Here is a 221,098-nt window from a genome sequence, read left to right as displayed (position 1 = left end):
TAAGAACATCCAATAAAAATATAAAAGCACAGCTAAGTAGATAAATGGATCAGGATTTCCAGACCCCACCCTGCTAAAAGAGGCCATGAAATTAAGGGCCAAAAAAAATATCTCTGCCTGGTAATAGATAAAGGCAGTGCCAAGTGTGCCTTCCAGGAGAGAGCATTCCACAAGTGTGGGGGGGGTCACCACTGATAAGACCCTGTTCTCGTGTTGCCACCCTGTGGCTCTCTCAAGGAGGGGGCACACGGAGATAATGATCATAGGATCCAGGTTGGTTCCTTGAGATCTTGAGCCACATAAGGCTTTATAGGTCAAAACCAGCACTTCCAACTGAGCCCAGAAACAAATTGGTAGCCCATGCAGTTGTTCCAGGGCTGAGGTTATATGTTCAGACTGCCCTGCTCCAGTCAACAATCTGGCAACCGAATGTTGCAGCAGCTGGATTTTCTTCAAAGGCAGCCACAGCCACATATACAAAGCATCACAGTAGTCCAGCTTAAAGGTTGTTGCCCCCCAAGCTACATGCCTGTTCCTCCAGAGAGAGCACAACACCACCAAGAGCAGGCCATACCCTATTCGTCCGGTCTAGCGAATGACCCACTAAAAGTGCCTCTGTCTTGGCTGAATGGTCTGGGCGTAGTAATCCAAAACATCTGGAGGACGCCAAACTGGCTAGCCCTGGAATAGCCAATAAGCACAAGGGGGACCAGTGATGACACACCCATTGGACAAACCAGTAAGTAATGGGGTAAGTCTTCGGGCCCATTGCCTCCACGAGGGCCTAGGGGAACCCCGAGGTTTCCAGAAGTTTTTAACACAACACTAAGGGGACAACATGGACGCGGGTGGCACTGTGGTCTAAACCACAGAGCCTAGGGTTTGCTGATCAGAAGGTCGGTGGTTCGAATCCCCGCGACGGGGTGAGCTCCCGTTGTTTGGTCCCAGCTCCTGCCAACCTAGCAGTTCGAAAGCACATCAAAGTGCAAGTAGATAAATAGGTACCACTCCAGCGGGAAGGTAAACGGCGTTTCCGTGCGCTGCTCTGGTTCGCCAGAAACGGCATAGTCATGCTGGCCACATGACCCGGAAGCTGTACGCCGGCTCCCTCGGCCAGTAAAGCGAGATGAGCGCCGCAACCCCAGAGTTGTTTGTGACTGGACCTAACGGTCAGGGGTCCCTTTACCTTTACCTTTAAGGGGACAACGACAACACCTTACCCCAGAACAATCCAATGAGGATGGCGCACACTCAGTAGCCACAGGCAGGGGGAATGCAAGGGAGAGGGAAGAACGGAGTGCTCTGATTGGCTGGCTGAGACCTAGCACTCCAGCTAGGAGGAGGATATGCTGCAACATTCTGTTGCAGGTTGCAATTGTCTAAAGCAGGGGTTGTCAGCCTGGTCCCTACCACCCACTAGTGGGCATTTCAGGATTCTAGGTGGGCGGTAGGGGGTTCTACGGCACAAGCTGACTCCTCCTTCCATCAAGCACTGGTGGGCAGTAAGGAAATTTTACCATCAAGAAAGATGCATTAGTGGGCGGTAGGTATAAAAAGTTTGACTCCCCTTGGTCTAAAGCTTTGGCTGAAGCCGCCTAACCTCTTAATTAGCTACCTGTTTTGAAATAATAAATAATTTTGATCGAGCTAGAAAAACAAAATACATATATACCTAGCTATTACCGCAACGTATACCTACTGTTTCCCTAAAGGACTTTCAACTTTGTGCGCTCATTTACCAAAGACGCCCTGGGCCACCACAGCAGCGGCGCTTGTCATTCACAAATAAAAAAGTGTCTTACTTTCCCCTCCCTTCTTTTGTAAACAAGAGATAAGGAGTAAGCGTGGTGTCTGACATAAGCATAATAAAAGTTTATTTGGGGGCTAAACTAAATTTGGGGGTGCAGGGCGGATCTTTGCACCCTGGCGGCGCATGTGCTAAAGACTCCCCTGAATGCAGGGCACTCTTTCTCCCCCCCTTAATGAGAGACAGCTTCATTCAGGCACCCCTCGGATGCTTGAATGTTATGAAAACGCTTCTCCAATGTGTTTTTCAAGCATGCCTTGCTTGTCACCATAGGGACTAGGAACTTGGTTTTCTTTACTTCTTCTTCTTTTTTTTAGCTATGGGGGCTTCTCTGGAAGTCAAACCACATGCTGCTGTTTCAGTTGTGGCATATGCACAGCCCGCCCTCCGAGACAAGCACAAAAGCACCATCTCCTCCTGGCTGGAATGCACTGGAGGCGTCTGTGGCAGATTATCTGTCTGGAGCATCACAGCCAGAGGCAATTCTTTCAGCAGAGCTAAATGTCGCAAAGAAAATGGGTGAATCAGTTCCCTGCTAACACCCAACTTGGGTGGCTGGAGGAAGCGTTTGTAGGACTCCAGCCCTTTGCTTATCAAATGCTCCCAAATCCAACCATCTTAGCGTTTTGCTAAGGTTGTAAGGGTTCCAAGGTGGTGTACATTATTCTCCCCCTCCTCATTTAATATCCACAACAACCCTGTGAGGTAGGTTAGGCTGAGAGGCAGTGACTGAGCTCAAGGGCACCCAGTGAGCTTCATGATGGCCGAGTGAGGATTTGAACCCTGGTCTTTCCTAGGTCCTAGTCCAATACTTTAACCACTACACCACATTTGATGGTGTCCTCAGCGCAGTTCTAATCTTTTCCCTGTATGAGAGGCAACAAAAGCTTTGCCTGACACAATTCCTCCTACTCACAGCTACACAAAAGCCGACCCAACGACAAGCCTCCTTGTTCCATTAGATTAGAATATGCTCTTAACCAGGGGTCAGCAAACTTTTTCAGCAGGGGGCCGGTCCACTGTCCCTCAGACCTTGTGGGGGGCTGGACTATATTAAAAAAAATAAAAATGAACGAATTCCTATGCCCCACAAATAACCCATAGATGCATTTTAAATAAAAGGACACATTCTACTCATGTAAAAACATGCTGATTCCTGGACCATCCGCAGGCCGGATTTAGAAGGCGATTGGGCCGCATCCGGCCCCCGGGCTATAGTTTGGGGACTCCTGCTCTTAACCACCAGAAACAACACTGGGCTTTAAATTTTGATTAACGCCCACCCCCAGAAGCGGCGAGTCTAAGTCAGCTTGTGAATATCTCACATGTGTGAGGGAAACTGAGGCAACTGGCTACTCAGTGGTATCCCAGAGGCACCCTGCAGAGACTCAGCTAGGCCCAATTCTTCTCTCAGGCGATTTTGTTGCAAGCCCCACCAAGCATCCAAGCAGGGGCGAGGGATAATGGGCCTTTCTCCTTTCTCCTTGGGAAGCGGTCTCTCTGCAAAGCCCCTTCGATAAGAGCAGCAGAGGTTTCCCAGAATGCACTGCTTCTTGTCCAGGGTCCTGCCAACCTGGTGCCAGCTGCGTCAGGAATGACTCAAAGTGCCCTTTGCGGTCTGCTGCTGGTTTGCATCACAAAGAAAGCTTGGTGCGCCAGAGAAGATAAATAACCGAGCAAAGAGTTCAAACAACCCCACGTGGAGAGAGCGAGGCCAGCACTTTCTACTCCCCGCCCTTCTCCTCCTCCTCCAAGAGAAACCCTGCCCCACCCCATCAAAATGAGGGGCTGTCCTTCCCCATCACACAAGGCGTGGTTAGAACATTCTCAGCTCTGCCAATTAATCGTGTTTTTTCTCATTTCCCCAAGGAAGGAAGGGACAGACAGACACCAGCCTGGACTCGGAAAGAGACAGCCATCGATGCCAAGGAAGTCCCCTGTTTCTCAAAGGGGAAGACTGAAGGACCCGGGACCTCAACCGCTTGCTCTCTTCATCTGCTGAGTCCAGGAGGCTCTGGAAGAATGGACTTTGGGTTCTTCAAGGCTACTTTGCAAGCTTCCCCACTGTGCAAACCAACCTTCGCAGCCTAGGAGGGTCCGACTGCCGGCTCCTTTCTGCTCTGGCTATGCAAACAAGCCATGGCAATGGGTCAGAGTTTTCGGCAGGTTTTGACGGATGGCGTTTTCTCCAGCTGTGAGAGAAGCAGAACGTGCCACGCCTGACGGGCGCAAGGGTCCCAGCCACGGCGGCAGCGCAGGATTTCAGCCAATCTCAAAAGATGCAGGCAAGCGGACACGGGGAGCCTGAGCGGAACAGCAGCCTCTTGGATCCCGGAATTGGGAACTGGTCATTGATGGGAGGTTTCGACCTCCTGGGGGGTGGCAGTGCCTTGACCTCATCGCCAGACATCTCGTTTGGCCTGCAAATGTTCATCGCTTTCGTCTATTCGGTGGTCTGCTCGGTGGGACTCCTGGGGAACGGGCTCGTGATGTACTTGATCTGGGCCCACAAGGGCAGGCCCACCCCGGTCATCAACATTTTCGTCTTCGGCTTAGCAGTGGCTGACTTCCAGCTCTCTTTGACGCTTCCCTTCTGGGCCACGGAGATCGCCTTGGACTACAAGTGGCCCTTTGGGCAGGCCATGTGCAAGGCTGTCCCCTCCCTCACCACCCTCAGCGTCCACGCCAACGTGTTCCTGCTGACCGCCATGAGTGTCACGCGCTATTGGTCCGTGGCTTCAGCCCTCAAGGACGGGTCGAGGATGACCCCCCGCGTGGCCCAACGCATCACTGTGGCTCTCTGGGCCTTGGCTCTGGTGGCCACTGTGCCCGTACCAATCTACACGAAAGTGGTGGAATACGGCGGCATGAAACTGTGCTTCTACAAGTTCCCCACCACTCGTCTCTTGGGCGTCTACCACCTCCAGAAGGTAGTGTTCACCTTCGTGGTCCCACTGGTGGTCATCTTGACCTTTTACCTCCTCCTCCTGAAGCTCCTCAAGGCCCACCAAGTCCACGGCAGCAATCTGAACCGGCAGAACCAGGTGGCCACTACCGTCCAGTTGGTGGTCGGATGTTTCTTTGTCTGCTGGCTCCCCAAACAGGCGATCACTCTTTGGGGGGCTCTGATCCAATTCGAAGTGGTGTCCAGGGGGGACGCCTTTTACTTCCTCCACAATTACATCTTCCCCCTGGCTACCTGCTTGGCTCACAGCAGCAGTTGCCTGAATCCTGTCCTTTACTGCTTGATGCGCCAGGAGTTCCGGGAAGCCACAAAGGAGATCTTCCAGAGACTCTCTTCTGCGGCTTCTTCCTACCAGTACTTTTCCTCCCACAAGGCTTGGGAGGACGGCGTGTTGGTGGCTCTGCCCTGTAGCCCATCTCGGAACCCCAGCAAGATCTCTCAGAGTGAAGAGAAGGAAGACTCTACCCTCTCCACCATCTTGGAACCGAGAGCCAAGGAACCAAACGTAGTCACTGAAGTGGAGTTGATTCCTGGGGTGGAAATGCTCATGTGACCCTCTGAATCGGAGGAAACACGTGAATTACTGAGGGACCCCGGGGCAAAGATTCCTGGGTGCCAAGGAAAACTGGTTCGTGATCACTTTCTGACTTGACAGAAAAGTTTTGTTATCATAGAACTAGAGCTGAGGGTCTCCAGAACTGACCCCCCCCCCCCGATCTGTGGCCAATGCTCAGCCTGGGCACCTGCGAAGCCGTAACAGAGCTCCCTTGACCATATGCAGAGGGCGTTTCTTGCTACTATGCATCTGTGGTTAAAAGAAAGCACTTCTATGATAGTTAGGCAGGATTGAGCCCTTGCACCTGCCTGCTTAGAACTAATCATTAGAAATGGAGCTCAGAAAGATACCTTGAGATTCCCCTCACGGTCATCATCTGTGGCCAGATTAGTTATGTCAAATTCCTCATTCTGTAGCATTTCATGCCAGAAATTGGCCAAAGAGATTGTTATGAGTTTGCAAGGGGAGGAAGTAAGCTGAATGTAAGAGATCCTTCTAACCCCTGTTAAAATATCAGCCAGGCTAGTTTCCTGTGATGAGTCGATAGCCTGGGTGATGGGCCATTTAGAGAAACAAAGGGTGTCTGTGTGAGACAGCAGCTTGGAAATTGTTAGGCCAAAGCCTGAGTTTAGAGTTGAGTTGCAGTGATGTGACCTAAAAGGAAAGCAGCAAGATGGAGTCAAAGAAATGTTTGAGTGCAATGTTTGATTTCTGTATGAAGCCAAGGTTTTGGCTATGGGAGAAACGAGACCCTTTTCGGGTCTTGTAAACCTCTCCATCTAGGCTCAGGCTGAATACTGTATGTGTAAATAAACCATATATCCTAAAGACACCACAGTCTCTACTGTGGCTCATTTCCATAAGGAAACACAAAACCTGGAACCCCTGGAATCTCTCACCGCTCAGAAATTGGGGTGACAGGCAACAATATTATAATGTTTCCCCACCATGGGCAGTAAAACTGGATGTGGGGAATCTGTGATCAGAGGTCCTGACTTCTAAAATTATTGTAATTTCAAGCCAGTTGGGGCCTGAGGAGTGGCAGCTGGGAGGGGGCTGCTTAACCCTTTCCACTGCACCATTTTCCTGATCTAAATGGCACCTGACACTCCTGTGGAGAGAAAAACACAGGCCCAGTTGAGGTACCCAAACATTTCCCTGAATAGCAGCTGGGGCGGGGGGCGGGGGCGGTCATTGACACTGAGGAAACAGCCAGCTATAAAGTTTTCCCTCAGAATGTATATTTCCATTCTTCCCATCAATCAAAAAAACCATTTATTCCCTTTGTCGCTGAGAGGGATTTGTGGTGAACAGTTGACACACCCCTTCCAAGTCTTTGGGGGGGGGGAGGGAAACCTCTTTACTCCAATGTAGGCCCATTGAATGCTGCTAAACTTGTCTGGAGCGAACCAATTTACTCAAATGGCGTCCCTCCCCTCCCTCCTGACTCTTCAGTTATCTCCTGCAGGCAGATCCCAGGTAGATTTACCTGGAAACAAGCCCACAACAGGGCTTACACCCAAGAAAGCAGGTTCAGAGCCTTAAGTGTGTTTCTTCCGCATTCCCCTCAGCGGCTTTAATTCCCAAAGCGGCTTCTTCCTTTCTTTATCGCCGTTAATCATTAATTTGGTCCCACTGAAAGAGCCCTGACTTCACCCGTTTGGCGAAGGGCCACAGCTCAGCAGGAGAGCATCTGCTTTGCATGCAGAAGGTTCCCAGGTTCAGTCCCTGCTGGCATTTCCAGGTACGACTGGGAGAGATCCTGTCTGAAATTCCAGAGAGCTGCTGCCGGTCAGTGTAGAAGACAATGCTAAGCTAGGTGGACTGATTCGGTATAAGGCTGCTTCCCATGTTCACCTCTCACGACGACCCTGAAATACCATTTGGAAGACAGCGGAGCTAAGGTCCGGAGTTGGGTATTTTCCAAATCCTCTCTCTCCCAGTGAGCTGTGGTGAGATTTAGAAACAAGGGGAAGGTCTAAGTTTAAAATACAAATATAAGTTTCTATCTTCTGCTGAGTGAGAAGCCACTGGTCCAGCTATGGGCGTAGCCAGGCTTTATGATGGGGGGGGGGGCAGAACCAAGTTATCTGTGACACAATTGTTCAGGTAGTTTATTTATTTATTTACTTGATGGGGGGCAGCCATGGGTCCAGCTAACCCCATATTGTCTGCTTTGGCAAAAGCTCTCCAGACTCTGTCTAGAGAGTCTTTCTTAGCCCCTCCACAGACTTTTCCCAACCTGGAGCCCTTCAGGGGCTCATAGCAGCTGCATTCCCAAACAGCTGGAGGGCACCAGGTTGGCAAACGTCTGCCCCACCATGTAAGAAGAGCTGTGGGGTTCCTCTGCTTTTTTTTTTAAAAAAAAGATTTTTCTTTTCGTTCCCCCCCCTTTTTTAAACTTTATTAAATTTTACACAAATTATCCAGATAAAATATAAACAAATAATATAGAAATAATATAAAGATTTTAAACAAAACCAAACACACCTATTATTGACAATATACAACCAAACAAAAAACAAAAAAACCCTACCAATAAATATCTAAATCATAACCTCAGATAAATCATATATTCACATATTATCAAATATTATCAATATGTTTGATAATATAAAAAAAAAATTTTCACTTGGTGGGGCATGAATTCGAATTTTGAACTTTTGTGGAGGTAGATAAATCAGTGCTGCAGGAAATGCACTTTAACATTAAATATGATTGGGGCAGAGTTGAGCATACACATTCATTGGCGGAGGGTCCACATGGAATCGTTGGCATAAAAAAAAATGCCCGGTGTGTTTCTCCATTCAGGGGCTTGGCACAGGATTCAAGGAATGCTGGGAGGGTATAATAATCTCCAATGGAGATGAGAACAGGTTTCTCTTCCCCTTGACCTCCAGAATATTCTCTTATTAATTACTTATTAATTACATATGAGCAAAGCAGGGTTAGCACCTTCAGCACCAAGCCTGTGTGTCGGGAACTTTCCACTTTCTTATTCTAGGAAATGAGATCTTAACATGTTGTCAGGTTTTCATCCCATTCCATATTCAAGCTTGCATTTATTTCAATGAAGCCTTGCCATGAAAATCGATACTCATCCCATTGCTTCCAATGGGCTACCAGGTAAGGCCCCCACCGTTTTCAATGGGCGTTCTTCTCACTGTTTCTGTGTGGTGGTGCTCAATACATTTTGAAGGGGGCAGCGTAAAAAAAGGCACTTTTGGAGGGGGAAGGGGCAGGTGGTGAGGAGAGCAGCAAAGGGCCCCCAGAAGGAAGCCTTCCTATCCAGACAGTCTCACCATTTTCAAAAGGCAGCATGACATAGTGGTTGGAGCATTGGGACTCCAACCTGGGAGAGACCAAGATTAAAATCCCCGACTTGGCCATAAAGCTCACTGGGTGACCTTGAAGGCCAGTCACTGCTTTTCGGCCTAACCTACCTCACAGGGTTGTTGTGGGGGTTAAACAAGGAAGAGAGAGAGAATCACACACACCTCCTTGAGCTCTTTGGAGAAAAAGGTGGGCTGGAAATGCAATCAGTAAATAAACATTGGTTTATGAACTGCGCCAGTCAGAAGGGAAGATCCTGCCACCCCATGGACATTTGCCTAGGTGATGGCAGAACGTCAAAACCACGCCTGACCTTCAGATTTATGGGCTGTTTTGAGTTCAAGATTTATTGGCCTGAAATGCTGTTATCAAAAGGTAAAGCGATCCCTGGGAACGGGTCAGAGCCGTTCCTTGGAGGGGTGGGGAGCCATAACTTTTCCTTCCACCAACAGGAAGGACTGTTCCTGCCGTCTCTGCTCTGCACGTAGAGCAGAAGCCTCAAGGCTCCAACAGGAGTCCATTACCTGCGGTCCAGCCATGTCTGATGTGAATATGGAAGACTTGCATGGGCCAGGCCACCTTGAATTAACCCTGTCTCCTCTCTTTTTCTCTCTCTGTCACCTATCCACCCATTCACCCCAACGTAAATGCAAGTACTTCATTCTCTCTGCAATAAGAAACTTTGCAGTGTGATGTAGCGGTTAAAATGCCAGTCCAGGACCTGGGAGACCAGGGTTCAAATCCACCACTCAGCCACGCAGTTCACTGGGTGACAATGAAGGCCTGTCCCTGCCTCTCAACCTAACCTACCTCACATGGTTGTTGTTTTTTTTGTGGGGAAGGTGGGGGATACATATGTAGGCCGCCTTAAGCTCCCTGGAGGAAAGCTGGGATATAAATGTAATAAATAAATGTATAAACAAACAAACAAACGAGCTTTCCTTTATTTATTTGCATCCTGCCTTTCTCCTAGTGCAGGACTCAGGGTGGCACATGGCATAAATTAAAAGTGATACTAATAAAGCATACTGTGTGTGTGTGCTATTTTAAATCAATAACCCTGTTAAAACCAGCGCTGAATATCATTTTAACACATAAAAACACAATGCAAGTGCTCTTTTTGGGCCGTTTTTGCCCCTTTTTCGCAGTTTAAATCAGTTTAATTAATACTTACCCTCAGCAGAGGCTGCCACAACAGCCAGGTTCAATTCCTTTATGTCAGAAAAGCTGACTGGGAGACCTTCGCCAGACTGCTGCCTCTTAGTCTAGCCTGCCTCACAGGGTTGTTGTGTTGACAATGTGGTGTTGGGACAATGTGGTGGCCCCACACTCTCTTTGGATAAAAAAGTACAATCATGATCCGTGATTTCTAATTTTCATGGGAGTTTTTAATATCTGAGTCACTGGCTGAGGTGAGATTTGAATCCAGAACTTCCTGGTTCATGCTTCATGTTCTTTGCAAGGCAGCCAGAGACTGGGCAGCGTTGAGCTGTGGTGGCGTGGACATGCTGCCTAAGGGGACCTCAAGGAGAAAGGGAAGCAGATCCCTCGAATAAGCTGCCCGCAACCTGTCTTGTGTATGGAGCAGTCCAGAGAAGGTCGTGACAAAGATCCATCACAGGAGAGAAATCACAGTAATAAAGTTTGGAGCAAACACAATAAAGGCAAATCCGGGCTTCCTGTTTAGAGAAATTAAATTGTTACAGGAGTCAAAAGGCGGGGCAGCAGAGATTTCTTGAGAAAACACCAGCCACACATTTTCCATTTCCAGTCTGTGCTGTGTTTGTGCTCCGGGTGGGAGAGTGGGGTCAGCTCCTCAGTTTTTTAAAGCACATATTAGCCACAAGGAAAGTCCACCAGAGATCTCACTCTTCAGCTGCCTCAGAGACTAGGCCCCTGGGGTGAATATCCTGATTGTGTCCCAGATACTTTTTTGCCTTTGATTTTTAGGCTGGGCTTTTTCATTATTCCAGACTTGCCCCCCCCCCTCCACTATAGCCAGGCACAGGCAAACTTGGCCCTCCAGATGTTTTGGGACTACAACTCCCATCATCCCTAGCTAACATGACCAGTGGTCAGGGATGATGGGACTTGTAGTCCCAAAACATCTGGAGAGCAGATTTTGCCTATGCCTGACTTTAGCTGTGGTTCCTGCATTGCTGGGGGTTGGACTAGACCAGGGATGTCCAACTCCCAAGAGACTGCGATCTACTCCCACTATATAAAAGCACTGGCAGTGATCTACCCCTTGGACTGACCAAGGTTGTTGAGCTTTTTGGGGGGGAGGAAGACTTTTTGTGGGGAAGAATAAGACCCAAAGTGGTTGAGCTTATTCTGGGGAGTCTTCAGCAAAGTTGTTGAGCTTTTTCCCCTTTTTCTGGTGGGATCATTTAAGAATCACGCAATCGACCAGGAACGCCCTGCGATTGACCGGTTGGACATCCCTGGACTAGACCTTTGGGATCCCTTCCAATTCTATGATTCTATGATTCAGTGGCACATCTTCCCCAACCCAGAGTCAGGGACAGGCAGGCTGGCAATCAACTTTTATGATTATCAAAACTGTAGTAAAACTGTATCAATCCAAAGGCCCTGTCCAGATTAGGCGAATTGCTTCGCAACATCTTTTTTATTATTATAACATTTTATTAAATTTTCCAATTAACACACATTTATAAACATCCAACCAAAACTTGCAAATATTCAAAATAACACAGTAACATACATTCCTCTATTGATCTTTTCCACTATCTTCTATTTTGACTTCCCTCCCTCCCCTCATTAGGTTTTCTAATCAAAGCTTATCTCGCAGTTTCTTTGTTTCTTCCCCTTAAAGTCAATTCGCAGGATTTATTTCAACCCTGCAAGAGTTTTTAAACTTCTACAATTCTTTTCCATATAATCCACATATTTACTCCAGTCTTTTAGGAACTTTGCTTCCCCCTGGTTCCGGATCCCGCTAGTAAGTCTCGCTAGTTCTGCATAGTCCATCATTTTTGTCTGCCACTCTCCAATCGTCGGTAAATCCTGTGTCTTCCATTTTTGGGCTAATAAAGTTCTAGCCGCTGTTGTTGCATAGAAAAATAATACATTATCCTCTCTTTTAATTTCTTGACCTATCATTCCTAACAAAAATAATTCAGGCTTTTTGGGGAAAGTATATTTAAAAATCTTCTTCAATTCATTATATATCATTTCCCAAAATTCTTTAACCTTATCGCACTTCCACCACATATGATAAAAATCTCCTTCCTTCTCCTTACATTTCCAGCACATTCTATTGTTCATTCTATACATTTTAGATAATTTTACTGGAGTTAAATACCATCTATATATCATCTTCAGAATTGCTTCGCAACATCATGACCAGAGGCTGTTCCTCAAGATACAAATAGCCCACTCCCAGCTTCCAACTGGCCTGCCTAATTAGCACCAAATTGCTACCAGCAATCAAGAGTAACTTGGTTATTCTAATTACCTGCCCGCTTCTTGCTTTCCTCCCTTACTTTTGTTTGATGTAGCATTTAATTTCCTCTTTCTCTCTGACAAACATGGAAAATGATGCCCTTTATCTTTGCAATCACCCGGGGACTGATCTTCTATATATTATCTCTCCTATCTTCCCTTCTGTACAAACAAACACACCCCAACCAACCTCTTTCCAACTTCTGCTTATTTTTCTTCTTTAAAGCAACTGATTTAACAGGTCGATTCGAGACAGCAGGATTGGGATGTAGCCTACCTGCCTGTCACTTTGAACGGGAAGTTCACCTTTTAATTTGGGGGCATTTGAATTCGCACCCACCACCGTCCACATTCTTGGGCGACTAGTCAAATATTAAGGACTTGCTTTGTATGCAATTAGATTGGGCTTATTCAGGCAGGCCTTTGGGCCTCATAAGATGATTAATATAGTCGCCGTCAAGCTAACATTTGTTCTACAATTTTAACATACAAAGCCAGATTGAAGGCCAGCAACCTAGCAAAACTACTGAAATATAACCGTCAGGAAGGATCGACTTGGAGACTTTATCCCTGTCCAGGCATTCAGACTGCTTCTGCCACCAAGTGCCCTCCACAGATGTTTCAAACTACAGTGGTACCTCGGTTTATGAACACAATTGGTTCCAGAAGTCTGTTCATAAACTGAAGCGTTCATAAACTGAAGCGAACTTTCCCATTGAAAGTAATGGAAAGTGGATTAATCTGTTCCAGATGGGTCCGCGGAGTACTCAACCTGAAGCGTACTTAACCTGAAGCATGGGTGTAATTGGTTCCGGAAGTCTGTTCATAAACTGAAGCGTTCATAAACTGAAGCGAACTTTCCCATTGAAAGTAATGGAAAGTGAATTAATCCGTTCCAGATGGGTCCGCGGCGTTCATAAACCGAAAATTCATAAACCGAGGTTCCACTGTACAGTTCCCATCAGCCCGTCTGTTGCAGCCCAAAATGGCTGTGCTGACAAGAAAGGATGAAATAGTCCAAAATATAGTCCAATATATCTGCAAAATATAGTCCAAAATATCTGTAGGGCACCAGGATGAAAGCAGAAACATTCCTAGCCTGAAACACCCACGATCCCAAAGCAAGGATCATTTTGAACCCCCGCCCGCTATGTACTGTTGAAAGCACCTTAGGGCTTCCTGTATTCACCTTGGCTGCAACCACACCTTTGGCTGATTGGAAAGCCAATATAGCGCTTTATATATTGGGAGGGTAGAAGCAGACCTATTAAGGCAAGCTGCATCAGGGTCTCTTTCTTGCAGGTGCTTCCAGAAGGGCGTGGATCAGCACCTGGCATCTCCTGGTGGCTACAGCCAAAGTGGCTCTGCTCTGTCTCCACAGTTACTAGAGGTAGCAATGCTTCTGAATCCCAGTTGCTGGAAAAGGCAGATTTGCTCTTCTTGTGCTCAGGTCCTGCTTGCTGGCTTCCCATTGGGACACCTGGTTGGCCACTGTGAGAACAGGATGTTGGACTAGACGGGCCACTGGCCTCATCCAGCAGGGCGCTTCTTAAATCTTATGTCTTGGTCTTGGATGAAATTGCCATCTTTTCAACTTAATTCCCCCCTCCCGCCCCAAACTCAGCCCCCAGCAAAGTCGACACATTCTTGGTTTTGACTTCTTTAATTTGCCTCTTTTTTTCTCTCCTTTCGGTTTACAAGTTAAATCAACAGGAAACAATAAACCATTTTTTTCTCGTCATATAATATATATATATATATATTTATAAAAATCAGTCTTGAGAATTAATTTAAAAACAAAAAGTCCTTTGTAGCGATCACTCCCTCTTCTTTAATGTTTTCTATTAAGAGGTGTTATTGGTCAGCACAGCAGGATTTAATTTTTTTTAAATTACCTTTACAAAAAAAAACAAAAACCCAGTGTGTCTTTTTCTAAGATGTTTTGGACTTTACAAATGGGGTGGGGGGAGAGAACATCCATTGAGTTTTACTGCTAGAGATGGGGAGGATGTGTTTGCCATCAGAAATGCAGCATTTGAGGGGGGAGCAGCATTTTAATGTATCAAAGCTTGTGTTATCCAAAATGGGTTTTCCACACTGGATACGCACATACATACCTCTCCCTGAAATAGTTCGCGGATTTTGAGGTGTGCATGCAATTTTCTTTTTATAAGATGGGGAAGAAAAGGCAGCTCATTCACAAACTCCGTAACCACTCCTTTCAAATCATATTCACCTTGGGCAGAAAATTTTCTGCTGTGTAATCTGCTCTAGGGGCTAACTCTCCATGGGTCATCAAATTGGGTTGGAATCCTCAGAACAGGAATTCCCTGCTCATTTCAGTGGAATGTGTAATGGTGTAAAGTCCAGAGCCGTAGTCTAATCAAGCTAGCTCCAGGAGTCCTTTTTAAAAAAATAATAATCCCTGGATTAAATCTTCCCCCTGACAGATATCTTAAAAAAAAATCCCTAGCTTTGGTACAGAAAGGAAGTCACTAGACTGAGCTAAAAATAAAATTTCCACTGCCCCTCCCCCAATATACAACAGGGCCCAGTCTTCATTATCTGCAAACCATAGGTAACACCATGAATTGGGGAAAATTCTCCCTCCGATAACATGGCCACGCCTGGTTGGGCAGCCAGGAGGAATCGTGTCGTGCTCCCCAAATGTCCTCATCATTTGAGTAGCTTTAGTTTAGGGCAAAATTTAGAATCTGAGAAGCAGTCGTTCCATTCACTGTCCTGTAGGAAGCAGCGTGTCGACGTATTTTCCAAAGCAGCAGAGGCTCTGCTTGGAATGCTAAGGGCCGCAATACTGTAATGCAGAATTTGCGGTTGCAATACCCTCTGGGTGTTTTGGGCTACAAATTCCCAGCCTGTGCACCGTGGGGCTGATGGGAATTGTAGTCCAAAATATCTGGAGGGTATCAAATTGTCAGATGTTTGCAGTATCTCAAGTCTCCTGCAAACTGCAATTGCGTTAACCAGCCTTCCCGAGGCCTGTCTCTGAGCGATGAATTGTTGAGCTTTAGCAGCTTGAATCATTATAAAGATAAATCAGGGGCTCCTGGATGTATTCCCCAAAGGAAGTTCCCCTGCTTTAAGCACTTGGGTCAACATTCTCTGGAATGGAAGGTCCTTGGCAGGGCGCAACCATTTGCTACTGAAGCACTTTGTTTCCTGCCACAACTATGAACCGAGGGGGGAGGGGGGACACACCTGCAACTGGTGTATGTGCAACCGGTTTGCCAATTTGTAATGTTCAGTGTTCCTTTAAAGAGGCATTAGAAAGTTTGTTCTTTGCACTGTGCGTAACAGGGAGCGAGGAATGTCTTGGTAGCAGATTTCTGTGTGTGAGAGAGACAGAGAGAGAATGGGAAGGGGGGTGGGGAGCAGTGTAAAAGTGTCTTATCCAGATAAAAAAGGAATACAGGATTCAAAGTGGTTGGGGGGGATTCCTGATTGGGGGGGGGGGTTAAATCCACAACTCCAAGGACACCAGGCACACAAACCTGGTACTGGGACACATGCAGTGTAAGAATTCTGTGGACTCATATGGACTGTCTTGGGCTGACAGACCCTTCCTCCTTCCCCTTCTCAAGATGCAGAGCTTGGCCAGGAAAGCAGAAAACACTACTTCTTGCCCAGCACACAGAGACCCATGGAGAAGCAATAAAACAAAATAAAAAAATAATTTAAAACTTATTCTTTGTAAGGAGAAGGGGCAGGCTCCACCCATTCCCAAAATAAATAAAGTTCAACTGCACGGAGGTGGGGGTGAGGTTGGGTTCCGAATCAGCCATATCCCAGTTATTCATGGCGCCCGGATTCTCCCGACCATCATCCCCCCCCAATCTGAATTGAAAAAGACACCCTGTGGGGCAATAAGAAGGTGGTCCTCCCCCTGCCCCATCGCCCATCAATGAGGAATGATCAAGGCCACAGATCAAGCGGCGGTCCCCAGAGGGGAGCTGTGACCCAGTTCCCGGCGCCTACCCCCACTCTCAGGGCATGGTTTCCTGCTACCCCCTCCCCTCTTACCCGCCCACAGCCCACTCCAAAGTTAGCTTGGCGTGGTCTTTCCAAGTCCCTGAAGTTCCAGGCATGGCTTTGATTGGAGGAAACCTGGAGTTTGGTTGGGGGCAGAGGTATCCCAACATAACCCCACCCTGCCACACCATCTAGCTCTCCGAGGAGCCGCCGCCTCCAACGTTCAGTTCCTGGGTGTTCTCAGCCTCCTCCGGGATGTCCTGCATCCTCAGGAAATCTGGAGACCAGGCAAAAAAGACCTTGTTATCTCAAAAGGCAGCGGCGGATAACGGCCGTTAATGAAGATCAAAAACGGAAAAGAAAAAGCAGGTCGACTGTAGCATGCAGGTCTTTTCTTGGCTCTTACACCTGGACGTTCGCACCAGATTTTTATATGCGTGCAAATTTGGCCAAATGTTTAGAATCTGAATCTAGAATCTCAAAATGTAATATTTATACATGTCCAAAAGCAATACTGCACAGTCTACATTTCTAGGGCCAAGAGTATCGATACCATGAGAGGGAGGGGAAATCTCTCAGTTTGGTATCAGCTGCAAATCTGATGAGCATTCCTTCATCCATGTCATTTATAGAGATGTGGGACAACATCAGGTCCAAGACAGAACCTTGTATCTTAATGATTGTATTTTATTTGTTGCTCTGCGCAGGGCCACCCAGAGAACATATACTGATGGAAAGCTCTACAGATATGGAAAATAATCAGGTAAGTAAATAAATAAGTGCTCAAAGGGTAAGGGGGGGAAAGCTACAGGAGGACCATGATGAAAAGGTACCTGCAAAAGATTTCACCTGCTTATTCAACAGGATACTTGGCTGGCCATGCCAATGAAGACCTACCCTTGACTGCTGTTCCATTTAAAAGGAAATCCCTCTTTTATTTTATTTTATTTTATTTGAAGCATTTATATGCCACTTAATAATTAGCATTTCTAAGTGGTGTATATAAAAATATATTGGGAGGGAGTTCCACAGGCTTGGACCAACTGTGCTGAATGTGTGGCTTCTAGCAGTTACAACCTGTGCATCTGAGCCGGGGGGTGGGGCACCTGCAAAGAGCCTGGTGATCAGGCAGGGATCTGAGGGATCAGGAGGTCCTTATAATATCCTGGACCCAAGCTGTAAAGTAATGCAAGGCCCTTGAACCTGGTCTGGCGTCATATGGGCAGTTACGTTTGGCTTCAGTTTTAATCTCTCAGGAGAGCCTAAACATAGGGGGAACTTGGCTACCCTCCCTTGCAGGGGCAAGTTTGATGACATCACAGCTGCAGCATCTCCAGAGAAAGACCTTTCATCCCTCACCTCTTGGGCTCGAAGGGGGAGAATGTGGGTGGGCAACCCCTCCTCCTCCTTCCTCGGGGAGCACCTCCAGATCCTGGTCACCCTCCTGGAGTCTTCCAGGCGCACCGTGGTAAGCCATGTCATCCCGCTGACAACCGGCGAAGGTCCAGTGGAGGGAGTGGCTGCCAGGAGACAGCAGGTCGCCTCCTCGGCTCTGCTGTCGGAAAGAGAAGAAGGGGGTTAGCCTGGATCAAAGCCTCAAAAGGATATGTTCCGATGAGCTGTTGCATTATGAAGATACTCTTTAATACCGTGGTTTTATTAATGTGGGTTGTAGCCAATTATATATATATTTGCATTCCATTGTTTTTATTTGTTTATTTATGTCGTAATACATATATGGAATCTTTACATAGTAATACATATGCATTATATTTGTAAATTCACATTTTCACATTTCATTATGTACCCGTGTTTCTCATATTATAAGACACGTCTTATATTTATTTTTTCCTCAAAAAAACACACTATGGCTTATTTTCAAGGGATGTCTTATTTTTTTCCTCCTCCTCCTGCCGAGGCCGGCATTGCTGCTGCGCCTATCACTATGTCTTATTTTCGGGGTATGGCTTATATTCCTTGAATGCTTAAAAATCCTGCTATGGCTTATTTTATGGGTATGTCTTAAAATATGAGAAACAGGGTACCAACATTTAGCCATTTCTTATTTGCTTCTTATTTCTTGCCCTGTGTTTTCCCTCCACCCGTGCGTGACTTCCTTGTTATTATTTTGTAACTTTTGTAACTGTGGTTGTATTTCTGTATCTTAATAATTAAACATACATTCTTATATATCTGTTTAACTTAACTTTGTGAAATCAGTATATACATATCAATACATATCAATAAATTCTTGCCAACAACAAATAATGGGCACGACGGACCTAAGTCCATTCAATTCAGTGGACCTACTCTGAGCAGAAGCAGTAAACAACCCTGGGTCTTTGTTACTGCTAAGCTGCCTTGGAAGGATTTTTGCAGAATTGTAGAGTTGGAAAGGACCCAGAGGGGTCTCAGCTAAAAAGTGGGCTATAAATAATTATACATAAATAGACTTAAGCTTCAGAGAGACTTAAGCTTTCTTAAAATGGATCTACCCACCTCGTGCAGAGCTCAGGGAAGGAACAAGGTTTTTCCACCCCCAACTTATGCATCTCAGTGGGAGAACCTAGTATCTTTTTTTAAGGGCAAATTGGGGGGGGGGGTGGCACAAAAACACTGAGGGCAGGATACAGCCCACAGGGCAGCTCCCCATCCTGCGGTAACTAATTGATCTAATGCTCCTTCCCTGTTTATTGTGCCACCATTTGCTCTGTTTTCCTACATTGATATTTAGACTTGGAAACCCTCCATTGGACCCTATTGAGATTTTATTGGGATACCTGAAGGGAAATGGTTTGGGGATGGAAAAAGAAGTATTTTATTATTTGCGGATGTCATAAAACATAATTCAGTCCCAGTCAGCATGTCCATTTTGCACTCCCACCATCCTCGGCCAGTCCAAACTGATGGGAGGCATCCGGAGAGTACTGGGTTGGTGAATACTGGTCTGACCGGAAAGCTTTTGAGCCCAATGGGAAGAAGCGCTTACCGGAGGTGGGGTGAAGCTTTGGTACAGAGCGTCGCCTGCGGGCAAGCTGCGCCTCCGAGGCTCCGCCCCCTTGCGCCCCCAGGCCGCCTCCAGGGGCTGCCGCAGAGCCACCAGCTGCCTGCGCGCTTCTTCCGCCTCCTGCTCCTGCCGGGCCCTCTCCTGCTCGCTCTCCCGCAGACGGACCTCCAAGGCAGCCGCCTCCTGCACTTTCTCCTGGCAGAGCTGCCGGCAGCGGCTCAGCTCCTCCTGTAGCAGCGTGTGCTGCTTCTGCAGCAGCGAGAGGTCGCTGGCCTGCCTGTCGGCGGAGGAGGAGCCTTCCTTGCGCGAGTTGGTCCGGCTCAGCCTCTCCCGCCGCTCACCAGCCTCCTGCAGCTGAAGCTCCAGGAGGGAGTCCTGATGCGCCACAACGCCCTGGAGGGGAGCAAAGGGGGAGGTGCCATTAGCAGGAGGCAGGATTGCCCAACCGGACTTGTTATTGGCTCTCGATATCCAGAAGGGCATTGCAGGGGCTGTTGTGCTGCCACCGTCTTGCATCCTTGGCCAGCTACAACAGAGGGACAGTGGACGACAAGCCAAGCATAATCCTGCCCAGTAGCCCCGCCATTACTGAAGAAACTGGCCTCTGGGGACTCAAAATCAGGCTTTCCCAAGCTGGCACCCACCAGTTGTTTTAGACTGCAGTGCCCACCAGCCCCCCGGCAGCACTGCCATTGTGGACTACAATTCCCAACAGTCCCTGGCAACATGATCCTGCTAGCTGGGACTGATGGGAATTGTAGTCTGAAACATCTGGAAGGCATGAGGTTGGTTGGGGAAAGCTGCTGAAAATGTCTGGGCCTCCTCAGGAAGAGAACTGCATAAGTGCAGGTGTAGGGCAGTATACAAATTTAATATAACAACAACTGGATTGTGAAAAGCAAGCACGTTCTGCTCCTGTTTTGCCTTCCTGGGGCTGGTCACCTGGCTCAGCAACAGGCCATTTTCTACCTTTCATATACTGCACGACTGCATCTTACATGGCAGTTCACTTTCCAAGCGTCCCATGCATAAACAAAAATTGTGCATACCCTAAACCATGGGTAGGAAAACTAAGGCCCTTCTAAATCGCCTTCTAAATCCGGCCCATGGACGGTCCGGGAATTAGCGTGTTTCCACATGAGTAGAATGTGTGCTTTTATTCAAAATGCATCTCTGGGTTATTTGCGGGGCATAGGAATTTGTTAATTCCCACCCCCCCCCCATAGTCTGGCCCCCCACAAGGTCTGAGGGACAGTGGACAAGCCCCCTGCTGAAAAAGTTTGCTGACCCCTGCCCTAAACTTTGGAACTGCCCTGCAGTCAGACAGTTTTTTTGGGGGGGGAGTGAGAGACTCCCCTGCACTCCCAGAGTCTGCATGCAGAGCAGGCCTTGCCCCCCAAGCAAGACGGAGAGCTTAAAAGCTCTTTTCATGCTTGGGTCACCTGAAGCGGACACAGAGCAAAAAGAGCTTTCAAGCTCTGCGCCTTGCTTGCATTGAACTTGCACAATTTCAACCAGGAAAGTTAAATGCACATAAGATGCAACTGTACTGTACCAAAAAAATGCAAGCTCTCAGCAGACACAGCTCTGAAACAAACGGCATCCTCTTTGAACGGGAGCCCTGGAATGGAGGTTTGAATCACACTGACCTGCAGGTTGTGAAGAAGGGAGTACAGAGTCCTGAGCCGCTGCAGCACTTCCTGTGGGATGGAAGGACAAGGCAATCAGTCCGATAAGGCTGCGCCACCCCATAGCCCCCAGCCCCAGCCCACTGGCCCAGGTCTCCTCTGTTCCACTCACCTCCTGTGGTACTTTCTGTTGTAGCTGATTGCCGTTCCCATCCTACAACAGGGATGCAACACAAACTGTGTCAGGTGCTACCTTGGAAAAACTGGCCAGGAAATCACATATCCACCTTAGCTCTGTACTGTCTACACTGACTGGAAGCTGCTCCCCAAGGATTACAGGCATGGGACATTTCTAGCCTGTTAAATGTCTGGAGGCACCAGCAATTGAACCCAGAACACTCTGCAGGCAAGGCAGGTATTCTATCGGTAAGCTACGGATAGTTGTTTTTTTTCCTTGGGGGAAAAAACCTCCAGTGGAAATCTTAAAGCTCTTGAGATGTTTCAACTAGTGAGGTTGCTTGGGGCTTGCCTGGGGAATTTTTTTGGTTTGTTTTTCAAGCTTTCTTTGAGAATACAGGGGTACCTCTACTTACGAATTTAATGCGTTCCGAACGCACATTTGTAAGTCGAAAAAAGTTGTAAGTCGAATCCCATAGGAATGCATTGGGAGAAAAAATTCGTAAGTAGAAGCAACCCTACCTAAAAATTCGTAAGTAGAAAAAATCCTATCTAAACTGCATCCAAGATGGCGGACGGAGCTCCGTTCGTAAGTAGTGTTATTCGTAAGTAGAGGTACCACTGTACTGGTGGTGGTGAGAAGGTTCCCTAGAGGTAAGAAATGATTTTACAGCTTCTCCTTAATTGAAAGTAAGATCATTTCCTGCTGGGGAGGCAGGAGGGTGTTGCTTTCTCCCAGTTCAGTTTGGTCCATCTTGGCCCAGGAGAACCTTCTGCTCCATTCTAGACTTCAGGCCAGGCCCAGAGCTCAGGCGCAAACTCCCCACCAGCCACACCAAAAGACTCACCCGTTGATTTGAGTCAGACTCAAGCCTGATGAATTCCGGGGAGCCATTGATGGTTCCGGTTTCGCCATCTGCAGGCGGAAAATAGATGAAACCAGGTGAGAGGGGGGGATCCCTTTCCAAACACCTTGATCCTTCCCGCACCCCAAATCTTAGCTCCATAAACTCCATGAAAATTTAACCAGCAAAGAAAATCAAGTTGGGGCAAATTCATTCACTATCCAAATTTACACCAAACAGAGGTCACTTCCGAATGACCCGTTGATTGAGCCTGTTTATTTCTCTGTTTTGATTCATGCTGGTTTTAATGTGTTTGTTTCTTCGTTGTTCTACCTCGCTTTGAGTTATTTTTGTGAAAAAAGCAACCAATAAAATTGATCGATAATAATGAAAATAATTAATTGCACAACCCGATTTTCCTGGCATGTGACTGAATACTACCCATGAAACAGTGATAGTCCAGAAGGGGCGACAGAAGTTGCTCAACACATGGAGTTATGAATTCATTCCCTTGGACTAGCTCAGCAGGGGAGCTGCTCTGCCCCATAAGGTGAACTTTGGGGTGGGGGTGGGGACGGACTTGCTAGGGGAAACTGGCAGGGAAGAGGGGCACACAGTCATAGAAGAGTTTAGGGCTGGCTCCGTACTTGTGGAATTTGGGCTGGAGCACCCGTTGGGAGCCTGGCTATGGTTCTGGTCTCGGTCCCAGCTGGGTCCCACGAAGAGATCTTTGAGAAGTTCCACTGCGCAGGCATTTTGTCAGTAAAGAAGGGGGGGAGTGAAGACAAAGGGAAAGAGACGCAGATTGATTAGTAAGCCATGTAATATTTGCCATATTATATTAATATGTACAATAAAGCCTGGTTACCAACATTGCCCCCCCCATCTCCAACCAAGCTGTCACACTTTATTGCAGCCTTTGTCAACTCAGTGCCCCCTGCACCCGCTGTTTTGGACTACAACTCTCACACTGCAAAGCATCCTAACCTGCTAGCTGAGCAGTCTAGCCTGCCAGCCGTATCTTCCTATGAGACAATGCAAGCTCTTGGGAGCTCAAAGAAGCCCATTTGCTCCTTCCTCCCTCAAGCCACCTGTGGTTTATTGGACACCCTATTTGTGCCTCCTGTGACCCCTCATCGGAGGCAGGAGACTTGGGCCTGGACGGGGAGTGTCCCTTAAGTGCCGCAGCATGCTACCTTCTTTGACGGCCTCCTGGATCAGCTTCTCGCCCTGGGGGGTGTCTGACGACTCGGTGCGGAAGAGGGTGCGAGGGTTCACGCAGCTCAGGGGCCCGTCCTCGCTGCAGCTCTGAAGGGCCAGGATGTCCGCGAAGAGCCTCACTTTATCCTCCAGGAGTTCTGAGATTTCCCGGTCGCACTGGAGTATCTTATCTGCACGAGGGAGGAAGAGACATGGCTGCCGGGGGGAGGTGGTGGGTAGCAGGAAGAGCACCCTTTCTTAGAGTTCTGGTTTCGTTTGCCCTACCTTTCATCTTCCGCAGAGAGGCCTCGTTCTCTGTCTCAACGAGTGGGAAATCGGCCCGGTCGGGGCAACTGTAGTGGGCAAAGCGACAACCAAAAAGATCGGTTTAATATTCCTGGCAGAGCAACGGATGTAACTTGCACCTTTTATGCAGGAAGCTACATTCCAGACACATGAAAGCCAGAGGAGGAGGGGGCAGAGGAAGGCGTGTGAGGGGGTGTGGCCTGGGCAGAGGCCCGAGGGCTGGGGAGAGAGGCCCGGAAGGCTGCATTTGGCCTCTGGGCCCGAGATTGCCTACCCTGGTCTACCATGACTGAGGATCCAACCTGGGACTTTTCTGCGTGTCAGGTCGGTGCTCCACTGCTGAGCTAAATAATTTTTTAAAAACTTGTATCTTCCATCAGCATGCATTAGATCCAAAGCAGACTTTAGGAATTCTCTTGCTCTGAAACCTGACGCAAAACGACCTAATAAGCATCTCTCAAGACTGATGTGCAGACTGTAATTTGAATTTTGCACTGCTCCAAATTTGGTGAGATAGTATTTGGCACACACACACACAAACGGTACCAAAATCCATTTAAAAATGTGGGTATTTTAAAGATTTGTTATTAAAAAATGTGTACATGCTCAGTGATAAAATGTGGAGTAAAATCCATTGGGGGGATGGTTTTGGTTTGTTTTAAATTGATTATTGTGGAAATAGGATGGAGTGGGCTTATGGACGTGAAGCTAAAGCAAATTGGAAATAGGTTGATAGTCAATAAAACCACCTCACCTTTGCCATTCATTGTTCTGTTAGCCCTACTACTGTTAACCTTCGGGCCAAATATCTGCATAATTTATGCACCCACAGATACAGAAGGGCATTTTCTCTTGCACCTTCCAATGTGACCGATACCTTCGGCTTTTGGGGGTGGAAGGTTTAAGGGCACCTGCTGCTCTAACGGGTTATGCCCCTGTGGTCCAGAAGAAATTGAAACAGTGAGCCATGCCCTACCATTTTGTGAGATTTATTGAGATCTCCGGAAAGGATTGGTGATCCAGAAACACCTTTGTATCTTCTGAATATTAAGTTTTTCTTCTTTGGGTAACATTGTTATAGAAACAGTAGCTCAGTTCCTGTTGACAATGATGAAGGGACGAGGGAGGGGGAGTTATTTAGGGGAAGGACCATCAGTCAGAGGTAGAGCTGCTTCTCTGCACACGGAAGTCCCAGGTTCAATTCCTGGCACCTCCGGGGCGGCTGCAAAAAGATCCCAGTCAGTGTGGACAATTCTGCGCTAGTTTTTTTTCTTTTTCGGCAGAAGGGCAGCTTCCTACCTTCCTACGTTTATCCAAAGAAAATGTGGCCGTGTTTCACCATTTGCTAAGAGGTTGCTCGACAATCTTGCCCCTCGTTTCATACGTTAATGGGTGTGGACGTTTTTATTGTGAGGTCTGTTGGCTGGATCAATAAACTGGTCGACAGACCGACTGATCTGTCCATCCCTACAACAGCCTTCGACCAGGAGGGCTGGGCCCCATCAGCCACAACACTCACAGCTGGACCGCCTGCTGGATGTGCCTCATCCAGGTGTTGCGCTCGTCCCGGGAGGCGGTGTGCACCTCGTACATCTCTGGCGGGGTGTTGCTGAGGAGGAACATGCCCTTCTCCTGGTTGGCAATGTCTCGCACAATCAGTCTTTGGAGGGAGATGACAGAAGGCTTGTCCTGGGAGAGGGGGAAGAAAGTCGATAGCATTTGTGGCGCCCTTCTGATTGTTTTTTTTTAAAAAAAATTCATTACTACAGTAATTTTAATTACTATGTTTATCCAAAGGGCTCCAAGGTGTTTACATGGTTTTCCCCCTTCAGGTTGGTGGCGGTCATTGCCTCCTATGGGAGCAAGTTCCACAGTTTAACTATGTGTGAAGGGCTTTCTTTCATCTGTCCAGCTTCCCTTAGCCAGAGTATCCAGTTTGAGAGTCTGGGCCCTTTACACCAGGGAATAGGCACAGCCCACAGAGCATATCTCACCAGGGTGGGGAAGGTGTACTTCTGGTCCTTCTCCTGAAGGAAGATGAGAACATCTGTCATCAGAACTACCAGGACGTCTGCAAGAGAAAAGGGGAAGAAACAAGGTGTTAGGGGCTGAAAGGTCTCCCGGGTTGTTGCTGCACATTCAATCTCTTGCACTCCCCTATCAAAGTGAAGATCCTGTAGAACCACTACCCAGCACTGCTTTTCTGGAAGGAGATAGCAAGGTCCCCTTTATCACCCTGGCTGTCACTTGCATCCTCCATTCTCAGAATCGCCTGCCTTGGAAGGGGTTACATCCCCCTGGAAGGAGAAGGCTCACACGACTTGGGGGTTGCTACTGGATTCTACACTACCACTGGAAGCCAAGTGGCTAAGAATGCCTTTTTACGGCTCCGTCTGGCTCACCAGCTATGGCCCCTTTTAGAGAGAGGTGAATTGGCCACTCCACTCCATGCTCCGGTAATTTCCAGAGCATTGGATCACCGCAATGTGTTTTCCGTGGGGCTGCCCTTGAAGACTACTAGGAAACTTCCAACTAGCCCAAAACGCAGCAGCCACATAGTTGGCTGGGATTCTGTTTGGATCTCATATAACCCCTGGTTTAAAACAGCTGCACTGGTTGCCAGTTTGTTTTGGGGCCCCAAAAGTTGTTTTTAATTTTGCATTGTTTTAATGCCATAACCTTCCCTGGGACCTTAGGGTGAAGGGCAGGTTTATAATAACAACAATAATGGCATTATTTCAAACTGCAAAGTGCCTTGAATGTGCTGGCCAAAAGCCGATGCATAACCATAGCAAATACATATATAAAGCATGGCTGTGCCTGTTCAGAATCGGAGATTCTTTTTGCAGTCTGGGAGACCTCCCTCCTTGAGAGCCACATGCCACTAGAGGGTGGCAGTGAGCTACACACACAACCCCACAGGCCCCACCCACCTTTGAAGCGCCCGGTGGCCGTCTTCCAGAGCATGCAGCCATCGTGTACCAGCTTGCGCCGCAGCATCTCCTCTTTGCAGAAGGGGCCGTGCTCCCAGGGAAGGTGGGCCTTGGCGCGCCCATCTACCCGCCCGTAAATCTCCTGCAGCCGCGCATTCTTCTCATAGTCATGCACTTCCTGGTCGACGGTGGAAATGAGTTCCTTGATCAGAGTCAGGGAGGTGCTCAGGTCCTGCTGGTCCGCTTCGTTCCCTGGGGTGGGGGAAGGCAGGTGGGGAGACCATGATCAAAGGCTCGGTTTGGTTATCGGGCTTTTTGGCCCGAGGGAAAACCTCTCTGCCAACCAGAACCCATTGCAGCCTCTCACAGTTGCTGCCTCCCAATCGCACTGCAGATTCAATGCCCCTCTGTCTCGCTCACTTCCAGTTCCTGGGTTTCAAGGGGGTACCAGACCTCACCCACATTCAGCAGGGCTATAAGCATCACTAGACCATTCTGAACAAAGCAACACAGCAGGCTCCGGGTATGAGTCTTAATTTTATCTCCCCCACCAAATGGCTTTACTGAGCTTGGGAAGTTCATCAAGGTCACATTAGGATGGTTATCAGCAGCTGAATATTAATTTGTTATGTCCTGGGCATAGCTGCCAAGTTATCCCTTTTTTTAAAGGGATTTTCCCTTATGCTGAATAGGCTTCCTTGTGAGAAAAGGGAAAAATTGGCAGCTATGGTCCTGGGAGCTGTGTACAATTCCACTTTTGGTAGAATGGTACCAAAGGACATGGCAGGTGATGACAATCAATAGAGTATCTAGGTCCGATTTTTGTGTGCAGACCCTTTAAATACCATGCAGTGCATCTTGAATGAATCATCCATCTCCCTTAAATACAGTATATATGAAACTGCATATACCCAAACCCTTGGAGCTGCTCCCATGGCTAATGGGTGAGGGGGCAGAGAGTATGGCCAGCACTCCCAGAGCCCATGTGCTGAGCAGGGCTTGCCCAGCAAGTAAGGCAGCGAGTTTAAAAGCTCTTTCCACATCAGGTAACCCAAGCAGAACCCCACATGAAAAGAGACTTGAAGCTCAGTCTACGCCTTGCTTGCGGGGCCAAGGTGTGTTTGGTGTGCTGGCTCTGGAAACCGAGGGGTGCTTGTGTGTGACCTCGCGGGAACTCAGATTGCTCAAGAGATCTCGTGAGATCACCCCGGAGTCATTGTGCAGAGTGGGCCTTGCCATACAAGCAGGCCCAGCACAAAAAGAGCTTTTAAGGCTTAAGCTCTCCGCCTTGCTTGCATTTAACTTGTGCAATTTCAACCAGCCTGCCTTCAACTGTGCAAGTTAAATGCATGTAAGACACAATTGTACTGCATTACAAAGAAAGAAGATTCCTGATGATTGATTGCATACATAATGAAGCTCCAGAAATGCTTCAGAGGGTTGGTATTGTAGGCATTAGTTGACTGTTTGATGGTCATGATTAAGAGAAAAAGAAGCCAGCTTTTTGCCCCTTTGGTGAAAGGTCACCCTGCCCTCCATTCTCTGGTACCTTTGGAGTTCTGCAGGATCCGGTCGATGAGCCCGGGGTACTTGGTGATGCGCTGGGTCACCAGAAGGATGCACTCTTGAACCCCGTGCCGCCTCAGCACCGTCGACCGTGTCAGCCTCTGGAGAAAGGGGCAAAAATTTACACCGGGGAAACAGGTTTCACAGCCTTGGGAGTCGGATTTCCCATTTGGGGTGGAAGGGGGTGAGGTGATAGACCTTCCCAGTGGGAAGGAAAGACGGAGAGGCCCTTTACCCGGATGAACTGCTGGAACCGCTTGTCCCGTGCAAAGAGCTCCTTGTAAAGCTTCACGGCCTTAGTGTGGCGGCTGCAGAACTCAGAGTAGGCCTTCTTCATCTGCTCGGCGCTGCTGCCTGAAAACTGGAAGGCAGAAGTACAAGGAGGTGAGATCACAACAGGGAGACAGGCCACAGCTCAGCTGGAAGAGGACCTGCCTTGCATGCGGCAGGAGGTCCCAGGTTCAATTCCCCACTGGTATCTCTGGGTAGGGCTGGGACTCCCTTGCTTCAAACCCTGGAGAGTCATTGCTGCCAGTCAGTGTAGACAATACTGAGCTAGATAAACCCATGGTCTGGCTCAGTACAAGGCAGTTCCCCATGTTCCTGACATATAGCCGGGCAGGGAGAAGGGAGATAAAGATAGTTGCTTTCTCCCTCTATGCCCCTCCATGCCACACACCCCACTCCAAATGGGTGAGACCAGCAAGAATGGTGGCTGCTGCACCTGTTGGATGAGGATGTCCCCCAGTCGGTTGATGACGAAGTTCTTGTTGCTGTCGGCGGCCAGGGACTCCTTGCGGCGCTCCAGGAGCTGGACGAGGAAGCGGTCGTGGATGTCGCTGAGCTCATCCACGCAGGGGAACATGCTCTGCACCAGGGCCACATCCATCTGGAGGTCCTCCAGCATGCCCTTGCGGAAGAGGTTGGTCATGATCTTCAGCGTTTGCACGTGGTGGAGCTCTGTCTGGATCAACTCTGCAGGAGTGGGAAGAGGGGAGATGTGAACCAGTTTGCATTGGCATAGTAGAGGCAAAAGAAGGTGGGGTGGGGAGGGTGCGCCAGGGCTCACCCACACTTCTGTTTTGCCTGTCCAAGAGGTTTTTCATTCGCCCCACCGCTTTCCCCTGGGAAAAGCCGCTGTTTACTGCTGAACTGGAGCAAACATCAGCTGGGTTTTCTGTGGATTGATGTTTGCTCCAATTCAGCGATAAACGGCGGGTTTCCCCAGGGAAAGCAGCGGGACACAAGGAAAGCCTCTTAGAGCTGTGGCTAGAAGTCATGAACCAAACGGAAGAAATCGTGTGACATAAGTGTGTAAGAACACTGAGTGTAAATAGTACAATTCTCTTCCTGGAAATGAATCGGTTCAGAATTCAGATGGTAGAATTATCTTGTGTCTGAATGTTCCACCCACACCAAAGTGTTTGTGTGCCATTAGGGAGAATTCTGTCTCCTCCCTGGTGTGCTACCTTTTTACATGCCAGGTAGTTTTATTTATTTTCACACAGGGGAGCACTCAAATATGCAATTTCCACTTCCTCCTGCAAGCGGAAGTTGTGCAATCCCAGGAGGGCTGTGCTCATGGTGTCAGAGGTCTGGATGGGACCTCTAATTCCCCCTTTAAGGTTGTTATTCTGGCCAACAATAAACCCGGTCCCAAAATCAATACGGTCAAAACACCACTCAGGGGGTTGTATTTGGTTTGAGACACTTATCAAGGAGGATCCTAACAATTTCTGTATGCCTCCCTGCGAAGAGGCTTATAAAAACCAGGAAAGGCTTAAATTCTACAAACTCTGTATAGCAATTTCCACTGGGGGGTGGAAGGAAGGAAGGAAGGAAGGAAGGAAGGAAGGAAGGAAGGAAGGAAGGAAGGAGGAAGGAGTGTTATTTCCCATTCCCAATGGTGAGCTTCAGGCTAAATGACACATGATGTTAAACGTGTGCTTTAAGGCCTATCCTGCCATCCATTTGCTAGTCCTTAAGGTGCTTCAAGAGACTGTTGGTTTTGTTGGTGCAGACTCACACAGCTACCTTTCTGGAGGTTGTTATGTGTGCACATTGACAGCATTTCGTGTGTCTTTCGAACTGTACATTGCTGGGAAGACATGGACTGGCTGTGACTAAGCTTCTCCTTCCAAGGTGACATGGTGTTTGGGACCCATTGCGTTCAGAAATCCTTGGTAGGTGGGGTGGAGGGATGGCAAAAGTGGCACAAATCCTCACCGTAGATGACATCTTGGCGCTTCATGACCTCCTTTTTGTGCTGCTGCAAGTAGTTATTGTCAACTGCCAGGCTCCAAGAATCAGCCTCAAAATCCTTCTCACCAGTCTCAAATTCGCTCATCAGCTGGTTGTATATGACTTCGGCCCCTGGAGGGAAAAAGAGGGGGAATGTGTTTGTGTCTATACGTATGTGGTAATGACTTTGATGGAGGAGGGGAGGAGGGAAGAGGATGAAAGCCTAACTGAGCCTTGAGGGCATGCAGAAATGCTGGACATTGGGAACTATCAAACCACAACATGCACACAGATAAGTGCATCTGGGGTTGTGGTATTGGAACTCAGCAGGTCCAAGCCACACAGAGACACTGGCTCTGATGTCGTCTCCCCAAGACTTCATCCAGGAACGCTGCATGCTTTGATTGGTCAGAAATCCCATGCAAAAGAACGGGGGGGGGGGCAGCTCAATCAGGTTTCATGTTTACAATCAAGCAGTGCATAAATTTTATGGAGGGAAAATAAAAATAAATAAAAGCATCTGGGGGTTCAAGGTTGATGAACAGTCAGCACCCTTAAAAAACAGCCCCCTCCTCATTTGTCAGGCAGCAAATACATACATACATACATACATACATACATACATACATACATACAGTGGAACCTCGGTTTACAACTACCTCTGTTTATGAACGCCTCCGTTTACGAATGCCGTGGAGGACCTGGAAGTGTTTACATCCAGGTTCCGCAGCGTCGGATGCGCAGATCGCGCAGAAGCGCTCTATCAGCGCTTCGCGCACACGCAAATGTATGCCTTCAGGGAGTGAATGCCTCCGTTTACGAACGCCTCCGTGGAACGGATTGCATTCGTAAACCGAGGTTCCACTGTACATACATACATACATACATACATACATACATACATACATACATACATACATACCCAGCCTGTCTGTTCTTATTTGTGTTAAACTCACCCAGATTCCTAGTTTTCTACACATATGCACAGAATACTGGCACAGGATTTCATCACCCACACTTCCCATCTCACCTTCGTCGATGAGGGACTCGACCGAGAGGGTCCGATTGCGCATATTCAAGGAGTCAGTGGACTGGGACAGGATCCTCCGGAGGCCAAGAGGAGATTCATCGTTGAAATTCCTGGACAGGAAGAGGAGAATTTTCTAAACCAATACAACTGTCGCTTTATCATCTTGTTTAATACACAAAACAACCCTTTGAAGTAGTCGAGGTTGAGATAGAGAGGGCTTGCCCGAAGGTCGCGCACGATTCCGCCAGGGATCGGAACCCAGGTCTTCTTAGTACAGGTCTGATAAGAAATACAAGACTGACACCATCCATTACAAAGAGGGTTCACGTTTCGAAAATATTCCTACAGGGAGGGTGGGGAACCCATAGCCCTCTCCGGGTGTTCTTGGACTAAACTTCCATCCTCCTTGACCATTGGTCTCCGTTGGTTGGGGTGGATGGGAGTTGGAGTGTTGCAACATCTGGAGGGCACTGGGTTGGGGAAGACTGGGCCGATGTAAGTTAAGAGACAGGTGACCTGCTCCACAAATCTTGCAACATAAATCTGGGCACACAAGGGAGAGATTTGTGCTTTCTCTCCCTACTAGTTTAAGAGCATAAGGAAAGAGCCTTCTGCATCAAGGTCAATGAACCATAAAGTCCAGCAACCTGTTCTCAGGGTGGCTAACCAGGGAAACTCGCAAGCAGGACCCGAGCACAAGAGCCCTCTCCCCTCCTGAGGCTTCCAGCAACTGGTATTCAGAAGCATTGCTGCCTCCGACTGTGGTGGCAGAGAACAGCCATTGTGGCTAGCGGCCACCGCCAACCCTCCCCTCCAGGAATTTCTCCAATCCTCTTTTAAAGCCATCCAACTTACCCTGCAATGTTAGTGGTGGAGACGCTTTTGGAAAGAGACAAGGTGGGGCGACCCCGGCGAGACCCCAGCAGGGTCTGGCGGAAGCTCTCAGAGGGGTAGATGGCAGAATTGGGGCGCTCCCTGATGGTGGCTGGAGATTTGAAAGAGAAACGGGGGTTGATAAGAATTGCAAGACAGGCTTCCATCATATCAAAGGACAAGTTGCATCATGCAATTCAGGCAGCCAATAGTGCCCCACCGGGTTTCTACAAACGACTAAGGGTGCTGGCGCTTAAGACAGCCTGGAGGCAACACTCCCATCCCCACTGTATACAGAAGAGATCTCAGAGGTGTGCCTTTGGCAGAAAGGCACTCTGCACATGTTCAGAAGCACCCACTATTTTCAGAACTGGCCAAAGGGGTTTCAGGGCCACACTTTATTGAGGGGTCCATTAGACTAAAGTGAACCTCACTCTTCCCTTGCCCCACCCAAAACTGGGGAAAGCACCTCAGAAACGGTATCTCCCCAGCTGCCCTCTCCTCTTCTCAGCAGCACAGGCCGTGCTTACTAAGGGCCCATCCGCAATAATAATAATAAATATTATTAATAATGTAAAGCAGCGGCATCCTGCTTTTTAACAGATTCTTTAGGGGAAGCCATGACTCTTTAACTGTCAGTCCCACTTCCCAGAGAACTCTGGGGGTTGTAGTTCTGGTAAGGGGTTTCCTAGCAACTCTCAGCACCCTTAACAAACTACACTTCCCAGGATTCCTTGGGGGAGCCGAGACTGTTTAAAGTGGTATGATACTGCTTTAAGTGTATATCACAGGTGGGGCCTTATAAGGCAGTTCCTTTAGCAGAGGAGAACTCCTCCCCCAGCTGACTCCCTGCCCTGTTTCCCCTTCCTGACGTGGGATTCACAGCTCCACTCACTTTTGTTCCTCAGGGACACCGTCTGCAGGGCTGAATTGTTCTTCAGCAAGGCTGCCTTTTGCTGCTGCAAGGGGCAGGGGCAGAGAGAAAGAAAGAGAAAAAAGATGAGCAGCAGCTGGGTCATTGCAATAAAGCTCTGGTGGAGGAGAAAGGGGGTGGCTTTGAAGTATCTCCTGTGTGCTTTTGGATGGTTCCCTCTGGAACATGAAAGCAAGCACTGTAGCTTACATTTGTCTCTATTTCTTGATACCCATATCTGGTAAATTACTGCTTTTGTGTTAGGGGGACCATCTCTCAAAGTGCTCGAAACAAAATTAAAAAATTCCTTCCAGCAGCACCTTAGAGACCAACTAAGTTTGTCATTGGTATGAGCTTTCGTGTGCATGCTGTGCACACTGCTCAAAGTGCTGCTACCGCAAGCAGATTCCCAAAGGCTCTTTTCAGCTGCCTTTTCAGTCTGTGCTCAGTCAAAACTTTTCAGTCCAAACTCAGCATAGGAACATTGGAAGAGCCTGTTGGATCAGACCAAAGGGGGCTCTCATCTAGCCCAGAATCCTGTTCTCACAGTGGCCAAGCAGATGCCTTTGGGAAACCTGCAAGCAGGACCTGAGCCCTCTCTCCCCTCTTGTGGTTTCCAGCAACTGGTGTTCACAAGCATTGTCTCCAACCATAGAGAAAGAGCATAGCCATGCTGGCCAGTAACCATCACCAGCCCTCTCCTCCTCCATGGATTTGTCTAATCCTCTTTTAAAGCACTCTAGCTTGGTGCCCCGTCACTGCCTCCAGTGGCAGCGAATTCCATAGTTTAACGGCTTGCTATGTGAAGAAGTACAAAATGCCACCCTGTAGTAAAACATTCAAAATCAAAACCAACACCACCATGTTATAATATAAAACCCATTTCAAAAGCAACAGCAGGAAAACAGTAAAGCACGCACGTGCACACAAAACACAATTTTGGCTGGCATCCAACTGAAGTAGGCAGGCTTTTAAAGCTTTTTAAATATATATATATATATATAATACTGCAACTGAAAGGGGCCCTGAGAATGACCCAGGGAAGACCTGAGCAGCTCAATTCTGTACCAGTACCAAGCAATACCCACTCCAAAAATTGCAAGAAATCAATCTTTTAGGCACCTAACACTTTGGAACTCCCTGCCTATTGACATCAGGCAGGCACCTCCACCATACCCTTTTCAGCACCTGCTAATGACATTTTTGCTTAGACAAGCCTGTCCAGATGTTTAGAATGCAGGTGTGTTTTTAGTTTATTGTTGGGTTTAATTTTTAAAAATGTTTTTATTTTATTTTTTTACTAATGTTTACTAATAACTCTCATTTTTTTATTTTGGTAAACCGTTTTGGGGTTTTTCCCCTCCAATTAATTGATATATAAATTTCATGAAATAAAATGAATATAAATAAGTAAAATAGTGTAGTATCAGCCACAAGTTGGTTAGAAACATTCGTCTCTCATGTCCCGTCCCCCCCTTGCTCACGGCTTACAAGAGTCCCCCCTCTCTCATACACACATTTACATGAACACACTCACCTTCTGCTTGACTTTAGTGCAGTTGGGCAGAGTATCTTTGCAGCGGTTGTGAATGGTGACATTGCAGGCTGGAAGGGAAAAACAGAGGAGGCGTTGAGTGAGAAAGAGATAGTGTCAATCGGATGCTGAGATTCATCCACTAAATCAAAAAACCGAACCTCATATTTTTTAACAGGCCCTTTCAGACGGGACTTTAACTGAGCCAAGCTCTCCACTAGGCCCCATCTAGCAGTGACATGATTGATTGAAAATGAACAAAGGTTTGAGTATGAAGAGGCAGAGTCAGGACTGGCCCTACCATTAGGGAGAGTGAGGTCATTGCCTCAGGCAGCAGAAGCTGGCAGACAGTAGCTATATAGCCCCTTGGCTGTCTGTCAAGGATGCTCTAGGTGTGATTCCTGCATCTAGATGACCAGTGGGATCCCTTCCAACTCTACAGTTCTATGATTCAATTATTCTAAATGATGCCCAGGCAAAGGGCTGGTTTAGCATGGACATAGGCGCAGGGCACTTAAACTCTTTTCTCTAGTGTGGAGCTCTCTCTCCAACTGTTACACACAGGGGAACAGTGGTGACCTGCAACAAGATCACATGTGATTCTATAAGTACATAAAATAATATTGGCAGCCCCTGCACTAGCCCTCTGCTCTCAGCTGTGTTTGAGGTTCGACGGCCAGCCCACTCAGCTTCTATACATATGAAATGGAGGGGATGGGAGCCACCCTGTTCTCTGCCTTGGGCAGCAAAATGTCTTGGACCAACTTCAACCATCTCAGACTCTACAACTGGCAGATGAGGTCTTGGCGGTGGTAGTACTGCCCGGCTGGCATTGACCCATGACAGGGTCTTCTCAGTGGCATCTCCCTGTTTGTGGAACGCCCTTCTGCACAAGGTGCATCTGTCTCCCTTGTTGTCAACCTTCAGGAAAAACTGGAAAAACATTCCTGTTTGCCCCAGGCATTTTGTGGCAGGAAGATACTGTTCCTGGCATCCCTGAAATCATTGGCTGGCAGAACATTTTTAATTACTTTTAAAATGTATTTTGCTATTAATGAGTTTACTGTGCCAGGGTGTCTTTGGGAGGAAGGGTAAGGTATGATGATGATGAAGATGATGACGATGATGATTTGTGGGGCAGTGTCTGTATTTTACCACAATGCGGTATTGCCAGAAACAAAAAAGAAAGGTTTCCACAGATCCTATGGGGGGCATCATCATTGAAGGCGGCCCATGAGACAGCACTTTGCTGAAAATGGACCCCCCCAATCTTGGAGCCAATCAGGGGTTCAAAAGGAAGTTTGGAAGCAACTTGTAAAGCACCACCAAAGTTTCTGGGTCTGTAGGAAGGAGTAGCAGTTAGGGTGGCCATTTGAAAAACAACAACAAACAAACACCAAACAGCTCTGCCTTCTGGATGATGCCCACCCCCCTCACACTGCAGCCTGCTGTTTCCTCCACCCCCAGAGAAGAGTGAAGGTTCTTCATCCTGCCCATTTGGCTGGCACACAGATGGCAGCTTGCCCCTGCTGGGCATGGCCTGTGTGCCAAGCTTTTGGCTGCAAGGAACTACCGGGGAGAACACGGTGATCACTCCCCCATGCTACAGCCTGTTCCTTCCACGATCTGCTCGGAAGGATGGCGTGAGTGAAATGGGGGGAGGAGAAGGCTGCCTCTCTGACTGCAGGAATAAATGGATCAAGGACACACACGCAAATACGAGAGTGGCCACCTCTTCTTCGTCCACAAGATTCGCAAAAGGAGTTGTGACCACAAGGTGACCATTCCAGTCCCACAGACTACATGGTGTTGTGTCACTGTGTCTCCACTCACCCCGTTTAATCTAGAATGATTATTGCACTCCACAGGCAGACAGCAACGCCACCATGGAAAAGGTGCCACAGAGCAAATCTAACTGATTGAAGCAAGCTGTGAGCGTTCACATGGAAAGTCCCTGGATAAAGATTTTCTCCATGAAAAGAATGTTCAATGCATTCAAGCGTGGAACCTTTTGGTTTCTGAATAAGGAAGAGGAGAAATAAAAAGGCGCAAATCGGACCGTGGGGGGGGGGCACAGGGGGTTCGTGTATGATTTGCCAGATAGCTTCAGATCCAAAGAACACCTCACCTGCTTTCTCACAAATTCTGACTAAATATTAGGAAGGACTTTCTGACAGCAAGAGCTGTTCAACAGTGGAACAAACGATTTTGGAAGGTGGTAGGCTCTCCTTCCTTGGAGGTTTTTAAGGAGAGGTTGGATGGCTGCCTGTCAAGGATGCTTTAGGTGTGATTCCTGCATCCAGATGACCAGTGGGATCCCTTCCAACTCTACAGTTCTATGATTCAATTATTCTAAATGATGCCTAGGCAAAGGGCTGGTTTAGCATGGACATAGGCGCAGGGCACTTAAACTCTTTTCTCTAGTGTGGAGCTCTCTCTCTCCAATGCTCCCCTCCAAACACTCAGTCCACTGTGAGCCAAAAGCTGAGGTGCCTCATGAAGGCCATTGGTGCAGTTTAAGCTGTACTTAAAGAGGGCAGGGAAGCAATTAAGATAAAGCAAGCAAATGGGCAGCTCATATTCTGAGCTAACCCTCCTGGGCCAGCAAATCAAGGCCCTCTTGTGAGCGACTGCCAGATGGGATAGAAAGTCAATCCCTGTTTTTCTTTTCATGCATTTCTCCTTCAGGATATACGACGACCAAGTTCACAAAGCTCAGTGACTCACGGAATATCCAAGAATGCATGAGTAGGAGGAAGTGATGCGCACAGGAAGTGGATTTCTCTGGCAAGGACAGTCATTTCTCAGTTATGTCTGTACTTGGATGAGGAGGTGGGAGGCAGGGAGACTTTTTTTTAATGTGCGGGGGTTTTTTGTTTAAAAAGAAAATGCCTACAGCCATCACTGCCTGTGTTCACACCTGGAAGACAAGCAGATTTGAGATGCAGTCTTTTGGAATGAAAACCTGGGTCTGTTCAATGCCTGGATGGGTGACTGCCTGGGAACCACACAGATAGGTTCCAGGATGGAAGAAAAGCATAATATACCGGTAGATGTAAAAATAAGAATTTACTTGTTTAAGGACCTACTTCATGTCTGCAGGCAGCTGGGAATCTATAAACTCCAATATTGGAAAACAGCTACTAACTTAATTCTAGAGGCATGGTGGGATAGACCACCAATTACCCACGGCTCACTCTGGGACACTCGCCTGATGGAATCAATTCTTTAGCTATTTACAAACTTTGTGTTTGACTGTATTATTTGCATTGTGTATAGGCATGGAATGTTTCTTGGAGGGCGGTATATGAGGATCGTTTTTTGCTGCAAGTATTTTCATCAACAGATAGCTCCCTCGGTGGCCCCTCAGAGTGCAAATGTAGACTGAGAGTGCAAAATGCCTTTGATGTAGGATTAGAAAGAGATTTCCAGACAACAGCAGTAAAAAGACTCAAGACACTCAGATCCTTGTAAGTACAGGACGGGGGAGTGAAAGTTCTCACACCTCCCTCCTCCTTGTGAGTCACTGAGCTGCTCAAAAGTTTTCAGCCAACCCTCACTCCTGAACTTTCTTTAAAAGACAGCAGGAGAAGCAGAAATTCCCCAGGCCAATATAGTGTTACAAGCCACCCCAATCTCTAGGGGTCAGAGATTCTATAGGTTCCAGGCACTTAACCAGGTTCAGCAGCCTTGGAATGAAGGTCAGCGGATAGGGTATATGGTTTCATTTACATGTATATATGGTTTTGTATAAAACCTGAACATAAGATGGAGGGGCTCACAGAATTAACCCCACAATGGGCTCTTGTTTCCCCATTAGTCGCAGCTTGAGATGCAGCACAGAGCAAGCATGTCTCCCTGTCTCCAGCTCGCTTCCAGCTGAATCAAACACACAGCTCTGGCTACTGTTCTCCTACCTAGCGGCTGGGTGAGAGGAGGTGGAGGAAAGGCCTACCCATTCATTCTATGGCGCAGAGCATTTCAGGAGGTTGGAATAAAGGACCTCAGGACCAATGCTACAATTCTAGGATTCTTCACTTATGCTAATCATGGCACTTAATCCGTCAAACACAACCAAACTTTTCATGTTGGTGACACATTTTTTAGACATGCATCAAACTGAAGCTGGCACATGAAGACACACAGTTTGGAAAGCTCTGGCCTAGACAAAGAGACTGATTTGGCAAGCTCAATCTTTTACATTCTACAACCCCCCTACAGGACCCCCCCAAACTCCTAACAATATTCTCTGCATGACAGGCAAAGAGAGGCTCAACAGCATGGGATGGGGACTATGGGAAATGCTCCCCTTGGTGGATTTCTGCTTGCTACAGTGCCTAGAACCACCCCAACATTTATAAAGATCCATCTTCTCCCACAAGAAAATAATATCCAGAATACAAAAGTTTAGATGCCAGAGGAGCTCGTTCAGACACAACAGCCTGGGACTGCCAGCAAGGAAGTGAAGTCATGTTCTTCCTGAGAAGGAAGAAAATATTGTTGTTCGAGATTGGCAAGTCTGCTTGTCTCACGCACTGCTCCAAGTGGCAAAAGGGAAGTGAGAAATTCCTTCCCGCTCCACAGGACCAAATGTCTGCAGCCTAAACTACCTTCCTGCACTCGCTTCATTTCTGGAGAGAGATGCCCAATGCGGCAATCAAAAGAACGGAGCCGTAAGCTGCAAGGGAACTTGGGTTCAGATCTTGCCTTGGCCACAAACTCAGTGGATTAGTCTTTCAAAGCTGGTACCCAGCTGCTGGTTGGGGCTGATGGGAGTCCAAAACATCGGGTGGAGGCACCCAGTTGAGAAAGGTGGATTCTGTCATCCTAGAGAAGGCATTGGGATTGGCACCAGATTTTTTGGGGGTGGAGATTTCCTAAGAAGGGAAGAGAGCTGCCCTATTCATACACACACACACACACACACACACACACACACACACACACACTTTGCACACAGACACAGGGAACACAAAACATAGGACAGTGATTGGCAACCTTTTGAGCTTGGTGTGTCAAAATTTGCCAAAAAACCGAGCATAACTCGGGTGGTGTGTCACTTTGAGAAAAAACCCATAATTTCATGATATTTATAGTTTAAATAACAAAAATATATAACTGTATTTTAAAAACCAAAAACTAATTCTTATTTCCCAAACCAAAAACCCCTTGTTTATCACAAAGTGCCCAGAGTTGTTGAGCTTTTTGGGGGGAGCTGCTGACCAAAGTTTTGGAGTTTTTTTGGGGGGGGGTGCAAAAGTTGTTTTGCTTTTTGGGGGGGATGCCCCAAAGCTGCTGCGATTTGGGGGGGAGAGAGAGAGAGAACAGAAATGAATGGCGAATAATATCTTCGCTGGAACTAACACGCAGCACCAACATAGTCTGCCAAAGTGCCAAAAAACCCAGCACAGAACAGGTTAAAAAACAAATGCTGTTACACCCAATAATCGTCTGCCAAAGTGCCAGAAAAAAAACAGCACAGAAAGTGTTAAAAAACCAATCTCTGGCTACCAGCAGCAACAACAACAACAACAAAAAGGATCCGGGTTTTAACAGCGGAGACAAGCTGTAGCGTGAGGAGGAGCGGGAGAACAAATGGGGGGGGAACACACAACAACAACAGCAGGAATGGGCCGATGGGGTGCGTGCCAGCAGTGAGGGCTCTGCGTGTCACGTCTGACACGCGTGTCATAGGTTCACCATCACTGACATAGGAGATATGAAATGTGCAGGCTCATTTTACTAACCACGCATCCCACACAAGCTGGGTAGCTGTGTATATTCCCATATCTGCTTCATTCACAGGTGTAGGGAAATCTACCTTTTAAAAAACCCGCACGTTGTTGTTTTTTAACCAAAATGATCCATAGGCTGGAGTGGCACCCCCATGAGGAAAGGCTGCAGTGTTTCAGACATTTCTCAGTTTGGAGCCAACGTGAGTAAGTGGCCTTTGGTTAGCCGCACACGTGCTCTCTCTGCCTCGCCTACCCCACAGGGTTGTTGTGAGGACAGAACAAAGGAGGGAAGGACCATGTCTGCTGCCTTGAGCTCCTTGGAAGAAAGGAGGGTATGAATATAAAGCCCTGCCTTGGTGACCCTGCTTGAGACTTGGCAGCCCTATGCGCTCTGTTCATTATCTGCTCCACTCTAGCCCCCATGTGTGAGAAAGAGAGATCACAAGCACAGGCAAATCTTGGCCCAGGAAAAAGGCCAGCCTGAGATAACAGCAGAGCACAATTGGAGCGGACAAGGAGGCCTGCAGTGCCATTTATTCACTTCCACAAATACAAGCACCCCCCCCTCCCAATCCTAGAGATCAAAGCAGGGGAAACCAGTAGAGTCCCAAATGTGGCTGCAGGCCAATTAGGAGACAACAGATTCAGGGAGGGAAAGGCGGGTGGGGGTGGGGTGGTGCTGAGCTGGGGTTCATTTAAAAAGACCATGATTTGCCTCTAGATCCATCATCATTATTAATTACTACTACTACTACAAATACAATTGCATTATTAATGGCCTTCGAAGCCACCACCTCAAGGCAATGTGCTCGTAAGGTGATTAAAAACACAAAAGCAACAAACAAGCCCAAAGCCCAAACAAAGCAGACATTCCTGGTGCATAGACTGTATGGTGTAGTGCTTAGAGCAGAGCTTCCCAAACTTTTCATGTTGATGCATCATTTCATGACGCAGTAATTCAGTTTTACTAGCAAACCGGAGGTTAAACTAAGCCCTTTCCAGCCCCGGGAGGAGTGCAGGGAGCACAAACTGCAGCCGGCACACAGCTTGGAAAGCTCTGGCTTAGTGTGTCAAAGACTAGGATCTGCGAAAGACCAGGGTTCACATCTCTACTTGGCGATGAAGCTCACTGGGCTAGTGACTGGGGCTGATGGGAGTTGTAGTCTGAAGCACCAGGAGAGCGCCGGGTTAGCAACCACTGGTCTATTCAGTCCAGGTGACAGAGGCGTTTCCGTTCACCTGATATCTGATCATATCTTGTGACACCCTTGGAAGAGTTTGACCCTAAAAGGTAGCTAGATACAATCTTTAAATGGAGACACCCAGTTCTGCGCCTCTACCACTGAGCTTTGGCCTCTCCCCTAAGAACCAACCAGACCCAACTATTGGTTTCAATCCCCTGTTCCCTTGTTGGTGGTCCTAGGGGGTCCCCCTGCTGCCCCATTTCTAATGCTGCGAGGCAGAGCTGACTTTTAAAACGCCCCCGTTTGTTAACAGTTTTCAATATATCTTATGAGGAGCTTTGATGTTTCTGATCAATAATGCAAAAGGGCTTCCAGGAGATTCCCCCGCACCCGGAAAATTCCAAGCCCACCCCCAACCATCAGGGAGGAGGGCTGAGGAGAAAAACAGCAAACGGCCGGCTTGTTCAGAGGACCATCTGCTGGGCCGGGAACAGTTGCCAAGTCCCCGTAGCCCACGTGGAAGGGACAGTCTCAGCCGGAAGAAGGAGGGAGAGAGAGAGAGATGAGCCCCTTTTGTGCCTCTCGCATGGATGGGAGCAGGAGCCTTAAAAACTTTTGGCAGACCTGTACCAATAATTTAAAGTGCACATCTAATGCAAAGGACCCTGGGAAACATAGTTTGTAAAGTGTGTGGATAATGATTGGGAGGCCCCCTATTCCCCCCACAGAGCTACAATTCCCAGAGTTCCCTGGGAAGTGGTGTTGCAGCTCTGCGAGGGGGGAAAGGCGTCTCCTAGCAACTCTCAGCACCCTTAACAAATTACAGCTCCCAGAATTCTTTAGGGGAAGCCCTGAGCGGTATCACAGTGCTTTAAATGTATGGTGCAGATTTGGCCTTTGGTGGGGGAGGATGCTCTGTGGCTACTCGGAAGCAAGGGAAAGGAATTGTGCCCCTGCATGCTGCTTCTCACCTCCCCACAATGCCACCTCAGAGATGAACGCAGGTGTTCAAACAGGTTGAGGGGCTGAATCCCAACTAAATGATGCCCTAAATATATACAGTGGTACCTCGGGTAAGGAACTTAATTCGTTCCGGAGGTCTGTTCTTAACCTGAAACTGTTCTTAACCTGAGGTACCACTTTAGCTAATGGGGCCTCCCGCTGCCGCCAGAGCAAAATTTCTGTTCTCATCCTGAAGCAAAGTTCTTAACCCGAGGTACTATTTCTGGGTTAGCGGAGTCTGTAACCTGAAGCGTATGTAACCCGAGGTACCACTTCGTATGCTTTGAAAGATCAAGGATAGTTATATTTTTGAAGTGATTCTCCGCTTGGAAAGGTGCTTGGTCCAAATTGGGTTTAAAGATAAGGACCCTTATAAAAAGGGTGGGTTTGATGTTGCCTCTCAGCATCTAGCATAGAATCACAGAATTTTAGAGTCGGAAGGGTCCCCAAGGGTCATCTAGTCCAATCCCCCACAATGCAGGAATTACAACTAAAGAATCTCTGACAATGACCATCCAACTGCTGTTGAAAAACCTCCAATGAAGGATGGTCCACCACCTTCTGAGGGAGTCTGTTCCATCAGCACTTGGGAGCAGACTGAGCCAGCACACAGCCTTCCCCACCATGACAAGATATACTGTGTTTTCATTTAAATGATAGTAATTGCATCCATTCATGAAAGTTGGCACGTGTACCTGTTATGCAGATCTGTGTCCTCTACTGCTCTCTTTTTTTTTGGCAAGGCCTTACGCGCCCAACCTGTTAAATTATCATGTTCAGCAAGTAAGCTTTGGCCTCAACCTGAACTCAGACTGCAGTAGAGCAACTCCAAAATGTAGAATTGTGTATAAAACCAGGAGAACCAACTTGTGGGAGCGAGGTGCTGCACCAGACCAGGAGCACAGGAGTGGCTCAGAGGTAACCTCCTCCTTTCCCAGAAGGAAGTGTCCGCAGTGGGCATGGGCAAGAGAGTAACTATAATGAGCACCTGGCCAGGCCGAGATCCAGCCACCAAGTAGGTTGGCAAAGGGAAGCCCAACTCTTGAGAACCTAGGCCAGAGGTAGTGAACTTATTTCAACCAGAGGGCCACTTTCTCTCACAGGGTCACATGGCATGTACTGTGAGGGCGCTACATAACTACTAAGTTTGATAATAATCATAATAATGCCAGTGGTAGATGGAGCCAGACACAAGAGTGGCTGAGGCTAGAGAGCCCGTGTAGCATAGTGCTTAAAGGTAAAGGTAAAGGGACCCCTGACCATTAGGTCCAGTCGTGACCAACTCTGGGGTTGCGGTGCTCATCTCGCATTATTGGCCGAGGGAGCCGGCGTACAGCTTCCAGGTCATGTGGCCAGCATGACAAAGCCGCTTCTGGCGAACCAGAGCAGCACACGGAAACGCCGTTTACCTTCCCGCTGTAGCGGTACCTATTTATCTACTTGCACTTTGACGTGCTTTCGAACTGCTAGGTTGGCAGGAGCTGGGACCAAGCAACGGGAGCTCACCCCGTCGCAGGGATTCGAACCGCCAACCTTCTGATCGGCAAGCCCTAGGCTCTGTGGTTTAACCCACAGTGCCACCTGCATCCCATAGCATAGTGCTTAAAGTATAGTATTTAGATAGTTGGACTAGGTCTCAGGAGAGACCAGGGTTCAAATCCTAAACTGGTCAGGAAGCTCACCAGGTGACCTCAAGATTGGTTACTGCCTCTTAGCCTAACCTACATGCCTGTTGTGGGTTAAATGAGGGTATGTGGGGAACCACGTACGCCGCCTTGAGCTCCTTGGAGAAAAAGGTGGGATAGAAATGCAATAAATAAATAAAAATAGGATAGGCATAGTGTAGGATGTGAGTCTTACCATGCAAAAATTAATAATAATTACTTAGTGATTACTCACACTCACAAACATCCACCCCTGCCTCTCCATCCAGGCCTGAAAGAGCCATGATCACCCGTCAAAGAGACATTCCAGCCAGGTGAACACACTTAAGGAAGGCAGAAGAGAAAGCTGGTGAGGGGTGTGGCCAGGGAAGAAAGTGTGTGGCCTAGGGAGAATCCTGAGGGCCACATAGAGATGCCTCAAGGGCCACATTCCACCTCTGGACCTGAGGTTCCACCACCCTGGTCTAGATTCAAGCTGTTAGCCACCACCAATATATAAATAAAGCACACTGCCTGACAATGTTTATTTACTCAAGGAGATGGCTGCTTTTGGCATGGCTGCCGGCAAACTCTCTAACGGTCAAGTGTGTCTGCTCAGATGCAGCTGGGGCCAAGTTTTCAGGCCAGGGGCTGGTGGGGTCAGGAGAAAACAAGCCGCAACATCAAAGGCCCTTCCAGGTCACCAAGGGAGAGTCAGACAACAAAGCCAGCCCCTGCAGCCTAAGAGCAAAAGCCCCTCTGGGAGGCCCACCCCCGACAGCTGTCCTCGCAGGCAGATGTTCCAGACTGAAGAGGTTGTGGCCCAGGACTGCAGCTGTTCTGGAAGGCCTCTCTCCAGGCGAAGGGGGCAGGGACAGGCTCAGAAACAGGTTAGGGGGTGAGGAAGAGTCATCTAATCCCACCAAGCCACAAGAAAAGGAGATGAGAAGAAAGAAAGAAAGAAAGAAAGAAAGAAAGAAAGAAAGAAAGAAAGAAAGAAAGAAAGAAAGAAAGAAAGAAAGAAAGAAAGGAACCAGCCTATTTCAGGGAGTTGGAGGTGGCTCAAAGCAGGCATGATTGCTCACACTCAGACTTTTGTTCTCTCTAGTGAACAGGTCTGGTAGGTTTTTGCAGGGTTTCTGAAACCTCCGGAGCTCATTTCACCAATGCCAATCAAGGGCCAGAAGCAGTGAGGCTGGAGCATAGTTTCTGAGAGGGTTTATTTGACTGAGGCTTCTATGGTGTAGAAAGTTCTGCCTCACTGTTGCCCCTGGTTCCCCCCCCCCCTGAAAAACCTGCACACCCTGTTTAACCAAAGACAAAAGGTGGGATGATTGCCAGTGGGTGCTGTCCCATTCAAACCACCATCAGGTCTCAGAACACACACACACACCACTACTGTCTGAATCCAACCTAAGATATGTACCGTAGACCACAGCCAACAATGCCTCTGATTCCAGTCTGAAGTAATGCTATGCTGCACATTTCTACAAAAAGGTAGCTGTTCCTGAGATTGAGCGGGCAGTCAGAGAAGGCTCTCTGCTGATGATCTGAGCACAGGGATTGCCAACAAGGGTGAGGGGCTTCTCAGTGATACCCCCCATCCCCAGATTTAGAATACTCTCTCTAGAGAAGTCGGAGGACTATGGCATGGGGCGGTAACATAACAAATAAATAAATTCAGCTTAGCAAAAGGGGATTTGTGCCACCAACACCACTTGAGCATCCATGACCGGGGTTGGATCTCATAGCACCTGGAGGCTGTGACCCCAATCCTTAAATGGGAGGGCAACTCCATCCAGAGCAGGCCAAATGCCATCTCCTCCATCAAGGCCAGACTGAGTGCTTAATCCTCATGCAGCCTCATTACTGAGTCTGGGCATTGACTGAGAACATCCACTTGCACATGTGGGGCAGATGAAAAGCAGCAAGAGAACTAAGCCTCATCAGCATACACAGAACAATCCTTCAGGGCTCCAACTACCTGAAAAAGCATTTCATGAAAATTAGTTGCTGGGCTGGGGGGGGGATCACATTTTCCCCCTTCAAGAAAAGGCTTACATCCCAGAGGGCTACTTATATGGCATGGGTGCTCCTCACACATGAAGTTTTTTTTTTTGCAATATCCACAAGATGTTATGGCCTTTAAAATGCCAGCCTGTATTCGTCGCATTCCCCCTGCACCCCCCTTTCAACCTGGATTTTCCTTCTCTGGGGTAAATCCAGTAAGTTGAAAAGAACAACAACACCCTGTTGCCGTGGGCCATTTTGCAAAATCTGAGCAACCTATTTATATTATGGAAGCCTCCGTCCATAAACAGCCAGGCAATGACTGTGCCTGAATCAAGTAATAAAATGGTGATTTTAGAAAGGCAGAAATATCCCCAGAATTCTTAGGAATAAGTTGAGTGAGCAAATGGCCAAATGGTTATAAAGGCAAACATCTTTCCTGGCTGGGTGGGAAAGTGGAGTCTGATTTGGATGTGGTGCCAGGCATGAATTTTCTCACGCGGTCTTCGTGTTTAAACTGGGTCCTCAGCCACTAGGACAGCGAGGCTGGCAAGCATGTCTAGGCAACAGGTGCCCTGGCATGCTGGCAATGCACATGGCACACAAAGGAAGCCAAATGAAAGCCTCCTCCGTCCCTATCTGCCCTTCCCCAAGGGAAATTTAAAGAAGGGCATTCTGAAGCTACCATCCAGCGGCCTATGTGCTTATTTCAGTTCCTAATGACCCATAATTGAGGTACGGGTTGGGTGGGTGGAATACAACACGCCCACACCCACACCCCCAATCCTTATTTACTGGTTCCCCATTTGCTACCGGGCCGAGAGCAAGGTGTTACTATCCTATATAATAATGTCCAAGATGTCCCTGCGTCCAAGCTGTCCCGTGTGTCCCTGGGTCACTGCGCATGTGCCCCAGGGATACAGGGATTGGACAGCAGAGACTGCGCGCGCGCACTCTCCCCCCCCTCTGCCTCCTCCAACCGCCGCTCCTGCCGGACACCGCCTCACTGCAGGGCACGTCAGGGAAGCGAGGGTGGAGGCCGGTGAAGGCCTCCTCACAACCCTCCCTGGCCATGAGGAGCGGCGGTTGGAGGAGGCAGGGGGGGGGAGAGTGTGCGCGTCCTTCCTGTCGGCGGCTGCGGGAGAGGAACGGAGGAGGAGAACGCAGCGCTTTCTCCTCCTCCGTTCCTGTCCCCCTGCCGCCGACAGCAAGGACAGGTCCCAGGGTTCGGAGAAGCGCTGCGCAAGCGCTTCTCCGAACCCTGGGATGTCTTCTTCCTGTCGGCGGCTGTGGGAGAGGAACGGAGGAGGAGAACGCAGCGCTTTCTCCTCCTCCGTTCCTGTCCCCCTGCCGTCGACAGCAAGGACAGGTCCCAGGGTTCGGAGAAGCGCTGCACAAGCGCTTCTCCGAACCCTGGGATGTCTCCTTGCTGTCGGCGGCTGCGGGAGAGGAACGGAGGAGGAGAACGCAGCGCTTTCTCCTCCTCCGTTCCTGTCCCCCTGCCGCCGACAGCAAGGACAGGTCCCAGGGTTCGGAGAAGCGCTGCGCAAGCGCTTCTCCGAACCCTGGGATGTCTTCTTCCTGTCGGCGGCTGTGGGAGAGGAACGGAGGAGGAGAACGCAGCGCTTTCTCCTCCTCCGTTCCTGTCCCCCTGCCGCCGACAGCAAGGACAGGTCCCAGGGTTCGGAGAAGCGCTGCACAAGCGCCTCTCCGAACTCCAGGATGTTCTAGCGCCCGTTATTAAACGGGCTGAAATACACTAGTTAGTTTATAAAGTCCTGAATTACTTGGGGTCAGTTTACCCACAAAATCATCTTACCCCATGTACACCTGCTCAACTGCTTTGATCAGCCTGAACTGGCAACATTGCAGATGTCACATAATACTCATTCTGCATTTGTAAGAAAATCAATATTTTGCTGTGGGGGCAGCAGCACTCACACATTGGAACTCCCTGCCTATTGAAACCAGGCAGCCGCCTTTGCTGTACCCTTTTCGGCACCCACTAAACACATTTGCCAATCAAGACCTATAGAACATTGACATGTCTTTTAATCTGGTTTCCAGATTGTTGCTAATTTTGATTCTTTTTAAAAATGTTTTACATACAGTAGTTGGGTGGTTTTGTTTTGTTTTTTTGTTTTTACTGTTTTACTGATAATTTTATCGTTTTTGTAATGTAAGCCGCTTTGAGGTTTTGGGTTTTTTGTTTGTTTTTACAATCAAGTGATGCATAATTATTATTGTTTTTGAAATAAATAAAAAAGCAATAAGAAAGAAGGCTAGAGGCCTACTCACTGGGACAAATCAGTGCCTCCTTGGCAGTGATGCTCTTGTTGCAGGCATAGCACATGGTCATGCCTGAGACGGTGATGGAGGTGAAGAGGTGCCCATTGGTGTAGCGGGCATCTTTGCTCTCCTTCATCCTTTCTTTCTCTTTGTTCTGTGGGAAAGCAAGAAAGAGATGGGTTAGCGGCAGTGACCAGTGGCCCCTCCAGAAAAGGGCCTCTGAATAACCAGAGGTATGTTTCAGGCTTGCCAATGTGTCTCCGCCCCAGCAGGTGTTTACAGCCTGTGTGCAGTTTCCATCTTGCCAGCATTTACACATCCAAAGAACTGGGGAGGGGGGTGGCCCCACAGATAGGTGTAACACAGACATGAGACAATATCATCCTGTAATCATTAGAACCCCATTTAAATTCTGTGTGAAGAGGGGGGAAAAACACCTGAAAACAAAACTTAGCAAAATACCCAAGTCTTAAGCCCTGTTGCTGATTTAAGGCAATTGTGTTACAGTGCTGACATGCTGGGACCCAGGTGGCGCTGTGGGTTAAACCACAGAGTCTAGGGCTTGCTGATCAGAAGGTCGGCGGTTCAAATCCCTGCAACGGGGTGAGCTCCCGTTGCTCGGTCCCAGCTCCTGCCCACCTAGCAGTTCGAAAGCACATCAAAGTGCAAGTAGATAAATAGGGACCGCTCCAGCGGGAAGGTAAACGGTGTTTCCGTGCGCTGCTCTGGTTCGTCAGAAGCAGCTTTGTCATGCTGGCCACATGACCCGGAAGCTGTCTGCGGACAAATGCCGGCTCCCTTGGCCTATAGAGCGAGGTGAGCGCTGCAACCCCAGAGTCGGACACGACTGGACCTGATGGTCAGGGGCTGACATGCTCTGCTCTTTTTGCACTTGCTGCTCGAAGTCCAGCCGCATCCAGAGTTGGAAATGTCATAAATCAGGTGCGCATAAAGGAGAGCCATCATAAGGGAAAGCCAAGCCAGAGAATTTATTCTCTATTTCCTCCTGAGCCACCCTAATGCCCTTCAAATACATTGTGCACATAGACACCCCAGGAATGCGCCCCACTCTTCCTTTGCTACCCTCTGCCTCACCCTGAGGTTCCTCTAAAATGTTTTGGCACCAGGATCATTTCTGTATATAGTCACAGTGGCCAGGCTAACCGGGGATGTACCTTTCATGCTTTTGTGTGAAAGGAATTAGCTGCTACATTCAGACTGGTGGGGTTTTTTGTTTTTTGTTTCAAAAAAATTGGGCTTCCAAAGTTACAACAATCTTAACGTTTGCCTGTTCCAAACTGCTACCCAAAGGCACAAACCTCTGTCCACACACACACAATCTACGATAAAGTGGCATGGGGCAGTTAGAGAGAACTCAATCTAGGTAGCTCAAGTGAACAAGACAAGCTACATGGAATCATTGAATTTTAGATTTGGAATTGACTCCCAAGGGTCATCTAGTCCAACCCCCTGCAATGTAGAAATCATAATTAAATATCCCTAGCAGATAGCTATCCAAACTCTGCTTGAAAACCTCCGGCGAAGGAGAGCCCACCCCCTTCCGAGGGGTCCATTCCATTATCGATCTGCTCTTACCACCTGAAAGTTCTTCTTAACGTTTAGTCAGAATCTCCTTTTTGTAACTGGAATCTGTGGGTCTGGGTCCTACCCCCCTGGAGCAGCAGAAAACAAGCTTGCTTCCACGTGACAGCCCTTCAGGTATCTGAAGATTGCGATCATATCCCCTCTCAGTCTTCTCTAGGCTAAACATACCCAATTCCCTCAACCGTTCCTCACAAGACTTGGCTTCTGGACCCTTTATTATCTTGGTCGCATTCCTCTGCACAGCTACCATCCTGTCAATATCCTTCTTGAACTCTGTTGCCCAGAACTGGACACAGGACTCCAGGTGAGGTCTGACCAAGGCAGAATAGAGCCGTACTATGACTGTTTCGTGAGCTGGACTAATTTGTGAACCTGGAGCGTGAAAAGAAACCATTCTGCCAAATCATCCTAAGTGAAAAATAAATTAGCCACAAGCCACCCACCCCACCCCCGGCAAAAAAAAAATAGCACGGCACAAAACAACCTTCACAGAAACGAACTTCTGCTAACGAATACACACACAAGCAGAACAGTTGACCCAGCCTTGGTCCTCCTCACACACCTTTGCCGCAGCCCCTCTCCGGCTTGGCTGCCGTCTGTTCCAGCTCATCCCCGGACTAGGGGGATCCCGGCAGGGTCTTGAGACTCCAAGCCTCAGCTGTCTCTCATAAACCGTAGGGTAACTCATCTTCCGTTGAGGTGGGATGCTACTGAGACATCGAACCACCACCACTCTTACCAATTAAGGCCCCAGAAAGAAGCAGGGAGGGAGAAACCACTACGTAGACCCAACTTGAGCCTGGAAAGCCCAGATTGCAGGGATGCAGAACAAGGAGGTGGATATGAGGAGGTGGATGGGAGAGGGAGAGAGAGAGAAAGAGAGAGAGAGAGAGACACCCATGCAGTTCATCTTCTCCTGTACCTCTCTGCTTCCAATAACCATGACAACCATATGTCTGACTGAGAAATTCCACCACCACCCCCAGCGCACGTGCCTACAGTCCTCAGCGCTGAACAGTCTATAGAGAAAGGTCTCGCTTCATCATGTCTTCATTACCAGGGCGGGGGCGGCAGGATTATTTGGAAGGCTGGGTCCAAGAAATATTTAGCTGAAATAAAAAACGGTGCGAATGTTCAAGCCAAGCCCTGCTTCCCACAGTGTTTGGGTAATACATATATATATATTCTCCAACTTTTAAAAGGGATGTGAGGTATAATAAAGTACATCAACCTGCAAAATGCCAGGCTGGCTGGCAAGAACACCTGGGCTGGCTGCCATGCAAACAAAAAACAAAAGTGTTTTCCTTCTGTCTCACAAGGGGCTGAGCTGGCTTGCAAAGTGACCGAAAGGAGGGGGACATGCACAAAAAAGGACAACAAACAGGGATAAAGATTTGCATTAAAGTTCATGTATGGTAATGTATATGCATATATGTATGTTCGACGCAGGTGGCGCTGTGGGTTAAACCACTGAGCCTAGGGCTTGCTGATCAGAAGGTTGGCGGTTCAAATCCCTGCGACGGGGTGAGCTCCCGTTGCTTGGTCCCAGCTCCTGCCAACCTAGCAGTTCGAAAGCACGTCAAAATGCAAGTAGATAAATAGGAACCGCTACAGCGGGAAGGTAAATGGCGTTTCCATGTGCTGCTCTGGTTTGCCAGAAGCGGCTTTGTCATGCTGGCCACATGACCTGGAAGCTGTACGCTGGCTCCCTCGGCCAATAATGCGAGATGAGCGCCGCAACCCCAAAGTCGGTCACGACTGGACCTAATGGTCAGGGGTCCCTTTACCTTTACCTATGTTTGGTGCACATACTTAGTCTCCCCCGTCTGTCCTCACAACAACCCTGTGAGGTAGGTTAGGCTGAGCGTGAAGGACTGGGCCCAAGGTCACCAAGTGAGCTTCACAGCCAAGTGGGGATATGAACTGTGGTCTCTCAGGTCCCAGTTCAACACTACAGTCATTTATGGCATTTATATTCCACAACCTTCTAGGGGTAGAGGCCCTGTTTGTTGCAGCAAAAGCAACCACAAAAGGTTATCACAGCACATTGAGGGCTAAAGACAAACACAATCCAACAATGCCTACTCAGTAAACCAACTCTTTTTTTTTAAAAAAAAACCCTCATAAATCCTTGTCAGTATTTTAATGCAAATTATCTTAACGAACACATATTTGTATGCAGTTTTGACAAAGTGCAAGTTAGACAGGTTTGCCCTAAAATGCAAACTGGATCATATCTGCCCCCGATTCCTTGCTGGGACTAGTGTGTGTCTGCTGAGCCCCAGATTTTGAGAACCGACATTGTGCAACATCATTCCCTGTGATTGACAGGCAGAATGAAGCTTTTTGATTGGCCAGGCCAAGTATAAATACTGGGATCCTGATCTTACACACTTCAGATTCTGGGGGAGGTTTCAACTTGGGGATTTTGGAACAGGTCCTGGCTCGGATAACTTGAGGAAGTGGAAATTGACCCAAACAGAGAGAAAGGCGGGGGGGGGGGTGCGATTTCAAAACCGGGAAAGCTCAACCTGGAAAACTGGAGCTCTGCTGGCAGGCTTTTGCCCGAAAATCAAACTGTGATACTGGGGAGCCCATTGCAGGTCAGCCTAAACATGGCCAAAAATGCAGATGGAAGAGCGAAGAGGGTTGAGGGCCTACAGGCCCTGTGACCTGCTTGGGGCATAGCCAGGCAACTGGGTTGCCATGGCAGCTTCCCTTGAAAAGGGGAAGTGAGACAGGGACTTCCTGTTGCCAAAGCTTTGAGCAAGAGGCGCAATCAGAGGCTTGGCTATTTTTGACTCAAGAGCCACCCTAGCCTCACGTGTCTGAGGGGTGGGGGTGGGAGGCACTGCTGTGTTGCACATTTTCTTGGGAAACAGAGAGGCTGGCACAGAGCGGTTGTCTTTGGCAGGGATGCCACATCCGAGGCTTTGCAACAGGATCAGAACCGATTGCATAGAAGGCACCGGTGCACTCTTAAATTTGCTGAGCCTTTATTCCACCATCTGTGCGTCCAACAGCAGTTTAAGGCTGCTGGGTCACTGCCTCCTTGACTCTATAAATTCTCCCCTGGTGCACCTTACCCTATAAAAATAAGAATACTCAGAATAGCATATTTTGCACAACCCACTAGGAGAGTGATGCTTGGGGAGTGGCCCAGCTGCGCCCCTACCTGGAGAGGGGCAGCCTAACTTCTGTTGTCTGAGTTCTGGTAACCTCTAGGTTAGATTAGATTGCCGCAACACATTGTATGGGGCTTGGAAACCCCTAGTTTAAGGCCTGCTTTTAGCACACCAGCAACACGGAACTAGAGGTCTGAAGGTTGTCCCTTTGAGCGTGCGCTGCTGAGAAGGCATTTCAAGACACACACTCACTTCCCTCGGCCGCAGGGCCTCGCTGTCCTGTGTGACTTGAGAAGGGGAGGATCAGTAAAGGCAGACATTTCATGAGTACGGTACCTCCGATAGGCTTCCTAGGAACCCACTATTTAGAAACCAGCAGGCGAAACTGTCACAAGGAGGGAAGCAGGTTGGGCAATTTCCTGGTTAGTCTGGTGAGGCCGAGCAGATGAGCTGGATTGCAAAGTCTCTGCTTCTGAGAACGAGAGAGAGGCAGGAAACGGGTCCCGGGAGCTGAAGGGTGGTCCTTGTCAGATTGGGGGGTGGAGCATGGTGGGGCAGGGCTGGGGCTTGTGATGTCTGGCAGGGGCACAGGATGGGGCACAACTGTGCTGAGCACTTCTAAGGGTGAAGCTTGAAGGACACCCATCAAATCAGAATTCAGCCTGCACTCTTGACCTTGGGTCCTGAGGTTTCAAGGCTTCCTTTGGTGGAAAGTAGTGCCCCCTGAGGGGGGATACCTGGGAGAGGACACTCAGGGGCGTAGTGGGGGGGCTGGGGGGCCCGGGCACATTTTTAGAGGGGGTGCAACCATACACACCCCCCCAGCATCCCTCATTAGAGCCTGGCTCCAGCACGCAACAAGCTCTCTCACGCCCAGCCAAGGGCGTAGGAAGGGGGAGCGGGCCGCCCCAGATTCCACTCTGGGAGGGATGACAAGATGGCCCCTGCCTCCCCCCAGCTGTAGAGCGGCCGAGGGCGCGCACAGTCTGTACGGGCTGCCTCTCTCGCAGCATTCTGTACAGACTGCGTACGTGCGGGATGCCGCACATGCGCAGTCCGTATGGGCTGCGCTGCCCCGGGTGCCGGAGAGGGTTCCTGTGCCCAGCAGCAGCAGCTCTGCTCTCAAGTCAGGTCTGACCCGGGGACAGAGGAGAGGCGGTGGCAGCAGCAATGCCAGGGCGGCGCCACTCTGCTGCACTGGGCTGTCACATGAGGGAACAGCCAGCTCCCTTGCGTCCAGCCACAGCTCTGCTCCTTTGTCAGGCCTGACCAGGGAGGAGGACAGTCGCAGTACAGCGTTGCCTCCCATCTCCTTGGCTGGCACCATTCTTGAGCCCAACCCAGGTGGCGGAAGCATACGCTCTACCACTGTTGGGCACTAGAGGTGGGGGGAGGGCAGGGGGCGCCGGAGGTGTAAATGACTTTCAGGCTTTGAAAAGCCAGTATCACTGCATCAAGTTAATCCGTTTTGTTGAATTAAATAAAATGAATAGTTTTAATTGGATTTTGAATAATTTTACAATGAATTGTTACTGTTTTGCATTTTTGTGTGTTGCTATCTCCTTTAGTGGGTTGTGCAAACCACTATTTTGAATAATGCTTTTTATAGGGGTGGGAGGCACTGTGGATGAGTTTATGGAACCAAGGTGGCAGTGGCCCGGAAAGGTTTGAGAACCACTGGTGGAGGAAGAGGAGTGTGGGGGCGGGGAAAGCACCGCCCCCGGCAGCGCGACCCCGGTAGGGTGGCATTCCGGCTGCCCCCTGCCCGTGCTGGGTGCCACTCCCCTGCAGGTGACATGCCCCGCCCCTGTGGGTGGCATGCCACGTCCCTGGGGCGCACACCAGCCACGCCCAGGCCTACTCTTCGCCTCTCCCCAGTGTCGGAGCATGAAGCTCCGCCACTGTTGGGAACCACTGCCTTAGATAAAGGGGAACTTTACGCCAAGGTGGTCAACCTTTTCCCAGCCTCATTCACTCTTGGGCAACCCTCTGGGGGCCACACATCAATGCTGGGTGTGGTCAAAAGTGGAAGCATGTGCCCATCTCTCTCATGTACATGGTCCCTCCTCTCATCTGCTAAGTGCAGGTCAGCTGATGAAAGGGGGCTTATCTCACCACCACCACCACTCATCAGATGGACAGTCTGATGTCCATTTGGGTTGTGAGGACAAAGCGGGGAGGGGAGAACCATCTACAACACCTTGAGTGCCTTGGAGGAAGAGGTGGCCTATAAATGTAATAAATAAATAAATAAATTGCCTGGTGTTTTCTACACTGATGGACAGTGTCTCTCCAGGGCTTTTGATGGGGAATATTCCCAGTCCTACCTAAAGATGGTGGGGATTGAACCTGGCACCTGTTGATGCAATCCATGTGCTCTACCACTAAGCCATGGCCCTTGCAAAGTCTTAAGATTACAGTCTCAGGACAAGAAGGGTTTGAAATTTAAATACGCTTCTTTGCTGCTTGTTTGGTTCCAAAGGAGATACGGGGCTCATTTGCAGAGAAGATGCCAAGTTTGGTGTCCTCTATCTGCCCAGGCCAAGCAGACAGACAAAGGGGACCTTGTTCTCTGTTGCATGCCTACAGAACCTCTGCCCTGAGAGGAGTGAGCCTGTCTGCCCCTCTCAGCAGAGACAAGCTTTGGGTCTCCAGAGCAGCAGCAGGAGGGAGTTCAGCAATACAAATATGTTATTCTGTACTGTTTGGGCGGCAGCCAGAAGGCAGGAGCGATTGCAGCATCAAGCGAGAGGAAGTTGGCTAGATAATCTAAAAAAACACAGAGAGAGAGCTCAACCTACCACTCCCTTCCACACTGCAACTGCTTGAAAATCGCAGTTGCCTGGGGGCTCTTTGGGATGGATTTGTGGAAGACAGGAAGGCGGCAAGTATTTATAAAACGTTTCTGCAAATCAAAACTGTGACATACAAGTTTGGTGCAACGGCCCATGCAGCAAACAAGTGGAGCAGCCCTGTTTGTACAGCTGGGGGGGGGGCGGGGAGCCTGAGGTGTAGATGATTATTATTTTTAAATATAGTGTCCTCCATCAAAGTACATAATGCTTCGTAGCAGCCATTGCCAAACTACTGCCCTCTGGGTGTTTTTGGACTCCAGCTGACTGGATGTCACGAGCTCTTTGGAGACTTCTTGGTAGGGCTGGTCAGACAGGGGGGAGGATTGGGATGGGAATGTGGAGCTGGACCCTCAGGGAGGGGGCCCAGGGGCCTGGGAGGCGTTGATTCAGGATGCTGGAGAGGGGCAAGTAGGATGTCTGAAGAAAGGCAAAAAGCCTCCTAACACCAGCTCACCATTCCTGGCCAGTTTTAGCCATGCAGGGGGGCAGCCTATATGTCAATAAAGATGTTGAATTGCATGGGGGCAGGGGAAATACCTGCCTCACTCCAAATATCAGGATCAGTTGGACCTTGAGCAAAACCCACCAACTGGATTCTCCAAAAGCAAGGAGGTAGTCTAGAGCAGGCATCCCCAAACTGCGGCCCTCCAGATGTTTTGGCATACAACTCCCATGATCCCTAGCTAACAGGACCAGTGGTCGGGGAAGATGGGAATTGTAGTCCAAAACATTTGGAGGGCCGAAGTTTGGGGGTGCCTGGTCTAGAGTTTCCTGCCCCCCCCCCTCATCCAGGAGTTCTAATACTAAGGCCCATACTGTCACACAGACCTACAACCGCTCCCCTCAGCGAATCTATGCAGGAGGGGGTTTATCACTGCCTCTCAGCTCATCAAATGATCAATATGAAATGGGGAGGGAGCTTCACCCATCTCAGTGCTAATTTTTCTTCATTGCTGCTACTGCTGCCAAAATGGGTGGGATGGTGAGAGATCAGAAAAAACTGCTTGGGGGTGGAGTGGGGACTGGGTTAGCTCCTCCCAACATACAATTAGCCACCCCTGGCCTTAAGGGGGGAAACTCCTATTATGGTAGCAGAAAAGTATACTTTTAGGCAAACTGAAAAATTTGGGTATCCAAGTGAGAGGCACCCCCCCTTTCTCTCCCCTCCCCACACACCAAGCCCACTCTGATTTTTTTTATAATCTGCTTTAAATGGGGCCAAGCAGCTGGAAGCTTCTTCAGCGTTAACCCCACTGAGCCATGGGGATGGATTCCCTTGCAGCACTTAAGCACCTCTCCATGCCACAGATTTCAAGGTAAAAGGAGATGTGCTTGTCCTTGTCCAGCACCCCACCCTGCTCTGACAACTGCCACAAGGGAAGAGCTGAGATTTCAGGATTGCTGCAAATATTGCTAAAGCAGGGCTGGCAATGCACAGAGTGGCAGCCTTGCTGGTGCCAAAGGGTGGACAATACGAAGGAGCATACGGTACATGTGGTGGGAAAGGACATCTTTGACTGAAGTGTAGTTGTTGGTGTGTAGGACAAGAACCCGGAAGACCAGGATTCAAATCTCCACTGGGCCATGTACCTTGGACTAGTCAATGTCTCTCAACTTAGTCTACCTCACAGGGTTGTCATGCAGGTGTAATGAGGAGGAGGAGAACCATGTGCTTGCCACCTTGAACTTCTTGTGGGGGGAGATGAATGCAATAAGCAAATAAATTAAGAGCATGCATACTTTTGAGTTTCACAGACCTTTTCTGGGGAAACAGCAGTTTCAAATGCCTTTCTACCAGTGATTCCTTTCTGCCACTGGTTCAACATCACCAGTCACACAGGTTTGCAGTCTAGGACCCCCAGCACTGCCCTTGCAGAGGAAAGCTGCATGTGGTTACTTTAAGCAGAAAAAACGGTGCCTTCTTCAGTGCCCTGGCTTGGTGCGGACCAAGTCCTAAATCAACCTTTGTTAATTTAGTGCACCCATCAGCCCCATCCAGCCCAAAACATCTGGAAGGCACCACGCTGGCAAAGGCTACCCAAAATTGTTTCATAATGTCTCCTCAATTGGTACTTTTTGCCTGGGCACTGGCGGCTTTCAGTTTTTGCAGACAATTGAGCAGCTGTGGGTTGAATGAGAACAACCAGATTCTCAGTTCATGTCCATCCCAACTTCCGCTCCTCTTAGCTGGTCTAGCCAGGAGGAAAGGAGCTAGGAAAAGAGGCAGGGACTGCCTAATCTGTTCCCCATATCCCCATCCCCAGAACCCTGCTCAGTTTGATGGGGAAAGGGGGGATAGGCTGGTTGGCTGGCATTGTGCCCGGTCTACAAATCTAGATTTAATGGGTGCAAAGCTGTAGAGCCTCGGATAAAGCCTGCTGAAGATGTGACCCACTTTTTTCTTTCTTTTTAAGAACACTGAGGCTCTCTGAGCTGATGGAGAAGAATCAATTGGGGGGATTGGGAGTGGGAAGTAGGTGCCAGGGCTCAAGTTAAGCCCCCACCCATCTCAACAGCTGGAAAATATCTAGGCTGAAAGCACAAGCGCCATCAGCCTGATCTCAGTGCAGCAACAGCCTACATCTTGGTTTTCAACCTTTCCCCCCGCTCTGGATCATTTTGAAATAGTCAGGAGTCTTGGCAAGCCCATCAGCATTGGCATAATTGCCAAAATGAGTACTGTATTATGAAAATCATGGGTCCTAGGTCAAGGCCTTCGAAGGGAAAAGCTGTAGCTCAGCGGTACAGCTTCTACTGTATGCAGGAGGTCTCAGCTTCAAACCCTACTGACATTTTCAGGTAGGGCTGGGCGGTGCTGCAGAGAATGGGTTTGGGTCCTGGTGAAAAATGGAAGGCCCCCACCCCCCCAGCATGGGCAGACGAGCTAAACATATTTACATGGGATATAAAATAAATGCATGGTCTCATTTTAATAATAGTAATAATCATACCTGTTGAGAATATTAAGATCCTAATGGCGAATATCAATAACATAAGCACCCACACAATCATTACTGAACTATCTGTACACTTAAACGTTAAACAACAACGGTGGTTGTGTTCGCACAGTGTTTGCTTTTGAAAACACACAAATGAGACTGTGCATCATAAAATGAGCCTGCACCATTATAATGTCAAAGAGCAGGAGCGAATGTTCGCAGAGAGTTGGAAATACTCAGAAGCGCTCAGTTCATGACACAAGTTCCCAAGGTATTATTCAGAATTGTGCATGCATTGAACATAGTACATAGGTTTTGTTAAGAATTTCATGAAACATATGCAAGAGAGTCTGGCCCCGGGACCCCTTCTGGACTGCTGGGCCTGGTAATTTGTACCCGCTCTCCTGTCTCTCATATGGAGAGCTACTGTCAGTCAGTGTAGACAATATTGAGCTAGATGGACCAACGTCCTGAGTACCAATGAGTAGGCAGCTCCTATATTGCTGGCTTGTTGAATAGAGAACTATCTGCGCACCAGAGCACTCTCCCCTCCTGCAGTTTCCTACAACTAATATTCAAGAACACTGACTACCCCTCCAGATCTAAATCATGGGTGGGGGCAAAGGGAAGAGTGAGTAGCTGGGAATGGCTGCTACAGGAGCAACCGAGAACGCGGGCACTTGAGATGTCCACAGAGATACATGAATTGTGGGCAGTAATTTCTGAGCTGCCTGAATAACAGTCCTAAAAGCTTAAGAGATTCTAAATGTGGGGCACTCTGACCATAAGCATCCAGTGTTTATGGTGCTATATTAATCTTGGTATCAGGCAGCCCCGCAACCTGGGACAGAAGAGGCAGAGGCCGGTGTTTTGGATATGAGGAGGGGGCCGATCTGGCTGTCATTTGGCCCCTTCCTTCTCTCTGCCTCTTGCTCTTCTTCCCTCCGCCACTCTAACAGAGCCTGGGAGCTCCCTGGGGCAGGGACCATGGCTCCTTGGCTGCTTTCTAAAATGCTTATCAAGTCATAAAAAGTAGTGAGAAGCTTTGCCTTTTTTAAAAAAGGACAAAAAGAAACAGTCAGTAACTCACAAAGGTTCGACATAAATCAAAGTCTTTGGGGGGGGTATGGGGGAGAAGGGAAGCCCCCAGAGGATAAATGCTCTAGCTTTGGTTGGGGGGGAAGGGTTAAAGGTCACATGCCCCACATTCACCCATGCATGGCTGAGCAAGAGAAATTCAATTCCAGGGAAGAGTTTTGGTGGTGGTGGAAGGGACAGTGGAATTGTACCAGGTGCTGACAGCCTGAAAGCCTTTAACAAAGCATCCTATGAGGAAAAATCTGGCATTTCAGCCTAGAGCTGCCAGTCCTGGGCTCCTGCAATGTGAAGGGGCGGTAGAGGCCATCTAGGCCGACCCTCTGGCCCAAAGGCAGGATCACCAACCCCCTCCTGTGTTTACATCCCCAGGCAATCTGACACAGACCTACCCAAGCTAACCCTGGAAATGAGCAGAATTAGAAGCATTTCAGGCCGTTTCAGATCACCGTTGGGATAGCTGTGGCTACCTGAATTTGTTGTGCCCACCTCCACCTTCAAACCAGACAACTGCATGCTGCTGTTGCAGGAATACTTTTTTGCACACCTGGCCACACAGAAATGCAGATTTGCTGTGCTCTGCAAAGCAGCTTGATCTTGTGTGTGTCAACGATGCAAGGGGGGGAGCAAAGGGCACCCAATTTCAAATGCCTCCCAAGAGCCCGGCTGTTGCACTGTTTGCCACACAGCCCCACCTAAATGAAGTCACACACACAGCCCCACCTAAATGAAGTCTCACACACACACACACACACACACAGAGAGAGAGAGAGAGAGAGAGAGAGAGAGAGAGAGAGAGAGAGAGAGAGAGAGAGAGAGAGAGAGAATGTTTTTTGCCTTTGCGGTTTGCCTTGGATACACTGAATGTGGATTCCATGTAGGAATCAATAGCTGTCTGTAGGTGGTCTTTTATTATCCAGGGAACATTATCAGTGTACATTTACAGAGTCAACAAAAGCAAGACTGAAAGCTCCATTTCAATGGTGGAAGATCCAGCAGAGAGGGAAGGGGCAAATGTGTCTCCCCTAATCCTTTCTAAAACAAAACAAAACACTTGAGCATCTAACCATTCGGCAGCAAATATGTATACTGTATAAAGAAAACACACACACACAAGTATGCTTCTGCATGAGCACACACAAACAAATGAGCACAGCTCTACTGTTTACTCCCTGTCCTGTGCTCCTACTATGCTCTGCAGGAAGCCAAAGCAGCAGCATCGTACAGAGGACTAGCCTCTTTCTAAAGCATCAGTGCCAACCTTGCAACAGCGATCCTTGCAAATACTCGTGTTTCTCCTAAAATAAGACACGTCTTATATTTATTTTTCCTCTAAAAAAATACATCACGGCTTATTTTCGGGGGATGTCTTATTTTTTTATTAAGCATGGTACAGCATTGTTAAGTATGGTACGGGGCTTTCTTGCGCCGCCCGCTGAGCCTGCTGCTGGGTCCCAGGGCTTCACGCGGCACGGCTGAGGCTGCTGCCGGCTCCTGCCGGCTCCTGCAGCTTTGCGCGCCGCCCGCTGCTGGGTCCTGGGGCTTCACGCAGTGCAGCGCGGCTGAGGCTGCTGCCGGGTCCTGCGGCTTCGCGCGCAGCCCGCTGCTGGGTCCTGGGGCTTGGCGCGGCTGAGGCTGCTGCTGCTGCCGGCTCCTGCGGCTTCATGCGCCGCCCGCTGCTGGGTCCCTGGGCTTCACGCGGTGCGGTGTGGCTGGGGCTGCTGCCGGCTCCTGCCGAGTCCTGTGGCTTCGCGCACCGCACTGCGTGAAGCCCAGGGACCCAGCAGCGGGCGGCGCGCGAAGCCGCAGGACTCGGCAGGAGCCAGCAGCAGCCCCAGCTGCGCCGCGCCGCGTGAAGCCCATGGACCCGGCAGCGGGTGGCGCGCGAAGCCACAGGACCCGGCAGGAGCCAGCAGCAGCAGCCTCAGCCGCGCGAAGCCGCAGGACCCGGCAGCGGGCTCAGCGGGCGGCGTGCGAAGCCGCAGGACCCGCTGCTGGGTCCCTGGGCTTCACACAGTGCGCCGCGGCGCGGCTGGGGCTGCTGCCGGGTCCTGCGGCTTCGCCTGGGGCCCGTTCAGTCGGAGCTCTGTGCGTCGCTGTGCTGGGGCTCCCGCTGGGCTGGGGCGCGGCGCGGCGCGCACTGCTGCGTTTGCCGGCTCCCGTTGGGTCGGGTAGGTACCGGTACCCCCAAACACGTCTTATTTTGGGGGGATGTCTTACATTTTTTTGCCTTTAAAAGATCGTGCCATGGCTTATTTTAGAGGCACGTCTTATTTTAGGAGAAACACGGTAGCTGGTCTCCAATGGACCTTAGCTGAGCCCAGTGTCCACTCTGCTTCCCTCTCGCCATAACCTCCTCTGTCTACAAGTGGGGGGTGCGGAGGAGCAGGGAGGAGAAAGGGTTGGGCTCCAGAATACAATAGCGGCTCAATGTTTCTGGCTTCAGTCTGAGCTACTAGTTGGGAATTGAGCCAGGTAGATAAAAAAGAGCAGAGCTGGAAGGAATGGTGTGCGGAAAGTTGATAGAGAAAAGTTTTCTCTCTCTCTGTCCTAACATGAGAACTCGTGGACACTCAAGGGAGCTGAATGTTGGAAAATTCAGAACAGGTAAAAGAAAGACCTTCTTCATGCAGTGCACAGTTAAAACTATGGAACAGGAGGCAGTGATGGCCGCCAACTTGGGTGGCTTTAAAAGAAGACTGGACAAATTCATGAAGGGATGGCTACTAGGCACAATGGCCATGCTCTGCCTCCACGGTCAGAGGCAGAAACGCACCTGAATACCAGTTGCTGGAAATTGCAGGAGGGGAGCGTTCTCTTGTGTTCCAGTCCTGCTTTGGGGTTCCCCATTGGGCCATCTGGTTGGCCACTGTGAGAATAGGATGCTGACCGAGATGGGCCACTGGCTTCATCCAGCAGGCTCTTTTTAGGTTGCCCTGCAGAGTTCCCTTGTGCTCGAATCCTGCACATGGGCTTCTCACAGGCATCTGGTTGGCCACTGGGAGAACAGGATTTAGGATTAGCGGAAGTGAAACCCACACCTACACAGGGCTGTTTGCCTGCCAGTCAGTCAGTCACATCTGGCCTCAGCCTGGCCTCAGTTTCTCCCTTCCTTTTTCATCTTCTTCACTTTCAACACTGACAATGTAAGCTCCTGGGGGCAGGGTCTCATCTTTTTTAAAAAATAAATAAGAGTTAGAAAGGCAGCATCCCCAGCAATGCAGGGCATAGGAACATTAAGAAAAGCCCTTCCAAATCAGACCATTAGCCCACCTAGTCTAGAATCCGGTTCTTGCAGTGGCTGATTAGACTGCCTCCAAGCCCAGGAGCCCACTCCCCTCCTGCAGTTTCCAGCAGCAACAGCATCTGCATAAATACCTTAAGTACCGTATATTCCGGTGTATAAGACGACTGGGCATATAAGATGCCCCCCCCCCACTTTTTCAGTTAAATATAGAGTTTGGGATATACTCGCCGTATAAGAAATATGACCCGGCGCATAAGACGACCCCTGACTTTTGAGAAGATTTTCCTGGGTTAAAAAGTAGTCTTATACGCAGGTGCCTTATATCAGGTGCCTTCCTTCTTCCTCATACAAAGGAAAAAAAGCAGCCAGGAGGGTTTTAAGACACCGCAAAGAGATCATTGGCTCAGGTCAAGCAAAGAAATGAAAGTGAAATTGAGGTTACAGGTTCCTCTGGAAACAATTTTTCTCCTCTCGATCAAGCAACCCACAGAGTCCCAGGCCTCCTGGAACCTGACATGTGGAGCACTGATCTGAAGCGTATTTATACATACAGAACTTGAAATCTTCTTTCTCAGAGTTTATTTAATCCCAAGGAAATATCGCTGCTCTGTTCACAGCTCTTTCAGGATTTGCCCTTTGGTCTGAACATATATATTGGGGTAGGGTGGGGTAGGACACCCTGGCCATGAATCTAGGTATAAAATCTCCTAACCTCAAAGGCAAGGATGAAGCGGAAGGTTTGATGTTCCTGTAAAAGCAGCTGAGTGGGAGAGAAATGAGTTTAACTTGCTCTCCACAAGCCACTGTGACAGCCTCATGTAGACTAATAGACACATAGGAAGCTGTCTTTATACTGAGGAGGAGCATTGGTCCATCTGGCTCAGTATTGCCTACACTGGCTGGCAGCAGCTCTCCAGGGTTTCAGGCAGGATTCTCTACCAAACCTACCTAGAGATGCTGCCTCTAGGGATTGAACCTGGGACCTTTTGCATGAAAAGGCAATGCTCCACCACTGAACCTATGGGGAACGGGGGAGCTCTGTGCACTACATGAAGAAGGACTTCTTGTTCAACCTGAAAACATCCCAGTGGACTGGGCCCATGTGGCGGCGGTGCAACGCTGTTTAGATTTTCCACCTCAAGTTATCAAAACATTTCTGACCGCCCACTCTTAAAGGCTCTCTGAACACTGCTGGACTACAACTCCCATCATCCTTCCCAATCACTGGCCACGCTGGCCAGGGATGATGGGAGATGGAGTCCAACAGCACCTGAGGTGTCCCAAGCTCCCCATCCCTGTAGCAAAATGTTGTAGTGCTTGTGTTAACCTTTGGGGGATCTTTGCCCCTTTGAGGCGTGCAGAGTTCTTAGTATAAGAACCTAAGAGGAACCTGCTGGATCAGGCCACTAGCTCATCTAGTCCAGCATCTTGTTCTCACAGTGGCCAACCAAACGCCCCAAAGGGGAGCCCGCAAACAAGACCTGAGCACCATAAGAATGTAAGGAGAGCCTGCTGCATCAGGTCAATGGCCCATCTTGTCCAGGACAATATGCCTGTGGGAAACCCGCAAGCAGGACTCAAGCACAGGAGAACTCAGGTCCCCCTGTCATTTTCATGCCTTAAAGGGAAAAAAAGTAAAGGTAAAGGTACCCCTGACCATTAGGTCCAGTCGTGACCGACTCTGGGGTTGCGCGCTCATCTCGCATTATTGGCCAAGGGAGCCGGCGTATAGCTTCCAGGTCATGTGGCCAGCATGACAAAGCCGCTTCTGGCAAACCAGAGCAGCACATGGAAACGCCGTTTACCTTCCCGCTGTAGCGGTTCCTATTTATCTACTTGCATTTTGACGTGCTTTCGAACTGCTAGGTTGGCAGGAGCTGGGACCAAGCAACGGGAGCTCACCCCGTCACAGGGATTCGAACCACCGACCTTCTGATCAGCAAGCCCTAGGCTCAGTGGTTTAACCACAGTGCCACCTGGGCTTAAAGGGAAAAACTCTTACCCAAATCTCTAAATGCAGATTGGCTGCCTCTGCCAATCACTAGAGACAGAGTTCTAGGCTTGATGGGTCTTTGGCCATTCTCATCTCTAAATTGCTTAGACCCTTTCTCTGTTCCACCCAGGCAACAGATGTCACCAGCATGGGGGGCAGGGAAGATAAATATTTGAAAAAATAACTTGTAGAAAAAGTAAAAGTTGGCAAAGCATTCAAAACATACATACATACATACATGCAAGCAAGCAAGCAAGCAAGCAAGCATTATCTGAAACTATGTTTGCTAAGCTGGTGTCCTCCAGATACCCTGGACTACAACTTCCATCATGTTGGCTGGTCCTGATGGGTGTTGTAGTATAAAATGGCTGTGCTGGCTAAGGATGATGGGAGTTGAAGTTTAGTTTTTCCATTTATATCCTACCTTTCCTCCAAATAGCTCAAGGTGCTATACATAGTTCTCCTCCACCCCATTTTATCCTCAGAACTACTCTGTGAGGCAGGTTAAGCTAGGAGGCAGTGAATGGCCCAAGGTCTCCTGGTGAGTTTCATGGCCATGTGGGGTTTTGAACTCCGGTCTCTCCCAGCTCCTAGTCCAACACATATCAAGAAGGCACCAGTTGGGCTCACAGAAACACAGAAAGATGCCTTATCCTGAGTCAGGCCATAGGTCTGTCGAGCTCAGCATTGTCTTCTCTGACAGGCAGCAGCTCTCCAGGGTATCCGCCAGGGCTCTCTCTTAGCAGTCTGCCCTAAACAAAGAGATCCACTTCTTCCACAACATCCCAAGAGAACAAAGGACAGACAGATCAATTCAGCTGCTGGCAATCTCAACACAGGAATGAGATGGCGCAAGGCGGCTCCCCTTCCCCTGTCCCCCACCCCCACTCCCCGCTTCACCCCACATGAATGCACATGGCCACCCTCTTCCTCTGATCTCCACAAACAATAACAATGGGGGAAAGAGGCCAGAATTTGCAGTGCCTATAATGAATTTGTGGATTATTATTGACTAAAGGACATGGCAGCTGTTTGGGGAGGGGTCCTCAGGAGATGGCCGCATTCCAAAGGCCTGGCTCATTCATTCTTGGAGAAGCTCAAAATAATTGGGGAGGGGGAGAGAGGACTGACAACATGGGACTTGTTTTGAGTTAATGCCAGGATCACTCATCCTGCTAAGTACTCTATAGAGAAAGCCCCCACACCCAGCAATTTCAGGGCTCCCTGCTACAGGATTCACCATTAGGGTTTTTTCTCCCCTGATGAGAAAGGTGTTTCTAATTTTGGCAACCAATCCTTAACAGTAGTGGCAATCTTACACCTTCTCCAATATAACATCCAGATAAAATTCTCTCTGCCACTAATTTTAAAAATTGTGTGAAAGACATGTGTCTGCAGCAAACTGTGTGTGTATTTGTGGAGCGAAAGACATGGCATGAAGGATGGAGAGATATTTGAATGTGGCCATGAACCAAGGCTTTTAATCCTGTATTAGCACATAAAATGAGAGTACTGACCATGTGCAAGGCATAATTTGCAGACTTGCTCAGCCTGGGGCCTGCTTTCAATGGCAGGGATCAGCAAAAGCAGAGAAAGTCACTCTGCATATGCTCAAGGCTATTTTAATTTTTATTATCCCAACAGAGACAGGAGGGGACCCTGAGCATGTGCAGAATGTGGTGTTTCCCATTGTGCAATGACTGAACATGCTCCTGAGCATATGCAGAATGCCTCCCTAGATGTGCAACCACATCCAGGTCAAGAAATGCAACATCCATACAGGACTGAGCACCAGCCTCTTCCTCTAGAATTTAAGCACCAGTGGGGGGAAAAAACACCACTTGGGATTACATGTGGGAGTTCATGAAGCCAGTCACCTCAGTTGCCTTTCCATTACAAAATAGCTTACCTCCAGGGAGAAATCTTAAGGACAAAACAGGGGGGGGGGAGTTTCTTTGTGGGTTGCCTTAGGTAGGCTTTTGGCTCTTTTCAAACTGCAAGGCCGCATTCACACATGCAGGTTTGTTTGCATGTGTGAACGAGCTTGCTGTAGAACAAACACCAGGCAGCAGGCAGAATTCCTTCTGCCTCACAACCCCAAATGCCTTGCTCTTTCCCATGGAAGTGGTTTCACAGACACTCAGCCGGGTGTCATCATGTCATCAAATGCTGAGTAATGGAGAGAGGCACATGAACAGGGTGATTTTAACTCCTCGGTTAACATAAAACCCTAGTCTTTGGGGGCATGGGGAGTGATTTATTCTTCCACCCCGCCTGCAAAACCTCAAGTTTCCGCTGGAACATCTGCCTTATTATCGCCCGCCTCATTTGGCACCCAAGAGGGGACTTGGGGCTTTGTTGGCAGTGCTGCCCAATACAGCTGCCAACTGCAGAGGGCCTGGCTGGCGCCTCGCCAGCCTGACGGAAACCTCTGCCTCTCCCCACCCGCTCCCCGTTCTCGCAGCACCAGCTGGGGCCCCCGGGAGCCTCCCACCAGACGAGGACGGAAACCAGGCTGCTGGGCTTGCTTTCGAGAACTATTGCATCATGCAAGGCTGCCTCGTTTCACAAGATGCTGGAGGAGGAGGAGAGGGAGGGAATAGGCCACTGCTCTTTATATTTGTAAAATGAGAGGGGCTGGGGTGGAAGTCATGGCCTTCCACCATGGAAGGTGATTTTGAATGACTATGTTGAACTGGTAATTTACCACTGCCCTACATGAATAGGGGCAGGCTGTGGCTGGAGCCCAGCACATGCTCAGGGGCACTCTGCTTGTCACTGTAGCTTCATTACAGTCCTTAGCTCTCCCTTGGCTCTGAAAGGAGCATGCCTGCCCCTGCTCCTTCTCATGCCAAACAATAGGGGCACAACAGAGAGGACCAAAAAAAAAAGTTTACCCCACTCTTCTCCTCCCCCACCCAGCAAAAAAGCCCTAGTGGAACAAAAAAAACACGTTAGCAGGTGTACCAATGAGTCATCTATTCCAACCTCCTCTGCCCCAAGAAAGGATATATTTTACCTAAAACAGGCATCCCCAAACTGCGGCCCTCCAGATGTTTTGGCCTACAACTCCCATGATCCCTAGCTAACAGGACCAGTGGTCAGGGATGATGGGAATTGTAGTCCAAAACATCTGGAGGGCCAAAGTTTGGGGATGCCTGACCTAAAACATCCTCAGCTCCAAGGAGGGAGATTCTCACATTTCTTAAGACGCTCGGCGTTAATTTGAAAGCTTTAGATAGGGCTCGATCTATATCTGCCATGGCATTTGTTCCTTCCATCCTCTGTGGAACTCCCTGACACTTGATATATGCTAACATGTAAGCAGATGCGCAGCAAGACCTCGAGCACTATGTTGCTACAAAGGTTTACTCAGAAGGAATGTCCCACTGACTTCAAGAGGACCTACTCCCTATGTGGCTTGGGGTTGTTGTGCAATAGTGCAAGTTTTTGAGGTCTGAGTTCTATTCCTGCTATGGGTTCAAGGGGCCTTGCTCAAGCCAGATTTCCTCTCAACCTTGATTCCCCCATCTGTAAAATGGAAATATGTCGCAGGGTGTTTGTGAGAACAAATGCAGTGCATTTGCAAGTTAAAAGTGCTATTAGCTATACATATACCGGTATATAAATTTAAAATCCCTTGGGGTACCTTTCAACTCTACAACTGTAAGATTCTATCCCCCACCCCTGTTGGCAAATACACTGCTTAGTTTTAACCAACCCGCTAACACCAGCCTCAAGTATTTAGGCGTGCTCCATATTTACTAAACACATTAATCTGTGGCTGTTTATCCTCAAGTCATGTTAACATTCACTTAAAAGGGGGGGGGGAAACTCTGAGAAGGAAAATAGAAGTTTTAAGAAGGAGCAGCTATTTTAAGCTCGGCGGTTCATATTTTGTTTTGAAATAGCTACAAAAATCTGTGCCTGTTATAGACATTCTTCCATCACGCACAACGGCCAATAAATAAATCTCCCCATAAGGGCAGCTGGAGAATAAAAGGTCCCCACCCCCCACCCTCTCTCTGCCTAATGCTGGGGAACTGAAGGGGTTAATGGTGGGAGGAAGCAGATAAACAGAGACTGTTCCCTTTTCTTGGCTGTTTCATTTCACAAGGTTACTCCAAGGCTTTACTTTTGAACATTTTTTTAAAAGAATCCACTGTTAGGTCACTCTTTTCTAGAGAAGCAGAGAGTCGTCCCCCCCCCCCCCGCTCTCCCAAAGTCAGCTTTGAATTAGCTCTTGATTATATTTTGTTTTGACATGGGGGGGGGGAGAGATACATAAGTAGATCAATTTCAGTCAAAGAAAAAGGCAACCTAACAGGGTGCCCACACCACCAGCACCCCAAAGCAAAAGGGATCTCAAGCCACAATGTGTTAAAAGTCTGCCCAGAAACAGGCGTACAGTTAGCCAAAGTTTCTGAATTGTGGTACCAGTTTTGCAACCTGAGCAGAAGCATAAGGTCCAATATAAAAAAACTCGAAAGAGTTCTGCACTAAACAGAGACACCTTGGAGAATGGCACGTGCTGTGGCCCTTTTGTGGAACCCATCTTGGGCTGGAGGACATCCGTCACCACGTGGCTTGGCTTCGGTGTAGAGAGCCCTCCTTTCCCAACTGGCCCTCTTGGATTAAAAGCCCCCCCCCCACTCCAATATCCCATTGTCTTGCCACACACAAAGGAACAGTAGCAAAAGCCAGGCAAAGGCTGAGCAGCCAGGGAGGCACAGAAGCAGAGGTGAGAGTCAGCTAGAAAACATGGTCCAACTTTTGCTCCCTGGATGCAGGAATCAGAACAGGGGAAACCACAGAATGAAGGTTTAAGCAATGTAAGAAAAATAATGGTGGGGAAGGGGGGGGATTCTCAATGAAAATGACCCAAGGGCAAGGGAGAGATAGATGCAAATACCCACTCAGAAGTCTGGGAATGAAATTTCTAAATATCTGGAACACACAGCAGAGCTGTTCTGTGCCCCTTTCATGTGGCATCGACAGAGAAACTTGATTGCTCACCCGCTGAAGAATAATAGGGCATCTGGCAAGGCGAGATCTGGGAGGGGAAAATGGGGTATGGGAGGGAGGGTGCATTTTGTTTTAAAAGAGTAAAATAAAATTGAGGGTTTCCTTTGGGGCCACAAGTCAAAACATGCAGGGTCATGAAAGCAGATCGAGAAATATTTGGCATTTGGCTGAGATCCTTGGCGAGAATATTTATTTGCAAGTCAGTGAAAGGCAAATGTGTTCAAGGGTTGAGCTTGTGGGGGTCGCTAATTTCACTGAGTCTCAACAGCCTGGAAACTTTTACAAATCAAACCAAATCAGATTAAGAGTCGGACATGTGTGTGTTTTGTTTCTCTCAAACAAACAAACAAACAAACAAACAAACGATTTCAAGGGAATGTTTAAAACATAGAATAACTTCTGAATCTCAGACAGGAGCTTCCCCTCCCAAAAAAGAAACCAACAACATCAACATACAAAGACACTTCTAAGGGGAAAAAGAGGTTACAAAGAGCAGGCTGCTAATGTCCCAAGACCGTGCCCCCCACCCCAATATTTCTAAAGCCTTCTCCATTGAAAAGATCATATGCCTGTCCCACAAATGTGTCCCCACCCCATCATGCCACAATAGTCCAGCTGCTCTCAAAGGCACCCCAGAACCTTTGCTCCTCTTTCCAGAAGGTCACCCCAACACATCCACTAGACACACGGACACTAGACAAGGCAATGTGAAATGTCCCTCCATCACCCCCAAACTTCAAGAGCTGAACAGGGACAAACCTTCAAGGCGACCTCCTTTGCACGATCACTTCTCGATCTGGCCAACGACTCTATCCGAGACATAATCCAAGACTGAGGCCAAACGACCCCCAAATCAATCCCCGACTGGGTCTCCCGCTAGGTGAATTGCTGGGGGGCGTTTTGGGCATGAAAAGCAACGGGGTTTGGGGTGGGGAATCAGAACCAAAAAAGGACCAGCACAAGGGATGAATGGATGGATGAGGCTCTCTCCGGAGAACAAAAAGGAGAGAGGCAGGCAGACGGACCAACGCTTCAGGCTTGCTCAGCTCGGAACATCCAACTCGCAGAGCAGGAAGTTAACTGGCTAAGCTCGCTCAAAACTGTACTCTGTCTGGGCTGTTCAAACTGCATCGCTCCTCCTCTCTCTTGAAAGAGGAGATGGAGGGGGAGGAGGGGACACCCGCTGGTGGCTTGGAACAAACGAGAGATGTGAGCACCACAGCCAGCAGCTCTGATCCTGAAGAACAGCAGCCTGCAGCGGCAGGAGGGTCCTTAGAGGTCTGTGGCACAGAGCCAGGGGGTCCCCGTGTCCGGGGACCGTGCAATGCGCTCAGGTTTTCAAACCCTGTTGCCCAGGATGCTCACCACCTCTGGAGCCACACGTGGATCACCCAAGTGGCACAGACCCTGCAAGGGTTCTGACTCCTTGCCCTCCGGAGACGGGGGAGAGAGATGGACCTCCTCCTGAGAATCTCAGGCATGGGGGTGATCGGGACGCAATGCCTCATGTCAGTCAGCCGTGCGAAAGGGTTGAAAGTAGCAACTGGAGAGGCCTCCCCTATTTCCAGTGCGGTGCTACAAGGTTTTTCCACACACCTGTCACAGGCACATAATAGCCACAATAGGGTAGCAATTTGGCAATCAAGCAATCAAGAATGCAAGAAGAGCCTGGTTGTCAGATAAGGCTAAAGGATCATCTAGTCCAGCATCCTGTTGTCGCAGTGGGCAGCCAGATATCCCTGTGGGAAGCCCACAAACAGGATCCAAGCACAACAGCTGATGATTCCTGGCAAGCAGCCTACAGAAATGCATCCTGCCACCGACAGTGGAGGGAACATATAGCCATCATGGCTAGTAGCCTTGTGCATTTTGAATTTATCTCTGCACCTTTTAAGCTGGCCGAGTTGGTGGTCATTGCTTCATCCTATGATATCAGAACACAATCCTATACCCATCTACTCAGCCTTCTGTCCCTGCTCCTGCCAGCGATCAAAACTCACCAGGCACTAGGAGGTGCATTTTGCACCTGGCTATTGGTCACTTGCGACCTGTGCGCCAGGTGGCACCTGACATCTCCACCATCTGGCTGGCTGGCACATAGCAGGGTTTTTTTTTGCTGCCATGCTCGCACCATAGCACTTTAGCAAAAGAGCAGTCTTCTTCTTCTGCGAGCCAGCTGATTCACATAGCAGCGCAGCAGCAGAAATTTTTTTCGCTGAAGTGTGTGGTTTGATTTCATTTTGAAACTGGCATAGCTGAGACCTAACCCTAACATGGAACTGAACCTAAATGTTTAGCAGTATTTCTTCCCTCTTGTCCTGTTCAGTTCTGATCCAGACATTAACTTGAAATGATTTAATAACTGGCTCAGTTACTTTGAACTTATTCAGATATATATTGTGCAGATTGTTATCATCAACTATTATTCTTGCAAAGTAACTCCTCTGGGAGTGAATATAATGTTGAATATTTATGTAGAGACCTTTTTATTATATTTAAAACGTGGTGATGGATCCAAAGGACAATGCTTCTTCCTCCATGTCACTCCCCTGAACAGGATTTGCTGAAGCCTGAGAACTTGCAGTTGGAAGGGGAAATTGTAGAAGACTACACAATTGCTTAGGTGCATGCCTGGGGATCATTGGATCTTGACTGTTTTCACACACTAATGCCACATCCTGTGTAGAAATCTATCAGTTATATTTTATCTGCACAATCAGAATGAATTCCAGGAACCAAAAGGCTTTTTCTGTGCAGCCTGAGCAGGAGCAGTGAACGTTATTGTTAATTGTTGTAGCTTGTCTTCACTTACCCCACCTCACTGCCCTGCTTACAGTTGTTAAGAATATTTTTATATTATGAATGGTCCAAGTCACCATTAAGAAAAATAGGTAGGAATGGGCCAATATATATATGTGGACTGTCCCTGGATCAAGCGACTTTTCTTCTTTAAGTTCTCAAAGTTCTTAATCTAGCTCAAGGCAGAGGCTGACTTTGCCACTTCAGGGGGTGTGTAGGTGTGTGCCCAGCCGAGCACCCCAGGTATGAAAAAGGAAACATTCCTTCATTTAGGTTTGGGGTGGTCTTTTCCCCTTCTGTGGCCCTAGCCATATTCCACCTTGGAGCACAACTGAGAGTGACCTTCAAAGAGGGGGGGGGGGAGAGAAGCTGGGCCACTCCATATTAGGGGAAGGGCTGCAGCTCGGTACTATAGCATCTACCTTGAATGCCAAAGGTCCCAAGATCGGTCCCCTGAATCTCCAGATACAGCTGTGAGAAACCCCTTCTTCAAATGCCAGTTGTCTACCAGCCAGTTGTAGACAATACGGAGCTAGATGGGCCAATGGTCTGGCTCATTATAATGCGGCTCCCCATGAGAAAGAGACCAGTCTCTGACCCAAAGAGCTTGCAGTGTAAAAGTGGACCACAGGGAAGGCACCAAGATGGATGCAAGGCCGTTAACTGACCCATTTGTGCAAAAGATCGATTGCCACAGTTAAAGGTAATAAACCCAGGTGTCCATGTTAATTTGTATTCAGAGCTGCTTGCTGGTTCACAAATTATCTCCCCACCCGTCCTCCCCACCCCTTCTTAACCACCCCCCTCTGAACTGCTCAACACTTTCTTTCAGGAGCAAAATGCCTGGGTGTTTTGGGGGGCTTCATCTGAGCTAGGCCTCAATCCCAGCAGGAAAACAGTCCTAGAACATGTGAAGTGACACAAGAGTGCCTCCAATACGAGCAGAGTGTGCCATTCTCCCCACCCCTCCCGGCCATCTGAGATTAGGGGTCAAACTGCAGGCAGACAACAACATTATAAACTTTTAGAATTTCATCTCTCTCCCTCCCCTTCTTCCCAATCTTTTTTCTGAGTCTCCTCCACTCTCAAGCCCCCACTTGGCCTCACTGTGTTGGGGAGGGGTTAGGACAGCAACTTACTCAATAATGGTTGGGGCACAAAGCCTCTTGGCTAGCTTTGCAGCTGCTGGAGTAAAGGACCGGCTCTTCTCTGCCTGCCACACCAACTGGACACCCCGCGTTGACTGACCCGGTTGGAGGAAAACAAAATGACTCTCTGGCTGAGGCTGCAGAGCCCACCCCTGCCTCAAGGCATTTGACTGGGACTCACGAGGGGGGAATTTCCTTTTCCTTGACCTTCCGGGCTATTCATTAACTGGGGTCAACTGGGTCCCAGCTGCAGCTTCAGCAAAGCTTCCAAACCCTGCCTTTTGTTAGGTCACCCTGTCTCTCTCTCACACCCACACAGGATTGTTTCAAATTACTTTCCTCCAAGGAGCTCAAGGGGCAACCATGGCTCTCCCTCTCCTCATTTTAGCCTCAGAAACCCTGTAGGGCATGGTAGGCTGAGAGAGAGAGAGAGAGAGAGAGAGAGAGAGAGAGAGAGAGAGAGAGAGACTGATCCAAGGTGGGATAGAAAAAGGTGGGATAGAAATGCAATAAATTAACAACAACAAATCCTAGTGATAAAATTGACCCATAGGTGTGGGATAGGGTGTTAAGTTCATTGGAACACAAAAAGGCATATACAGTACTGTACTTTTGGTGGACTCAGTATTAATGGGGTGGGGGGAGAACACAGTTCACCACCTTGAGCTCCTTGAAACAAAGGTGAGATATAAAGGCAATAACAAGCAAACAGCACTCCCTCTTTAGAAGTGAAGGTGTGAGCAAGAGTTTTACCACTTCCTGGATTTTACAAACTGTCAAAAAACTGCCACCGGTCAGCTTTTGCATGTGATTGGCTGGCAAGCCACTATGGAGAGATCAGGGCCTGGCCTACAAACCAGCAGGGTCTGCAGGCGTCACAACCCACCCCCCACCCAAGACTTTGCTGGCCCAGAACACATCTGTCAACCTGGTCATGGGCCATCATAAATGCTTGGCTGGTCACATGATGTTCCACCCTTGCCATATGTCTCAGGGCAGCAGTTCTGATACAGACAGACTCCAGATCCACACCACACGTTCAAAGCACATGCTTCCCCCAAAAGAATCTTGGAAGCTGTATTTTGTGTGTTTGGAATTGTAGCTCTGTGGGTGGGGAAACTACCATTCCCAGGATTCTCTGGGTGAAGGCATGTGATTTAAGTGTGCATTGGGTGTGGTGGTGTGAGGCAGTGCTACATCGGTTCATCCGTGCCCTGTTTTTCTAGCGAGCAAGAGTCCCTGGAGCCCAGCACTTAGGTGGCTCCCCCCCCATCAAAAAAAATGTCCATTGCCCATCTTTTTCTTCTGGTGATATAAAACCGAAATCCCCCAGGCCAAGTTTAAATGTTGCTTCTCAAGTTGCATACTTGGAGAAAACAGGTACCCTGCATTACTGAGCTGTTTAAATAAAAATAAAAATCCTGGCCAGAGATCAACTTGAGGATGGTTTGGTGCTTTCTAAAAAAAGGTCCAAGCTCTGTGTCATTCTTTCCAACTAAAGTTGGCAAGAAGGTCCACTCGAGGAAGAATAAAAACCCGACTCCCACCCCACCCCACCCCACCCCCTTTCCGTTCCCACCCTCAGGGATTTGGTGTTCCCTCTCACCAAATAAGAAAAGCATAGCCTTCAGCATCCAGAATTTTAAGAGGGAGAAGCTAACACCAGCCTTATGGAGATAACTATATTTATCCCGGAGAACATTACGGTGGAGGAGAACACCCACAGTCATTCTGTTAGGTCTCAAGAGACCAGAGATGGAATCTTTGGCTGACATCAAGCCTCTTGAAAGACAATGCAGAGCAATCTGGAGGTGGTCAGTTGAGGGATTGGCTTTGTAGTCAGTCTTGGAACATATAGCGCAACAACACGAGCACTTTGGAGCAGCTGCAAAGTGCTTTTATAGCTCACCACCAATTATGCACAATCAGACTCAAAGTACCTAGGATGAGGAGCATTGCTCTGCTGCAGAGCCTAATTTTGCCCGCAAAACTGATTTCTATGCCTGGGCTCAGCTCTGCATTATTATGAGCATGTGCAGAGTGCCTGTCCCTCCCTGGTTCCTTGATATGGGATTAAGGGAGCAGGGCTTCCAGATCAGAGGATCAATGTTGAGCCCTCAAACTGAACATTTTGGAAATGAATAACCCACCCAGTTTGCAAAGGAGCAAAGCTCAAGAAGCCACAATGTGTGGTGCTTCTAGAAAGGCCACAAGCAGGACATGAAGGTAGCAGCCCAGGATGCTCAGAGCTGTCCTGCTTCAAAAGATGGAGGCTCTGTGTTGCTGTCATGACTGGTTGCAGTTGCTAGAGCCAACTTCCTCCATGGACGGGTCAAGCTTCCCTTTTAAAGGTCTTCTAAAGACAGACAGCAGCTTTTGCCACATCTTGCAGCCGTGTATTCCTAGGATGAGGTATGCACTGTGTGAAGTATTTCCTTTAATCTGTGCTGTATTTACTGCCCCTTAGTTCCTTTGGTGGACCCTGAGTTCTAGTATTATAGGAGAGGGATTCCTGTCCCCCTCAATCTACTTCCCTTACACTACATATAATGAGTTGGAAAACTTTTTCAGCTCAAGGAGAGCCACGTTCCCTCATGGGCAAACTTCCAGAGGCTGCATGCCAGTGGAGGGCAGGGCTAGAGGCAGAAACAGTCCAGCCCATGAATGTGATTCTGTATAGGAGACAACATTCCAGCCACCCAAAAGCCAGAGGTTTCAACACACCTGCACATCTATGTGTCCCCAGTCTCCACCTGGGCAAGGATGGGTTCCTCCAGATGGCCTATTATGTACTGAGCACATTCATCCTGATTTCCTTGCACAAAGCTTATCTGGAGGTTAGACTATTACAGTCTTTATTGAGCATTTATTCTGATTTGTTTGTGCATTTATCTTAATTCACTTGTGGGCGGGGCGGTGGCAGTAAACATTTCCCCATTCATCCCACACTTTCCAGAGCATTTCCCTGTCACTTTCCAAACTGCAAAAGCTTGATTCTTTTTTTTTTTTAAGTGGGCTTGCTGTGCTAGGGGGAAAAGAGAGATCCATCGTGATTGCACAAACCTAAACTTATGGGATGCACTTGACACCTTCTGCCACAGAAGGCATCATCACAGCCAGGCAAAAGCACCTGAGGGCATGGAACAGGGACAGTGAGAGTCCTGAGGGCCAAAGACAGATGCCTGGAGGGCCACATGTCGCCAATAGGCAGGAAAGTTCTTCATGCTTGATGTGTAACTTTAGAAATCTACCCAGTGATCGTCTGCGCACCACCTCTCTTCACAAGAGAAGCTTGAACTCATTTTTACGTTTTGGGCATCTAAAAAATGATGTCCGAACTGACATTGAAATACACATGCACACTAGTATTAAAATTCTCATCCTCTTCCATCCTTTTCTGGTATGGAGGAAAACCTGGACGTTGACGGTCTTGCTGTTAACCAGAAGGTTAGTGGTTCAAGCTCACCCAGGAACAACTGTGAGCCGGATTCCTGCATTGCAAAGGGTTGGACTAGAGGGCCCAAGTTATACAATTCTATGGAAACCATCAGTGCGCCTCTATAGAGCTTCATCCATTTGCAGGGGTGAGCACATTCTTCAGGCCACTCACATTCAAAAGCAACATGTTTAGAAACTGTTATTCTCATTTAAAATGCACTACTTCTGGGTTTCCACGTGTTAACTGCATTTGCACATATCCCAAATGACAAAAAGTATAAAGCCCTAGAAGTGTTTGTTTGAGGGCACAGCACAACTGCTGCTGCTTCCCGCCCCATCTCCTGATTATTTAGCTCTTCTCCTCTTTATTCCCCTCCCAGCCTGCCTGTCAAATTAAAAGTAGAAGCTGCTGCTTTTCAGCCATTCCTTTTTTTTTTAATTATCTTTCGCTTCCTGGCTTAAGTGGAACCAGCAGTGGTGCAAGCAATTAATCCCAAAGAGCATTAACAGTGGGGCCTGGCTGCCTTGATTGAAACTCCTCGCCCAGCGCTTACACATCCTCAGACCTTGCCCCACCACAATGGCTCCATGGGCCACCTCTCCAGGATTCATTAATATGAGTAATTAAAGAAAGAGCCTTCCCTTGGGGAGGGGGTGGGGTGGAGCAGGAAAAGGAAATTGCAGGGGGGGGGAAAGGGTTAAGCAGAACAGGGAATCCCCTAACACTGATCTCTGAACCCTACTTTCAATACCAGGGAATAGTCTATAAAATTAATTATAGAGGAAAAAGCACCTCTATTTGAATCCATTGTTTTGGGTCCTAGCCTCCGGAGCATAAGAAAACAGGCTTCCTCCATCTTCCATGTGACAGCCCTAAATCCCAATTGATTATTCTCCGCTATGAATTATTCTTCTCTATGGCTAACGAAACCAGCATGAAATTATGCAAAAATAAATGCTATGGAAAGGTGCTTGATTTGCACAATGTACCAAAGACACAGGGTTCAAATATCCTTAAGCATGTACTTTGGGCACAACTGAATTCTGATGGACCTTCTCACTGAGAAGCAGACACAGCCATTTCTCTGTATGACAAAGGCCCTCAAAATCAGCTCTGTGTCCATTAAGTGCTTGAAATGTAGGAAATAAAACATGAAGGAGCAGTAAGTGGGTCCTAAGGCAAAAGGGGAGCCATCAGCTGGTGCACAGCCAATCTTCAGAAGGAGCATGGAAATGCCACCAAACTAAAAGAGGGGTGGGTGGCTATGGTATATTTCTGACCAGAAGATAATGAAAAACTACAAAGAGACAAGGAGGGAATCTTTCCCTTAGGCCTAAAAAGCATCTGAGAAACATAAAATGAATTAGAGGCAAAAGAATTCGACACACAATAAATTCACTCAGCTCAACAGGACGTGCAAAAGGCAGGAAACTACAAGGAAGGACAATGGAAAATGGGTTAGACAAAAGGTGCAGTGTCCTCCCTTTGGAATGTGGGTCCTGCTTTTCACAGGGGAGGCGAGAACAAACAAAATGCTTTTCTCCCCCAGCTAGGTGTGCAAGGAAAGGTGGCAGCTGTGGCAGAGATATAATAATTTCCAAAACTTGTTTTATGTTCAGCCATGGTGACAGCAAGAGGGCACAATTGTAAAGGGGCAACTCAACCCAATGGGAAAAGTGCCAAAGGGCAATTCTATAGTGACCAATGTGACATTTGGAAGCTTCTTTACATAATCTCTTGTGCTTTAGGTAATATTATCTGAATTCCAATTAAGATTAAAATATTTGTGTGTTAACTGGACTGGCTTGATCTTCCCTACAAAAATATTCCAGAAGTATGCTGCAGGTAGTTTAAATGTTCTTTTTTTATTGTGTTTTAAAAGATGTGACCAATGTAACAGTTTAACAACAGGGGTATAAATGCAATCAATACATAAATAAGGCAAATGTTTTATCTAAAAGTATGGATAAAAAAATAATTTCATCATACTAATTTTTCAAGGGCAAGTGTCAAATTTATGGTAATGTTTATTTGAAAGTGTGGGGAAAAGGTTTTTCTGCAAATTACCTGTGGCCAACATAACCACTCTGAGTTTTTTATTTAATAATAATAATAATAATAATAATAATAATAATAATAATGTGGTGTATAAATTATATGAAATAAAATAAAATTAGGAAATAACATGGCCAACATTACCTGTGTTAATTAATGGATAAAAAGGTAAAGGACCCCTTACAGTTAAGTCCAGTCGCAAACGACTCTGGAGTTGCAGGGCTCATCTCGCTTTACTGGCCCAAGGGAGCCAACGTTCGTCCGCAGACAGTTTTTCCAGGTCATGTGGCCAGCATGACAAAGCAGCTTCTAGCGAACCAGAGCAGCGCACGGAAACGCTGCTTACCTTCCCGGTGTAGCAGTACCTATTTATCTACTTGCACTTTGACGTGCTTTTGAACTGCTACCGGTAGGTTGGCAGGCGCTGGGACTGAACAACGGGAGCTCACCCCGTCGCGCTGATTTGAACCGCCGACCTTTCAATCGGCAAGCCCAAGGCTCAGTGGTTTACACCACAGCACCAAACATGTCCGAATTAATGGATAGACACCCACAAATAATTGCTTCCAAAGCAAGACTCTGTGCATATGGCATTTTACCAGGTATTTACTAGTTACAGTTGAGCATCAGGTCCATGTGGGAAGTTGTAATGTCCAGGGGAATTTAAAGTTAGCTGTGGCAAAACCCTCATGATTTGTTTCTTTTCAACCCAATGTTTTCAGGGAAGACAAACGTTACAGAAGTCCCCTTATTAAGAAGAGGATATTGCATCACCTGGCCAACCAATTTTCTTTTCAATTTCCACATCTCAAACTCAACAACAAAATTGCCATCCGACACCTCAGCGGCTGTTTCTGCTCCCACTCTTTCTTTCAGGATAGCCACAAGGACATTGCGTATGTGGGGTTTTATTTTAAATTATGTTGAAAATTCATCTACATGTTTCACAGGGTTGTGAAGTTCCCTGAGATAAGGCAAGAAGAGGCCTTCAGCTCCCGAGGTGATTTTTTAATATCTCTAGCTCAGGAGTGGAGAAAACACCCGGTGCCGTACAGGTCACCCAGTGAGCTACATGGCCAAGTGAGGATTCGAACTCTGGTCTCTCCATAGTCCTAGTCCGACAGTCTAACTCCTACTGGCTCTCTTCCTCTGGGGCAGCCATCCCCTTCCTGGTTCCTTCACCTGCTGCCTTCCACTGGCCCCAGAACTGTTCTGCCTCAGGCCCTGCCAATGCCAAAAGCCCCAATTGGCAAACTCCCCGTCTCAGTATCTCAGGCCAGCCAAAGTGCAGCTGTTGACTCTTTGCACATTCTGCAGCTGTTGAAGGCACAGGAGCTGTGCCAGAAGCAAAGTGTGGCAATGCCAAGGCTGAAAAGATTGCCTCATGAGACAAGCCTACCCTCTCAGACTGGAGAACAGAGCCTGTTATGTTGACCAGGACCAGGACCAGAGAAGGCACCTCCAAATGACCAGTTGGTTGAGCCCCTTCATCCTGATTTGCCTTCATGGAGGTTATATCATACAACTGTAATGCTGGAAGGGACCCCAAGGGCCATCTAGTGAGCATTCATCCCAGTATGGTTGCAGGGTGCTGAATCATTCCTTCCTCCCACACTTTTCAATCCATTTCTCAGTCTCTTTCCAAACTGTAATAATCCATATGTATTAATTTTAGAGGAGGGCTTGTTGCACCTTGTGTGCAAGAAGGCACCAACCCACTTTAACTGTGTAAACCTAAATTTAAGCTAGGCAAAATAGTGACTGGTCTGGAGGCACCCAACGTTGGGTCTGGCTGCTGTAAAGCACCTAGGGATTTGTACAAAAGGTGGCATAATAAAAAATATTTCAAATCAATAAGCAAAGTAAAAGCCCACTAAGCTGAATGGTGCTTTTCTCCAGTAAGTTAAGTGTACATGACAAACAGTTTCAAAAGTGGCACCCAAGGGGAAAGTCTGTTGGATGCAGTTTCTCCCATCGCTGTAGAAGTGTGATAGGAAAAGCTGCACATGGCTGCATTCTTACTTCTGTGCTGTTTTCTGTGCACACCAAAGTGCATTGCAAGGGGTTGCTCTAGATGACCCTTAGGGTCTCTTCCAACTCTACAATTCTATGATTCTAAGAAATATCCATAATCAACATTAAGTTTAAATGGGGTAACTGCTCTTATGCGTAACAGCATCGGTACAATGCTCCCCAACCACAGATGCACAGAAACATGCCCACTTTACATTGGGCCTTAAAACTTTTGAGAGCTCTCTGAAGGTTTGCATCTTATAACTCCATGCAGTTTGCAGAAGGGGGAAGAGACTGAGGGAAAGATCATTTGTCTTCCGCCTTCTGTGGGAACTAGCTCCCTGCTTGCTGCGGCCTCCACGCCCACCCAGCTGTTGCTTCAACGGCTGAAATTACAATCTGGCTGGAAAAACCAGGGGAAAGGAGGGAAGGAACTAATCCCCTTGATTCCTCCTAACAGGTGTTCCATAGCAGCAGCATTAGTGATGGAAGGGGATTCCCCCCCCCCTGTTCTTCCGCTGGCCCCCTAGAGGCCAACTTGCTTGAGTAACCAACGGCTAGTTGGCGCTAATAGCTTAGAATGCAGGTCAGTGCCAGGTTAAATCCTCTTCAAATAATGTTGCATCTGCAGTTACCGAGCAAAAAGCACCTGGGATTTGGCTCAGGCCTGTTTGGAGCATGGACAGACCAACACCCGCAACCAGAGCTCAGCCCCAGTTCCTGTTTTGGACATAGTCCTGTAGTTAACTACAGTGGTACCTCTACTTACGAATGACTCGACTTACGAATGTTTCTGCTTACAAATGGAGCTCCGTCCGCCATCTTGGATGCTGTTTAGATAGGATTTTTTCTACTTACGAATTTTTAGATAGGGTTGCTTCGACTTACGATTTTTTTCTCCCAATGCATTCCTATGGGATTCGACTTACACATTTTTTTGACTTGCGAATGTGCATTCGGAACGCATTAAATTCGTAAGTAGAGGTACCACTGTACTTGTGTGGTTGCCATCAGCGATCTGGAATTTCACACAGGCAGGGGCGGAAGAAATCGCTCAGGCACCTGGAGCGGCACCCAGGGGCGTGCACCTGGGGGCATGGCATCACCACGCAGGGCGCATGTGCGCATCACCACGCACGACGCATGTGCACTATGCAAATGCGCAGTACGCAGCGGTGCCGCTGGCAAACTGCTCCAGCGCCGCACGGGGACGGCGCCGGGACCCTCCACCCATGGCTGCAGCCAAAAACGGAGGACCCTCCACTTGCGGCTGCAGCCACGAGCAGAGGACCCCAGCACCATCCTTGTCCAGTGCTGGAGCGGCTTGCCGCCGGCAAACTGCTATGCAGTGCACATGTGTAGCGCTGTCGCACATGCGCACTACGCAGCAGCGCTGCCGACAAACCGCTCCAGCGCAGCGTGGGGACGGCACCGGGACCCTCCAGTCGTGGCTGCAGCCGCAAGCAGAGGATCCCGGCACCATCCGCACAGCACTGAAGCAGCGCCGCTCGGCTTGGGAGTTGTGGGAGGGTACGCCGGGTGGCACCTGGGGCGGACTGCCCCCATCACACCCTTTGCTATGCCAGTGCACACAGGCGAGTCCTTCACTAGCCCATTTGATTTCCATGCTGGCCAGGGAAGGAGGGAGAGGCTTCGTTTCCTATTGGATCAGGCCAAACGTCCAATTGGCCAGCATCCTGTTCCCAACAGTGTCTGGTCAGATGCTTCTAGGCAACCCACAAGCAGGGCAAAACAGAGAGGGCAGCTTTCCAGTTTGTCCTCAGCAGCTGACACTCAGAGGTGGACTGCCTTTGGTCATGGAGGTTCCACTGAGCTAGTTGCTGAGGACAGACTTATGGCCTCCCATCAGTGGCTATTCCCCCATCCCTCCCCCATCCAGACATCTCCCACAGCTGGTCTGTCACATTAGTGCCGTCCCGCCCTGCTGCTATTTATAACAACCTACAGTAAGCCAGCCCACTTTGCAAGAGGAAACTTATCCCAATCGAACCACCCCAAACTTCCCCTTCAGCCCCACTGGGGACTTTTTTTGCCGGCGTGAGACTTCCTCCCTGCTTCTGTGGCTGAGAAAGCAAAGCCGGGGACTCCCCACCCCCTCATCAGTAACCTTATCAGGCCCCAGCCTCACTCGGGGGCTCTTCCTGGGATGGGCAGGCCCACTGGAACAACAAATAGACGGTGGGGTTTTTTCCGGCATGCAGGATGGAAGCTACAAGAGGGTCTGGTGAGGGGGGGCACTGCAGGGTGGAAGCCCCGAGACTCCAAAGAAATGCAAGTTATTGCCAAAGCAGCAGAAACCCCAAAGGCTCAAGGCATAGAGTCCTTTGCCAGTTCTTTCTGCAGAAGTCTCAAGGCAAAGGGCTGATGTAGGCATGACGTCTAATGTGGAAGTACCACTCAGACAAAGCAGCAGCTGCTGAAACATGAAAGTGGTCCTCGTAACCCCCTAATGGCCGCCACTAATTCACAGGAGGGATGTGCATCAGATTTGGGTGAATCCCAAAGCAAAAGCTGGGTGCCTAAAAGGGACTTTTGGCTTGTCAGAGGGGAAGCCAGGTCAGTACAAGGAGGCATGAGTTAAAGTGCTTTAAGTTTATGGCACCTCAGCAATCCAGGCATAAGTTTACAGATTTCTATCACGTCAACTGTTACTTGCCTTTTCTCTAATCAAACAAGTCCCAAATGCTGCAACCTTTCCTTGTAGGGGAGTTGCTCCATCCCCTTGGTTGTTTTGGTTGCCTTTTTCTGAACATTTTCCAGCTCTACAATAACCTTTTTGAAACGAGGCAACCAGAACTATGCACATCCCCGCTTTGCTGGCTGAACCTGAGGTTGGGATCCCAACATGCCCCTGATGTTTTGGCCACGGGTGGGCGTTCCTGGCTCCACACGTCACCACACATTTCATGGGTGTTCCACCCAGTGAGTCCCCACAAACAACATGCCATGCAGCAGCGCTCCATCCAAACAGCAAGGCCTTGGGAACAAAGGTGGTTCCCTCGAGGAAAGCCACCTGCGGCTCAGGTGGCAAACAAGAAACAACCATGTGTGCGTGAGTCACAGGCTGAAGACTGCAAGGCCCCAAAGGTAAAATGGAAACACACAGATGGTGTAGAAAACGCTTTTGCCACTGGCTTGCTGAGCTGAGCCTTAAACCAAGCTGCCTCTCCACCCTCCCAAAAATCAGGCCGTTCTCTGTAGAGTGACCCTGGGAGCCTTGGGTCTTTCCTAATGAAAAATGCTCTCCCTGACCTGGGGAAGATCCCTGCTTCCCCTCAACTGGGACAGACAGGACCGTGTGAATGCAAACCCACAGGGTTGCAGCCCAAACACATGGTCTGCCCCAGCAGGACTGAATTTATTGACTCGTTTTACTTCATGAAATTTATACAACCATTGATTGCAAACAAACATACAAACCTCAAAGTGGTTTACAAAAATATAAAACACAGAAATCAGGGAAAGGTTATGGCAATAGTTTAGAACATACAAAAGGTGAAAATACTGTACTAAAAGGGGATAAAATTTGCATCAACTTCCTAATCCTCTCTTCAGAGAACCACTAACTCTTTTGAGGGGAATGGATGAGGGGGAAAGTGAGACCCCTGCGCTGAGAGCATGCTTACTGCACTGGAAGCAATCCCTCCTTTTTTTGCTTTACCCCACATGACCAGTCCCAGCTCTGCCTGCTTATGAGGACGGGAGGCAGAGCAGCCCCAGGAAGCAGTAGGCGTCAGTAAGGCAAAGGTATTTCTGAAGGACTGAGTCAGAACTACGCCAGAACGTCTGCCTCACAGTGGGGAGGTCTTGTGATGTGAGGGTGGAAAACGCACCAAAGCTCAACCTACCCATGGCACCTAGCACCTTCCCTGACACTTAAAATAGAAGAACGGAGAGAAAAAGTGTCACCAGCATGAATAAAATAATAATGGTGAGGGGGGGGGGGGACGACACACACAGTAAAAGGCTCCGTGGTTTGATGATGGCGGCTGGACGTGGAAGGGCAGAGGAACTGGAAGCCGGAATCCCCTCTTAGCAATGAAGCGTAATGAGAGCCAGAGCGTCAGGCTAGGACCTAGGAGTCCAGCGTTTGAAAACCCGTGATTTAACGCTGAATTGGGTTCCCCGCAGATTACCATTTAGTGCTAAAGAGTGGATTTCCCAGGGGAAAGTTTCAGGGCAAAGGCAAAACCACTCAGCCCCATGCCTAGAAAGCATGGGACAAGCAGAAAACCACTCCGGCCTGTGCTTTCTAGGCAGGGGACAAGCGGAAGTGTGGACAAGCCCTCAATCACGAAGCTCCCTGGGTGACCTTAGACTACTCACAGCTTCTCAACCTAACCTACCTCACGGGGTTGTTGTGGGGATTATATGAGAAATAGGACCTACCTCACAGTGGAAACACTATCATGCATTTGGGGTGGGGTGAAAATGATTGGAACCCTCCCCACCTGCTCCAAGGTCCTCTCCCCATGGCTCTGGCTCCCCTCTTCCATCCCTTGGCAACCCAAGATATAGGTACGGTGATTTTTGTCTTCACCAGAAGGCCTTGAAAACCCCTGTGCACCAGGCATGTTAGCTGAAACTTGGAGCTTGCCCCAAAGTGTTAGGCGAGCTGGATGCTAAGTTTATATTTTATTTTACATTATTACGCTCTGCTTATCTCTCGCTCCTCCTTCCTTAATCATTGCTTTTCTAAAATAAACTCTTTATCATCCAGAATACTGGAGGTTGGCTGGCTTTTTTAGGCCACGACCGCCTTATCTCCCACACACCAGGCACTGACACTACAAGCTACAAGCTTTCTGCAGAGACTCAGGCTGACTCTTGCATCCAGCAGAGACTAGAGGAAGTCGGGTGGCAAGTTTCCCAATTCCCAGGATAAAAGCAAGGAGGATCCCCACTGCCCTATAGCTTGGAGGCTTATAAGCAGTATTGCCCAAAGGTTAGAGAGGTAGGGGGGTGTTATACAGGGTGGATATACAGGGCCGGCCCTACGGCCAGGCTGGGTGGTGCAGGGCACCACGGCGCCGGCCCGCCGCGAGGGCGCCGCAAGCTGCGCCCGCCCGCTGGCCAGCCGGTTCACCGCGCAGCTGCGCCCATGGCAACCGCGCTGTGCCTGCCCGTCCGCCGCACAGCAGCGCCTGTGGCAGCCGCGCTGCGCCCTGCGCCCGCCCACCACGCTGGGAAATGGGGGGCGCCGGAGGGATCCGTCGCTCCACGGCGCCAGGGGCCCTGTGGATATACCCAGAGGACGCCATAGCACAGGCATCCCCAAACTGCGGCCCTCCAGATGTTTTGGCCTACAACTCCTATGATCCCTAGTTAACAGGACCAGTGGTCAGGGATCATGGGAATTGTAGTCCAAAACATATGGAGGGCCGAGGTTTGGGGATGCCTGCCATAGCAGGTGGTCCTTCAGGTACCCTGCTACTCCCATAAGAACTTAAGAGCAGTCTGCTGGATCAGGCCGATGTCTCATCTAGCCCAGCATTCTGTTCTCACAGTGGTCAACCAAATTGCCTATCCCTTCCCATGGTTTCCAGAAACTGGTATTCAGAAGCAATTCTGCCTCTGACTGTGGAGGCAGAGCACAGCCATCATGGCAAGTAGCCATTGATAGTCCTCTCCCCTCCAGGTCACGTAGAGCTTTATAGGTCAAAACCAGCACTTCGGATTGGGCCCGGGGGTGGGGTGGGGGAATCAGAAGCCAGTAAGGTGGCGTGGAAGATTTCTTGGGCTGAATCGCTTCAAGACTGCAGGTGCGGGGAATGATGTGACCATAAAGAGCCAAGTCAGAGCAAAGAAGCCAGCCTAGTCTCCCTTGGCATACTGTTTCTCCATGTGCAGGGAAAGGGAAGCCTTCAAACACACAGCCACTCTGAAGGGCTACAGTCAAGTAACTGCTTGTTTCCCCAGTGACACCATTTAAATCAGCAGGATGTATTACAAACCAGACACAGATCTCTCTCTCTCCCTCCCTACACACAAAACTTGGGATTCCTCATGTGGCCATAAGTTCCAGAAGATGCATGCGGACGTATTTCCTTTTGCCTGGCTCGAACCTACTGCAAATCAGCTTAACTGGGTGACTGTCATCATACGATAGAAACAGCTATAACTGTCTCCACACTGTCCATCACCCTGCAAACCTCTGCAAATGATTTCACAGGCTGGCTGGGGCGGATCTACTGTGAAACTAATGAAGCTTAAGCTTCAGGGCCCCTAATCCTGGAGGGGCCCCAGAAGTGACTTTAGTCTACAATGCTTTAAAATGTTGGGCCTAATAGACCCAATTTGAATTGCACGACTGATTATTATTTTTGTTGTTGTATATATTTCAACAATCCCAAAGTTTGAGATTCAGCAGCACAGATGCTCTAAGGGTGGAGTGATCTGTTGTGGAACAACCCCATTGAAGAAGATAAGTCATTAACCAGACCTTGTTACAAAGGGCCCCCCTTGACAGTTCAAGCTTCAGGGCCCCCAAAATGTAGGTCCACCACTGAGGTCAGTGCAGGGGAAAACTGGAGGAAGAGAGAGGCAGTGTGGTGTAGTGGTTAGAATGCTGGACTAGGACCTAGGATATCCCCACTTGCCCATCAGGAAACTGAGTGAGTCAAGCTTGCTGGTCTGACCTACCTCACAGGGTTATTGTGAGAATAAAATGAGGAGGGGGAGAACCATGTATGCTACCTTGAGCTTCTTGGGGGGAAAGGTGGGATATAAAATAAATAAATAAATAAATAAATAAATAAACACTTAGATTCAGTTGTAAACCTAGCTAAACACCATTTCAGAAGTCTTCTCCTTCCGAAAGCGTCACCTTCTCTATTCTTGTCATCACAGCTCCTGCTTGCAGGAACAGCCTGACGTTCTAAAATGGGAACGCTGTGGAATAATTTGCCTTTAATAAATCGCAAGTATTAACTTTGTTCCAAGCAGGTCAGACAGTTTAACTTGCTAATAATCTACAGTATATATCTTTAAGGGGGGAAAAGAAAAAATGGGCCACATTGTTGAGACCAGTCATATGAGCCCTCAAGAAACATGGCGGAGAGAGGGAGGAAGTTTGAGAACAGCCACAAAAGGGAAATTGCCTCTCAGCTCCTCTGCCTGGGATTATTAATTCTGCAATGGTGCCCCAGGACATAGTGTTAACCTGGGGGAGAAAATCTAAATGGCACCCCTTCTTTCCAGTAACAAACAAGGGGTGTGATCTACTGGGAGGTCCTTCTGCAAAAGACTTATGGAAATGAATGTGGGAGAACATTCCCCTGGACTGTGCACACCTGAGATAATATGCTTGTTTCCTGCTATGCTGCTCTTAAGGCTGCCCAGCAACTTGTGACCTCACTAAACTCCATGCTCAGAACAAGGACTGCCCCTGTATGGCCACATTCGCACCCTACATTTAAAGCACTATGATACTGCATTAAAGGATTCTGGGAGCTGTTGTTTGTTAAGGGTGGTGAGAGTTGTTAGGAGACCCTTCCTATTCCCCTCTCTCAAGAGCTAGAAATTCTCAGAGTTCCCTGTGAAGAGAGATTGATTTATTAAACCACTCTGAAAATTATAGCTCTGGGAGAGCAATAGGCAAGCCTGGGGCTGATGGGAAATGTAGTCCAAAATGACTGGAGGGCATCAGGGTTGGCAAAGGCTGGGCTACATGCTCAGTTGTGCACCAATCCATCCTTTGACTTCAAAAACAACCAGCATCTGAAACCAGTTAGTGGCTTAGCTGGGTTCTCTTAATAGTGGCTCCATTCAAAGACAAGTGAAACCTGTCGATAGAGTGTTGTTTACCAAAGGCAAATCCTGGAACTTATGCACTGGACAAAAAGTAGAGTAATAGAAGAACTACCAACACCACCATATTAAGAGCCAAGACAAAGCTTCATTAGGCTTAATCGTGTCTTCTAAAAGTGACTGGAGCTAAATATGCTGGATAGAAAAATGCAAAAACAAGTTGCTCAGAGTCAACTGATAGGCCATTTGCATGCAATGGAATTGCATGGAGGTCAGATGTGCCAATGAGAGGCAAAGTCAAGTGCTGGATTTGATCCCAGGATGCTGCAGGAAAACGCTTCTCCTTGGCAGGAGCTGAAGGTATTACTTTTTCAAAGCCCTGGGCAACTTAGGTCCAAGGTACCTCGAGGTCTGCCTGAATCCTTATAATCCCATCTCGATCACTGAGATCATCTGCAGGAGCGTCGCTGGTTATTCCCAGAGTTGACTAGACTGATTTGACAGTAAAAAGGAACTAAGTCTTTAGTGCCATTTGTCCCCAGGTGAGTTCCTGTTCATTCCGCCTCCATGTGGAATGGAGATTTAGCAGGCACCTTCTGTGTCAACGTCTAAACACCCGCTGAAAACTTTTCTATTCCATCAGGTTTATGCAGGAAATTAAGAACACATATTTCCATAATAGCTGATTTTCCATTTTAACTTTTTTAAATATAGTTTTCATTGCGCTGTTTTTAAGGTGTAATTGTTGTAAGCCACTCAGATTTTTTTTTCTTTCTCTTAAGAATAGAGGTATATACACATTTTTGTAAATAAAATGAATCTCAAGTGGGTGACGGATGCAACGTGTCTGAGCTGCTCAACACAGGGATCAGCCAGCTTTCTTGCAGACAAGGCTGGCTCTACTGTTAGGCTAAAGTGAGGCAGCCGCTTCAGCTGGTGTATTTTGAGCGAGAGGCCCAGGCAGAGTTGTGTGCTGCTGCAGGCCTGCCTTGCACTCGCTAAGCTAGTCTGCTGACCTCAAGTGCAGGGCAGGAGGACACTGACACATCACCAGCGTTCATCAAACACAATTCAACTGCCAATCTGGCACATGGAATAAGGGGAGGTGCCATCCTGTCCTTCACCACAGGAAGCAATATGACTTGGGCCGGCCCTCCTTGGAGAGCCTCATAGGAGTCTCCCAGATTTAAACGTCATGAACACGGCCTCAGCTCAGGTTTCTCCCTTTCTGTTTTAGCAATAAAGTGCTGAGCCCAAAGGACAGGAACCACCTGTGCAAACAGGCCACTTTTGAACTCCAAATCTGTTTATTCGGATCGCTTCAAGACAGGCAAAAGGGCCTGATGCAATCACCGCACAAAGCATGCCGTGTCCTCCCAGACTGGCGGGGAACAGCTGGGCCCATTTTTTTCTCCGCTTCTAACCCAAATCAGCTGGAGATCCCTTTCAAGTTGGGGCTGGGAAAGAAATCCGTTCCTAACGACAAGTCCCAGATTTCCTGAAAGGAACTGTGAGCTGGAGAGGAAAGGAGCAATGAATCAGCCCCTCCTTCTTCCCCAGGCAACAACGACCACAGAATGCACACAGGCTCCGACACCCTGGATAGTTAAGCAAAAGGGAGCTCACACACTGAAGCAGGTATCAAAGGCCAGATTGAGCGAGGAGCTAATTGGGGCAAAATTCGAGCCCAGGCAGACCAAACCCAAAGCAGTTTTGTTACCCGAGGCAATTAATCCACCTGTTCCTCAATGCACTGACTACATTACTGAGCATTCTGTGATATCACAGCAGGCAGCTCAGAGTTCAAGTACACACAACCGTATGGCAAGTCTGTTTCAACGCAGGTCTACCCTAGTCTCATGAACAGTGGCATGGTGCCCCCCCCCCAAACCCAGCTTTCGAGCAAAGGGGGTATTTGTGAGAAGCGAGTGCTATTTCCCCTGAGTCTCTCTCCCCTTCCTCACCCCTTGTACTGGCCAACATTTTTCTCTTCAGTCAACTGAGCTTAGATGGGGCTACCATGCATAGGGTGAGAAGCTACAGGAAGATGGGATGAGGAAAGTTCAGCTCACTTCACAAGTGTGGCCATTACTGCTTCAAAAAGAGCACACTCTGCCTACTTTATTTACTACTTAAGTCAGGCATCCCCAAACTGCGGCCCTCCAGATGTTTTGGCCTACAACTCCCATGATCCCTAGCTAACAGGACCAGTGGTCAGGGATGATGGGAATTGTAGTCCAAAACATCTGGAGGGCCGAAGTTTGGGGATGCCTGACTTAAGTTATTCTTTCTCCACTTAAATCTCAGCTTTCAACCTTATGAGCCCCCCAGGTGGCTTGCCAGAATCATTTTAAACTACTGGAGTAAAATGAGGTAGGCATAAAGAAAATTTCTTATTGGGGCTGAGAAAGATAATAGCATAGTAAATGCCAGACAAGTAGATCAAGAGTTCCCCAAGCAGGGTGCCACCAGAAAAAAGGGCCCTGTAATACCACTTAGACACATTTGGGGCAGGTAAGGATTTTAAAAAATGATGCAGCGCCAGGTTTAGCACCAGGGCTGAGGTGTACAGGCTACAAGCAGCAGCCAGTTTTAACCCTTATATAATCTTCTGTCGGTGAGCTCTCCCCTCCCCTCCACACACACACACACACACACACACACCAGAAAACAGCTGGCCCAAAATGTATAAAGGAGTGGATGAGAAGTGCTGGAGGTGTCAAAAGGAGATAGGTAGTTATATTCATATATGGTGGAGGTGCAGTGAAATCAAACCATACTGGGATATGATATATAAGGAAATGAAAAAAAAACCAACTTAGATATTCCTTTAAAAAGAACCCCGAACTATTCCTCCTGGGCATGCTCCACGATGAAATTCGCCCAAAAGACAGAAACATTGTAATGTACGCAGCGACAGCAGCTAGAAATGTGTCTTTTCTTCTTTCTGTTTATGTTATTGGTGATGTTTTGACTTGTAATGCTGATTTGTAATGTTGAAACATAAAAATAAAAGCTATGCAAAAGAAAGAAAGAAAGAAAGAAAGAAAGAAAGAAAGAAAGAAAGAAAGAAAGAAAGAAAGAAAGAAAGAAAGAAAGAAAGAAAGAAAGAAAACAGCTGGCCCTTGGGAGTTTTGTCGATACTGATGGCAGCAGTTCTCCGTGGTCTCAGAGAGGGGTCTCTCCTGGAGATGCTGCAGAGTATTGTCCCTGGTACCCTTTGCCTGAAAAGCAGATGCTCTGCCACAGCCACAGCCTGTCCCTATTGAATTGAGTAGGACTGATCCAAGCTAGTAATTTGAAGTTAAGTTCTTAACTGTGTGTGTGTGTGCATGATTTCTTATTTTCTCTCCTCCCTATTCAGAAGCCCAGTCAAGAATGCAATTGCTAGGAAATGTCTTTAAGGAGGAGGGAAAGAAAGCTTTGAAGCAGCCTAGAGGGGCACAGAGGGCAAGCATTTACACATCAAAGCCATCACTGGGCAGGGCCTGACCATGTTAAACAGCTGGCTGGCAATCCTCCCACCCCACCCCCCACTTTCTTACAGAAGTGGGAGAAGGGGCACAAGATTGAGATTAAATCTGGAGTCCTGGGCTAAACTACTTCTCTATGAAGAAGGAAAATAATCTTGGCCCAAAGCTGTAGATTCCTAGGCAGGCTTTCCTCTTGTGAGTTTGGAGAAATAAAGGAAATGCTCTGAACTTCAAGGAGGAAGGACATTGTCAACAAAACAAAATAAAAAATTCCTTCCAGTAGCCCTTAGAGACCAACTAGGTTTGTCTTTGGTATGAGCTTTCGTGTGCATGCACACTTCTTCAGATACAGTACACTGAAACAGAAGTCACCAGTCCCTTATATATAGTGAGATGGTGGGGAGCGGTATCACTCAGAAGGGTGGTGGGAATGGGTGATTGGCTGATAGGTGAGGATGACTGCAATTGGTCTTACAACAGACTGCAATTGGTCTGTTGACGATGACTGCAATTGGTCTTACAGGAAAAAGGAAGTGGGTGATGGCTAAGCAGACCGTTTGTTTAATTTCCAACAAGCAAAGGGTCTGCTGGTTTCTCTTTAAGATTTCCAGACTCAAAAGAGAGCAGGGCAATTAAAGGCACAGAAGTCCTGTCCTCTATTGAGTCTGGCAACCCTACGAATAAAGGTTGTAGCATTTGGGATTTTGTAGTTTAGAGAAAAGGCAAGCAAGAGGCAACGTGATGAAGGTTTATAAAAAATATGTGCAGCATGGAGAGAATGGACACAGTTTTTCTCCCTCTCTCCTAACATTAGAACTCGTGGACATCCAGTGAAGCGCAGAGTTAAACTATGGAACTCACTCCCATGGGAGGCAATGATGGCCACCAACCTAAAATGGCTTTAAAAGAGGCTTAGACAAATTCATGAAGGCTATAACAGAAGGTATGTCCTACCTCCACTGTTGGAGGCAGCAATGGCTCTGAATACCACAGGCAGGGAGGGGGCTCTGGGGCTTGGGTTCCTCCTTGCTGGTTTCCCCCATGAACCTGTTTTGCCACTGTGAGAACAGGATGCTGCAATATAGATGAGCCAATGGCCTGACCCATCTTACGGTTGCAATCTTTGAATCAGATCTGAAAGGCTGTCACGCAGAAGCAGACTAGTTCTCTGTGGCTCCGCGGGGTGGGATTAGAAACAGTGGGTCAAGAGCGGCTTGGATAATTGCACGGAAGGAGATTTTGGCCACATTGTAGGAGAAGCTTCCTAAGGGTAGCAGCTGTTCCATACTGGCACAGACTGCTGGGAGTGGGGGGGGGGGAGTTGCTCTCCTTCGCTGTAGGTACTTAAGCAGAGTCTGGGCAGCCATCTGTCAGGGATGTTGTGGTTGTATCCTGCACTGTGAATCCTGCATTCAGCCAGGATGGGCATGCTAGGCAACCTCCAAGGCCTTCTTAGTAGCTCTCAGAATATCTCTTGTGCAGCAGCCTTTCCTTCTAGAGGGGCTTGTGCCAGAGAAACATCTCACTGGGCTGGGCCTCCTCAGTCAGATCAGAATCCATTACAGTTATATCAGCCATAGTGGCTTAGTAGAGCCTCCATATTCAACAGGAGCCTACCACTAAATACCAGCATCAAGCGACAGGTCCAAGCTGCAGCCTTCCTGCCCTCCCCCTGGGCTGGGAAACAGGGAGATGGACTTGAGGGACATTTGTTCCCCTTGCCCCCGGCATTCTTAGAATCTGATTCGGACACCCACAATCTGCCTCCTATTTGTGCTGTGGTAGAGCCACCTCTTAGCCCTAAGCGTGTGAGGAAAGCCCCGCTTTCTCTGGCTCTGCTCCCAAGGAAACAGTGGCGGGAAGCTCCTTCCAAACCAAAGAGGCCATGGCTGAAAAAGCCCAGGGTGGTGTCCTTAATCGCTGTGTAAACAAACCCCTCTGCCTGGCATGAGGCAGGAAAAGGCCAGAACTTCCTCTGACCTCACCACTCCAGAGGCTGTTGCACAAGATGCAGGGAGTTTTTGAGGAACTGAAAGAAGCTGAGGAGAAGGCAGTTTTAGGGGCTCAGGGTTTTGGAAGGGCCAGCGCCTCTTGTTCCGAAGGATAAGCCAAATCAAAATTTAGTGTGGATATGCAAACAGGTGGGGTCTCCTAAAGAGGAGAAGGTGCCTGCTCTGGTCTTTCTGCTGCTGCACTCAGCCATGGTTTGATGTGTTGTCCAGAACCAGACTTGGGCCCCATCTGCCCTATCTGTTTAAAGCAGTACCATGGCCACTGCTTCCTCCATAGTATCCCCCCAAGAATCCTGGGAAGTGCAGTTTGTTAAGGGTGCTGAGAGTGGCTAGGAGACACCCACACACCGATCCAAATTCCCCCCACAAAGCTCCATTTCCCAGAGTTCCCTGGGAAGAGGGACTGACTGTTAAACGCCTCTGGGAATTGTAGCTCCGTAGCGGTGGGGGGTAGAGGTCTCCTAACAACCCTCAGCATCCTTAACAAACCACACTTCCCACAATTCTTTGGGGGAAGCCGTGACTGTTTAAAGTGGCATGGTCCTGCTTTAAATGGATAGTGCAGCTGGGGCCTCACACGTGTCGAAAGCCATAGATAGCACATGACATTTTGCCGCCTGAGGCAAAAGCAAAACGGCACCTTCCCCTGTCCCACCTGCTTAAACCACTCATGAGTGAGACACTGGTAGCGGGTGGTCTGTCTGATAGAGATACCCTGCTCTTGATAGGGTTACAAGCCCTCTGAAGGAGCAGGCATATAGCTCAGGGGTACTTCTGAATCCTTTGCTGTCGCTTGAAACTCTAGTGGCCGCAGTTGATGAAGTGCCTTCCATCAGCTTTGACTGCTGGCCCAGCTGTGCTCCTTTCTGGAAAGGGATAGCCTAATGTCTGTTACCTATGCTCTGGTAATGCCTAGGTTGGACTACTGCAATGTGCTATATGTGGGGCTGCCTTTAGGTTTGGAAACTGCAGCCGGCGCAAAATTTTGATGGCAAAAACAGCCAGAAGCATGGGCCGAGATCAAGTAAAACAACAGAAATATTTAACTGACCAATCACATCTGTTCTGCCCCCCCCCCCACAAAAAAGCCCTGCCCCCACAAAAAATCTTGGCTACACTCATGTAAGGAAAAAGGTTAAGCAGCCATCTCCATTCACCTCCCCATCCCTCCAACTAGGGAAAGGTGAGGGGCGGGAGTCATACCTTAGTGGCACAACATTGGCATTGCATGCAAAAATGTCCTGGGTTCAACCCCTAGCGTCTCAAGGGAACAGGTGCTGGAAAAGACTATTTTTCTGCCCAACACCCCCTCTGGAGAGGCCCTGCAGGTCTGAGTAAATAACACCAGGCTGAGTGGGTGAATGGTCTGATGTGGTGCAAGGCAGCTTCTCTAAAACATGAAGTCTCAAGTGCTGCTTCCAGTTTAGTTTTAAAAGCGGGGAGTAGGAGAGAAGTTATTATGTACTGCTGAACATATAAGGTGCCTTTTGGCCCTCGGTGATGTAGACTTAGAAGATAGTTGTGGTGGATGAGTAGGGAACCAAATAAAAACTGCAAAACACTTTGCACGTTTTCTTTTTTAAAATTACTATAGAACTGGCCAAAATGGTAGACTTTGCTCATCTTCAAAGTGGGGAAACAGCACCACCTCTTGAACAGTTTTGCCACTCTTTCACCCGCCCCGAGTCTGGTTAAGTATAAATGCTCAGAGATCTTAGTCAGTTTGAAGTCACTATGAGAAAGACTTGTTCCTACTTGTGTAGCCTGTGCCTCCGGAGAGTAGCAAAATAGTTGGAACAGAGGATCTTTTTGCAAGGAGCCCTCAAGCTGCATGAAAAGCTATAGATTTAGCAGCTGTGCTCCTGCAATGCTTTTTATTGCAATTATAAAATGATGAAAAGGCTCTCCCAAATATAATCAAATTGACAGAAAGTGTTAATTGAGATTGTCCAAACAGTGATAGGTGACGTAATTAGGCTGATCTACACACACACCAAAGCTAGGAATCACTCAGGGGCCCAAAGGCATGCTCTGGGAGCAGTGGGGAGAGAAGGACACATCAGAGAACAGCAGGGTTTGCAGAATGGTGCAGGCTGCAGCAGTGAACATTGCACAATTAATTCCTGTCAAAGCAAACCCAAATACAACTATATTTTTTAAAGGCCACATACAATTTTTAAATAAAATAGGACAGGCCCCCATCAGTGTTGGCAACCCACTGATTGATGAAGGCACACCTGTTTAGGAAAGCAATACCCCGGACATGAATTTCTGGTTTTATTATTCTGTTTTAATTGCAATGCTTTATAATTTTTTTGTTTTATTGTGCATTGTAATTAAGGATGTTACTGTGCATTTTAATTAAAGATTGATTCTATAATTGTAAACTGCTTAGAAGCCTTTTTTTTTGCATTTATATTCCACCTTTATCTCCAAGGAGCTCAAGGAGGCATGCCCATAGTTCTCCATCTCCCCATTTTATCCTTGCAGCAACCCTGTGAGGTAGGTTAGCTGAGTGACTGGCCTGGGGGTCACCTGTTGAGCTTCCTGGTTCAGTGGGGGCTTAAATCTTCGTCTTGACCAGGTCCTACTCCAACACTCTAACCACTACACCACCACACTGGCTCTCAAATTTTGACATACAAGTGGCATATAAATTAATTATTATTAACTATAATTATTAAGTCAGGTGGCGCTGTGGTTAAACCACTGAGCCTAGGACTTGCTGATCAGAAGGTCGGCGGTTCGAATCCCTGCGACGGGGTGAGCTCCCGTTGCTTGGTCCCAGCTCCTGCCAACCTAGCAGTTCGAAAGCACGTCAAAATGCAAGTAGATAAATAGGTACCACTACAGCGGGAAGGTAAACGGCGTTTCCATGTGCCGCTCTGGTTCGCCAGAAGCGGCTTTGTCATGCTGGCCACATGACCCGGAAGCTATACACCGGCTCCCTCGGCCAATAATGCGAGATGAGCGCCGCAACCCCACGACTGGACCTAATGGTCAGGGGTCCCTTTACCTTTATAATTATTAAGTCATGGTTATAAATGTAATTATGATGCTTAATAATAACAACAATCACTGCGAACCAGGGCTCACATTGTGTCAGAGCCTAAACTTTGGGAGCGTGAGACACAGCAGGTACATAGTGCTGTTCTCCCAGTTCAAAGGTAATCAAAGCCCAACACACAGACTACTGGGGACTGTGGCCTGCTTAAGGGTGGTGCGTTTCATGAAGTCTCTACTTAACAGCAGGCAGAACAAACCTCAGCCCTTCTGCTGGCCAAGGAGGAAGGAGTCAGCAGGTTTTCCCACACCTTCGTTTCTGCTGCACCAGCTCCAGGATCAGGCCCCTCAAGGAACCTGAAGCCTGCAGCGGTAGTTTCTGCCTTTTTACACTAGTGAGTGGCCTGCCAGTGCTAAGCCCCCAGCAGGGGCTCTGCCATATCCTAATTTCCTCCAAAGGCAGGGACCAGGGGTTAGGATTGCACTGGTACGGTAATTCCAAATAGGAGGCGGGGGTGGGGATCAGTAGGATCTGCTTTAAGTGCTAGCACGGAAACAAAGCGGAAAAGTCCAATGTAAAAATACCCAGAATAAAGGAGAAAGACACTAGCACTCCCCACCCCCCCCAGTAAGAATCTATAAGCACCAACAAATTTAAATTAATACATGAAAGCAAATTGAGAGGCCACATTGGAAGTTTAGTAGACCCAAAGTGAGATGAAAATGGGGGGGGGGGACATACACACACACACACACACACACACTATTGGGCAAGTAATGCACAATTTCACCTGGATGTTCAAATACGTGTTATCAAATTGTTATGGAGTATCAAAAGCACACTTTCAGAGCCCAAATCATTTCTTTTTTTTTAAGAGCTAAGCAATATAAAAAACAGCCAACATGTGATGGGGAGACTTGTAGGGCATGTATCAGCTTAGGGAGGAGTGAGGACTTTTCCATTCTGAAAACAATGCTGGAGAGTGAAAACCACCACCCCTCAACATTGTGGCTCACACACATATCCCAGGCTACTATTGCTTTAAAAAAAGTAGGTTTTTTTTGGGGGGGCATATCTAGTTTGGCCCTAAGGCACTGTGTTTTAAGAAGCAAATTACCAATGCCTGAAGTTAACAGGAGGGTTTAAGGAACTGCAAAGATGAAGATGCTTATCGGTTAACAAGACAAAGAGAAAATGAGATCTCAATGGAAATGGAAAACAACCCAAAATCTTACATTGGACAGCTGGTCCCATTAACTCTGGAATATACGCATAATCTGAAATTTTGACAAGGACTAGTAGCTCCATACACTTTTTATCAGGGTGGATAAAAATCAATGATTTTTTTAAAAAAAATCAAAAAAATCGGATTTTTTTGATTTAAATCGGATTTTTTTGATTTAAATCGGATTTTTTTGATTTAAATCGATTTTTTTGCTTTAAATTGGATTTTTTTAAATAAAATGCTTTTTGAGGAAAGAATATTACCATCCAAAGGTTATTCCATCATGAAATAAAGATTAGTTTTTTTAATTATGTAGTATAAGGTTGTATATGTTTAATTTATGGGGTAAATAAATTCCATTAATCCATTCACCTCTTCCAGAGGTTTTTGTAAGATTATTGGGCAGTTTCTCTGCCTACAAGATATTATCACAGGTGCTTGGTTTACTTTTGCAGTTCTCAAAACTGAATTTGACTCAACAGAGATCACATGCCTCTTCTTCACAGCAAAAATGTTATAACATGAACAGAGTTGAGAAAAAGACCTTAATCCTATTGTTCTACAAACCTATGAATACAGAAGCAACCCCTTCAGTGCTAAGTTTCAAGAAGTTCAGTGAATAGAATAGAAACAATATTTTTCTGATTGTTTGGACAGTATTTAAGTTTTTCATGTGTAGGCTGGGCTGACAGTCTAAGTTTCTTAAAATATATATATATTGTTTTTGTTTAGCCAAATTAGTTAACAAACATGGATGTTTGTTTAAGCAAATAACATTTGCTGAAATGTTATTGTTTCAGTTGAATAAATCTATTTAAATTGTTATTATTAAGGTAATGATTATTTTTCTCCTTCCTAAGTACAACAGTAAAGTTGTCCAAATATGAATGATTAACCTATTAAACTGGGGATAAAAAACCAATATGAAAAGTTGTTATTCTAAAAATCTTCATCTACTTGCATAATAAAGTTATACCAGCAAGAATTAGTCTTTATGATTTAAATCAACTATGATTTAAATCAAGCCTTACTGACTAGGGATTTAAATCGTGATTTAAATCGTGATTTAAATCAGTTTGATTTAAATCAAATCCACCCTGCTTTTTATATGGTTTGACATTCTGGTGTTACGTATACAATGGAACCATCATTTTCAAGGCAACCCTTTCGCAAGCCTGGCAAATCTGGAACTATACTTGATAATTAGATAATGATGATATTGTTTACTTGGACTTTGTTATTTTAACACACTTGCAACTGTACAGTACTCATTTTACATGCTTATTTTATAGTTTGCTTTTCCTCTTTTGATTTTCATCTGTTATAACAGTTTTCTTTGTTTTATATACACTATAAAATGAAATAAGAAATATTCACCGAAAGAAAAAAGAGATACTGAGAGAACTGTGAGCACTTTGTTCAGGGGTTTATTTGGGGGGGGGGGCAGGGAAACCCACATTGGGAAACTGATGAAAACAATTAATTTTCATTACTGTAGGCATTAAGCTGTTAAACCGGAGAGATTTGGAGGTTGTGTACAAATCGATGCTTATACAGGATCAGTTTTACATGGATGAAAGACACAGCAATTAAATCAAACTGAAAACTTCCAAGGCCCTACCTTTGACTTCCCAGTCATCTTCTTTAAGAAGCTGAGGGTCCGCCCCAGGGTGGTCCCCTCCCTCTGCGGGTGCACCTGGTCTTCGGCCTCCACCGTGGTGGCGTCCAGCCACCCGCAGCTCCCAGCGCCGAAGCTGAAAGCATGGAAAAAGTGAGAAAGGAGGAAGGTAGCAAAACAAGCACACACTCACTCGCTCACTGGTACCCAAGCCAAACAATCCCCCTTTTTGTTGTTATTGTTTCTAGGCCAGGAAGTAGGGAGGGGCCAGCTCCCTTGGCGGCCCCCAGTGACCTCAGAGGGTGGCTGCTCCTATTCCCGGCTGGGGAGAGGCAGCACAGAAGCATCACTGTTTGCTTAAGCTCCACTAGCAGCGAGCAGAAAAGAGGCAGGGCTGCACATCATCACCTGGGCCATGAGCAGAGATTTCAGTGCCCCAGAACCTCTCACAGGCAGAGAGGCTCCCCTCTGTTCCCATCTTGGGGTCTCTCCTGAAAAGGACTTCCATTAGTACAGGAACCAACTGCCAAGGCTCTTTCACTGCTACCCTCATATTTGAGCTCATCACTCCGATCATAAAAAAAAACCCAGTTTAAAGCCTTGGTGCTTCCCTTTAAAGCCCTTAAGTGGCTTGGCATCCAAATTCCTGAAAGCACACCCTTGTGCCCATTCCAGCTTGCTGGCACCCTCAGATTTTATGCTGAGACCCTGATCCAAGTGCCTTCCTTACTGAAAGCGCAGGATGCAAATCCCAAAGAAGAGGTCTGGAATAGCATCCCTCAAGAGGCAATCCTGGTGCCGACTTAATGATGTTTTCAGCACTGGGTTAACACCTTTTTATTTACATCTTAATTCCCATAATCCCTCACTTTGCTTTGTAATTCTTACCTGCTGTCTTTTATTGCAGATGCTCAGATGAGTTTCGTATTGTATTGTATTGTATCGGGTTAGTTATCTATACTATCTGTTTTGATTAAACTGATTAAAGAGCCAGAATGGTTTTGTGGTTAGAGTGTTGAACTACTAGGACCTGGGAGAGACCAGGGTTCAAATCCCTGCTCAATCGTGGCTGATTATATGAGAAGGGGGAGAACAATGTACATCACCTTGAACTCCTTGGAGAAAAGATGGGATATAAATGCAGTACTACTACTACTACTACAGCCTGCCTCAAAAGTCAAAGTGGGGGTAACATAAAAGGTAAAGGGGCCCCTGACCATCAGGTCCAGTCGTGTCCAACTCTGGGGTTGCGGTGCTCATCTTGCTCTATAGGCCGAGGGAGCCGGCGTTGGTCCGCAGACAGCTTCCGGGTCATGTGGCCAGCATGACAAAGCTGCTTCTGGCAAACCAGAGCAGCACACGGAAACACCGTTTACCTTCCCGCCGGAGCGGTCCCTATTTATCTACTTGCACTTTGATGTGCTTTCGAACTGCTAGGTGGGCAGGAGCTGGGACCGAGCAATGGGAGCTCACCCTGTTGCAGGGATTCGAACCGCCGACCTTCTGATCAGCAAGCCCTAGACTCTGTGGTTTAACCCACAGCGCCACCTGGGTCCCCCTATAACATATATAGTAATAATATTATTATGTGTCTATTATGAAGAGAAGGAGGAACAATATCTCCACCCCCTTTATATATTCTGGGGGAAAGTATTACTGAACTTTTTAAATTTAGCACATTTGTACCCCACCCTTCAGCCAAAAGGGCTCCGACACCAGCTCAAATGCAATCCCTATCCACAGGCTTACAGTCTAAAAAATGTGGCATGTAAGGAAAAGGGACGGGGAGGGAAGAGGAAAACCAAAACTCAGGCACCAGTTTCTGAACAGCTGTTCCTATAGTGCCCAGCTGGCACAGTTCAGGGGCAGGAGGCGCCTGGTGGAGCTGCCACAGCAGAACTGATAGAGCGAACTCTGCTTCCCAGCTCTCTCACTGCTGGAAAGGCAAGACACAGCTCCTAAAGAAGCCAGCCTATGGAACAGCAGAAGTCCTACCAGATGTGACCTGGTAATGAAGATGGGAATACGAATTGGCAGGGGCAGTGATGGGGAAGAATGGACACATTCTCAAATGCTGGGGTGGGAGGTGGGGGGAGACTGTAATCTGAACTTAAAGAGAGGATGGTGATGATAATGTGTGATTGAATGCTGGGATTTTTATTGGACAACCCCCTGACCTCTCCTCCATCTCTTGTCTTGGCCTTCCTCAGCATAAGTTAAGCCCTCTGTGCCAGAAGGTATTTTCAATGTGTATGTTTTGTTTGATTTAAGAATTTATAAACTGCTTTATATAGACTAAGCAGTCAACGTGAATATATAAAACCAACCAACCAATAAAACAAAATCACGAAGCTTTAATAAAAACTCTTCCTGTGAATTGGCTGCAAACTAAGAACAGCAATTCAGCCGGGGGAAGGCCTGAGTTAGGTGCTTCTTCTTTTTTAACTGTTTTGTTTAACCCAATGTTGACATGCTCCATATCCAAATCTTAAATTTTATAGGGCAAGCAAGTTTGCTTATTGGGGCGAGTATTTGGTGAAAAGTCCACTTTGGATCTTGTCATTCTCTAAGCAGCATAACAAACAACACATGGTCAAGAGTTGTCTGGGGTACAATTTGCTCATGTTCAGTGCCTGTCTCTTCTTTAAGTTGTCCCCCTTTTACAATTCTGCCTATGCCTCAGGAGGTGCGTCAGAAAGCTCTCCCCCCTCGGGAGGGGCAGATTAGTCAATTTCAATTACTTTCTGCTTCTCGTTTTCCCAATCTTAAATGCAGTTCTCCACATTTCCAGTTTGTATTAAAAAGTCCTCAGGAAAACCCATCATAATTTTACTATGGTTTCTCTTAATATACACATTTTTATAGGCGACTTTGCCAAATAGACACATTTAGCAAAGCAATTTTCCTAATGCATTAAAAACAGGAGGGGGGAAGTTATTTTTTTGCTCCCAAGACCATATCCTTATCAGGATTGGCTTTGCAGGCCAAATTTGACAGGCCACTGACCTGTCAATCATGTGATACTGTTATGATGTCACACGACTGCTGGGCAGGTGAAGCTGCCAGCATCCTCCTGTCAAAATTCTTCATGCAGCTTTGAAGGTCTTCCCACGCTTTCCCCTTAAACCCAGTACTGGGGGTTTAAAAGAAGAACACAGGGAGACTTGCAAAGGCAACCACTATAGAGTGTGACAAACTTAGTTGGTCTCTAAGGTGCTACTTTGTTTTCACTATAGAGCAGTCTGTCTTAAAGCTGTAACTTGTCTTTTGAAGTCGCCTCCATCCTGTTCTTCTAAGGGGGACGTTGCTTCAAAAGGGTGAATTTGCCAAGCACTTTAATACAGAATCGACTGCCTGTGCTCCTTTCTTTCTCTCTTCCACTTAACTCTAGGGAGAAAGGTGTTTTTGCAAGCAAAGGCAAGGAGGGGTGGGTGCGTCTCCCATGCTCTGGTTTGCTTGCAAAATGCTCCCTTTAAGATCAGAGCAAGATGCAGACTTAGAAGGGAAGAGGGAGAAGACTGGCAGTAACTTCGTCCTTTTAAATCCCTAATCTTACAGTGATCTCTAATCTCCATTCACCAGCAGATGAGCGGAGATTAAACCCTACTGTCTAGGCTTTGGGATCCAATGCAAGCTTAAATCCTGCCCTCTTGCCCATCAGCTGATGTCACCAGTGATGTCAGCTGATGGGAGTGGCTTGGGAAAAACAGCCTGATGGGCCAAAATGGACCCTCTGGAGGAAGAAGTGTGCATGCACACAAAAGCTCATACCAAAATAAAAACTTAGTTGGTCTTTAAGGTGCTACTGAAGGAATTTTTTTTATTTTGCTTCGACTCAGACCAACACGGCTACCTACCTGTAACAAGATAGGTCCATTTGCCATAAATTCTCTACCACTGATTTAAAAGGTTTTTTTAAAAAAACATTTATTATCTTTTAAAACTCAATGTGGTATTCACTATGTACAATGGAAAAACAATTTGCATTAAGACAAAAATATACCCTAAGAGCAATAAAACAGTGTTATTTATCTATTTATCTGGGACCCAGGTGGCGCTGTGGGTTAAACCACTGAGCCTAGGGCTTGCTGATCAGAAGGTCGGCGGTTCGAATCCCTGTGACGGGGTGAGCTCCCATTGCTTGGTCCCAGCTCCTGCCAACCTAGCAGTTTGAAAGCATGTCAAAATGCAAGTAGATAAATAGGAACCGCTACAGCGGGCAGGTAAACGGCGTTTCCATGTGCTGCTCTGGTTTGCCAGAAGTGGCTTTGTCATGCTGGCCACATGACCTGGAAGCTATACGCCGGCTCCCTCGGCCAATAATGCGAGATGAGCGCGCATCCCCAGAGTCGGATACGACTGGACCTAATGGTCAGGGGTCCCTTTACCTTTACCTTTATTTATCTATTTAATGCCCTTCTATCCCATATTTTTATTTTTTATTGAATTTATATACCGCCCTATACCCGGAGGTCTCAGGGCAGCTCACAGAACATATTTTTCTCCAAGGAGCTCAAGATGGCATACTGTATATGGTTCTTCCCCTCTTTTAATATTCACAGCAACCCCGCAAGGTAGGTAATACGGCTGAGAGGAGTGACAGTCCCATGGCCACATAGTGAGCTTCATAGCCAAGTGAGGATTTGAACCCCCATCTCTCAGGTCCTAGTCCAACACTCCAACCACTATGCCATACTGGCTCTTAACTGGCTCAGCAACTAGATTTTGTAGTGGGAGTGGCAATTCCCCCCCCTGTCACCCAAGGTCACGCCCAGTGAGCTTCATGGCTGAGGGGATTTGAACCCTGCTTTCTTCCAGGTCCTAGCCTGGCACTCTAACCACTGCACCACACTGTTTTATTTTATAAAACAGATTGGGGGGATTCTTACACATAGATCAGGGTCTGGGCATGCATTTTTGTACATGATTTTCACTAACGTGCACATTTATATGTAGGCTTTACCCCAGTATATGCACTTTTGTACACATGACTTGGCTGGAGAACCACTGTACATTGCAAAATTCAGAGAAGTGTAGGTTTCAAAGGAGGGCTGCATCACTAGCTCTCCAGGTCTACCCTAAAGTACTTGGCCTACACACATCCCTGGTTGCTTTCTTTGTTGTATCCTCCCCACCCCAAGCCTACTGCCTGCAGACCTCTAAAAATAAAACTGCTGCCAGTGATCCCTAGAGGGTAGGGGAGAAGGAGGTTTTCCTGGAGCATCAAGGGACCCTCGGTGGGGAAGATTTAGCATTAGTGATAAATAAACAGCTACGATTCTCCCCTTCAAAGTTAGACCTGTTATGGAAAAGTTGGATTACACATTTGAGCAGAGCAGTCGTGCAAGTGCGGCCATATCAGCCAAACAATGCTGCCATTCCCCTTGAGATCAAGGCCTCCCAGGTCAGGAGCTGAGCTACGAGCCCAAATCCCACCACCCCTCAGTCATATCTGAAGGGCAAGAAGTGTGACTCACCCATTGGACAGGCTCACAGTGTCACCATAAAGGGAGATCCCTGGCAAGGGAAGGAAGAAGAGACATATTTTATCTACTGTACTTGAATGACACTTTCCTACTTCAGAAAGTCCTCATCTGTTACCTGCTTTAAAATCACAACAGTGAAATATCAACAATAAAAACCCTGAAAACAAAACTGACAGCTACAAGGAGTGTGATTCCAGATGGGGGGGCAGATCTTAATACTGCAAATGAGTTGTTGAGATATCATAGAAACATAGAATTGTAAAGTTCAAGCCCCAGAAACGCAAGAATATGCAGCTGTCCCATATGGGGATCAAACCTGCAACCTTGGCATTATCATCGCACAGGGCTTGTTTGCAATAATAATAATAATAATAATAATAATAATAATAATAATTTATTTGTACCCCACCCATCTGGCTGGGCCTCCCCAGCCACTCTGGGCGGCTTCCAACAAAAATTAAAATAAGTTTCCCCCCCTCTTCTTATACAAATATTGAGGCACATGGTCACCCAGAGCTACCAGTATACGCAAATGTCTGCCCCATTTAAGACTATACTGTAGAACCTTTATTCTTAATAATAATGGAACTCACAGGTGGATAATACTTTTATTTTTACATGTCTTTATTATCTGTAAAAGGGATCTTTGCATGAGTTAATATTTTATTATCCATTTGGGGCTGTGTTGTATTTTGATACTTTTGACCTTCTGGTCAGTTTTTATACTTTTGACCTTCTGGTCAGTCACACTTTACAGTTTACATTTCTGATTCTTTGTTTCTTAATACTTTAAAAACAAGTTTTTTGAATATTGGATTTTCATACAAAAGATAAATCCAGGTTTTTAGGGAGGGGGGATTTGGACTGGCATTTTTATGCCAATAATGGTGCCTGGGGACTGCAAAAAAATACAAAAAACTTGCACGTATGAGCAGCCCCCATCACACCATAAACCTCCATCTGGAAGCCCTACAACTAAAGCAGCAGCATAAGCAGAGCGAAACTGCAGAATGCATTCAGTTTCACGGACCAGATTTTTGTCCCCTTTATTATTGGAAACCTCGGCTGACTCCTTGGAAACACAGTTAACACATTTACTGCAAGATTCTGATCCGAGTAGGTCCCTTTTTGTTGCCAGGTTTCTGATTACAGTCTTAGCTTATAAGAGGAAAAATAGATTACTTTATGATTATTGATCTCGCTTATATAATACTGATTTATAGTGATAATCTGATATTTTAAGTGCTGTATTGCTCTTATTTTAATGGAATTTAGAAATTTATGATTTTAGATATGTATTTTAATTTTATTAATTTTATTTTGTCATATTTGCTTTGTTGTACAATGTATATTGGTATTGAATATGGGCCTATGGCCGTAATAAACTATCTATCTATCTCCATCTGGAAGCCCTACAACTAAAGCAGCAGCATAAGCAGAGCGAAACTGCAGAAGTTAATTACTGGTTAAAACCCCAGCAGTACAGAACAGGGAACAACAACAGGGGCATCTGCCTGGACAGGGAATTGCAGAGGTGGAGTGGAATTGCAGAGAGCAACCCCCTCTCCAGTCACAACCCCACCTGACTTTCAAAGGCAGTTGGCAGTTGGCAGCTGGATGAAGACCTCATCTCAGAAGAGAGTCTTAACTGGAGGGAAGGCTTCACCTGAGAGAGCAGGTGGTCCTTCAGACACCACCTGCTCTTGGTCTGTTTTGGTGTTTGAACATGCAAGAACCCCACAGAGGTAGCAACGATGAGCGGCTAGACTGAGGCTCAGTGGTAGAACATCCACTCTGCATGCCTAGGGCTGAACCCAGGCTCCAGAAAATCCTACTTGTTAAAAACACAGTGGAACAACTGTGCAATTTCCCCAGGTGTAATGACCCATTGTGCAACTTATTCAACAGCCTGGCTAGCCAGTTACGGCCTGTATAGATTGCTCTAGCCAGTTCCCTCTCTATGATCCATCTCTCCTCTCTAGGAATCATCACTTAACCCAATGCTTCCCAAATGTTTCCAGGCCACCACACCCGTGGTTCCATAACCTCACCTCCAGTGCTCCTTGCCCTATAAAAACATTGTTCAGAATAGCAGTTTGCACAACCCACTATGGAAGATAATAACATAAAAGAATTCAAAACACTAACCATTAATTGCGCATTCATTCAAAATCTAGTTAAAACTATTTAGTTTAATCAATTCAACGAAACTGATGAATTTGATCCAACGATACCAGCTTTTCAAAATCTGGTAGTCATTTACACCACCAGCACCCCACTCAGGAAATCCCACCGCCCGCCCCCCCCCCCAGGTGGCACTACCACCCACGTTGGGAATCACTTAAAGAGAATCACTTCCCTTTTCACATAGCGTAGCCTTTATATTGTTTTCTCCCCTGCACCCCCCTTTAAACTGCAGTAGGGATGGCCAATCATGATCAGGAGTGCTATGAGGGCAAAAGCCAGCATTTAACCCTTTCCACCCTCCCCCAAGCCTAGTGAAAATCACCCCCTCTTTCCCCTCACAAACGTATGGGGAAAGTGGGCCAGCCCACTTGGCTACAGAATGTTATTTGGATTCCAGAGGTCTGGAACCAGAGTTTCAATTCCACTTCCAGGAGAGCAGTGATTGGGTGCTGCTTCCTGTTCCATGCCTAGAAATGCCCCACCCCCACGAGTCTCCACACTCACCATCTGCTTCTGCCGGGTAGCTGTCAATGCCACTCATGGAAACAGATTTGGAAAGAAGAGAGCTGCCATTGGAGTTCTGGGATGCATGATATGCTTGCATCCTCCTGGAATGTTCCTGAAAATGAGAGCGGGCTATTAAGGTCGCAAACACCACCACCAACCCTGGGCAAAGGATTCGTCACTTCAGCAGCAAGAGGGCATAGAAACCTGGGACACATACGCTCTACCAACCTAAAGCCCAACTTACTACTCCGCTAGCTTTCAGTAAAGACAGTCTCGCTCATTCAGTAAACTGAAAGCTACCCACTTCTTCATTATTACAGTACTTCAGAAGTCGCACATGGCCAGTCCTTAATGAAACTTGGCTGAAACTAAGTTTGGATACAGGCTGAAGTGAGGGGAAGATAAAACCACATTCTTAATATGATGCTCTACCGCTTTTGGCAACCATTATGACAACAACAAAGGAGAATATGCAAGAGCTTATTTTCAGTCACTAAACCTGCTTGAAATGCCATGGGATCCCCTAAAGCATCTGAAACTGGATATTCATTCTTTCATTGACACGGATACCTGTGAGCTAAATGGGTCCAGAGGGCCTCTCTCTCCACACAGGTTCATCAGGAGAGGCTCCAACCTCCTCCGCCAGCTCCTAGGGCCCCAGCCAACAGCCAGAGCAGGAGCAGTTGGAAATTCTGTTCCAACTGCCAGCTGCCCAGGGACTGCAACAGCCAAAGCGGAGGGTCACTCTGGCCTCTAACCCTAGGCTGGAGGAGTAAGGGCCACTGAGCCATTGCACTGCCTCCATCCCTGCAAGGGAAAATCAACCCGGCCCTGAAGGGGAGATGCAGGTGACTGTCAACATCTTGCTGCCTCATTCTAGCATGATCAAATCAATCCCTCCTGTAACTTCCTTCTGTTTGTTTCTTATCCTTTCTCATTTGTAAGCCAGGTGTCTATGTACAGCGTCTTCCACCAACATTTTGCATTCTGAATTTTAACAAAATGACCTTTTCGGGGGTCTGGAAAGTGGGATTAAAACAATCTAAACATACATCCGTACCTGAGAGAATTCCTGGTCATCCTCCTCTTCATCCTGAGAGAGCAGGGACTCCGTCTCATCGTTGCTACGGATGATGGGAGCTCGGCGGGGGTCCCTTTGGCTCGGAGGATGTCCGTCCAGTTGCTCGGTGGAGGAGTCAACTTCCTCGTGGGCTAGTCCTTTCATACTCATGCTGGAAAGGAAGCCAATCAGACAGTCAAGAGATTCAATGTGATCCCATGTTGAGCTACCCACACCCAGTTATAAAGGACCTTCCCACTGCAGACTCAAACCTGAGCATTTTTCAAAAGTGAAGAGATATAGGAGGGCGCAACTGTTAAAATAGTGGTTGCACCAAGTTCATACTCAAGCCTGGTATCAGTTTCCCAACTTGCCATGCACTCATGTGCAAGCCAGCTAGCCAAACCAGTGTAGCATAAAAGTTAATGTGCTGGGCCAAGATCTTGGAGGCCACGGTTCTCGCAGCAATTGCTGCGAGAACCGTGGTCTCCAAGGTCTTGGCCCAGTACATTAACCTCTATGCCACAATGGTTTGGCTAGCTGGCCTGCACATGAGCGCATGGCCATACTCACTATACTCACCAGAGCTTGCTGGACTTGACATCCATCAGAAACTCAGCAAATCCCTTCTGTGCGTAATGTGATTCTTGTCTCTCTCCCACCATCACCTTCCCAAAGCTCTTGAGAAGCTGCTTCTGACTTGTAGAGGCACACTTCCTTCTCTAGAGCTCCCAACCGCTGAATACCATTTGCAGAAGTGGGGAGAGTTTCAGTCTTTCCAAGCAACTCTTTTTGCAGAGAAAGGGAAGGCCAGTGGGGGGGGGCAGCATTGGAAATCCCAAGTGGGTTTGTCCTCAAGTCAGAGGCAGAGGCGCTATACTCTAATATATGCTATTTAATTCTATTATTATTAATTACAACAATTTATTACATGCCCTTCACTCTAAGGTCCCAGGGTGGGCTACAACAATGAAACCACAATATTAAAAACAGTTTTAAGCAACTTACAAACACAGAAAGAAGGTGGGTCCTAAAATATACATTTCAAAGGTCAGGGTAAAGAGGTACATCTTCAGCATTCGCTGAAAGCTGTATAGTGAAAGTCCCAGGATCTGAATTGTTTAGGGTTTTGAATGCTAAGGTGAGCACCTTTAATTGGGCATGGAAGTGAACAAGCAGCTGTTTCAAAACACAGGTGTTAAAGGGAACCCCAGCCAATAATTTGACTGCTGCATTTTGTCAGACATAGTTAATTTTTTAAAAAACTGCCTTATACAGTGTCAGAAAAATTGGCCCACCTCGGTACTGCCTACATTGAATGGCAGTGGCTCTCTAGAGTTTGCAGGCAGGGGGCATTCCTAGCCCTACCTGGGGAAGCCAGGGATTGAACCAATGTCATCTAATCCCCCTGCAAACAAATCAGGATGCTCAATGAACAGGTTGTCTGGAATAGACCTTAGCAAGAAAACGCCTTGCTGCCAGCAGGTGGCAACCCAAGACTAGCTTGGATGGGACCGTCCACCCAAGCTGAGTTTGGGAAGATCCCCACGCCATGCCACAGAGTTCAGGTGCTTCCAGGTGCAAATTTACAGTCAAGTGTTGAAATAGCAGGGAAAATGGTAGCTGGAAAAATGGGTATATGTACCAATTCCATATAGGGTTGCCAGACTCAATAGAGGACAGGACTTCTTTGCCTTTAATTGCCCTGCTCTCTTTTGAGTCTGGAAACCTTAAAGAGAAACCAGCAGACCCTCTGATTAATTTCCAAAAGAGAGCAGGGCAATTAAAGGCACAGAAGTCCTGTCCTCTATTGAGTCTGGCAACCCTAATTCCATACACAGAGTGGGGCTGGAGGGAACAGACCTGAGACAGCACCCCTGTGTAGAAGCAGCCAACTCACACAGCACATAAATTATGGGGGATTTGCTGCCACAAGGTGCAGTGGTGGCTGCAAATTTAGACAACTTTAAAAGGAGGTCAGACAAATTCATATAGAATTCAGAAGGGTATCAATGGCTACCAGTCACAATGGCAATGTTTCTTTGACTTAGGTATTTATTGCATTTATATCCTACCTTTTCCCTCCAAGGAGCTCAAAGTGGGTCTCCCCCTCCTCCTTTAATCCCCACAACAACCTTGCAAGGTAGGTTAAGCCGAAAGGCAGTGACTGTCTCAAGGCCACCCTGTGAGCTTCATGGCCTGGTGGAAATTTGAATCCTGGACTCTCCTAGGTCCTAGTCCAGCGCTCTAACCACTGCATCACACTAGCTCGATGTTCTACCTCTTCTATCAAATGTGGGCAGGGTCAGAATCAAAAGTGGGCAGAGCAATAGATGTGTACAGTAGGGTGGCTACACTCTGTTCAAAGTTTCTGTACACACACACACACACACACACACACACACACACACACACACACACCCCTCTCTATGCAGGCAAGCAAGAGGCATTAACACAGTTCAAGGACACATTCCAGCCAGGTAAGAGCACTTGAGCAGCAGAGCCAGTGAGTCGCCATGCCCAAGGGCAGGACCCAGAGAGGCCTGGAGGGCTCTATTTGCATACACACCCACCCACCCTGAGCCTGAGATCTCACATGCCTGCTTTATGATGCTGGGTTCCAAGAACTTACAAATTTTACAGTAGTTCGGACCATTTCCTAGCTAGCTGAAGAAGTGAACAACTTTGAGCACATGCACAGAGCTAGGCCCTCGTTGCTGCTGGCTGTACAATTAAATTGGATTTGGTGTTCTTTTGCAACAAACCCATCCTCCAGCCCCGAAAAAACAACCTGGAGGTTTTCATAGTACGGAAAGTCACAGGAAAATGCACCGGACAGTGTGAAATAACAATTGCTGGATGCAACATCTTATACCCTCCCCACAAATGAGAACGAACACTCAATAAGCAGCCCATTGTTCCATAACCATCACCCCACAAACATATCTGGATGAATGCCAAGAAAGCAGCCTTTCTGTGGTCTGAGGAAAAAAACCCACAGGTAATACAAGATGACAATGGCTGGATAACGGTGTTGTGTGGACACCTCACAGCCATTCTACATTAAATAGTTTGTGTAGGAGCAGCCACAAGGTGCTCCCAGGTGACCTGTTTCTTAAGAATTCAATTTCTACCCCACCCCAATTTATTCCAGATCTACCCTTTCAGTTACAAAAACAAACAAACAACCACCCTGTGTTGCCCACAATCCATTTGCAATATCTGCTGCCTTCTGGAGCAACCAGTAGAAGCCTGGGATATGCTCAGCCCTGCTTAAAGACCGCCTTTTCCTGAGTGAGGTCAGCTTCTAGCCTAAACATGCACCTGACATCATTTTCCACTCAAGGTCAAGCCCTAGCACCACCCATGTGATAAATTCAGTCTCCCTCACCCTTGCCAGCCTAGCTGTTTTAAGCTCTTAAAAGAGTACAAAGGCTCCCTGAACGTGGAACTACCGTAGTTAGAACCTCAGAGCCCAAACTCTCCTACAGAAACAGTGTGACAGATTTGCAGCCCCAGAAGCCAAGGCTTTGTCCAGACACCATAGATCAGGAAGGGCTGTTTTCCAAGACAGGCTGCTGAGAGGGAGAGATAAAATGGGAACAAAAGCAGCAGAGACTGATGGGAAGACCAAAAAGGGACACAGGACTTCAGAAAAAGAATCATAGAATAGAATCATAGAATCATAGAGTTGGAAGAGACCACAAGGGCCATCCAGTCCAACCCCCTGCCAAGCAGGAAACACCACCAAGGCATTCTTGACATATGCCTGTCAAGCCTCTGCTTAAAGACCTCCAAAGAAGGAGACTCCACCACACTCCTTGGTAGCAAATTCCACTGCCAAACAGCAGCTGGGCATCAACAGTGAAGCTGGGCATCACTTGCAGAATCGGAAAGACTCTATACCCTCAAATGAGATTTTTGGGGGAGCCCTTCTCTCAGTCCCATCACCCTCAGAGGCATGCTTGGTGGGCTAACAGGAGACGGCCTTCTCAGCGGTTGCTCCTCAGCTTTCAAACTCCCTTCCTACAGAAGTTAGACTGGCTCTTTCTTTGTTTGCCTTTTACCAGCAGGTGAAGACTTTCCTGTTCCAACAGGTTCTTGGAAATGGACTGTTTTTAAGGAAAGGGCTGGTGCTGTGATGTTTTTTATTGCAATTATATGATAGCTCTTATATGTAAAGTCGGTTGTTGTTGTTTAATCGTTTAGTCGTGTCACTGCCTTGTCGTGGCGAAGGGGCTTAAATAACTTAGAGAAGTTATGTTTTGACCAAATGTGATCCACCTGGAGAAGGAACCGGCAAGCCACTCCAGTATCCCTGCCAAGAAAACTCCATGGACAAAGTTTTAAGTCTACCCATGTTTAATTGTTGTTTAATTATTGTCCATCCCCCCCCCCCCCGTCTCTATTTTACCTGAAAGCCGCCTTGAGTCCCTGTCAGAGGAAAAGGTGAGATATAAATATTATCATCATCTACCCCAGTGTTTCCCAACCAGTGTGCCTCCAGATGTTTTGGGACTACAACTCCCATCATTCCTGACCACTGGTCTTGCTAGCTAGGGATGATGGGAGTTGTAGTCCCAAAACATCTGGAGGCACACTGGTTGGGAAACACTGATCTACCCTTTCAAAAGGACTAGGATTGCTTCCACATTACCTGTTTACCCAGCTTTCTTCCTGATTCATTTGCAGGGTGGTTATACTCAGATGATTACGTGGGTTGCTCACTGAGCATCCATCCTGATTTGTTTGCAGGGAAGTTATATGACTGTCGCATCAAGTAATTGCTAACACACTTTCCTGTGCCTCTTCCCATCACATTTCTTACTGCAAAAAGTCTAATTTTGTACAGGAATGGCAGATTTATGGTGTGCGGGGCCCTATGTGCATTCCTTTCTGGGGCTGCCTTTCCCTGTCGTGGTACCTGGAGGCAAATTCCCATTAACCACAAACACAGAGATGAATGACCGATTACATTTATAATATTACTATGGTTTACCTTCGCTGATCAAAATCCGGGTCATCCTCTAGCACTTTCCCTGGCTCCCAGCTGTGTCTCCGGAAGGAGTCGTAGGCATGACCAGAACTCCCAAGGATGCCCAAGCTGCGCATGTTAACACCCAGGAATCGACCTTCCTCCTCCTCTTCTTCCTCTTCCATCTCCTCCCAGCCTCCTGCAGGAGGCTCCACAGCTGACAAGCAGCGGCGCTTCTGGACCCGTGAAGGGCAAGAGGTGCATTTACAGGGGCTTAGGACCAGCTCGGAAGCAGAACCGCTCATTCCCCGAAGAGCTCGTGGATCCAAACGGCAGAAAGGCTTTGCGGAATGAAAAGGGGGCTGGAGAAAGAGGGGGCTGATGTTAAAAAAAAAAAAGAGCATAGCCCAGCCTGCAAAAACGATCACACATTTTTATTACCCTTGTACATACTCTTGTATCAGTTTACCTGTGAAATCCACTCAGCCACTTCTATCTATGGAACTGGCACTGTTGCAGGTGCTACGTAATACCTGTTCTGCAATGGTGAGAAATTTGGCTTTTTTTTTTTTTTTTTTAGTGTGGTGGCACCCACACTTTGGAACTCCCTGCCAATTGACATCAGGCAGCCGTCTTCACTGTATTGTCATGGTGCTTTTTTAAAGTTTTAAAGAGTTGTTTTTAGCACCAAAAAAATTATCGCTTTAGTCTTCTGTAAACTGCTTTGAGGGATGTTGTTGTTTCATTTTTTACCATCAAGCAGTGTGTACGTGTTACTCATTTATTTCACTTGGGTCCTGAAATAAATGGAAAGATCCAACTCTGTAAAGATGCCCTGCCTGAAGACTCTCTCACAAGCCTTTTTTAAGGCAGATTCAACGCATTAAGGCAGATTCAACACATGCAGGTGGTGGGGCCAGGATCATGCCCGCTGACCCTACCCACATCAACAGGCTCATACCTATGTAGGCAGTGGCACCGTTCAGGAAACCCAACCATGGTGGAAAGGCAGGGACAACGGGCACAAACCCAAACTCACTCCCTTGTCTGGACAGGGGCATACACACCTATTTGCAAGCCAGCCTGAGGCTATTTAGTGTTGGCAAAGTGGGAATGCAATTTCTAGAGAAACCGAGAACCCCAACCATCAAATCTACACCAGGGTTGGGGGGATCTCAGGCCCAGGGGCCAAATGTGGACCTGCAGGCATCTCCAAAAATACATTTTGGGGTACAGGGTGCGAAAGTGCCTCAGCCCCTAGGAGTTAAGATAAGATAAGATATCTTTATTGTCATTGTCCCCTTGCGGGAACAACGAAATTACTCGGTTGCTACATCCACTCCGATAAAGCATTCCGCATAATCCAAAATTATAAAAACCTAATTAAAAACAGTAAATATAATACAAAATAACAAGTAAAATAAGATGACTTCAAAGTCCAGGCTTTCCATTTAAGGCCAAAATCGCTCTAGAGAAGAAACTGTTCCTGAGACGGCTCGTTCTTGCCTGCATAGTTCTATATCTCAGTCCCGATGGCAGGAGCTGAAAGAAATGGTGACCAGGGTGCGTTGGATCTCTTGATATATCTAGTGCTTTTCTATGGCACCTGGTGGTGTAAATTTGTTCTAAGGTGGTGAGTGAGCAGCCAATAATGCTCTCTGCTGTTTTAATAATTCTACACAGCCCTGCTCTGTCCTGGGAAGTACAGCTTCCGTACCACACACATAAACCGTACGTGAGCACGCTCTGTATGGCACAGTGATAGAAGGCAAGCAGCAGCTTTTGTGGAAGATGGTTTTTCCTTAAAATTCTCAAAAAATACAGTCTCTGCTGCGCCTTCTTCACAAGCACTAGTTGGCGCCTATGGAGCAGCTGTTTGTGAAAGGTGCCAAGAGTTGTTAAAGGCCCCTATTCCCCCTCACAGAGCTACAATTCCCAGTTACCTGGGAAGACAGGTACTGTATGTTTGTTAAGCCACTCTGGGAAATGTAGCTTTCTTAAGGGAATAAGGGATTCCTAACAACACTCAACAAAGCGCGTTCTCTTATAGAAGAGAGCGCAGGTTGCGGAAGGGTTAAAAGACATCTCCCAGGTTGGGGGTAGTGTAGGATGAGAGAGAGTGTGTGCGATTGGGCTCCTCTGGGTTGCTGGGGGGGGAGAGAATGTATCAACTTTGATTGACAGACAGGGTCCCTTAAAGCCTAGGCTTCCACCAATTCAGTTTCCCCTTTAGCAAAGTGCTTCAGATCTCCCTCCCGCCCACTACTTTTTCTTAAGGTTTTAGCCTGATATTGCTTTGCCTCTCATGGGGTCGCATGCTTTGCATGGGCCCAGTAGGAATTTTGCCATTTGGCTGACTGGCTGTTGCCATTTGGTTTTTGCCTACTGCTTAGCAAATGGTCACAACTTGCTAGGTTGGCGGTTAGGCATTGGTTAATAATTCTTGGTTGGTGGAGGGGTATGGTATGGAGATGCCCACCCCTCAATAAAATGTTGCTGCTCATAGAAGTATTCCGTTAAAGGAATCCTGGGGCTCCGGGGCTCTAGTCCATACACCCCCGCAAGGGCAGGGCTGGGGCCATTACAGAGCACGAGCCTTGGGGAACATTTCTGGTCGAGGGGAGAGTGCCTGCACACAGCTACCTCCTCTACCACAAGGTGTTTACTTGACTTCCTTATACTGATAGGGAAGTCGCAGCTGATCTGTCTCATGCGGGGGACAGATGGATTAACCAATGCCTAAGCCAACACTCACATTTAAATGTATTTAAATAAAGTTGTGGCCAAAATAATGCCAAAAACCCAAACTAAAATTCTGTGTGTGGTGTGAGTTATTTTGGGGGGATGTCTGGTGACCTCGACACGCAAACTGCAGCACCCAACATTTCTTTGGGGGAAGCCAGAGTGGCGCCATAGTGCTTTAAATGTCTGGTGTGGATGTGCCCACTGCCTAGGCCACATGCCTCCTACAGCTACAGGCCCCGGACCCCCATTATAAATGGATATTTTTCCAAAATACCTCTGCAACACTATCATTCCTAAAGCTTGCCTGGAATAATTATAATTCCTGAGGCAACAACCCAAAGGGACCTTGGTTTCTCACACACCACCAGCCTGGCATTGGCCATTCAGGCCTACCTCACAACTACCAGCCAGGCCTAGAGTTGCTACGCTTTCTTCCAAAATATTAAAGACCACTGGGAGGCTAGGGTCCAAATCCCCACTTGGCCATGAAGCTGACTGGTTGAGCTTGGGGGGCCACCAGCCACTGCCTCTTTGCCTCACCTACCCCACGGGGGGGGGTGTTGTTGTGGGGAGGGGGAGAATCATGTACGCCACCTCGAGTTCCCCCTTTGAAGGAGGGATATAAATGCAACTAAATAAATAAATAAATATGCCCTTATACATTCTTTTGTTTACTTTGGCAGGCAAATGGGAGAGCAAAAAGGAGGAAGGGGAGGCTCCCCGCCCCCTTTTAAGTGCGCTCCCTCCCTCCATTGCTGCCTTAGTTACTGATTAAACTTTGAAGAATTTCGGCAAAAGTGGGCTCTGTCTCCAGCGGCCGACGCCTGAGCGTCTGGATGGGCAGACAAGGGGAACAGCAGAGAGCCTCTGCATTGTTTGTGCAACGTTAATGGGGGGCGTTAAAAGGGGAGATGGGTAAGAGTGCAAATACCTCAGAGGCCGACATAGCAGGTGGGAAGAGCAACCCAGAAATGGGCCACGTTCACACCACACATGATACCTCTTTAAGCAGTCATGGTTTCCCCTGGGAGCTGTAGTTTGGGTAAGGGCACTGAGCTACAGTTCCCAGAGTGGCTTAACAACCCATCTGCCATCCTGGCAAACGCTGGGAACTATAGTTCTGAGGGGGAATAGGAAACAGCAATGGAGTGAGCTTGGATCCACTGTCAGAGCCTGTAACCTGTTCAGTTTGCATTTCTTAGTGCAGAAGGTATGGATCTGGTGTGTAGAGAGCTTTCCTATTCTAATTAATTCAAGAGGGTTCTGGAAGCTTCTCTGTGAGAAAGAAACAAGCAGAAGGTTCGTGATGTTTGGGTTATTCCTTCAGAGCAGCTGAGTACAGCTGGTTTAAACTGGTTCTCTTATCTCTTCTGCCAAGGTCATGCTGACTATAATACGGTGGTACCTCTGGTTGCAAACGGGATCCGTTCCGGAGCCCCGTTCGCAACATGAGCAGTACGCAACCCGTGTCAGCGCTTCTGCGCATGTGCATGACATCATTCAACACTTCTGCGGATGCATGAACTGCCAAAGCCGGAAGGAACCTTTCCCGTTACTTCCAGGTTTGGCGTGTTCGTAACCCGTGTTGTACGCAACCCGCAGCATTTGTATCCAGAGGTATGACTGTAGTAAGGACAGAAGGAGCCTGGGTTTCTCTTTCTATCTCTCTTCCTTCTGGTGTGGTGTTCTGCATAATATGCTTAGTGTTAAGGTTTTAGACTTATTATAAGTTATTGTAAGTTAGTTAAGTCCGCTGCAACTGGATTTCCAATGGACTGTGCCAATCCTGAATGTATTGGATTTGTGACTATTATGCTCATTTGCCTTCAGTAGCAGTAAAGCTCTGCTGGATGAAATATTCATTGCCTCTGGTCTATTTTTGGGAGTGCTGCAACGTGTTTAAGTTGTTACTCTGCTAACTGTACATTGGAGTAGAATTTCATGACATAACCCTCTCCCCGTAGCTCCAAGGGCCTAAAGTTCCCATGGGTAGACCATTTAATTGAAGTTGCAAAAATATTTATACCTGTAACCAACTCATCTCTAAATGACTGTGCTTTAAAAATGAAATGATATGCGAAGAAAAGCTGGAATTTCAGTTTTGCAAACTAAGCAACTTTGTATAATTTACATCATATTGCATACGGGCCGTAGCTCAGTGGTAGAACATCTGCCCTGCCTGCAGAAGGCCCCAACTTCAATCCACAGCATCTTCAGGTAGGGCTAGAAGAGACTTCTGCCTCAGACCTTGGACAGCTGCTACCAGTCAATGTAGACAATACTGAGTAAGAAGGCCAATGGTCTTGACTCAGTAAAAGGCAGCTTCCTGTGTTCTTAAAATCCTGCAAATTAATTTTCTGTTTTGCACAATGAATTCTGGAGGCTCGCCAAATCTCTAGCCTGAGCATGGTGCATTAATGGATCATGAGTGTATATCCAAAGCCCAATGCCACCATTTTAATGAACACCATTTCTGGTACTGCTGGCAGGGGCTGATGGGAGATGTAGTCCAAAACAGACTGGAACCTGGAGACAAAGGTCTGAGTTACATGTTAATTAAGGGTTTGGGGAGGTATTTAGACCAGGGAAGTGTCATAGAAAGAAGGGGTTAACTTCTTTCCCCACTGCTAATGCCCAAATCCAAATTGGGGACCCTCTGTGGCTGCTTTTAAGTTTTAAAAAGAACTCCTCAGGTAACCTGATTACTAATTGCCTGAATGCTTAGCTTGACCCAGTATTTAGGCAGAGGAAGCGTAAAAATAGAGTGAAACAATGTACTGCTTTCAACTGCGACCAAAATATTTTAGTAACTAAACTTTAGGATGCCAGACAAGGAATGTGGCTTCATGATTTTAGCCTTCATCTAAGCCACGGGTGTCAAACACAAGGCCCGGGGGCCTAATCCGGCCCGCCAGACCTCGTCATGTGGCCCGCGTAGCCGCCGCCGACATTAGCCACTGACAGTAGTTCTGGAGCCTGCGATTGGCCGAGGGTCAAAACCGGGGGCGGGGCTGCAGGCGGAGGCCGGGGCGCTGGAGCCGCGCTGACGGCCTTGGCCAGGGAATTTCAATTTCGAATGAGGCTGAGGGAGGCGGTGGCACAGCGGCCAGACGGGGAAGTGAGATGCAGGAGGAGGAGGAGGAAGCCCGCCGAGGAGGTAGGAAAGCCCTACAGGCGCCGCCGGCAAAGTTGGTGCCGGGACGGAGCAGCGCTGAATTTTTTTTGGCGGGCTTTGCTGTTGTCTCCGAGAGCGAGTGAGGCGGCACTGGGGAGCCGCCGCCCGCCGCTTCCCTTCCTCTCCTCGGCTGCATCTGGGAGGTGGGCGAGCGAGCGGGCGAAAGGGACGCGGAGTGAGCCTGAGGGGGAAGTAGGTGAAGCGCAACAGTCGCTCTCTTGATTCCCTCTTCCCCCATTTTCTCCTCATAGACACTCGGGAGGGTGCCTGGCTTTTGCTCTGCCCCCCACCCCCGAGCCGCCTTTTGGCTTCTCAGTTCCGGCGGAGCTGCTCCCCGGGGGGGGGGGCGGGAGGGAGGCAGCGGCGACGGCACGGGTTCCTGCTCTTCCCGCTCTGCCGCCTCCTCCTCTCAGCCCCTCATGATGTAGGGCTCCAGATGGAGTCGCCTCGCGGTTTGAGTAGGTGGGAGGGGAATTTTTTTTGGGGGGGGGGGTTTCAAGCCTCCTCTGCCTGCAGTCCTGGTAGGGAGAGGCGGCGGCGAAGACGACAACAGCGCGGGTGGGGGGAAGAGCAGCTCTGAGGCGAAGATGCACGTCCGCTGGGGCTGCCGCCGCCTTCCTCCTCGGGAAATCCGCTGCCCTCCCTCAGCGCGAGGGGAAGGGACTCTGGCGCTGAGGAGGGAGGATGCAAAAGCAAAGCAGGGAGTTGGCGCTGCACCGCATGTTCCTGCCACTCTCCAAAGCATGGGGTGGGTTGCAGCGTGTGGCATCCTGCCTAGCGGGGTTTGGGTGTGCGCAGGGCGGGAGAGGGAAGCCCTCTTTCCATCTGCAGGTTTTTAATCCCAGCAGTGGCTTTCTCCTTCCTGCCGAAGGTTTAGTTGAGCCCCCCCCCCCCCCGGAAGCCGTCGATCCCCACCTTTTGTTCAAATTTCCCTCGTTTACATCCCCTCCCACACACGCGCCACGACGCAGGAATGTGATCCGCGTGGGGGCGGGAATGAGCTTACATTATTACAAAAAACAGTAATAATTGAATGCAGTGACAATAATTTATGATAATAAAGAGTGGACACACAGTCCTGCAGACACAACCGGCCCTTTGAGGGTGACCAAACTGCTGATGCGGCCCCCGATGAATTTGAGTTTGACACCCCTGATCTAAGCATTTCTCCACTTGGGAAGATTTGGGATTGGGGGTGCGGTCAGGCAAGTTGTTAGAAATAAAACATCTTTTGTTAACCCAGCCATAGCACCAAATCTGTACAGCAAGGAGATGCCCGTCATAAACCCCTGCTCAAACAATCCTTTGGCTTTGATCTTGCACTTAAACAGCTTTCTAACCCAGCTGGGGTCAGATGTGAACATAGTTTTGGAGGAACTGTGTCTCCAACAAGGGCCTAGCAAGAGTGCACCTGTCGGGATGGCAAGGATGAAGGTAGTGCCCAAGGCAGAACCTGTTGGGTCACCCCAAAAGTTGCAAATTTCCCAACAAGGAAAACAAGCCCATGACATTGCATAGACCGTACATTGCTTTATACATTTATTTATAATGATTGGGATTCCTAGGGCTGCATTTTAGGGCAAAGACCTCACAAGGCAGGATATCCAACCCAAACAGTTTTAATTAATTCAAAACAATCACCAAATGATAACGCAAAAATGATTAAAGATAGTAGCATACTTGAGTATCCAACAGTTGCAGGAGGAAAGGTCAGGGGGCCAAAGCTCAGGCTTGCAAGAGAGGTTAAAAATGAAACTATACCTGCGTATGTCTAAACCAGCCTTCCCCAGCGTGGTGCCCTGCTAGCTGGGGGTGATGGGAGTTGTAGTCCAAAACAGCTGGAAGGAAACACGTTTGAAAGGGCTGGTCTAAACACTTGGGTGACTGCTTACCCCCTTGCGGTACTGACACCTCCCCTGCCTCCATGGAACGTTGCCCTTGCCTCTTCTCCCCCCCCCTTTTTTCACCACAGTCAAAAAATTTAAAAGTGTAGACTCCTTGGGCAGAGAGTTAGCCTTTCTGAATGAAGCACCACATACACACCATATATTTAAAGCGCTGTGATACCACTTTAAACCGTTACGGCTTCTCCTGGGAGTTGTAGTTTGGTAAGGGTGCTTAGTTGTTAGGAGACACCCCCCCCATTCCCTTCCCAGAGCTACAATTCCTAGAGTGGTTTAATAATCAATCCCTCTTTCCCAGGGAACTCTGGGAATTGTAGCTCTTTGGGAGGAGTAGGGGGGTCTCCACACAACTCTCAGCACCCTTAACATACTACAGCTCCCAGAGTTCTTTGGGGGATGCCATGACTATTAAAAGTGCTATGATACTGCTTAAAATGTAGGGCGTGAACACGCCTAGAGCAGGCATCCCCCAACTGCGGCCCTCCAGATGTTTTGGCCTACAACTCCCATGATCCCTAGCTAACAGGACCATTGGTTGGGGAAGATGGGAGTTGTAGTCCAAAACATCTGGAGGGCCAAAGTTTGGGGATGCCTGGCCTAGAGCTACAATTCCCAGCACACTTAACTACAGCTCCCATAAATTGCTAGTGGGGGAGCCATGACTTGTTTTAAAGAGGCATGAGACCGCTTTACAGGAAATGTAGTGTGGATGTGGCCATGGATGGATACAATAGTTGCATCTTCCAGGAGGCCTGAACCCCAACCCCCCACAGCTTCAGGAGGAAGCCTGCCCTAGTGGCCAAAGCTCACCTGCTATGCTGCTCTCCCAGCCAGTGCCTTCCGCAGAGTACGAGGATAAGTTGTGGGCAGGATTGCAGCTATCCCTGGGATGGCTCAGGGTAGAAAAGGAAACAGGATGATCTCAGCTTCTTTCCTGTTTCCACTTTGCCCCCCCCCCCCAGGCACAGTCAGCTGGTGGGAACTGTCCTTTTTTAACCCTTTATCTCCTGCACCATCAGCACTAAATACTCCAGAAGATCAGGGAGCCAACAGTTCAGAAATGGAGGAGGAGGACCATGGCAGCCAGGAGGGCAGACATCTTCTCGAGGAGAGAACCTCTCGGTGCTATTATTTCAGGTTCTCTTGGCTGTAAAGAAGCTAAAAGGAGGAAGGAAGATGGGCAGAAAGCGGCTCTTGGCTGCCCCACCGTTGGCCTCCTTCGGCCTGCTTCAGCCACTGCCCTCCTGATTCTCCACTTCCCCTCCAAGTACCTCTTCTCAAAATCCACGTCTTCGTTTCTCCATTTCCTCCGCAATCCTGGCCCTGGTTCTGATAATTAAGAAAGGAGAGGTGAGCTTGCCAATATTATTATTAATAATAATTTGTCGCACTTCTATCCCACCTCTTTCTCCGAGCAGCTCAGTGTGACGTCCACGATTCTCCCCATCCTCATTTAATCCCAACAACAACAACCCTGTCAGGTAGGTTAGGCTAAGAGGCAATGATTGGCCCAAGGACACCACCCAGTGAGCTTCATGGCTGAGTGAAGATTTGAACCCTCGTCTCCCAGGTCCTAGTCCAATAATCTAATCACTGGTGAGTGTGCGTGCGTGTGTTGAGAGGGTTCCAACTGGGAGCACACTGGGGGCTCCAAGTTAAGGCAAGCTTGGCATGTTGTTCCCAGGAGATCAAAACAGGGCTTCTTTAGTTAAACTGTGGAACTCCCTCCCACAGGAGACAGTGATGACCACCAACTTGGATAGCTTTAAGAAAGGACTGGACAAATTCACAAAGATGAATGGCTCCAATGGTTTAACAATAACTCTGTAAGGGGAATATGGGTCTCCAATGGGGACTCTTGGCTATATCACTCAGACTGTTCAAAGTGGCACCTTAAATGTATGGTGTGAAGGTTTATCTGTGAGGGCTCCATCATGCTGACTCCTGGCACCAGCCCCGTAGAGAAAAGCTGTTCTGGGAGAGAGGAGGGGCGCTTGATAAGAAAGCAAAAAACAAAACAAAAAAACACACCTAGTTAATCATTTTGCGTTCCAGAGTTGTGTGTTATCCTTTTTTTAAATAATGAAGTATGAGGTCAGAAGGCGGGGGTGATCTCAGCACCAAGGAGAGGGGAAAGGGAGTCAACTCTGACCACTTTTGGAGGAAGCGCTTCCATGGGAACCTCGGCAAGTGTACATAACAAAGCGGAGCCATGCCGCCAGGCTGGGCACCTGGAGAAGGGAATGGCAGGCAGAGGGGAAGGGAGAGCCAGTATATCCCTCTGGATCTCTCTCTGCAATAGAAAAAAAACTTTCCTTGGGGAAGGAAAAGCAAGCCATGAGGGCTCATCCACACCTTGCTTGTGCCATGCCTAAAATGCACAGGTCTGAGAGGTTTTCTGCTTGTCACGTGTTTTGTAAGCAGAGGTAAAGGGACCCCTGACCATTAGGTCCAGTCGTGACCGACTCTGGGGTTGCGCGCTCATCTCGCTCTATAGGCCGAGGGAGCCGGTGTATAGTTTCCAGGTCATGTGGCCAGCATGACAAAGCCGCTTCTGGCAAACCAGAGCAGCACATGGAAACACCGCTTACCTTCCCGCCGGAGAAGTCGCTATTTATCTACTTGCACTTTGATGTGCTTTCGAACTGCTAGGCTGGCAGGAGCTGGGACCGAGCAACGGGAGCTCACCCCGTTGCAGGGATTCGAACCGCCAACCTTCTGATCAGCAAGCCCTAGACTCTGTGGTTTAACCACAGTGCCACCTGGGTCCCTGTAAGCAGGGATACAAGAGGTTTTTTGCTTGCCCTGTACAGCACACCCACCATAGAGTGACTATTCCAGCACCCGTAACAAACTATGGTTCCTAGCATTCTTTGCAGGGAAATTGTGCGCTTTAAGCATGCTTTGAATTAATGGTGTGTACACAGGCATAGAACACTTTAAATGTGGAATCCCAAAGATCTGTGAAGAGGCTGAATCCCTCCTGCAAAATACAGACAGTCTAGAGGTGCCCACTGATGTTATGCGCTTTTTAAGCTTTGCATTGATTTATTGTTTTGTTCTTTGTATGGAAATCTAAAAGCGAACAACAATACTGGATTGGCTAACACTTCTTTATCAACTTAAACCATCTCAAAAAGTAGCTATTGTGTTATTAAATTAGTAAAACACACACAAACTTCTGGAGTCATTTTGATTGTACAGGGATCCATTTTCCCACATGCACTTAAATTTGGATGGGGTGGGTGGGGCTTTACATACCTTTTTTATTGTTTGGCTGTTAAGTATGACCTCAGACTTGTAGGACAATTTAAGTGGATTTACAATCACCTACAAAGCAAATTAAGTCAGAGCCAGGTGGCGCTGTGGGTTAAACCACAGAGTCTAGGGCTTGCTGATCAGAAGGTCAGCGGTTCGAATTCCTGCAACGGGTGAGCTCCCGTTGCTCGGTCCCAGCTCCTGCCCACCTAGCAGTTCAAAAGCGCGTCAAAGTGCAAGTAGATAAATAGGAACCGCTCCGGCGGGAAGGTAAACGGCGTTTCCGTGCGCTGCTCTGGTTTGCCAGAAGCAGTTTTGTCATGCTGGCCACATGACCAGGAAGCTGTCCGCGGACAAACGCCGGCTCCCTCGGCCTATAGAGCGAGATGAGCACCGCAACCCCAGAGTCGGACACTACTGGACCTGATGGTCAGGGGCCCCTTCACCTTTACAAAGCAAATTGAGTCAGAGATCTTACTAGGGGGCCTGTCCTGAATGAGTGTGAACTGTTTATATGGGCAGGTGTGCCTCTGAACACCAGCAAAGTGCATTTTCCTACAACTGTACAATTGCCAGTCCCCAAACATCTGGGGTTTCATGGGGGCTTATTTCCCAAGAAGTGTGCATCAGGTACGGACCCCATGTGAGAATACCTAGGCTTCTAAAATGTGAGAGCAAAACTTCTAAAATGTAGAGCCAGTGCAGTGTAGAGTATTGGATTAGGACCAGGGAGGCCTGGGTTCAAATCCCTGGCCACAAAGCTTGTGAGAAAGGGCAGGATGGCAACATATTAAAATAGATAAAGTAATGATTGTCCACCGACCTAACAAATTTGCAAGGGCCTGTTGAGCTCACGCTGGGGCAAGGAAAATCCAATCAGGAGTTTAACAACAACAACAACAACAACAACAACAACAACAGCCAAGAAGCGAACACAGTTTTAAGATTGTTCCAAGCTGAACTCATGATTCTTGGTCAGTCGCTTTACATTTCTATCATTCCTTTGTAGCAAAAGCCATACACGATAACGAGCTATTTTAATTCTCCATCCAACCAAACAAGGAGGAGACTTCCTTCCATGCCTTTCCTGCTACATCCAGGCTTTTCAAAGTCGCTTTGAGACATTTGGCTGCTTTCAGACCAGAGTTGCCCTCAAAATATCTCATCACTGAAGTGCTTGCAGTATTTTGGTTCCCCTATGTAAATTTAAGAGACACCCTTCAAGATTTGCATTTAAGAGTAAGAATTGCCAGTCCTGGGAGAGAGGGGAAAGTCACACTTATAGTGCATCTACCCAAGCTGCTAACCTGGACATGCCTCCTGATTGGACAGGGGCATTCCCCAGGGTGGTGACTCATACAGAGAACCGATAAGTAGTCATAGGGTCATCTGAAGCCACTTCACAGCAAGTCAAGCCATTGGGTCCATCTAGCTCACTATTCTGAGTGGCAACAGGATTCAGGCAGGAGTGTGTCCCGTCCCTACCTGGAGATGCTTCTAGGGATTGAACCTGGAACCTTCTGCACACAAAGCATGTTTCCTACCACTCATCCACAGACTTTCACCTGCTCACTGTCTTCTGTGACAGCAGAGGAGGCCGAATCAGGAGTCATTGAATGACCCACATATTCCTGGTGCACAGAGACACAGAATTATCCATCCAGCGAAGGCTGATTGGGAGATCAGCAACTCACACAGAGATGCAGCAGGCAGACTCCCCCCTGAAGGAGCTTCTCGTGACTTTGTTTAACTCATATAGCGACTCTTTCTGATCCCAGTGGCTGGGAACTGCTGGGTTAAGGACCTCCAGTAAAAAGAGAACCACGGCAAGAGTATCATCCTTGAGGGTCTTGGAAGGAAACCACAACAGCAGAACTGGTTTCAAACGATTGGCACTCACCCCAATAATGACAACTAGGCATGCCCCAAAGGCAGGAGTGGGGCATAAAATGATAAGCTAGCAAAGCCCAGCTCCACCACAGCATGGCACCCTGATTTCGAAAGTGGCCAGCCATGTGCCTCTCAGGGAGCCTGCAAGCTTCTGGAACTCAGCAACTGAAACTTGGAGAAATATTGCCTCTGATCCTGGAGAGTATGTTAATTGAGATATTTGCCACAGGGGGAAAGAAATACCCGTGTGTGTGTGTGTGTTTATAGTGTATCAGAGGGACTGTAAATCCCAAATCATTGGAGCCACACACTGCTTGGGCTTGAGGAAATCTAATGGGGTCCCCTCCAGATCTACAATTCTATTCTTCTAATGGGACAGGTTGATCACCAACGATCAGCCGCAATGGTCCCTGAGCTTTCATCAGCCTTCCAGACAAATTCAACGCAACAAGAAAAGAATTAAGAAACCAACAGCAGGTCTGACCAAACCAGCCCACCCATCTCCTGCAAGAGGTAGGGGTGGCCAAGAAATCTGTGTTGCAATACAAAAAAGGGGGGCTGGGGGGCAATAGAGAAATATGCCAGGCAAGAGGAGGAAAAGTACATAATAAAACTCTCACTTCTGCCGGAATGTAAATAACTCTTGAAGCCTAGGCTCAAGGAATGTCAAAAGAAAGAACAAAAATATTGAAAGAGGGTGGTGAGTGGAATTCAGAGATAAGGAAGGAGAAAGCCCTAGAATCAGAGAATTGTAGAGTTGGAAGGGACCCCGAGGGTCATCTAGTCCAACCCCCTGCAATGCAGGGATTATGGCTAAAGAATCTCTGACAGAAGGCCACCCAACACCTGGTTAAAACCTTCAATGAAGGAGAGTCCACCCCACCACATTTCAAAAGAGTCCAGTTCCACTGCTGAACAGCTCTTATAAATTGTTGTGACTCACCCTGGAAGGGTGGATAAATAAAATAAAGTTATCATCAGGGTTTTTTTTTTTAGTTTCCAGGCTCGTAGGCACTGCTTTTTCTCAGTTTATGGGGCTTGGTTCACTGCCATGAGTTAACTACACTCCTGACTTGTGGCAGCTTGATATGCTAGCCGCGTCTGTATTGTGCTTGGATGCAGGAAATCAATGTTCGAGAAATGACTTGACTTGGTCCTGGGTGGTCATAATTTCCCAACCTAGCCTACCTCACAGGGTTGTTGTGCGAGGCTAAAACACTGCTCTCGATAGAATCAAGCAACTGTTTCCTGTTTATACCCTGGATAACGTAGGCGTATTCTAGAATGCAGGGGAGGTGCCCCACAAGTCCAGGAGGCCAGATGCAACTATGCTAGTTATTTGTGGCACACACCACCGGCCAGAAAAGGGGGGGAATAAAATTAGCTCTCTTCCAGCTTGTTTCCTCCTTTGCAGGATTCTAACGCTACAGGTGACAAGGCAAGAATTTGCAAGGCTGGCTTAGAACGGAGAGATAAGCAGCCAGGCAGAAACTGTGCCCCTCCATTGCAACTGTTGTAAAAATTTGCAGAGCTACACGGTCCTAGAATTAAGTGGATCCTTGACCCAGGAAGAGTCCAGGTATCCTGGCAGGCAGACGAAGTTTGAGCGTCTCCTGCCTACCAAATAACAGAGGCCAAACCAGGACGTACGAAGCAAGGTACTTTATTAATTAAATAATAAAGCTATTGCAATAGCGATCCGTCCACACAAGCAAGTTGAAGTGAAGGGACCCCGAACAAAGGAAGCTTCACAAATTTATAGGTTTCATTTCCAATAGTACAGAATTGCATAAAAGGTGGGGAAATGGGTTCTGGGAGGGGGTAATCGCGAGAGGACAAAGGGGTTGATGGAATTCTTGATGTAAGATATCATGGTGATAGTCCAGGTAATGATTATGCATGTCTCCTTATTGTTTGACAGGAAGACTCTGCGGATGTGGGAAGATTGTTGATAACACCTGTTTATCAAATAAAATTGTTGTTCTCACTGAAAGTGTGTATTTGAGTCGTGCTCTTTTAGACTGGCTAGGTGGCAGTGTGGTATCAAGAAGAAGTGGAAACAGTCCGTAAAATATGTTGTGCCACAGAGGTGCCTATTAACTTGCAACAAAGTTTATACAAATATTCAACGTTTGCAATAGAGAGAAAAGACTACACTTAAAGTTAAAGAAGAAGAAGATATTATACAGTAACTAATAATACACAGAGAGGATACAATTCTAACAGCGGTAAAACGTTCACAGTTCAGAGCGATGTTTGACAGCTTATAACATTTTATCAAGGACAACGAACTAAAAGCTTAGAAGGGTGCATAAGTGGAAACCTTTGCAAATAGTAGAGTCAAACAATTAATTCTTCAGGATGGCAGGATTTTTTAAACAGGTACAATTTGATAGAAAGGTTCAAGGTATCAGTGCAAGGTTATATTATTGCGGTTTCGTAAATAGATACAGTTTCATACAGAGTAGAGAATAGGGAGATGCATCGGGTAACATGATAGAGGACACCATAACATTACTAAAGGAACAACGGAATAGTTTATTAGGGATAAATATATATATCTTAAAAAGGTCCATGGTTCAGCTGAATCTGGGTCATGAAAAGTACAAGGGAGGGCACCTCAGGCGGGGATTTGGGAGGGTGGAAATTCCGAGAATGGGTGATCGTTATCGTTTTTGGTTATCTGGCTGGAGGTGCGATTATGCAAGTTTCCATGTGGGTGTGAGACAGGATTTAGCAATGGGTTATGTAAAAGGGTGCGTGTGTTTTCCAAGAGGTCTGGAGGAACTGTCTGGGTCAGCAGGGGATTAATTTACCTTGATACGGCAGAATAGGCTTCTCTTGACTTTTGAACCATGAAGTCAAGAAAATGGCTTCTCTCTGGCTAAACTGTCCCCTCTCTGTACATTGGTAGTCTCGTAATGCATGGGGGCAAATTCCTCTTACCCTGCCCCTTATAACATTTCCCCTCTCTGCGGATTAATTTTTAAGTAATTAAAAATTATTTCCGCACACCGGGGTAATGTACTCCCCACTCCCAAGGTGGAACATCGGTACTATCTCGGGGAACTCAGGGGAAGGACATAACGGAGCTTGAAAGGAGGTTGGGGAGGGCTTTTGTCTGCGGGGAGTTAACATAGCCGGGAAACATTGGAGGCAACAGCAAAGGGAGGTAAGGAGGAGGATCAAAGATAGAGCTAGAAAAAGGGTGCCTTTCACGATTTCCCTGAGCCAGGAGGCATTGGGAAGCCACGACCAGATATCCCAGTCTGAGACCCCTTCATTCTGCACCTCGTGGAGATCTTTTGTTAGGGAATCGATGGCTCGGAGGTGTGCTGTTATATTCAGGGTCTGATCGGATACATACATACAGCACTCCGCCCCGATGAGCTTACAGGTCCCGCCCTGTGCTGACAGGAGGAGATCAAGAGCCAAGCGGTTCTGAATAGAGAGGGATCGGACCTGAGTGAGTTCTGTTAACACTGCTAGCGTGGCGGCCTCAGATTCATTGATGAACCGCAACAAAATATCCGTTAGTTTTAAGATGTCCATATGGTTCGAGAAAGCCCCATAGGCTGGGAACACTGCGCGGAGCCAGGTCTCTGCCTTTGCCTTAGGTTTTAACGGGGTAGTCGGGGACCTCCTGTTTCTCAAGCGGCCGGTAGGTAAGTCCTGGGTTACCCGGAACCCTGGGTGTATGTGGCCGAGGAAGCAGGATCCTCTCATGTGAATACTGACCCACGTATAACCTCGGGAGGAACAGAGCCAGAATAGCCCGCTGAGGGGTTTCCCAATTCGTCCGGTGCTAAAGGCTTCTATGAGACCGTCAATGGGTGATTCTTGAATGAACGGGAACAAGACGGCTGTCAGGGCAGACTTGAGATCAGGGTAAGAACGGGAATGCGTGTGATTCCTGACTAAGGTGAGGTCCTCTCCGGGGTTTATTAAGATCGTAACGGGGCATTTGCTAGAACCCACATGGCTTCCAGTTCCTGTAAATTCTCTACAAATGGGTCCTTGGGACTCACCACTCAGGTATATATACTGTGAAGTGGGCTTTAAGAAAGTAAGGTTCCGGTTCAGGAGGTAGGTACTCTTATACTGTTGGAGGGTGAGGGGGTTTGCAACGAAAGGCACTCCCTGCTCTATGTGGGATGGGATATGGGTGCAGATCCAGCAGTCAGTTAAATTCGTGGCATGGGCGGCCCGCTGAAGGAGCTGGACGTACGTATTACTTTGCCATGCAGAGATATCGGAAATGCGCGGGGGCAAGGGAAGTCCTGTAAGGTTGACGTTTCTAGGGGCAGTGCCGAGGGGCTGTAAAGGGTCCTGTCGGTGGAGTAAGTGTAGGTCAGTTGAGACTCCCCCGCATCTCTGGGGTCCTACATGGTCCCATTCCGTACTAGCCCCACCTCCAACTGAGTGTAACCATCCCTCGACATACCTATTTCCTTCCCAGGTTGATGCCGTCCCTATGTCCCATATACAACAAAATTTTCGAACGCAGATACCTTGAATGGTCGTAGCAGTGGATGGATTGGTACACATGAATCCATAAGTCCAAAAGTCATAATGCATAGAGTCCGTGTATTCCCCCCAAAGTCCTTGTCCTTGTTCTGCGGGGTCAAAAGTCTTAATAGTGGTGCCCCATTGGGTCTGATGAGAAGTTCCATTGTGGCAAGTTAACCGGTTCCAGGAATGGTCAAGGGTAAAGAAAGCACGTCCCAATATAGAGAAGGAGGCAGACCTTATAAGTAATTCCCAGGTTTGGGTGCCTCGCAGTTGGGGTCGAAAGGCATGTGGTAGCCACCTCTTAGTTCCGGGAAGGCAGAATTTGAAGTCTCCAAGGTTGTTCAAGGAAGTAGGGTCAGAGGAGTCGACGGTCCGATGATCCAGGAAGAAGAACTCAGAAGGATTTTCTCCACAATTGAGCTGCTGGGCTGCGACGTAGGTGATGAAGGCGAGACAGTATCCCAGGAGCAGGGTCCGGTCCATCTCACGGGTTGGCAGAGGCGAAAATCTGTATAAAAATAAAGAAAGAACTCGACAGACACGATACAGTTAGGGAAGGGAGGGGGTGGTGGTTTTTGGGTTTGAGAAAGATAAGGGAGGAGGGTGGGAAAACTGGGTTGGGTTTTGGGAAGGTGGTATGAGAAAGGGAAGGTAAAACAAAAACTGGGGTTTCAGGTCCCGCTCCCGGTGTCGTGGCATTTCTGTTTCCGGAACTGCATTCGTATGGGTGGATGATCTGGGTCGTCTGGTTCAGGTACTACAAGGATCTTTGACATCCACTTCTCCAGGTCTCCTTGGTCACCTTCCTTGGCTGTTATTGGGATCGAGGTGGGTTCCTCGGGAGGGTCTTGGGGGGATTCGATGGCTGGCGCGGGATTGTCGAGTGGGACGGTGTCTTCGGTGGAGTTGATGGAAGATGGGGAGGTCCTTGCAACGTCACCCAGGTCGTTGGGGTTTGGTGCGGACTTACAGAAGGTGTGATGAATCCAGGCAGAACGTTCAGAGACCTTGATTGCAGTTGGGGTCGTCAGGAGAATCTGGTAGGGTCCTTCCCACTGGGGTTGTAAGGTGGCTCGCCTGTAAGTTTTAACCCAAATCCACTGTCCAGGCGTGAAGGAGTGAGCATCGACATCAAGGGGAACATTCTGACAGGTCGCTGCATAATGGTGTAGTTTCTTTAGTTGTCGTTGTAATTGTGTAACATATACAGTCAGTTCGTTTTCCCCAGTCTCTAGCTCAGAGACGGGGAGTTGGGTGGTATGAGTCGGGGAGGGTCTGGCGAACAGGAGTTCATAGGGAGATAGTTTCAAGAGTCCTCTCGGCTGGCTACGAATATTATGTAGGACTAACGGAAGAGCATTTATCCATTTTAGCCCGGTAGCCTTACAGATTTTTCCCAATTGGGTTTTTATAAGTCCATTCATCCGCTCCGTCTGACCTGAAGAGGCCGGATGGTACGGGGTGTGGAGTTCCCATTTAATTCCAAATGCCTTGGTGACAGACTGAACTACCTCTGCAGCGAAATGTGTCCCACGGTCAGAGTCTAATCGACGTGGAACTCCGTATCTGGGAATTATTTCCTGCATGAGGATTTTGGCAACGGTTTGAGCATTTGCTCGTTTGCATGGAAAAGCTTCTGGCCAACCTGAAAGTCGGTCTGTTATGACAAGTAATTGTTTAAACCCCATACAGTTCGGGAGTTCTGCAAAATCTAGTTGTAGGCTTTCAAAGGGTATATATGCCCAAGGTCTAGACCCTGGTGGTTTGCGTGGTTCTTGTTTTGGGTTGAATCCGGCGCAGATGGTGCAATTTTTTGATACTGCCTTCGCAAATTGGTGTGCACCTGGGGCATACCAATGCCTAAGGATGCTGTCTGCTAGGCGGTTTGCTCCCCAGTGTGTGAAATTGTGTAAAACCCGGAGGTGGCGGGGTACCCAGGCTTTAGGCATTGCTAGACGTCCGTCCGGCAAAACCCACGCATTGTCCCTTTGGTGTGCCCCCAGTTGTTGCCATGAGCTTATTTCTTCTACACTAGCGGTGCGATACATTCGATTGAAGTCTACATCGGCTGGAACTAAGATGGCTTGAAATTCATTTTCATACATTTCCCCTCTCATGGCCGCTGCCTTCTGGGCAGCGGCGTCCGCAATACTATTCCCTAAGGAGACAAAGTCCGTGCCATTTGTGTGTGCTTTGCAGTGTATTACTGAGATGGCCTTCGGGAAATGTATGGAGTCCATTAGTCTTTTCACTAGCGGTGCGTGAGAGATTTGTGTTCCTGCAGCTGTTAGGAATCCCCTCTGTTTCCAGAGGGTACCCGTAGCGTGTACCAGTCCGAAACAATATTTGGAATCAGTATAGATATTTACGCGCTTGCCTTCACTCAATTCGCAAGCTCTGATAAGGGCAATAAGCTCAGCTGCCTGCGCACTGTAGCGCGGGTTTATAGGTGCAGCTTCTAGGATGGTGTCGTGTGTTACCACAGCGTACCCAGTTTGTCTTGTTCCAGCCACGACCTTGGAACTTCCATCTGTAAAGATTGAGATATCTGGGTTTTCCAAGGGAAGGTGGTCTAAATCTTCCCGTGGCCTTTCGGCCAAGCGGACTGCTAAGGTGCAATCGTGATGGGGGGTCCCGTCGTCGGGCAGAGGCAGTAGGGTGGCTGGATTTAGGGTATTGACTCTTTTAATGCGCACGTTGGATGGTGTGAGCAGGGCAGCTTCGTACTGATTTAGTCGTTCGTTACTAAAATGTTGACAGTTTCGTAAGTTTAACAAGGTGGCTACAGCATGTGGTACATTTAGGATTAGTTCTTGATTTTGAACGATTTCTAGGGCTCTGTCCACTAATTCCGCAGCGGCAGCAATTGCCCTGAGGCAACCTACAGTCCCCTTAGCTACCGGGTCTAATTGAATACTGTAGTAGGCGACAGGACGTTCCTGGCCTCTGAAGGTTTGTGTCAGAACTCCGGAGGCTACCCCTTTCTGTTCATGCACGAACAGCGAAAAGGGGAGACGGTAGTCTGGCAATCCTAAGGCTGGAGCGGACCTCAGTTCCCTTTTGATAGTTTCAAAATTTTGTAGGCTTTCTTTGGACCATTCAAGGGGTTCTGGTTCGTCCTTATTAGTCATCTTTACAAGGGGTTTGGTTAATTCTCCATACCCTGGGATCCATGACCTGCAAAATCCGCTCATTCCTAGAAACCCGCGGAGCTGTTTCTTGGTCTTTGGCAGGGGAACCTTAGCTATAGCATCTACTCTTTCAGTTGTCAAAGCTCTTGTTCCGTGGCCAATTATGTGGCCCAAGTATTTTACTTCAGTTTGGCAATATTGTAGTTTTTTTGGTGAGACCTTGTGGCCCTTGTCGGCAAGGGCGGTTAGTAGATGGACGGTGTCCATGTGGCAATTAGTTGCGGAGGTGGAGCAAATTATCAAGTCATCTACATATATTAAAAGGGAGGAGCCAGCAGGAAAGGAGAGGTCTTGTAGGTCCCTATGCAATGCACAAGCAAAAATTGTTGGGCTCTCTACATATCCCTGTGGGAGTCTAGTCCAAGTCAGCTGTCCTTTTTCCCACGTAAAGGCGAACAGAAATTGGCTTTTCTCATGCACTCTTATGGAAAAGAAGGCGGAGCATAAATCAATGACACTGAAATATGTACTATCTGGTGGGATTCCGGTCAAAATTGTATTAGGGTTGGCGGTGATGGCGTGGCGGGGTATCACAAAGTTGTTGATAATTCTGAGGTCTTGGACAAGCCTGTATTTAACTGGGGCACCCGGGGGTGATGGCTTGCGTACCGGCAGGAGTGGACTATTGCATGGGCTGACGCAGGGAACAAGGATGCCTTGATCCATAAAATCCTGTATCATTGGCCTCAATCCTTCTATTGCCTCCTGCGGCAAGGGGTACTGTTTGATGGAGGGGTATGGGACATCAGTGCGGTATTTAATAACAACGGGATCTGCCGATTTTAAGAGTCCCACAGAGGTATTAGTATTTCCCCATAGGTGAACTGGTACCTTGTCAATCAGAGGGGTTGGTATTTCTAAATCAGTCAGGTTTTCTTCCTTTAAAATGCCTTGAAAGGAGACTGCCGCCTCTTCTGGCATGTGGAGGTAGATACCCTCAGTGCTGCAAGTTATAGTTGCCTGTAATTTACATAGTAGGTCTCGCCCTAGTAGGTTGACAGGGCTCGGGGTCAGTAGAAATGAGTGCTCAGCAGTCAGGGGCCCTATCGTTACTTTCGCTGGCTCTGAAAGAGCGCATGTCCTGGGGATCCCATCAATGCCCATTATACGTTGTTTTTGCTGACTGGACCTCAGATGACTGTCGTTTAAAGTTGAGAAAGTTGCCCCTGTATCTAGTAAACACTGATACTCATGGCCATCTATGGTGATTGTGCATATGGGGTCATGGGCTGATAAGGCAATTGTCGGGCATACCAGGGCAAGGTTTGAAGGATCCCCGTTTAATTGTCATTGGTTAGTCTCTGAATTAAGAGTGGGTTGCATTTGCTCCTGGTTAAATTCCAGCGGTAGTTGGAATGGGCGCTGATTCTGGAAAGGGTTTGGCGCTATCGGGTTAGGGTTTTGTGCTGCATTGGATCCCATCCCTAGAGCTGGTTTTGGTGCCACGGTATTTAAGAATAATGGACAATTTCGCTTGAAATGCCCTATTTGATTGCAGAAAAAGCATTGAGAGGTGGTCTCTCGATGCTGGACATTGTTAGCCCTTTGGTAAGGAGAGGCTTGTCGATTTGCATGTGCGTTCATCCCTCTAGGTTGTGTGGGAGCCTTTGAATTTCTGAAGGGGTAACTAGGTTGGGGGTTATATGCGGTACTGGCTGCACTCAAAGCCAAGGCGAGGACTCTAGCATCGTCCTCCTTTTCCTTCCTTGCCTCCTTTTTCTTTTTCTCATCCCTTCCATCATAAATGGTTTTCGCAAGCCCGAGGATCTCACTCATGGGTTTCCCTTCATAGGCTACTTGGAGGGAGAGGAATTTTCTGATGTCTGGACAAGCTTGGTCTTTAAAGAAGCTTTTCACCACTACTTGGTTGTCTGGGGTATCAGGATCGATCCCCCCCCATGTTCGAAAGGCGGTTATTAGCCTGGTATAGAAGGCGGTGGGAGTTTCATCAGGTTCTTGGGTTACCTCCCTGATCTTAGTCCAATTTGTAGATTTTTTTCCCGCGAGCCTTATCCCATGTAAGATGGCTTTTCGAAACGCCTTCAGATACCAAATCCCAGGCGTGGTGTTATAGTCCCATTCTGGTTCGGTTCTAAGTTGGGCTGCAGTTAGAGGCTCGATCCCTGCAGGTTTATTGAGTTGGACATCAGGTAATTTTAGGGCTTCTGTTGCTTTCTCTAAAATCTCCTCCCGTTCGGGCTCATTAAAAAGACCATTCAGGAGCATGTGTACGTCTGCCCAGGAGGGATTATGAGTAGAAAAAATAATGGCAATTTTACGATAGCACATGTCAGGATTGTCTTTTAAGGTCGACATCTGCTGAGCCCAATTCAGTAGGTCTGAGGTTAAAAAGGGAACATGGGAATAGACGAAGTTCGTCCCATCTGAAACTGGGACTGACCTTAAGGGATATTGTCCCTGGGTTTTCTCGGTAGCCTCTGGTTCCTTTTCTATGGGGTCTCTTTCCTTTGTGGACGATCCCTTTAATTCCGATAAAACTGTCACTAGTTGCTCCACTAAATTGGTTTCTGGGTCACGACTACGAGTTCTGCTAGCAACAGGACTTAGCTGGGGGGGTACTTCAGCAGGAATTCGGGCTTCGAGGTTGCCCTGAGGTGCTGGACTTAGACTAGGCATGGCAGGAGTTACAGATCCGCCCTCCACTGCACTCCGGGAGTCTTGGACCTCAGCCTCCCGTTGTCTGTTTGCGTTAGAAGGAGATGGTGCCGGGGCTTCGGCAGGGCTGCAGAGCTGGTCTACCGGCTCTTCTATAATTGTTTCCTGGTACGGTGGGGGTCTTGAACTCCTTTCCGTTATTACTGGCATTTGTGGGGCTGTTGGACCTTCAGTCCCTTTAAGAAGGATTTTTGCCTTTTCAAATAAGTTGAGATATCGAATTTGCAAGGGGTATTGGTCTTCCAGTGTTATTCTTAGTGCAGAGATTCGCTGGGCATTAAGGGAACCTCTCGGGATCCATTTTTCCCCCTCTGGATGGTCCGCAGTGACGCGGATCCAGTCTTTCTGACAGAGTCTTTTTAGCCGATTTTTGTCAAGTTTTTCCACCCCAGGTAATTCATGCCAATGTTCGAATATGAATTGTAATGGGCTTTCATCCTCAGAGTCCCCACTTTGGCGAAGCTTCCATTGAGCTTTGCCACGGCTGGGAGTCTGGGACAGGAATTCCTTTGAATTATGCGCACCCATGTTTATTCTGGCTCTTTATACTGCAGTTCTGGGTCCCCGACCCTGTTCCTGGACACTCTTAACTTCCCGAGTCTATGACTCACCCCCACGTCCTTGTGGTGTTCCTGCCTGCCGTTCGCGTGCACTAACTACTAGGCGGCCTGGTGCAGCTAGATACCTAAGGACCCCCTTCTGGTCATCAATTGCCTAGGGTCCTGCAGCAACTTTCCTGCCTCTTACAATCTAATAGAAAGACTACCTGCCCTGGACGCTTGCCCACGCAATGCCGGGTGGTTAGCCTTGGAAGGAAGGTTTTTTGAAAAGAACGGGTGACCTTGCGATCTAGAACAACCCCGTCACTTCCCGGTGGGGATCGGGGGTGTCTAGGGGCGGCTTCACCCGAAGATTAAGAGCAGAGGAATACGGAAAAAAGGTTGGGTAGATTGCTCAGAACTCCTGCGCAGATTGGCAGGAGCGAGCTGGGTCCGTCCTTCTGGGTATTTCGTTTAACGAAAGGACGGATCCCAAAGGCTCTAATTCTTCTTTATCCCTTATGCCTTTACAGCTTAGCTGCAACTAGAGCCCAAGATAAGAAACAGAAAAGGAGAGAACAGTGAAGAGTGAAGTTTTAGAATTTTAGTTGCTGCAGTAATCAGCCCACCGCGTGTCCCCTTTTAATACTCACGACCGATCCTTTCAGTCGAATCCCGTTGTCTCCAGCTTCCCACTGGTTCCTGAAGAAAAAACAGCCTTGTCCCTTTAAACGTTGCTTCGTCCTGGGGGTCCCGCTTGGACTCTCAATTACTACCAAGCGCCTCGGGTCCTGAGGTTGGTTTACCCCCCTGCAAAAGAGGCAAGGGCGCGCTGGGCTCCCCTTCCTCAGTGAACCCGGAGCTCAAGGCAAAACTGGGTCCCTTCGTGGTCGCCAAACTGTTGTAAAAATTTGCAGAGCTACACGGTCCTAGAATTAAGTGGATCCTTGACCCAGGAAGAGTCCAGGTATCCTGGCAGGCAGACGAAGTTTGAGCGTCTCCTGCCTACCAAATAACAGAGGCCAAACCAGGACGTACGAAGCAAGGTACTTTATTAATTAAATAATAAAGCTATTGCAATAGCGATCCGTCCACACAAGCAAGTTGAAGTGAAGGGACCCCGAACAAAGGAAGCTTCACAAATTTATAGGTTTCATTTCCAATAGTACAGAATTGCATAAAAGGTGGGGAAATGGGTTCTGGGAGGGGGTAATCGCGAGAGGACAAAGGGGTTGATGGAATTCTTGATGTAAGATATCATGGTGATAGTCCAGGTAATGATTATGCATGTCTCCTTATTGTTTGACAGGAAGACTCTGCGGATGTGGGAAGATTGTTGATAACACCTGTTTATCAAATAAAATTGTTGTTCTCACTGAAAGTGTGTATTTGAGTCGTGCTCTTTTAGACTGGCTAGGTGGCAGTGTGGTATCAAGAAGAAGTGGAAACAGTCCGTAAAATATGTTGTGCCACAGAGGTGCCTATTAACTTGCAACAAAGTTTATACAAATATTCAACGTTTGCAATAGAGAGAAAAGACTACACTTAAAGTTAAAGAAGAAGAAGATATTATACAGTAACTAATAATACACAGAGAGGATACAATTCTAACAGCGGTAAAACGTTCACAGTTCAGAGCGATGTTTGACAGCTTATAACATTTTATCAAGGACAACGAACTAAAAGCTTAGAAGGGTGCATAAGTGGAAACCTTTGCAAATAGTAGAGTCAAACAATTAATTCTTCAGGATGGCAGGATTTTTTAAACAGGTACAATTTGATAGAAAGGTTCAAGGTATCAGTGCAAGGTTATATTATTGCGGTTTCGTAAATAGATACAGTTTCATACAGAGTAGAGAATAGGGAGATGCATCGGGTAACATGATAGAGGACACCATAACATTACTAAAGGAACAACGGAATAGTTTATTAGGGATAAATATATATATCTTAAAAAGGTCCATGGTTCAGCTGAATCTGGGTCATGAAAAGTACAAGGGAGGGCACCTCAGGCGGGGATTTGGGAGGGTGGAAATTCCGAGAATGGGTGATCGTTATCGTTTTTGGTTATCTGGCTGGAGGTGCGATTATGCAAGTTTCCATGTGGGTGTGAGACAGGATTTAGCAATGGGTTATGTAAAAGGGTGCGTGTGTTTTCCAAGAGGTCTGGAGGAACTGTCTGGGTCAGCAGGGGATTAATTTACCTTGATACGGCAGAATAGGCTTCTCTTGACTTTTGAACCATGAAGTCAAGAAAATGGCTTCTCTCTGGCTAAACTGTCCCCTCTCTGTACATTGGTAGTCTCGTAATGCATGGGGGCAAATTCCTCTTACCCTGCCCCTTATAACACTTCACACACAACAGATCCACGTGTAAGAGAGAGTTACTCCCTGACACTGCAGTTGTTGTTGAATGCTGATGCATCATGCCTGAAAAATCTCAAATCAAAACGCTGGCAGGATTAAGGGAAGCCAGGCCTTGTAGATAACGGACAGCAGAGGAGGAGGAGGAGGCCAGTATTCACCACTCCTCGCCGCAGATCGCCAAAGCATTCTTCACCTACTTCCTTGCAACACCAACTCACAATGCCACTGCCACGATCATCACCCTGCTCGTTTCTGACTGGCGTGTGCCGCTTGGGATCTGTGCCCTGCGACGAAAATCTTTGCCCTGTTAACCCCACCACCACAAGAGGAGGCTAATGTAAAGCGGGTAGACTGCAAGCGCTCAACTCCCCCCCAAAGGAAGCACACCTTGGGGAAACTGTCTGGGTTTGGAGGGAGGCATAGCATACAGGAGAAGACAGGAAGCTCCCTTATACTGAGTCAGACCATTGGGTCCATTTAGCTCAATACTGTCTGCACTGACCGGCAGCAGCTCTCCAGGGTGTCAGGCTGGACTCCCCTCCAACACATACCTGGAGGCGCTGGAGATTGAACCTAGCAACCTTCTGCGTGCAAGGCAAATGCTCTACCAACGAGCTACGGCTCCTCAGTTTTTGCAGGCTATTCGCATTGTTACCAGAGTAAAAAGGAGCAGGAAATCAAGAGGCTTTTTGCAACCACATCACCAGGGTCACACCATTTGAACCAGCAGCATTAACTGAGAACAGGCCACTGATGCACAACAGGAATGACAGTCCCTTATTACCCTGCCTTATCTCCTGCCCGTCCTCTTTCAGTTGTGTCCCAACCTGGCACCCGTGGGTGCAGTGGTACCCTTGAGGTCCGGTCCAGCATCCACGAAGACTCTGAGTCATGAGATGCTGAAAAGGACTACTTTTTCCTCCCTTTAAAACAGGCATCCCCAAACTTCGGCCCTCCAGATGTTTTGGACTACAATTCCCATCATCCCTGACCACTGGTCCTGTTAGCTAGGGATCATGGGAGTTGTAGGCGAAAACATCTGGAGGGCCGCAGTTTGGGGATGCCTGCTTTAAAAAGTATCCAGAGCTGAAGGAGGACATGGGGAAGAGGGACTCTCTGTCCCTCTTTCAGCTCTGTGGTCTTTTTGCGGCTCAGATGAATACTACTGGATGAGACGCTGGGCCAGATCCTGTGGAAAAGTGGTGTGTGTGTGTCTGTCCATCCATTTCCTCTACTTCTGTTTTTCAGGGAGAGGTTAATCCAGGTGAGAGAACTGACAGGAGGGGCCACCGACCCCCAAAAAACAATGCTGCTGACATACCCGAAAAGGTAGCAACTCCTGGCTTAGATCCTAACCTCCTTAGGGCACAGGCTTCATTTCACTTTCAGTTTGTACTATAAAAAAATTCCTTCAGTAGCACCTTAAAGACCAACTAAGTTTTTATTTTGGTATGAGCTTTCGTGTGCATGCACTATGCCAACTTTCTAAGGGACGTAGGTGGTGCTGTGGTCTAAACCACAGAGCCTAGGGCTTGCTGATCAGAAGGTCAGCGGTTCGAATCCCCGCGACTTTTGCTCGGTCCCAGCTCCTGCCAACCTAGCAGTTCGAAAGCACGTCAAAGTGCAAGTAGATAAACAGGTACAGCTGCGGCGGGAAGGTAAACGGCTCTGGTTTGCCAGAAGTGGCTTAGTCATGCTGGCCACATGACCTGGAAGCTGGACACCTGCTCCCTCTGCCAGTAAAGCAAGATGAGCGCCGCAACCCCAGAGTCGTCCGCGACTTGACCTAATGCTCAGGGGTCCCTTTACCTTTATGCCGACTTTCTACATTGTTATACACAAGGCAGTTTACAAGATTCAAACACAAGAGCCCTCTCCCCTCCTGTGGCTTCCAGCAACTGGTCTTCAGAAGCATTGCTGCCTCTGATTGTGGAGGCAAAGCATAGCCATTGTGGCTTGCAGCCGCCGACAACTTCCTCCTCCACAAATCTGCCCAATTCTCTTTTAAAGCCAACCAAGTTGGTGGCCATCTGCCTCCTGTGGAAGAGAGTTCCACAGTTTAACTTTGTGTTGCATGAGGAAAGGCGTTCTTTCATCCATCCTGGATCTTCCAACAAACCCTCCCCACTTTTCTCCTATGGTAATACTGTTAAAGATTTGTAGGCTGTCTGTAAATGCCAACTACACCAGCTGGACTTCAGCAGAGTAAGCGCCGTAAAATACAAATACTAATGCATTTAAATGTTGCCCTTACTACTGTGCCAGTATTTTAATTGTTTTATTATTGCTGAACGTGCAAACAGAGTGAAGTGCTGACCTACTTTACAGGGGCACTTTACATCTTTGAAGGCCCGCCAAGTCCAAGAGCGGTTTAAAATAAAGGCCAAGAACCGCAGGAAGTGGAGAGCGGTAGCCTTGGCATTGCCCATATAGAGGCAGCAGCACCTGGATGGCAAATTGAGCAGCCATGCAGGCCACAGACGTCTTCCCCTGCTGAGATTTACTACAGTATAGTCCTGTTTAAGTTTGCCTCTGTACATATAAATCAGCATATGCAGATTTTACGAGCAAATCTCTCCTCTTTGTTTTTATAAAGGTAAAGGTAAAGGGCCCCCTGACCATCAGGTCCAGTCGTGTCCGACTCTGGGGTTGCGGCACTCATCTCGCTCTATAGGCCAAGGGAGCCGGCGTTTGTCCGCAGACAGCTTCCGGGTCATGTGGCCAGCATGACAAAGCTGCTTCTGGCGAGCCAGAGCAGCTCACGGAAACGCTGTTTAACTTCCCGCCAGAGCGGTCCCTATTTATCTACTTGCACTTTTATGTGCTTTCGAAATGCTAAGTGGGCAGGAGCTGGGACCGAACAACAGGAGCTCACCCCGTTGCAGTGATTCGAACCGCTGACCTTCTGATTAGCAAGCCCTAGGCTCTGTGGTTTAACCCACAGCGCCACCTGGCTCTGACTCAATTTGCTTTGTAGGTGATTATAAATCCACTTAAATCGTCCTACAAGTCTGAGGTCATACTTAACAGCCAAACAATAAAAAAGGTATGTAAAGCCCCCCACCCTCCTACCCCATCCAAGTTTAAGTGCATGTGGGGAAATGGATCCCTGTACAATCAAAATGACTCCAGAAGTTTGTGTGTGTTTTACTAATTTAATAACACAATAGCTACTTTTTGAGATGATTTGAGATGTGCTTTCGAACTGCTAAGTGGGCAGGAGCTGGGACCAAACAACAGGAGCTCACCCCGTTGCAGGGATTCGAACCGCCAATCTTCTGATCAGCAAGCCCTAGACTCTGTGGTTTAACCCACAGCGCCACCCTGGGTCCCTGTTTGTTTTTATGGACAATGCCAAAACAATGCCACCCTATCTATCGCACTGCTTTATACAGAGCCAGGCTACGGGGCCCATCTCATCCCAAAAAAATGTCCAGGTACAAAATTCTGGACATATGGCAACCCTATTTTAATTGGCAGTGCCAGAATCCAACCTGGGGACTTGCTTCATGCAAGACAGGTTGTATGATAGCCGCCATCAGATATCTGCAGAGCTGTCCCATGGAAGAAGAAGCGAGTTTGCGTTCTGCTGCTTCAGAGAGAAGAACTCAAACCAATGGATTCAAATTAGAAGAAACAAAATTTTGACTAAACATGAGGAAGAACGTTATGGTGGCAGGAGCTTTTCAACAGTGGAACAGACTCCCTCGGGAGGTGGTGGACTCTTCTTCATTGGAGGTTTTCAAACAGGTTGGATGACCGTCTGTCAGAGATTCTTTATCTGTGATTCTTGCATTGCGGGGGGTTGGACTAGATGACCCTCAGGTCCCCTTCCAGCTCTACGATTCTCTGATTCTAAAACAGATGGTATGGCTCCCTCTCCAATAGGAAACTGTACTCATTTCGGCGCCAGCTAAAAACATTTTTGTTTAGACAAGCCTAAACAAAAGTTTAGTTTTAATCTGTTTTTGGCCTCTTGCTATTTTAGCTTTTTGGAAGTTTTAGATTATTGTTGTTAAATTTTTCTTATTGATAATTTTATGGGCAGTTTTTTTGTAAACCACTTTGAGTTTTTTTGGGTTATTTTTACAATCAAGCAGTATATAATGTTTATGAAACTGTACAGGTAAAATGAAGAGTGTCGAAAACACGGCCAACCATTATAATTGCGTGGCAACTCTAAATCTCTTGTCTTAAGACCTCTAGGAGCAGCGGATGTGGTTTTTTAAAAACTTTGTTTTACCACCAGACAAAGCCAACAAAACTATGCCCTTCTCCAATGCAGGTCCCCATCCTTGGAGGCAGCATGGAGGTGGTTATTCCTAAGGATGATTCGAGGAGAATGCAAAAAATTCACCAGGGGGTGAACCCCACAGGAAAGTGGGCCCACTTAGCTGTGGAGAACAAGGACCTCAGTTGCCCAAGCAACCAGATTTCCATTTCTAAAGGTCTTTCGCAGGGAAACATTTCCCCCCCATTAGTAAGCAAATGAGGTCCAGATTCAAATCAGAAGAGAAGAAGAGAAGCATTATGGTAACCTCAAATGTCCCCAAGTGTGATTTGCTGTGAGGGCTGCTCTTCTGCCCTCATCTTCTGCCCACACAACAGAGTAAAACCATTCACCAGAGGAGCCACAAAATGGTGTAAAGTGGTGCCGAGACCTTAGCCTTGCTTTTTTATTCAAAACTGAAAACCCTCAAGAAGAAAACCCCAGTGCTCTAAATTTGCACCCCCAGGATTATCTTCAAGCGACAGCTAATCTAATGTGTGCACAGCCTATTTAAAAGAAAAGAAAAGAAATGAAAGGCCAATATCTCTCATGGGTCAATATCTCTTAACACTGAAAGAGCCAAACATTCAGTTTAAACAGAACTCATGTCAGAATTTTAAAATGGCAAACAGAAGCAGAGGCGACTGGAAAACCCCATCCTAAGAGAGGAAACGCTGAAATATTTGCCTGGGGTAGGTTTAGCCCGGGGAAGAGGAGATGAGGGTAGGGTAGGCAAAGCAGCTTGCCTTCAACTACCTAGAGACCTGGGTCATGCAAAAGGTGGAGCCGTCCTGCTCTCTGTTGATCCAAAAGCCAGGAGGAGACCCAGTGGGCGGAAATTGCCAGGAAGCAGATTTCAAATCAACCTGAGATGATTCCTAACTGCAAAAGCTGTTTGGAAGTGTCTCTAGTGACTGGTGGGTGGGGCTCCTGTGGAACACCCTCCATGCCAAGGAGATAAATAACTATATAGCTTTTAGAAGACACCTGAAGGCAGCCTTGTATAGGGAAGGTTTTTTTTTCAATGTTTGATGCTTTGTGGTGTTTTTATATTTTGCTGGAAGCATCCCAGAGTGGCTGAGGCAACCCAGTCAGATGCGCAGCATATAAATAATAAAATTAGTAGTAGTAGTAGTAGTAGTAGTAGTAGTAGTAGTAAAGTAAAGGTAAAGGACCCCTAGACAGTTAAGTCCAGTCAAAGGTGACTATGCAGTTGCAGCACTCATCACGCTTTCAGGCTGAGGGAGCCGGTGTTTGTCCACAGATAGCTTTCTGGGTCATGTGGCCAGCAGGACTAAACCGCTTCTGGCGCAATAGAACACCGTGACGGAAGCCAGAGCACACGGAAATGCCGTTTACCTTCCTGTCGCAGGTTTATCTATGGTACTTACACTGGCGTGCTTTCGAACTGCTAGGTAGGTAGGAGCTGGGACAGACCAACAGGAGCTCACCCCGTTGTGCAGATTTGAACCGCCAACCTTCTGATCGGCAAGCCCAGGAGGCTCAGTGGTTTAGACCACAGTAGGAGGAGGAGGAGGAGGAGGAGGAGTTGGAAATATGGCTGGATGGCTACCTGTCCCTCACAGGATGCTGCAGTTGCAGCATATAAGAACATAAGAGGAGCCTGCTGGGTCAGGCTAATAACCCATCTATGTAGTACAGCATTTGTTCTTATGGAATTGCAGACATGGAAGGGACTCTGTGGGTCATCTAGTCCAACCCCCTGCAATGCAGGAATCCCCTAAGAGATGGCCATCCAACCTCTGGTTAGAAACCTCCAATGTAGGAGAGAGCCCTCCACCTTCCAAGAGAGACTGTCAAACAGCTCTCACCATCAGAAAGTTCTTCCTAACTTTTAGCTGGAATCGCCTTTCCTGTCATTTGAATCCATTGTTCACGTCCTACCCCCCTGGAGCAGCAGCAAACAAGCTTGCTCCATCTTTCATGTGACTTTTATTAACTGCCATGTTTGGATTAATTTCTCCTTGTTCATTTTTCAAGGGGTGACTGTCTCGAATGTCCTTACATTCTGGAATTTGTACACCACTTGCGAGAGCTACTGAGCTATGAAAAGCAGCTATGAAAAGCAGCAGTCTTAAAATGAACCAATGAAATCAAGCGTGGCCTGATTCTTTAGGCTTGCCTCGTATCAAATACCCTAAAGCATAGCTGCCAAGTTTTCCCTTTTCTCGCGAGGAAGCCTATTCAGCATAATGGAAAATCCCTTTAAAAAAAAACTTGGCAACTATGCCCTAAAGCTTTCCTATTCTCTCCCCGCCACCACCACCTGCCTTGGGGAAAGAAAGCAGATTATCTTCAGCATCAGTGTGGAGGAAAAAAGTGCATTAGCATGTGCAGAGTGCATTTCCCTCCACAGCAAGCTGGCATCAGCTTATTTCCAAAAGCCAACAGGATGCAAACTCTGCTTTACAGTCCCAGGGCACAGGGTAAAGGTTAGAGAGGAAGTAACTAGGTGAAAATCTTGAAGACAGGGGAACAGCTGAGAAGGAAGCTTTTTAAGCAACCACAACAAACCTCTAGTTACAGGTAGGTAGCCGTGTTGGTCTGAGTCGAAACAAAATAAAAAAATTCCTTCAGTAGCACCTTAAAGACCAACTAACAACAAACCTCTGACAACAACAAATCAGGAACATTGCCAAAGAACCAGTTAAAAATAATAATAATCACAGACCCACAAACCACCAGGGAGGATAAAATCTTTCCAAACTCATATTCAGGTACTGCCTACCTCAGCCTGACAATGCATGACCTACACCTCTCATTAGAGAATGAAGCTCACTCTGTGAAAAGAACTCTGCCCATGCTCAGAGAGACACAGCAATCCTTTTCCACATGCTCTAGAGCTGAGCCTTGGTGCTGAAAGAGAGTCAGGACTGAAGCAAACCCCCGTGGAGCTGTCATCAGAAAGACCTCTGGGCACGTGCAGAGTGCCTTTGCTCCAACCCGCCCTGCATGGCTGATCTTAAGGAGGAAGAGCTTCCAATCCAGGCAGGTCAGAAGCTGTGACTCCCGGCCACCCTCAAACCTCTGGCACCTCTCGGGTCCCCCCCACCAAAAAATAATAATAATTAAAACTTTGTTTTGCTGCCAAGGGAACAGGAGAGCATCATCACCTGAAATCCATTTATAAAAAGGGAGGGAGGAGGCAAAAATCAAACAATCAAGCCCCCACAAAACGTACCTTTTCACAGAAGAGGGAGCAAGCCACTCTCCCACCAGCTCAGTTCCTCAGTTTCCCCCCAGTGTTGCTTCTGCCCTGGAGTTTCAGGGGGGTGGACAAGGGTGAAATTAACCAGGACATCAGATGTCCCTTTGCAGAACCAAAAGCCACCTTTTGCACCTCCTGGCTTGATGGCTGCTTCCCAGCCTTTTCCCCTTTCTTCCTCTTCTCTGCTCCAGCCTCCTCCTCTCCTGACACCAAATAAACCAGGAACAGCCGCCCTGCGTTTAGATCCTCCTCGGAGTTAACCCTTTGCCCTTCCTTCCGCCTGCGGGCTCTTTGCAGCCCCAGCCCCGAGGGGGAAACTTTTGCTCCTCCTGCAAACACAGGTTAGGGTCCATCTTTCTCTTTTCCCCCCTGCCATGCCAGTTCTCCAGGGTTTTATATGCGCCCCAGGACCTGCCAATGAGATGGGAAGCCAGAAGAAAGAGGTCTTCTCTGAGCTTGAGAAATAGAGGCACTCATGACTTAAAGGGGACAGCGCACAAATCATGTGTACCTTAGAGAGGAGAGAGATGGAGGAGGGTCGTCTTGAGCTAACACAGCCCAAGAAATCCAAAACAATATTAATCTCAAATGGGGGGAACCTATTGTTTCTATTACCACCCTGTATCTGAAGAAGTGTGCATGCACACGAAAGCTCATACCAATGACAAACTTAGTTGGTCTCAAAGGTGCTGCTGGAAGGAATTTTTTAAATTTTGTTTCGACTACGTCAGACCAACACAGCTACCTACCTGTACCTTAGAGGCAGAGACCACCAGATATTTTCCCGTTTTCATTCGTCTAAATAACCTTCTGTATGTAAATAATAACTAATATTGCATCATCATAAACATATTTGTGGCCTAAATAGGGTAGTTAATTTACCCTATTTTATAGTCCTCGAGGGTCTTCCAATTAGCTTTTAAAAAAGGAAAAAAGAATAAAGTATATCTGAACATGCACCTATTGAAAGGAAACAAGAGGCTTGTTATCCATCGCTGTTATTAGCATCTATTAGGCTAATCGGCCGCCCTTCCTCCAGACCTCCCATCTGCATATGCACAACAAGTGTGCCTTTAAAAAAAATTTAAATATGTACTTTGCATTCCCTTTTTTGTTGTTTTGTGTCATGATCCTCGGTGAAGTGACTATACATATTTAATAATTTACTGATGATTTGCTAAGTATTCTACGCAGTTTATGTTGTATTTGCAATATCCTATAATTATCATATAGAATCATATAATTGTGAAGTTGGAAGGGACCACATGAGTAATCTAGTCCAAACCCTGCAATGCAGGAATTCCCCCCCCCCAAGGTGGGGCTCAAACTCATGACCCTGATATGAAGTCTCATGCTCCACCAGCTGAGCTATCCCAGAGATTATGTTATTGTTATATATTGTTTGTAAACTGCTTTGCCATTCACCTGAATGAAAAGCAGCATAGAAATATAATACATCATTTTTTTAAAAAAAAATCCCCCTGAACACGTGCAGATTGCCTCTTTTTTTTTAAAAGGGCTTTTTTTAAAAAGGGTGTGAGAACAGAGTGCTTCAAGGTACATGCAAAGTGTCATTCCTGTGCATTTACCCCTTGGCACAGGTCTAAGCATACACTGTTGAATGAATATTGAGAGGCAGTGTGGTGTAGTGGTTAGAGCGTCAGACCATGACCTGCATAGCTGCCAAGTTATCCCTTTTTTTAAGGGATTTTCCCTTATGCTGAATAGGCTTCCTCGCGAGAAAAGGGAAAACTTGGCAGCTATGATGACCTGGGAGAGACCAGGATTTGAATCCCCACTGGACCATGAAGCTCAGATATGGCCTCTCAGCCCAGCGTACCTCACAGGATTGTTGTGGGAATTCAATGGGGGCGGGGAGAGCCATGTACCTTGAGCTCCTTGGAGAAAAAGGTGGGATATAAATGCAATAATTAATAAATGAACAAACAAACAATACAGTGAAAACACACTTTCCACCCCTCCAGGCTCTTAGAATCACAAAACTGTAGAGTTGGCAGGGACCGCAACAGTCATCTAGTCCAACCCCCTCCAATGAGGAATCTTTCACCCAACGTGGGACTCAAACCCACAACCCTGAGATTAAGAGTCTCACGCTGTACCAGCTGAGCTATCGCAGGTCTTTGTTGACTGTTTGGCCTGGAGGGTGAAATTCTGGCTGGTCCAGTGAAATTCTGACTTACCGCTCACCTTGAAATCATGCTCAGAGGCACTCTCTTTCTGTTGATGTTTAGATGTGTGTGCGCGTTTTGCCACAGAGGGAGGAGGAGAAAAGGCTTCTGGATGGGCCAAAGCAGTAAATAATAATAAACCACCTGCAGCTGGCTAGGAGGAGGTATCCTGGAAGAGAGAGAGAGCGGAGGGAGGATGGCAAAGTCAGTGTGATAACAGAGGTGAGGCAAGGAACACACAAACACACGTCACCTTAAGCCCTCACCTTGTGCACACAGTCACACAAGGCACAGACAGCAGCCCTCATGCAAACATGGGTGGAGCCTCTCCCGGCTGCTTCTGGGCACTGTTAAAGCCTTGAATGTTGCAGAGGAAATAGAGAGAAAATTCTCTCTCTGCCCACCTCTCATATAATACTAAAACTTTAGGTCACCCAGACTGAACCGACAGTAGATTCAGGACACAAGCACATAATTAGCCAGTGGAACTCCCTGCCACAAGATGTGGTGGTGGTTGGAGGCTTCAGGAGGGGTGTGTTCCCTGAGTTCCCAGAGTTCCCTGGGAAGAAGGTCTGATTGTTAAGCCACTCTGGGAGTTTTAGCACTGGGAGCGGAGTCTCCTAACAACTCTCAGCACCCTTAATGAACTATACTTCCCAGAATTCTTTGGGGTAAGCTGCAACTGTTTAAAGCGGTATCATAGTGGGAATGTGGCCCTTACGAGTGACTGCGGTTTCCCAACCAAATAATGCAAACAAAAAACACGTCTCTTCTAGGAGAGTTTGCAAGCAAATGATAAATTATGCCACTTAATTCCTCTCCAAAAAAACAAAACTAGATTAAAGGAAAACAAAGCTATGTGTCACACACACACACACACACACACACACACACACACACACACACAAACAGAGCAGTGAGAGTACAAAAAGGTTACTTTTGTACTAGTGTACAAAAAGGTTACTATGCACCGATGAAATTTACTGCAAAAAAAACCTGGTGCAGAAACATGTCAAATTTAAGATGGGTAAAAATGAGAAATGGAGAAAAACTGAAGTCAATCAGTTTTTTCTATTTCCTGTCTCAATGGGCGTAGCCAGGGGAGGCGGAGGGAGCTGCTCCCTGCAAATCAGTACAAACAAATCAATACAAATCTTATGTTCTCCCCCAACACACCCACCCACAAAAATCCTGGCTACACCCGTGCCTGTCTCCTCTTTTGCTACTTGCTGCCCTTTGAAACGCAGAGTCTCCTGCAGCTTGGAAAGCAAACGGGTGGCTCCTCCTGCACCTTTGTGCAGCATGACAAGGATGGCCTAGTGCCAACCTCTTGGCCAAAGAAGGCTCTGCTCTGCTCAGGATCCTGTTTGCAGGGAGGGGGTGCCTCTGAGGACGTGCAAAGCGCTGCTTCTCGCCACCGCTCAACATCCACAACTGTCCTCCAGTGCAGACCACGGGGCCCTCTGAGCATGTGTCGAGGGTGACATTGAGCTGCTCTAACGGGTGGAATCCTGGAAAAGCAAGTTGGAACTGCACCCCTTTTGAACAAAAAAAGGTTTTAGCTATGACTAACTTCAGCCCTGTTTCAATTAGCATGGTGTTTGGCCTGATCCTGCCCATGTCAGCCCCACTGAGTTCAACAGAGCTGACTCCCCAAGAAGTCTCGATTGTCAGGTCTCTTGCTGGGTTGGGGCTCATGGAAGTCTGGATATGTTGGGATGTAGGGAGATCACCTGAATTCCCCCTACAAAACACTAGGAAGACAGAGTGGCGTAGTGTCAGACTGGGAGGCCTGGGTTCAAATCTCTTGGAGGCCAGTCACTGCCTCTTGGCCTAACCTACTTCACAAGGATGTTGTGAGGATTAAATGAGGCAGGGGGAGAATCATTCATACTTCCCCACACCCCTTGAGCTTCTTGGAGGAAAGTTAGGATATAGATCAGGCATCCCCAAACTTCGGCCCTCCAGATGTTTTGGACTACAATTCCCATCATCCCTGATCACTGGTCCTGTTAGCTAGGGATCATGGGAGTTGTAGGCCAAAACATCTGGAGGGCCACAGTTTGGGGATGCCTGATATAGATGCTGTAGTGTAATACCGTAGTAACAACAATAATATCAAATAATACTTTCAAAACACACACAGGGGAGTAGATTCCTCTGACAGCAGATCAATCTTACCATTTCTCACTTCATCAGGAAAGACCCACAAGATTTTTGAAGCGGAGCTCTTTATCCTCATTTGTGTTGGATTTGGAATTGTTTTTCTTTTCTTTTTTCTTTTATGTACGAAAGCGGTTTTCTAATGGTTTTTAAATAAATCGCCGTAATAGTTTTTAGTTGCGGGCGTTTCCACTGCGAAAATGCTTTTGAGTTGCTTTAGGGGAGGCAATGAATCAATGGGAAACAAACCGCCTCTGTGCTTCCAGCATTTCAGCGAAAGAGATCACCAAAAAGTCAGCAGGGCTCACCCTCGTGGACACAATAATGCATGCTCATTTGGGCAGCCGAGAAACTGAAGCCAAGTATTCAAATAAATTGACGCAGCCAGAAACACAGCATGGTTCAGTTTCTTGCTGGAAAGGCTCAGTGGCAAACTGCTTGCCTTGCATGAAGAAGTTCCCAAGTTCAATCTCCCGCTGGCACCTCCAGAAAAAGATAAATGTTTGACAATACGTTATTGGGGTTCAAAAACGTACCTCATCAGCATCTGGGGTCTGTGAAATGGCAGGATCTGCACGACACAGCGCTTTTAATGCAAGTGTACTAGAGACGTGTCCATCTATCCTCCACAGGGAAATTTAACTTCTGGGGCATGGGTACTAGGCAAACTAAGGCCCGGGGGCCGGATCTGGCCCAATCGCCTTCTAAATCCGGCCCATGGACGGTCCGGGAATCAGCGTGTTTTTACATGAGTAGAATGTGTGCTTTTATTTAAACTAGCTGGCCTGGCCACGCGTTGCTGTGGCTCATCCCTGTGACTCCCCCCACTCTGTCCTGACCCATGTCCTATTCTGGCCCCTCCTCCCCCCCCGGTTCATCCCTGTGACTGCCCCCACCCTGTCCCTACCCATGAGCTATCACGACCCCTCCTCCACCACCTCCCGGCACATCCCGGTGACTGGCCCCACCCCCCTCCCTGCACCCCGCCTCCTCCCTCCACCCTCATCCCTGTAATTGGCCCCACCCTGTCCCGACCCATGAACTATCCCAGCCCCTCAGCCCAGTCTGCGAAGCCTAGGCGAGATGCTGTGGAGAGGGAAGCTTTCCTAGCTGCAGTACCAGTGTAACCGTCGCTAGAGGGCGCTGTTTTGCAACATCTCGGCATCTGTTCCCTTGTTGTCCAGTGGAGGCCGCTATGTTTTATTTGAGAAAATTATGTTTTTACCTGCCAAAGGTTTGGCATGTGTGGAATCTAAGGTTATGTTTTGTTGGAAGCCGCCCAGAGTGGCTGGGGGAACCTGGCCAGATGGGCGGGGTATAAATAATATATTATTATTATTATTATTATTATTATTATTATTATTATTATTATTATGATGTTGGCACTCACGTATTGGTACTGGACGCTGTGTCCAAATTTGAACGCAATCGGTCAAGCGGTTTCCGAGAAAAGTGGAAAGTCCCAAACATGGACCCTTTACATTTTTATATACATAGATGCATCTCTGGATTATTTGTAGGGCATAGGAATTCATTCTTTTTTCTTTCTTTTTTTCAAAATACGGTATAGTCCGGCCCCCCACAAGGTCTGAGAGACAGTGGACTGGCCCCCTACTGGCTCTAGCATGAGCCTGACTGACGCAGGGTGCTTATTGGGCAGGGTCCTTGCTTGCCGGCTGCGTTCCTCCCTGACTGGCTACTCGATGTTGGAGGCTCACTGTCAGGCAGAGCCCAGAAGGAAATGATTAGGCCTCTACTCCCTCCTCCTCGTCGCTGGGTCTGCTTAACATGTTTCCGAGAGGGCGACCTGCTTCAGAGACCTTAAAGGGAAATCTCTTCTTCACTTTCGGGGGACCACTGGCGGATGCCGGTGCTGAGACTTCCAGCAGGTTAAAGGTGCATGTGCGCGCAGGTGTTTAAATTTGTGGGCTGGGCAGGTTCTCTACAGGCTGCCCTGGTTGCAAGGACATTTGAGCTAATAAGTCAGGTGTTTAAATGTCTCTTGGCCATGGCGGTGCAATAGAGCAGGAATTCAAGGGATATTAAGGAAACTGAGCCCAGGGACAATCAGAGCAAGAATCTCTTCTGGTTCTGCCTCTGCAGTTTTAATTTTCCAGTTTGAAAACCAGGCCTACATGTTGCACCTGTCATTGAGGTGCCACTGGAAAACATATCCCCAGGGCCGAGTTCTCTGGCTTCTCTGGCCCTTTGCTGCCAATTCTTATACATTGGATGGAGGGCTTCGTTTGGGATCTTTGGAGAGTATGAAGTTGTATCTAACTGCTGAGTGTCTGTTGAATTTACAGTCATATCTCATGTTATGTTCGCTACGGGATACGTCTTTTCATGTTGCGAATGGGCCGAACCCGGAAGTCCTGGAACGAGCTACTTCTGGGTTCGGCGCATGCGCAGAAACACTAACTTGTGCTTTGCACATGCTCAGTAGCCCCGAATTATGTCACGCGGCTGTGCAGACGTGGCGCTTCAGGATGCGGCTTTTCAGGTTGTGAACGGGCCTCTGGAACAGATCCCGTTTGCAACCAGAGCTACCACTGTATTGGCTGGCTTTGTTTTAAAAAGCTGTTTCACCGGTTGTTTATCGATATTGTTTTGTTACGCTTTCTAGATATAAAATGTCTGTTTTCAAAACATAAGATATAATTTGCGGTTAGAGGCAAGGTACACAAAGTGTTATATAATTGCACAGTTTAGCATACCACCAGCTAATTAATTTGAAACACTTTTCATATTATGGGCCCTGCTTGGGTGAAACTGGAAAGGGGAAATAGCTTCGGTCAAAGGATGGAATGGGGTGGTCCTTTAGGCATCTTGGTGCCAGGTCTTGTAGGGCTTTGTGGGCATTCCCCAACCTGGCGCCCTCCAGGTGTTTTGGACTTCCATCAGCCCCAGCCAGCACCCGCCTCCCCACTCTTACACAGAAGCCTTTAAGAACAGCAGACTCCAGGGACTTGCAGCTGTGTTGTTAAAGGTTGTGGAGACAAAAGGAAGGCTATAACATGCATGTTTTTCCTGCAGAAGGTCAAATCCAAGTATCTCGTGTTCCAGGCAAGAGACGCTCAGGTGCCCGTGCTGACAAACAAAGGGGGAACGGCTGCCAACCAAGGCAAGCGATAGAGGACAGGTCAGAGCTCCAAGGGCTCATTGTTTATGTTACTTTCAATAGAGCAGCTTCTAAAAAAAAAAAGGTGCCTCGAGCTTGGATCACAATAATTCAGACCCTGGCAACTTCAAGACCAGACTACAGTGGTACCTCGACTTACGAATGACTCGACCTACGAATATTTCGAGTTACAAACAAAGTTCTGTCCGCCATTTTGGATGCGGTTTTTTCGACTTACGCATTTTTTCCTCCATTGGCTTCGACTTACGATTTTTTCGACTTACGAAGTTCCGTTCGGAACGGATTAAATTCGTAAGTCGAGGTACCACTATACTGCAAGGCACTCAGTGTGGGGCTTTCCCTTGCACTTGGCCCCAGAAACTGCAGCCAGTTCAGAATGCTGCAGCGCAGTTGCTGACAGGAGTGGCTCTGTGCCAGTGGGCAAATGGGTGGGTTCCCGTCCCGTCCCTTAACTGTCTGGTAGTTAGAAAGAAAAAGCCAGAGCTGAGAGCTAGAGGCCAGAAGCAGGCTGCAGCCTGAGCAGCTGAGAGACACAGTCATGCCTGATTTCTGCTGCAGCTATGGGAGAAGTAAGAACCTCTTGCGGTGTTAATGCCGTGAGCGCCTCTATCGTAGGCTCAGGTTGTATATACAGTACGTGTAAATAAACAATACACCCTACAGACACCACAGTCTCTGCTGTCCTCATTCTGAGAAAACTGAACCTGGGAATCTCGCACCACTCAGGAGATTGGGGTGGCGTGCAACATTATTTATGTAAGCATTTGTATATTATACTAGCTGGCCCTGCCACGCGTTGCTGTGGCTAATCCCTGTGAGTGCCACCACCCTGTGTCGATCCATGACATATCCCACCCCCCGTTGGAGGCGTGGTCTCCGGAGGCGTTGAGGGATTGTGGGAGCATGTTTGTCCGTTGTTCGTTGAATGTCCACTGGAGGGCGCAATTTTTTTTGACCACAAATCCAGGTTTCTACCTGTGTTCGGTGTGTCAGCTGGTCAGTGTAAGTGCATGATTACCTGCTCACATGTGACTCTGAGGTTGTGGCCAAATTTCAGGACGATCGGGTAAGTGCTTGTGGGAGAATAGTGGGGAAAAACACACATGCACCCTCACCATTTTTTTATATATAGATAGCATTAATAGCTCTCTGAGCAGCTTCTGAAAATCATTTCTAAGATGGCCAGTGAAATGGGAAATAGGGTTGCCAGGTCAGCAACATCCATGACCCTGAGAATTTAGGATCCAAACCTGAGACCGAGGGGTGACCTCTGGTGAGGTCACAGGCAGGGCAGTCTCGAGCAGGTCGGGCGCCCTGGCGCTGAGGGGCAGAGATCGCTCTGGCGCCCCCGCCCTCGCAGGGTGCAGCATGGTTTCCATGCGGCTTTGCCGCGCAGCGCCCCACCTACCAACCCGGCGCCCTAGCGCACTGCGCCACCGGGAGTCTACCTAGAGCCGGCCCTGGTCACGGGGCGGGCCCTGGAGACGGAGGTTAATTGGGAGAGGGAATGGGAGAAGGGAGGACACCTCCCTAGGGATAATTTGCAGCCAGCTCCTACCAAGTTGAAGCTTATAAGCAGCATGCAGTCGTCTTAATATCCCCCCCCCTTATTATTAAAGGCACTCTTGCCCACCCAGATATTCAAATCCTCTCCCCCTCCCACTCCCCGCCGCCACCTGGAAGACGTCGTGCAAACCTGGAGACTTCAAGTCAGCCTTAGAGATCTCGCAGCCCTAATGGGAAGCTAAGGACCATGTCCCACGAGGCCAGCTTGTGTAATTCTTACCTGCCTCTCCGAGGTCAAGTGCTCCCAGATCAGATTCCCACCTGGATTGCAGGAGTCCTTGGCTGGCAGAGTTGTTCATCACATAATCCTTGAGGACGACTCCAAATCATCTCCAAATTACCTGGAATCTTGTCCTAAGAAACCCCCCCTTGAAAGGAGCAATCCTGGAAAGCTGGGGTGTGTGTGTGTGAAACACCCTCAAGGGCTGACCTTGAGCAGAGTCCTTGAGTCCCCTTTCATTTCCCTTGCTTGTTTTCTGCTTCCAGAGCCATCCCAGAAGAGCGACCCGGCGGCAGCCTCAGCAGCAACAAACACCGGTGGTGGCTGAGGGGGTGAGGAATCCAGAAAAAAACGCTGCAGCAACAAAAGCTGCAGTGTTCACTCACAGAAAAGCCGACGGGGCCTTTTTCTGCCTACACCGCAGAATTCCCAGAGAACAAGGCCCCGGTGGCCAGAGGCTCTGAGGTTGGGCCAGCTTCCCTCTAAAAGTCTATGCCCATCCAAAATTTAGAATCGCTGCACTGAGTGAGCAGGTCTGAGCGCATATTAAGCAGAAGCAAAGGCGCAAGGCAGAAGCTGGGATTACGGGCTGCAGAACTTACATTGATGAGTGCTTTTGCTTTAAAAGGAAACAAAAGCAAGTTTCTAGTCCTTATGATTTCAGTGTGGCAGTTTATAGCATGCCCTCTGACATTTCTCAGGTGAAAAGAGGGCCACATTTGTAGCAGAGAGCCAGGGTAGTGTATTCTGTCATAAAGCTCACTGGGTGACACCATAGCTGCCAAGTTTTCCCTTTTCTCGCGAGGAAGCCTATTCAGCATAAGGGAAAATCCCTTAAAAAAAGGGATAACTTGGCAGCTATGGGTGACACTTGGACCAGTCGCTGCCTCTCAGCCTAACCTACCTCACAGAGTTGTTGTGGGGATTAAATGAGGAGGGTAAGAAGAACCGCATGCGCCACTTTGAGCTACTTGTGGGTGGGAAATAGATGCAATCTGCAACTGCAGCATAGGAGCCAATCCCTAGCCAACTCTAAATATTTGAGGGGACCAGGCCACCCTCCCCCGATGATGGGCGCTGCCATTCAAATGGGGGGGGGGTTGCGCCGTGTCATGTGATTATGTGGGTCGGGGCTTACCTGCTCCCCCCAATATTTTATTCAAGTTGGCACCCCTGTACTGTACTGCAGTCCTCACCCAGAATATCACTGCCCAACTTCCCTTACACATTGGTAAGGTGCTAGTCCTCCACGTTTATGCTGTCCTTTGTTACCCTGCAATTGTCTGCCTCCCACCCATTTCTATGCTGCAGGAATGTTCATTTCAATAAATATATATGTACAGGTGAAACTCGGAAAATTAGAATATCGTCGAAAAGTGCATTTATTTCAGTAATGCAACTTTTTATTTTAATTTTAATTTTTACAAATGCTTTCTTTTGGAAATCCCACAGTAATAAAACAAATAGTTACAATAATACAATAATAAATATGTTTGGGGGGATAATTAGAGAGGAATTACCCAAGAAAGATATTACCTTTTTTCTGTATGCCACAACAGCAGCTAGAATTGTATTAGCAAGGAATTGGAAAAATGAAGATATACCCACGGTGGACGACTGGCAGATGAAGCTGATAGAATTCATGGAACTGTCCGAGCTGACTGGGAATCTCTGGGACCAGGGGGAAGAATCGGTGGAAGAAGATTGGAAGAAATTTAAAGTTTATTTAGAAAAGAATTGTAAGATTAGTAATTTTTAGCAAAGGATTTGGAAGTAAAAGGAGGTTGTAGAAGAGTGTTAGTCAAGGTTATTATGTATTAAGATTTAGTTAAGTGTTATTATTGTATGGAATTTTAAGATTTAACTAGAATAGAATTGTATTTTGAGATAGGTATAAGAGATTTATAGTATTGATAATCCATTAAGAGTATAAATAAGTTTAGATAATTGTTAAAAAGATTGGAATTAAGTTTTGGAAAGTACTAAGGAAGTAAGATAAGGAAACGTAGTTGGGAGGGAATGGAGGAAGTCGATAAAGATTGGTGATATAAGACTGATTTGATATCTCTTTTTATTGTAATGTTGGTATTTTGTTTTGTTGTGTATATTTTGTGTGTTTTTTCTGTTTTTCTGTTGTGTTTTTATAAAACCAATAAATATATATTTAAAATAATAATAATAAATATAATTGACCCGTCTAATGACAAATAATTGCAATTGTAACAAATAAAGGCTTGACATATCTTGCTTTGCATGTCATGCATCTATCTCATATATTGGTTTTACCTTTTAAGTTGAGTTACTGAAATAAATGCACTTTAAAAAAAAATATTAACGATTTCTTGAATTACAAATAAATGCACTTTTTGACGATATTCTAATTTACTGAGTTCCACCTGTATATAAGAAATATATACGGTACTTGGCCTGCGATCCATTTTCAACAGTTCAGACCAAGCTATTTAAAATTATAATAACCTCAGCCTGTGCATTAACACAACTCTCAGCAAAACGATGGCAAAAACGTTTTGCCAGCCTCAATAATTGAAAAGAAAACACTTTGGCCATGCACAGTTTCACCTTTGAAAGAAGCTCAACTCATTGTTCTTTTTGCTCACTTTCTGCTTTGGGGGCAGCCCCCAACTCCCAGCCTAACACAACACACATAAGTCTTGTGAACATATAGAAGGGTCGAAACATAAAATAAAAAAAATCCCTTCCAGTAGCACCTTAGAGACTAACTAAGTTTGTCATAGGTATGAGCTTTCGTGTGCAGGCACACTTCTTCAGATACACTGAAACAGAAGTCACCAGACCCTTATGTATAGCCAGAGGGTGGGAAGGGGTATTACTAAGAAGGGTGGTGGGAATGAGTGATTGGCTGATAGGAGTGGTAAACCTGTTGACGACTGTTACCGACTGCAATTGGTCTTGCAGGAAAAAGCAAGGGGTGAGATGGCTGAAGAAAGCTTTATTATGTATAATGAGATAAGAATCCAATGTCCTTATTCAGACCAGGTCTCTCCATGGTTTTAAGCTTGGTAATGTGTTGCAATTCAGCAACTTCTCTTTCCAGTCTGTTTCTGAAAGTTTTCTGTAATAAGACAGCTACTTTGAGATCTTGTATAGAATGTCCTGGGAGATTGAAGTGTTCTCCTACTGGTTTCTGAAGAAGTGCGCATGCACACGAAAGCTCATACCTATGACAAACTTAGTTGGTCTCTAAGGTGCTACTGGAAGGATTTTTTTCATTTTTTTAATGTTTCGACTACGTCAGACCAACACGGCTACCTACCTGTAACTAGTAATATTGAAGGGTGTGTAAAATGGCTGCAAAAGGGGACTGTGCTCTTTCGGAGCTCTTGGCACTGCTTGGTCGTATCTGCACCATCTAAAAATGGCTTCTTCCTTCATTTTTGGGTTATCAAACATTTTTGGGGTATGACGTTTCCACTCTCTGGGAAATACATCCGTTTTCCAGGAGCTAAGAATTTGCCTTTTTGCCCAACTGCTGGAAAGCACAAAAAGATTTTCCAGACTGATGAAATGGTCCTGTGCTGTGCGACATGCACTTGCCCTTTTCGAATATCTGGAGGGCTGCTCCTCCATGGAAGAAGGAGCAAGCTTGTTTTCTAGCTGGAAAAGAAGAAAATTGCGCCAGCAGTGAAATCTTGAGAGAATTGCTGCTCTGAGACCACAAGCCCACCACACTCTGCTTGCACCAGAAGTGGTGTGTGTTGTTGGTGGTGGTGTGTGTGTGTGTGTAGCATCCCCAAGACTTCCTCATAGGGTTGCCAGACTCAATAATGGACAGGACTTCTGTGCCTTTAATTGCCCTGCTCTCTTTTGAGTCTGGAAACCTTAAAGAGAAACCAGCAGACCCTTTGTTTAATTTCCAAGGGAGAGACCAGGGTTCCAAGGGTTTGCTGGTTTCTCTTTAAGGTTTCCAGACTCAAAAGAGAGCAGGGCAATTAAAGGCACAGAAGTCCTGTCCACTGTTGAGTCTGGCAACTCTACTTCCTCACCCTCCTGGAGTAACAGGAGAATGTTGAAGGATACCTCCGTCTTAATGTCTTAAGCTGTTGCACCCTCTTGTGCCTGTACACAGTCCCGGCAAGTCCCCCAAACATCCCCTTCCCCACCTTCACCAAACCCTTTTCCAGTCCTGCTGGAACAAAAGAACAAAAGAAGGGACCTGTGTGTGAAAGAAAACAAGAACAGTGAGAACAATTGGGAAAGGGGCTCAAACAGTGGTGGACCATCTAGGAGGCCGACTGTAGGTGGCGCCAGAGCCTACAGCGGGTGCAGCCAACTAATCCAGGCCTCCCCAAACTCAGCCCTCCAGGTGTTTTGGGACTATAACTCCCATCATCCCTAGCTAACAGGACCACTGGTCAGGGATGACGGGAATTGTAGTCCCAAAACATCTGGAGGGCCGAGATTGGGGATGCCTGGGCCAGAGTAAAGAGGTGTCTCTTCGGCATTTGCTAAAAGCTGTATACTAGTGAATACTAATCAATTCTACTTTACCCCATCTTTGTGGTGTGTTATAAGAGCAACACTGAAACTAAGGAGGAGCAGGGAGCAGGCAGGCAGTGCCCCCCGCCTTGAACTGGGCTGACACATGGAAGATGGAGCAAGCTTGTCTTCTCCTGCTCCAGAGAGAAAGACCCACGGATTCAAGTTACAAGAAAGGAGATTCCGACTAAACGTCAGGAACTTTTGGATGGCAAGAACTGTTTGGCAGTAGAACAGACTCTCCTTCCTTGGAGGTTTTTAAGCAGAGGTTGGATGGCCATCTGTCATGCATGATCTAGTTGAAAATCCTGCATTGCAGAGGGTTGGACTAGATGAGCTTCGGGGTCCCATTCCAACTCTACAATTCAATGTTTTCATGATTCCAAGAAGGTGGCTGAAGTTGGTGGGGCAGTGCCCTGTTTGCTCTAATGAACCAGCCTCTAATGAACAACTGCCTCATTTGGAACACTATGTAAGAGGGAGGCAGTGTGGTGTAGTGGTTAGACTAGGCTAGGGCCTGGGAGAGACCAGGGTTCAAATTCTCATGAAACTCACTGGGTGTGACCTTGAGCCAATCACTGCCCCTCAGCCTAAACTACCTTCAAGGGCTGTTGTGGGGATTGAAATGAGGAGAGGGGCAACAGTGTATGGCACCTAAAGCTCCTTGGAGAAAAGGGGCAGGATAGAAACGCAAAGAACCTATATATATATAAATGTAAAAAGGTCATGTGGGTGGGTCTCCACTTTTTTCCGAAACCGCTTGACCAATTGAGTTCAAATTTGGACACAACGTCCCATGCGAATGTCCAAAGGATCTTATAAAGTTTCCTAAGACAAATGTCACACCTGGGCCACGTAAAAAACCCCAAACCCCGTTTTCAGGAACTCACAAATCACCCTAAAGTGTATGCTGGGAAATAGAAGCCAGAATCAGGCGATCTTGCACAACAGCAGCCTCTAGTGGCAGCTGCACTAGTACTGCAGGTAGGAAAGTTTCCCTCTCCACAGTAGCTCGGCTTGACTTTACAGACTAGGCAGAGTAGAGGTTTGCAGACTAGGCCGAATAGAGGTGGGGGCTCCCCTGGGTAGGGGAGGGGCGGGCAAGGTCATGGGTCAGGACAGGGTGGGGCCAATCACAGGGATGAGCCGGGGTGGGGGGAGGAGTCTGAAGGGGGACTCTGAGGGCCCATTTAACAGACTAAGCCACAGCAATGTGTGGCCGGGCCAGCTAGTAAAAAATAAAGTTCTTATTGCTGTACCTCAAAAAGGTATATTGCACATTCAGGGGGGGGGGGGAAGATAACCAAAATGGCCAAGGGCTTGGAGCAACCCTCTTAGGAAAAAGGGTTACAGTACAACATTTGGGACTCTGTTTAGCTTAGGTTTCTTTTTTTTTTACAACTCATTCATTCTAGAATCTAGACCAGGCATCCCCAAACTGCAGCCCTCCAGATGTTTTGGTTTACAACTCCCATGATCCCTAGCTAAGAGGACCAGTGGTCAGGGATGATGGGGATTGTAGTCCAAAACATCTGGAGGGCCAAAGTTTGGGGGTGCCTGATCTAGGTGCAGCAACCCCTAGTGGACAAAAACACACACACCTCCCAGCTCCCTTCCAGCCCTTCATTGTGCAATCACACCCACCACAAAACCAGCATCCTCTTAACAAGGAAAAAAAAAGATTGTTAAAGTAGGAGAAATACAAGATTGGAGCAAACTTGGTTTATTAAAAAACATAAGATATATATAACACAAAAACAAATGCCACATAAATAGAACACTAGCTGGAGACTTTTGAGCAAGAAATGTCACAAAGGAGGGTGGGTGACTGCTACCTTGACAACCCACCTACCTTGATCCTGGGGTGGGGGTCAATCCTGCCCCTCCTGAGTCTTGATTCTTCCTCAGAACTTTTCAGAACTAGCTTCCTTCAACATACCTCATAAACCAGGCTATTCTCCTTTAAATCAACATTTCTAAAGGGAATCCCTCCCTCCTTTCCTGCTTTTAAATGCAGTAGAAAACTATTATCTCCCAGGGGGTTAGGGGAAGAGCCATAAACTGAGCAGCGGAACACCTGCCCCGCATGCAGAAGGCCCCAAGTTCAATCCCTGAAGGCATCTCCAAGTGGGGCTGCGAGAGACTCGTGCCTAAAACCTTGGGAGAGCTGCCTCCGGTCAGTGTAGACAATGCTGAGCCAAGGGGAACACTGGTCTGGCTCAGTATAAGGCAACTCCTTCTGTTCATATTTAGATTAATCCAATGAATCTTGCATTTAGTTTTAGGAGGAAAGTTCTAGCTCACCGGCAGAGTGAAAGGTCCTGGGTCCAATCCCTAACCTCTCCAGGAATGTCCCCTGTCCAAAACTCTGGAGACCCATCTCTGCCAACCCGTGTGGATGATACTGAACTGGATGGATCAAAGGCCTGAGTCGGTATAAGGCAACTTCCTATGCATAATCCTATTTTGTCATTTAGGCCAAGAGCTGGCTAGTGTCAACTGCATCTCAGCTGGGAAGGAAGCGCCGCCCAGTGGTCAAGCACATGCACTGCAGGCAGAAGGTCTCTGGTTCAGTCCTTCGCATCGCCACTTAAAAAGATCTTGGTTTACTTGCAGGCAATGAGTGCTGTGGGTTAAACCACAGAGCCTAGGGCTTGCTGATCAGAAGGTCGGAGGTTTGAATCCCTGTGACGGGGTGAGCTCCCGTTGCTCGGTCCCAGCTTCTGCCCACCTAGCAGTTCGAAAGCACATCAAAATGCAAGTAGATAAATAGGGACCGCTCTGGCGGGAAGTTAAACGGCGTTTCCGTGAGCTGCTCTGGCTCGCCAGAAGCAGCTTTGTTATGCTGGCCACATGACCCGGAAGCTGTCTGCGGACAAACGCCGGCTCCCTCGGCCTATAGAGCGAGATGAGCGCCGCAACCCCAGAGTCGGACACGACTGGACCTGATGGTCAGGGGCCCCTTTACCTTTTAATGAGTAAAGCAGCTCCCTCTCTGCCAGGAAAGCCAGTCAGTGGTAGCTAGTTCGACCAAGAGGAAGCCCAATTCCTAGGCTCCAACACTTTCCCCCCCCCACTTCCACACCTGGAGCATCTTATTGGATTGACCCCAAGACTTCTAAGTCAGACATAGATGACTGAACAATAAGTCTAGTGGTTGAGCCTTGGCTTGTATTAATCCTTGTCTAACTCAGCTCCGTCCAACACAGTTTTCTTCAGCTATAGGACCCACCTCAAGAGGAATGTCAACCATCCCATTCACATCAGTTGGGTCATTGCTTGGGTCTGAGTTGACCGCCTCGGCTTTACCCAGGACAGATGTCAACTGGACCCAGAAGAAGGCCTGCCGGCTGTGATCTAAAGGCCACTCCAGGTAAGTCTTCATGCTCAGCATCTTCCGTAACCTGCAGAATTTGTTGGGCAACGCCTGCAGGTCAATGGCTTCCTTCACCACCAGCACGACGTCCTCGAAGCTCAGGCCCACGGCCCGCTGGTGGGCGAAGTAGAGCTCGTAATTGCACCAGTCGCTGTCGACAAAGCTGCGAGAGAGGACGAAGATGACCTTGCGGCTGTTCTCCATGTTGTCGATGATGTTGTCGATAATCCAGCGCCCCGGCGTGAAGTCGCGCTCGTGGATGCAGACGCGGTACGGCGGGCAGGAAGCCTCCAGCCTCTGCAGGAGCTCTCGCCTCACCCATTCGGCATCGGAGCAGCTGTAGGAAATGAAGGCGTGGTAGGCAAACTGCCGCGACAGCTGGGAGCGGCTGGCTCGGTACTTGGAGCGGACGATCTGGAACGTGGCCCTGAGATACCACGGAACATCAAACCTCCAGCACAGAACCATGCAGGCGATCAGCACCGCGGCTGTGATGGAGACCGCAATGGCCACCACCACTGTGACGTCACACTCAGTCACCCTCGGGGTGTAAGCAGCCACCGCAGTGTCCAGCAAGAATTCAGGGTGGTAACAGGTCCAGCCAGTCGGCCAGTCCAGAAGCCTGAGTTTCCCATTCCTCAGTGTCTCTTGAACAAAGCCATAGAGATCACAGATGCAGTGGTAAGGGTTGTTGCCCGCTTTCAGTTGGGCAAGACGGGGCATGTTGACAAAGGAACCTTTGCTGATGACGCCGAAAGAGTTGCCGTCCATCTTCAGGAGCCTCAGGTTCGGGCATCTCCACTCGGTAGGGATAAATTTGATCTTGTTCCCACTCAGCAGCAGCTCCTGGAGGTCAACAGCGACCTCAAAGTAGCCCATATCGAGCCGTTCCAGCTGGGAGTACGATAAGTCCAGAAAGTGCAAAGTAGTGGGGAGACACTGAAAGATCTCCGTGGTAACCGCGTTGTAAGACAAGGCCAGCCAAATGAGACTGGGAGTCCATGTACAGGGGGACCGACCTGAGCCCCCAATGTGATTGTGGGTCAGATCGAGTTTGGCGAGTCGGGACCAGCTGGAGGTCAACTTGGCCAGTGTGCTCAGGTGGACTAATAAGTTGTAGCTGAGGTCAAGATGTTCCAGCTTGGGCAGAGTGCCCTGGAACTGGCAGGCCTCGTTGTAGACGTAGCCATCTTGCAAGCGGTTGTTGGAGACGTTCAAAGCCACCACGTTCCTCATCTCCTTCCAGGCGTCACAGGGCACCATGTTGAAGTTGACGTTGATGATGGAGAGGTACGTCACGCCCGCAAACCACGTGAAGGTCCAGTCGAAACGCAGGACGTCCGGGTTGCTGATGTCCGCCAGAACCAACCGGCGCAGGGTGAGGTTGGACATGCCAGCTTCCGGCGCCTTCCACTTGGGCGACCGTGCAAAATCGATAGCTATGAAGGACAGGTCTTGCACGCGAGACCTCCGGACGTTCAGCAGGATCAGACGCAGCAAGTTCTCGTTGAATTTCCCCCGGCGGAAGACCAGCTCTGTGGCCTCCACCGCAGCCAAGTCGTGGAAGAGGTCCGTAGAGCCTGTGTAGTACGTGAACTCAAAGAGGTTACGGAAATGGAGGTATCGCAGAGGCCTTCCCCTCAAGTCCCGCAGCAGCAGTGGCAAGACCTCCGTGTGTCTATCCAGTGATATGTCACACCACAAGTCGGTGGTATTGAGTTTGGAAAAGGCCCCCTCTTGATACTCCTGCAAACTGGCTGCCGTTTTCAGGGCAAACTTATTCAAGGGGGTGTCTTTCAGAGGAAGGAAGTCCTGGCTTCCTACCATGTGGACAGCAGGGCCCCCCATGGAGAGGGTTTCGAGGTTTTTCAAAGTGCCAAACACGCCGTCCAGCTTCGAGCGGGGATAAAAGTTGTTAGACATTTCCAGCACCTTCAGATTCCTCAGCGGTTTCAGCGCCTGAGACGGGATCTCCGTCAGCGAGTTGTTGAAGAGTCTGAGCTGCTCCAAGAGGACGTTGGAGGCGAAGGAATCGTCCGCAATAGACATGATGTTGTTGAAATCCAGATTCAGGCTTTTCAGCTGGGTCAAGGTGGAAAAATCCCCACGGGTGACCTGCTGAATCTTGTTGTAAGATAGGTCCAACAACTCCAGGGTGCCGGGGAGATCCCCAGGGACTCGGAGCAGGTTCTGACCTCGGCAAGTGGCCGCCTTGCGGGAGATCTGGCAAAGAGACGCCTCGGGAGGTTTTGCAAGAGCCAGGATCGCCAAACACAACGCCAGGCATAGGGCGGCAATAGGCGGCCGTTCCATGCCACTTCACATCTTTACTGTCAACCTGAGTGGAGAAGAAAAACGAAAACCAAGACAATAAATTAAAACTCTTCTCCTCTATATTGCTAACACACTCTTTAATCCCCCCTGAATTAAATTTAATTCCTGGAAGTAACAAAGCAGCTGTCTCCCTTAACACAGCCTTCCTGAAACTATTGCCTCCCAGATGTTGTTATGCTACAGCTCCCATCATCCCTGGCCACTGCCCATACTGGTTAGGGCTAATGACAGCTGGGAATCCAAAACTTCTGAAGGTACGGGTAAGGCGGCCTTCACCCACTGGAGTGGATGATACTCATACATTAGTGCTGGGTAAAGTCAAATTGATCCCAGCCCATTAAATGCTTTGGTCTAGCAGTAGCTGTCCAGCTAGCCATTTATTATTATTATTATTATTATTATTATTATTATTATTATTATTATTATTATATTTATACCCCGCCCATCTGGCTGGGTTTCCCCCGCCACTCTAGGTGGCTACCAACAATTACCAGCATACATTAAAATATCACAGATTAAAAACTTCCCTAAACAGGGCTGTCTTTAGATGTTTTCTAAATGTCAGGTAGTTGTTCATCTCCCTGACCTCCGATGGAAGGGCGTTCCACAGGGCGGGAGCCACTACCGAGAAGGCCCTCTGCCTGGTTACCTGTAGCTTTGCTTCTTGCAGTGAGGGAACCGCCAGAAGGCCCTCGGCGCTGGATCTCAGTGTCCGGGCTGAACAATGGGGGTGGAGACGCTCCTTCAGGTATACTGGACCGAGGCCATTTAGGGCTTTAAAGGTCAACACCAACACTTTGAATTGTGCTCGGAAACGTACTGGCCATTGCTTTCAGGTTTAAAACAGAACAGTACCATGCTTTACTGAGTTTCAAACTGTGTCTTGGGGAAGCCAGAGAACTCATTGGAAGCTGATCAGGAGTTCCTGCAAATTACCACCCTTCCATTTCATGGAGAGCAGCTGGGGAGTCAAGGGATAAGATCGCCCATTAAATTAGTTGGTTTCTGTTCCCCCAAAGGAGAGGGAATTAAAAAAGTAAATTCATTTCCTTACTCTCCCCCCGTTCGTTGGAATATCACTAATTTTGCTGTGAAAAAAGGGGGGACCCATAGGTTTACCCAGGCATAGGCAACCTTTGGCCCTCCAGATGTTTTGGACTACAATTCCCATCATCCCTGACCACTGGTCCTGTTAGCTAGGTATCACGGGAGTTGTAGGCCAAAACATCTGGAGGGCCGAAGGTTGCCTATGCCTGGGTTTACCTGTAATGCCGTACACACTAAACTAAAACTAACTCCTTAGACATACAGAATAGAGGCCAAATTCCAGAAACTTGGCATAACTCTACTTTCATTTGATTGAATACACAATAATGAAATACCAATACAAATTACAAAAATCATGGGTTTGTATTTTGTAATTTGTATTTCATTATTGTGTATTATACCCTTTAAATTGTTGTGTCGATATTGGGCATTGTCTCATTAATTCTTTATAGTTTAAGAAACACTTCTACTTCCTATTGCTGTACTGAAGAAGTTCTTACGAAACAGTGGGTGATATCCGGAAACACTCTACACCATGACCGTTGTTGACTACTTTGACAGCGTTGGAACATTACAAAGCCTTCAGCTTGTTTTTTATTGGATGACTAACTGCTATATTGCTTCATTTTATGACCACTAGAGACTTTCAGAGACTTAATAGATTTCCGCCTTATTGTTTATGCTTTGAAGAGAATCCTCTAAGAGTTGTTTACGTTGTTTATATATGTTAAGTTCTATGTTCTGTTTAGACATCATAAAGAGTTGATATTACAGTGGCACCTCTACTTACGAATTTAATGCGTTCCGAACGCACATTCGTAAGTCGAAAAAATTTGTAAGTCGAATCCCATTGGAATGCATTGGGAGAAAAAATTTGTAAGTCGAAGCAACCCTATCTAAAAATTCGCAAGTAGAAAAAAATCCTATCTAAACAGCATCCAAGATGGCGGATGGAGCACCATTCGTAAGTAGAAACATTTGTAAGTCGAGTCATTCGTAAGTAGAGGTACCACTGTATATACAGTGGTACCTCTGTTTACGATCTTAATCCGTTTCGGAAGTCCGTTCTTAACCCGAAACTGTTCTTAAACTGAGGCGCGCTTTCCCTAATGAGGCCTCCCGCCGCCAATCCCCTTCCACCATTCAGATTCCGTTCATACCGGTAGTTCTCAAACCGGGACACTATTTCTGGTTTTGCGGAGTTTGTAAACTGAAACAGGACTGTTCTTAAGCCAAGGTACCACTGTATTGCATGTTCGCATTTGGTCGCGTGTTGCTCTGGTTTTGATTCACGGCAGTGTTCGCAACACAGGGGTTTGTTTGTCTGTTCTGTGAACTGACTCAGCCTCAAGCTTGAGACAAGAATGCAGGGCCAGATGGACCCTTGGTCTGCTCCAGCTAAGCAGTGTCAAATGGGATGGCACATGGATAAAAGCAAATGCACCCTAGAGTGAGGGCTCCAAGCTGTGGTGCTAGCATAGAGCTTGCCAAGATGCTCAACTCCAAAGACAGAGGCAAATGTAACACCATTTCATGCATCGGTCTTGCTTAGGCTTATGTCTACTGTCTGGTCCCCCCTTTTTAAAAACCTATTTTAATAAGGCAGCATATACATTTGCTTACTCATGATTTCATCAAAACCCACTTTCTTTTCATAGAATCGTAGAGTTGGAAGAGACCACAAGGGCCATCCAGTCCAACCCCCTGCCAAGCAGGAAACACCATCAAAGCAATCTTGACATATGCCTGTCAAGCCTCTGCTTAAAGACCTCCAAAGAAGGAGACTCCACCACACTCATTGGCAGCAAGTTCCACTGCCGAACAGCTCTTACTGTCAGGAAGTTCTTCCTAATGTTCTTTCTTGTAGTTTGAATCCATTGCTCCGTGTCCGCTTCTCTGGAGCAGCAGAAAACAACCTTTCTCCCTCCTCTATATGACATCCATTTATATATTTGAACATGGCTATCATATCACCCCTTAACCTTCTCTTCTCCAGGCTATACATACCCAGCTCCCTAAGCCGTTCCCCATAAGGCATTGTTTCCAGGCCTTTGACCATTTTGGTTGCCCTCTTCTGGACACATTCCAGCTTGTCAATATCCTTCTTGAACTGTGGTGCCCAGAACTGGACACAGTTGAGGTCTGACCAGAGCAGAATACAGTGGTACTATTACTTCCCTAGATCTAGATGCTATGCTCCTATTGATGCAGCCCAGAATTGCATTGGCTTTTTTAGCTTTTATTCCTTAAGCCCACACAACATTTTAAAGAAGTTTGCACCAAGGAGGTCGGGGGAAGTGGTGTGTTTGTGACATCGCAGTCACTGGCCAATCACCCCCTATCCAAAACTCCAACAGTTTATGCTTGCAACCATTTCCTGTGAAGGAGGACTGGTTTTTAACTACTCTGGGAATTTTAGCTCTGGCTGGGGAAATCCAGATCCCAGGATCTTTCAGAGGAAGCCATGAGTGTTTAAAGCAGTACCATAGTGCTTTAAATGTATGGTGTAAGTGTGGCTTTATTGAAAGCAGAGGCCATTTTAAAAACTAGGTTGACACTTGTTTCATAAAATTTATACCCCACTTGATTGTAAAAAAAAAAAAACACCTCAAAGCGGTTTACAAAAAGTTAGTAATCCTGTGAGCAGCTGCTCCTCCAAAATCCCACCTTTTAATTTTAATTACCAGTACATACATCTGTGTGGAGGAGGCAAACAGTTGAACTATGTGTGCCATTCTGAACTTTTTTCCCCCTATGGTTGCATACTGTAAGAGTTCATGGCATGAGTAAAAAGCTGGCATAACTTTATATGAAATATACTTTGTTGACTCCGGTACACACATCCTTATATTGACCATGTCTTGGAAAGCTTCCTGATGTCCCAAGACTTTATGTCAAGATCAGCACAAGTAATTTAGTCACCAGCAAAATTTATTTAACCTCCTTGTAAAAACCACGGGTTCCCACGTAGACAACAAGCAAAGTTTCAGAGAACAAAGATGACCCGTTTAGTCCTTCGCCTCAGGACAGGTATGCCCCCCCCCTTCCCTTTCTTGCTTTCCTTTTGAGTCCTGTCACTCATTTTCTCTTTTGGAATCCTTAAGGATCCTCCTTGCTTGTCTTGTAACTTGGCTGTCGGAATCAGCATCCAGACACACCGTCACTTTCATTTCATGTAATAAACCAACCTTTCCTTATTCCTTTTTGCATGTGAACTTCTCATGAGCATAAGAGCGAACTCACATGCATAACAAAACGCACATTAAGTCCAGCAAAAAGTCCTCTTTTACCTCCTGGATTTCTGCCCATTACACAACCAGTAAAAACAAACACACCCAGGAGTCATTGCTGGTAAAAAAGTAGTCATGGGTTAATGATATATCAGCCATTAGTCATTAGCCCGTGACCAGTTTGTGTAGTGTGTGTGTGTGTGTGTGTAAAATGGGCAGAAATCCAGGGGAGCTCACTGCCTCAGAACCCCCTGCTGTTCTTTATCAGATATACAGGGGCTGGTTTTGGATTAACTGGCTGGTGAGGGAAAGTACTCTGCATGTGCTCAGAGGCACCATTATATCACACACAACTGAGCTTCATAGGAGGTTTGTCTTGGTGGACCCCCTGGCTCAAGCAAGCCCTCAGTTCCCACATAATAGGCAGCCCTCTAATCCGGAGGGCACACAGAGCACAGCTGCTTTTCAACTTGCAAAAAAAGTTACTGAAACAGGGTTGTGTTCTTGCTCCAAATCTCTTTGGCATATTTTTCTTCCTGTCGCTCTCCTGTGTCTTCAGCACGACAGAAAACAGTGTGTACTTCCATTCAAGGAGCGTCGGAGGGGTCTGTCCAACCCAGAACGTCTCCAACCCCAAGTCATTCAAGAGATGTTGTTTGCAGATGACACAGTTTGGCAGCGCACTGAGGAAGCTCTAGAGTCTCGTCAACCGTTTTGCCCCACCCTGCATGGAGTTCAGCCTCACTATCTACCTGCCTGACGAAGGCCAACATCCCTGGTCAGGACGTCGCCGGCACTCCACACATCAGCACTGGTGACCACACACTTGAGGTGGTAGACAAAATTGTCTCTTTTGTAACCAGCAATCTCTCCATTGATGCTGAGCTGGACAAGCATATTGGGCAAGGCAGCTATGGCAGTGTCTCCTCCTCTCCAAAAGGGTATGGGAGAAGGGGATGCTAATAATGACCAATGCCAAGCTTACATGTTGAGCACGCTGCTTTGTGGACGTGAGTTGTGGGCACCTGCCAGGAGTGACAGACACCTCAATGCCTTCCATATGCTCTGCATCAGGAACATTTTGGGCATCACTTGGCAGGACAGAGTCTCAAACAAAGATGTCCTCTCCCAAGCACACATTCCCAGCATGCTTGCTGGGAATATTACAAAAAAATTACACACATCACTTGGGAAGATAGGCGAACTAATATCAGTGTACTGGAAGAAGCAAAGATCACCAGTGTTGAAGCAACAATTCTTCAACATCAACTTCGTTGGACTGGTCATGTTGTGCGGATGCCTGATGATCGTCTTCCAAAGCAACTACTCTATTCCGAACTTAAAAATGGAAAGCGTAATGCTAGTGATCATCAAAAAAGGTAAAAAGACTGTCTCAAGGCAAATCTTAAAAAATGTAGTATAAACACTGGCAACTGGGAAACACTGGCCTGCGAGCGCTCCAGTTGGAGAACAGCCTTTACCAAAGGTGTCATGGGCTTTGAAGAAACTCGATCTCAGGACGCAAGGGAGAAGCGTGCCAAGAGGAAGGCATGCTTGGCAAATTCACACCGTGATCAACTCCCGCCTGAAAACCAATGTCCCCACTGTGGAAGGACGTGTGGATCCAGAATTGGCCTCCACAGTCACTTACAGACCCATTGTTAAAACCATGTTTATGGAAGACAATCTTACTTGGCTACGAGTGATCACCAAAGAAGAAGAAGAAGAAGCACTTCTGTCTCAGCGATGTCTAAGCCGATCCTGGTCATGCACACAGAATGGAAGGTGGCAGGATCCCCAAGGAGGCGCTTCAGGTACCAGGCCCGTTGGCAGACCAGCTTCGCGTTACGAAAGATGTCTGCGACTGCGACATAACGGCTAGCAACATCAACCCAGCCATGTAGGAATCCCTTGCAGGCAACGGCAGCACCTGGAGACGGACATTGAGGTTGTGTAGCCACAGCAGAGGAGGAACGACCGTTGGGAGGAGAGCAGAGAGAAGAAAATGCCATGCTGCATCTGCAGCAGCACAACCGGACGCCTTTATTTGCCCCGGTTGCAATAAAACATGTCTCATATCAGTCTCTGCAGTCACAACAAGAGCTGTAACTCTCCAACGATCCGACTTCACCCCAAAGCCATTATCTCCAGAGACAGAAGGGCGCCGACAACAAATGAAATATCTCAACGCATAAAACTCTCCCCATGAAGAGCAATGTCACTCTCCAGAGCGGCAGAGATCCAAGCATCTCGCAATGCAAGCCAGCCTAGACGGCATTTCAGTGGGTAACCCCTATAGCCTTGCAGTGTAGGCCGATAATCACAACTGCAGGTGGGAAAGGGCTAGGCAGGGGGAGAGAGAGGCAGGCTATTTGGAGAAGTGATTAGGAACACTCTGCCTTGCACAGAGTCAGACCACTGGTCCACCTTGCCAACTCTGACTGGCAGCAGCTTTGCAGGGCTTAAGGCAGAAGTCTCTCCTAGCCCTGCCGGGAGATGCCAGCAAGAATTGAACCTGAGACCCTCGGCATGCAAGGCAAGTGCTCTCCCCCTGAGTTGCAGCCTTTCAGAGGGTCGCTTAGCCCGAGACTTTGTCGCTCCCCCTCTCCGGAAGATGACATATTTAACAGGCAGGCATGGACAGTCACTCCTTGAAAACCACAAATCCCAGCGCAAGGCAGCCTTCCAAAACCACGGATTAGCGCCACAAAGCTTCCTTCTGAGTCAGGCGTTTGCGGGACGGACAAACACACAAACACACCGCCACGCGGAAGAAGTGAGCAGATTCCTTTACCTCGGCTGCCGCGTACGCAGATCCAAAGCACAAAACAGGCGGCAGCCTCCTAATCCTCTGTGATCACCCCGCTTGGTCCGACAGCGCAGCCACATCGCGCGCTGCAGCCGCGATGCAAGCATACGCCTTCCTTTAAACCCAGCAAAAAGGGAGGGGCGTGGCTTCTTAAAGGGACAGCTCCCCATTGGCTTGTTATTCCGACAGCCAGCGGTGGGAGGGGCTTTATCTGGTAACCCCCCCCCCGCCTACCCAACCCAGCTCCTGAGAGGCTTGGGGGGGCGGGGTGCTGATCTCTTCTTTAAAGAGTGGCATATATACCAGCCTGGTAGGGGTGTCAACTTGACTAAAGTATTGGGGGTGGGGGCGAAGGGACCTCGGCCCCTTGGAGTTTGCTTCTATGTACTGTATACAGTCCCCCCCCCCGCAAAAAAGAACATTGGGAACTGTAGTTTAAGGCTTCTGGGAATTGTAGCTCTGTGAGAGGTAGATATCAGTTTGCAGGATTCTTGCTGGAGGGAGGAATATGTTTAAATGTGGGTCATGCAAATCGCTATCCTGAATTATGCTTTTTATAGGGTCGGGGGGGGGGTGTGTGACTGGGGATGAGCTTATGGAACCAGACTCCAAACCTTGATTTTTTTCAAATGGAGCGTTGGGCCTTTTTCTATCTGTTGCAAAACTTTGGTGAAGTCTGCCAAGGCTTAATCTAAGAGAGTTCTCCGTTCCCTACCGGTACCTGCCAAGTAATAACAAAAAAATGAGGTGGTCTCTGTGGGCATTATATTGCACCGAGAAGCAACCGCAAGCCAGCTCCTTTCCACTAGCTGCCATCTTCTGCCTGGCTGCACCTTGAACAACATCTTTAGCCTGTGGGTATTAGAAGATGGTTGTGTGTTTTTATTTGCATACCATAAAAAAGCTTCATTTCTGCAGATCAAACTGTTGTTTCAAGGCAGGCCAGGCCGGTTTGGAGGGTTTGTTCGCTGTTTTCCTAGCCAGCTGGCACTCTCAGTTCCCGCTTCTAGGAATGCAGAGAGGAGTGGCTGTTTCAGGTCTGGCCTGTCTCGTTTTAGATCTGAAGCCCTTAAGTTATACTCAAGCCAAAGGCTTGAAAGATCAAAAAACCCCACAAACACTGTTTAAGAATTAAGTTTCTCTTAGAAACAGTAGTCTCTTAGAACTTTCTCTGACAATAAATTTGAGACCATGCAAATATTTAAAGCAGTGTTTGCGTGTGCAGCAGTTGCAAGAATAGCACATTTCACACCTGGGATCATTAAGAAAGGAATGGAAAATACAACTGCCAAATTGTTTAAACTAAACAGCATAAGTTGTGCATGCACACTTCTTCAAAAGAAGAAGTGTGCATGCACACGAAAGCTCATACCAGAATAAAAACTTAGTTGGTCTTTAAGGTGCTACTGAAGGAATTTTTTTATTTTGTTTCGACTCAGACCAACATGGCTACCTACCTGTAGCATAAGTTGTGCAAGAGATCGGCTGCGAACCACCTAAGGGTGCTGTTATACACAATCACTGATGCAGCTGCATTTTGGAATAATGTGGGCAGTTCTGGTTGCCTCACCTCAAAAAGGATATTGTAGAAATGGAAAGCGTTCAGAAAACGGGATTAAATGATGAAGGGGATGGAGCGGTGCCCCTCCTATGAAGAAAGGGCGCAGCGCAGAAAAGGTGAGGGGGCAGGCCGGAAGTGTGCAAAATTACGCATGGTATCAAAACGTGGAGACCAGGAAGAAGGTTCGCCGAAGAGCGTATGTTATATGCCAACTTTCACTCGCGCCATAATCTACAGTGATAAACCATAGGAAAAGTCCAGAGAAAAGTGTCCCCCCTCTCTCAGTGGAAAATTGTGGATGTCCAATGAAGCTGAATGTTGGCAGAGTTCAGGACGAGGGGGAAAGGGAAGGGCTTCTTCCTGCAGCACATAGGTAAACTGTGGAACTCACTTCCGCAGGAGGCAGTAATGGCCACCAGCCGAGACAGCTTTAAACATGGATTGGACACATTCATGGAGGAGAAGTCGGCTATCTCTGGCTAATAGCCACCATGGCTACCCTTTGCCTCTACCGTCGGACGCAGCAATGCTTCTGAACACTAGTTGCTGGAAACCACAGGAAGGGAGAAGGTTCTTGTGCTCGATTCCTGATCATGGGTATCTGGTTGGCCACTGTGAGAACAGGATGCTGGACTCAATGGGCCACTGGCCTGATCCAGCAGGGCAATTGTTATGTTCTGATGGTGCCCTCCAGATGTTTTGAACTATAACTTCCAGTGGCTCCAGCCAGTCCCTTGAGGGAACAGGCTGGCAGAGGCTGGCTTAAAACACCACAGGAGATGGAGAGATATAAAACATCACGATGCTGAGGAATATTTTCCGACACAGACACCACTCCTCTTCCATCCTCATTCCCAGGAGCCAAACCTGGGCTTCAAACCTGGCTTGGCTCCACTAGGAACGGCGCTTTATTTCCATCGCCCCTGGTACTGAATGAGCCAAGGAATCTACCTTGAGTGTCAAAACAATGCCAAAATCCATATCTTTAGTAGGCCCGGCCCAAACGTTGCATGAGAACAAGGAAGCTTTAGAATTCTCCAGAACTCTTCACCAAGGCCGGATGGTGAGGGGAAAGGACTTTTGTGCTCAGGCTCCCATTGCTTGCGGGGTTTCCCCATGGGGGAATCAGGTTGGCCCTGTGAGAACAGGGGGCTGGAATATATGGGTCAAAGGCCTGATCCAGCAGCCTCTACTTATGCTGTTGTGTGTGCTGTGTGACTGAAGTTTCTCCTGCCTAGGAAAAGACACCTGCAAGAGTTCTGGTATTTGTTTCCTGGGACCTTTGGTTGTGAGAACAGGTCCAAGGCGAGCGCTTCTGCCTGCCAATTTTGAATTTAGTGGCTCTTGGCCAGCGGGCTGAGAACTAGAGATTTGGTCTGACTCCTAATCTGGTGACCCTGCAGCCTCTGACTGTGTGCCTTGATTGCTGCTGGAGTCGGGTGGGGGGGTGTCATACCACCCCCATAGGCACCCAACATCTCCTTGGGAACAAAACTCTGGTATTGCACTGTTTTTTGGTCCTCACAAAGACTCTGCCTAGGCTGTTTCGTTTCCCGACAAAAGTCATTTGTGCCAAACGGGGCAGCTCGGGTTGCCAAATTATCAACCGGCTTCTGCAGCTGTGCTGCTAACAGCTGCACAATCTACAGGCATGAGTTAGCGGCATCACTGATCTCAGTCCATAGCCATGTTCAAATATATAAAAGGATGTCATATAGAGGAGGGTGAAAGGTTGTTTTCTGCTGCTCCAGAGAAGCGGACACGGAGCAATGGATTCAAACTACAAGAAAGAAGATTCCACCTAAACATTAGGAAGAACTTCCTGACAGTAAGGGCTGTTTGACAGTGGAATTTGCTGCCAAGAAGTGTGGTGGAGTCTCCTTCTTTGGAGGTCTTTAAGCAGAGGCTTGACAGGCATATGTCAAGAATGCTTTGATGGTGTTTCCTGCTTGGCAGGGGGTTGGACTGGATGGCCCTTGTGGTCTCTTCCAACTCTATGATTCTATGGTGTCCCACCCATTGATTCCTGCTGGTCAGAGTCCTGAGAAAGGCAGAGGAGCAGGCGAAGCTGTTGCTTTGTGGGTCAGCTGACAACTCTCCAGGGAGCCACACCTTTTCTATCAGCGTGCAACTGAGGCCAAAACATCTGTATGCTTGTAAATGAAGGAGTGACACTTTCTTGTATTGTGTGTCGAAGGGGTGGTACTCGGCGCAAACTCCTAAGGCCAGGTTCTTGAGGAATGGGTGACATTTAGGACTGGTCAGGAGACTAGTCCACATGGAGGAAATCTCTTCACTCAAGTAAAGAGTTGGCCTTTCCCTTCAAATTAACTTCACCCAAACTATTCCCTCAAATCTCTGTCCCTCTCAAAAAAATAAAATAAAATAAAATCCAAAGAAGAATTTATCCCCCAGGGCAGGGAGGCGCTTTCCCAAAGCTTCTTTAGCAAGAGACACCTTCTGGCCTCAGGGTGCTTCCAATACCAGACATTTTTCTGGATCCTGAATGGCAGTCACTGATAAATGTACCGTGGGAGTGTACATTGATAAAGGTATTCAATGTGGAGCCAAGCTCCCTTGCAAGGCTGGCACAATACATCTTTGCTACGTGAGGAGAAAACGAATTAGCACCTGCTCACCCTCATGCCATGCTCAGAAGCCTACTAGACTGGCAGATGGGTCTAACTTCACTGATTATGGGGTAGCGTCCCCTACTCCCAAGTGGTAAGGAGCTTAGGACAGGCTGCCGCTCTGCACCCCACCGTCTTCCGCAGCACCTGCCACCTGAGGTAGCCATTTCACCCTGCCTAAGGACAGGGCCGGCCTGGATAAAAGCAGAGAGCCGGTGTGGTGCAACAGCGTTGGACTAGGACCCGGGAGACTGGGGCTTGAATCCCGCTCAGCCATGAAGCTCACTGGGTAATGGGAGGGAGCAGTCACTGTCCCTCAACCTAAACTACCTCACAGGGTTGTTGTGGGGCGGGGAGGGGGGACTATGTATGCTACCTTGAGCTCCTTGGGGGAAACGGTGGCATACAAATGAAATAAACAAGTAGTGCTGACTGAGTCTAGTTTGGCCCCTGTGGATGGTTGAACCCCTGCAGACTCAAAGAAAGAATCACTTTCGTGACATTTTGGCTGATCCTAATAAATGCATTCCCCTACATTTTGGGTGGTTATCCCTGTCTGTACTTTTATGCTTGTCTCTGTCTGTCTGTCTGTCTGTCTGTCTGTCTGTCTTTCTGTCTGTCTGTCTGTCTGTCTGTCTGTCTGTCTGTCTGTCTGTCTCTCTCTCTCTCTCACACACACACACAGAGAGAGAGAGAGAGAGAGAGAGAGAGAGAGAGAGAGAGAGAGAGAGAGAGAGAGAGATTGCTTAATGTTTGCTTGGATGGCAGATGGAGAGGGATAAATCTACTGAACAAAGTCATCTCTGTTGCTCCACCCACTTTTAGCCTCTGGCCACGCCCACTCCGGGCGCACAGTCCCCACCCCGCCACTTCCCAGAAAGTTGTCCCTGAGGAAGTGTGGTTCTGGGGCTGCAAAGAGTTCTGCCTTACTGTGCACCAACCACATGGGTTCATGTTACGGAGTTTATTTCTTTCTTTGCCACCTCCCAAGTCTGTGAGGGTCACACATTCTTCCTGGGTCAGCTGGCAACCCGACAATCAACGTTTTTAATCAGCTTCTGAACAATGGAGGAAATCGATAAGAAAATTTCACAATGAGCAAGGAAGCAAGCGGGTTTCAGGAAGTCTAGGGAAACAAGCCGAGGGCGACACAAGGAGGAACCTGCCAACCACGGACTGCTGAAGCGGAAAAGCTCCAGAGGCAACATGCTTTTACGGCATTGCATTGTTATCTGGGAGGTTGAGATGATCCTGCCAAAGGGAGACAAATCTTCATTTTTCCTCTCTGCCCCATTAGTGGTTAGAGTGCCAGTCTCCTAGTACCTGGGAGAAGGCACAAATACAGGATGGGTGACACCTGGCTTGAGAGCAGTACATGTGAAAAGGATCTAGGAGTCTTTGTAGGCCACAAACTTGACATGAGTCAACAGTGTGATGCAGCAGCTAAAAAAGCCAATGCAATTCTGGGCTGCATCAATAGGAGTATAGCATCTAGATCAAGGGAAGTAATAGTACCACTGTATTCTGCTCTGGTCAGACCTCACCTGGAGTACTGTGTCCAGTTCTGGGCACCACAGTTCAAGAAGGATACTGAGAAGCTGGAACGTGTCCAGAAGAGGGCAACCAGAATGGTCAAAGGCCTGGAAATGATGCCTTATGAGGAACGGCTTAGGGAGCTGGGTATGTTTAGCCTGGAGAAGAGAAGGTTAAGGGGTGATATGATAGCCATGTTCAAATATATAAAAGGATGTCATATAGAGGAGGGAGAAAGGTTGTTTTCTGCTGCTCCAGAGAAGCAGACACGGAGCAATGGATTCAAACTACAAGAAAGAAGATTCCACCTAAACATTGGGAAGAACTTCCTGACAGTAAGAGCTGTTCGGCAGTGGAATTTGCTACCAAGGAGTGTGGTGGAGTCTCCTTCTTTGGAGGTCTTTAAACAGAGGCTTGACAGGCATATGTCAATAATGCTTTGATGGTGTTTCCTGCTTGCCAGGGGGTTGGACAGGATGGCCCTTGTGGTCCCTTCCAACTCCCACTTGACCATCATGAAACTCACACACCGGGCAACCTTGAAAGCCAGTCCCTGTCTCTTAGCCTCACCTAACATGAGTCAACAGTGTGATGCACCTGCCACAGTGGGTGGCGCTGTGGTCTAAACCACTGAGCCTCTTGGGCTTGCTGACTGGAAGATCGGTGGTTCGAATCCACTAAATGGGTTGAGTTCCTGTTGCTCTGTCTCAACTCCTGCCAACCTAGCAGTTCAAAAGCACACCAGTGCAAGTATATAAATAGGTACCTCTGCAGCGGGAAGGTATACATCGTTTCCGTGTGCTCTGGTTTCCGTCACGGTGTTTCCGTTGCGCCAGAAGCAGTTTCGTCATGCTGTTCACATGACCCAGAAAGCTGTGGACAAACACTGGCTCCCTTGGCCTGAAAGTGAGATGAGTGCTGCTCCCCATAGTCACCTTTGACTGGATTTAACCGTCTAGGGGTCCTTTACTTTTACCCCCCTTTTTTACCAGCAAAAAAAAACCTCATTCTAGGCTACAACAACAGAAGTATAGTGTCCAGGTCAAAGGAAGTAATAGTAATACTCCATTCTGCCTTGCTTAGACCACACCTGGAGTACTGTGTCCCATTCTGGGCGCCAGAGTTTAAAAAGGATATTGACAAGCTGGAAGGTGCGCAGAGGAAGGCGACCAAGATGATCAAGGGTCTGGAAACCAAGTCTTGAGAGGAACAGTTGAGGGAGCTGGGTGTGTTCAGCCTGGAAAATTGGAGATAACCAGTGTCATCAAACCTCCTTGCAGATCTGATTCAAACAAATCAAGATGAACAATAAAAATATTGCCTGGAAATAGTGTGGGATGGTTTTTTTTATTATCTGGTCACAAGGTGGCAGCACCTCTCCTTAGTCTCTTCTCAGAGCTTGGAAAGAAGGAAGTGCCTTATTGGGAAGGCAGAATATGGGCTTGTCCACACTGGGCTTGTCCAAATGTGGGTTTGCCCCTGCATCTTTCCCCATTAATGTAGGGGGAGGGTGTCGCGGGGGAGCAAGGCAGTAGCTGCAGAGTGGTGCTACTCGGTCCAGCCAAGTCTGGGGGTGAATGTGAGACCTTAGAACACTAATTAAAATGTGAGCAAGGCTCTTTTGCTGCTCTAGCAGTATTGTTGTTGTTGTTGTTGTTGTTGTTGTTGTTGTTGTTGTTGTTGTTGTTGTTGTTGCCAGATTTGTTCTGTTTAATCGTTCCGACATTTTTCAAGTTTTCATAAATCCCCTTATGAACATTTCAAATAAAACAAAACCGCAGTATCTTCTTTTTCAAATACTGTATGCAGAAGTATTTGTTAAACCACAATATTTATGCATCAGTGCTGCATAATATCTCTCTTCCAGTATCCTCTCTCTCTCTCTCATCACTTTCTTATTTATCTTCTGGAAATTTGTCCCCCCCCCCTTTCTTACCATTTTAAAACTTCCATAAAAATTATATGGAAATAACAATAACAACAAACAACAGCAGCAGCAGCAGCACCACCACCATAAATATTGCAATTAAGTAAAAACAATCCATTTGACTTCCTTGTATTGCTTCCACCCACTGCTGACGTCTTTAAAAAAATTCCTCTTTTGATGCCCTTTGCAATTTTCTCCCCAAAGCCCTGAATTGCTTCTTTCTCATAGACTGACATTTGTTCCACAGGGACTCGAAAGCTCAGTCTCTGCTTGGCACATACGTTAGGGCAACCAAAGGCATTGTCCGCACCAAGACATTCCTTCCAGGTGTTCTGCTCCCCTGCTGGGTGCTTATTATAGGAAGGGCGTTGCTCATCCATACATTTTTTATTTTTATTTTTTTTGCAGTCTCTGGACAATGGTCAGCGTGACGTAGTGGTTAAGAATTTCAGACTAGGAACTGGGAGACCAGTATTCAAATCCCACCCCCCTCACTCAACAGTGAAGCTCCCTGGGTGACCTTGGGCCAGTAGTTCACTCTCAGCCTAACCCACCTCACAGGGTCGTTGTGCGGATTCGGGGTGTGGGAACCATGTACTACCCTCCCACCAGCCTGTGTTCCCCCCTCCATTTCGCCCAGAGTTTCTCTTTCCACGGACGATCTGCTAAAAAACAAACAAAGACCCTGTCAAAAAATAGCCTGCTTGCAATATCTCAGTGACCTGTTTGCAATATTCAGGCTTCGTCGAACACAGAACGCACAGTGCAGAGCTGTTCCTGGCTGTTCCTGCCACTCAAGCAGCCGCCCCTCCTCTCCGCTATATAAAATACCAGCAGGCGAGACGGAGGGAGAGAGAAGCAAGAGGCAGAGGAAGGGAAGCACTTTGCCAAGAGGATCCGGCCGGCTGTGCCCTTTGAGCTCTCCGCTCGCTCTCTCCTCCGGGGGATTAAAACTCCAAATGTTGGTCAAGCTGAGGATGGCTTTCCAGCAGGCCGGGAAGATGTCCGAAGGGAGCCTGCCCAAACTGGAAGCCAATATCCTCGTCATTGGAGCTGGGAAGGTGGGCAAGTCAGGTGAGTGACCCACAGGTGCCGGCGTTGCATGCAGAGGGATTCCAGGTTCGATGATCCCTCTCTCATCTCCAAACAGAGCTGGGAATGACCCCACAGAGTTGCTGTGGGTTAGTCCCATCAGCTCTGACCATTGGGCCATGCTGGCTGGGGCTGCTGGGAGCTGTAGTCCAGAACATCTGGAGGGCATTGGAACGGAGAAGGATGGCGAGGAACCTTCAGCCCTCCAGATGTTGATGAGCTGCAACTCCCACCAGCCCCAGCAAGCATGGCCAGTGACCAGAGACTCGTCGTTTAGCAACATCTGGCGGGGGGGCAGGCAAAGGCTCCCCACACAAGGTGAGGACAAGACTGACCTATGCTCTGTGGGAATGTTCAGGAATGTGGATGAGGAGATATTGTTTAATATATCCTATCCCCGCTTGCGCTAGCAAGCACAAAACTTTAGCAGAGTAAAAACATTCCCCTTTTGCAAAATACACAGCAGAAGAACGTTTGCGCAGGCTTGATTTAAGCCACTAAAATAAAGTGTATTTTCCTGGTATTTCCCCTTTTTCCCTCTTAAAAGAAAAGACACAACACAATGCTCTTAAAAGTATAAAAGATGTTTACTTACAAGCATCTCGAGGTACAGCACACTCAAGAGGTAGACTTGCTTAGTTAAAAGGTAATATATACATTGTGAAGTTCACTTATAAGAAGTGAGACTCCATCTCATCTCTCTCTCTAGGCTGGAGGCCTTGAGGGAGAGACTCACTAAGATGTGTGTAGTCCAAGAGGTCTGGTCCAAGAGAGAGAAAATGGCTGTTTCCTTCAGGATTTATCTGCCACTTCCTCAACTCATTTGCATGTGAAGGAAGAGGAAACTACGTTTAGTCATATCCTCCTCCTCAGTCCTCCAAGTGGACTATCTAGGGATTGTTGTGACTTGACTGCACTTAACCCTTTGCATCCCACAAACCCCTTCTCAGGCAATTCACAACATACACAAAAACATACATAAACAACTTTAATCAACCACCCAAGAGTCCCAGCTTGCCACGAAGATCCTGGAACTTCTCTTTTGGCAGGGGCTTTGTTAGGACATCTGCAGTCATCTGGTCAGTGTTGCAGTAACACATTTCAACAAGTCCATCCTCGATCACCTGGCGTATGTAGTGGTACCTGACCCCAATGTGTTTGGTGCGTGCAAGGAACTTTTCACTTTGTGTCAGCTTCATACTGCTCTGATTGTCCTCCATCAAGCTGACAGGTCCCTTCCTTGGCACGCCAAAGTCCTTCAGGAGTTGATCCAGCCAGGCGATCTCTCTGCAAGCTTCCGAAGCCGCAATGTATTGGGATTCTGAGGACGATAAAACTATACATTTCTGTTTATAACTTCCCCATGCAATAGCTCCGTCCCCATACATAAAAACATAACCACTGGTGGACTTATAATCCTTATTATCCCCAGCCCAATCCGCGTCAGTATACCCAAGCAGTTTAGGGTCTCTGACGGCTGGCAGTTTTAATTTACAGTCCATGGTTCCCTTTAGATAACGAACAACCCTCTTAACACCAGCCCAATCATGCTCAGTGGGACAACTTACTTTCCTACTTAGGATCCCCACTGCACTTGCCAGGTCAGGTCTGCATGTGGTAACCAAATACAAAAGTTTGCCGATCGCTGACCTGTATTGCGTGTTGTTTGGCAGCAACTTCGAACCTTGTTGATTCTTCAAGAAGTCTGTGGCCATCGGTGTCGCAACTGGGTGTGCGTCCTGCATCTGCATGCTTTCAATCAGTTCAGTTATCTTTTGCCTTTGGCTGAGTAAGAACGATCCATCCTCTTCTCTCTCAACTTGAATTCCCAAGTAGTATTTCACTTTTCCAAGTTCCTTGACCTCTACTTCCCTGTTGAGGTGTTTGACTATGTCTTTATAGTCCTTCTCATTTGACGTAGAAATTAAAAGGTCGTCAACAAAGGCTAAAATGTACGAAAACTGTCCATCCCTTTGTTTGGTGTACAAGCACTTATCAGCAGTCCCTTGCTTGTACCCAAGCTGCACCAGCATCTCATGAAGTTTCTGGTTCCAAGCCCTCGCTGCTTGCTTCAAACCATAAAGTCCCTTCTGCAGCTTGCACACTAGATGTGCCTCATTTGGTTTAATGAAACCTTTGGGCTGCTTCATATAAATCTGCTCAGAAATTTCGCCATGAAGAAAGGCTGTCGCAATGTCAATATGGTAAACCGACATTTGCTTAGATGCTGCAATACTTAAAAGTAGTCTGACACTGCTGTATCGAACTGTCGGTGCAAACACTTGATCGTAATCCTCACCATACTTCTGGGAAAAACCTTGTGCCACAAGCCTAGCTTTGTAGCGTTGCACCTCCCCTTCTGAACCCTTTTTAACTTTGAACACCCATTTACTTCCAATTGCTTCCTTACCAGGAGGTAGTTCTGTGAGTGTCCAGGTCCTGTTCCGATGAAGTGCATCTATCTCCTCCCGAGCAGCTTTCCTCCAGAGACTGGCTTCATCCGGTGGCATCCTCTCTATCTCTTCCCATTTGGAAGGTTCCTGTGGAGACGCCGACCTTGAAAGGTAGGACAGCCGTAATGGTGGAACACCTCTGTTGGTTCTGGATGAGTGTCTGACCTCTGGTCTTTCGACCGCATCAGCTTCCTCATCCTCCTCCAGCAGTGGCATATCCCCATACAGCTGCTCCTCATCCTCTTCGTCTCTGGTGCTGCCAGGGGCCTGAACCTCCGCGTCTTCTCGGGTGTCACCTATAGGGGGTGCTACGACACTAGAAGGTGGATTAGTGCTTTGTATTGGTTCAAGAGGATAAAATACAAACTCCTCACTTGTTGGTTCCAGACTTGCTTGATCCCTTTTGCTTGGTTGGGCCATCCTTGTCGACTGGTTCCGCTGGTTCTCTGAAATATTAAGCTCATATACACCGTCCTTTAGTGTGCCCTGAGCACAAACTTCATCATGCTTAGTCACAATACATTGCCCTTTTTCAAATGTAATTTTAAATCCTTTCCTGTCCAAACTGGAAACACTCAGTAAGTTGCAATTGAGTTTTGGTGCAAACTTAACTTCAGTCACTTTTGTATTAATTGTCTCATAATCTACGTTGAATTGCAAGTTCACAGTTCCTGCACCAAATGCCTTTACAATGTTGCCATCAGCAATCTCAATTTCAGAGGATTCATCATTATTAATCTCATTAAAATACTCCTTTTTATAACAGAAATGAGAACTCGCTCCACTGTCAAGAATCCACTTATTGCGCTTATTTTCACGATTCTGGACAGCTAGACTCCTCTCCTGCATCAACATGGTTTGCTCACGACTCCCCTTCTTAATGCCTTGTGGTTTTGAGGGGTGGGATTCAACTTCATCCCCATTTGAACCCTTGCAGTTCCTTGCTATGTGGTTTTTCCCATTGCATCTAAAACAAATTATTTCTCTAGATGTCTCTCTGGACTTTCCAAAATGCTTGGATGCATAGCTGCTATCCTTCCTCCTTGGATTCCTTTCTTGAGAATCAAGGCTATCTCTGCATTCCTCTCTTAAATGGTTGATAAGCTCATTAAAAGTTAAATCCTTTGTGTGATCCATTATACTTTTAAAAGGAGCAAACGTAGGTCCCAATGATGCAAGCATAAACGTTACTTTAGTCACATCATCAAAGGCTCTGGGAGTAAAGGCAATTCTTTGAACAATCTCAGAAAAATTCTTAAAATGCTCTGTAAACTCTTCTCTAGAATTCATCTTCAACTTGAGTAACTTATCCAACAAATATCTATAGGAACTCTCTGTAGATTGTGCATAAATGCGTTCAATGTCCTCTAGGATCTTAGATGCATCATCTTCAAAATTTATCATCGATAGATGCTCATTCCTCAAACTGCTCAAAATTATGTGCTTGGCTTCATCATTTTTAATACTCCAAGCTTCTATCTTGGCTAAAGCTTCTGCATCGGTTCCTGTAGGCTTTTCTTCCTTAATGGCCTGCAGAACACGCCTAGCAGCAAGATAAACTAAAATGCGCTGCTTCCATTGCACAAAATTATTGTCATCAAGCAGCATAAGACTTGGTCTTGCCTCACTACCAAAACTGGAGCTTGCCATCTTAAAACTTCAAAAATTTCCAAAATTTCCAAAATTTAAAATCTTTCAAAAATCAAAATCAAAATCTCAAAAATCTCAAAAATATCTTCACTACCTCTGAGCTATCTCAGTGCTGCAAACTCTGAGGGAGGGGAGGGGTAGTTAATCCCCCAAGCACACTGCAGAACAAAGAGACCATGTGCTCAACCAGGAAACTCTAACTGGAAAAATCCTACACAGCTCAAAATCACAATCCAAATCAATCCTTCAAAAATACACAAAATACGCAACTCTGGGCCGCAATAACCCTATGTGGGAATGTTCAGGAATGTGGATGAGGAGATATTGTTTAATATATCCTATCCCCGCTTGCGCTAGCAAGCACAAAACTTTAGCAGAGTAAAAACATTCCCCTTTTGCAAAATACACAGCAGAAGAACGTTTGCGCAGGCTTGATTTAAGCCACTAAAATAAAGTGTATTTTCCTGGTATTTCCCCTTTTTCCCTCTTAAAAGAAAAGACACAACACAATGCTCTTAAAAGTATAAAAGATGTTTACTTACAAGCATCTCGAGGTACAGCACACTCAAGAGGTAGACTTGCTTAGTTAAAAGGTAATATATACATTGTGAAGTTCACTTATAAGAAGTGAGACTCCATCTCATCTCTCTCTCTAGGCTGGAGGCCTTGAGGGAGAGACTCACTAAGATGTGTGTAGTCCAAGAGGTCTGGTCCAAGAGAGAGAAAATGGCTGTTTCCTTCAGGATTTATCTGCCACTTCCTCAACTCATTTGCATGTGAAGGAAGAGGAAACTACGTTTAGTCATATCCTCCTCCTCAGTCCTCCAAGTGGACTATCTAGGGATTGTTGTGACTTGACTGCACTTAACCCTTTGCATCCCACATGCTCTGGCTCAGTATAGGGCAGCTTCCACAATTTTGCTATTGATTTTAAACAGGCCTCAAGCTAAGGACAGGTAGGTAGCCGTGTTGGTCTGAGTCGAAGCAAAATAGAAAAAAATTCCTTCAGTAGCACCTTAAAGACCAACTAAGTTTTTATTTTGGTATGAGCTTTCGTGTGCATGCACACGAAAGCTCATACCGAAATAAAAACTTAGTTGGTCTTTAAGGTGCTACTGAAGGAATTTTTTTCTATTTTGCTTCAAGCTAAGGAGTTGGCTTGGACCTGGACGGCTAAATGGTCCACGTGTTTGTAAGCACCTTGGGGCAGGGGTTTGGCTGCCTATTTGCTTATGCTACAATGTGCCCTCTTTGCTGACGATGCTGCATAAAGGAGCTGGTGTCGTGGAATTGTAGAGTTGGAAAAGACCCCAAGGGTCCAAGCCTCTGCAATGGAGGAATCACGGCCGTCCAACTTCTCTTTGAAGGAGAGTCCATTACTTTCGGAGATAGTGCGTTCCACCACCGAACAGCTCTTACTCTCAGAAAGCTTTTGCTAATGTTGAGTCGGGATGTCCTCCCACCTGAACCCATCGCTTTGGGTCCCACCCTCTGGAGCAGCAAAAAACCCAAGCTTGCTCCATCTTCCATGGGGCAGCCCTTCAGGTATTTGAAGGTGGGTCTCTTGTATTGCTTCTTAGTCATGTCACCATTATAGCCGTGAGCTAGGATAGGAAACACGGAATTGAATATCCAAAGCAAGCCCCTTGGTTTCCAACCAGGGGACAATAAGATCGACCTCCTTGCCAGGAGAAGCAGCACATTGAACACTCCAAAGGATGACTTCGCCGCTGCTGCTGCTTGTCAGCTTTTTATAAAATACCATCAACGTAAAGCCACTTTAGGGGTACGATTTGAAAACATAGTCCCCGTTGCAATCTAAAGGTAGTCTGCCGGGGAGAGGAGGGGAAAGGCGAGGGCTGTCTGTGGCTTTAGCACAGCTGTAGGGTTGACAGGTGTCCAAAACTTCTGGAGGGCACCAGGTTGGTGAAGGCTGCTGTATGAGTACTTTGGGCAGGGGCTTAGCCCTGTGGAAGGGACACCCTCAGAAAGTGGTGGGCTCTCCTTCATTAGGGGGGTTTTGAGCAGAGGTTGGGTGACCAACAGCCAGAGGGTTCTGTAGCAGTGACTCCTGCATTGCAGGGGTGTTGGGCTAAATGGCCTCTAGGGGTCCCTTCCAACTTTACAGTTTCTAGGATTCTGCAACGTGGGTGAAATGCCTACATTCTGAGTCAAGTGGGGCGTGATCACTTCAGAAGCAGCTGGGTGTCGTGTCAGGAGGGCCGCAAGGACGGGCCCATGGCTAAAACCACCTCTTTAACTCACAATCTGTCTCCTGCGCCCATTCTCATTGCTTTCCCCCTTCATGGAGCTGCACAGTATTGGAAGTGGGGGGAAAGGGCATGTCAGAATGGGGCTCTGGGGAAGTAGATGGCAAAGGAAGATTCCCCACTCCTCCCTCCCTCCCTCCCTCTCTCTCTGCGTGTGTGTGTGTGTGTAATTGTGATGGATCTGGGATTAATCCTCACTTGAGATGTGGCGACGTCACTTCTAGTCTGACCCAAATCAAATCATTCTTGTTACACCTATGAAGCTATGGATCTCACATCACCTTGGGCCAGTCCCTGCCTCTTAGCCTAACCTACCTCACAGGGATGTTGTTGTGGGGAATAAAACCATGGGGGGGGGGCAGAACCGTGTGCACCACCTTGAGCTCCTTGGAGGGAAAAGTGAACTATAAATGCAATAATGAAACCAACCAGTAATTAAAGATTTATCGCCTATGGCAGCCAGATCAATGATGCCATCCTAATATTGCTGCTTCTTCCCACATTCTAGCTTTGACGGTTCGGTTTCTGACTCGGAGGTTTATTGGTGAATATGGGGATATTGGTAAGTGACCTTTCAGATCATCCTTTAGAGAATCTGCTCCCCCACCCCCACCCCCCACCCCCACCCCGATAATCAAATCTACAAATTATTTTTACGTTAAAATTATATACCACTTGGTTGTAATAAAACCTCAAAGTGATCTGCAGAAGTAATAAAGCTATTGTTGTTGGTTTTTTTGTAAAGCTCTCTGGGGTTTCATTGTGATCAAACAGTATATAACTCTTGAAAAATAAATAAATACTGTAGAATCCTTTTTGTCTTCCTTTTCCCTTCCCTTGCCTTGCCTCCCCTCCCTCATTTGAGCTTGTGCTATTCACCATCTCCCACCTCACAGGGTTGTTGTGGGGATAAAATAGGAGTCGGGGTGGTTGAAAAACCCCTTTGAATGCTTCCTCGAGATTCTTGAAGGAAAAGTGCAATAGATGCATAACGATAAATAAATAACCCTTCCTCCACCCACCCTACGCAAATATGGATTGTATGCAACTTTTCTACTTAGAAAGGTATAATTACATTGAAATTAGTGGACCTAAGTTAATTTTTAACACTGGAGATACCACGATATGGTCCTAATCTGCATAGGGGAGGGGCTCCCACAGCTGCAAGTCAGTGTGGTGTCATGGTTAGAGTGTCAGACCAGGACCTGGGTTCAAACCACGTGGCCATGAACCTCACTGGGTTCAAACCACGTGGCCATGAACCTCACTGGGCGACCTTGGCCCCCATCACTCACTCTCCACTTCACCTACCTCACAGGGTCGTTGTGAACTTAAAATGGGGAGGAGGAGAACTGTGCAAGCCAAATTGCGTTCCTTGGAGGTATAGAAAACAAAGGACATAAATCTGCATCAATCTGGAGCAGCATCGCGGCAAGGGCTAAGGAATTAAAGCCTCCTACAGCGGGTGGCGCTGTGGTCTAAACCACGGAGCCTAGGGCTTGCCAATCAGAAGGTTGGCGGTTCGAATCCCTGCGACGTTGTGAGCTCCCATTGTTCTGTCCCTGCTCCTGCCCACCTAGCAGTTCAAAAGCATGTCAACGTGCAAGTAGATAAATAGGTACCGCTCTGGTGGGAGGGTAAACGGCGTTTCCGTGTGTTGCTCTGGTTCGCCAGAAGCGGCTTAGTCATGCTGGCCACATGACCCGGAAGCTGTACGCCGGCTCCCTCAGCCAGTAAAGCGAGATGAGCGCCGCAACCCCAGAGTCGTCTGCAACTGGACCTAATGGTCAGGGGTCTCTTTACCTTTACCTTTTACAGCCCCTATACAATCCATACAATCTGCCACAGAGTTAATGCACGCCCACCCTCAATTTATTATAGCCAACAGACCAGAAATAAGACCAGCTAATGTAGCCTGCGGCCTGCGTGGTTATTAACACATTTTCTCGCTACCTCTCCTCCCTTCCAGAATCAATTTACACCCACAAAGTGATAATGGCTGGCCAGGAAGCCTGTTTCAGCATATGGGACTCTGTCTGCCCCCAGGTAAGACATCACCATGCACAATTCTCCAAGGCAATTTCCACAACAGGCAAATGCCTGGCTGAAGCTGGCCTGCCAGCAGTGATGCTGTGGTTAGGGTGCTGGACTAGGAGCTGGGAGACCTGGGTTCAAATCCCCCCCACTCAACCGTGAAGCTCACTGGGCGTGACCTTGGGCCAGTCCCTTGCTGTCAGCCAACCTCACAGGGTTGTTGTAGGGATAAAATGGGGGGGGGAGGTGGAGAAGTATGTACGCCGCCTCGAGCTCCCTGGAGGAAAGCTGGGGTATATAAATGTAATAAATAAATAACAATATGTAAATGGATAGGTTCCGAAGGTGGATTATTACTGCTGAGAGACGGGGGGGTTTCTTCTCGTGCTCTGAAATGATGTGGTGCAATTAGTCAAGAGACATACATGATGGGCAGGGAGGGAGAGAAAGCTCTTTTGGAGGCCTGAATAATTAATTTAATAGTTTGATTTCTGAAAGTCGATTTCCTGAAGGAGCATTAGGGGCTGGTGCCAGGGTGGTGTAGCGGTTAGAGCATCAAACTAGGGACCAGAGTTCAAATCCTCATTCAATTATGAAGTTCACTAGGTGGCCTTGGCCCAACCTGCCTAAGGTACTTCACAGGGGAGAGGGAAAATGGTGTACACCACCTTTGAATTCCTTGGAGGAGGAACAACAACAACAACAACAACAACAACAACAACAACAACAACAACAAATTTATTTATTTATTTATTTATTTATTTATTTATACCCCGCTCATCTGGCTGGGTTTCCCCAGCCACTCTGGGCAGCTCCCAACTGAATTATTAAAAACACAATACAGTATTAAACATTAAAAACTTCTCTAAACAGGGCTGCCTTCAGATGTCTTCTAAAAGTAAGATAGTTGCTAATTGCCTTGACCTCCGATGGGAGGGCGTTCCACAGTGCAGGTGCCACTACCGAGAAGGCCCTCCGCCTGGTTCCCTGTGGCCTCACTTCTCGCAGGGAGGGAACTGCCAGAAGGCCCTTGTGTCTGGGGTAAAGGATGGGGGTGGAGACGCTCCTTCAGGTATACTGGACCTTAGGGCTTTAAAGGTCAGCACTGACACTTTCAATTGTGCTGGGAAATGTACCGAGAGCCAATGTAGGTCTTTCAGGACCGGTATTATATGGTCTCGGCGGCCACTCCCAGCCACCAGTCTAGCTGCCGCATTCTGAATTAATTGCAGTTTCCAAGCCACCTTCAAAGGTAGCCCTACGTAGGAGGATGGGCAGTAAATAAAAGCGCCTCGCTAACTCCGGCCCTCCTTCAAATTTGTGCAGATGGCCAATTTCCAGGGTTGCCTGAACGAGAAGCAGCTCCGCTGGGCCGACGGCTTCGTTATCGTCTACAGCATCAGTGACCGCGCCAGCTTCCATTTCGCCCGCCAGCAGCTCCAGAGGATCAAGCAGCTGAAGAAGAGAGGAGGCGCCGAAAAGGTCCCCGTTATCCTGGTGGGGAACAAACGGGACTTGCAGCACCTGAGAACCGTCTCCAGCGAGGAAGGCCGCCTTCTGGCCCTCTCCACCGACGCGGGCTTCTTCGAGATCTCTGCCGCCGAGACCTACCATGGTGCCCTGGTGGTCTTCCACGAACTTCTGGACCTGGTACGGGACTCCAGGAGTGCCACCAAAAAGGCAGTGGGCATCCGGGGACTCGTACGCAGCATGTCAGCTGTGCTTGGGAGGAGAAGGACTGAATGAGTTTTGGTTGAGGGGAGCTGGGAGGAAAGAGAGGAACTAGGGAATTATGGGAGAGGAGCTCTGCACCCATCCCTAAGGAACATCGGGCGAAATGACCACAGAAGGATGGTGCGGAAAGCTTGCAAACCTTGGACATAGTTATGGAAAGCTACTTCCTGTTTACCACAGTCTCTGAGAGTAGCCGTCTCTTGCAAGCACGAAACAGAGGTTGGATGGCCCATCTCCCAGGGATTCTTTAGTTGTGGTTCCTGCTTTGCTAGGGGTTGGACTAGATGACCGCTTGGGGTGCCTTCCCCACTCCGTGAATCTGTGCGTCTTGGAAGCAGGAGCAATGCACACCTCCCGCGCAGTGTGACCAGGGTCTGGTGCTGCGGATCAGGAACGGTGCTGTGGGGGGAAAAAAGGACGAGGAAGGTGCTTTGGAGCATGTGCAGAGCACCACTTGCTTCATGGCGGAACAACAGCAAAAGCAGACACCGTGTCTCCGGAGTTAGAGGGTGGGTCTTGCGAGTCAGAGGCTGTGGCTTTTGCCCAGGAGAGGCCGGCATACATTAATCACTCTGCAGTGGCAGGGCTCGAAAGAGCAATTACGGCATTTGTGTGAAGGCATACTCTCGTCGCTGAGAAACCTTTTCGGAGGCTCTGCAGGGGTTGGAGAAAAGATTAGGTTGATTGGGTAGGAAATAGAGCTCAAATGGATCTCATGCCAGTTCAGTGCAAGAACCCTGCTGGATTGGACTGTGGGCACTAGCCACCCACCCAAAGCACTTTCTCTTTGATTTAAGTGCTCAAAGGTAGCTGGAGGCTTTGCCATGTTGTTTTAAATGTTATCTGCAATGCATGCTGAAAGCCACCCAGAAGGCGCCTGCTCTCGGTTGCATGCTATATAATTCCCCTTTTAAAAAGAGGGATGGAGAAGAGCTAAATAGCAAGGAGGAAAATTTCTAGTATTCTGTAATGTGTGTGTGCGTGGGGTTTCCCCCCCCTTCTTTTTATCCCCGGAAAGAAAACTAAAATGTTTACCATTATGTCCTTGTTTATCATATAAGTTTGGTTAAACCACTGGCTTTAGGAAGAAGACCTAAGAGTAGTCCTGACCACCAAATTTGCAATTATTATTATTATTATTATTATTATTATTATTATTATTATTATTATTTAAAATAGATGTCGAATATGAAGCTCTTATGGTCACGATCCAAACAGCCGCACTGCAAGTTCTTAGCCTTTACAGGATGCTTCTCAAATTGCAGACACACCATCCTGTTTGAGCAAATGACTTTGGAACGGACGGGCATTTCTAAAGCAGGACGGTGAAACATCATAGGGATCTGCTGCTCTTCAAAGCTGGCTGGGATTGGGAGGAGAGTCCAAAGTCCCATTGAGTGTACCTACCCAAAGTAGTTACAGCATTTGGATTCTGGTTGTGCTGAGTTGCCAGCCAGCCAGTTCTAGGGTTACCAACCAGCCAATATTTTGCCAAGACAAATAACCTAACCAGATTCAATCCCTAACCAGCCCAGAAGACTGGTCCATTTCAAATCCCACCAAATTGCTCCTCCCATCAGTTGTTCCCCAACTGCGCCTCTGACTGGGCTCCACCTTCTCCTCTGACATAAAACTGCCGTCCCCATCCAATCGCTTCTGGCCTCCTTGTGCTGAGGATGTGGCCTTGCCCAATGAGCCAGTATTTTTTAAGAGAGCAAGCATAGCTGCATTCTGCACATCAAGATTCTCCTGGGTAGCTTGCCTGATACACAGTGCTGTCAACTCCCCCCCCCCCTTTTTTGCGGGAAATTCCCTTATTCAGTGCCCTTACTTTCATATCCGGGAGTTGACAGCCCCATAGGATTCCTTAGCTTCAAATCCGGGGGTTGACATTTATGCTGATACAGCAAGCAAGGTTCTTCTGACGTTCCATCTTGCCCTCCTTTCCTCTTTGCTGCGCCCACCATTTATTTTTATTTCGAAACCACTGTGTGCACATCTGCACCATTAAGTGTACAGCTTAATGGAGAATGTCAGCATGGCAATGAAGGCTGGGGCTGATGAGAGTTGTAGTCCAGAACAGGGCAGGTTGGTGAAGGCCTAGGTGCTTTTCGATGTTTATTGAGCATTCAACCTGATTTGTCTGCAGGGAGATTAGATGATGACTGCTGTTTACTGAGCGGTCTATTTACTCTGATTTGTTTGTAGAGAGGTTAGACGACATCGCGTCAAAGCTAGCGTCATCCCAGACTTTCTAGTGCATTTCCTTATCCCGTCATTATTTGCAAAAAATAATTTCCATCTTTTTGTGAAAGCAGGTTTGCTGCTCATGACCTCCCAATGAACTATAACTGCCCAGCTTGCCATCATCCCACCCCAAAATAGCAGCAGCCCAGAAGCAGGGTGGCTTACAGCGCCCTGGAAGAAGACTGAACAGGTGCAGTCATTTTAGGCAGCGAGGAGACAGCGCCACATTTTGTCGTGGTTTCCTTTTGTTTTCATTTATTCAAAATTTGTTTTGGGGGGATTCTTGTTTACGTTCAAACCTACTGTATATTGTTATTTAACTGTTCTGTTGGAATGAAACTTTTGTAGAAGAAAACTCTCACTCTGTTGTATTGTTTGGATGAATAATAAAAAGTTTACTATTTATGATGACGGTGGTGGACTGTGGTGAACTTTCTTGGTTTGTTCCCAAAAATCTCCAAGCAGCGACAGACTCCACTCCAAAGGTTTCTGGTGCTTACTCAGGGCTCTGCTTGCTTGGAATGAGGGGCAGCGGAGATAGTGGTGTCTTTAGGATATATGGTTTTATTTACACATCTCTACAACCTGAGCATAGGACGGAGGGGGTCACGGCGTCAACACCCCAACAGATCTTGCTTCTCCTTCACTCACAGCTTTGGATCCAGCACAGAGCAAGCTGGTCTCTGTGTCTCCAGCTTCCAGCCTGCTTTTCCAACTCACATTCACCGCACTGGCTGTTCTTCTCCTCCCTAGCATTACATTTCCAAAAATTAAAAAAGCAGTTCTTTTAAACCTTCAGACCTTCCTTCCCTCCATGGGTTCCATTTCTATCTTTTGTTCCTGCATCTTTTAATGTAGTAATCCAGGCATCCCCAAATTGCGGCCCTCCAGATGTTTTGGCCTACAACTCCCATGACCCCTAGCTAACAGGACCAGTGGTCAGGGAAGATGGGAATTGTAGTCCAAAACATCTGGAGGGCTGAAGTTTGGGGATGCCTGTAGTAATCTATCCTTTATACAATCATGGTTTTCAAAGTTCATGTTACTTTACAAGTGTCCTTGTACAGTATCTCTGCCAAAGATTTCAACTGTTTACAGTGGTCTCTCAAATAGGTTAAAAAATTATTCCAGTCTTTTAGAAATACTTGGTCTTCCTGGTTTCTGATCTTTCCCATCAGTCTTGCCATTTCTGCATATTCCATCAGCTTGGTCACTTTTCTCTGGTCGGCACTTTTTCTTCTTTCCATCTCTGGGCTAGGAGCATCCTTGCCGCTGTCGTTGCCTACATAAACAGTCTTTTATTTTATTTTTCTGGTAGTTCCATGCCTGTAATACCTAACATTTTTATGGATTTTTAACAAAAGTTATCTTAAGCATTTCCCCCAGCTCATTATATATCATTTCGCAGAAAGCTTTTACCTCCCCACATGTCCACCACATATGATAAAAGGTACCCTCTTTCCTTTTACATTTCCAGCAAACATTTTCTCAATTTTACTGGGTGCAATCTCACTCACTCTTTTGGAATGCTGATGAGGACACTTAAGTGACCAGCTAAGGTTGTCCTCTTACCTCTTCCTTATCTGACTTGTTCAGCAATCTCCTCTGTTAGATTCTAACCCTCCCTGGGTATAGGACTGGAAGGGGCTCATCCAGACTGCCCCCCTCCAAGTCCCACATCAATCCATACAGCCCCTGCCTGGAAGCTGCCTAATAAATCAAGCACTGCACTGCAAATTGAAATTCCCTTTGAAACACATTTTCACCACTATTATTCTCTAGCAGTTGGCAGAGGCAGGAAGCAAGGATGCTCTGTGAACTTTCCAAAGCACGTACACAAAGCTGCTAAGAGAGAACAGACATCCAAAGGAGGGTGGTGCTGCTATTTGTGGATCTGAGTGGGCCTGGGTTCGAAAAACACTGCCTTCTCTGACGCAATGGCTCCTCCGGAGTCCACAAAGATCTGGAGAGCTTTCCCAGACACGCTTGGTAGATGACCCAGTTCGCACAATCCGTTACTGGGCTAGCAGCTGCTGCAGAAGTCACAGTGGATAAGGGGCTCATTGAATCGGAGGCTCGACCACCTTTTGTCAGATGTTGCTGGTGCCCTCCAGATGTTGCTGGACTACAACTCCTAGCAGCCCCTTGGTGTACTTTTTAAAGAGCTGCTTTGGAACGAGGTTTTACCAGGGCAGCTTCTCTTGCCTCTGCAACACTACAAAGGGAAAAGCAAGCAAGCTGACAAAATCAAACAGGCCTTTGGAAACTAATGGTGATCGCTGTTGACATGGCAGGCTGCATTATAATTGCTGGTTCGAAAAGTCTTTTGGTGTACAGCATTTTAACTATTATTTTCAACTAGGGTTTTTTGGTCGAAATTTCTTTCTTTCTTTCTTTCTTTCTTTCTTTCTTTCTTTCTTTCTTTCTTTCTTTCTTTCTTTCTTTCTTTCTTTCTTTCTTTCTTTGTAATGTTGTTTTCAAATGTTTGAAGTCGCCACGAATCCCTGCTTGGGGAAAAGGCAGGATATGAATAACCTATAACCCCCCCCCCTTGCAACTCTAAAAGATAGATAGCTTGTCCCATTGCAGTGCTGTGGGAGAGAGAAAAGTTGCACTGGCTAGAATTCTTCCTCCTACACAATCCATAGTGTGTCCCTCCTTGGCACCTGATCATCTCATGAGTGGAACTGCTATATACCAGTGGACAGAATTATCAGGACCACAAGACATTCAAGCCCTGTTCGCGCACACACGTTGATGGCCTTGTTGGCTGCACATTTATTTATTGCATTTCATTCTCACATTTCATCCCCATGACATTTTCATTCCTCTTGCTGCAGAGGCAAGAGAGGGTGCCCCCTTGACAGAACCCCCCCCTTCCATCAGCAGCCTTCTTGAAATATACTCGGAGTCGAGAGTGAATTTCATGCTCTTTATTCAGCTCATAGTCATCAAGGAGAAGAAGAGAAGACGAATGGCTCTTTTCCCAAAACCATCTGCTTATATACATTATTTACACAATGGGCCTTGCGTGATTGGCTACTTCAAAGCTACACCTGTGGGCCAATTATATTGTGGATTGACTTCTGCCTGCAGCCTGATTGGCTGCTCCTACAGGCCAATCAGGTAGCAGATTCACTTCTGCCAGCCGCCTGATTGGCTGCTCCAGCAGGCCAATCAGGTTGCGGATTCACTTCCACCTGGAGTTGGATTGGGTAGCTCCCGCTGATTCTGAATCCTATTGTTCTAGGATTCAGCTCAGTACATAACACCCCTCCCCTCTAAGTTCCAGTCCTGCCCGGGAAGTTGCATTCGTAGTCCCCAAGGTCTGCTGGCCGCCTCCGTGTGCGTTGTGGCCTGGGGTGTTCCTTGGTCAGGGGTTCTGGTTCTGGCTCGTGTTCCGAGGCTGCTGGCTGTGCCGGGGCTGTCTGGTCTGGCGCCACTGAACCACTAGGTTGTGGCTCTGGTTCCGGTGTCCTTCCAGCCTCGGGGCGCCCCTCTGTGCCTACTGCTTCTGCTTCCCCTGCCCACCCCTCTCGCTCTACAGGCCTCACTGCCCTGCTGTCCCCTTGGGACCCCTCTGTCCCGCTCTCCTCCCGGGTTCCTCCTGGGAATCGTCGCCGTAGCTGGTCGCAGTGGCGGCGCCAACATTGCCCCCCTTCCGTTAGTACCTCGTACGACACGGGACCGGTCACCTTGGTGACTGTGGCGGGTACCCATGCTGGGCCTGCCCCAAAATTCTTTGCATACACTGGGTCCTGGGCCACAAATGTCCGGGAGTTCCTGCCTTTCCCCACCACTACCTCATCCTGAGCTCTGTCGGGGTGAAGTCGGTCCAGTCTAGTTGCAAGGCGCCGGCCCATTAGTAGTTCAGCTGGGCTCCGGCCCGTCGTTGTGCTTGGGGTGCTGTGCTGTGCTAGAAGAAATGCGGCAAGGCGGTATTCCCAGTCCCCTTGTGTCATGCGGCGGAGGCTGTCCTTGGTGGTCCGCACCATGCGCTCCGCTTGGCCATTGGTGGCAGGGTGGAATGGTGCTGAGCGGATGTGGCGGATGGCGTTCTGCGCTGTGAAGGTCTGGAACTCCTCTGACGTGAATGCGGTTCCATTGTCCGAGACGAGGGTGTCAGGGAGCCCGTGGGTTGCAAACAGCTTACGTAGTACCCGGATGGCTGCCGCCGTAGAAGTGGACGGTACCAGTGCGACCTCCAGCCATTTGGTGTAGGAATCCACCACTATGAAGAATGTTTTTCCCTGGAAGGGGCCAGCGAAGTCCACGTGCAAGCGTGACCATGGTTGTCGGGCGGACTCCCAGGGCTGGACTGGGGCCCTTGGGGGATCCGGGCGGGATTCTTGGCAGGTCTGGCAGTGTTGGACCCAGGCCTCTATCTCTCTGTCAATCCCCGGCCACCACACATAACTCCTGGCAAGGGCCTTCATCCTCACTACCCCTGGGTGTGTCTCGTGTAGGGCTGTGAGGACCCTTTTGCGGAGGGGCTGGGGAACAACAACCCTGCTTCCCCATAACAGGCACCCCTTGTGGGCCGACAGTTCATGTTTGCGGTTTGTGTAGCCAGCGAATTCTGGCCCGGGGCTGCTGCTGGGCCATCCTCGCCACACCCAGTCCAGGACCCGGGAGATGACCCTATCTTTTGTGGAATGGTGCGCAACTTCTTGTGCCTGAATGGGTCGGTCGGGAAGCAGCTCCAGGGTCATAACCTCTTGCGCAGGCGCTGGGTCGGGGCCTGTTTCTGGTAGTGGTAGCCTGCTGAGGGCGTCTGCGTGGCCCATCGCCTTCCCAGGGCGGTGGATTAGTGCATACTGGTAGCCGGCAAGGAATATTGACCACCTGAGGACACGTGGAGACAACACTTGGGGGGTCTGCTTCTCGGGGGCAAACAGGCCAAGCAACGGCTTGTGGTCAGTCACTATGGTAAAGGGCCGCCCGTACAAGAAATCATGGAATTTTTTTTACGCCCTTCACGATTGCCAGACCCTCCTTGTCAATCTGTGAGTAGTTTCGTTCGGCTGCAGCAAGCGTCTGGGAGAAGTATGCCACCGGCACCTCTCTTCCATCCGGGAGTTGGTGTCCCAGGACAGCGCCGATGCCATAGGGAGAGGCGTCGCATGCCAGCACCACTGGCAGCCTCTCGTCGAAGTGTGCCAAGACCGAGTTCGAGACGAGCAAGTCCTTGACTGCCTGGAATGCGGCCCTTTGTCGCTGGCCCCACACCCAAGGGGCCCTTTTATCTAGGAGTCTGTGTAGGGGCTCCGCTACCGCTGCCTTATGGGGAAGGAAGGCATGGTAAAAGTTCAATAGTCCCAAGAATGACTGAAGTTCGGGCTTGCTCTTGGGCGCTGGGGCCTCACAAATGGCCCGTACCTTGTCACCGGTTGGATGGACCCCTTCTGCGTCCACCTTAAATCCCAGAAAGTCCACCTGCGGCACTCCCAGTAAACACTTTTCCCGCTTCACCTTGAGGCCCGCCGTCTGGAAACGGTGCAGGACGGAGCGGAGGCGGTCCTCAAATTCCTCTGGTGTGGGCCCGGCGATCAGTACATCATCGAAGAAGGGGGTGACGCCAGGAATCCCTTTAAGGAGAGAGTCCATTAGATTCTGGAATATGCCTGGTGCCACGCTAACGCCAAATTGCAGCCGCTTTACTCTGAATGCCCCTCTGTGCGTCACAATCGTCTGAGCCTCTGCTGTGGCTTCGTCCACAGGCAACTGTTGATACGCTTGGGCCAAGTCCAGTTTGCCAAAGATTTTTGACCCAGCCAGGGTGGCGAGGACATGGCTGACCACTGGCACTGGGTATGCATGGGCCGTGAGAGCCTTGTTTATGGTGCATTTGTAGTCTGCACAGATGCGGACCGAACCGTTAGGCTTGACGGGTGTGACAATTGGAGTTTCCCAGGGGGAGTTGGGCACCGGCTCCAGCACTCCTTGCTCCACGAGCCGGTCCAATTCCTCGTCTATGCGGGGTTTCAGGGCGAACGGGACCCGGCGGGCCTTGTGCCTGATGGGTCGTACAGCGGGGTCTAGCTGTAGGGCAATGGGGGGTCCTGTATATCGTCCCAATGCCCCATCGAAAACCCCTGGAAACTCTTTGCATATGGCGTCCACGTCCACTTGTAAGCTAGTGCGGTTCACCCCGGTAACGGCTAGCCCCAGAGGTCCAAACCATGCCAGTCCCAGTAAGCTAACGTAGGGGCCCTTAACTACCAGCAAGTCCAATTGTTGCTTTCGCCCTCGATATTGCACCCTGAAGGTCCCCACCCCCATTGTAGGGACCTTACGTTTCTGGAAGTCCCGGAGGGTGAATGGGGCCGGCCTTAGTTTGGGACCCCCATTAGGGCACAGTTCCCTTAATGTTCGGGCCGAGATTATGGATAGAGTTGAACCTGTGTCCAGCTCCATGCGGCATGGGGCTCCCTCTATCTGTACCTCTATATAAATTTTCTCTGTGCTGGGATGGGGCAACTGGAATACCTGGTAGTCCGTGATCTCCGTCGAGTTGCCTTGGTGCATGGTGCCGTGTGACCTGGGGCTCCTGGGTCGGTCATCTGATGCTTGTCGACGGGTGAGTTGAGCCCGACACACCCGGGCGATGTGTCCCAATTTTCTGCACTGCCTGCACTCTGCGTTGCGGAAACGACAGGTCCTCCTCTCGTGGTTCTCCCCGCAGCTTGCACAGTTCCCTCCTTCTCGTCGAGGCTGCTGTGGTGTGTGTGCTGCTTGAGTGCGCCGCTGTACTCGGTGTACTTCCTCCCTGTCAGATTCGGATTCGTCGGTGAGGTCTTCGTGGTAGACCCTCGGTTGGGATGGCGGGGCCGGTCGTGCCTCTTGCGTTGACCTCTCGGCGGCTTCGGTTGCCAGGGCTTCCTCCAGAGCAATCTGGAACGTGAGGTCTTTTTTGGCGTAGAGGCGTCGTTGCAACATCTCGTCCCTCAGGCCACCGACGAGGCGGTCACGAAGCATGTTCTCCAACTCTGAGAAGTTGCATAACCGGGCGGCTTGGCGGAGGGAGGTCACAAACCCAGTTATGGTTTCCCCCGGGGCTTGCCGCTTTGCGTAGAAGGCATTTCGGCAAGCTACCACCGAGGGCTGTGGTGAGAAGTGCTCCTTCAGCCGTTCCATTATTGTTTTGTAAGAGACGGTAGCGACATCTCTAGGTGCAAGGAGAGCCCGGGCGATTTCAAACGTCTCCTCTCCACAGACGCTGAAGAATGTCGCCCTCTTCATGGCATCGTTGGTGACTTCTTTCGCTTGCAGGAGGAAGTTGAAACGGGCGGCGTACCCTTCCCAGTCTCCTGATGCTGGTTTGAATGGCGAGAAGCTGCTGTCGGTTGCCATTCTGGGTTCCTTGGGTCCTGGAGCTGAAGCCTGGATGCACGGTGCGATGCAGCGGTGCAGCAGGTGGTGGTGCTGCGGTGCAGTGCGTGGTGGCGGTCAGCTCAGCAGGATCCCATCCTCGTCGCCAGTGAAATATACTCGGAGTCGAGAGTGAATTTCATGCTCTTTATTCAGCTCATAGTCATCAAGGAGAAGAAGAGAAGACGAATGGCTCTTTTCCCAAAACCATCTGCTTATATACATTATTTACACAATGGGCCTTGCGTGATTGGCTACTTCAAAGCTACACCTGTGGGCCAATTATATTGTGGATTGACTTCTGCCTGCAGCCTGATTGGCTGCTCCTACAGGCCAATCAGGTAGCAGATTCACTTCTGCCAGCCGCCTGATTGGCTGCTCCAGCAGGCCAATCAGGTTGCGGATTCACTTCCACCTGGAGTTGGATTGGGTAGCTCCCGCTGATTCTGAATCCTATTGTTCTAGGATTCAGCTCAGTACATAACACTTCTCCTCCTCCATGAATTTGTCTAATCCTCTTTTAAAGCCATCCAAGTTGGTGGCCATCACTGCCTCCTGTCGTGTGGGAGGAAATGCCGTAGTTTTAAATAAAAGTCCCAAAGGCTGCAACCATTCCTCATAGGGAATCACTCCCTCCTATTACCTTGGTTGCCCTTTTCTGGACCTTTTTCAACTCTACAATATCCTGCTTGAGGTGAGGAGACCAGAAATGTACACAGCAGTGTTCCAAATTTGCAGGGAAACGAAAATGCTTGGTTTCCCTGCGAAACCAACCTTATTGTATGCTTGTGAAACATGGACCACTTATAAACGCCATCTCCAACTCCTCAAAAGATTCCTCCAATGGTGGCTCTGACAATTTTTACACATCACTTGGCGAAGACAGGCGAACTAATACTGTACTACTGGAAGAAGCAAAGATCACCAGTGTTGAAGCAATGTTTCTTCAACATCAACTTCGTTGGACTGGTCATGTTGTGCGGATGCCTGATGATCGTCTTCCAAAGCAACTACTCTATTCCGAACTTAAAAATGGAAAGCGTAATGCTAGTGATCAACAAAAAAGGTATAAAGACTGTCTTAAGGAAAATCTTTTTAAAACGTAGTATAAACACCAACAATTGGGAAACACTTGCCTACGAGCGCTCCAGTTGGAGAGCAGTCTTTACCAAAGGTGTCATGGGCTTTGAAGGAACTCGGACTCAGGATGAAAGTGAGAAACATGCTAAGAGGAAGGCACACTTGGCAAATCCACGCCATGATCAACTCCCACCTGGAAACCAATGTCCCCACTGTGGAAGGACGTGTAGATCCAGAATTGGCCTCCACAGTCACTTATGGACTCATTGTTAAAACCATGTTTATGGAAGACAATCTTATTCGGCTATGAGTGATGGCAGGAGAAGAAGAAGAAGAAGAAGAAGAAGAAGAAGAAGAAGAAGAAGAAGAAGAAGAAGAAGAAGAAGAAGAAGAAGAAGAAGAAGAAGAAGAAGAAGAAAATGTGGCCGCACTGTAGATCTGTATAAAGGCACTCTTAGTTGGTTTGCAGCTGATCTTTTGCACAGCTTATGTTGAAAACTCTCAGAGGAGCTGATCATTGCATTTGGCACCAGGGAGTACTTTTTCTCCAGGTCACATGTTAGGAAACTTTGGCGGGTTTCTGCAGTGTGAGTTGTTGCGCGAGGAATTAAGAGCAGCTTGTTTTGCAGAAACCCGCTCTCTGCTTGTGGTCTACCTTTCATAGAGAGCCAGGGTGGAGTAGCGGTTAGCATTCTCAGACTAGGACATGGGAGACAAGTGTTCGAATCCCTACTTGACCATGAAGCCCACCTTGGGCTAGTCCCTTCCTCTCAGCTTCGCCTGCCTACCTCCCAGGATTGTTGTGGGGATTCAATGATGAAGGGGAGAAACTGGTGTGCGGTGGAATTTTTCATAGGGGAACTGTGCTAGAGGCCACCAGGTGGGGAGTCTAGGTACTCATCCAGGACCGAGGAGCGGGGCTGCGGACGGCAGACCCTGACTACAGGGACAGGACCAGCAAGGAACAACGTCCAGTGGTGAGGCGGCAGCAGGGTCAGTAAACAGTCCGTGGGTCTAGCTGGGTAGCCAAAGGTCAGGAACACACCGGGGGTAATCTGTGAGGCAGGGTCAAAGTCCAGTCCAAAGTCCAGCAGGAAGCAGGGCAGGGCAGGAAGCAGTCCTCCATCACATCCGGGACCAGAGCAGACTCACCTGATGCCTGCACCTGAGGATCCAGCACAGGCTCCTGCCCTAGCCCCGGCTCAGCTGGATCTGGAGGCAGGGAATCCTGTGCAGGCTGGGATCCGTCAGGTTCAGCATCCGAGTCCAAATCCCAGGCCATCACAGGAACAGGACCATAGGCGCCAGCTTGTGAGGGCAACTGGGTGGGCACGGGGACGATGACATCACATCTCCCTATCTAAGCTGGGCAGACGCTTCCTGACCTTTGGGGGAACATTTAGGGGACTAGCCTAGTCCCCCTTGTCCACTGACCACATGTCACTGATGTGCACCGTCTCGAGGTCCCTGGAGGATAAAAAGGTGAGATAAAAATGCAACCCTAAGATCATAGGGGATGCAGGAGGCGGGTGGATCATTGTACCTGCAGGGTATACATAAGGGGCGCTGGATTAAATGACATTTAAATCTCTTGCGATTATAAATCACATCCTTGGACACAGATGGTCTCCACAGACACAGTGTGAAGCTGCAAATTTGCTGGCAGCTGTCCCGAGCGACAAAATGAGTGTGATATGCTCCTGGCGGACGGTGGCGGAGGGGATGTGGAACAGCATGGCTGGAGTAAGGTTACGGGGGAGGGGGGGGAGCAACTGGAAGTGAGGAAATTTCCACCAGGGAAAGGAAAAGTACCCAGAAGATATAAAGGTCTGACAGCAGAAGACTCCCATTATATTTTGGATGCTCACTGGAAATGCTGTTGTCGTTTTCAAAAGCTTTCCCCCTATTCACACCTGTGGCGATAGGATTAACGGCCCACCAAATTTCATTATTATTATTTTATATGAAGAGAGTCCCATGTGCCATTTAGAGTTGTAGAGCTGGAAGGGGCCCCAAGGGTCATCCAGTCCAACCCCCTGCAATGAGCTGGCCCGCTGCAGCATGAATCTAACACCAAAAGGCTCTGACAAAGGGGAGATTCATACCATATGTAGAAGCACATCCAACACATGCTTAACCCCCAAAGAATCTGGGAACTGTATTTTGTTAAGGGAGCTGACATCAGCTTCAGACTCTAGCTCCTGAAACTTATAACAATACCATTTTTGTATTATGTAACACCGGAAGAGAACCAGAAGGGGAAAGGGTGGGCACTTCACACTTTCATGGGACCCTGTGTGGCGCTTACAGACCCTCCAAGTGTCCCCATTTTCCAGGGACAGTCCTGGAATTTACAGAAGCCGCCCTGGTTATATCTAGAGTTTACTAGAGTTAAAGTAGGATGTTGTTTGTCCTTTGAATGTCACAACCATTCCCAAACAATCTCAAAACGTAGGAAAACCATCAATGTAGATGAGTCCCTGGTTTCTGATTTGATCCCAGAATGTCCTGCTTTTCCTTAGGATGTCCCTATTTTCATCGGATAAGTGTTGGAGGGTGTGGAGTTATGCAACCCCCAAGCCAAGGAGATAAGTAACTTTACAACCTTTAGAAGACACCTGAAGGCAGATCTTTATAAGGAAGTTTTTTAAAAATGTTTAATCTTTTATTATGTTTTTATAAATGTTGGAAGCCACCCAGAGTGGCTGCTGCAACCCACTCAGATGGGTAGGGTATAAAAAGGAAGGAAGGAAGGAAGGAAGGAAGGAAGGAAGGAAGGAAGGAAGGAAGGAAGGAAGGAAGGAAGGAAGGATGTTGTTGAACAGGACGTCCCTATTTTCATTGGAGACATGTTGGAGTTTATGCGCTTAGCTTAGTTGGAGCTGAAACCATCTTGTAGATTCTAATCAGTTTTTCCCATAGATCCAAAAACTGTTGGTGGGGGTGGAGAAAGGGAAGTTCGGAGCTTGTCAGCACAATGCACAGGGCTTCACAACCCTAAAAGAAGTAAAGGAAGAGTGTCCCTGTTCTAGTGCAGAGTTCCTTGCCTTTACCACTTAGCAACCAGTGCTGTCTCATGTGCCTCCCATGATTAGGCAACAGTGTTCTTTTCTAGGCACCTCTGGGCTGAGATTAGGGCATCCTTTGCCAAACCGGTTTGCTCCCATCAGACTCAGGTGCCATGGCTGTTTTGGACTCCCATCACCCTCCAGGCAGCGGCTGTGTTGGACTCCAACTCCCCATCAGCTCTAAAACCTTGCCCTTTTTTGAACCTTTTCCGTGATGGACAGGAATGATCTCACATCGTTGCAGACATCTCTCTCTCTCTTTCTCTCCTGCCCACACACAGAAAATCGCTGCCTGTCTAAGCAGAACTTTCCCCCTCTTGCTTAAAGATACCCTCAAGAGCAGGCACGTCCAACAGGTAGATCGTGATCTATTGGTAGATCACTAGCTCCCCTCAAAGAAGCTCAACAACTTTGACCTGAACCCCTAAAAAACGGGCTTTCCTCCCTAAAAAAAAGCTCAGCAACCTGAACCCCCCAAAATGGGGTAGATCACTGCCTCTTTTTAACTCTGTGAGTAGATCGCAGTCTTTTGGGAGTTGGCCACCCCTGCTCAAGAGGAAGGAAAAACAACAACCCTAATTGCCCTGTAATAATATATAATATAATTGCCCTCTAATAACTGCAGATCAGAAGGAACCTCATCAATGGCAGCACATGGAAAGGAAGTGCGCCTGCACACCACGCAAGGCCCTCGTTTAATTGCACGTGGATTTGCACGTGTGTATGCACGCGCTGGAGACAAGCAGGGCCAGGCCAAGGTATTCTGTGGCCTGCCGCAAAGGATGAGATAACACACATGCACACTGGTTGCACAGAAGCTAAGGACTTTCCCCACACTTCCGCTAGTTCCATGCCTAGAAAGCACAGTTCTGAATACAATTCTCCCTGGGCAAGGATGGAGGCTTCGATCTGCCTCACCCACTCCCAACATTAAGAATACTCTGCCCCCAAGAAAGGAACAGCCTTCCCAGACCCAAAGCTCCATGTGATGAGACACCTGGCAGACGAGAGAGAGAGAGAGAGAGAGAGAGAGAGAGAGAGAGAGAGAGAGAGAGAGAGATGTTCCTTTGCTCCTGCTTCCTCCTTATTGTGAGATTACTCAACGGCTAACTCAATACAAAGATCATGTTCCCTTCCCTTCCCCTTCCAGCCCCGCCAGGCAAAAATGTTTTTACCAGGCTCTGTTAGCCTTATTCTAACACAATTCTGTCACCCCGGGGAACCTCTACGCAAGGGAAAGTGTTCTCTCTGAGAGCAAGGGTCTCACTCTCCTGGACGGTATGCGTCAAGCTAGCAGCAGCTGAGCGCAGCCAAATGTTCTCTGGAGAGCATTGCTTGACTGCATAGCAGGGAAACAATTTCAACTTTTCCCTGAAGGAAGGCACTAAGTTGAACCTGGAGTGCAATATAGATGCTTTACGAGCCTCATAGAATTGCAGAGCTGGAAGCGATGGCTGCGATTTGTGGAACTGGCACTGTAAGAAATTGACATGTTAGCATGGCAGCGGCACCTACACTTTGGAACATGCTGACATGGATAGTTAGCTGATTTCTGATTTTAACTTTTTGAAATGGGTTTTCTCATATAGCTTTATACGTAAATGTTATGAACCAGTCTGGTGTGTGTGTGGTGTGTGTATTGTGAATGGCTGTGTATCAAATTATTTTTTATAAATAAGTAAAATAAAAGTGAATGCACAGGATTGAAAGGCAGGCGCACAGAATGCTGGACCACGGTTTAGTGCATAGGGTCGGCAAACTAAGGTCCGCGGGCCGGATCGGGCCCAATAGCCTTCTGGATCGGGCGCATGGATGGTCCGGGAATCGCTGTGTGGATCACCAGCACATGGATTGCCAGTGCGCACATTCTTTTCCTCTCCCTCACATGGCAGCGCCAGCGGCGCCTCCTCCCTCCCTCCTCCTGGCTTCTCCCCGCCCTGCCTAGAGGAGGAAGGGGGCTGGGCTTTGTTGAGCTGTGTTTGGCTGAGCGCTCCTCTCAAGTGGCCACCATTTAAAGCAACCCCTCTCCGGAGCAAGCCCTTTCATGCGCCGCTCATCGTCCTGCCGCTGCCGCCAGCCCCTGCCGTTCGCAAGACACAGGTAAGCCTGCCTGGTGTTCTTGCATCATTCCCCCCCCTTCAAAATATGGTCCAGCCCCCCACAAAGGTCTGAGGAACAGTGGACCGGCCCCCTGCTGAAAAAATTAGCTGACCCCTGGTTTAGCGTTACGGATGAACAAAGACATAGGATTCTTGTCTCATTATGCATGATCAAGCTTTCTTTAGTGCCTCAGCCCTTGCTCCCCCCCCCCGCAGGACCTATTGCAGTCATCAGCAGTCGTTAACAGCCATCAACAGGTTTACCGCTCCTATCAGCCCATCACCCCCACCACCCTCTGAATATACATAAGGGTCTGGTTACTTCTGTTTCAGTGTATCTGTGTATCTGAAGAAGTGTGCATGCACACGAAAGCTCATACCAAAATAAAAACTTAGTTGGTCTTTAAGGTGCTACTGAAGGAATTTTTTATTTTGGTCAAACCCGAGTCCTTGTTGGGCAACCTGGATCAAGTCTCTCTTTCTCGCGCTCTCTCGGCCTTTAAAGCCAGACTAAGGGCGGGTGACCTGTTGCTGAGAACTGTTTGTGAGGAGGGAACCACAAATGCACATTCCGGAGCACTGTATGCAAATGAAAGGGGGGGAAGGGATCAAGATGTGGTTGGCAGCAGCAGGAGGAGGAGGAGATGTTCCTGGTTATCACAGATCCCCCAGGGAGCAAAGCAATGGGGCAGAAAGTTTCACTTGGCTGGGTGCCTAGAAAAGAACAAAGGCCTTATCCGTGTCACCACCCAGTTTGCGCCACGACGCTATGCTTGGGTCTGCGTGCCACTTGCATGACATAAAAGAGAAGAGGAATTAAGGAAGGGGGCCAACCTCTCACATTGCCCTTTGGTTTCAGTTGGCAGGAGGGCGCGATAGGTACAGAAGAACATGAGTGGAACCTACAGGATGCTCCCTGAACCCCTTTTCGAAAACTGGCTATTTCCCAGTTCTCAGCTATGGAGGCTGATCCGAGGGACACATTACATAGTCTTGCTAGAAAGTGGTCAATTTAATATCTGAATTCTTGGGGGGGGGGTCTGTCAGGTGGGTGCCATCCAGACTCAGCAATTGGTCAGCTTTCATTTGTTGCCTGTTACACCTAGAACAGGCATCCCCAAACTTCGGCCCTCCAGGTGTTTTGGACTACAATTCCCATCATCCCTGACCACTGGTCAGCTAGGGATCATGGGAGTTGTAGGCCAAAACATCTGGAGGGCCGCAGTTTGGGGATGCCTGGCCTAGAGCTTCACCTCCCTCCACCACTATTCGCCTTTGTTTCCCAGGCTCACGTCCTGCAAAGGTCAGTTCAGACACAGGTATTTCCCCTGTATCTTCCATCATGAAGACAGGTACAAATAATTCATTCAGTTTCTCCATGATCTCTTTAGCCTCCTTTACGGCTATCCAAAGGCCATAACACTTCCCTAGATGGTTTCCTGCTACTGTATATTAAAATAACTTCTTGTTGCTGGGATGATCTCTGCTTGAGCCAACAGCAGTACAGTACAGACGGGATTTGAGAGCCTTGGCTACGAACAGGACAATAGGGATTTGGAAAAAGAGTGGGAACCTTTTATATTATATTTGCAGAAACAAAGAAAGAACACTGATCTGATGGCAGGGTTTAAATAAACATTCACAATTTTATGGATAGAGAATAGGTAATGTAATAAAAGGGAAAATACGATATTAGTACTGTAGAAAATAGCAGAATGTATAATGAGGTTAAGAAATCAGAAATGGAAGGCGAGGGAAGTCCAAAAGGGGGGAGAGATGTTTATGTACTGTATGTTATAAGGGATGCGGGTGGCGCTGTGGGTTAAACCACACAGCCTAGGGCTTGCCGATCAGAAGGTCGGTGGTTCGAATCCCCGCGACGGGGTGAGTTCCCGTTGCTCGGTCCCAGCTCCTGCCAACCTAGCAGTTTGAAAGCACGTCAAAGTGCAAGTAGATAAATACAATAGGTACCGCTCTGGCGGGAAGGTAAACGGCGTTTCTATGTGCTGCTCAGGTTCGCCAGAAGCGGCTTTGTCATGCTGGCCACATGACCTGGAAGCTGTACGCTGGCTCCCTTGGCCAATAACGAGAGATGAGCGCCGCAACCCCAGAGTCGGTCACGAGTGGACCTAATGGTTAGGGGTCCCTTAGGTTATGAGCATATTTGTAATGAGAGAAAAGAAAATTAATTTTAAAAAATTAAAGAGAGAGAGCGCGCCTTGGCTACGCACGACCTTCCCTGTTGGAGGCAGGATGCCTCTGGTTAGCAGTTACTGAGAATCTAAAGTGCTGCTCATGCGCTCAAGTCCTGCTTGTGAGCTTCCTGGGAGGCACCTGGCTAGACACTGGAGCATCTAGGATGTGGGTCTTTGGCTTGATCCAACAGCCAGGCGCCTCTTACGTTTGCATTAAATAGATGTGTGATTAAATATATTCGGGACAGTTAACACTTTGGCTTTCACCCAATCTGGTTTTGTAAGTTTGCACATTGCTACGCATCAATAATGCTGGTTTCCCCCCAATGAGGATTCTGGACAATTCCCCCACCTGTAAAAATTAACACCTCTATTTTTTGGGGGGGGGGGGGTTTGCTGGTGGTGTTACTATACTATGATGTTTATTTATAGCCTGCCCTTTTCCTAGATGGACTGAAGAGATGTTTTCACTCCTGATCAAAAAAGGGAGCCACTCCTCATGGAAGCCCAAGAGTTTGCCGTTTTCCTTCCTCTCCCCATAACTGAGGGGCCAACTCTTGAATTCAAACATCATGGTACCTGGGCAGGGTCTAAGGGTGGAGTCCAAAGTAGGCCCAATGGGCTAGAATTCAGGAATGCTCACCTTAAAAAGAAGGATGTGGACAAGCTAGAGGGTGGTTCAGAGGAGGTTGACCAAGATCAGGCATCCCCAAACTTCAGCCCTCCAGATGTTTTGGACTACAATTCCCATCTTCCCCGACCACTGGTCCTGTTAGCTAGGGATCATGGGAGTTGTAGGCCAAAACATCTGGAGGGCCGTAGTTTGGGGATGCCTGACCAAGATGATCAAGGGTCTGGAAAACAAGAATTATGAGAAATGGTTGAGGGAGTTGGGTGTGTTTAGTCTGGAGAAGAGGAGACTGAGAGCAGGTATGATAGCAATCTTCAAATATCTGAAGGGCTGCCGCATGGAAGATGGAGCAAGATTGTTTTCTGCTTCTCCAGAGCATAGGACTTTGGACCAATGGATTCAAATGACAAGAAAGGAGATTCCAGTAAAACAGGCACCCCCAAACTTCGGCCCTCCAGATGTTTTGGCCTACAACTCCCATGATCCCTAGCTAACAGGACCAGTGGTCGGGGAGGATGGGAATTGTAGTCCAAAACATCTGGAGGGCCGAAGTTTGGGGATGCCTGCAGTAAAACATTAAGAAGACCTTCCTGACAGTAAGAACAGTTCACCAGTGTAATGAATGGACAGTCTCAGATGGTGGTGGACTCTCCTTCATTGAAGGCGTTTAAATAGTGGTTGGGCAGCCATCTGTCGCGGATTTTTTAGGTGCGATTCTTGCATTGCAGGGGGTTGGACTAGATGACCCTTGAGGTCCCACCCAATTCTTAGAATACTATGTAAACACACACACACACACACACCCTTGTTCTTGCTTTTCTAGCAAATGATCTGAAACTTTACAAAACAAACAGCCAGCCCGGCTAGTTTTTCCTTTCTTTGTCTTTTTTTAAAATAGCCCCCCTGCCACGTTGTGTCAAAGGGTGACCACTGGAGCCCGTCCAGGGGAAAGGCAGGTCCGCATTCCCAGCAGCGGTGGTGGTGCAGAGTGGGTGGGCAAAGGCACCCAAGAGGTATGCTAAGCATTTCTTCTGATCAGGTCACGCAGGCAGGCACAGGTGGATTTGTAGCAAGACAGTCCAGTCCTTCCGAATGCACATTCTCCGGGAGCTGGTCTCAAGAAGCGACGTACTGCCAACATTGAAAAGAAAGTAAGGAAATTTCATCCCACTGCCTAAAAGGTTTAGGTGGGTGTTTACTGCGGGATTGGGCGCACGTGCAATATTTTCCCAGAGCCCACATGATGTCATTGGCATCAATATGCCAGCCACCCTGTTCCCCTTTAATCCAATCCTGAGGGAAATATGATAAGTACAAAAACAATTGTCTCATTTGCAATGTCAGAACAACAGTTTTGCAGTACAGTCTTCAGCCCCAACTGCAACTCCTCCTTCTGCTGTGCCCTGTTTTCTCGTTGCTATTGTTGGGGGTTGTCGCCACTGTGGCATGCTCTGTTTTGCCTCGGTGACAACATGTCTGGGGCCAGCCCCTGCTCAAAAGGTGGTGAGGATAAAATGTTTGGGTATGTGGGGCAGAGAACCATGTATACCACCTTGAGCTCCCTGAAGGAAATGTTGGATATAAACAAGAAGAACTGTTACTGCTGCTAAATTTATAATCCTACGTCAGGCATCCCCAAACTTCGGCCCTCCAGATGTTTTGGACTACAATTCGCATCATCCCTGACCACTGGTCCTGTTAGCTAGGGATCATGGGAGTTGTAGGCCAAAACATCTGCAGGGCCGCAGTTTCGGGATGCCTGTCCTACATGGTCCTTCCACTCTCCATTTTATCCTCACAACAACCCTGCGAGGTAGGTTGAGGCTGAGAGGCAGTGACTGGCGCAAGGTCACTCACTGAGCTATATGTCTTGGGATTTGAACCCTAGTTTCTCCCAGGTCTAAATCCAGCCCTCTAACCACTACACCACACTGCCTCTGGTTATAGCCTTGCGTCTATGCATACCCTCTGCCTTCCCTATTATTTTTTGGTGTACTCCTGACCCTCAGCCAGGACCGCAATGAGTGTTCTCTGCAAACTTCAAGGAGGCTCTGGGCTCCCATCTCCCCTGCTAGGGTTCCATTAAGTCACAAAGTCTACACCTGTCTGAGCAAATATTGTTAAAACCCTAATTAGAGGGGCAGGGGGAATGAAAGGAATAGAAAAGAACGCCAATTTATAGATTTTCCTGTTAATCAGTCCAAAGACCTTCTGACCTTCCTGGTGGCAAGTGACACAGAGGAAAGAGTTTCGCTGCATTTCAAGGGTGGGACAAATAGTAAGGGGATTAAGATCCCGCTGACACGCTGCAGGTGGTAGAAACCAAAGGCGCAGCTATTTATGGTTGCAGGCAATCAAAGAGACATCAGGACCTCTAATTGGAGCTAATTGGGGCGGTGGGGGTGGGCAGGGGATGACCAGTGGTTATTCCAAGGCCTGGATCGTGACCTTGAATGCTGCAAATTCAAATAACACAGACAAAATACATATATGCTCTGTGTGTGTGTGTGTGTGTGTGTATGATAGCTGTTAAAAAGTCATTAAACTCTGATAGAATTAAAACAATATATTAAAAACAAATAAACTGAAAACACAGATAATAAAACCAGCCCTTTCCTGAAAAAAACAACAGTCAATTCCCAAAGACCTGTTGGAAGTAAAGTGTCTTTACCTGCAACAAGGAAGGAGCCAGTCTGGCTTCTCTAGGGCAAGGGGTTCCAAAGTCCCCACCAAGCATACCTTTGAGGGTGGCGAGACAGAAAGATGGTCCTCCCATGAAGATCTTAGAGCCCAGGCAGGTTCATAAAGGAGGAAACTGTCCTGAGCTGTATAACCAGCACTTTGTGGACCGGTTGTCTGTAGAAGCAAATCCACGCTATATATGTAAAGCACATGACTTCCCCCAAAGAATCCTGGGGAATGCAGTTTGTTAAGGGTGCTGGAAATGGTAGTCCTTTGAGGGGGAAAACCACAGCTCCCAGGATTCCTTGGGCAAAGTCCTGTGCTTTAAACACATTCATTGGCTAAGCTTTAACTGTATACTGTGGATCTTCTAATGATAATCTAAAGCAGGCACCCCCAAACTGTGGTCCTCCAGATTTTTTGGCCTACAACTCCCATGATCCCTAGCTAAGAGGACCAGTGGTCAGGGATGATGGGAATTGTAGTCCAAAACATCTGGAGGGCCGAAGATTGGGGATGCCTAATCTAAAGCAACCTTCTGTGTTCCTGTTAGGGTTGCCAGACTCAATAGAGGACAGGACTTCTTGGAAATTAAACAAAGGGTCTGCTGGTTTCTCTTTAAGGTTACCAGACTCAAAAGAGAGCAGGGCAATTAAAGGCACAGAAGTCCTGTCCTCTATTGAGTCCGGCAACCCTAGTTCCTGTGCCCACCTGGCTCAGTATTGCTCCCTCTGGCAAGGAGTCTCTCCTAGCCCTACCTGGAGATGCCAGAGCAGGGGGTGCGGGATTGAACCCGGGACTTTCTGCATGCAAAGCAGGAGCCCTACCCCTGAGCTGCATCCCAACTCAGTATAAACGTCTTCCTTGCATGACAAAGGCCTCCGGTTCAGTCTTCATCATCTCTATGGAGGGCCGGAAGCTGTGAACAGGGTTGGCAACAGGGCTTTCTGTGTGTGGATCCACACATAAAAAGACAACATTTGCAGAAGTGTTGTGTGTGCTTTATGTCACATGCAGATTTGTATCCTACCTTTGCAGGGGCGAGCACCCAAAATAAATCTGTGTTGCTTTGAATGTGCTTTAGAGCAGGCATCCCCAAACTTCGGCCCTCCAGATGTTTTGGACTACAATTCCCATCTTCCCCTACCACTGGTCCTGTTAGCTAGGGATCATGGGAGTTGTAATGTAGGCCAAAACATCTGGAGGGCCGCAGTTTGGGGATGCCTGCTTTAGAGGTATAGCGTTCACAGCCTGTGTTGCTGTTATCAAATTCAGTAGAAGGAAAATGGAGGGCAAAACTATAGTTACGTAGTTTTTTAGTTGCCATTGGCTCAGGCACAACCTACTGCTGCTCTCCCTGCTTTTTGCCCCACTGGTTTCAATGCTCTCCGGCCATCTCTGCCTGAAAGAGACCGCTTCCAGAAACCTGGGAGACCCGTTGCCAGTATAGCACAGGGGTCACCAATATGGCACCCATGGGCACGCATATGCCAACAGAGGCCTTCCATCTCTGCGCTGCCCACATTAATTTAACAACAGCAACAAATAAAAGGTTGCAACTTGCACTTGGTTTTTTTTGGGGGGGGGGGGTGAGTCCATGGCAGTTTCTCCGGTTCACAAACGTGCCCTGTGCCTCAAACGGAGGGTCTGACTCAGTATGAGGCAGCTCCCCTATGTCCCTGGCTGCCTTAAAGAGGTGCACTTTCCTGCATCACTGCATCGCTGAAAAGGCTTCCAGGTGACATTTCACCTGTCATGGAGCTATTAAGGCATGAGGTTCCTGTCTGGAAAAAAAAACAGGAAAAAAAACCCTGAATAACTTGCATTGTGGCTGCTGCTACTTTTTTCATGGGTTCTTTTTTTATTATTCTACTTGGTCAGGGACGGGAAATAAAAGGAAGGTTTACATAACCACCAGAGGAAGACTTAGCAACCATCAGTAGGTATTCGGTAGGCTGTGGCCCATGCTGGTGTATGTATGTGTTGTGTTTCTCTGGATCCGGCCTAGCACAGCCTCTTGACAACAAGGGCCACACGCTTCGTTGCCAAGCAACCACCACTTAAGGACACCATCCCATAAGCCTTTTCCAGCCTGGAGCCACTGTTGAAGACCAGGCAATGTATCTCGACGCTTGGAGATTGCAGGTGCAAGCAACATTTTTTTTTAAAAAAAAGTTGTTCACCCTTCACCCTAAGGCAGGCACCCCCAAACGTCAGCCCTCCAGATGTTTTGGACTACAATTCCCATCTTCCCCGATCACTGGTCCTGTTAGCTGGGGATCATGGGAGTTGTAGGCCAAAACACCAGGAGGGCCGCAGTTTGGGGATGCCTGCCCTAAGCTCCCAGAGAGAGCTACAATTTATGTGGGACAAGAAGCTACAGTTAGAACTGGATATGGAACAACTGATTGGTTCAAAATTGGGAAAGGAGTATGACAAGGTTGTATATTGTCTCCCTGCTTATTTAACTTATATGCAGAATTCATCATGCGAAAGGCTGGACTAGATGAATCCCAAGCCGGAATTAAGATTGCCGGAAGAAATATCAACAACCTCAGATATGCAGATGACACAACCTTGATGGCAGAAAGTGAGGAGGAATTAAAGAACCTTTTAATGAGGGTGAAAGAGGAGAGCGCAAAATATGGTCTGAGGCTCAACATCAAAAAAACCAAGATCATGGCCACTGGTCCCATCACCTCCTGGCAAATAGAAGGGGAGGAAATGGAGGCAGTGAGAGATTTTACCTTCTTGGGCTCCTTGATCACTGCGGATGGGGACAGCAGTCATGAAATTAAAAGACGCCTGCTTCTTGGGAGAAAGCAATGACAAACCTAGACAGCATCTTAAAAAGCAGAGACATCACCTTGCCTACAAAGGTCCGTATAGTTAAAGCTATGGTTTTCCCAGTAGTGATGTATGGAAGTGAGAGCTGGACCATAAAGAAGGCTGATCGCCGAAGAATTGATGCTTTTGAATTATGGTGCTGGAGGAGACTCTTGAGAGTCCTATGGACTGCAAGAAGATCAAACCTATCCATTCTTAAGGAAATCAGCCCCGAGTGCTCACTAGAAGGACAGATCGTGAAGCTGAGGCTCCAATACTTTGGCCACCTCATGAGAAGAGAAGACTCCCTGGAAAAGACCCTGATGTTGGGAAAGATGGAGGGCACTAGGAGAAGGGGATGACAGAGGACGAGATGGCTGGACAGTGTTCTCGAAGCTACGAACATGAGTTTGACCAAACTGCGGGAGGCAGTGGAAGACAGGAGTGCCTGGCGTGCTATGGTCCATGGGGTCACGAAGAGTCGGACACGACTAAACGACTAAACAACAACAACAACAAAAACAGTTTAAAAGAAATGTTTACAAAATAAGAATTGCTGTGGGAACCAGCACCGGCCTCCATGGGCCCAGGCATGCCTGAACCTATCCAGATGCTCATTCGGGGCCTGTTTGCTGTGGCCTCCATCATCTGCCACTCTTCAGGTAGTAATTGGGGGGCGGAGGATGGGTTTGTAGGGCCACAGACTTTGGCAGCTGGGCCCCAAATCTGAGCCTCAGTTTTCTCACAAACCCCAGAGAGCCTTGACACAGCAAGTCCTGCCTTAAGTGACAGGGATAGTACTCAGGGAGTGCAGACCCCACTGAAGTCTCTCTCGCCACTTGGAGATTGGGGTGCACAAAACCGTATTACTTCTAATTCCTGTCCCCCCGTTTTCTTTAAAAAGAAAACAAAATTCATTCTCAACGTTTGTTGAGACTTTGTGGGTATTCTGGGTCCCACCTCTCTGCCTGAAATCCAGCATTAAACCTTGAAAGCTGCCAGAAGAAGGGAAATTGCAGGGGTGCATGTGTGCCGTGACTCAGGTGGACCCCAACTGGGGAAGAAAGAACAGCTCCTGCCTTCAGATGCAAGCCTGAGCTGTGCACAATTCACCGGAGCAGTTTATGAAACTTAAAAACGCTGCTGAATGACACAATCTGGGGGTGGGGCTCTGGAACACTTGACACGTTTGGGAACATTTGTTCTGACACCGCAGGTGCTTGGCAAAGCCTGCTTCAGAACAGAATATTGTTATTTAAAAATTGGAAGAGAAAGGCGATCAAAGGGGTTGTTTTTCCTCTCTCCCCTCCCTTCCCACGAAAGCTCCTATGATTCCATTTAAGTGTTGGGGGTTGCCAAAGTACAAGCTGGCACCAAAGGGTAGGAGAGGGGATTTGAAGGCAGAGCAAGCTGAACAGAGAGGGAATCGTTCACTTGGGAAGGGTTCAAAAGCAGAGCCCTCCTTGTGGCCCTCAGCAGCTGTCCCCTCCTCTCCCCACGGGTCAATTTGTGCAGCCCTGAGCACAAGCTTGAACCAAGTCTACAGATGCTGTGTTGTGACACTGCGTTCTGCTAGACCTCATGGAGGAGTTACTCGCACAATTCTCCTTTCACCAATGGGTTTGGTCTTCAGCAAAGCTACAGGGAACCAGGCAGAGGGCCTTCTCGGTGGTGGCGCCCACCCTGTGGAACACCCTCCCATCAGATGTCAAAGAGTTAAATAACTACCTAACATTTAGAAGACATCTGAAGGCAGCCCTGTTCAGGGAAGTTTCCAGTGTGTGACATCTTAATGCAGGCATAGGCAACTTTGGCTCTCCAGATGTTTTGGAACTACAACTCCCATGATCCCTAGCTAACAGGGCCAGAGGTCAGGGATCATGGGAGTTGTAAACATCTGGAGAGCCAAGGTTGCCTATGCCTGTCTTAATTTTAATTTTTTTTGTTGGAAGCCGCCCAGAGTAGCTGGGGGAAACCCAGCCAGATGGGTGGGGTACAAATAAAAAATTATTATTATTATTATTATTATTACTACTACTACTACTACTACTACTACACTGGATACAATCCTAAATAAATAGTAACAGGTGGTATTCAACAAAGTTTGAGTACTGTACAGTACTGAAATGATCCATTAATTTTAATAGGTCTACTCTGTAAAATTAAGCAGAATGGCACCCCAGCAAACAAAATAAATGGTGGGTTAAAGCATTGCTTTTCCTTTGCATTACACAATTCAGTTAAAAGCTGCATCAAGTGGATTAGTAGTGCCACCTGGTGGCAGGTTGTGACAGGCTGACTTCTCCCAAGGGCCAGAACTCCACAACTTCTCCTTCCTTTTACAAACAGAGTTTTCCAGCCTGCCTTCATGTGCAGTCACCAGTCAATTCTCCCAGCAGACAAGGATTGATGCTAACTTGTAAGCTGTTTTTTTAAGCTTCTATTTTCTTTATTTCTTTTGTAAAATCAAGCAATATTCCAGTCCTCATAGAACCATAGTTGGAAGAGACCACAAGGGCCATCCAGTCCAACCCCCTGCCAAGCAGGAAACACCATCAAAGCATTCCTGACATAGCTTAAAGATCTCCAAAGGAGGAGACTCCACCACACTCATTGGCAGCAAATTCCACTGTCGAACAGCTCTTACTGTCAGGAAGTTCTTCCTAATGTTTAGGTGGAATCTTCTTTCTTGTAGTTTGAATCCAATGCTCCGTGTCCGCTTCTCTGGAGCAACAGAAAACCTTTCTCCCTCCTCTGTATGACATCCTTTTATATATT

At 47.9% G+C, this 221,098-nt stretch overlaps 4 protein-coding genes across 12 annotated transcripts; 2 read left to right on the top strand and 2 right to left on the bottom strand.

Annotated features, from left to right (window-relative positions):
* The first annotated feature begins 3,639 nt into the window (after positions 1-3,639).
* On the top strand, positions 3,640-6,367 carry RXFP4 (relaxin family peptide/INSL5 receptor 4). Its single transcript, XM_035099398.2, has one exon. It carries the CDS (start codon positions 4,087-4,089, stop codon positions 5,323-5,325), a length of 1,239 nt encoding a protein of 412 aa, XP_034955289.2. The 5' UTR covers positions 3,640-4,086; the 3' UTR covers positions 5,326-6,367.
* An 8,218-nt stretch (positions 6,368-14,585) lies between these two features.
* ARHGEF2 (Rho/Rac guanine nucleotide exchange factor 2) lies at positions 14,586-150,996 on the bottom strand. 8 transcript variants are annotated; one of them, XM_060269554.1, is made up of 28 exons: positions 150,845-150,996; positions 123,522-124,040; positions 114,912-115,249; positions 109,913-110,084; positions 108,850-108,964; positions 106,150-106,189; positions 100,676-100,808; positions 48,242-48,386; positions 34,373-34,440; positions 32,818-32,881; positions 31,905-32,034; positions 31,050-31,159; positions 30,005-30,151; positions 28,503-28,753; positions 28,014-28,139; positions 27,762-27,879; positions 26,213-26,464; positions 25,274-25,350; positions 24,799-24,968; positions 23,259-23,326; positions 22,970-23,164; positions 22,421-22,516; positions 21,777-21,844; positions 20,924-20,965; positions 20,773-20,823; positions 19,106-19,516; positions 17,476-17,671; positions 14,586-16,393 (listed from the first exon to the last, which is right to left on the bottom strand). In XM_060269554.1, the coding sequence occupies exons 3-28, from the start codon at positions 115,190-115,192 to the stop codon at positions 16,308-16,310; spliced, it is 3,612 nt and encodes a 1,203-aa protein (XP_060125537.1). In that variant the 5' UTR covers positions 115,193-115,249; positions 123,522-124,040; positions 150,845-150,996; the 3' UTR covers positions 14,586-16,307. The 8 variants fall into 8 exon arrangements, with proteins under 8 accessions (XP_060125537.1, XP_060125538.1, XP_060125536.1 ...); XM_060269555.1 differs by having other exon boundaries at positions 150,852-150,996; XM_060269553.1 differs by lacking the exon at positions 150,845-150,996 and adding an exon at positions 148,617-149,028.
* Positions 150,997-165,007: 14,011 nt separating this feature from the next.
* Positions 165,008-175,347, bottom strand: LOC118076498 (toll-like receptor 2). 2 transcript variants are annotated; one of them, XM_035099302.2, is made up of 3 exons: positions 175,223-175,347; positions 174,121-174,358; positions 165,008-168,155 (listed from the first exon to the last, which is right to left on the bottom strand). In XM_035099302.2, the coding sequence occupies exon 3, from the start codon at positions 168,128-168,130 to the stop codon at positions 165,632-165,634; it is 2,499 nt and encodes an 832-aa protein (XP_034955193.2). In that variant the 5' UTR covers positions 168,131-168,155; positions 174,121-174,358; positions 175,223-175,347; the 3' UTR covers positions 165,008-165,631. The 2 variants fall into 2 exon arrangements, with proteins under 2 accessions (XP_034955193.2, XP_034955191.2); XM_035099300.2 differs by lacking the exon at positions 174,121-174,358.
* Positions 175,348-183,720: 8,373 nt separating this feature from the next.
* LOC118076058 (ras-related and estrogen-regulated growth inhibitor-like protein) lies at positions 183,721-196,779 on the top strand. Its single transcript, XM_035098574.2, has 4 exons — positions 183,721-183,962; positions 190,862-190,915; positions 192,323-192,399; positions 193,714-196,779. Exons 1-4 carry the CDS (start codon positions 183,848-183,850, stop codon positions 194,131-194,133), a joined length of 666 nt encoding a protein of 221 aa, XP_034954465.1. The 5' UTR covers positions 183,721-183,847; the 3' UTR covers positions 194,134-196,779.
* Positions 196,780-221,098: the final 24,319 nt, after the last annotated feature.

This window comes from Zootoca vivipara, chromosome 17, assembly GCF_963506605.1.
Source record: "Zootoca vivipara chromosome 17, rZooViv1.1, whole genome shotgun sequence".
Classification (NCBI taxonomy): Eukaryota; Metazoa; Chordata; class Lepidosauria; order Squamata; family Lacertidae; genus Zootoca; species Zootoca vivipara.
Note: the sequence above shows the minus strand (reverse complement) of the source record. Positions and strands in the feature narration are given on the sequence as shown.

Bases quoted from the DNA above. Each gene is read 5' to 3' on its own strand.
- RXFP4 (XM_035099398.2), top strand. From the start codon at position 4,087: ATGCAGGCAAGCGGACACGGGGAGCCTGAGCGGAACAGCAGCCTCTTG.
- ARHGEF2 (XM_060269554.1), bottom strand. From the start codon at position 115,192: ATGAGCGGTTCTGCTTCCGAGCTGGTCCTAAGCCCCTGTAAATGCACC. The intron at 28,754-30,004 runs GTGAGGATTTGT...CCACTCCTGCAG, and splicing joins GCGCCAAGATGTCATCTACG to AGTTGATCCAGACAGAGCTC. The intron at 25,351-26,212 runs GTGGGTGGGGCC...TTTCTCTTGCAG, and splicing joins GGCCACCGGGCGCTTCAAAG to ACGTCCTGGTAGTTCTGATG.
- LOC118076058 (XM_035098574.2), top strand. From the start codon at position 183,848: ATGTTGGTCAAGCTGAGGATGGCTTTCCAGCAGGCCGGGAAGATGTCC. The intron at 183,963-190,861 runs GTGAGTGACCCA...CCCACATTCTAG, and splicing joins TGGGAAGGTGGGCAAGTCAG to CTTTGACGGTTCGGTTTCTG. The intron at 190,916-192,322 runs GTAAGTGACCTT...CCTCCCTTCCAG, and splicing joins TGGTGAATATGGGGATATTG to AATCAATTTACACCCACAAA.
- LOC118076498 (XM_035099302.2), bottom strand. From the start codon at position 168,130: ATGGAACGGCCGCCTATTGCCGCCCTATGCCTGGCGTTGTGTTTGGCG.